Raw genomic sequence first — 245226 nt, 5'->3', positions numbered from 1 at the left:
TCTCCCCAAAATGTGGAGTGCCACGGTCAAGCCCCAACGAGACATCCTGGGTGACTCAGGCCCACTGGCTGTTGTCAGTGGCACACAGCCCAGGGCAGAGATGCCACTGTGGGTGTTTGCAGTGGGATGGGCAGGGACAGCGGCTCCGGGGGCAGCCACTGACACCTCCCTGCCCCGTGGGACATTCTGCAGGGATGCTGATGTGGGGGATGCGGGGGGCAAAGGGATGGCACCCGGCAGGGAGGTTAGCACAGTGTGGGGTGCTGGAACAGTGGGTTTTGGTGCTCTTCCCACCCAGGTCTGGCCAGTTGCCAGAAGAGCTCTGACCACAGCTGGATTTCCTGGTAAAAATAACTCCATGGCATAAACTTTCACAGCAGGAAGAGCAGCTGGGGCTTCACCCCCTCCCACCACCACATCAGCAAACATCTGCCTGCCCCGGCCAGTGCGAATCACAGCAAGGAGGGAACGACTGGTTGGCACTGCTAAAACCCAAGGGAAATTCTGGGGGGCAGGGAGTACAATAAATACTGGGCCGAACTGATTCTCAGAGGGAAGAGCACCAATTGCAGAAGGGGGAAAATTGGGAAGAGGCGAAAAACCTTTCCCAAGAGGAGTGGGGGAAGCCGGCTGGCTGTGCCCTGGGCAGTGATGCTGTTTGATTTTGTGGTATTTGCTTTGTGTACCCTGTGTCCCAGCAGGATGGGGCCGGGCTGCCTGTGCGGTGTCGGTCTGAGCCCGTTTGCTTTGCCCGGGCGTGGCGGGAGCCGCTTTCCCAGCCTGGCTCCAGGCTGGCGATGCCCCCGTTCCCCACAGGAGCTGCTCCCAGCGCACCCAGGGACTGCCGGCCACGGGCTGGGGCAGGAGGACCTGCACATCTCCTGCTGGTGCTTCCACCTTCCCAGCAGGACCTTTCCCGGGCGCTGCTGGCAGTGCTGCATCTCCCTGTGCTTGCCCAGCTGGAGGATGAAGCCGGTGTGCTGCAGAGGATGCTCTTGGTGAGGAGGTGACCACGGAGCCACTGTGCCCAGCCGGGAGAGGCCGTGCCCACCCTGCCGAGCCCAGGGCACTGCGGCACAGCCCGGTGCCCACCGCCCACAGCCGGGACACGGTGGCAGCGCTGGCTGCTCCCGGTGCTCACCGGGCCGTGCCAGGGCTGGTTCCTTGGCCCTGCCAAGGCCCGTGTGGCAGCCCTGGCAGGAGGAGGTGGTAATTTTCCACTATCCCGGCACGGGGAGGTACAGAGCAGGCACTGCAAACCTGGCTGGGCTCCACGGCGGGTTCACACCTCTTGCTTTCGCAAGACGGGCGATGATAAAATCCCGAAAGGCAAAGAAAGGCCATTTCTCTGATTCATTCGGCATGCTGCAAGCTGTCCTGCTTTGTTCCCTCTCCTCTCACTTGCCTCTCTGCCCCCATTTTCACGAGGAGAGGGGGGTAGTTCACGTTCCCCAGCTATTTTGGGCAGTGGCAGTGACTCAGGTAACTCAGTGACGCTGCCACCCTGCTCCTCTCCCAGTGAGCCCAGGAGCTGCACATTGCCTGTGACACCTCCTAACTGCTCAAGATAGATCACTTAAGAGAAAAATCTTCCATATGGTCCATGGGATTTAAATTTTTTTAATGTATTTTTTTTCTCCCCCTTGCTTCTACAACTGTTACAGGGAGAGATATTTTCCCCCTGTTTGACATAGATATAATCTTCTTCTGATACACAAATGCCAGATGGCATGGCAAAAAAAAGATAATAAATGTGTCTGCAGCCTCGACAGTTAAGTCTGGGAACCTGGGAAATGGCTCTGGAGGCTCTGGGAGTGGCTGGGCTCATGGCTGGATTTTTTGAGGGGGAGGAGGGGAAGGGGAGGTGGAGCATTTCATGGAAGGTGGTTTGAGGAACCTGGGAATGCTCTGTGACCATCCCATGCCCAGTCCCTGTCAGGCATCCCGGTCTGGGATTTGAGCTACTGCCAGTGATGAGCAAACCCAAGGAAACCCGGGTGGTGGAGGGAGATTGTTCTTAAATTTACCTCTGGGAAGACACTCTGGCATGCTAGAAGAAGCAGGGAAAGCAAATTCCAGAAACCTAATGACCTGATGCAGGACTGTGAGCACAGAAAGGTGCTGAGAAGGGCAACAGAGAAAGCTCTTAATATGGTTAGGACCACATCACAGTATGTAAATGTTGCTTAATGCTAATCTGCTACATGCTCTCTCTAATTATGGGGATGAAAATTGGCTCTTCTCTTGCCTTGTACTCCACGATAACCTTGGAAACACAGCCTGTCACCGGAGCGAGGCATTTCCTCCCCAAACCTGTGTTTAATAAACAAATACAAGAGCAGTCAGGTTGGAAAAGGGCAGATGGTTTTTTCCTCTGCTCCAGCTGTTTGGATTTCTCCACACTGGGCTTTGCCTCTTCCCTACTGTCCATGGGGAATGCATGCAGGGATCATGCAGAACCTGGAATGGAGTCACCATTCCTTAGAGGAGTTCAAAAAAGGAGTAGATGTGGCACTTAGGGACATGGTATATTGTTGAACACGGTGGTGAACATTCATGGTGGGACTCAAGGCCTTTTCCAATGTCAGTGATTCCATGATTCTATGGAAGTACACCCACCATGAACCTGCGTTGTGCACAAACTGGGGATCTCTGAGCCAAAATATCCCCACTAGTGACCCCAGATCCATTGTGGAGGGTGGCTCCATGAGTGGTGGGAAAGCCTGAGTGGCTCTACGTCCGTCCTCCACACGTCCATCGAGGAATTGTCCACAGCCTCTGTACAGATAACGAGCCACGCTATTCCCAAGCCAGCCAGGGGCTCATGCTTGAGGTTGTGCAATCATTTTTTTTAAAAGCTTTACCATAAAGATGAAACTCCATGGGAGGCCAAAGGGCAGGGGAACCTGCTCATGCACGAGGAAATGGAGCTGGAATTGCTTTTATTGTGCCTCATTCAAAATAACTGCCCGTGCTGGCACGTCACCTTCAGAGCAAGGGCTCTGACCACCATGTCCCGTGGGATCTCTGTGTTGGGGATCTGTCCTTGCACCCAGATGCTGGATTTCAACCTTGGAGACTCTTACCCAGCAAATGTGAGGGGAAATGGAAACGGGAGTGAAGCACCAGAAAGACACTGCCTGCGTCCCTCCAAATTCTTGGTGCCCATGCTTTCCTGGTTGTTTTCCAGAAAGCCCTGAGCAGTGCTCAAGCTTTATTTTTAACAGAAAAGGTGGAAGATGGCCACAAATATAATTTTTCAAGCCTCTGGGCACATAAGCCAGGGAGGAAATATTTTCTGGCTGACCCAGAACTGGCAGTGTCTGGGTTTTTCCAGAGGCAGCTGCTGAGGTTTGCTGAGGAGACCTTGGGCAGATGTGCTGCTGACTCAGGACATGTCGGAGCGTGGGTGTTTTATGGGAGCTCTCACAGGGTTAAAGAACAGTGGACACGCAGTGAAAAATGAGTGTCTCTTCTATCAGCTAAGGAGCAGTTGAGACAGCAAAGCAATTATTAGATTTCCCCCACACAATTTATTAAGTTTGTGCATGTCTCTGAGATGTTCCTGCTGCTCCTTGCTGTATCTCCCGACATGTCAGCTCTACCATGGCATTTCCAATTATCCCCTCACCTGCCAGATAAGGGGGTCTCAAACAGGACTTTTAATTTCTTGGGAGAAAGAAAAGCAGCTCAGCCATTCTGTATTTTAAATGGCCTTTGGATAGGAAGTGCACAGGAGAGCACATTCATTCCCACAGAGGCAGGTGATGCTCCTTCACACCTCACTGCTCTATCCCGAACATTTCCTCTTGCAGAAAAAAGAGGAATCGGGTACACTTGGGACCCTTTCAGGGCTGGGTTTTTTCAGCAATTCTGACAATCTGGAGAAGTTCCCTTCAAAATACACATGCAGTGGCTCAACAGGTGGGCACCAGCAGCGGGGTTTTGGGGGAATTCCATTGAGATTTCTCCGGTGTGTGTCCTCCACGCTTCCCCGGGCTCAGAGGCTTTGCCACCTGCAGAAGTGAGCACGTGAAGGTGCAACTCTATTTCACTGATCTGTGTCTGGGGTGACCTGGGCTTTCAGAAGGAGTTCAGAAGTGCCCGGGGCTGGATTTCACATGGCATCTCATTCCCCACAGGCAGGCGGATTCAGATTCGGTGCTTAATTTCCAGGGAGATCTTCCTAACCAGCCCTGAGTGCCTTTGCAGCCTCACTGAGCAACCCGGGGGAAAATATGGCTTTTAACAGTGTGTGAGTCCTGGTGAAGCTTTGCTGCTGAGCAGCTGTGGCTGCTTAGGGGCCAAGACAGATCCAGGTGACTTCCAAACGCTCCCACCCCTCCAGGTGACTTCCAAACATTATCACCTCTCCAGCCACGCATCTGGGACCAGCCCTGGCAACCTTCCTGCTCCCACAGCATCAGAGAACAACACACCAAGGCATCCAGAGGGTTCCCAGATGGCCTTTGACTGTTAAAACCGAAGGGATTGATTTGCCAGCCTTTCCTTTGGTTTGCCCTCCTGGTGAATGGACACTCCCTGGGAAAGCTTGGGATAGACTCCATGGATGTGCAGTGCCAAGGGGATGGGGGGAGCTGGGAGCTGCTGGAGACAAATATTCAGCTGACCATGCATGACAAGAATGAGAGGGTTTAAATTACAGCAGGAAAGGTTTTGGGCAGACAGCAGGAAGGGATTTTCCCTGGTAGGAAAAGTGAAGCACCAGCTACAGCTTGGAGCATGCTGCTGAAACCAGCAGGCTCTGGAAGGGATGGAGAGGGAGAGGATGAAGGAGATGGGGATGGATGAGGATACACATGGGGATGGGGACAGGGATGGAGAAAATTTGGGGGTGGAGATAGGGATAGATGGGGAAGTGGATGAGGATGAAGAATGAAGATGTAGATGAGTTTGGTGTGGAGATAGGGATGGAGATGGGGATGGATGGAGTTGGGGATGGGGATGGAAATGGGGATGGATATGAGGATGGAGATGGGTTGGGGCTTAACACAGGGCTGGTGGTGGAGATGGGAATAGGTGGGGAATGGGGATGTACGGGCCTGGAGCTGGAGCTGCCCATGGGACAAAGAAGGTGGCTGCTGGCCCTGGGGGGAGCCCAGCTCTGTTCCAGCCCCAGTGCTCTCCCCACACGGCCCAAGGCAGCCCCTTTCCTGGCTGGCTAGCCCGGCCCAGCCCTGAGTGATGCTGGGAGTGCTGCCCTGCCCTGCAGCAGTGCTGTACGCGGGCTGAGCTGTTCAAAGCCTGAAGCAAACAAGCCTTACAGAGATATTTGCTATTATTCCTGATTGCGTGGACTCCGGGGCGAGCGATTATCATATTTCCCTGTGATCAAAATGTTAGTGATTATCATAAAGGATGCTTTAGGCTTTGAGACAGATACAGACTCTTTCAACAGCATTTATTTCTGAAGAACCTTCATCTTTACTCTCTCACATGACAGCTGGGTTTTGAGTCATGAGCTGGTTGCAATTACTTTGCCTCTGTAATTCCATCTTTCCCACACTCTTCCTGGCTTCAGAGCCACTGGAGGACAGTCACCTGTGTGGAGCTGTGCATGAAAATTGAATCCCAGCTGCAGGCAAGGCTAGGAGGAAGTGAACGTGGAATATTTCAATTTAAAGTGTGTTTATTGTGCATTCTGTCACTGATTTGATGTAAAAAAAATTTGCATGCAAATGACAGCAGATTTGCATCTCTCCTTTCATTGACTGCAGATGTTGAAAAAAAAAATGTATTTGAGGGTTTTGGTGGTTTTTTTAGGGTTTTTTTTAAGCTTTCAAAACATCTTAGAGGAGATTTTGGTGGCTGCTCTATTAAAGCATCTATGTAAATGTCCTGAACTCTCCTGAAAAGAGCAGGCTGGTGCCAGGGCATGTGCACAGAGACATTTGCTGCAGCACTCTGCAGACTCTGCCTTTCCAAGATTTCCAGCAGCATTTTGGAGAGATGTGGTGCTGACACCCTTGGACACGGAACGGCATCTCTCATAAAAAGGGAATTTTCACATGCAAACATGTGGAAGGATTTTTCTGAGTGGTGTGAGGATTCTGGCTGGGTTTTAGAACAGTTATAATGGGCTGGAGAAAACTCTGAGCCAGGTTCCAAGGAATGAGGAGGCATCCAGAGAGATTTGGAGGCTTCTTCTTCCATCAGCTGGAGTGGGCACCTTGGGCAGCCTTGGGCAGCTTTGACTGAAATTGTTCATTTTCCCTTTGAACTAGGCAGGTCCTCGAGCACATCTTTGGCAGGACAGGGGATGGGATGGCCTGGGATGGGATGGGACCTGCCTAGAGCCAACGTGCAGCCCCCGTAGGTAGACAGGGCACAATGTGGGTCCTGAAAATCATCCAAGCAGGAGCTTGCTCCATCTCATGATCTCCTGAGAGATGAGATGCAAATTCAGCCTCTTTCTTGACTTGATTTATTCCACTCCTTCCTTTGGGTTCTATGGCATCAATGACTTGGTTTTTTTTTTTTTTCCTTTGTCAAGGTATTTTCTGGACCACAAAAGCCAGAAAAATGACCTAAGGACAGAGAAACAAAGAACACAAGCAGCAAACTCAAACAGGAATCAGGTAGCTAATGAACCAAGCTCTGCTGAGGTTGCTGCGACTCCACAAAAAATTGGCAAAAAAGTTGCTCTTCCAAAGCTGCCAGATTGAAATAAGATGCTATCTCTTCATAGGAATTTTTTTTTTCCTTTTTTAAACATTAGCTCTGCATCTGCCTTCAGCTAAGGGCTATAAATAGATTTATACCTCTCTCTGTGTATATATATGATGTTTTATATAGGTGTGAGTGCCCTGTAAGTGTCTGCATGTGAGCGTGTGTATAAAATATGCACAGGGGCTGGATGGAGCCATCCATCTATCAAGTTATTGGCCTGTCTTGTGCTCATTCGGGAGAGGGTTTAAAAGGAATTGCCTAAATACATAATACATGCTGGCTTTTTTTTCCTTTTTAAGAGACAAGTCAAGTCAAATGCTATGATATAAATTTTTAATACCCCTATGACCTGATTTTTTTCCCCATCTTGTGTGAGGAAGTTAACAATATGAAATGTCTTTCTGTTGTCTCTAATCATGGGCTGATTTGATAAGCTGTAATTATTATTCATGTTCGAGATCTGCAGCTAGGGAGATGCGGGAGGTGTGGGGACCATTGGGATGTTTAGGTTTATTATTATTTATTACTGCTATGAATAAAAGAATAATGATTTCAGAGATTCTGCCAAGTAGTTCAGGCTGCAAATTTAACTCCTTTAAAAACCGTTGCAATCCATTTGCATCGATGAGAGCCTCTTCAGTAGGTTCTTTGGTTCCTTACTGCACTGGGTTGGAAAGCCAGAAAAAATGGAAGGAATTATTTCTGTAGGCCCTACCAAAACAGACTGTGTTTGATGTTTGACCTTGGGCATCTCCCTGCCATCCTGCTCACCTCGGCTGGACCCCTTTTGCAATCCCAGCTCATGAATTGAAATCAAGCACGGGGTGTGGGGACAAGTTCTCCTGCACATCCTCCACATACAAAACGGGATTTAGCTTGGAGGAAGGAAGGGAAGAGCATTGTGCAGAGAGCTTTGCTGCTTTCAGACCCAGAACCAGTGTGGCACTGTCCATGGAATAAAGCAAACGTGTCTGTGCGCTCCTGATTCATCTTTCTGCCGAGGTAAGGGCTTTGGGCCTTTGGCACCCATGGGTGGATGGGAGAAAATGGATTGCTTGTTTGTTCCTGTTTCCCTCCTGGAATCTGAATTACTTTCAGCCATAACTCTCATTTCTGTCTCCGTAAGTACAGTCTGCCCTTGAAGGAGGAGTGAATACATTTAAGTAACATCCCTTCAGAAAAAAAAAAAAAAAAGTGGGTGTAGGTTCCAGGAAAAGATGCTTTCATAAAGCTCATAGTTGTAGGAGCCTCAGCCATGTGACAGCCAGAAACCCCAGAAGGAAGAGTTCTGGAGGCCATGGCTTGAAAAACTCTCTATCAGGAGCCTGGAATGTCAAGAGGTGAAGGGAGAAGGTCAAGAGCAGCTGCCCACGGCTCCCTGCTGGAACAAACTGCTGAGCACAGGCTCTGGCAGGGGTCGGTGTCCTTTGCAGAAACCCTGGTAGCCACATCCTATCCAGAGGCTGGTGGGAATTTTGAAGGTGGGAATAAGGGGCTGGAGGGGCAGTGAGGCTTTAGGGAGCGGTGTTGCAGGGGTTAAGGACAATGGTGGCGTTTCAGTGCCATTTTCCCTGTTCTCTGTTTCCTGGAGTTGCGTCTTCTTCGTAACATACTCGGAGGCAAGGAATTAATCTGAGAACATAAAATACACAGATCCCTTCCAAACAACCACACAGAGCCCCTGATGCTGCAGCTTTCCATCTCCCTGTCTTCAACCGCTTTGCACATTAAAGGAGAACTGGAATTTGAGATTGTCCATGGCAGCACCACTTCCAACAAACGGCGTGGCCTGGATCTTTTCCTTCCAGGGACGGCAGTGCCAGATTTCACATCGGCCAGCTCTCCAGTCCTCACGCATTTTGCCATCTACCTTCTTTTCTGTAACCAGGACAGAAGTTTGAAGACATGAGCCACAACATATGCCATTGTCTCTTCCCAGAGATGAACAAAGTATATTGTTATGCTCCAAATGCAATGCTTTTTTCCCCCTGTTAAATGTTTTCTAGCTGCATAGACCAACCATCTGTTTCTCTTTCTTCCTTCCATCATTCAATTCTTTGCACATTATTCAAATTAATTATCAATTAAGAACCAGAACGTCTGGATAATCAAATTACAGAATGGTAAGATGGTCAGAGTAACACAGCACCTTATTAAAAGCCTCCAAACAGTTAACGAGACAATAAATTCCTGATCTTTTGTTCTGGAGATGAACCTTCAGCCCAGCAATTGAAAACAAAGTGACACGTATCTCTTCTTGGTCATTTGTTTATGAATGCAGGGAAGGACTAACCCCCTTCTCATTGCAGATTTCAGATTACAATCTTCTCTTCTCACATGTCAAACTAACACAGATAATAAAACAGCTCCAGTCTCGAGACATTCCCCAGGGAGATAAGAAACTTCTCTGTTATTTTTCTTTTTTGTACTAAAGGGAATCTGGTTTAAAAGGCATGAAATTAGCCATCGTTTAGGTCTGTGGTCCCCTGCAGGGGAGAGGTCCAGCTCTGGGGGTGCAGGCAGAGCAGCGGTGTGGCTGTTGTGCCCTTGTGCAGCTGCAGGAGCAGCTAGACCATGGTTCCCCACCCTCCATGGAGTGGTGCTTGGAGAGCTGAGAGATTATTTATGAGGCTTGGCAGCAGGGTTGGCATCCAGGGCAAGCTAGGGGAAGAGGAGGGTGAAGGAGAGCTGATTGTGCCCTGTGTGATACCTGAGAGACTCTGGCTCTGGCCATCTGTGCAGTCTGATGTGCCTAAGCCTTTCCTGCAGAAATCCCTATGGCTCTCGGCCTCCTCTGGCAGGTTGAACCATGTTGCAAAGGGGGTGGCGCATCCTTAGCCAGGAAAACAGAGATTACCTGGAATTTGGGCCTCGAAAGCACTGGGAGAATCTGGTTATGAGTCCCAAGGGATGAAGCCCACCTACCCCACTGCTGGTGACCAGGCTGCCACCTCCAGTCATTGAGCATCTTTCATTTTCAGCTATGGTTTCACTTGAGGGTGGATTTGTGACTGTGCCAAGAGCACAGATGCCCCACCAGCCCCCGTTTCTCTGGAGGAGCATCCTCACAGGGCTGCAGCCTGGCTTAGCTGGGCCCCTGGGGTTGCAGCAGCCCAAAGTTGTGTCATTAACACAACAGGATGGTGCAGCTCCTGATGTGACACCTTGTTTTCCTCAGCACCATCCCCATCCTTCCTCCTCCCTCCTCCAAAGCCCCTCTGAGCCCCTCTGAGCCCTGTGGCCCCTGCAGAGCATTGTCGCCACGTTGTCCTCACACAGTCACAAGTGGAGAGGCGGCACATTTCCATGTCAGACCAAACCCCACTGTCCAAGCTGCTGCATCCAGGGAGGGATGCAAATCACGGCGCTGAAAACATATTCCGAGTGGCACATGAGATCTGTGCCCACTTTGCCCATTGTGTCAGGAAAACAGAAATGCTTGTCAAAATACCAGCTCGAGTCGGAGCTCGCGGCTTCTGGAGGAATAAAAGAACCATGTTGGCAAGCACAGGACTAGACAGGCAGATGTCCTCCTCTCCACCCACTAGAATTTTATTGGCAATTGAGTTAACAACCTCTTTGCATATGAAAGTAGAGGAGAGGCACTGCTGCGGCCTCGCTGGCAGGAGACTTGGCTGCAAAAACAGTGAGACATTTGACAAGGAAGCAATATGTTAGCAACATCTCTCCATCCGTGTTATCGGGGCCAAATTGCCATGGCACTTGCAGCCATGTGGAGGCATTAGATGCAAAGTGTTAGACGCCCTGCCATTCTTCCCCATCATTTTCTCCTTTCTCTTCTTCCTTTTATCAGAGCAGCCTGTCCTGACACTCCCCTTCGAGTGGCTCTGGAGGCAATCCTGCCTTGTGCTGCTGTATAATCCTTGGAAAATAGGCTGCCAGGTGCTGAACACCCACATTTTGAAGGGATGGCTCATGGTAATAAATGGTTCAGTGGGGTTTTTATTTTGTTTTTTTTCTTCTTGCCCCCCCTCCCCCCCCCCTTTTTTTTTTTTTTCCTCCCCTTTTTTAAAATGTAGATGCAATTGAATTTCCAAGTTTTCCTTTAAGGGGTCATGATTCCAATCTGATGAATGGGAGGAATATACAGACTAGCAAATCTCCTCATATTGAACACTTGGAATTTGTACCCCACAGCAGTTGTCCTCACTCTCTTTAGATTTACAGGCTCCCAGTCTATCCACAGTGGAAAATCCCTGAGTGTCATGAATGTCTGGTGAAAAGTGCCACCACAATTCCACATTTTCCCTGCTCTGTGCAGTTTCCAGCAGAGCACATACATATTTACATATTTGCTGCTGTGTTTGTCTTGTGTTGTCATGGACATTTTCAGTCTGGGATCCAGGAGCACAAGACCAGACATGCACAATTTCATCTTCTTTTTCTTTGCTGTATAAACTGCAGGCTCTGCCTGGAATCCTCTGTCACCCTTAGAAAGGGGACACTGAGTAACTCACTGGGAGGTTTCACATCTGGAGGACTGGGCCTAGAGTGTTGGGAGGTTTCACATCTGGAAGACCGGGCCTAGAGTGTTGTGTCCACTATCTCCAGATGTTGATTGTTTAAAAGGCTTTTGGAAGCCAGATTGCAGCTCCAAAGTCACATTGATGGCACCTTCCCACTATCCCAGTGTTTTGGAGAAGCTGTGTTAAGAGAAACTCACTCTGCCTAGGGGCTTAAACAGTGGGCAACCAAATTCTGGGAATACCAAAAGGTCACTTGGAGCAAGTCTGGTCTAGGAACAGGATCACCCAGCTGTGGTGCTTCTTGTCATGACCTCAGTTGTCTGCCATGCTGCCTCTCCCAGCATGGAGCACATAAAACACCAGAGCATTGAGAAATTTGTGACTTCCCATGACCAGACAGACAACTTGCCTGACAAACCTCAGACAAGTCAGGGAACCTCATTTTCCACTTCCCAACCCTGCAACACAAGCCTGCACACCTCCTCATGGCCTGCATTCAACCAGAGCCTCCCAGCATCTCCTGGCAAGAGAGTGGCAGCTCTTGGAGGGCTCAGCATTGCTGTCCCCAGTCATGACACTCGAAAACAGCATTCTGCTCTTTGCTCTCCCTGAGCTGCTCTGCATTCGATTTTCTGTGTGACAATTTATTCCAAGCATCAGAGACTCAGGCCTCTCCTGGTAATTCCTTATGGCCAGGGAATAAACATCTGCTCCCTTCGATTGTGGGCCTCTCCTTTCATGCAATGCTCCAGTGGGATGTGCACACCAAGGTCAAAAATGAGGCTGAGCTCATATTGTTCACCTGAAAAAAACAGCAAGCAGCAGAAAAATATATAATCTGCCATTTACATGGACAGGGTAATGTGCCTTTTGTAGTGAGTGATTTAATGTAAAGAAGAGTCAGCTGCAGCTTTCCAATGAGTGTTAATTGCTCATCAGTTGTCTGGTTTGATACATTTTTGGTGGAAGGGAGGGAGATACTTGAGAGGAAAACAGATTATTTGGAAGGGTGAGAAGGTTAAAGGTGTGGAAAGAGAAGGGTGAATATGGTGTGACTGGAGCACCAAAAGAGATCATTCTACCCAAAATGAAGCACCTGATTGTCAACAAGCTTTGCAGGAGAACAGTTTTGCACGAACCTCCACTGCCTTCAAAATGCTTAGAGGTGACACAGCGAAGTCCTGTGGCTTTTGGGGGTTGGAAACTTGAAGAATCATCACCTGCCCTGGAAATCATCCCATCCTGATGTGTTGCCTGGGCAGAGCCTTTTCTCTCCTGCTTTTGGGCTTTGACCTCTGCAAACTGTTCCACAATGGCTTCCAATGTCAAACATCCTCCCCGAAAAAGCACATGCCAGGCTTTCTGTGTCAACTCAGCAGGAAGCCTCCCGGGGAAGCAATTCCCTCCATGACATTTGTAAAGGGACATTCTGCCCAGCAGGAAGTGCTGGCAGGGCAAGCTGCTGCACGGCCCTGAGAGCAGTGAGCCGTTCAAGTTGCCTGATGCAGTGGTCAGGCCCATCCCAGCCATCTAAGGCAGGGGGAAAAGGCATTTCTGGAATTATTTTCTTCTATTTTGAATGCACTGTCCTTCTTTTTCTCATGCAAAACTACGGCTCTGATGGACTCTGAGCAGAGTGTGGGCTGAGCTGCATTCCCTTGCATCTGGATCCTGGAGGATTGTCACCGCCATAGTCCTTGCCGAATGTGTGAGGAACGCACTTCAACCTGGAGCAGTGTCTTGGTTTGAAAAGCCAGGTGTCTGCTAAGGAAGGCAGGAGCCTCCCCTGAAATGGAAAATGGAAACCCCCTCCCTTTGAATTGTTATAATTTTCAAATTAAGGGCCTCTCAGGCAAAGATATGGGGGCAGGAATAACAGTTCTTTATTAGGGTAGAAAAAAAATAAACAATGCAGTAATACAAAACAACACTGACAGAGTCAGAATAGGACCTGACACCCTGTGGGTCAGGGTGTTGACAGCAGTCCCATTAAATGGTGGCTGCATTCCTCCTGGCGTGACAGATGTGGTTCTGTTGGACCAGGGATCCTGCAGAAGGGTGGAGTTTTCCTCTGAAGGTTCAGTAGTGGGCCTGGTCTTCCTCTGGGAATTCCGTGGAGAAGAAAGCTGCTCCTCTGGGAATCCAGTGGGAAAGGCTGCTGTGGTGTCCCAAATCTCAGATCATATCCAGGTAGGAATGCTTGGCTCCTCCCCCTGGGCAGAGCATCTCCCAGAGGGATGATGGAATTTTCTCAGCCATGCAGTGACACTCACTGGCTCTTGAACAGAAGAGATCTCCTGGAGGGAGGATTGGCTTGTGGAAGAGATAAAGAAAAAACTGCCCAATGAGCTGCCCCATCAGATAGGAATAGAATACACCCTCCATTTCCAACCTAAGGAAAGCACACACCCAGGAGCAAGGCAGCATGCTTCAGAGGCTGCTCAGGAGCTGCCCAAGCACTTCCCTCTCCTTCCTGACCAGCACTGAAGGCTCCATCTCCCTGTCCCAGCCAAGATTCGAGAGGAAGAGCAGGACAGGCCTGCACTGGTCTCTCCCATGTACAGAGAATTCCCCAGGGGTTTGGGGCAATCCCTGGGATCAGTAGGAGATGGGGGAGGAAGGGATTGAGAGCAGCCCTGCCAGGGAGGACCTGGGGGTGCTGGTGAATGGGAGGTTGGACATGCCCTGGTCACAAGTGCTGACCTCCAGAAAGCAACCATGCCCTGTGATGATCCCACAGTGTGGGCAGCAAGGGAGGGGGCATTCTGTCCCTCTGCCCCACTCAGGTGAGACTCCACCTGCAGAGCTGCTTCCAGCTCTGCAGTCAAAGCAGAAGGATGTGGAGCTGCTGGAGAGAGTCCAGAGAAGGCACTGAGATGTTCCAAGGGCTGGAGCCCCTCTGCTCTGAAGCCAGGCTGGCAGAGCTGGGGGTGCTCACCTGGAGAGGAGAAGCTCCAGGGAGAGCTCAGAGCCCCTGCCAGGGCCTAAAGGGGCTCCAGGAGAGCTGGAGAGGGACTGGGGACAAGGCATGGAGGGACAGGACACAGGGAATGGCTTCCCACTGCCAGAGGGCAGGGATGGATGGGATATTGGGCAGGAATTGTTCCCTGGGAAGCTGGGCAGGCCCTGGCACAGTTTTCCCAGAGCAGCTGTGGCTGCCCCTGGATCCCTGGCAGTGCCCAAGGCCAGGCTGGATGGGGGTTGGAACCACCTGGGACAGTGGAAGGTGTCCCTGCCCATGGCAGAGGTAGAATGGGATGGGTTTTTAAGGTCCTTTCCAACCCAAACCATTCTGTGTTTCTATGATTCAGCCTCCATCCATGCTTTTGGTCCCCCAACTGTTTTAAGGTTGAGACAAACCCTGGCTTGTGAAGTCAGCTTTGCATGTCCTTTGTGCAGGGGCGAGAAAGGAGAAAACTCCTTCTCAGACTGTGTCATCCCAGCTCTGGGGAAGCAGCCAGCTGGAGAGACAGGTAATAGATCCTCTCTGGTTAAATAGCCAGCACGGATGAAACATCAAAAGCACAGCTGGGGAGCCTCAGCCACGAGGCTGCCAGGCATTTTTAATCAGAGGAGCACGTGTGCCCCTGCAGCAGGAGGTGCAAGCTGCTGGGGAGGTGCTGCCCTGCACCCACAGCCTTGGGATCACCCCGTGGAAGCAGAGACAACCCCGAGCATCACCAGGCTGCAGAGCTGCCCCTGCCACCCGTCCCTGGGGCCAGATCTCCTGCTGCTCTGCTCTCCCCTGACCTTTGCTGTTGCAGCTGGGAAAGCTGATCCTATTGATTTTACGTGGACTATGATTTTCTGTAGATTGCCCCAAAAGCTGCTAATTGTGAACACAGCTATTTAGAGCATGCTGGAGCAGGAGTCAGAAGGTTTTGATGGCGTGAAAGGCTATCTATACATCCAGCCATGGAGCTGACACTTCAGTATTTTCTTTAAAGTGATGGCAAGAGGCATTTCAAAGTAGACATTTTCTGTTTGCTTTGAAAGGCCTCTGAAATTTCCCACCTCCTTTCAAAAGAAAAGACCTCTTTTGCTGCTGACCTTCTGGAATTCCTTGCTGTGTGTTTGGGGGGGTGGGTGCTGAAGGATAATTTGGGGTCAGACCTGCTCCCGCCTGGGGTTCAAGACACCACGTGCAGTACCTCTCCTCATCGTGAGCAGACAGGAAAAGGTGTCAGGTCTGAAAGGGGAGGTTCAGCAGCTGCTGTATGACCAATCCCACCCTCCTGCATCCCCACCCTGGCTTTGGGACATCTGTGTCTGCAGCAGGTGGTGAAGTAGTTGGGGATCCATGGAGAGAGCACTGAATGGGATGCTCATGCAGCCTGGGGTCATTTGGGGGCACAGTGGTGGCCTCACCATCTCTGCTGGCTGCCAGCAGCATGGCTGGAATGCAGGTGCTAAACCAACCAGCTAACGCTGCATCTGCTGCTAAAAAAAATCCATTTGTGCCTCGGCATTTGTTCCTTATTTGTCCTGTGTGGGGTCGTGTGTCTCCTTGCCTTTGCTGGGAGAGAAAGTCAGATTTTAGCTGCTTGGAAGAATAAAAATCAGTGTTTACTGGAGCTATTGCTGCAGGATTCTGCACCTCCCCACTCTGGCCCTGGCTGCCTCTGTGATATTTGTTCCTTTCCTGGCTCTTTTTCTGCCTCTGCTGCAGTGAAATTAAAAAGGAGCATATACTGGACTGATTCAGTGTAGCCCTGAACTGTGCAGTGTCAGTGGATGTTGTTCCAGCAGCACCAATCCCCGTGCTGAGCCCCCTTGTTCCAGCCCAAGTGCTGTGCAGGATCAGCTCCTGCTCATCTCGGATGCAGCCCACTGACTCCTTCAGTGAAAAGAGAGATTTTTTTTTTTTTTCCCTGTGCATTGTATTAAGTGCTTGCTTGCAACAGCCTGGAGCAGTCATTCAGAATATTTTAAGAGTGTCTTTCATGCTGTCTGAAATACCTGGCGGTGCACAAAGGCCGAAAGTGGGAGTAATTGACTGCAGGATTATTCTCTGCTGCCTGAAATAAAAGTACAGTGTCTGAGAGTGTGACATGGAGTCAGAGCCACATTGAGAGGTTCGTGGAGGCTTTTGGTGTAATTAGACACAATTTTCCTGGTGCCACAATGTGCTTCTTCCACAAATCCCACGTTGGCTGGGACATCAGGGGCTAGCAGACAGCAGTCAGGGTCTTGGAGGCCGGGAGCTTGGGACATTTGTAGCAACATGGCATTTGTCCTCAGGCAGGGACTCTGGGCGATGGATCTTCATGGGGAAAACCTCCTGGGAGGATCTTAGAGTTCTCATAAACTTCAAAGGCTGCTCTGCCTGTGCCACTCCAATGATTGCTGCAGCTGGGGAGCTGCTTGCATTTCATAACCAACGTCCTTTGGGACAGTCACCTGGGGTCTTCCTGACCCCTGGAATATGGATCCCAGAGCCCTGATGGTGTGGCAGGCAGTGCCTGTGTCCTGAGGGCACTCAGCCCAGCTTCTCGAACAGCCACAAGTTTGTTTACAGGACTGTTCCTCTCACAGCCAGATGCCTGTCTCCATTCCTCAGTCATCTCTGAGATCCCATTAAATCAACCCAGGCTCATAAAGGATTACGAAACCCCACTGAAAGCCAGAATTCCTTGTAAAATGGGGAAAGGTGTGTGAAAAGAAAAGGGGTGGGTGTGGTGAGAAAATGAAAAGAGGAGTGTCTGGGCTGTGAAGGGAGAAACCAACACTTCCTCATCAGCAGAGGTGTATCCTTAACCAGGAATCATGGACTGGTTTCGTTTGGAAGGAACAAAAAAGCTCATCTTGTTCCACCCCCTTCCATGGGCAGGGACACCTTCCACTGGGCCAGGTTGCTCTAAGCCCTGTCCACTCAGACCTTTTTACAGCAAAGGATGTCTTTGAATAGTAAAGGATCAGACCTGGAGCTGGGGTAGCTGGACATCCATGAGCTCTGCCATTTCACAGCCTCCCATTTGTGTTTTTTAGGCTCTTCCAGATTAATTGACAGATCCAAGGCTCCCCCAGGATAATATCCACCAGCACTAATGCAATTAGGACAAGTAAAGAGTGGAATGAGGGTAAAGAGGGGGGGCAATATGGAAGTGGGCATGCAAACCACCCAAGGAGATGTTTCCAAGGACAATTTCTTGGGAACAACCTCCACAAGGCACTCTGAAGTTAAAAGTGTATCTCTCAGGTAACATGGCTTTCAGCCCAAGATCTTTCTCTTCTTTTCAGGATTATGCTTTTATTACGTGACTTTGGGGGAGGAAAAATGTGTAAATAAGCCAGACATGACTTCTGTGGCTTGGAAGGAGCCAATACTTGACCCTGTTGCTTCATCAAAATACTTTCACTGATTTTTATTCTGTTCTAGAGGTAGGCACTGATTGGTGCTGCTGACAGATGTGCACAGAAGCTTTCAGCTTTCCTCAGAGCTCTGAGCTCTCTTGAAAGCAGCCCATGAATTATTAAGACAGGAGATTACCTTAACTGGAATGGATGTGGCTCTTTCCTGCACAGTGAAGTTGGGGCTCACTCTGAGGGGTGGGTGAGCTCCCCGTGCAGTGTTTGAAACCCAAAATGGGAAAGGCTCTCCTTGCTTTTGCGGGAAGTTTGCAGCAGCTTACAGAAGCTTTGGCTCCAGAGTGGATATGGAGTCTTCATGTTGCATGTTTCCATTTTAGTGTTTTTAAAAAATCCTCCTTGGCCCTGCTTTTACTTATTTATTTATTTTACCTTTCTTTTTGATTCAGAGATAAAAGGTTCTGCACTGCCTGCAAATAGATTCCTCCTGGCCGTGGCTTTGCGGTTCTTGGGTCGGCACAGCCCCAAGCATTGCTCTTCCTTGCTCTCCCTGAGTCACAAATTCCTGATCAGAGCAGAGCCATGATCCTTCTGGCCTGCCTGATGGATCCCTTCCAGGGACCCCTGGAACAAAAGGGCTTGTGGGCAAACAGGAAGGATGGAACAGCAGCAAACCCCTGCCAGGGCAGAGTCCAAAATGCATCTCAGAACCCCCCGGGCAGCAAAGCCCTCCCAGCTGTGCAAGAGAGGGGCTCGCGTGGCTTTGGCAGGGGGGCTCAGACCCTGCTGCCACATGCTCCTTCCCCAGCCTCCCCCTGGCATTCACTGCCCCCCATCAGCTGGACAGGCTCTGGGGAAATCAGCAGCCAGCAGCTCCCGCGTGCTCCTCTGGGAGCTCTTGGGCTCCCTGCTCGCCTTCCAAATCCAAATCCATCACCTGGAGAAACATCCGACACTGCATTAGGGCAAAGCTGTCCCTTGGGCCCTGTAGGTGGTGACAGGAACATCTCTGCTCTGAGTTTATATTCTCATAAATCTTGAAGAAGGTGATTTTTTTTAATCTTCTCTCTCGTTCCCTGCTTTAATTACCAGCCGCGGGCATCTAGCTAAGGAACAGGGCACACTCTCCTTGCCATGGAGCTGCAAACAGAGCCCAGGCTTAGGGAATTGCTGAGATTCCTGAAATTCCACTGCAGAGGCTCCTGAGGACCCTGCTTCTAAGCTGCAGGGAGATCTGGAAGGACACTGGGCACACCTGGCTGCTGTGAATTCAGCCTTTTTCTGGGTTGTTCCCTTCCTGGTCATTCATAGAAGATTCTTGGGATGTGCAGGGCCAGGAGTTGGCTTGATGATCCTTCCAGCCCAGGATATTCCATGTTTTTGTGGTTTTCCATCCCCCGCTGCAGGTGCCTCCTGGGAGCTCAGCCTCTGGATGCTCCCAGGAATGCAGCAGCTTCCCAAAGCCTGCTGAGGATCTGCCCTGCTCTAGGAGCACTGACAGACAGAGAAGCACTCTGTGCTGCTCTGCTCTCCACCTCGCACAGATCCATTTAGAGAGGGGGATGTTTGATTGCAAACCCATTTAGGATTTGTTTTCATGGTTTCAGGCTCTTCCTTCATATTAAAGTGCTCCAAGACTGCAGCCAACCACTAAAATGCAAAACCACCCATAAGAAAATATGCATTAAATGGAGCAAAAAAAAAAAAAAAAACCTAAACCCGTGACTTAGATAAATTAAGTGAAACACACCATAAAACAATAGGAACTATTACAAATCACACCTAACCAACAAAATCAACATACCAATATCTGGTTTGCCAGCACATTCTCTGATAAAAATAAACAGTTCTTGGAATTAACTCCTGCTTTGATTTATATCTCACAGTCTAAGTACACACAAAGAGGATGTAAAATCGGCTAATATAAATACCACTGGTCTCAGACTTTTATCAGATGCCTCCTACCAGGAAAAAAGGGCTCTTTTCCTGCTCAGGCAATTAATGTTGTTCCTTTGAGCCAAGCTCCTGTGTTTCCTCTTTTTTCAAAGCCATGATCCTGGATGTGGCCCCCACTGAAAATTACCCCAGCTCTCCACGTCAGGGAACATCTCTGAGCTCTTAGCCCAGCCAGGCTTACAGAAAGGGTGGGCAGCTCCTGTGGAAATGAAACACAACTGCAACCAAAGGTACAAAGCAGTTGCAGAGGCCCCAGAGTGGGCTTAGAGCCCCTCTTGAACAGGTGAATCCCCCCAGGGCCATGCTCAGTGTGTGCCAGCTGGGGTTTCTGGGGAGATGCTTGGGAGGCACCTGCTCTCTCCATAGCCATGGCATTACCCTGCTGGTCATCATGGAATGGTTTGGGTGGGAAGGGACATCAAAGCCTGTCTCATCCCACCCCCCTGCCATGGGCAGGGACACCTTCCACTGTCCCAGGCTGCTCCAGGCCCCAGTGTCCAACCTGACCTTGGGCACTGCCAGGGATCCAGGGGCAGCCACAGCTGCTCTGGGCACCTGTGCCAGGGCCTGCCCACCCTCACAGGGAATGATTTCTTCCCAATATCCAACCTTAACCTCCCTTCAGCTTAAAGCAATTCCCCTTGTCCTGTCACTCCATCCCTTGTCGTCCGGGCACATGAAGACATTGCACGTGAACAAGACATCCCCCATCCCAATTTTAACCCAGGGCAGGGAATGAGGAGAATATCCTGGAGCTGTGGGCTGTGCACCACCTTACCTCGTGGTGGTGCAACAAAAAGGCTGCCTCTTGGAGCTGTCAGAATGCTCTCACTGATCCTGAGCAAACAACCTGTGATTAATAATTTATTCCGTGAATTTTACCTCTGTGGCTTAAATCTAATTATCCTAGCTGTAGACTGGCCAGGCTTTTGAAACAGCACATGGAATAAGCGGGGTTTGATCCCAGAGTTGCCATTTACCTTTTTCCATTTGTGTTTTCCTTGGAGAGGCAGCTGGGGTGATGGGGCTTTTACCTGCACTGCACAGAGCTATGCTTAAATTCCCATTCTCTCTCTGTGTTCACAGTTTTGAACTATTTGTGGAGGGGCCTCAGGGAATATCTGTGTCTCTGCTCCCAAATGGGAGTTTAGTGGTCAGAAAGGGCTTTGGGCTGGAGCAGTGCTGGACACCAGGAGAGCATCGTCCCACAGATACCTCCTGGGAGGGATAATTCAATCTGCTGGCTGCAGAGGGTTACAGTCAGCATGGGATCATGGATCTGGGAAATAACATACCTGCAGTGCACTAAAAACCGCAGCCCAAAAGTTGGGGGAGCTGATATAAAATCCAGCTTTGCCTTCCACTGTCAGGCTTTCCCTTTGAAGGCTGCACTGCCAGGACATTTGGCATTCCTGTGTCTCCTGCCCCCTGAGCTTTCCTCATCCTCCTGCAACCTTGCTGGAGGCGTAGCTTTCCTCCGAAACAAAGCAAAAATATTAATTTTATTCTCTTCCAGCAAATATATTTATTATCCTTATCTATTCTAAAGAACACAGGCAACTCAGGGAGCACAGGATTAATTTCTCTTTTGCCCCTTCCTGCTTTGCTTACTTCCACTACTTTTGCCATGGATTTATGACCACGATCCAGTTGTTAGTGGAACCAGCGGAAGAGCTGCGTTACCTCAGGGTTTTCAGCCAGGGCAGGGATGCTGCAATGCCGGCACTGGAAGGACAAACCCGGGAGCAGCAGGGCGGGACCAGCCCTGCCGGAGGAGGAGAATCTCTGTGGGCCATGGGGAGGGATGCCTCGCTGGGTCAGGTTGTTCTGACATTCCTGGGGCAGCGCTCATCCCCCAGCTCTGGGATTTGCTGCCAGGCGCCCGTGCCTCGTTAACGAGGAGACGCAGATCTCCATTTCCCCAGGTTTTAATCACTGGACAATGCTCCAAGCAACGATGTCCCAGGACAGACATCTATTTATTTATTTGTTCTGCTGATTTTTTGGGCGACTCCCCACTTTTTTGGGTATATTTTGGAGCCCCGTGGTTTTTTGCACAAAGGGAACTCAAGATGCGCCTCCCATGCCTGGGTTTGCCAGCGCCAGAGGAGAGACTAACCACTGTGGGTCTGTCCAAAATGAAGAGATGCGAGCACACAAACCCAAACTTCCTGCCACTGCAAAGCTATCAAGAGCCCTTGACTGCTTTGAATCCTGTCCTGATTAGTAATGATGTTTTTAATTGAAATTTCAAGGTTCATTACTGAATGCAGATTAATTAAATAGCGAGGAGAGATAATGAGAAATGTTCCCTTTGGAGCCATAAAAGAGACACGTGTCCTAGCAGGACTTTTCCAGCCCAGCCTGCTGCCCATCTCTCCAGAGAGCCTCTCCTGGGGTGGAAAGCTGACCTGGAGAGGGGCTTCATCCCCCTGCTCTCAGCCCTGCTGAGCACCAGTCATGGGGCAAGCTTGGCACCCTCTGAAATCATGCCAGCAGCATCTGTAAGGCTTGCCAGGTCCTTGCTGGGGGAGAAGCTGGGAACCTCTGGATTTCCCTGTGGGAAAGGTTAATTGAAAGCTGAGCTGGGAGATTTCCCGCTCTGGTGTCGGGGGACTGGGTGACGTGCTGGGCTGACTGGGATGTCCCCGGACTGGTGCCACTCTCCGGCACACCCACAGCAGGGCAGGAGGGCAGCAAGTGTCCCCATGGCTTCACTGCCCCTCTCACAAAGTCACCTCTGTACCCTCAGCAGGCTGTGGGCTCAAAGTAACTTGGGTTGAGGTTCTTTTGGCATTTTTAGCCAGCCCTTCTTGCCCTGAGGCAAAGCTCTCCCTGGTGTGCCTTGGCATTCTGGAAACACTGCTGGGAAGGAGCTGATCGCAAACCCCTCGCAGACATCTGCCCTGTAAGAGGCACCCTGCCTGTCTGTCTCTTCTGGAGAGCTCCAACGTGCTGGGATGGGCTTTCAGAAAACCTGGGGGGAACCAAGACTGTGGGTGCTTGTGGTCCTCATGTCACCGAGGATGTGACTCTGCCCCCGATTCCTTGGAAGGGGCTTTCTTTTGAGGTTTTCCTTCTGCCCCCTTGGTGAAAAAAATCGTGGTGAGCTGTGCTGGGCTTGGAGAGCTGGATGTCTGTAGTGTGCTTGCTTTTTCAGCCCCAAAAATTCCAGCCAAACAGCGTCGGTCCTACCATCCCTACTCTGCAAACTTGCCAGGAAATGTCTGCTGTCCCTCCCTAAAGAACTACAGAGAGCTGATTACTTTCTTGGAGATGTTTGATGGTCTGGTGGACACCTGCATGCTCCTGAGGGCGATGTGGGACCTGAAATAAACCCCCGTGTGTGGCAAAGAAAATAAATCACAGCCAGGCTTGTCAGTGTCGCCAGAGGAGGGAGTGAGCACCAACACCGTCTCCACAAGGTCTCTGTGACTTCTGTACACCACACGTTTTCTGAAGAGGTCTGTGAAAATTAGAAAGCTTTAATTTTGCTCATCTGGACCCTGGTAAAATTACTCTTCCCAACTGCAGGATGATGGAGCAGATAAAACAGCACTGAAGATATTATTTCCTGGAAGCTTTTCTATTTCTGTCAGCTCTTACTTGCTAGCTCTGTCCTCCCTGGGGGATGAGCTCTGCTTTCATACACTAGTGGGTTTTTATTTTGGCAAAAAAAATAAAAAGTGGGTTTTGGCAGAAAAAAGAGACAGTACATCAATGAAAAGGGGAAACCAATTTTTTTCCAAATGCTTCAACGCTACCAGTTAAGGGTTTCCAAAAAGCTTTGGCGTGGAGAGTAAGTGGATGCTAAAAGAGATGGGAATTGGCTCATATCCTGCACAACTTTCATGATTGCTTGAAAAAGCACCCAAGTTTTGTCAGTGTGTTTGTGTAGACCACTCAGCTGGAGACTCCTTGCTGAGTGACATGGTTGTTTTATCCAGATTTTAACCCAGCAGCTCCTCGGCACTCCTGGGTTCTGCTGGGAGCAGGTTTTGGGGGGAAAAGGCAGGAATGTGTGTGGTTTTGGATGGGTGAGCAGCAGGGTGACCCCATCAGGCCCACAGGATTTAGGTGAGCTCCACACCCAGCCAGTGATGTCTGAGGGGTTATCTGGCCAAAAAGATTTCCCTCCTTCATTCCATGTATTGATTTCTTTTTCTGCAGGCTGGCTGAGCTCAGGATTCCACGGGGGGGAACTCATCCACTGTGTCCAGGCAGAGCCAGGGATGCTGCTGCACCTCCTGCCTGTAGGGCCAGCAGGGAGACCCCTCCAAGCACCTGCTTCTAAAAAGCCAAAATTCCAATATTTCCTGGGTTTTTTCAGCCTCCCTCCAAGCATTTCTTGCCTTGCAGGGTTCTGCAGCTCTTTATTCAATATTCCAGTAGGAGGGGAGTTGGGCTTGGGGTTTGCTAGCCTGGAGGGGGAGGCTGATGCCTGCCCTGGGAAGTTTTGGTGTAAGGCTCCACCTCCCCCATCCAGAAGGAAATTAGGATGGACCCCTGGCCCAGAAAAGCCCTTCCCAAACCTTGCCTGGGGATAAATAACTGCACAGGAGTCACTGCCCACTCTCACCAAGGGAAAAAACTGAAAAGCACCTGGAGCACAGGTGCCAGGACATGTTTTTTTCTGTGTGTTACCTGAAAAGCTGCAGAGCATCCCTGAATCCTGGGATGCTGCTGAAGATCCTGGAATGTAGGATGCATCAGGAGCATAGCCTGGGTGTGCACTTTACAAACAGCCCAGTCCATAACACTTCAGCTGAACGGGTACTAAATAAAGATGAAATGGAGTCTGATGATCCCATTTGCATTAGAAAAGGTCTCGAGTCTCTTTTAGCTGCCTTGTCCAGGATAAATCCTGGGTGAAGGCGCTGCCTCACCAAACCCTGGGCAGTTTTTATCCCCAGGTTTGCCTTGTTTCCAGTAGACCTCCTAATTACAGGGAATAAAAAATAAATGAGAGGATGGCAGTGAGCAGAAGGTTGGATTTGTCAACAACTGGCCATGATGTGGGCTATAGCACCCAGGGCATTGCTCCAAAAATCCTATTTACACTGAAATAAGGGTGGGTATAAGCTGGGGATAGGGCAAAACCCTATCTGGCTTGTTTGTGTATCCTTAACCCCAAATTTATCCACCAAGTGTCTTGATGTTTAACCAAAGTGGAATCTTTTTCTGAGGAGGTATTATTGGGATGAAATTCCACTTTATTGGCAAGCAGAGTGAAACACCACAGTCCTTCCTTCCATGGGAATTTGGAGTTTGCTTTCTTTAGAAACCCCTGACTTAAATGGCCTAAATGGTAATTACAGAATTTTGAGGATTGGACGAAACAAAACAAAACAAAACAAAACAAAACAAAAAAAAAAAAAAAAAAGGGAGAATATTCTTATGTTCTTGCTTGTCCCAGCACATTTTATTTTCCTCCTGAATGCAAGGAAAATGAATGTGGAAACTCCAAGTCTGGGTTTTGCCTTTTCCCTGTGCCGACATCTGGAATGAGATGAAAATGCACACAATCGATCTCCAAACCCCACAAAATTAGGGCAAATCCCTCACAAATTAACACAGAACGTCCTCAGCCTCTGAGAGGAGGGGTTTGGCTTTGAGGGGAGACCCATCCAGTTTCTTTGTAAACTTTCTTCTTCCCCCTCTGCCCATGGAAAAGCACTGGCCCAGGGAGATGTACATACATGGAGAGAGCAGAGCAGTTGCCAATTAAATGCTCTTTAAAATTTAATCTGAACATTAAACCTAGCAGAGAGCTGCACTTAGGGCTCTGCCCACTATGGACCCCGTTGTCTGTGGGGCACAGAGGGTCCCAGCGAAGGGGCGCTGTCCCTGGTTTGTAGGGAGCACAGCTGGCTGGGAAAAAGGGTCCACGAAGATAACTGGGGAGAAATCCTTCCCAGTGAGGGTGGGCAGGCCCTGGCACAGGGTGTCCAGAGCAGCTGTGGCTGCCCCTGGATCCTTGGCAGTGCCCAAGGCCAGGCTGGATGAGGCTTGGAGCATCCTGGGTCAGTGGAAGGTGTCCCTGCCCATGGCAGGGAGTGGGATGGGATGGTTTGCAAGGTCCCTGCCCGCCCAAACCAGCCTGGGATTCCACGGCTCTAGGAAAGCTGCTTTGTGATAACCCAAACACACCAGGAGGGCAGTCTGGAGACTCCAGCTGGCAGGGAAGAGCTGGGGATGCAAAAATAAAGGCTTTTTGGAAGCAACAAATCTTCCTTTCCATGAACATTTGGAGCAGCAACATCTCATTCGACAGCCATTCCCAGGTCCTGGGAGCTGGAGGGGTGCGGGCCAGGACACAGCCCCAGCTGAATTAGCGGTTTTCACCCAATTTTTTTTTTTTTTTTTTTTTTTTTTTCTGCTGCCTCCGTGATTTTTAAGCTGCGCCGTTCGCAGTGTTGTTCTCCTGCCATTAGATGTCCCTGTGTCCTACACGGAGCTCAGGCAGGAGGTCACTCCTGGCAGAAGAAGGTCACCGAGCCGGGGCGAGGCAGAGACTTGTTTTAATTGGGATTCGCGGATTTCGCTTGCGAGGAAACGCCTTTTCAGCGGGAGAGGCTGCCGGGGAGCCGGTGCAGGGGTACGCTGGGCTGGCTCTGCATCCCTGGCGGCAGGAGGGATGGATGGATGGATGGATGGATGGATGGATGGATGGATGGATGGATGGATGGATGGATGGATGGATGGATGGATGGATGGATGGATATCCCGAGCTGCGCGTCCTGCCAGCCCTCCGAGAGCGCCGTGCTCGGACAACTCGCCAGGGGACACCGGCGACAGCGCACGCCTGTCTGAAGCCTCGCAGGGCTTTTTTCCACATTTGTAAATGCAGCTTTTCCCCCTTTTGGTTGTCATTAATGTTGTTCGTTTGCTCAAAAAATTGCATCTGTTTAGATGTTAATTGAGTTAATTGTTAGCATTCAGCAGCTGGAGCGGCAATTTAGCACCTGCTAATAAAGAAGCGGGTTTGGAGCTGGGTGACAATGACCCCATTGGGGCGGCCAGCAGCCCGGGGATGGGCTGGGGGGATGCCCGGGGGCGGCTGCTGCTGGGAGTCAGGGATCCGTGGAGAAGCGCTGGAATCACGAGAAAAACCTTCCGAAGAGAAAATACAGGTGGCGAGCACCGAGTCGACAATGAGCACCGTCCCTCGCCTAGGGGAGGGAACGCAGCAGGTTTTCCCTGTGTCGGGCTGATTGGGAGCAATCAAACGAGGGCAGGAACGGGATAAAGACGGACTGACAGCACACGTGAGGAAACCTTTTACCGAGGGTTTCCCACAGGTAAAATTCCCAGGGAATGGAAAGATGGTGCTGGAGCAGAGCAGCTCGGGGATGAGTGATGGTGACCACAGCGAGCAGCACGGCCTGGCTGCAGATTCCCAGGCGCTTTTTCCTGCTTTTCGCTCTAAAATCGTGCCACGCCATGGGGCGCATGGGCTCTGACAGCTGCGGCACCGCTCCCTGGTGTTCTGCAGCCCATCCCAGCAGGTCTGGTGGCCCGGGAGCCGCCCGACAGCCGCCAGAGCACGGCCCCACACCTTCACGGTGGGGCTGCTGTGCTGGCAGAGATGGATTTACAGGAGGGCAGGGAAAACCCCCTCATCCCGACCAGGAGGGTGGGCACATCCCGCCTCACTCCTGCCTGCAAGGGGTCGCTTAGATGCCTCCTTACTGCCCCAGGCTCAAGTGCCGATGAAAAACTGTCGAACAAAGGTTTAAAAGGAAAGGCGGGGCTGCAGCAAGGCTTTGGGGAGTATTTTGTGGGGCTGTAGTGTCAGCGGGGGCTGTTAATACTCCTGGAGCTGCATGAGCAGAGGTGAGGAGCCCTGTTGGGGTTTTTAGGATGATATGAGGGGAACAGCTCCCTGGGGAAGATGGGACCTGCTGGGGAGGGAGGTATAGATGTGCAGATCCATGGCCTTGCTGGGAGAGTGAGGTTTGGGGAATGCAGTGGGGAGTGTGAGACACTGCCTGGTGTCTCAGAGGGTGTTTGCCTGGATCCTGTAATCAGGAATATCCCACAGTGTCTCTGCTTGGGTTTTTTTTATTCTTGTTGGGGGTTTTTTTTGGTTTTTGTTGTTGTTGGTGGTTGTTTTTTTTTTTTTTGGGGGGGGGTGGTTGTTTTTTTTGTTGTTGTTGGGCTTTTTTTGGTTTTTTGCATTCCAATTAGATTATTTCTTGGTGATCTGGACTATGGATTGCTGTACTGTTGCCTGCTGGTAGGTGTGGGTGAAATGTGGCTTTTTCCAGACTTCCAGGAGGCCAAAGAAGGAGCAAGCTCAGCTCTGGGCCACCGTGGTACAACCTCAGCAGGCTTAGGGGGTTTCTTGGTGTCAAAGAGGTGACGCTACAGCCCCTACAGGGGTTTGGGTTTTGCTTCCAGGAGCAGGCTGACCTGCCATGTCTGTGTTTTCCCACTGAGGGGAAGGCACTGGGCTCCATCTCTGGGCTGGAAGAGCGATTGTTGCTCCGTGGTTCTGTTTCTGGGTGTTGGCACTGGGCATGCTGAGGATAAAATGGTGGATTTTAATGCTCTCCAGCCCCTGGCATTCTGAAACCCGGCATGAAATCCCTGCTTATGTTTAAATAATCTGTATGTTTGAGGGAAGGATTATGAGTCAGTGGAAGAGGCAGCGCTTTCTGTGTTTCCTGCAGGGAGATGCAGAAGGAAGTCCTTGGGAAAAGCAGCTTGCTGGAGAGCAGGAAGGGCAATCCAGGGATGCTTCCAGCAAGCTCCAAATGTGAGAGAGAGCCAGGAGACAGCTGCTCACAGAGGCAGGGGAAGCAATAATAGTGAGAAATAACATTTAATTACTTCTCATTCCCACCAGTCTGGAGAGGAGAGCTTTGATGCCTGGTGGAAAAGTGCTCCGGCTGTGGCTGAGTATTCTCACCCAGGTTTAGAAACAGCCTGAGGAACGAGGGCTGGAGCATCCCTGGGGCTGCAGGATGGTCACTCGGGTCCTGCTGCTGGGGTTGGTGGCTGAGAGCAAGGATGCGTCAAGGGGGAAGCTGTGGCCAAGCTGAGCTCCTGCCCTCCCTCTGGCGGGGAGGGGGCTGTGGCTCTGCAGCCAGGCACCTCCCGGTGCCACCTCCACTGTGTTACTTCACTTTCCTAGGTGGAAGTTTAGCGCGTAATTACGCCTCGTAATCTCTCCGTCATTAAGTAGTCAGCAGGTACCGTCTGAGCAAAGAAGACTTAAGCGACATCCCTGTCCTGAGGCTTAAAATATTCCGGTGTGGTAAAGGCGGGGAGGGGGGCAATGGAGATGGGAAAGGATCGATGGAAGTGCGGCGGATGTAACAACTCTGTCTGCCCTGAGGGAGAGGAGGAAACATCCGATTTGTTGGCGCAGCCCTGGAGGGCGAGGGGCCGGCGTTCAGCGCAGAAACAGCTGTAAGCTCCGCGCGGCTGGCTTGACCTGGAGTCACGGAATATCCTGAGCTGGGAAGGACACGCCGGGAGCACGGACAGGACGTGCGCGTCCCTTGTCCCTGCTCACAGGGGTCCGGCGGTGTGTGAGCCCGCGGGTCTCCCCCTCGGGCATCCCGCACGGCTCATCCCGGACTGCCGCTGCGGTTCCTGCTCGCAGGCGGCGGAGCAGCCCCGGGAAGCTCCCGCGCCGCGCCTGTCCTCGCCTGACTCCTGCTACAGCTCATTAGCACCTTGACATTTGCGAGCGAGCAGGCAGCCTCGCTGCTGGGAAGGAACAGAAGGCACATCTGTCTGCGTGTGCCGCTCCGAGGGGAGGAACGCGGCTCCGCGCTGTTTAGAGCAGGCACTTGGGGGAGGAATTAATTTACAAAATTTTTTGAATGAAAACAATTCCAATAGCTCGAGTGCCCTCTCCCTCCCACGTCAGCTGTTTACAAACTGTCGAGTGGAATCTGTCCCACATGTCCCTTGAACCTACCCAGTAACGCAGGGAAACAGAACTAAAATGCGTAATGAAAAACAAATTTTAAAGGGGGGTTGGGGGGAAACGAAAAAAAAAAGAAATAATCCTGCCCACGGAGTTCAAACAACTTGTCTTGCTTCGGCTTATACCAATTTTCATGTGCTTAGACAAATGTCACCAGCGGCAGACTTAATTGACTTCATTTTGATCTTTATCCTCATTAAAGAGGAACGCCGTTGTTCCTCGCCGTTTCTGCACTCGCCCCGTGAAGATGCTTTGTACGAGGCAGTGGTTAACTCGATTTGTTAAAGACGTGCGGAGTCTGAGGGCATCCGAATGTCACGGTGGGGATGGGGCTGGGCAATCTCCTCCTTCCCGGGGCAGCACACTTGGGAGCATGGAATAGTTTGGGTTGGAAGGGACCTCACAGCTCGTTCAGCTCCATCCCCTGCCACGGGCAGGGACACCTTCCGCTCTGCCAGGGTGCTGCAAGCCCCGTTCTACTGCTGTGGAACACCCATTTTCTTAGTCTTGCCTGGAATTTCTGAAGGGAAAGAGTTGTAATTAACATGGTTTCTTGCAATATATATATATATTTTTCTTTTTTTTTTTTTTTTTTTTTTTAATCTTGAGGACATCTCTAGCTCATTAGGGTTGTGTAAGTGTCTCTTTCACGATGTCTCTTGAAGCTTTCCAGACTCAGAGTTAACTCTGCCCTCTGGAATTTGGAGATCTGCTGTAGCTAAGCCACATGGTGAAGCAAGGGGGAAAAAATGACTTTCCCAGCCCTCCTTGCAAGGATGACAAAAGAAAGGCAAACCACTATTCCTGCCCAAAAAAATAAATGGGCCAACTTGATGTGGAACCATTTTTATAGGGAGCTGAGGGCTTTGACTTGGGGTCCCTGCCTGCATGTGATGAGCACAACCCTTGTAAGCATGGCAAGGATACCTGTCAAGGATTCAGGTTCAGGGTGCTGGACAGCCTTGAAGAGTCTTTGGTGGGTTTTGAATGCGTTTGAGGTGGAGCCCATGAAGGTCTTGTGGTAGTGACAGGTCAAGGCCACCTCACATGCAGAACAAGCCTTCTCTCAGAGCAGATCCTGCCTGACAAAGCTGCCCCTGTGTCACTGAGGCACAGCCCAGGTCAGCCTCCTGTGTCCTGGGGCAGCTTCAAAGGCCCCTTTTGGCCCAGGCTGTTCCAGGTGAGGGGAAAACACCCGGCTCTGGAGGTGTCCCCTGCATGCTGTCAGATGGCAGCACAGAGGGCAAGGCTGCCCAGGCCGCTCACGGATCCACGCCGAGCCTTTGCCTTCCTCCTTCCCTGCTGTGGCACCTCTGTCCGGGCACGCCACCAGCACAGGGCCAGCAGGGCTTTGGCCGAGGAGAGCACTTTAATCCCCGCTGAAAGGTGCCCTGAAGGAGCAGGAGGAGCTCAGGGGACAAGGAGCAGCGCAGCGAGGAGCTCCATTGGAAGGCTCCGGGATGGTTCCTCTCTGCTCCGCCGTGCCCGCTGCTCCTGGCAGTGCCCGTGGCAGCTGCTGGCAGCGGGCTGGAGCGGTCTGGCCGTGCCAGGCACCCGGGGCCAGGCTCCTGCCCTCCCCGGCAGCTGTCTGAGCCGCGCTCCTGCAGCATCCCGCCGGGAGGAGGTGAGGGAACTTTCATCCAGGGGATGCTGAATGAGAGCCACACCTCTCCCGCCTGCGAATGCAGCACATTTACAAACCTTCCCCCTTTTTTATTAGCAGCTTCTCCCCATGTAACCACGTTCCTGTGGGCCGGGGTTGAATGAAGAGAAGCTCCTGTTTTAATTTTTGCTTTCAGGAGTAACGGGTAAGTGTAGGAGGAGGAATATTAATCATCCCAGCAGGCATTCTTCAAACTTAGAAACAGCATAAGGAAGGAGCCCAAATGTTTTAAACATTGTGGGGACCATTTGTATGGGAGTCTCATGCTTGGAAATGTGCAGGGCACGCTTTTAATTCTTTGCTTTCACCCTGATTTAGTTTAAAGGGGAAGTTGTTGCTTTCCCACCTGTTTCCTGTAGCAGGGACCAGGGCCTGATGTGCCTGCAGAGACCAGGGAGACGTGCAGGAATCATCAGTGCTGCTGTTAAATTTTCTGTGGCATCAATTAGCTGCTGCTGTTCCAAATTAATTCACTATCTAGATGCAGAAGAAAAAGAGAGGGAATATTTTGGGTCTTGCTGTTCTGAATCTTTGCACTGGTGTTGTAGCAGGTGTGCACTGCCATAGGAAAATGGAGATTTTTCCTTCTTTGGGGTGATTTGAGGCACTGCTGGAAGTTCAGAAGAGACCTGAGTTGTGCACCGTGTGTTTTTAAGTGTCCACCACTTGAAGACAGGGTGGCTTTAATCCCCTTCTAGGGCTTTGGGAGGCCCCCAAACCTCATCCCCTGCCACACAGGTGTGAAGGCTTGGTCACGTCTTAGGAGGAGAGAGGGAGGTGCCAGCTCCCTGTGACCGAGGAGGTGGTTCTCACTGGAAGAACTGCAACATCCTCATGTGACTCTTTCCCTTCCCTTTTTGCTTTTCTCTACCCTATTTTTTTTTTTTTTTTAAATAAAAGAAGGCCATGGGGTGAGTTTTTGCTTTCCTGGAGGCTGCCTGTGTTTTTTACCAGAGCTGGAGCCTTTGCACCTCTAGCTGATGGGTGAGAGCTGCCTGAGTGGCCCCACCATGCTGCCCTGGGGCTGGCAGCCACTAAGGACAAAACCCATTTTTAGGCAGGTTGAGTGGCTCTTACCTGGGGTAGGACAGGAGGCTTTGGGCCTCACCTAGCCTCCTCTGCTGTGTTTTGTTCATCCCTCACAGAAGCCTCTCTGAGGTTGGCAGGAGGTTGCAGGAATGTCCCCACACTGCTGTGTGAAATTGTTTCCCTCCTGCGCTGCGCCACAGCTGAAATTGGTTAAACACCAATTTGGTCCCCAACGCTGGGAACCAAATTTCCTCCCCATCTCTTTGAACACACAGGAAAGATTGCCTGGCAGTCTTTAGCACGCCTCAAACATGGGTGAAGAAACGAGGGATGAGTTGCTCATCACAGGACTGAGATCCTGTGAGGAATCTTCCCAAACAAAGTGCAGTGGTGCCGGTGCTGAGCCAGCTTGTCTCGCTGGGCTCCTCCAGGGCAGATCTCAGGATGCTGGGCTTTCCCAGCAAGTGGGTTCCTGCTCCTTGTCAGGGGTCATCCAAACAGACGTGGCTTTGGGGCAAAACTGCATTCTCCCAGCCTAACCAGCTTCCCTGCAACGCTCCCAGCCCCTTCTGGTAAGGCATCCCAAGCACGGTGCCTGCGGGAGGCTGCAGCATTCCTTGCTTGCAGAGGTTTGGGGCCTGGTTCCACATGTGCAAAATGAGTTCATTCTTCTGCAGCAGCCCATGCTCCCTTCCAGCCACACAGGGTTTGTTTGGGTAGGGAGCACATCCACCGAGGATGCCGGAGTCAGAGTGCAGGGAGAAGGGAAGAAAAAGCCCTTGTGTAGCTGTGGTCAGGCATGGCCTGGCACTGAGAACTGAAAGAGTTGTGGCACCTGGAGCTGGCACAGCTCCCAAATCCTGTTGTCTTGCCCCAAACTACTCTGCAGGGGGTTGTGGGCCCCCCTGCCCCACGTTTGGTCCCCCCCCCGACAGCATCATTCAGTGCAGTGGCATGAAGAGCAGCAAGCTGTAATTTGCCAATGGGGCCGTGTCCCTCAATGAAAGCTTCCTACGTGTCTCTTGGAAGATTATCCTATCAAATCCCCTCCTGCTCTGAAAGGTACGCATTTAAAGCATGACTAATGCTGAGAGATGCTATTATTCCATTTTATTCTGCAGCTTGTGAGTAATGTCTCATTATAGATGGGGATGCATTCAGAAAAACATCATCTGCCTGCCGGAGCGTGGGCTGTGCGGCACGGGCACCTCGTGGCAGGGGAGCCAGCGCCCAGTGGCACGTGGATGGCTGTGGGAGGGGTGGCAGCACCCTGGGGGCCCTGAGCCAGCCTCGGGCTCTGCCTGCTGCCCAGGCTGGGCTGGGGCTCTGCTTTGGAGCCCACAGCATCCCAGCTCCAGCTGGAACAGCAAGCCACGAGCCCAGGCTGTGGAGCCGGCACTGCTGGGCAACGAGGAGCAGTGGCAAAGCCAGCAGTGTCTTGCTATGGAGGGGTTTTATGACCTCCACGAGGTCTGTGCTTCCCTGCTGAGTGCTGTTCTCAAAGCACAGCTTTTTCTGTGTCTGAATATCCCCAAATTCTGGGCGAGTTCATCATAATGGGATGAACAGGCTCCTGCCAGCGTTCCTGGCCCCCCAGCTGGGGATGTGGGTCTGTCCAGGCTGTGCTACTCCTCTTGAGACCACTGAGGTGTACAAGCTCCTTGTCTGGGGATGGTCACCATTATCCTGCTCTACAGGACTCCTGTGTATATGGGAGCTGGCACCCTCTGCCTCATCCCAAGGGAAATGTCTGCTGCCCTCTACTCTCTGTATTCCTACTCCTGCAGTGCAAACCACTGGCATTTTTGTGATGTTCATCACAAGATCAATGGCTGGTTCCACTGTTGTGTGTTTTTTTGTGTGGCACACATGTGGTGCACCAGGACTGGTGCAGCCGAGTCCCCTTCTCTTGTGCTTCTGCTTGGCATCCCTGCTCCAGCATCCTCACCATCAACCATCCATCCTTAATAATTCTCTTTTTTAGGAAGAAATCCTTCCCTGTGAGGGGGTGAGGCGCTGGCATAGATTGCCCCATCCCTGCCAGTGTCCAAGGCCAGGTTGGATGGGGCTTGGAGGACCCTGGGCTAGTGGAAGGTGTCCTTGCCCATGTCAGGGGGTGGAATGGGATGAGCTTTCAGATCCCTCCCAATCAAAACCGCTCTGAGATATATCTTCCTCATGCCAAAGAAAATGAGATTCAATTATTTATTGATGTATTTTTCCTAGGCGTTGTTTCTTTCTTCACCTCCTGCTGCGGAGGCTTTGGGGTGGGGTTTGTTTTTCTTCCCCCCCTTCTTTTTCAGTTTATATCGATGGATCATTTCTTTCCCCCACTGTTTTTTCTCCCTGCCAGGGGAAGCAGGGCTGCACCCCCTGAGGTGTTATTAAGCTGAAATGCTGGGATTTGACTGAGGCTTGCGCCTCCCACACCCGTGCAGCCGCTGACGCACGCCCATCAATGGAGAGGGGATGAATAAACCCAGCTCTGCCATCCCCACAAAGAAGGGGGCGGGGGAAAGATGGAATGCTGCTCTGGCCATGCAGTTTTCAGAGCTGTTTTCTCTACAGCCCCGGGGTAGCAGAGCACCTCCATCCCTTTCTAGGTTCTCTGGCTCATGGAGCTGCTGCAGGTGTGGCTTTGGTGTCCCTCATCCCACCAGGCTTGGGCTCCAAGCCATGCTGGCCTGATCCAGGTGCCTTGTGGCTCTCCCACTTCTTGCAGAGGCTGGAAGGATGGGAAGAGGCTTCCACCTGCTGCATGGCTCCTGGTGGTTCCAGGTGAAGATGCTGAGTTCAGTAACTCATATTTTGGCTGTAGTGGTCCTCAACAGCATATCCCAGAGTGGAGGATTCCTCCTTCCCTCAATGGCATGCCAGCTGAAGTGTATGATCCTGCCCATGAAATATGGATGTGCTTAGGCTCCATATGGTGCAGGAGATGGTCCCACTGACCTGAGGGACAGGAGGTCGGGAATGCTGAACTCCAGGATTTGTGCACCTCCTGCCCGCCTGAAAGCAGTCCCCTAAAACAGAACAGGGGACAGGGACCCACCTGGGACCCTCCATGCCCTGAAAGGGCTGAACTGGAATCAGATGCTGGGCTGCAGAGGCTTCCCATAGCACTGAAAGGATCAGGCCCTCCTCCTGCTCCTTGGAGTGTTCTCCAGCCCCATGAACTCCTCTTTTCTGAGGGGAAAGTAGCTGAAACACTGAACAATTAACCACTGCCACTTAGCTTGAAATTTTTTTTCCTTTTTGTTTTTTAATTATTTTTCTCCCCTGTGTCATGGTTTGACACTGGCACAATGCCAGTGCCCCCATGAAAATGTGATCCCTACCTGGAATGCTGTGAAGTGGAATCTAGAATAGAGCAAAGCAGGCCCAAGCTTGATAACAGGAAAAAAACTTTATTAAACTACCACTACAAAAGAAAAGAGAAAACTAAAGAAGGGGAAAAAAAACACACAAAGATTTAAATGAAAACTTTGCAAAACATTCCTCCCCCCCACCACCCAACTCTAACAAACCACAGTGAGACACAATCTGGACCCCAATCAGGTTTCCACCCTCCAAGCAATTTATACTCAGTCCATCGAGGGAACAGAGTCTCTCTTGTGCCACAGACCCCCCAAGAAACACAGCTTCACATCCTGTGTTTCCATGTCACACATGGCACCGCCCGGAGAAAAAGTTTGCCATGGTGACCCTTCTCCTTTTCATGCACAGTGCTCTCACCACCAATGCATGGATGGTCAGACTGCCTTTAGGATTTTTCCTTTCAAGGATGCCCTGCCAAGAGGGGAGAAAACAACAGTTCAGTTTTTCATTGTTTGGGACCACAGTCCCCCCCATTTTCCCCTGGGGCCGAGGGCTCAAGAACAGAGATCTTCTTCTCTTCTCTTTCCTTTCAAGGGCAAGGGGGCGCCACTACAAACTCCCTAACTTTTTCTCTGTTCACTCCACTTTTGTCTTTTTTTCTCAGCTGAAGCAGGTCTCTTGACTCACTGACATCTTCTCAAAACACAGTCCCTCTTGACGGAGAAGATTTGGTTCAGGTTGTGGCTAACACGGAAAAGTCCAGCCAAAAGCCACTCCTTGTCCCCCTCCCATCCAGAATTCCTCCTTCCAACATCCCAGGGTCCAAGGTGTCCCTCTTCCTCTCTTTCAAACCGAGGAGGGGTAAAGGAAAATTCACAAAGCTTTCATTTCTCAAGAAAGGGTTAAAAGTCCGAACTCCCAGGCATGGCTCGATGCCTGGACATCCAGCAACTCCCACACAACTGGGCACCTTGCAGCTCCCCCCCGCTCCTCCTTCCTTGCGGCTTTCTCTCTCCCTCTCGGGAGAGGAACTCTGGGGGGGGGGAAATGGAGACATCCCAGATTTCTTCCACCCTTCCATCTGCAGGGGCCAGCCCGGTTCCAGTCCCTCCACCCTTCGGAGTTACCTCCATCAGGCCATGGGGGCTTCCCCTCCCCCACCCAGCTCGTGGCTGGGGGGGGGAAGGTCTGCACTGCACGCTGACCGGAACCAAAAAGAGCGAGTTCCCCTGGGAATTCTGCTTTCAACCCCTCTGTGTTCTCAGAGGCGTGTCTACTTTCAATTGGTCAATATCTAAATTGACCCCTTCCTTCCGGGAAAAATTATCTTTCCGTGTCAAACCACGACACCCTGTTTCTGCCTTCCTGTATGTGTGTTGTTTCTCTGTGTGTCCTTGAGCTGTTCCCTGTGGTGCAGAGAGCTGATGTCCTACAGAGTGGTGGGCCTGGAACGGGATGAGAGGGCAGGAGACCTTTTGCTTCTGGTTCAGATCATGCAATCCACCGCTCAACAGGGCAGCTCTTCCCTTTGGAAGACATCAGGACTTGTTTCCCTTCCCAAGTTCACAGGGATCTGGGCCTAAGGAAGGACAGTGGGATCATTCTCCATCATCCCTGGATCATGGGCAGGTGACCCAAGAGATCTTATTCCATTTGCAGGAATTCTACTACAAAGCCAACATTTTCAAAGGAATTGTTGCATATTCAGGATTAACCATGAGTGTTTCTGTTGTGCTAACCCCCTTTCCCACCATGGGCCTGGTAAAGCCCAGTACCTCTGCATCCCATTCCATGCTGTTCTTACCATGTTGGCTGCTTCAGGTGTATAATCCTGGCAAGAGCATCCCTTCTCACCCCACTCCCTTTGGAAAATCCTGCTTTTCCATCCTTCTCCTGCTTGTAGCCAGTTCTGTGTCTACTTTGTGCTCCCGCCCTTTTGCAGAAAGAGCTCTGTGGGAATTCTGTGGTGCCGGGAGCTGGACTCTCTCTGCTGCTCTTTTTTTTCTGGTCCTTTAGCCCACAGAATTTATAGGTGTGGAAAAGAGGAGCAGAAACTTCACAGGCTACTCTTTGTAGAACCACAGAATCGTTACGGTTGGAAAAGGCTCCTGGGACCAAGCCCAACCATTAAGCTAACACTGCATGTTTTTACAGCTAGAACTAGTGTGCTTTTGGAGAGAAGAGCATCCTGAAGATCTGTCTGGGACAGGGATGTCTTCAGGGACCTGTGGAGACAACCTCTGCTCAATCACCTAGTGAGGAACTCTTCAGGTAAATAGTAATTCTGACAGGGATGAGGGGGAACCCTCTTGTGCTGATGTGGAAATGTTTAGTGGGCTCAGTGTGGCTTCAAGGGACCCAGGGAGGTTTCCCTGGATGCCCACCTACTTTACGCCTGCTTTTCTTCTCCTGGCTGCCTGCTGGGCAGAGAGGAGGGAACGGTCCCTGTGTGATCTGGGTGTCCCTATTTTTACCATCTAGTCACAAAAAACCCACCACTACCTGCTGGAAGGCACTGTGGCTTCCAGTGGTCTGGTTGACTGAACTTGTTTTAAACTGTTACAGATGGTTTAACCCCACGTGGTGTCCTTAAATACACCCTGAAATGTCAGCATCACCAATGGCAGCCTCCATCTCCAGGATGGCTTCATGGCAGCCTCCTGGATGTGTTATTTTTCCAAGTGGTTTCAGGTAATAACAGTGTAGGAAGTGTTCTGCTGTCAGTGAAACATCAACACAGGCAGCTCTCAGCAGGTAGCTGGTAATAAAAGAATCAATTGCTGGTGGTTCTAACAATCTATGGATCCACCGTTGAACTGCTAAAACCAAAATGCTAATATGAAATCTGATTTTTTTTTTCCCCCATATAGCAGTGTATCTTGCTATAGTTTTGAGTAATTTTTGTGGGAGGGAGTTTTCAGCAGTAAATTGAATCTTAGAAAATTCATCTCTTTATCCTTAAGAGGGGAGTCCAAGTACATTGGGGTCCATATAGATTGTGTGTATTTTCTGCTGCTGAGGTGATCTGGAAATGACTTTTTTTTTTTGTTTTTGTTTTTGAGGTCACAAGTTCTTGTGGCCAGAAGCTCCAGTAAAAAATAGTCAGGGCTGGAGGCTATGGGTTAAACAGCTCCGCCAAGCGGGGAGGCCAACACTCCCATATGAATCCCCTGATTTATCCCTCTGTTCTTCCCAACTTCTGTGGCCACAATTCCCGTGCTGGCTGCCTCAGGAAGGAGTTGAGCAGTCCCCAGCCTTCTCCTATAATTAATTTGCCAGGGAAAGGCTGTGCCTCAGCTGTGCCGGCTGGGACCGCTGAAGGAGCCCGGTTTCCCATGGAAAGCAGGGAACTGTCAAGGACTAACTGATCACAGGAGAATCCCTCTCAAAAAAAGAAAAAGCTGGAAATAAATGAACTGGGAGGGAAGTGCTGCTCTGCAGCTTTCAGCTTCTAAAGAGGTTTCTGTGCCTCAGCACTCTGTAACAGCTGCGATCGCTGCGGCTCTGACCGGGGCTTATTTTCCAGCCTGGCCTTGGGCACTGCCAGGGATCCAGGGGCAGCCACAGCTGCTCTGGGAAAACTGTGCCAGGGCCTGCCCACCCTCCCAGGGAACAATTCCTTCCCAAAATCCCATCCATCCCTGCCCTCTGGCAGTGGGAGCCATTCCCTGTGTCCTGTCCCTCCATCCCTTGTCCCCAGTCCCTCTCCAGCTCTCCTGGAGCCCCTTCAGGCCCTGGAAGGGGCTCTGAGCTCTCCCTGGAGCTTCTCCTCTCCAGGTGAGCACCCTCAGCTCTGCCAGCCTGCCAAGTTAAAGTCTTGCAGCTCCTTGGTTTGTTCTCAATCCCATACAAGGGATTGATTTGACTCCTTGTCACCAAATTCTCAAGCCTTCTCCCTTTCAGCATAATTTCCTGAATTCCCACAGGCAGTCAGCTGCAGCTGCTCTGTGAGGGAATTATGACTTGAATTAAATTTGGTTTGCTATCTTGCTGAGGATAGAAAGGAGCAATTCTCTCCAGGGCGGACAGCCTTATTTTTAATTTCTTGTCTCCTGTGGTTTGTACAGCAGCATCTCATCCTGTGGGCAGGGATCACAGGGCTCCCTGATAACAGCAATCATCCCATCAGAGGAAAAGGGGCTGGTTTTGGTGTTGGTGTAATGGTACCATCTTTTCATCACAATGAAATACAGTCCTGGGATCCCCAGCAGAGCCTCCTGGTTAGGAATAACTCAGCTGAGTGCAAACAAATCTACATAACACTCCCCAGCATGAGTCCGCTCTTTAAACAGAACGCAAGGCACAGCAGTACATCACCAAAATGTATTGCAGGTATTAGAGCAGCTTCTCATAGGACTAAAATCATCTTCTGGAGGTATTTGTCTCTGTTCAGTTCTTGAGGGAAGTGTTCCCCTAGCTGAGATTATTACAGCTCTCTGGTCACTGTAGACAAATGAAGAACTTGGGTTGTGTGTTAAAACATGGAAGGAAAAGAATCCAAATGTTATAACTTAAGGGGGCAGAATCTAATCTCACTCCAGGAAGCTGTGATTCCCCAAAAAGGTTTTTTAGGCAAGCACCTAACCTCTGATCCCTCAGAACCTCCAGTGAAGAAGATTGGAAATGTTTTGGGAAGTCCACAAAGATCAGAACAACTGATCCAGGTGTTGACTCCTTCACGGAACCACTGTGGTTTGGTGAGGCAAAACCTCCCTTTATAGGAATGATGCTGACTCTCCAGAGCTGTGTCCCTGCTCTTCCATGTGCCCTCTGTTTTTAAATGCAACATTTGGGAAGAAGAACCAAGCTTAGGGTGACCACTTACAAGTTCAAATTTCATCTTTAATTTCCCTTACAAGGCACAAATTACATTGTTAATGAGAAGTAATTGATTCCAGTGACTTTATTGTTTGTTTTATCTGTCTAAACTCTTTTCCAGAACACTTTAACACACAAGGTTCTCTCCCTGATTGTCCTCCAGCAAGAAAGTTGTGAGGGGGAAAAAAAAATCCCCTTTCTGCACAGACTCCTTTTCCCCCAGCAGCATGCCTTAGAAGTTAAACCCATGTAAACCTTCTCGCCATCAGGGTGGTTTTGGGAGCTCTGCTTGGAGGAGCTGTTTTGGAAGCCCTGGCTGCATTAGGGATGCATGTTGGACATTCTCTCCCAGCCTCCTGTCAAAGTTCCCCTTTTTGCCCAGATGAGGGCTGGATCCAGAGTTAATCAGTGAAAATGGGAGCAGCTGGCCAGGGGCAGGCCCAAGGCTCCCGTGGCTCTGCTCCCTGATACTCCCTGCAAGAGGTGTCTGGGGACAGAGGATGTTGAATGGGATAAAACCAGGCTTTGTGCTGGCTCCTGGCATGCTGCAGCCTCACACCCTTTCTTTTAATGGGGATTTTCCCCTCTCTTTTTTTTCCCCTAGATGTTTTTGTTTGGTTCACCTTCCATTATTCTCACTATCTTTGGAGAGTGCTCAGTTTTCTGGCTTCTACAAGTATATATGGAAACAAAGTCGACAATTTGCATGAGAAAAGGGCCTTCTTTGGGTTTGTAATCTGCATCATTTCAGTAATGTGCCGTGGAGGTGCTGTGGTACAGTGAGAAGGAGCCACCACCACACACCTCCTGATTCCCAAGGGCCTGGAGGGACAGGACAAGGGGAATGGCTCCCACTGCCAGAGGGAAGGGATGGATGGGATTTTGGGAAGGAATTGCTCTCTGGGAGGGTGGGCAGGCCCTGGCACAGTTTTCCCAGAGCAGCTGTGGCTGCCCCTGGATCCCTGGCGGTGCCCAAGGCCAGGCTGGACACTGGGGCTTGGAGAATCCTGGGATAATGTGATATGGCAGGGGTGGCACTGGACAATTTTAGGGTCCCTTCTGGCCCAAACCGTTCCATAATTCTGTTAATTCCTCACGCTGTCCCTTCCTTTGCTCACTGTTTGGGAGTGAACTGAGGATTCCTTTGGATTCTCTTACTGCTGGGTGACAGCAACAAAGGGAGGGGCTCTGGTGACTCAAGCCTGGTTTTGTGTTACTGCACCTGGGGCTCTCTTTTATTGCAATGTCCCACAGTCCTTTGAAGTTTTGTTTTTTTTTAATTCTCACTATTTTCTGTTACTTTAAGTAATTATTTTTCTCTTTTTCTTCTGCAAATTGCTCCAAATACCCCCTTTCCCGATCCTTTAGGCTCTGAGAACAACACATGCCACAGCCCAATTGCTTGGGGATTCCCCTGGGATTCCCTCTGCTGTGAAAAATAACTGTTTTATTCCTACCCGGCCCTTCCTGTTTCCTACCAGTTTGGAATTCAATTGAGAATTTTTCTTCTAATCCCAAGGGAGATTAATTTCCAAGGCGCCCCTGGTGAGGAAGCTTTTGAGGAACCAGAGTACCCGGTACCAAGTAAATTGCCCCTATTCTGCATGCATTGATGGCCACAAAGGATTCCCCAGGAACCACAATTCCAGCTTCCAAAAGAACGGTTTCCTTCCATCCCAGTTTTCTAATTATCTGTAATGCTGTTACACAGCCTCCACTGATTTGCTCGGTGTTGAACTCAGTGATATGTTGCTCAGTTAATTCCTCTTTGGATTTTAAAAAAATTGGTTTATTGCTTTTTTTTTTTTTAATTTATTTTTTAAACTAGTCACTTCCTTCATTCTGAGGCTGACAGCCCCAGAGCTGATGTCTCCTTTTTCCTGAGTCATCCTTCATTTGCCCTGGTGATGGAAAAGGTGACACCTGGATGTGAAGTTATGCTTTCTGCAATACTGAGGGAGACTATTTGACCTGTGAATGCTTCAGGCTTATGAGAATCACACAAAACAAGTGCTGGAGACACTTTGTGGCCTGCCAGTTTTCGGTGTGAGGTGCTGAGGGTGAGCACCATGTAGCCCCATCCCTCTCTGTCTGTCTGATGCTGCCAAACGATTTTTGATTTTTAGGGCTACCTTTGCAGAAAACCTGATGCCACTGCAACCAAAGGTGCCTTTGCAGGCTCCAGGAGCTGCACAAAGGTGTTGTCCCAGGATCCTTCCTGCTGCAGCCTGCTCCTCTCCCATTAGGAATGGGTTTTCAGAGTACACTCTGGCCTGGCTCTGCACATTGGAATAAACGGGCCCTGTTTAGAGGTGATTTTTTCCCAAGGCAGTGCAGGAATGCTGAGCTATCTCAGCTTGAGGAGCCGAGTTCTCCTTCAGTTGCAACGGGCAGTCCGCCAGGCATTTTTCTTATAAATATTTTCAGCATTTCTTTGAAGCCACATATTTTGGGGTGGTTTCCCCCCCCCCCATTCCCATTCCCCCACCTCTTTTTTTTCTTTCCCCCCCATGGAGGACATCTTTTGGTTTCAGGAGAGATCCCACCGAGGGCTACAGCTCAGGAATTCCTGCAATCCTGAGCCACTCTCTGAGTGTTCCCAGGGCTGGATTCAATTGACAAGAGGCTCTGCAGCCAACCCCCTTGGACTGCACATGTGTTTATTTAAATGTCAGTGGCCCACACAAGCTGAATACCTATTAGTTGCAGCCTGCCTCAAATCCAAAGCAGAGCTCCAGTTCATATTTATTGTTCAAAGTACAGATCCCTTTATTGTTGTCATTTCAGTCCCCTTGTATTTATGGAATTATTCAGGCAGCTCTGAGAAGTTAACTAGCACTTTGCAGTGTTTCTTTACTGCCAGGGTATAATATCTGTCTGTAATAAATATATAGGTAAGGGATTTCAGAAACAAAACAAAACAGCAACAACATATTGCATGTGAAAACTTTACTAAGCAAATAAAACATTCCCTGCCAGAGATGCAGAAAAAACACCAGCAAGCTGGTACAATCTGAAGTCAATTAATGAGCAGGAGATGGATAATTCCACTCTATTCTTTTAACTGCTGGTTTCTGCCATTCTCCAGGGTTCCTCTGCAAAGCACCCAGGCAGAATGGAAATAAATTGCTAAGGGTTGTAACAAGAGGTTTTTTAAAGGCTGGTGGGAGCTGAGGGTTCTACAAATCCCTGACAGGAGGGAGCAGTCAGGTGGGAGTCAGGTTACAAGAGACAGGACAAGTGAGAACGGCCTCAGGCTGTGCCAGGGGAGGTTTAGACTGGATATGAGGGAATGTTTCTTCATGGGAAGGGTTGCAAGGAGTTGGCACAGGCTGCCCAGGGCAGCGGTGGAGTCACCACTCCTGGAAGTGTTCAGCAGCTGTGTGGATGTGTTTCAGTGGAGAACGTGGTGGTGGTGCTGGGTTGACAGCTGGACTCAGTGATCCCAAATGTCTTTTACAACCTAAATGGTTCTTTTGTGGCCTCAAGGCAGTCGGGCTGGGTGTAAGGGCTGCTCTTCTGGTGTTGGGACTTGAATAACATTGGAAATGCCAGTACCTGGTATGAGCAAAGCAGCCCAGCAGTGACAGGGAGGGCTTGTTTCTGCCAGCAAAGCTCACGGTGGCCCTGGGAGCAAAGGGAGCAGCTGTGGATAACGGGTGTGTTTTGGGCATGGTCACCCCTCCATGACACGAGGAGCTGCAGTATCCTCATTTCTCTAGGCTGGGTTTATCTCTTCTGAAGGAGGAATGCAGACAGAAAACATCTTTTGCACTTGATAGCCTAAAAACTTGCCCCACTTCAGTTCTAACAGTTCCCTCAGTGAAGAGGCATCCAGAAAAAAAAAAAAAACAAAAAAAAAAACCAAACAAACTTTCTGCTAAAAGCAAAACTATCTCAAGTCAGTTTTTAATTTCACTGGTAGCATTCACCTGTGATCTTTGTTAATTTAGAATGAGAAGAATGCTTCCATTTGATTTGAGAAAATAACAGTTTAATTAAGGAGGAAGAAAAAAAAAAAAGAAATTTCTGTTTGGCTGGAGTAGTTCTGCTGACGTGAATGTGAGTTACTCCAAGCGGGATTTTGGGCTCAAGTCCAGAAGAGCAAAAATGCTTCTTTAAACCCAACTGTAAGGCTGCTGTTCTGTAAGGGGGGCTGTCCTGCTGGCTCATTAAGAGCCACAGAAGATGGGATGCCTTGGGAGCAGGGATCATTTCTCTGCTGGTCTCAGTCCTGCCCAGGCTGGCAGTGAGGGGAAGCTGCCAAGCTCCCGTGGTTCCCCACTGGCCTGGGCCCCGCTCCCGATGCTCAGGTGTGTGCATCCCAAAACCAGCACTTCACCTGGTATCCTTGTCATCAGCACCAGCACACAGAGCCCATTGACTCTGTGGAACAGCCTTACAATTTGGGGATTAAGCCTTGAAGGCTGCTGCTGAGAAGGGCTGGTGAGACTGGCGGTGGCAGCTGGCTTTGCCCCGTGGGACAGCAGAAGAAATCCAATATCCAGGGCTGTTGGCTTTGCACCTTGGATGACTGAGGGATTCATGGCTTGGAAAGTCAATTTCCAAGGGTAAGTTGCTGTGCAGACACGCAAGAAAGTGGTGGGATCACTGTCCCTGGAAGTGTTCAAACAGTGTGCAGGTGTGGCACTTGGGGGAGGTGGGTTGGTGGTTGGGCTTGGCAGTGTTCAGGGTTGGACTCGATGATCCTGGAGCTCTTCTCCAACCTTCCTTATTCCATCATTCCAGGAGTTGCAGGCATGTATCCTGCCGAAGGTGTGGCCTCACACTCTGTACAGTTGCATGCTAAAGACTGAGGATGCCTTTGAAGAGGTTTCCAGGTCTGACTTTGACTTCTGCACAAGGAAAAACCTCAGGAGAGGTTTTTGGGGTGTGACTTCAGAGATAGATTTCTATACAGTCAATAACTGAGGCACCCCAAAATGATGGATGCTCTAGGAGTTCAGCTTGGAAATATGTAAGAGACCTTCAGAGAACTTCTTTCCTGATGGTGCAGGAGTCCACCTTCCAAAATCCTCAGTCTTGTGGCAAGATCCCTATGGCCAAGCACAGGAGAATGTATCACTGCAGATCCTTGTCACATCCAAACTACATTCTTGTGCCTGTGTTGGACATAGCTCCTTCCTCTGGTCTGATAATTGCAGTTCCATTAATTTTCCAAATTCTTCTTTTGTTGTGTTAAGGCTATCCAGCTCCACTTTATTTTTGGTTCACTGTAGAGCACCAGCCTCCAAGCCAAAACACGATGGTAAATCCGTGACAGTCTCTATCAGGAAAAAGGATAATGATGGTGCCCAGGAGTTTTATCAGCCTCAGCTGTTGCACTGTTTGCTGGAGAAATTGTTCTTTGAAATATACAACCAAAATAAAAAGACGAGCATCTGCAGCACTGTGGATAATTTAACAAGTAATCTCCCCTGAAAGAGTTGTCTGGCTTTACCAACAGCAAGGTGATAAAAAGTGTTCTTTCCTATGAAGACAGGCTGGGAGTGTTCACCTTGGAGAGAAGGGAGAAGGCTCTGGAGAGAGTTTAGAGCCCATTTTAGCCTAAAGAGGCTCCAGGAGAGCAAGAGATGGACTTGGGACCAGGGCCTGGAGTGCCAGGATAAGGGGAAATGCTTCCCACTGTAGCAGGGTGGATTTTGATTAGACATGAGGAAGAAATTCTTCTCTGTGAGGGTGGTGAGGCCCTGGCACTGGGTGCCCAGAGAAACCGTGGCTGCCCCACCCCTGGAAGTGCCAAGGCCAGGCTTGGAGCAACCTGGGGTAGTGGAAGGTGTCTCTGCCCATGGCAGGGATTGGCACTGGATGGGATTCTATGATTCCTTAAACCAGCAGGGAAAGAAAGCCCCAACACCTTCTGTCTCTGCAGTTACACAAACGCACATCCCAGTTCTGAACCACCACACTTGCCACCACATGATTGCTGCTCCTTGATTTCTGTGTATGAGCAGAACACGTCCTACCCCTCATCACCTTCTATCAGGATACAAGACAAAGGCTCTGCTGATAACTCAGCTTTTAATGTACAGCAGGCCACCTGACAAGCAGCTCCTGATAGGGATGAATTGAGGTCCATGTGCCTCATCTCCTCAGATCACAGTGTGAACATCCTAAACCAATCCCACTGCTAGGCTGCACACACATCCCCTTTGCAGCATCACCTCTAGAGGAGCCTATGGAAACCCTTCCTCTCCAAAAAGGAGGGGTACACAGTCCACATTCTGCAGTGTGGGTGTTATTGATCTGTGTATCAGCTCCTCACATTCCAGCTCTGGGCTGGTCCCCATGGCCTCGTAGATTTTTTAAAACAATCTTCCATTTGAGTTTCCATCCTATCCTTGTCAGTCCTGTCCTTGGATCTAATCCAGGAAACCATGGGGCTTCTGTGATCTGCTCTTCTGCAGAATGGGAAGTCTGCCTTTATTCCTTTCTTTTTTCCTTGTGGAAGAAAGCTAGAGTGATCTCCCAGCCTTTTACAGGCCTGATCTTGCCTAGTGATCGTGGAAGAGGGAAATAGCTCTCCTTTCAGCCTGTGTTTTATAGTCACACAGACATTTCTAGGGCTGCAGAGGTTTTTGACCCCTCTGACCTCTCATCCTCATACATTCTGAACTTTATTTTTGTCATTAATGGACCAGCATTCACTTCTTGCATTTCTATTAAACAATGTATCTGCAAGTGAGAGTCAGATTCCAGAGTCTCCCCCAGCTATTTAACAGGGTCTGAGTATAACTCTTCAGACTTTCCAGACATTCCTCTCATTATTTTGATGCCACGGTTGATATTCTGGACACTTCTGCTGGCACATCTTGCTCTGATGCTTTTCAAGAACTCAGTGAAGGTGCTCTTAAGGAACACAAATTTTGGTAAGCAGATAGAGGAAAACTGAGGTATTTTAGTGCTTCAGCATATTTCAATCCAAAACTGGTTGCGGTTTTGGTTTTGCCATAGGAAAGGGAAAACGGGTCAACTGAGGTTTCGTCAAATGCAAAGCACAGGTGCTTTTTGATAGATATTGATATTCAGGAAATGCAGTGACCCACATAAAATGAGATTAAACAACCCTTAGAGCAGCAAAACAGAGGAGGGAAAAATTGGAGAATTTGAAAGGTCCATGCAATTTTGTCCACACACATCCTCTATCAGTGCTACTTTAGTGTCAAGTGCTTAAAACTGTGAGATCATCTTGGTACCTTATTATGAAGGCAGAAGTTAAGTGGCTTCTGGACTGCCAAGCTCTAAAACACCTTGGTGCTCTGCTGCTGGTTCTTTCAAAACCCATCTAAACTCAGATCATGGAAAGATGATTTAGAAATTCTTTAGTATGAGGGCAGTGAGGCCCTGGCACAGGGTGCCCAGAGAAGCTGTGGCGGCCCCTGGATCCCTGGGAGTGTCCAAAGCCAGGGTGGACACTGGGGGCTGGAGCAGCCTGGGACTCCTGCCCATGGAGGAGGAACCCGCCAGGCAGAAGAGGGATATGCACTTGGATCCCCATACTGTGATTGTGTGCTCTGAACTCCTATATGCTGCAAGCTCTTGGCATCTCCAGAAACACTCCAGAGACTCTAATTCAGTTTCTGAACAGGAGAGTGAGTTGTGGGTCCCTGGTGGGTGGCAGAACCTCCCTGCAGGCCTTGGTGAGAAGCTGTGTTTAAGGCTTGCTCCTGTGCTCAGTGTTCCCTGTGGAGCAGCTCTAGGCAGCTGCATCCAGGGCACGCTGAATCAAGGCCACTCCTTGTGCTGGCCATGGTGGATCCCATCCTGTAACATCCTGAATGTGTTTGTGTGCTCCCAGAGAGCCTTGGGTTCCCTTCCGGGGGCTGCAATTGTTGGCTTGGCTTTTTATTCCAGATTTGTCCCAAAGTAGATTGGATCCACGTCAGGAAAGACTCCAAGCACGAGCTCTGCCAGCTGCTCCTCGTCTGCAAAATCTAAAAGTTGCTGCTCCTGAAGCCAGGCATTTTTATTTGCATGAGAAAGCTGTAGCTGACTGTAAGATAGTTTGTGATCTGATTTTAAAAGAAAAGGATAAAAATAAGTCCAATTGTGTTCTTGTTCTGCCTCAATTTAGCTGCTGGTCGTTCTCTTTTGTGCTCCCCACATTTCTGGAAAGCTGGTTGACACTTATTTAGGTTGGCACAAACTAAATATAACCAAGTGTGTGTGAAAGAGCATGGACTGGGTCAAAGCTTCCAGAGCAGCAGAAAGAAGCACTTTGCTTTAAAATACCAAAATCCAACTCTTTCTGAGACAGCTCAATGAAACACACACAACCTGAACAAAAAGTGAGCCCTCCATTCAACTCCTGAATGCTGCTGAAATTTTTATTTTATTTTTTTTTGCCAGCTTTTACAGTCCACAGCCTTCTCATTCAATCCTGAATAATAGCTTTGAATTGGGCTGTAAAAGCTTCCGAAGTTTGAAGTCTTTTGACAAGTTAATTTAGCTGTATGGTAAAAAGTTTTTCCCCCAGATAGAATAAAGCCATCATCTCATGAATGTAGCAGTCAGCCAAGGGAAAGAAAACACCATTAGGATTAGAAATGATGGGCTTTCTGGAGATAGTTTGTGGTTTAGTGTGATCTACTATCAATATTTCAGTAGAAAAATATCCTACTCGTCATCCAGCTGCAAGTCAGTCTCTTCACATAAAACCAACACCCAGGGACCAGGCTGCAAATGTTTTTATTTCTATTTTGCTTTTTTTTTTTTTTTCCTGGTCATATTTTTCTTACATTTATTTAGATTTTAATGGTTTTTCACACCCTGGATGATGCTTTTTTTTTTTTTTTTTTTTTTTTTTGCCTGGTTGAAAGAGGCCGAATAGAAAAATGGATCAATATTTCTTTGAAGGTTTTCTCACTACAGAGAGACACACCCCACATTTTTCTTCCAGTAGCTGGATAAAAAGAAATATAATAAATTGATACACAGTTCCTTTATTTTTAATATTAATAATTGGAAAAATGAGCACTGATAAACAAAGTGTATCCATCAGTTATTCTAGCCTCGATTTCACAAAGAATCCATATTAATTTTAGACTTATTTCTGCTTTTTATCTCAATTTAAGCCTTAATGTGCTACTAAAATGGGCTGAACAAAAAAAAAAAAAAAACCAAAACCAAGAACAAACAATTGAGGGGGAAAAGAGATTTCTTTCATACTCTTAATTCTTCAGTTTCATTTGGAGGGATGATGACACCGTAAGAACTTTTGGGCAGTTGTTTGTAATGGCCACAGAATAATTTTTCTCTCTGCAGTAGGAATGATGATCTTTGTGGATCCCCTCCAAGTCAGGCTATTCCATAATGTAGTTGAGAGCATAGCTGCTAGATAAATAGGAAGCTTATAGAAATCCAGAAAAATACTGAAAACAAAATTGGCAAACATTTTTATTCTAAAAGTGTCTTGTACTCAGACATTGTAAAACGACTGCCATAACAATCCAATATATCTCCATCAGCAAAAATAAAGCGTAAGTATGGAGAAGAAAGCAAACTTTACATTGTGACCTCCACTTTGAACTTCACTTGCTTGTTTTTCCCCCCAGCTGGGGAACATGGACTTGATTTTGCCCAAAACAACAGCAATAATTTGTTTCTAAGAGTCTGGCTCTTACTGCTTCAGGGTTTCAGCTCTTCAGGCCCTGAGTGCTGCAGACTTGATGAAGTGTTAGGTGTGCAGACAAGCTGGGAAGCAGCTCCTGCAGCCAAACACAGGCGTGGGGGCTCCGAATTGGAGGAGAACCACCTTGTTCTGGATCAAAGCAAGCTGTGAGGCAAAGAGAGAACAAGGAGTTACAGCTGAAGCAAAACTCACCAGGATTAAAAAACCAGTAACAACCGAACAAAACTCCACAATAAAAGGTATGCTGGAGGAAAACACAGGAAGGGGCAACGTAAATTTAACATTCCCAGTCACATCAGAGCTGTGCTGTAAATTATGTGGGTTTGATGGGGTTTTCCTTTTGATGGCAAAAAGTAGTAAACCAGTATACTGTGGGACAGATACAGAGCAGGGAGTGGGAAATAGCACAGAAAGGTGACAGGTAGGACAGGAAAACCAAGGGAGGTCAGTGATGGAGACTGAATGATCAGGAGGAAGAAGAGGGAGCCATCATCAGATTGGAACTTGTGTCTAGGCTTGACTTTTCTCCAAGGACCCAAGTGTCACTGCCACTTGGTGTCTAGGCTCCAGAGGAAGCTCCTGCTGGCGCTCTTCCTGACTCTATCCTCCTTTTTTTTAGGCTGTGGAGTGGAAAACTGAAGCACTCTCTTTTCCTTTCACCAGCTCCGTGTGACTAGCGAGGGAAATTAGCTGGAGTGTTGTGATGGCTGTTTCCTGCTTGAGAACATAAGAAATGGAATCATTCCTGACAAACAAGGAGTTCAGCTAAAGATGAGGTGGAGGTAGGCGTGAAGTTCTGTAATTGCTTTTTATTTAAATCTTTATGAATTAGCTCTGCCAGGGTGTTGGTTTTTATTTTAGATTTTTATTTTTTGCTTCAACAGGCCTCTGAGTAAGTTTTTCAGCTGCAAATACAGCAAAAACAGACTATATACAGCTATAGCCAATATGTTGGATTGAACATATAGCAAGAAGCCTTTCCCTTGTGAATCTGAGGTCTAATTTCCATGCACAACGACAAAGGTTTAATTTTCTGCCATTATGCATAGGTTAGCCTAGACTGGGTATTAATAGAGACACATACTCACACCCACAGCCACAGGTACAGCATCAATCAAAACCTGAAGGTAGAACTTACACTTCGTGGCAACTTCCAGGGCACAGTTCTCTCCTTTTGTTTCCTGTTTCCAAACTGCTCTAGCAGTGCAGCGAGGAAAGGCAGCTGGGCTGCTTGTAACCCACGTTTTAAGGATTTGGGACCAATTCTCCCCCTGGCTGGAGCAGAAATGGGGACTGCAGGGGAGGGCAGACACTCACCTGGCTGCCACAGCCGTGCCCTGCACCAGCCATGAGCAGCACACCTGTTGCCTTGGCAAATATTGCCCTGCTTTGGTAACCTGCTGGCCCTGAAGGCCTTCCACCCACAGGTCTCTTGGCACTCAAACATAATTTGGGAGGTTATTTATACACACGTTCCCTTATCCGTCCGAGCGCACAGCTGGCCCCAAATAAAGAGGGCAGAGCAACTCTGTGAAACCTCACCAACCAAAGAACAACAAACAAGCCCACGAGCCTAAAGAAGCTGCAAATGAAACAAAAAGGGCTTCAGCTTCAGGCAGAAGTGGTGTTCTTAATGCCAGTGGTGCTCTCAGGTGTGTATTCCACGGAAATGTCACCATTTCCTGGAGCCTGTGGACAACGTGGAAAAAAAATCCTGAAACTTTAATGGCTGGATCAATATGCCAAGGGTTTTTGTAAGGGTGGCCCTTTCAAATGAAATCAGAGGTGGTAAATATCTCCGAAAAGGTAAAAGAGAAAAGGAGCAGTGTTTATATACTACCATGTATATGCAGATTTGAGAGACGGACAAAGTTGTTAGCAATTCCCATCAAGTCCCAAAATTTATGTAAATCCAGATGGCTGAATGACAGGAGTTCCTTTTTTTTAAATTTTTTTTTTTTTTTTTTTTTTTTTTTGCTATAAGGGAAATCTGGAAGTTTTAAAAAACAATTTAGCGAGAGCCAATTAATCAAACCCACCAGAAGCGTGCTGGGATGGCTGCCTGTGAGTAAGGAATGTCATGTTTCAGCTTGCCTTAGGCAAGGATGGGAAGAAATTCCTTGGAAGCTTAGCAGGAAATCTCCTTTCCACTATCCCAGGGTGCTCCAAGCTCTGTCCAGCCTGGCCTTGGACACTTGCAGGGATGCAGGGGCAGCCACAGCTTCTCTGGGAAACAGAAGTAATGGAATGATACATCGCCGGTGGGATGTTCCCACTGGATTGTGTCCCACAGGATGAACTTCTTGCACCCAATACTGCAGTGTTTTCCTTCCCATCGTCCGGAATGTTTGGGAGCACGACTTGGGAAGTTTTGGGCACTGCATAAATCAAGAAAATACGAGTGAAACGAGATGTGTCAGTTCAATGGGTAATTCCACGTACAACTCAAAAATCAGTAAATTGCTGCGAAAACGGGGGTAGAGGGAAACATTACCGGAGAACTCCTTTTTATTTTCATTTTTAAATTTCCTCTCGGTAATTCAAGCAAATATGTTGAACCGTGCCCTGTCCTTTCTGTCGTTTACCCCTCGCTTCAGCTGTTTGCTGTTACAGGCGACACCTGACGGAAAACACAGGACGGCCCATGAGGGAGCGGGACCGTGGGTGCAGAAAATCGGGGGGTAAAAAACCCCAGAGTTCCACGTTTTATCACACTGTGATCTCTACGGCGTGGATCGCAGGTGGGGGCTGGAGACGCCGGTCCTGCGGTCCCGACCCCCGATCCCCGCGGGCTCTGTGCCAACATGGCGGCCCTGCCCCGCCCCCGGTCGCCATGGCGACGGGCCGCGCGCCACGGGGCGTGACCGGGGGCGCACGGGGCGGGGCCCGATTGGTCCCCTTCCCCCCGCGCGGCTATAAATAGCCCGCGCCCGCCGATTGGCTGCGGGGGAAAAAATGGTCGCACCACGTGACTCCTCCATCTAAAAAGATTTCCAAGATGGCGGAACCCGTCACGGGCTGAGTCCGTCGGTGGCGCGCTCCGCGCCGGGGGGGCCATCGCCGCGCAGCGTCCCCGCCTCGCCCGCCGCCCAGGTCAGTACGCGCCGCTCCGCCGCCGCCGAGCCGCGCCGCCCCCGCGCCCGGGCTGCCCGCGGCGCCGGCCCTTTAAGGCCGATCGCCTCCCCGCCCGGCGGGCTCGCGGCGCGGCGGGGCCGCTCCCGGGGGCCGCTGGTCGCCGCTGCGCCGCGGCCGCGGGAGGGGGAGGTGATGGGCAGCTGGCGCGGCCAATCGCAGGCACCCGCGCGGTGGTGGCGGGCGGATTTGAGCCGCGCAGCGCCCCAGGCCGCGCGCTGATTGGGCGGCACGCCGGGCGGGGCGGGGACCCCGCGCGCCATCGGCCCGGCCCGGGCGGGGCGCGGGGGGCGTGACGGGCAGCGCCGCCGCCCACTCAGCGCGCGGGGCCCGGTTTTTTGTGAATGGGGGGGCGGGGCCGCCGCCGCCTGCAGCCCCGCCCCCCGCGCGCTCGCCCCGCCCCTCCCGGGCGGCCGCGGCTCCGCCTCGTCCCCCCCGGCGGCGGCGGCGGCGGCGGCGGCGCTCGGTCCGTGCGGGGCGAGTCGAGGCGATGCGGGCAGCGGTGAGTGACCGGCGGGGCGAGCGAGCGGCGGGCTGCGGGCAGCGCCGTACGGGGGCCTGGCGCCGCGGCTTGGCGGGGCGGGCGCGGCCCTGCGGAGGGGGCGACGCCCGCGGCTCGGCCCTGGGGCAACGGGCGGGCCGCGGCCCGGGATCGGTCCTTCCATCCTCTCCTCCCGGGCCTCCTTCCCTTGTCCTTGTCGTGGGAATAACGCGGGACTTGGAGAAAGTTTGCGTCCTCTCACCCCGCTCCCCGGGGCTGTCGGGCTCGGGCCCCGCGGCACTCACCTCCTCCTGGAGAAAATGCCCCAAAATGGCTTTTTTTTTGTGCCCGGGAGGAGCAAACAGGGGGTGCTGCCCTCGGCAGCGCGGCGTTCTCAGAGAGCCCGGCGATGGCAATCACAGGTCCGAGGCCCAGGGCTGTAGCCTCGCCGCCACAACTCCGGTTTTGGGGGTTCGATGGGGGGATAAAGCACGTGTGCCGCTGCGAAACCTCAAGCCTCGGCTTGCATGGGGCGAAATGAAGCAGAAAAAGCCGAGCTTTGGGGTGGCGGAGGATCGCGGAGAGAGGGAGGTGTTGCCCAGCAGCCGCGTGTGGGTTTTGCTGCAGGGATTTATCAGGGGAAGATGCTGCGCGATCCCGGCGCTCCCCCAAAATATTGCCCGCTGCCTGCCCCAGATGTGCTCTCGGGGGTGTTTGTGACGGCTCGGCGGAGCAGATGGATTTACATAACAATAATTTGACTGTCAGTGCTCGGCGCTGGGCAGCGGCTGGACGGGAAGGCAACCTGCCCTTCGCTCAAAGCACTTGCGTAATTGTGTTGTGCGCCCACTCCGCAGGGGAAGGTGCTGGTTTTGGTGGTTTTTTTGCCTGTCAATAGACTGTTTTGGCTGATTTGCATAAATCAGACTCGTCGCCGCTAACGCCCGTACGGGAGGATTTCGTGTTCAAGCCTTGCTTCATATTCCGGGCTGGATTACAGCTCTGAAAATGCTCCCAAGGAGTGGGGATCTGTGCCGGGAAGGTGTGGGTGGATTCAGGGTGTGAAAATGCCTTGTAAAACCCTGGGATGGGGCGTGCAGCGAGGCATTGGCTCTCTCCCGGCTTGCCGCTTCTTTCCCACCAGGCAGCTCGGTGCGGTGCTCGTTTCCCCAGCCGCATCACCTTGTCCTCAGAGCGCTGGTCTGAGGCCGCGGAGATGGAGCAAGCGTTATTTTGGCCCCGGGAGCTACAGAGAGTGAATAATCCCCTGGCCAGTGCGTTTTGATTTACTGCTATTATGCCCTGTCAATAAATGGGACTCATGCCGCATTTATTCCCTGCCCTCAAAGTGCTTTGCTTGTTGCCAAATCTACCTGGAGTTAATTATCTGAATTGTGCTTTTTTTCTTGTTGTTGTTGTTGCAACGGCAACATTTTTAAAAGCTAAGGAGCTCTGAAGTTTATATAATAATCTGGTTCTTGGCCGGGTTTCCTGGTGGTTTTTTTTTTCTTTTTTTTTCTTGTGTGTGTGTGTGTAACGCGGTCGGTCGCGGCACTGAGTTTTAATAATTTCTGATCTTTCCAGCACCACTGTTAGGAGTTCTCAGCCTAAAAAGCTGCTGCCGACGCTCTGCAGCCTCGCTGGAAGAGTTGAGGGCATTGAATTTAGGAAAGCTCAGCTGCTTGTATACAAATATACAGCAATTACAAGGCAACAAAGTTATTGCAGAACCCTACTGTCGCCATGGCAACACGCTCACTCAATTACATTTGGAAATGTAAAATGCCACCCAGTTAGAGTAAGTTTTAGTGACTGCAGATATTCTGGGTAAAGTGAAATGTGGAAGATGCTGCTTTCCAGGATTCTCTGCTTTTTCCCTCCGTCCATGGATGGCATGTGCATCTGACAGATTCCCAGTGTTGATATTAAGCTGTGCCCTTGATGGTCTAAACTTAGGGAAAAATATCTTTAAATCTTCACAATTTTAACTTTGCCACTCTGCTTTTTTTTCGTTTGTGTTGTTTCAGGACTTAGCTTTAGAAAGGAGACAGATTAGAGAAAGCATTTTGGAAAATTGGCTTAGAACACCAGAAGAATTTGTCATTTGCTCAGCAGGATGGAGGCATGGAAGGAAGCACACGTATGGCATGAAAAGCTTGTATTCCCTTGGGAGGAGATGTCTGTTGGGCAGCCTGTGTCTGTGTGCTGCCATCTCCTAAAATCTCCTAAACAGATAATCCTAAAGTAGAGAACTGCTAGGTGTGAATTACCAAGTTCTTGAGAAGTCCAGGGTGGAAGATAACAGGTGGAGGACATGCAGGTCCGGGTGTGGGATATCGGTGACCTCCACGGTGGAAATCAGTTTCACTTTCTTGCATGCCTTTTGATGGTGAATCACCAGGAAAATAAAGAAAGGCCAGGTTGGAGAGGGCTTGGAGCAACCTGAGATAGGGGAAGGTGTCCCTGCCCATAGCAGGGGGGTGGAACTGGATGGCCTTTAAGGTCCCTTTGCACCCAAACCATTCCAAGAGTAGATAAAAACAGTAAGAATAGTTTCTTGCATAATCTTTGTGCTCTGATCTGCAACGATCTGCTCTGCTTATGTTTCACAGGCAACATCCCAGTAATGCAGAAAAGATAAAAAACAGCAGTGCAGTAACAGCAGAAAAAGGTAAATACAAGAATGAGGGTTTTTTCTTAACTAGTAGTGATGTGTTTACAGACACCTGGGGACTGATGAACTCCTGAAGAAGTTACCTGGTAGCAGGACCTGATAGGAGATATTTTGGTAGGTGCAGATGGCAGTGGGTTGTCTTGAAGACACTGGTTTTGCCCAGATCTTTAAGGGCTTGAACTCTAGACTGCCTCCTGAGGCCTTGGAGCATCTGGACTGGGAAGGTTTGCTTTTGCATATTCCATGGACCTGTGTTAGCTGAGGGAGGATTTTCAGTGGAGGCTTTGCCCAGCTTGTCAGGTTGTTCTGCTTTCAGCACCAACCTGTGATGTGCCAGCGTTGTGGTTTGCCCACTCCTGGGGAGCAGCAGCTTGAGCAGAGTGACTGCAGCCCCCATGGTCAGTGCAAGTTCTTCTCCTGGCCATACAATCATGGAATGGTTGGGGTTGGGAGGGACCTTAAATTAACCTCAAACCTCCTGCCATAGGCAGGGACACCTTCCACTAGACCATGTTGCTCCAAGCCCCAATGTCCAGCCTGGCCTTGGGCGCTTTCAGGGGCAGCTACAGCTTCTCTGGGCACCCTGTGTCAGGGCCTGCCCACCCTCACAGGGGAGAATTCCTTCCATGGTCAGAGGTGGAAGCACAGGAGCTGCCTGTTTATAGCCTGCTGGAAAGCTGGAGTTGAGACTTCAACCTTAAAACCACGCCATGGGACTGCAGGGGTGAGGAGCAGGACTTGTTCAAAACAAAGGTTAAAACTGCCTCTGGGTTTAGCTCAGTTTGCTCTGTTTATCTCTCTTCCAAATGCTTTGCTTTCTGGGGAATAAACCTTTTAACCAGCTTAAGGTGTATCTGTGATCCCGAAACTTGCTGCAGTACCTGAAACTTGTCCTTGAGGTTCATTTGCAGGTTTCAAATCAGGGGAAGCTGCAGACTTTCTATATCTGAAGTGCCCAAACACATAGCAAACTAAGTGTTGAGACTAAAACTTGCCCATAAATACCTAAGATGGGATAAATCAAATATTTCAGGAGTTTTCCTTCATCTTCCAGTGCTCCCCTCATGCAGGTATGCCACGCTGTGCCTTTGTAAGGTCACTGTAACCAGCTGTCCCCATGTGCTGTTGAGGTTACCCTGGATCTCTGTGGGTTGAGTGATGCTCCCTTCAGGGTTTGAGAACCCGAGTGCTTACTGCCCAGCTGTACTAGGTTAATCTTGGGGTTAAAACACTTCTTTGGTGTCCTTCTCCAGCTAAAGAAGTGTTTGTGCACTCCTTGGCATTGTGTAATTATATTTATATATAAAAAAATATGAACCCCCAGCTCTTGGGACTGTATTTCACTTATCTTGTACCCGTGGTTGAGTATACACAAAGGAATTTATTTGCTCAGTGGGATCTGTTGCAGGCCTGTTTCAAATGGCAGAGCTTGTCCCAAACCACAAGGAAATATTAATTGAACATTTTATTGGGCCACTGGTAATGACATTTGTTAAATATTTGCAAAATATTCTTCTTGCTGACTTCTTCAGTGGTGTCACATTCTACTTCATTCCTCTGCCAGTTCACCTTTAGCATGTTTTCAGTTTTCCCATCACTCTTCCATCATATTTTTCAATCCTGTTAACGAGTCTATGTGGGTTTAGATTTTATCAGAGTCCTGCTGGAGCCCCTTGAGTCTGTGCTTTTGTAAGGATATGTTTCACTGGGCAGAGATGCCAATGGGATGTGTCTTGTCACTGAATTCACAATTGCTTTTCAGTTTTGAGCCCCCTTCCCTCATGGATAGCCTCTCCCTTCCATTTACCTTTGCTTCCAGCTTCCCCAGCTTCCAAGCATGCCAATGCTCCAGAGCTGTGCAAAGAAACACAGCAGTGCAAGGTTCCCCTCACTTGCTGAGCTTGGGGGAAAAAAAAACCCATAAAAATATGTGTTTGCCTCAAATAGCTGAAGCTGACAAACAGCAGAAACAGTAATGCTGTCTGCTTTAATAATTAGAAATGTGACAATATTGGAAACCAATAAAAGGGGTAAATAGTCTCCTAAAATATTAAAGGAAAAGCTGTGTGTGGTGCGGGAGGAAATGGCTGTTAGCATTTTGGTTCGATTTAGGTTACCTCAAATACATACATATATATATATATATATATATATATATATATATATGTATGTATATATATATAGCCTATATTGAATCCTTGGATGAGGAAACTGCTCAGAGCCTTCTTGTAATTAATTCCACTTGCATTTTGATTGTGTTATGCACAAGCCCAAAGTGGGCCAGGTTTGCTTTCTCCTGCAGTGGACCGTGTTGATAAGGCAATATATAACAGATGATTCATGAAGTGCTGCTTGTCATTGCCAGGGCTGCTTGAATAGCGAGCAGATTTTGGGCAATGCTTCTTCACCGGAAAGATTTGGGCAGTTTAAACTGAGAGGAGGAGGAGGGAAAAATCTGCACTATTTTTCTGACTGTCTTAAAGGAGCTGCCTCAGAGCATTTAGAAGAAGGTGGTGGGGGAAGAATGGGTGAAATAAAGTGGGGGTAGAGAAGCAGGAAAGCACACAGAGGTTGCATAATGATGTTGAAAAAGGGAACAATTAGAAAAGGACTGTAAAATCTCTTGGAAAGCTGCTGTGGTTTTCCCTTTGCAAGGAATTACAGCTTGCCCTTCCCTTCTGAAAATTCAGGCCTTTTCTCTGGCATTCATTACTGGGCACATCTTGATCAGCTTCATTTTTTTAGCTCACTTTGTATTGGATATTACCTCATAGAAGTTTGATTAAAATGTGCCTCAAAGAGCCATCACCAAGTGCAGAGGAATGTGTGTTGGCTTGTGGTCCTGGGCACACTCAGCCCTCTGCCCCACCCCTTGTCAGTGGGTGAACCCTTGTTCCTCACATAAGAAGCATTTAAACCCCAAAGAGTTGCAATTTGAAAACTGGATCTTTGGGTCATGAGAATCCTTTTTTTTTTAGTTTGGCCAAAATTAGGTTATCTTAATTTAGTTTGGTTTTTTAATAACAAGCCAGCTATTTCATCTATCTCTGTATCTATCAGTCTGTATCTGCTGGAAGAAGAATTGTGTTTTAGGGGTTTTATTTTCTGCCATCACAGGATAAAATAATGTTCAGGGGCTGAGCATCTCAGCCTGGGTTTTGGCAGCACAGCAATGTGTTGTTTTAAATGTCTTTTTAAGCGTGTCACTCCTTCATTCTGGGGAGCAATGACATCCAGCTGAACCAAACTCCATGTATCTTTCATGAGCAGTGAAAAACCCTGATATTTCACACATAGGAAATAATTCACTTCATTAATTTTTCTGAAGAAGTGGTGCTTTAATGAGGTGTCTGTCAGCGAGACTTAATTACAGTTAAATTCTGGGAGCATTGGTACACTGTGTCTTGTTCCGTGTAAAATGAACTTCCATTTGTCACGTGTCTGTGGGAGCATTGGTTTGCTGATAGAATTTGTGTTAACTCCACTTTGAGGAATAGCAGTTACTCATAATTGGACTGGCACATCCTTCTCCTGCCTGGATTTTCCTGATGTGCTCCAACAGCTTATGTTATGTTATGTTGCATCGGCTCTGGGAAAATAATGCTCAGGTTGGTTTTGGGGTTGACAAAGTTGCATCTCCAAGAACAGGGTCCTCAATGTGATCATGAAATAAGGAATTAATCCTGGTGCTGTACCCAAGAAATTCTCAGGAGTGTTTTTCAAAGCATTTGGAAGGTTACATTTTCCCCCATGGGAGCTACAGTTACTTAGTTCTTGTTACTGTTTGTGATGGATTCTGGTAAAATCTTTCATATACATGGTTCTCCTGGAGAGCCAAAAAAATGGGCTGCCTTTTACTGCAGGACCATGTGCGTGTGAAGTGGTGAGATTTGCTTCTCTACTCAAATAATATGCACAAGAGTGAGGAAAAATGGCATTTTTCACACCTTTATAACAACGAGGATTGTGCAGACTGGAACAGTCTGTGAGTGTTGGCCTTGGGAGCTTGGGGCAGGGAGAAACGGGCAGGTAATTGTGAACACTGGTTTAGAAGGAGGTGGGGTGAGATGGAAGATGGGCTGTTGGCCTTGACTTTGGATGCAGGGGGTCCAACTGCAGACAGACAGGGATGCAAAGATCATGGAACTCCCAGGGAGCATTGGAAAGGGAAGAGCTGTGTGCAGACCCTTCTGTCAGGATGGGTCCTGAAGGAAGAATTCATGGGTAAAACTGAGCTTTTCTGCAGGCTGGGTTATGTTTTACAGCACTGCATATGTGGGACTCATCTTTTCAAGTGAAGACAGTTGTTTTCTCCAGCCAGCAGACTTGCAGTAAAGTGAAATTGCTGTCTCCAGTGCTGTGGGTGAGTTAGGAGAGGGGACCTGTCCAAGGCACAGCGGGAATGAGGCGCTAGGACTGTGACACCGAGCTCAGCCTTGTGCAGCATGACGGGGTGTGTGTCCTTCTGGGAAGCCTGTCTTATTTCTTCAGCCTGCTTGGGGAAAAAGGGAGCACAGAATGCTTCAGAATAACTCAGAGGATACTGGATCATGTCTTGTAGAAGTCTTGCTGGAGGGGATGAAGGCTGGCACGTTTTTAAAGCTGGAGAGGGCAAGACACAGTGAAGTGCGGCTTCCTGCTGCCTTCCCAGGGAGATGGTGCAGTCTGAGTGTGGTTTGTGCTGCTGGAGCATCTTCAGGAGCAGGGAAAGAAACAGACCTGGCTGAGTTAATGGTTGGACTTGGTGGTCCTAGAGGTCTTTTCCAACCTTAAACATTCCATGAATGTGAGCAGGATCTCTGTGTTTTTGCAAAGCTTAGCCTGTCTTTGCTTCCTGTGCAAAGTAGTTCTTCCTCACTACCTGATGCATGGGAAAAAAAAAAAAAAAACTACTCTCCATCTGGATTCTGTTGTGCATTTCTCCTACCCAAGACAGATCTCCTTTTTGAGTCAAATAGCAGGGCTTTGTCTGGGAGGAAATGTTCTTTACTTACTTATTTCCACAACTGCTACCTGCTGTCAGATCCTGGTGGAGCCTGAAGGATACATTTGAGTTAGGACAGGCTCTCACAAGATATTGACCTGGAAGCATGATCAAAGGAGAAGGGAGAGGACTAGAAACGAGTATTTATTCTGATTGTACATGGTAGGTGCCTAATGCTTCCTTGGGGGCTGTGTTTGCCTCTCCTTGTCAGGCTTTTCTTTATCCCCTTGTTCATCTCTGTGCCTTGGATGGAGCCTTTGAGGATGGGCTTAATTATAACAGTGAATGAAATATTTAACATTAGGAGAAACATTTCCTGCGTGAAGCTTTGGAAAAACCACCGGCTTGTGATGGGGAAAATTAATCTGAGGTTTTCTGTTATAAATTATCGAACCTGTAGAAAAGCTGGAGACTTCTGGGTCAGTGGGCAAAAAGGCTTGATGTGATTTCAGGGCAAAGTGTGGCTCTGTCACTGGCTGTTTTATGCCTTGAAGGAGATGGCCTTGTCGTTGCAGTCTTGTTCAGGAGGACATTCTGTAAGCTGTTGAGAGTAGAAAAGACTTATACTGTGCAATTTTTCTGAGCCGTCCCTGCAGATTTTGGGTGGATTTACATAGATTACATGGTCTTGTTCATCTCAGTTGCTGTGTCTGGGTGTCTCTTGGTGCTGCTGCCTCTACTAGGTTGTGTTCTGTCAGCGGAAAAAGGTGGTGGTGCTACCTGCTGGATGTGATTCTGTTATTCTATAATTGCACTGAAACAACAAGCCATAGTCAAAAGAAGGCAAATACTAGTATCTAGAACTTGAAAACCACCTCTGACCCCAGAAAGCTGATGATAAAGCTCGGCAAAAAAGCACTTTGTATATTGGGGCACTTCTCCTTGTCTATATTGGTGGCTAAGGGCTTGATCCAGCACCTGGTAAAGCCAGCAGGGATTTCTCCTTTGCCTTGAGCTGGCTGTGAGTGGTGACCCCAAACTGCATTTGTGTGGACCTGCAAGGGGGAAGCTCTGGGGTATCCTGGGCCAGCACAGTTCTCTGTCCAGACATTTAGGGTAGACATCAGGAGGAATTTCTTTCCTGAAAGAGTTGTCAGGCTTTGGAAGGAGCTGCCCAGGGAGTGGCAGAGTCACCATCCCTCGTGGTAGCCCAGGGCCATTGGTGTGTGCAGCTGGGAGAGCCCATGGACCAGTAGTGGCCCTGGGTGGCAGCCACCGAGTCATACCAGTGTTGTGTGGCCACCAAACCCAAGTGTCCTCTTGTCAGCTGACAGCATTAGAGTCACAGCTGAATTCTGTTTGGCACTGAAAGTGTGCTGCTTCTGGGCTTTGCTCTAAAAATGCTGGTCTAAAAATAAACTGCTGTGCAGGGATGCTGGAAGCAGGGGAGCAAATGGAGAACTTGAGCACGGAACATAAGGCTTGGCTGACTGCAGGGATGGGACTGTGGAGCAGCACTGGCCCTGGCAGCAGCCAGGCCAAGGCAGGACAGTGCTGCCCAGGGGCATAATTCCCTGGGAAGGGGACTAGGAAGTAAGGGAACTGAGAGTGGCACGTAGACATTGAACTCTTCCGTCATCCCACCAGGCTGCCCCACTTCAAAGGGAGCGGGCCATAAAAAGTCCAGCAGTGGTTGGGTGAGGAAATTGCACCTCAGATATGAAATTCTGCCATGTAACAACTCAGCCAGGCTGGCCTCATGCAGATCCTCTCAGAAATGGGAGTCTGGGCTTCTCAGACAGTGCAGCAAAAAAACCCACTCATGTTTAATGAGGTGTTTAGCTCATTTAAAATGGCAGCAAACCCGAGCAAACTGAGCTGTGCAGAAATGAGAGCATCTCCTTGCCACAGGCTTATCACCCTCCTTGGCCAGGGATATCCAGCCATTGTACACTTTCTGTGCCTCGATCTTCCCAAGTGCTAGTATGAATGACATTCCCCACATTCTTTCCTTAGCTGGAAGGAGCTGATCAGGCTCAGAGGTTGGGAGTCATGCTGGAAGCTCAGAGATAGCTCAGGCTTTAGCTGTTGGCCTTTCTCCTCCCTCTTCCTGAGGGTATTCCTGGTGTGGGATGCCTCAGTCCAAGGAGCTGGATATGGACATCTGGTCCTCCTTGCTGCCTTTTTGCTCCAGTAGGAAAACTCTTCAATGCCTGCATTCGCTGGCGGAATGTCTAAGAGGATCAACTTAGACTATATTTAAATAAATAAAAAAAGCAGCATATTTTTGGCAATAATTTAGACTTTTGATGTAAACTGTCTACATTCCCTGGGGGATGAGGTCTCCTTTTGAGAAAATCTGTTCTGGATTCAGCATGTTTGACAATTTCTTTGTGTGACTACCTTCAGGTTTTTGTTTTGGAGCACAATAATGTGTGTGTGCTTCTAAGTGCTCAGCTTGAGGGTTTATTTCTAATTTTTTTCTTTAAAATACCAAAACCCTCTCTTCAGAATACCAGGACTGACAAGGTTTGCGTTCCAGTATTGCAACACAGGTGTTCTCTGTTTCAGACTGTAAATATTTATCTCTTGTCAAAGCAGAGCAGTAACTATTGGGAACTGATCTGGCATGTGAAAAGGTTTTCCTTAAGGAATTTGTTTCCTTTTATTTACAGTGTTATCATATATTTAAATTCCAGGGCCTCAGCATATAGCTCTGAGGCTCCTTCCTAGCACTGGCAGCTAAAATGGGAATTATGGCAGCCTCAGGATAGGGATAAGGGAGTTCTGAGCATATGCTGGAGCCAGCCAGCAAAGTGTGGCTGTGAAACCCAGGCAAAGACAGGCCAGGTCCTGGTGTTCTCCTGCCAGGGCTGTGCTGGGACTGGCTGCGATGGAAGGGCATGGACTGAGCACAGGTGTTCCCTGGGCTGGCCATTCCCAGCTGCTGGGCTGTTCCCTTCTCCCTCGGCTCTTTTCTCCTGGAGCAGGCCCTCTCAGCCCATGTCTCTGCTTCTCCTCCTGCCAGCAAACCTGCTTTGTTATAACCTTCCTGCAGCACTGGGAGCTTTCTCCCGTCACCTCCTGTTGGATTGTTCTCTGCTGTGTTTGCCACACGTTTGGGGATGGGTTCCTGCTCCTGGGAATTCCTGAGGCCTCCCTGCTGGCTGCAGGTCCTGCTCCTGGAGGGCTGGAGCCTGCTTTCATCTCCCTGCAGTGCCTGGCATTGCTGGGGAGATTGTTATTGTGCCACACGTGGGAGGCTTATTCAGCCTGCAAAGGTCTGGGTTTTATTTTTTACATCTCCCTAGCTTCTGTACATGCTTATTTTGTGATGCTGTCAGTTGCTTGAAGTTCTCAGTGTCAGGGTCACTTGGCAAGACCCCAGCAGAGTGAAAGTCCTTTTTTCCCTAGCCCGGCTGCTGAAGAAAAGGTCTGGAATGCGTGAAGCCGAGTTTTCAAGGTTGTTTATTTTTTCTTATATATTTTTTCTATAATAGTTTCTCTCTGACCTGCCGAGGTCCAGCTAGTACAGAAGTCACAGCAGTCTCCTCCGAGCCCCAGGCGTCTCCCACATTATATACTCAAAATTATGTGTACCATGTTTACAGTTCCTGTACCAACACCTAAAATCTGTGTTGGACAGTGTGTCCCTATCCTAGACCAATAGAGAAGTGTCACCATCACACCAAGACAGAGAGGACAAGGAGAAGGAAGAAAAGGCCAGGGCATGCCCAGATTCCTCCATCTTATACCCCTGAATTGCATTCTAAAAAATCCCAAAATTCTACTTTTCTACCCTTTGCCAATTCCACTATTACACTACTCAAACCCTTTTGGCTTGTAATTCTTCATATAAGGTTGGCAGCCTCTCTCATGGGCTAAAATCGAAGCCACAGGTGTTTCTGACTTGCTGCCAAAGTCCCTGAGCCCCTTGCCAGGGTCTGGAGGCATCTGGGGCAGCCAGAGGGATGCTCTGGACTCTGACATAGACACGCGATATTCTTGTCTGTGTGCTGTAGTCTCAGAAGAGCAGCCAAGGGCTGTTGAGGAGGGCTGCACATTGTACTGTTTTACCTTTGTTAGGGAACAGCCTCATCAAATGGAATTAGTTATTGAAGCTGAGTTCAGCCCCTGCCATGGCAGGACAGAGCTGCTTTTACTTTTGTTTAGCAATGTGCAAAATACATATCTCAGACTGGAGCCAGCACTGGCCTTTGAGCTTATTTCACTGATTCAGAGGTGGTAGGCAGATAAAATAGAGTGAAAATAAGAAGTGCTTTCTTTGCTTCTGGTGTTTGAATATACATCTATTTATTTCACATGTATATACTTCATATAAATGAGAACAAATCATGTCTATATTTAATATTTTCACGTGTCTGTATTTCTTCCTGGTGTGTCTGTACAAACCCCAAGGACAACAGATGGATGTCCAGGGAATGCCTTTATCATCTTCCGAGTTTATCATCGCTATCAGGTCACATCAACTTCAGTTCTTGCTCTGTAATCTCTGTATCCAGGGATGCACACTCAACACACCCTTTCTTTTCCTCCTCTCTGACATCTCGTGAAATTTGCTGTTTGTGGCTTCAGGGCAGCAAGCCCTGTCTTGCTTTGAGGAAAGGTTTGTGGCTGGGACTGAATGGATGCAGCTTTTCCAGGGTAGTTTATGACTTTAGTAGAGTTTTTAATAGCACTTGCAATCAGACTACTAAAAGGTAAATGGCCAAAGGTATTCATAAACACAGTGATAGTCAGATTGGAGACTTTGAATAGAAAGCCTTGTTCAGGATTTCCTGGAGTGAGAAGTAAAGCTGTCTTGGTCAAAGGGAGCTGCTCCGTGTGGATTCAGAGCTGGCCTTATCTCTCTTGTTTAATGCGATATATTTTAGCAGAATCAAAGTTGGTTCTGAGTGTTACTGGTAGAAATGGCCGTTTGTTTGCATATTTACTGGCTTCTGGGAGTCTAGGTATGTTAGCAGCCTCTGCTCCTTTTCACTCGATCTTATATCAGGAAAAAATTCCTGCAATCTCCTTTACCACCCCCCCACCCAAGTGTGCTTTGCGTGCCGAGTGCTCTGAGGTAATGGGACTCATGTTTGCTCTGTAGTGGCCCTGCGATTTGCTTGAATGTAAAACTGGTGCCGAAATGTAAATGTTCAGCTGCCTGACCTCCCGAGGAGGTGTTTGTCTGTCAGAGTGTGCTGAGGCTGTGCATGATCTCCCTCAGGAAGGGGCTGCACTTGGCTGGAGGTGGCGGCAGGCATTGGTTGTCAGGCCATTTTTTCCCCTCTGCCGTAATGTAATTTATTAATCATTATGTTAATAGAAACACAGAATCATTTAGGTTGAAAAAGTTCAATAAGATCATCAAATCCAACAGTTCCCCCAGCACTGCCATTAACCCATGTCCCAAGTGCTACATCCACGTGGCTTTTAAATCCCAGGGATGGGGTCTCCACCACTGCCCAGGGACTGACAACTCTCTCCATACAGAAGTTTTTCTAAATACCCAACATTAACCTCCCCTGGCACAACCTGAGGCTGTTTCTTCCTGTCCTGTCACTTGTTGCCATGGGGAAAACACCAACCCTACCTCAGTACAACTTCCTGCAAGGTACAAGATGGATCCTGATTAATGCTTATACTTAGAGTCTTTGGATTTGTTTTGTTTTCACCTTGTATTCTTTCCTGGTTCATTTATTTCAGAGTATCCCAAGCAGCAGGTGATAAGGTGAGAGGAGATCTGCAGAGCAGAGCTTTGGTGACTAATGGCAGCTTATCTTGAAAGCCCAGCAATTCCTCCTGGTGCAGAAGCTGCAGCTGTTAGCCAGAAGTTACAGGAGGAGATTTAGGAGCATGCAAAGGTGCAAAATCCCGAGCTACAGGAAAGTGAATAAAAGACACCCCCCCCCCCCAACTCCAAGGTTGGCCTTTGATGTTTTTAAAGGCTGAAGATGTGCAAAAGCAGGTGTAAATTACTTTGCTTCATTCTCACCCTGAAAGAGGAGGCAGTTGCAGGAAGGAGTATTCTGTCTGCGTTATTTAGTGTGGAAAGCCGTAAAGGCCTTGGAGGTGTTGGTGAATGAGAAGCTCTGCAGACCAGAAATCCCAAATCCCGGGCTGCATCCAAAAACTGTGACCAGCAGGGAAGGGGGGGATTCTGCCCCACTCAGGTGAGACCCCACCTGCAGGGCTGTCCCAGCCCTGGGGCCCAGCACAGGAAGGACCTGGAGCTGCTGGAGAGAGTCTAGAGGAGGCCATGGAACTCCTCCAGGGCTGGAGCCCCTCTGCTCTGGAGCCAGGCTGGAGAGCTGGGGGTGCTCACCTGGAGAGGAGAAGCTCCAGGGAGAGCTCAGAGCCCCTGCCAGGGCCTAAAGGGGCTCCAGGAGAGTTGGAGAGGGACTGGGGACAAGGCATGGAGGGACAGGACACAGGGAATGGCTTCCCACTGCCAGAGGGCAGGGATGGATGGGATATTGGGCAGGAATTGTTCCCTGGGAGGGTGGGCAGGCCCTGGCACAGGGTGCTCAGAGCAGCTGTGGCTGCCCCTGGATCCCTGGAAGTGCCCAAGGCCAGGCTGGGTGGGGTTGGAGCCACCTGGGATAGTGGAAGTTGTCCCTGCCCATGGCAGAGGTAGAATGGGATGGGCTTTGAGGTCCCTTCAAACCCAAACCCTAAGTTAGGGCTCTAAGCCTTCCTTGAGGACACAGAGTTGAAATCCCTTTCTCACTGGTGACTGGCAGTATTGTAAAACATACCTTAAAAAGTCCCCATGGCGGATACTTTGTCAGTCCAACATTTTATGTGGTTTTACAGTCCAGTTTTCTTACTGCCAAGAACAATTCCAGTTTGCCTTGCTATGTTCGCATTGTTCAAACAGGCAAAATGGGCCACATAAAATGTAAATCCTAAAGTAAATGGAGCTCTTCTTTCACACTGAGTTCAAGAACCACTGTGATGTTGGGAGCAGCACCTGGAAAGTGATTTCCCAAAAGTTCGCTGGCCTTTGTCAAGGTAACCTGCAGGTAGTTCTTTAAAGAGTTTTGCTCCTCTTTGGTTTTGATGGTGTTGTAAAACGTAAATATAAAATAAACAACCTGAAACCTCCTCGAGTCTGAGTGGTGCCAGTTGTTCCTTCCTTGCCTTTCCTGCTTGTCAGCTTTTAAGACTGGAATATTTGCCTGAAGATTCTAGTTTTCATTAAAGAATGATGCTGGTCATGAGAAATGTGACCCTGTTCAGAGGGGTACAGCAGAGGAGCTTACAGGTTTGTGGCGACTTACTTGGTTTTCTATCCTGGCTGTGGCTGGAAAATGTTAATTGTGATTTAAAACTGAAAATGGTGGAGCCCTCATGAATATAAAACTATATATTTATTTCAGCTTCCCTTGGGGATTCCTGCCCCTTCAGTTATCAGCAGTTTGGGACTTGGAGTCTCAGCAGCTTTGGCAGAGGAGCCAGCACTGAGCAGAATGCCCAGGACTGCCTTGTGATCATCCCTGAGGGATGATCCCATCAGCAGAGGGATGCTGTGAATGGTTACAGGTTTTCCCAACAAATAAATTATATTGCACTTTAAAGGCAAAGTTGTGAATTCTTGCTTTCTGTTTGGTGCATTATCCTTCATGCCTGTATGTAAAATTTGGATTTAGATAGAGATCCTTTGAATAAGATACACAAGGCACTCATAGGCTGTAAGACATTTTTCTTTGCTCTAGGAAAACAGGCTCTTTAAAGGGAGAAATGGCAGAGTGGCACCACACGTTGGGGTTCGGATGAGGTGCTCTTTCAAACCCAAACCATTCTGGTATTCCATGATCCTGTGCTGTTCTTTGGGACTGGGGTCTGGCTGCTGGGGTGGCTGTGGGAAGGGGCAGTGTTTTGGTATCATTATTAGCATTCAGTGCCGGACAGGAGGGATAAAACACGGCAAAATGTAAACTTAGGAGCCTGTGATGAGGTCCCAAAGCTTTTGTGGGTGAGGGTGTGCTGTGCCCGATGAGCTGGCCACCAGCCAAGGCTGAGGGTGCTCGCCTGAGCTCTGCACACATTCCTGCAGTGGGTTGGGAAGCACAGCCCGGGTCTGGGGTGGCAGAGTTATGGAATACTAAGGGACAGGAGTGACATGGGATATCCTCAAACAAAATGCTGGAGGCAGTAACTGAGGCATGGAAGAATGTAACAAACACCGAACTGAAGTGGCTGCTCCAGAAAGAGTGACTGGACGAGGCTCCGTGAGCAGGTGTGGAGAGGGACTCCTCTGCTCAGGAGGAAGGTGAGCTCATGCAGGACCAAGAGGTGATCCCAGCCAGCCTCTGGAGCAGGGGAACAGTCCAGGGGAATTTTGCATGGCACCGTGTGGCTCCTGGCTGGTTTGATGTGCTGGCAGAGGCTCTGCTGCAGATGAGCAGGCACAGAGTGCTGTGATCTGTGCCTGTGTCACTGTTTTGCAGCCGACAGCAGAGGGGCTGAATGTCCACTCCACGGCGACGCACCATGTTGTGGAGACTTTGGGGCATGTTTCTTTCCCAGAGCATGCCAAAGGTCAGGACTGCCAAAGCCACGGGGACAGTAGGTGGGAATGGCAGCAAGGTTAACAAGGGGCACTGGAGAGCAGCACAAAGCTTCTGGATCAAACAGGCCCTTCCAGAAAAAGACTTGAGGAAATGTCTCACCAGGCAAAAGAACTGCATGAGTTGGGTGGCAGGCTTGCTTGAGTGTTCAGACCAAATTGTTTTCTCCTGGTAATCAGATAGCATTCAATTAAAAAAAAAAAAAAGAGAACTAGGCTGACCTTAAACAATGTTTGTTCTTTAAAAAAAGTCAATATTCTTTTTCCAAATTAATGAAAGTAATTAACAGTGATTGATGACACATGTACTCAGCTATTTTATGTTGGGAGACCAGATGGGTTAGGCACAGCTAGTGACCAGTAATTCTGATTCTTTGTCAGAAGGAACAAGAAGTTCAGATGTGGCTGGAACAGCTCAAGTACGTGAATAGAAAAGGTAAATGTTTTTCTCTCTGCCTTTGCCTACCTGAGGAGCTGAAAAACAACCCCAGGTAAAGAATTGCTTTCAGCCAGTGAGGTGAACTCCCTGTCTGCTGGCCACACAGCCTCTTCCTGGTACTGAAAATGTTGCTGAGGGGATTCTGATTAAAAATAATAGGGAATTACAGAAGAGATTGGGTCAGAAGGGACCTGAAGACTATTTAGTTCCACACCCCTGCCATGGGCAGGGCTGCCCCTCACTGGTTCAGGTTCCAGCCTGGCCTCAATTATTCCATTTTTAATCACTTCCCAGCCAAGCGTTTAAAAGGAAATTTGATTTTTCTGCTCCTGAGTGTGTGTAGTGAGAGTGATCTGCAAGGCAGGGATGAAGAAACAGGATAAACTCCCAGTCTGCATTCACCTTCTGTCAAGCACTACTTTCAGCTATCTGATTTGGATTCCTTCAAATGTGGAAATAGTAGGATGGAGGAAAGACATGGAATTGGGAAAGAAGAGGGCCTCAGAAAAAGCCAAGATGGTAGATTTTTATAGGTAGCTCTGCCCAATTTGTACCGACTCCTGCGAGGCTCTGGTAGCAGCTGGAACAGGCTCCTGAGGCAGACTTTTATCCTTTCTCCCTCCCACACGGATCCATCTGTGAGACTGCTTGTTCTTGCTGCTCTTGCTGAGAAACTGGATTGAGCTCAGAAGCATCCTGCTCTTTCAGACCCTCTGCCAGAGTCTTGCTAGTCAAGGAGGGCTCTGTATTCCTGCAGATTTGCACAGTCCCAGGTTTCAAACAGTCACTTGCGTTTCTGAATCTGCAGCTCTTCCTGCTCAACTCTGAAAAAAATGATTTCCAAGCTGTTGGCTACTTTAAATTGGGGCTCCCATGCAGTGAACATGAGGTGGTATTTCCAGATTTGCTTGGAAACTTTTGTTCAGAGTTTTGGGTGACACTTGGGAGGATTTAGGTTCGTTCCTCATGCACTTAGTTGTTCCCAAAGTGGTTTTGCGTCTCTGCGTATTGGGATACCTGCAGTGGTTTCAACATCAATACTTGTCAAGGTCTAAAAACTGCTGAGAGATCTGCCCAGTGGTATTGCTGTGAATCATGTGGATACTCCTGTGTGTTCCTAGCAAGGAAGGAGAAAGGGCACAAAACTTTGGTGGTTTTGGGTATCTACCAGAAGATTTTTCTTTCTAGGCTGTGGAGGCACCTTTGGTTTTCAGAGCAGCTGTAAGTGCTGGTCTGGGTGGTGATTTGCAAAAGTGTCTGTGCAAGGTACCACGAGGGATTTTGTCAGTTTGAAACTTAGTGAGGAAAATACTGCCAGGGACAAGCTCAATAATGTCAGTTTTGTGTTAATTTAACATAGAAATGGGTGAAGGGTGTTTTCACTTTCACTGAGATACCATGTTTTCAGTTTGGGCTGATGTCTCAGTGCTTGACTTCCAGAGGTGAAGTGCAGCGCTGCCACCAGAGATCAGTCTGAACGCCTGACTTGGAGACCCAACTGAAAAGAGCCTGGGAAAAGCAGCTTTACTCAGGGAATCTGTGTGCCCTGGAAATCCAGTTGTGGAGCATTCCTTGAAAATAAGAAGGGAAAGGACAGGAAACTATAAAAAGTGTTTTCCTTGATTATTTCTGTAGAGAATTTCTGTTGCATGTAATTAATTATTTCCACCTAGGCTTTACCCTTCTATAGCTGTGGATTAGTTCCATGTTAATAAAGCAGCTCATAATTAGTTAATACTGTCTTGCCATTTGTGGCTGTTCATTTTGTTTCTGACAGGGACTTCAGTGCGTGTGTAGCACTGCTTATATTGCAGGGACTTGGTTATGGAATAATGGCAGGATTGCTCCCAGGGACTATCCAGGAAGGCACTGCAGTGCCTGGATAAACCGGGGAGGTTTGGAGCAGATGTTGGTTAGTCCTGAAATCTTGGTGCACACACGCTGTAATTTCACATGTAGGACAAATGTGCCCAGAGATGGAATCCCTGATGGTGTCACTACACAGAACCTATCAGAGGTCACAGTGTTTGGTGTGAGCAGCAAATCTTCACCGTGTGTGTCAGCTAGAGAGTGGAAGTTGCAGGGAGAGATGGAAGCACAATGTTTGTTCAGCTCTGGGCTGTCATGTGAGAGCCTCTTGTGATGGGAAAAGTCAGTATTTGCTAAACAAATGCACTGGGGCTGATTCCTTGAGGTGCTACCGTGTTTCTGAGGTGCTCTGTATGTTTGAATCACCATACTGAGCTTTTGATCTCAGACACAAGCACCTCTGGTTCTGGTGCTGCAGAGCAACGACACGTCTGGCAAAGATGGGATGTCCTGGAAAAGAGGGCTGGACTGGTCAGTCTGGATCCTCCTTGCTGGGGCACGTTTGTCCCTGGTGTTCCCTTGGAGAGGAGCTCTTGGGAACAACTGGATTAGGTTGGGTTTCATGTTTAATTGTTGCTTACACAGTTTTAACTCTAGTGTAGGCTTCGGTGCTCACACTGCTTGTGCTCCCTGTCCCCCTTCCATGAGGATTCCTGAACTTTGTGTCAACACTTCCACTTGCCAGCATTTCCCTTAACTTCTGAGTTCAGGTGTGGAAACTGGAAAGAATCTGATATCTGATTTCAGTGTAATATAGAAAGTTTTACAGAGCAAAATTTATATTTTGTGAGATGGGGCTGTCACATCTGTGTGGGACAATGCAGAGCTGAGTTGGTTTATTGACTGTAGGTTGATGTCCAGGTGAGATTTTAAGGTCTTTAAAAGTACTTGATTGCCACGTTCTCAAGCAGCATCCAAGAGGATGTACTTTGGGAGGCTTTTCACAACAGGACATGCACATGGTGACACTTCTCAAACAGTGACTTGTCTCATGGGTTTCCTGGCCTCATGCACTTGGTGTTTGTCCTCTTTCATAAGAAATTTGTCAATTTGCTTTTGGAATTCTGAGAACTCTTGCTTTTTCCAGCACCACAAGTCAAAGTTTCTCAGTGCAGCTAAGGAGGAGCAGGTAATGCATAAAGCACACTTCAAAATGGGCTTTTTCTAAATTGTGGATACTTCCCTTCCTCCTGGGTCCACTCAGCTTCACACCCAGCAAAAGTAGGAGAAAAAAGTTCTATCTCTGATAGCAGTAGATGGAAAGCTGAATGATCAGTGATTTTTCTGTGTTAATAATGATACTGCATCACTGTGATATCTTTAAGTCACCTTTGTCTGGGCTGCAGGTTTATTATAATCTGCTTCACCTGCATGAGAAATTTGTACCACACCTCTCTGATGGTTTTCTTGCCCTTTTGAAACTCTTACACTGTGTACTTGGAAAAGGAAGGGGAATGTCCAGATCTGCACAAAATCTGCGTGGTTTTGGAGGAACTAGGCTAACACAGCAGCATATTTTTATTTTTATTTTTTATTTTTATTTTTAGTTTTAGTTTTTAGTTTTATTTGTTGTTATTCCATGGTAATCCAGTTGCTCTTCTGGCCACAGTTGAGCATTAAGCTGATATTAGATTTTACAGTGTCACCTGCTATTCTCACAGTGTGTGTTTAGAGACAGAAAACTGCTTAGAGACTCCAAACTCTTTGAGGGGGGTGTCTGATGGTGTTTGAAATTTGCAAATATATTTCCTGGAAGAGGTCTGAGTGTTGCTGGAACCATAGGAAAAGCAGCACTTCTGGGCAGTGGGTAGTGCTTGTGAAAGCTGCTCTCCTGAGAGTGATCCAGTGAAGCTGTATTCTGCTGGAGAAACAGTTGAGGGGATGTTGTCTCAGGGCTATGGGGGTCCTAGGGACTGCTGCCACTCTTTTTGTCACCTTGCAAAGTGGTGGCTGGGAAATGGTGGTCCCTAGAGGGGAGGTGACCTCAGGAGGCTGTTTCACATTTGCTCTGCTCTAAATAAAGCAGCTTGGCCTAGTGGAAGGTGTCCCTGCCCATGCCAGGGGTTTGAAGTGAGGTGGGCTTTGAGGTCCCTTCCAGCCTAAGCCATTCCATCATCCTGTATAAAGATGCAGTAAATCTCCCGTGGTCACAGTAAATTGTTTCCAGGCACTTCTGAGCCTCTTCCTTCCCTCCTCTTTTCATGTATGGATCCTGTATTGGCAGTATTTTATAAACAAACCTGAGAAGCAAAGGCAGCTTTCCCCCTCTCTGGTTAAAGTGCAGGATCTGTTGTCAAAGGAGAGATTTAATCAATAGAGCTCTGAGAGAGGCTGTGCCTCCCTTCAGGTCGGTGTGTTTGTGTAAACCCTGGGATGTTTGCTTCTAAATGCAGCAAGGAAGGTAATTTTGGGGGAAAAAAATAATGATCTCGTAATTGGTATGTGCCAGGCCGAAGGATTGGCGGTGATACCTTTTGGAAGGTGGTGGTGTTTCCATGGCTTTTGGGCTTTTGGAGAGCAAACCTCATGGGGCTAGGGTGCTGCTAGAGGAGAGCATGGATATGGATATGGATATGGATATGGATATGGATATGGATATGGATATGGATATGGATATGGATATGGATATGGAAGGCCTAGCATCCCTTTGTTCCACTGAGTGCTCCAAGGGATGCTGGCAGCAGTGCTGCTGCTGTGTCAGAGAGAGCTGGGCCACCAGAGCTCCTGGTCCCGAGTAACCCAGCTGAGTCAGTGCTGAAACCCCAACCCCAGGCCACGATTCTTATCGGGGCTGGAGAGCAATTCAAGCTCTGAAAAACAGAGCTCTGTAAATAAAGTTCTGTGGCGACTGGCATTAGTTGTTGCTTCACATGTGGTCTTGTGATTGCACAGAAGCACATCTGGAAGGGGCTGGGAGGAGGGAGGTGAATGTTCATGCTGCCCAGAATCACAGAACCATAAAGGGTTGGAAGAGACCTTAGAGATCATCTTGTTGCAGCCTCCTGTACCTTCCACTATCCTGGGCTGCTCCAAGCCCTGTGCAGCCTGGTCTTGAACAGTGCCAGGGATGCATGCACAAGCTCCCTGGGCAACCTGTGCCAGTGTTTTACCACCCTCACAGTAAAACATTTCTTCCTAATACCTAAACACTCACTCTTTTAGTGTGAACCCATTATTCCTTGTCCCCTCACTGCAGTTCCTGATGCAGAGTCCCTCTTCAGCTTCCTCAGAGCCTCTTCAGATAATGGAATGTTGTTTTGAGGTCTCCACTCAACTTTCTCTTCTCCAGGCTAGACAGCCTCATCTTTCTCAGCCTGTCTTTGTAGGGGAGCTGCTCCAAGCTTCCTATAAAGAAATAATTATTGAGGCAGAACTGTAAAATTCTTATGTAAAAAAAAAAAAAAAGAAAAAAGAAAAAAGAAAAAAAAGCTTTCTGTTGGGGTAAGAGAAGATCTGAAATTACTTTAAATCCAGGGAATGTGCCTTGCGAGGGTTAGTGGTTTGCTGAGGCACCAAACCAGGGAGAAGTGAGGCACTTTGGCTGGGGCTGCAGCCCCTCTGTCTGTCCTGCAGGAACAGAGGCTCATTTGAGGCTGTGACGAGGTGACAGCACTCTCAGACCATGGCCACCCTCTGATCAGGGATGTGATGAGGATACAGCTTCTGATGCACCAGCCCCCGTGGTTTAGGGAGCCTGTGCTCTCAGGTATGCCCTGCTAGAAGCAAGCTGAAATAAACAGGCATTAAGTGGTTCCTTTTGCTCCTGTTCCTGAAATTTTTAAATCCAGCAGTGACCAGACTCTGAAAATTCTCCTGTAAGGCAGGAAGCGTGATGATGCCAGTGCTGGTTAAATAATGTTTGACAAACCTGCTTGTTTGAGCCCACAGTTCTGCTGGAAGCTTGCTCCAGTGCCACCCGCTGTCCTGTCCCTGGCTGCTCTCCCAAGCCCTTCCTTTGCTCAGTGCCCAGGGATGTGCCAAACCTGGCATGGTGCCTGTGGCCCTGCTTGCTGTCTGCCAGGCCAGTTCCCGTGGCCCGCAGGTGATCATGGGGCTCGTGGCATGCTCTGGCTGGCTGTGCCCATCTCTGCTCCAGCTGGAGTCTGGTGGAACCTGAGATGCACCCCAAAAACCCAGGCTGAGCCTTGCTGTGACCCGTCTGGCCATGGCAGCGGGGGCTGAGGTGCCTCCTGTGTGTGGAGGGGCAGTGGGCAGGTGGCCCTGGGCCAGTCCCTGCCTGGGCCAGACGGGAACGTGCCTCTGGAATGATGCTCGGGGTGGACTCGCTGTTCCTCGGGACGGAGGCGATCGCCCTTGTCCTGGGGGGCACTGAGAGCAGAAGTTAAACACACTTGGGTTTTTCTTCACACTTGTTTTTCTTTTTGGTCTTATTTTTTTGTTTCTAAACGAGATAATTTGCTTAGAAAACCCTCTAGACCTCCTGATATCCGAGGCATAGGGAGAGACAGCGTTTCACTTCTTTTAATTTAAGGAGTGTTTTCTTTGAGATGGTGGCAAAAGGAAAAATTTACAGAAGAATTGTTGCAGGTGGAGGCCTGGCAGCAACTCACTGGTCTGCATGGAGATCTGTGCAAGAGCTACCTGAAAATTGCAGTCTGGGAGGAGGTGATTTGAGACGGGGCTTCTGTGTCCTGGAGAGAATAATGGAATCACAGAGTGATTGGAAGGGACTTTAAAACCCATCTCATTCCACCCACTGCCATGTGCCACTGTTCCAGGCTACTCCAAGACCCTGGCCTTGAACTCTTCCAGGGATGAGGCAGAAGTAGGAATAGATTAAACCAGCGGTGCTGTTGAATGCATTCAGTCCAGTTTCTTTGGGAAATTTTCTCTGTTCACGCTCATATTTTCCTTCTTGTGTTGGGAAAATGAGGACAGGGAGATCTGGTAACTCCCCTCCAAATCCTTCTTGTCTACAGCTGAGATGGCTTATGCTACAACAGTACCTGCTGGTTTTAATGAAAATAAATTATGTTAGTATCTTGCTAATGCCTGGTCTAAGCTGACCCAGCTCGGTTTAACAGGATGTGCTGATTAATGGGACTGGAACATCTTGAACATTCGTGATGGCTGAGACCTGCAGGGATTAGAAATGACATTTAAGTGATTTTCTCTTGAATTTGTCGCAAAACATGGAATGCATTCCAGGTCTCTAAGAATGCAAGATGGGCCGAGAGGAACTTGGAGAGTGGTGGTGATGCTGAGACACTTGGGCTGCAGAGAAACAGCCAATTAAAGGGGGTTTTTAATGAAGCACAGCAAGGAAAGGACTGTATTCAGCAGTGCCCAGGCATTTTCCTGCACATCAGGGAAATAACTTTAGAAAACCCATCCTGAGCAACTGTGCCAGTGCTGGAAGTCTCAGACCTGGTTTTGCTTCTTGGAAAGGGACACTCAAATCTGAGTGTGCTAAGAGCTCTTCCAGGAATAGCCAGCACTGCCTGAAATGCTGTGGCACAGCTGCACTGTGGACGGATGCTCCTTGTGCAAGGCAGGAGCAGTCCCCATGGCAGCTCCCATGGCAGCTCCCAGGAGCCATCTCCTGCCCCAGCGGTGCTGCAGGGCACCACTCCTTGGGAGCTGCTGCCAGAGCAGTTTGGGGTGAGCAGAGTCAGCTGGATCTGTGGGGATGGGCTGGAGCTGGCCGCTGCCAGCAGGGTGACCTCACCCCACCACTGGGTGATGCCTGGCCAGGCAGGAGGAGCTCCCCTGAGTACCCAGAAGGGGTGGATTGTTGGTTTTATGGTGTTTTATGGTGCAAAGAAAGGAAATCACCTGTGGCAGTGGGATACTCTGGGTAAAGAACACAGCTGGGCTCCATCTGGATCAGTGGCATTGGCTGGGAGCTCGTGCTGGTGGCACGGCAGAATCCCTGAGACAACCTCCCTGTAAAACAGGGATGCTCAAGAATCCCAGAATGGTTTGGGTGGAAAGGAACCTCCAAGCCCATCCTATTCCATCCCCTGCCATGGGTAGGGACACCTTCCACTATTCTAGGTTTCTCCAAGCCCAGTGGAGCCTGGCCACGGACACTTTCAAGGACAGGAAATACCTGATGTCACTTGGTATAGTGCCAAAAAAACCCAGAGCCCCCCAAAACTGAACTTGCTCAAGTTCTTTCAGTGTAAGGGTGGCTGGTCAGCATGGTTCTCAGGTGGGGTTTCTCCAAATCAGGGTATCTACTGCTTCTATACTTCCATATTTTGGGGGGCCAGGGCCGGGGGTTGCTGACTCTGTGGGTGATTTCCCCTCTGTTCTCTCTCCCTCCCGCTATTACACAGCTTCAAAATAATTGGGAATGGTGAATGTTTTTCCCCTGGGGCAGTATGGAGCTGCTTCTTAGTAATCTTCTGGAGGCTTGGGTAGAGTAGGAGTGGAATTGATTGTGTGGGTTTTTTTTTCCTTCCTGCTCCAAGACCACTTCTTGGCACTGAGGAATTTTTCTTTAGACTTCTTTTGGGAACAGATGCGTGAAGTACAGTTACCACTCATACATATGGCTTTTAAAATATGGAAGCTGTTGGACTGAAGTGGCTTCATATGGTGCTGTTGGAGGATGAGAATTAACATGGAATTTTGGGGTTCTGAGATGTGAATGTGTCGTTGGAAAGTTGTTTTCTTTAATTGTTTTTTTAAAAATAATGTTAAGTATTAATTTGCATCTTTATGGTTATTAATCAAAGTAACATTTACAACTCTGAAAATTACTCTCTCTGCAGCCCTTGATGCCTAAAATAGCACAGTAGTTTAATCTCAGGGATAAATAGGTTATATAATGTACAGTTTAAATGGCTGTTAATCTTCATTTGCTAACGCAGACATCTTTTTCTTTAATTGCAGGTTCCCATTTTAAAAGCTATTGGAGGACACTGCCACCCTCTTGGATTACTTCCCATAGGACTCAGCATGTCACTGTGCCCTGGATTTTACAAGGTGGCCATGATTTAATCCCCACTTCCCACTCCTATGTATTGGTGAAGCACTGGAGCTCTCTTGAGCTGCTCTTACTCCCGTGGGAACTGATCTATCTCCAATCCCTTCTCCCAAGGACTAGACATTGCCAGCAATGAGCTCCCAAAGCCATCCAGGTAAGGGTAAGGCCATTTGGAGTCCCAGCAGTGACCCCAGAACACAGTTTGTTGCATGAACACACCTTTTAATGATGCTGAAATGGCCATCCAGGCCCCTTCCCTTTCCTGCTTTGTCTGAAACTTGGTGTGAAGGTGGAAAGTGCTGTTGGTGTTAAAAGGAAGTTTTACCATTTCAGACTTCTGATTGTTCTAAAATTTGGGTTTCTAATCATTGCATCAGTGAAAATTGGTATTTTTTGAGTCATTAAGCAGATATTTAATTTGTTAAATCTGTGCTGATGAGCCTTAACGACATGGAGTGTACTTCCAAGGAATGGGCATGGTTCTGCTGGTGCCTGTATTGATATTTAAGGAAACTGTTGGACTTTTTAACAGGAAGGAATAGTTTTGCTCGAACAAAAGTCAATTGATCCACCTCAATGCTGTCTGGGGATTATCCCTAATGTGTCTTGTAATTTGAGGCATGATTCATCACTACGAAATTGTGTATTTCTTGTCTGTCAGAAGAATCTGTAGCTGCTCAGTTACCTGCTTCCCAGCTTAAAGGTGCCTCACACATTTATTTTTAGGGAGTCTGGGGCAACTTTTGTGTTAGGCAGAGCTTTATAAGAGGAATTTTAATTGTAATTGGGCTGTTTCAGTTTATGGTACAGAACTGGCCTGCTGGGAAGCAAATAATCCAACAACAACGAGGCACGTGGAAGGACTTATTTCACTCTGCCTCTTAGAGATTACTCTGTGACTTCAGTTTAATCAGGTTGAGGTTAACAATTAAGGCTGAAGTGCTAAAAGCTGGAGAGCAGCTCCTAAGATTTAAGGAACTGCTTGTTTGTGGGGGAAGAAATCCTGCAATAAATAGGGCTGCTGGAGTCTACAGGCAGCAGGGGTAGACCCGACCCTCTTCTCACAACTGAAATGAGTTAAGGAGTCTCTAAAATCATCAGAATTATCAAAAAGAAAAAAAAAAACAAAACTGGCCTCTGCTTCCATAATGTAGCAGTCTTAGATTTTGAAATTTGTTGGTACTGTGAGGTGCTGAGAAATGTGTGTTTGTATGAATGCAGGTGTTTACTGGAGACACGAATGCAGAGTGATATTTTTAAGGAGCTCTGTTCTTCAGATAACACATAATTGTTGTTTCAGTGTTTTCATGACTCAGGAGTGAGCCTGGCAGCTGTGGCTGCTTGCTTTTCTCTCGTTGTGGTGGTGGGGCACCTTAAACACCCACCTGCAGTCTAAACCCAACGGTGGGTATTTCTTGGCTTCTTAAGGAGCTGCTCTACAGAGGTTTGGGAAGTGGTGATGTCCTTTCTGGTTGGGCTATATGATGCTGGTTTGCCTTGCTTCCTGTCATAATTCATCACTGAACACATTCCTCCTGCCTCTTTCTGCTGCTTTGGCTCAGCGTTCCTGTAGATCCAAAAATCAGCTTGAGCTCTGTTTTTCTAACAAGCCTGTCTAGAATGGTGCTGACAATAGCGGTCTGATCAAAATGCAGGGTGTGGCAGCAGGGCAGGATGGTGCTGGATACCCATGGGCTCTTCCTGGGTGCTGGGTTCTTACTCTGGTTTTACTTCCAAGGGTTGGGTTGGAATTCTGCAGCGTTTCTTGGTGGCTTTTCACCCCAAATGTTCTTGTTGCTCGTTTCTCTTTCAAGAGTCAGTTGTATAATAAGGAGCAGAAATATTTCTCAAGCCTTGCCAAAGATGACATCTGGACTTCTCATGTCAGTTATCATAGCCATGTTGATTATACAGCTACAGGTAATTATTCCTAATGATGGGCATTGTTTAAGGGAAGGCTCTGGCTTAACTCAAGAGCCTATTAAGCCTTGCTTCAGTGGGTTCAAGCTTTCTTCTCTAATCTTCCCCAAGGCCAGCACTAATGGGATGTTTTAGGAGCCATGCCATGAAATTGTTGTGGCATAGATGAATGGAAGTGGTTTGGGTTGGGTTTTTTCTGTGCTTTTTTTGATTTTTCATTTCACTCTGCAAAGCTTTTGTGAAAAGTGTTGGGCACTGAGAGCTTCTCATCAAACAAGGTGAAAAAACACAGAGAAGATTTAAGTTAGCTAAGAAAAGTGTGACTTCTTCCCTCATCGCTGCCTCTTCTTTTGTTGTGTTTTGGATTCAGATTCTGTATGGAATAAGAAATAGCTTTTGGAGAAGAAGACTTGCCCAGGTGGGAGAAAACTTCCTGGGAGGCATCACGTGGCCTTTGGCTTTTGGCAGAGGAGTTGCTGCCTCTTCCAGTGCTGGAACAAAGCTGGAAAAAAAGACGCTCAAATTGTGCTGCGAAGTATAATTAAGACAATTAGGCTAATTAAGATAACATTTAGGATTATGACATATCTTGGGGGGTGGGGGAAAGCATGTTTAGTTTCACTCCTTAACCTGTTCACATTGGCCACAATTGAAACTTGCCTTACATAACCCGTGGTGCTTACCTTACCCAGACTGACTGAGTTGTGAGTAGGTGTGGGGTATTTTTATAGATTTTTTTAAAAATGTTTTAGGGTTTTTCCCCTCCCTTATTTACCTTAAATGATTCCTTGCAGTTGCCTTCTACCTCTCCCCTTAATTTTCAGTGGCTTGAGTTTCACTGTCGTTCGCTTCCTTAATCAGTAAAGATTGTTCTGCTGATACTAGTTATACATAAAGATTAGTTTTAAAAAACCAAAACACTTAAAGTTAATCACTCAACTGATTTGTATTTGTTTAAAGTTCACTTTCCTTTGTAAAAGCTGAAAATCTCCATGTTCAATGAAGCATTTTGTTTATGAAATGTTATCCTGCAGGAATTAACCAGTCTGAATGCAAATACTCCATCCTTTCTTCAGAGCCACTCTTGCAGAGATGCAAATTTCAGCTACATTTTGCAGTGCTGAATGTTTGATAATTAGGAATATTGAAGTTTTGAGAATGAGCTGCCTGGCTGATAGGGGGAAATCTGCAGCAGGGATCATTAGAGCTGAGAGGAGCTCCCTGAGGAAGCAGAGAGCTCTGGGATCACATGGCACCGGGAGAACTAGTTCAGGAGTCACGTACTGTGATTTGCTGGGTAGATAAGGACTTCTGTATGGGGCTTTATCTGCAGCCAGCCACTCTCCTGCCCTGCTCCACAGCTCAATGAGGCATGGAAAGCCATTTCATGCAGCACACGCAGAAGAGCTCTCCCCATGAGCATCTCCCAGCATTTTGCAGTGGCTGATAAATATTTGATGTGTTCTCTTTTTAAAGATTAAGAAGTTTCTGTGGAGATGCATTTCAAGGCGGCTTTAAATGACACTGACCTACTTTCTGTCAGCAATGAAGCTGTCTGGGGAAGTTATCTAGGGGCAAGAGCATAATTTCAAATAAATACAAGGGCTGTGGGGGTAAGCTCCAGGCCTCTAGCAGGGCTGGGCCATGGTGGGTACTTGGTGACTGTGGAAGAACATCTGGACATGGTCTGTCACGGAGTCATGGAGTGATTTGAGTGGGAAGGAGCTGTAAAGGCCACTCCATCCATGGGCAGGGACACTTTCCACTATCCCAGGTTGCTCCAAGCCCTGTCCAACCCGGTCCTGGACACTTCCAGGGAGCCCTGCTTCCCCTTACCAGTCTGGTGCTCTGGTTTTACTGGATTATGCTAGACTGGGAATTCAGAGCCTGTTCCCCTGAGCAGCTTGGTCCCCCAGTTTTGTGCGGGGGGGACGGGACTTTGGGGTTGGCTGTGGGGTAAACTCAGCAACAAGTTCTGGTTAGAAGAGCTGGAAACTCCAGCAGATGGAACTGGCCATGTCTCCATTCACTTTCTTTCTTTAGCTCACGACAGAACACCTTTTCCACCTTCATTCCTGTTCTTACCCATGTGGGAGCTGAGCCTGTTCTGGACTTCCTCTAGGAACGGTGTCATTTTGAGGTCCTTGAAAGTTTTAAGTCTGCTTCCACTAAACCTGTGAAGTTTTCACTTTCTGGAGCATCAAATAGTTGGGACTTTCTGTACGAGGGTTTGATTGTACCCTCAAAAGAGAAGAATTGTTTTGTGCTTCAGCCTGGGGTTCAAGATGAAGTTCCTGCTAGGTTAGTGTCCCTGCCAAGTACATTCCTCTCATATCTGCTTTTTCTTTAAATGCAGTTCTTGCACTTAGGAATTCTTTAAAAGCCTGTTTCTAAAGTAAGTTTTTTAGCCTGTGATGTTTCCTGCAGTGCAAAGATGAGACGCAGGTACTTGTGATGAGAGGCAGAGAGCTTTGGATTATTTTGAATGAAGTACAGGGTAGGCAAAGGATATAAAAAATATTGTCTTTTTAAAGTCAGGTGATTCTGTAATAATGCTTGAGATAGTCCTTAGGATCTTGTGTCCCACTTGGAAAGGAGACAAACCTTTTTCTACAAGGTTACTGCATTTTTGTTACTCACTTTTGGTCAACCCCAGTTTGCCATGTGTCTCGTACTTCCCCAAATACAAGTTTTTACCGGAAGAGCGAATAAATAATTGCTGTGACATTTCTTCTTTTAGTGTAGTGTTTAGTATATCTTTTTCATCCTCTGACATCTCTAGAAACTGCCTTTACAGTCAGAGGATAGCTATGAGTGATTGAACATGGAGTAGGAGGTGCCTGACTGGAGAATGAACAATTGTGGAATTGGTAATTTTCCCATCCTTCAGTAATGGTTTTGCCAGTCCCTTTCTCCTCGTAGCTTGCCATGTGCAAGGAATTTCTGCCCACCTTTTATTTATTTATTTTATTATTTCTATTTAGGCCATTGAGCAGGGAAGGCCTTGACACCTGCACCGTTTGAGCTGCCAGGTGGAGTGGTCAAACCACTGAGAAATGGGGCACACAATTTATTCTTCTGCTAAGAAAACTAAAATTAATACATCAGCAGGTCTTTTAAAGGTTTTGTTTCCATAACCAAAATCAACGTAGTGTTGTTTCATCAGTTACTGGGAAAAGCAGATGCTTTACCTGCAGTACCCTGGCTTGCTTTGAGGTGCTCAGCAGCTCTTGGGGTTCCCCCTTGGGATTGCTGTCACCATTTGGCTTGATAGGCTGATTTACTCAGGTATATAAGCAAATTTTTAGGCTTTCAGAAGGAGGAGGCTGGTATTAAACTTCACACCTAATGAAAAGTGAATTCCATGTAGGAATAACTCCAGGTGGCCATTCTGTCTCAGCTGGAAGCCACCCGTGGTGGCAGCAGTGCTTGTGGGAGTTTCCAGGAACCCCTGAGTGTGTTTGGGGTTCAGTGGGGCATTGCTGGTCTTGCTTTGAACCCTGGCAGCACAGGCTTTGCCAGGGAATTCACAGGCCAGACTTAATCTTCTCCTTGTTTGTAGCTGCCCTGCTCCACTTTGATGTTGCAAGAGACGTTTTGGAAGCTTGAGTTGCCAAGTGTGAGGAGGTTCTGCTGGGGTGGCTGGGCAGGGTCAGCCCAGGGAGATAGGAACCTGACCACAGCTACCTGTGGATACATGGGGAAGGGGGGAACAACAGGTAGGATTGTGACAACAGCCATTAAATACGCCCCCTCAACCTCTGCTCATGTGTGATGTGGATTTTTTTTTAGAGTCAGTTTTACTTTTATTTGGTTTTCTGTTGTTTCTTGGGGTTTCTTTTCTGTCATTTTGGTTGTATCAAGGGATGAACAATCCCAGCACTGAAAAACAACTTCTTTTGCTGACTTGCCCATGAACAGAACAGAAGCAGAGTGCCTCTCCACCAGGAGAAACTTCCAACCAAGGTAGAGTTGCTTGCAGTGGAAGGGACTGCTGGAAACCCCCTGTGCTCTGTGGGAGGGCCGGGATCAACGTATTGGAGAAATTGCAACTGAATTCAAAGAAATCATTTGTTTTTAAAAAAAAAAAAAAATCAATCCTGACCCTTTCACTATTCTGGAACCCATGTACTTGCTCTGTTTGTAGCCCTTGTGCTGCCAAACCACATAAATAGCTTTATGGGGCAAATGGTGAAGGGAGCGAGGTCTGGTTTAGGAGCTTTGAACTGCCAGCCTTGGCCTCAGGTCCCTGTTTTGTCCTCTGGGGCAGCAGCTTGAGGCTGTGTGACCCCACCAGGATCAAAGCCACGGAGTGCAGGGTGAGGGGCCGTGGGCTCTGGGTGCCCTCGGTGGGCTCTGGGTGCCCTCGGTGGGCTGTGCTCGCTGTGCTGTGGATTTGGAGTTTTTCTTTAGCAGCTGCTGCTGTCCATGAGCTCCCATGTGGTGGCTCTTTGTTCACCCATGATCAGTAGCCCCAGACTGATGTGGCTGGCAAGCTGGGAGCAGCTGGGAGATGGGAAACGCTGCTCGGGTGGGTTATTTCCTCAGGGATCTGAGGGCAGGTGTTTTTTGGGCTGCTGCTGGAAAGGTGGTTTCGGCACTTCTGATCAATTGATGGTTCTTCAGGCAGGAAACCCTTAAAGCCTGGTGATGTTAAAATAATCCGTTGAGAATTGTATTTTGCTCTTCTGTTTTGGCATTCAGAACTTGCACTTTCTACTCAAACAAGGCTTGACCCTCTCTGTTAACTGTGACCTTTTTTTTATGCTGCCTATAAAGAGAAACGGTTTTAAACGTTTTTTTCACTCCTGATCTAGAAAATGCTTGAGCTGCTCCTGTGGGAATATATAAAAGCCTGAACTAGACCAACCCTCTCTTCTCTAGTCATAAAATCATCCAAAGCAGTAAAAAAGACCATACACCAAACTCCACAAGTCCATCCAAGTACTGAACCCTTGACGTCTGTTGCTTCAGGAAAAATCTCTGAAGCTTCCCAGAACTTGCTTTAGTCTAACTAAGGTGCCAGTGGTCTCATAGAACCTCTGCCAGGGGAAAGCATGTGATCCTCACAGCTTACCAAACCCAGGAGAAGGGCTCTGGCATCTCTTCCCTGCCAGCAGCAAGAATCTGATTGGCATTAGATGGCTTTTTCCCTTCCTTTTTTCCCTTTCCAGCAGGTGCAAGGCCTGTTCTGCAGGCTCGTAACTCTTGACAGGTTTATCGTGATGTCTTCTTGGCAGGTAGGGCTGATGCTATCCTCAGCCTGCATTAAAGAATCTTTTCTTTTTAATTTTTTTCCCTTCAACATGGAGCTCTGTGCAGTAGCTCTTTCAAGGAGGTGATGGGACTGTTGTCCCTGGTTTCCTTCTTTTTATCTGGAACTGCAGCAGGTAGAGCCAACCTGAAGGGTCGCTACACCTTCACCATCATCTCCACCTCCCCCAGATAAACTTGAGACAGGTTGATCTGAGCAAACACAGCATCAAGTCGTATTGACAGAGGTTTTGGAAAGCTCGGATTTATTCCTCTCATATATTTTCTTTTTCACAAGGAAAGGTACGCAGGCAGGTTCTGCTCAGGCATTGCCAGATTCATGAATCTTTCTGAAGAAGCTGCTATGTGGAAGTTGCCCTTTTAATTTTTTCTTCCTTTCCTCTCTTTTCACTGGTGTTTGTCATGGGAGACCTCAGCCTGTTGTTTTTAGCAGCTCACCAAAGCGCTTAAGGAGAATTCCTCCTCCTTCACTGATTAATTTCTGGCATGGAGCACAAAATAGCTCTTGCGTCAATAAATCGTCACAGCCTTTGCTTGTCTCTGTCAGCGTAAATACAGTTGGACTCTAACACGCCCCCAAGTAGGCCAGAGGTTGCCAGTTTTGCAGCTGCAGGGTGGTCAAATCCAAGAGTGCATGGCCGGGGTGTCAGAGCTGCTGCAGGTCATGTTGCGAGCCCCTTCACCCCTGACCCCTCTTTATAACTTCTTAGCTTCTGGAATTCTACTCTAGTTATAAAGTTATTGTTCTGCAGCCTAGAGCATAATGATTTTGTGTGCATCTGTTTGATTTACTGGGAAAGCAGGAGTGTGTTTGTGGCTGTGAGCAAGGGTTCTGCTCAGTGACTCCCAGCCCTCATTTCACTGCTTCACCTCCCATCACTTGGTAGGCTCCTTTTCAAGCTGCTTGCTCAGACTCTTTTTTTTTTTTTTTTTAATTTTTCTTTAATTTTTTTTTTTTTAATTGGTAGTTCTGCTGTTTGCTTTTATTGGGGAAACTGTGGATAGCAGTTGCACAAAAGAACGTGATGTTTTGGGAGTGATTGCCCAAATCATTGGGCAACAGGGACTTGATCTTTAGATGTTCCAGCCATCAGATGACAGAAACTTTCTGCAAAGCCATTTGCTGGAAAAACTGTTGTGCAAACGGGGTGGTGAATGCTGCTGGAAATGGGGAGGGGGGTGAGAAACCTGGAAAGCAGGTCATCCTCCTGCACGTGGGATTCTTGCAGGGAAGCTTGAGGGAGCTGCTGGAGAGGTTGGGACCATCCATTGGCAGCTTCTGAGTCAGAGAGTAGGATGGAAACTGCTGGCTTTTTACAGAGGTTTCTCCTTGGAGAGTGCCCTGATGGAACTGCTCTCTGGGCTTTCCTGGAGCACGTTCCTCCTCCCACTGGCAAGGCTGCCCCTGCAGCTGCCCTGCCTCTAAATAGAGCAGTAGAGCAGACTTGAGAATGAGAATGATTTAGAAATGTTTCTAAAATTCAGATTTTTTTTTTTTTATTGCTATATCCTAATCTACATCTAAATACAAGCACAAACTGCTGGTGGAGGGGTAGGGGAAAATCCCTCAATATCCCACCTCAATATCCCCAAGTGGATGAAAACTCTTGGCAGATATTTTCGCTAGTTTTAGGAAACCAGCTGTAGCTGCTCTAAACCAAACTGTTCCATTATAGATTTCTGCATGTATTCCTTCTGTCCTTTGAAAAACAACCAGCCTATGTATGCCAATGGATCAACATTGGAAGGGCAGGCCTTGCTGTGATTTGGGTTTGGAAGAAATTCCAGAGGTAGAACACCTATTTTGTGGAGAAAACGGTCTGCTCTAGGTGACTTGCATTGCCAGAAAGGAGAGCACGGCTTGCTCTCAGCCTCATGCAGGGATTTGATAAACACTATTTTCTAGGATTTCTCATCTTGTTCCCTAGGCCTTCTTCCTCCTCTCTGGAGCTGTGAACTATTATTCACGAAGAGATTTATGTGTTCTGGTCAAAATGCAGAATGTGTGCAAAGAATATGCCCACTTCCCTTTTTCCCTATAAGAGCTCAAGGTCTGAGAGTGAAAATACAGGTTTAAAAGTGTTTTCCTGATCAGTTTGTTTATTCCTTGGTCTGCAATGTGCAGGGTGGTGCTGGGGGAGCCACGAGGGGTTGAGGTTGCAGGAAAAGGCAATGGTGGTTGTGTCACTGGGGCTCTCTGGCAGCTGCCTGCCCATGCTTGTGTCAGGGTACAGGCTGCATGGGTTTTTCCTGCTCTTCTCTTTCTTGCTGTTGATGCCAGGTTGGTGTTTTGGCTCTGCAGCAGGCACAGAGCAGCTCCCCTGATGTGGCTGCTGTGTGTCTGTCCAGGCTCCTTCTGTCTGAACTGGCCAGAGTTTATTCCGTAGGGTTGTGCTGGGCTGGGGCTGGGCTTTTCCACAGCCTGCTGTTGGGTCAGGGTGTTGGAGCCTGCTGATCTCACACCCACTCTCTCCTTTTCCCGTCTCAGGTGGCTGGCTTGCCTCTGAACAGAGCACCATGTGGTGTGCTGTGGGCAGTGAGTGATGCTGGTGTATACACAGAGCTGCAGTTTGCTCAGTGAAGCTGTGTCAGCTCAGGGTGTGCTTGGCATTTCTTCCTCCCCTGGACCTGGGTGCTGGAGAGCTGGAGATCCCCACTGATCAGGTTGGGACGTGGGGAGGTTGTTGGTTCTGGGAGCTCTGGGATGCCCATCCCACATTGAGGAGTCTTTGTGCCAGAGGTCAAATTTTTTTTTCTTGTAAAGCACTGGAACAGGCTGCTCGGTGCAGTGGTGGAGTTGCCATCTCTGGAAGTGTTCAAAAAATCATGTGGACTCTAAAACTAGTTATTTCCTTCCTATTTCAGCTTGTGTTTCACGGCTGGGGCTGCTTTCATCGGCAGAAGCAGGCAGGAGAGTCCCTTCAGGAGCCACCAGTACCCAGAGCTGGGTTCTGTAGTTGCAGCAGCCCAGCTCTGCGGTGAGATGAGCCCTCCCCCTGGGGAAGGTGAGCTCGGATAAAGGGTTGTGCTTGTGGTGTCTTGTTTGGCTTTTCAGGCTCCTGAAGCCAGAGAGCTCTGCAGAAGGAGCTTGTTTTTATTCAGAAATAATGATGCAGTAGTTGGTTTAGGCATATAAACATCTGTGGCTTGAGCAGGCAGAGGTATGAGACACACTTGTGTTGGGAGATGAGTTCTGTCTCATCAGGAACTCCTTTTTCCTCTTGCAAGAAGCAACTGTGGGACTATTTCTTTTGAATATCAGTGGGTTTTTCATCCCCCAAAATCGTCAACTGGTTTTATTTTGCAGTAAGAAGCAGTAGGTAGTGTTTAGGAACCATTGTTGATGAGATTGTATCTGGCAAAGACATCATCTCACCAAGAGTTTTCAAAGATTTTGAAAAAGGCATAATGCTCAGTATTGGCTCCTTTAATATTTTTTTCTTACTGTTTCCCACCAAGACTGTGTTTCCATTGTGTCTATGAGCTTCACTGGTTTTGTCACGTTTCCAAGTTGTTAATAACATCTTGGTGTGCTAACACATTCTCGGCATTGGCAAATTCTGTGTGATTTATCCGCTTAGATCCGCGTTATTTGCTGCTCTGCCTCTTTCCAGTTAATAATTTCCCTGACTAAGGATACCTGTGTGCACAGGGAAAGAGGCAGGGAGGAAAAATCCGCCTTGGATGTTTCTCCTCCCTCCTCCTCCTCCCAAACTGAAACTAGTGGAAGCTGCTGGCCACTTTCACTGGTCATCCGCTGAGTCCTTTAATTAGAACATTTCTGATTCGGAGCTTCCACATCTCCTGGCTCAAGCCTTGGATGCTGGCAGAGGCATTTGAGCTGCACTGTTTCTGGTCCCCAAATTGTAATTTCAGCTCAAGCCCTTTCTTAGATGTTGGGGAAATGAATTGAAGTTTTGTGTGGGGTGTTTCACCCCTCAGCACTGCGGGGCTCTCAAAATGCTGTGACATCTGAGGGATCACTCCGAGCATCCCATGCCTTGCTCTGTGCCTTCTTGGAACTGCTGACCTGTGCCGAGTGCCTTTGGCCGTGCCAGCCTGGCCACGTGCTGGCAGCTGGGAGATGTTTTGTCTGGCAGCAGGGGGAACTTGGTGCTGGTGGGAAGAGCTGAGAGGGCAGAACGTGCAGTGTTTTCCAGGTTTGGTTGTACACGGGGCAGGCACGTGGCATGGCTCTGCTCTCAGCAGGTGTGTGTGAAGCTACAGCAGGAAAACACCTCCGGCTCAGCAAGACACAATAGCAGAGCACAGGGAGCTGGGCTGAGGCATGTGAAGGATGTGGGATCTGTGATACCGGAGGCTTAAAGGCAAAAATAGCATCATTTATAATAGTAAAAGCAAAAAGGCTCCTGTGCGACGCCTTTGCATTCTGCCAGTCTGTAGTGAATGGTGGAGTAGTTTGCTTACAGATGACAAGCAGGGATGAATAAGCACTTAAAATTTTTGGTGCTGGAGAAACAGCTTTTCCATCTTGGCCCCTGAGCTAGTTGGTCTTGCAGTCCATTTCCTCAGTGTGTCACTTGCTGCTTGAAATACAGCTGTTGGGAAGCATGGAATTAAAACTCTCTCTACATCCCTTGGCCTTCCTGTGGGGCTCTCTGTTCTGCCCTTGGCATGCTCCAGGATGCGTTTTGCCTGGGCTGTGTGCTGATTTTGGAGAGGACCCCTTTGCTGCCTGGTTTGCCTCCCAGCAGCAGGAGGAGATATCCCAAGCACAATCCATGAACTCCTTCACCAGCTATAAACATGCCATCACCACAGACTAAATCTCTGATGTGTTTCAATGGATGGACACCTGAGGATCGCCTGGAGGTGAAATGAAAGAATAAACACATTAATTTAGATGCTTGAAGAAGAGCAGTGAAGTGTGGATAGGTGTAAAGTTATGTCCTGGAGTAAGGAAATGCTGTCCCTTGAGGTCTCAGTGCTGGGGCTGTTGGCTGTTGGCTATAGCAGCTCTGCCTCTGCTCTTGTGCCCTGTGCTTAATTTCCCTGGAATTTCCATGGGACACCTTAAGTATTTTAGCTGTTGGAGTTTTGTAATGGGAGGTAACATTGTTTAGATTTTTTTTTCTTTTTTTGTTTTCTTTTTTTCTTCCCATAAGCTGCTGTTTGTGGGCTTTCTAAGGACCTAGTCCAGGGTGGAAACAGAGGGAAAAACACCTCATTGTAAGGACTAGAATGCAACTAGTGCTGTGTGTTTCTTCTAAGTCAATACTATTAATTGCTTTTTTGCTGCTTAATGATAAAGTTGTTAAGATATGGCCAGAAGTGGTTCTCTGGCCAGGAAAGCGTCCTTTTTGCTGTTGTGTTTGCCCAAGCTGGCAGTGGAGAGATACCTGTAGTACCTGAGGAAAGAGCCTCTTGAAAAGTGGTATTTTGGAGCATTTTTCCACTTGCCTGCGCATGACTAATGCCTGCACCACTTCTGGTGTCATCCTCGCAACACGGTGCTTGGATGCGTGCAGATTTGTGTGAGGACAATGAGAGGAGAAAAGTCTTTGGAAACCAGCAAGTGTTGCAGCAATGTCCATCAGGGCTTTTATTATTTTCATATTTGGCTCCAGCTTAAATGTCAGTGACCTCCTGCTTGGAGAGGTGCCATCCACAGGGAGCCTTGGCAGGCATTTCCCAAACACAGCATGGGGATCTTGTACCCTCTTACAGGACACATTTTACACCCTTGCATTGCAGTTGAGAGAGGGTTCTATGTTTACTTCCTTCAAAAATAAGTTGTGGTAGTGAGGTTGGCAAGTTCTCATGGGAATTGGTCTCTCCTGAAGGTATGAATCCAGTCCTAGGCTGGGTTGTACTTTAGGAAGTTGAATGTTACCCTGAACAAGTGTCCTGCCTGACAGCGAGAAGCGCAAGGTGTTTTGGCCTCTCAGAAGCAAAACAGAGAGCCCAAAATGAGGACAGAGTATAGAATCAGATGTGACATGAGTCTGTAATCATGGCTATTTTGGTGCTTGCTAATCTAGTGCTTTTGCTGGCCCAAAAGTTGAAGGTAAAGAAGGCTAGGCTGGCAATTAAATGTGCAGTGAGAAGCTTGGGGGAGACTTAAAGTTTGGGGCTACTTGCTGTTTGTGTGAACCATGGAAAATATTTTGTGAACAAAATTTTCCATTAATATGGGGTTTGTGAATAGTTCAGGATTATTGCAGATCAAATTTCAGAGAGAAGCACTGAAGCATCATGAGCTCCATGATTTTCCAGCTCTTGGTGCGTTCATTCCTGCGTGCTGGTGTTTTGGGAAGGGAAGGGGGATTCTCTGGGACCTGAGCTCAGCTGAGTCAGCTTTATTAGCACTGCACGACTTCCTGAATTGCTGCCGAGGAAGTATGTGCTGTTGACTCAGAAGAAAGTCTGTGATGTCTGGGGACAGGGTCAGCGAAGCGGATGCCTGAGTTCCAGCATACTCCTGAGGCTGTGAATCACTGTGACAGATGAAGTGAGTGAAAAGTGCCATTTTCTTTAAAAAAAAAAAAAAAGAAGAGAAGGTAGGGGAAGGCCCCAGAGGTCGCACATGGTTAGATAACAGGGCAGGGTGGAATTTGTGGTTTACATCATTAAATTTGGCACTGCCTTCACCTGAGTGTTTTGCCCGGCTGTAAACTCGTGCGTTCCCTGTGGCTCGCTCCTGTAAACTGTGTCTGCACAGCTGCAAGCTCCATCGTGTGCAGAATCAATTCCTGAACTGGATCCGGACAGCGGAGGATTTTCTGTATGGAATCTTCTATTAAAAACACGCCTACACTCCCCAATCAGCCTTACTTTTCCTCTGCAAACTGCTCATTTGTCTCCAAGCGCTCTGTCTGCCTCGAACATGCCTGTGTGTGTGGCATAGCTTGAATTTTTATGCCAAGGAATGTAAACACCAAATCCGCACAAGACTTGCTGAAGAACTCTGGGGCTCTGGTGCATCATCTGTTTGTTATGTAACCTGATAGAATGGGAACGAAATAGAAACCAGATGTCAAGGCAGAGCAATTACAATTTTTTATCTGTGAGTGTTACAGTAAATGCACTTTGTGTTCCTTCCCCCCCTCCCTGAATGTGGGGTTTTATTTGGGAAAGTGCTTCGAGGGACCTTGGAGCTCTCAGCATGGCTCTTGCTTAAAGATTTTGTTATTCTGTACTTGTGTTCCTTAATGTAATTAGAGTCTGTGTGCTACTCCGGGTCCATGAGCCAGCGTATTCCTAGCTGGAAATGAGCTGGACACAAGGGCTGAGTCCCAGGAGAGCCCCTCTGCATGTCCAGCTCTGTGGGTTACACGGCCAAGTCGCACTAAATTTAGCATTCCAAGGGAAGCTGCTTTGCTTGTCATGTTTAAATTTGGCAGGAGAATCCCCTCAGAACAGGTTTGGTGCAGGCTCTGCTGGGGATTCCGGAGCTGGAGGAACATCTGGGAGGGGAGCAGATGGGAGCTGCAGTTAGCTCGTTTGCTGCAATTCGCTATACGTTGAGGAGGATAAAAGGGAAAATGGATAATCATTCATTCTCTCTGGTGGGGAAATGGATTCTTCCACCACTGGTGTATCCCAGAGGTTTATCTCTGCTGTCTTCCATTAAATAAGGCAAGCCCTTGGTTGAGAGAGGGATTGATGCAAGTCTACCTTGCTCTTCATGTGCATCTCCACGAGTTGAGGCGTGTGTGGGATCTCACCGAGTAGGAGCTGATGGGATTTTTCCTCTTCCCTTCCCTCATGTTTTTCATCCTCCTGTGCTGATATTTGTTCTTTTGCTGCTGAAGATGTATTTCCTTCTGTCCAGTTAAGCTAGGAAGCCCTTGGCAGCAAGTCCTTGCCTGTGGAGTTTGGGATTGGGTAAGGCCACAAGGGCTGGAGATCCATTTTTCTGTGGGAGCTGAAGAAATTTTGGGCATCCCTCTTTTAACTACAGATGACTTCAAGAAACAAGAAACCCTTAAATGAGTTGTACATTCCAGATAAAGGAAGAATTAAAGGTCCTTGCTCCTCCTAAACAGCAAGTTTTTCCCTTAAAACCAGCAATCAAGGAGAAGAGATCAATGTGAGTGCTTGCTGCCAGCCATTCCCAACAGCATCCAATCTGTGCCAGCTCTCCTTTCAAGGACAGCATGGAAAGAGGACTTTGGTGTGCGATAGGTCACTGCTCAACTCTGCCAACACCCAGTAGTGACTTCTGCATGTTGCCCACGGAGTCTGAGCTGAAATTGAAGATTTAACTGTTGGAGACACTTCTCTCTGACATGAAGCATTTACAGAAAACTTTACAACTGCAAGGAAGCAGCACGAAGTCCAGAATCAGGTGTTCCTAGTTTGGAATTGCTTCCTTTCCAGCTCTCCTTCTGGAGAAGAGGAGACTCAGGAGGGACCTCACAGCTCTCTACAGTGCCTGACAAGAGGTTGTGATGAAGGGGGAGTTGGGCTCTTCTGCTGTGCCTCAACTGAAAGGATGCGAGGAGGTGGCCTTTCAGGGGGGGTTCAGATTGGATATTGAATACTGGATATAGGAAAAAAAAAATCACTGAAAAGGTGGTCAGGCATTGCAGTTAGTTGCCCAGGAAGCTAGTGCAATCTCTGGGAACATTCCAGAGGCACCTGGGGGTATCACTAGGAGTGATTGTGTTGGGGTGTTTATGTGTTTATATTGGTGTTAGCATGTTACGTTGGTGGTGCTGTGTTGGTGTTTGGACTGGATGATCTTGAAGGTCTCTCCAGCCTTGAAGATTCTGTGATTTTTTTTTCTCTAAATGGAGATCATGGAGAGCCCAGATATGGCCACTGTGGAGACCATTCCCTCGGGTTGGTCACGGCGGATGTTTGACCAGCTCTCTTGTAAAGGTGCTGATGCTCTTCTCACTGAGCTCTGCACAACCCGAGCTGGGAGCTCTGTGCCGAGCTCTGCGCAAACGCTGATGTGTCATTGACACCAGGCCTTCAAACCACGGGAGTGCAAAATGGGAATATTGGCCAGTGGACAGGAACAGCTCCCTTCGGTGTCAGCCGGAGAGGTCTGGTTTGGAGAAGGAAAACCGATCCATCACGGAAGCGCAGGGCTCAGCTCCTGTGCCGTGCTGGTCCTGAGCAGCTTCTGAGAGCCCGGGGGTCCCGGTGTGTGTGGGGACACAAGTGCTGGCAGTGGCGCTCACATGTCCCCGGCTCCTACTATAAAAACAGCAGCTCCGCCAAAAGCGACCTTCAGCATGGCTCCCAATGTTCCCCGTGTTATTTTTAACCTGTCTGGGTAAATTTCCAATACAAAGGCCAGTGCCAATCTGATGTGCTCGCTTTTCCAAATTCTTATCTTTTGCTTTCTAGTGCACTGATGCATCAGATAGAACAGCAAGTTTTGGTAAAGCTTTGCTTGTATGGCCACAACACCACAGAGAAATAAATATTTCAGCTCTGTTTTACTGCTAAATACATTTATTTTCCAAGAGGATTTTTTAAAGATGGGTTTTAACAATTGTTTTTTCTTTAAGGAAAAAAAAAAAAAGCTTGAATTGTGGTTTAAAAATAGCTGAAGGCTGTACTTTGATTAGGTTGCTGTGGCACTGACGTCAGTGGGTGACATTTATCTCTGTATGGATTTGTCGCCCTGTTGACTAAGGCTGTATTTACACAAATGGGGATATTTCTGTCTGCTGTGGGGGGAACCAGCAACAGCTCTGCCCAGTTGTGTCCTTGCCCTCCGTATTCCTGAACTCTGCCTCTCTCCTCTGCTGCTTCATTCTGTGCTACAGTGGGGATTTTTTGGAGTGCTGGAGGGTAGTTTTGGGTATTTACTTTGCCATGAGGGTGTAGGCATGATGAGATGATGATGGCTCGGTGGAGAAGGACACTGGCAGAGAGATGCTGAACTTGCCTTGGTAAAGCATCAGGTATGAGCCTGGGTGGGTCTTGGCTGGCTGGCTCCATGAATAGACAAGTAATGGATGTTCTCCAAATAGGAATTATAGAAAATAGGCCCTGAACAAGTGAACTAAATGAGAAAAAGGAAGGAAAAGAACTGAGCAGTTTCAGCCCAGCATGGCTTTGAGTGCAGTATTTTTCTCTGTCACTTATTGAATGTTTTCATCCAGCATAGTTGCTGTAATTCACTTTTTTTTTTTTTAAGCTTTAATTATTGCTCTTGGGGTTTCCTTGGCCCCAAATCCCACTGTTCCAACAGCAGCAGAAAGCACTAAGTTTCCTATAAGCACTCATCTAAGATCTAGTTCCTGGAGCATAAGGTTACCCAAAAGGAAGTTTCCATAGAATACCAGAATGGTTTGGGTTCGAAACGACTTTAAAGCCCATCCAGTTCCGTGGTCAGGGACACCTTCCATTATTCCAGGCTGCTCCAAGCCCCATCCAACCTGGCCTTGGATACTGCCAGGGATCCAGGGGCAGCCACAGCTGCTCTGTTCAAGTTTTCTCAAAGTTGAGCCTGTTTTAGGGGGATGCACTTGGAATTAGTTTTAATTTATCCCTGACACCAAGACACTAATAAAGGGAAACCCCTAGAAACAAACTTAATTAAAGGCTAATGCAAATTAACTTGCAGACTTTGTCAATTTATCACACTACTCCAGTCTGTTTTCCAAGGAATTGTGGGTTTAAATCCGTGAGTCTTGTCAGCGTGTGGGGAGGAGGCAGCTGATGCCGGCTGGCTTCAGGAAGGCATGAAATGTGTTTGTGTCTTCTGGAGCTGTGAATTAACTGTGGGACTCCTACGCGATGGGCAGCCAATCATGGATTTGGCAGATTAATCACACTGACTTGTGCAGAGCTTTTACCTGGCCCTCATCCCGTGGCAGGAGGGAAAGGAGCACTAATTAACATCCTGGACACAGAGCCTGCTGACACAGGAGTACATTTTGGGGCTGGTTTCAGGCAACTGGTGATGTGTGTGTGGAATAGATTTTCCCCAAATATGATAGTGGCTGAAACCTGCAGAGTGAAATGCTGTTATCTCTGCTGCTAACCCATCTGTATTTGGGGACTTTTCTCTGAAATAGCAATTCTGTGGGCTGCACTCACCTGCAGGCTCACTGCCTCTGCTGCAAATATTTTCTCTGTGAGCTGGAGCATGGCACAGAGTAAGCTGATTGATTCACATCTTACCCCAACGCAGTTGCTCCTTTCTAAACCTCTGTAATCTTCTCTTAAAAAGACAAGGGAGCTGTGAGGAGCTGCTGTCTGGTGGCATCTGTGCTGGGAGGGAGGGCTTGCTTTCATCCCCCGCCACCGTCCCCCCAGATTCCAGCTTTTCCTGTGTCTTGCCTCATAAGTGTCAGGATGAAGACTGTAAGGTCAGTCAATAGTACAGGAGTTTGACACATGGGAATTTCTGCTGGCATTAGATATGCTTGTATGTCCAGAACAGATATTGAATATGAATATTTATACACAAATATACCAATGCATATGTTCATTTCCCGTGCAGAAAGCAGTGCCTGGGTGATATCTCTGTCCGTGGCAGGGGGGTTGGAATGAGATGATCCTAAAGGTCCCTTCCAACCCACACCATTCTGTGATTCCATGAGCTTGTCTCCATCCCCAGAGAGAGACAGCAGCCAGCAGTGAGGACAGTACTGGTTAAACACAATATTTTGCATTCACTTGGCCAGGGCTGACTTGAGCTTGCCTTTTTTGTATCTAAAGGAATGAAAAAAGGTCCCCTGGGCACTTGTTAAGATGTGAGGAGGAAAATGTCTTCTCACCTGCTGAGGCAGCAGCAGGATGTGTTTGGAGTGTGTTAGCCTGGAGGTCGAAGGGTTTATGACTCTTTGAGAAGACTCTTTCAGGCTCAGAGGGTGTAGTAACTGATATTTAGGGATTTCTGTTGGGGTAGGACTGCTGTTTTGGTGATGACTGAGCTCCTCTGGGTTTTAAAGCAGCTGCTCAGGTGAAACCTTGGGATCCCTAATGCGATACAACTGGAAAGATGAATTTTCTCTAGCAACACTCAGCATTAACTTCTGCAGTTGCGACAGAGGTCGGAGTGTTGCTCAACAGCCCTGCAGCCCTTTAGGTGAGTGCTTAGGTTTTGCAATGCACAGCCAGCAGAATTAACCTGGGTACATCACTGGGGGAAAACAAAGGCTTGCTGGTGGTTTTTCCCCTCTTTTCCAGTGGCTTCTGCTGTAGATGAAAGCGAGTTTCAGGGCCCCGAGCTCTGGGCGTACAGTAAGCAAGCTGCAGCCTTGGCTCTCTCCTCCAGTTTGTCATTAAATTTTAAAATGGAAAAGTGATAAGGAATCTCTGTGCAGGGAACATTCCTCATACTGTAGAGTTAAACTGCAGCTTTTGGGTCCTGCTCTGAAAATCTGATTGACCTGAAAGAGATGAGGTGTGCCCTGGATGATGCCAGATAAAGCGAAGTGCTCACATGTGTGGTTATTGCTTCTCTACCTGTTTATAGCAGCTTCCCAAATAGCAACGATTCTGTCAGAGTCTTTATTTGCTCCGATAGAATGGTTGGAGAATGCTGTGGGGCAGGAGCAAATAACTACTGAAGTAGAAGGAGCAGCCTTCAGAGAAATTGGACTTTTCCAAAACAGAAGCTGGATACAGAGCTTCTCATAGAAATCATCCAAAAGGCTCGTGCAGATAGGCTTAAAGAAGGATTTATGGTGAGTGAAACTGAGAGAATTGGCTTTAGGCTTTTTTAAACAGCAGAAGAATAGCATGGAAGGAGATTATGGCTCTCCTCTGCCTGCATCCAGCTGCATGTGACGGCTTTTGCAGCTGTATTTTTGGAACATCTTTCCCGAGCTCACCTAGAATCCCCAGCTCGAGGCAGCGCAGCTGCTGCCAGCTCTGCTGCCTGCGAGCAGCTGCTGTATTGACAGGCACGTTTTTACCCTGGGAGAAGCCGGCAGTGTGGAAATGAGGGAGAAACAACTGTTTATATAATTCGCCTGTACAGATCAATTCCTGGGAAAACAAGCTGCTCCCTGTCTGCAGCAGCAGCGGCAGCACACACCTTGAGCAGCTATAAATAGCTCCAGTGCTTCTTCCAAGGGCCAGCTCCAGGGCCTTTGTGTTCTGCTGGGGTGGAACACTGCTCAGGAAACTGGCAGTGATTCCCACCACGGGGAAAGCAGGGACTCAGAGTCTCCCTGCTCCTCGGGGATTTTTTGGGAAAGTGCCCCTTACCTACCTGGATCTCTGCTGTACTGAATTTCAGGGAATTATGGAATAATCTGGGTGGGAAGGGACATTAAAACGTATGCCATTCCTCACCCTGCCATGAGCAGGGACACCTCCCACTATCCCAGGCTGCTCCAAGCCCCATCCAGCCTGGACTTGGACACTTCCAGGGATCCAGGGGCGATCACAGCTGCTCTGGGCGCCCTGTGCCAGGGCCTGTCCACCCTCACTGGGAAAGGTTTCTCCCCAGTATCTCATCAAAACCTGCCCTCCTTCAGCTTAAAGCCATGCTCTCTTGTCCTGTCCCTCCATGCTTTGTCCCCAGTCCCTCTCTAGCTCTCCTGGACCCCCTTTAGGCACTGGAAGGTGTTCTGAGGTGTCCCTGGCGCTTTCCCTTCTCCCCCCAGCTCTCTCCTTACCCTAAAGGCCAAATTGGTATCCAAGTGATGTGATTGATCAGCCAAAGCTCTTCAGGAATCATATCCCTGACATATCTGGAAAATTCTGTGCAGTTTTACAGTAAATATTTGGATTTGGTGGTTCTTTAAGTCACAGTCAAAGCCCTCTGTACCAGGAACATGACTGGGGTCAGCTCTGCAGACAGTTCCTTGGTGATGGCAATATTTGCTTTATTTGGGTGAACAACATGTTTTTAATCAGACAGAGCAGCACAAAATGTACAAACAAACCAGTACTGAGCGTTTCAGCCACACAAAGCGGAACAGAGCCGAGGTTCTGCAGCCTTGAGCCACGGCATTTGTGGTGATCCCTGGGTTTTAATGGCTTTATCCCATGTTCCTCTTGTGGTCTGGTCACTCGTTACACAGGCAGTAAAGTTCTGTTCCTTGATCATGCCATGAGCTGGAGTCCCAGGAGAAGCTCCTTGGAGCCAGGAGAAAACTCTACTCACTGTGTCAAGGACTCTGCTTTTGCTGACCTCCTGTAAATTAGGATTTGTGTTTTTTACCATAATGGAGGCTTTTACCTGAGTGTTTCCATTGGAGGTGGACTGGGGAATCCTGGGAGAGGTTTGCTGTTCTGCAGGGTCACTTCCTTGGGTGACTTCTCTCTGCAGCAACACTCTGAGAGCTTAGCAAAACCAAATTTTCTTTCCACAATAATAATTCCTTATTCTTTCTCCCTTTCTCTTCTCTAATGCTGGACAGAGGGGCCCAAGCAAAACCTTTCAGGGGTTTTGCATTTTTCCTTTTTTTTCTGAAGCTTCTCAACCATTGCTCCTGCTTAAAATTTCTAAAAGGAAGCAAAAAGCCAACCCATATTTCTGCTGCAGATTGGATTACTGGAAATCACCGACAGGAGCTCTTCCTGGGTCCTTGGGCTGGTGTCTTTCACCTGGTTTGCTGTTCCAAGATAACCAGTGTGAGATTAGATCCCTTAGTGCTGCCTTTGCTGTTTAACCACCTCTTAATATTAATTGAGGTGGTGCTGTGGAGCATCCTAAAAAAGATCTGCACCCTGAATAGGATTCTCATATTTACAGAGGATGCAACTTATTGTCTGTAATTTTAAAATGTGGCTATTACATAGACTGGTCCTGTGGAATGGTTTGAGTTGAGAGGGACCTTAAAGCTCATCCCATTTCACCTCCTGCCATGGGCAGAGACACCTTCCACTGGACCAGGGTACTCCAGATCCCATCCAGCCTGGCCTTGGACTTCCAGAGATCCAGGGACAGCCACAGTTTCCCTGGGAAGCCTCTGACAGTGCCTCACCATCTAATCCCATTGGGCAGCACAGATCCTGAATTGGCTCGATATTTTTAGGATTTCACACAATCCAAGTCCCGGCATTAGAAGAAGCATCTAAATAGATCAAAGATTTTTGTAAAACCATTTCTTTAGGGAACATTGCATGCTGGAAGATTTTAAAAACCACAACAGGTTTAAGGGATGCCTGGCAGGATGAAACCTTTAGGAGCTGCTGCTTCCACTTGGAAAATTATGGAAGGATTATTGGGTACCAAACAGCAAACTAGTTCAATGGCCTAAAGCCATTTAACTTTTAAAATTTTTGATTTTTAAAAATTCATTTTAAATTACATGATTCTTTTTTTAACAGGGTGTAATTTGAGGTGATTCTTCATCAGCTTGAAGTTTTTGAACAATTAGATCACAAAGTTTAACACTGTTGAAGAATATGGGATATGTAAAATATTGATAGGACAAGGGGTAAGGGGTTTAAGCTAAAAGAGGATTAATTTAGGTCAGATATAAAAAAGAAGGATTTTTTACTATGAGGGTGCTGAAGCCCTGGCACAGGGTGCCCAGAGCACCCCTGGATCCCTGCAAGTGTCCAAGGCCAGGCTGGACAGGGCTTGGAGCAGCCTGGGACAGTGGAATGTGTCCCTGCCCTAGAATGAGATGAGCTTTAAGGTCCCTTCCAACCCAATCACTCTGGGATTCCATGCAGTCAAGCTGGATAGTGGTTATTCTTGATGATGAAAACTCTGTGGCTATGGTTGTGCAAAGTGTGAGACTTCTGATGTAAAATATTAGGAAAAGCTGAAATACAAAGAGGTGATGGAATTGCTTTGAAATAAATTTTTTGGTCTCTTTTCTTGAGGTGTCAGTATGTGCATTAAGCATTCTGTGCAGCTGGGGAAAATGTTTTGTTTTTAATTTTAGCCCTGATAATAAAGTCTTGTCATGTATGTCAATGAAGCAGAAAGAAAATTACTCTAGAGCTAACTGTAGGTTGTCATTAAAGCTGATTTCCCGCATTAAGCCAAAAACAAGGCAAGATTTCATTTCTGGACTTCCTAAAGATGTTAGTCACGTTAACAGTTTCCTAAGCCCCAAACCCTGAGAGCTATAGAAATTTATCCTGTATGTGAAAGTATTTGCTCTTGTCTGTCACCTTGTCCTGATCTTCCCATGTTGATCTCCTGCTGCCCTCTCTATTTTAAAAATAATTTTCTTCAGCTTCCAGCTGTTGACTCTTGCAGGCAGCTGCTTGTAGGGTCCTGCCTGCAGAATCCCTCCCTGAAATAAGAAGTGATCTGTTGTTTGGAGAGCACAGCTGAAGGCACATCCTGCCAGATTCCTGGGCAGCAGTGCTGGGGAAAAACTCCTGCCACGACTGCATGGGCACTTCTAAACTTCAGGAGGGTTTTGTCTTTGAGTTGTATTTGGGTTTTTTTTCCAACAATGACTAAGGCAGAACCTGAGGAGGGGTGACAACTGCAGTGCTGTGGGATTAAACTTTGTGTGCTTCACTCTTTTGTGGTAACGTGTTCCTGAGAAATCTCTACTTGTGTTCTGCTCCCCCCCTCACCTCTATTTTCACCCTCAGGAGTTAGTTCTGAAATGCTGGAGCTGATGGAATGACTTCTCCTTAGGCTGCTCCAGCTGCAGCAGTGCAGAGATGTTGAAGGCATTTTTGAGCCAGGTGGAAGGGTTGTGTGGCACTGGAAGCTCTTTTAGGCTTTGCCCTTCATTTAAAATCTCTTCTCCAAAGTGGAGTAGCACTGTTTCCTAGAAGCACAGAATCTCCGGAGCTGGCAGGGACCCACAAGGATCATCTGGCCCAAGGCCTGAGACACAAAGCAGAGCCCACTGCAGGTGCTGTGTCCAGAGGTGTCCGTCTGGAGTGCATTGAGCTGAGATGCTGATGTGGATGTACCCTGCCTCTGGTACTCTCTTCTTGGAGTCTGCCTTCTCCCAGGATCCTGGGTGCTGCTGCCAGCTTGGTTTAGGGTTTATCTCCAGCTAACCACAAGACAGAGGTGGGCAGAGGTGAGCCTTGTGGAACTGGGAGGGAGCACGCTTCCACTGCTCCTCCTGAACGGAGCTGCTTTCCCTGGGTCACTGTGGGGCAGCTGGGCCCAGATTCCAGCTGGGAAACCCAGAGGGTGCTGGAAGAGGCTTCGGAACACCAGGAGCCAGAGGGCTGTGAGTGATGAACGGATCAGGGCAGCTCTTTGGGACGCTGAGATGCAAACACGAACTTGTTCCAGCAAAGCCAGCTCAGGATCCAGAGTCTTTGGCCTGGATTTCTGTGCTAGCAGAGCTGAAGGCTGAGGAGCAGAGTTTGGTGCAAGCTATTGGGCAGATGTTGACACCCTTTTCTACCCCTAATCCACTGAAATCCACTTTTCCACCCCAAGGTGTTCCTTGGATTGATGAGTGACCTCAGAAGTCATGGATGTTAGACTTTTCTTACCTACAGTCACGTTTGTCTTGAAATGGTTTATGAGAAAATTAGTATGAAACAATGTCTTCAGTTTATTTTATGGTGTTGGCAGGGTCTTTGTATATTCTCTTTTGTCTCCTAATTATTTGCAGGAATGTAATGGTGTAATTTTCATGAGTTAATTATGGTAGAAGTTTGTTTGCTCTCTTTGTGTGTGGTGCGAGAGCTGCAGCAGCGTAGTACCAGTCTGCTGCTGCTGGCAGGGACCCTCCTGTGGCCCAGCAGCTCTTCCCCCGGTTCCTACTCTTTTCCAGCTAGGAGAACTAGGTGTTTATGGTCTGTGCTGTTTCTCTTGAATTTGTAAATCTTTTAGGTAAGTTGGACTGAGATTCACAGAGTATGGAATGATCCTTGTGCCGTGTGCTCCAGGATGATCCTGCTTTCCAGCCTGACCCATTCTGTCATCCCATGTTTATCCACACCCTTGGCTACCCTGTGCAGAGCTTCTTGAAGTGCAAGGAAAGTGGGACCAGTTGAGGGTCAGCACAAGAGCTGCAGTTTGGGGCTCTTTCTGAAGGCCACCTTATGAAATGGGGGAAAACTCTTTTGTCCCAGCCCCAAGCCAGCCTGGCCCTCCTCTTGAGCAGCTCAGGGGGTAGCAAAAGAGGAAGGGAAGTATCTCTACTGTGGAGAGAAGAGGGAGTAGGCTGGAGTTGGGCATGGAGAGGTCAGAGCATGTCCGGCTGGGGTGTGGCCACAGGTTCTCCCTGAGCTCTGCTGGGATTACGCCTTTGCTTTATTCGACACGCTAATCCTCCCTGCCGAGCTGTGGGGAGAGAGCGGTACAGCGAGCTGCTAACTACGCATTTGTGTCTGAAGATTTATTACAAGCTGGGAAAATGCAGAATGCCTTAGTGGGGGGAAGGGGGGGAATAACCCATGCCTTGTCTGGAGGAGCTGGTTTGCGTACGGCCGCACCGTGCTGGGCGGTGTCGGACACATGGCGTGTTGGGCCCGTGCTGGTTGGAGTGCGGCTCTGGCAGCCAAGGATGGGCCCGTGCTGGTTGCATGGAGTGCTGCTCTGGCAGCCACGGATGGGCCCGTGCTGGTTGCATGGAGTGCGGCTCTGACAGCCAAGGATGGGCCCGTGCTGGTTGCATGGAGTGCTGCTCTGGCAGCCACGGATGGGCCCGTGCTGGTTGCATGGAGTGCGGCTCTGGCAGCTGCAGATGCACCCGTGCTGGTTGCATGGAGTGCTGCTCTGACAGCCAAGGATGGGCCCGTGCTGGTTGCATGGAGTGCGGCTCTGGCAGCTGCAGATGCACCCGTGCTGGTTGCATGGAGTGCTGCTCTGACAGCCAAGGATGGGCCCGTGCTGGTTGCATGGAGTGCTGCTCTGGCAGCCAAGGATGGGCCCGTGCTGGTTGCATGGAGTGCGGCTCTGGCAGGCGCGGATGAGCCCGTGCTGGTTGCATGGAGTGCTGCTCTGGCAGGCGCGGATGGGCCCGTGCTGGTTGCATGGAGTGCGGCTCTGACGGCCAAGGATGGGCCCGTGCTGGTTGCATGGAGTGCTGCTCTGACAGCCGCGGATGGGCCCGTGCTGGTTGCATGGAGTGCTGCTCTGACAGCCAAGGATGGGCCCGTGCTGGTTGCATGGAGTGCTGCTCTGACAGCCAAGGATGGGCCCGTGCTGGTTGCATGGAGTGCTGCTCTGACAGCCAAGGATGAGCCCGTGCTGGTTGCATGGAGTGCGGCTCTGACAGCCAAGGATGGGCCCGTGCTGGTTGCATGGAGTGCTGCTCTGGCAGCCAAGGATGGGCCCGTGCTGGTTGGAGTGCTGCTCTGACAGCCAAGGATGGGCCCGTGCTGGTTGCATGGAGTGAGGCTCTGACGGCCGCAGATGCGCCCGTGCTGGTTGCATGGAGTGCTGCTCTGGCAGGCAAGGATGGGCCCGTGCTGGTTGCATGGAGTGCGGCTCTGGCAGCCGCGGATGGGCCCGTGCTGGTTGCATGGAGTGCGGCTCTGACGGCCAAGGATGGGTCCATGCTGGTTGCATGGAGTGCTGCTCTGACAGCCAAGGATGGGTCCGTGCTGGTTGCATGGAGTGCTGCTCTGACAGCCAAGGATGGGTCCGTGCTGGTTGCATGGAGTGCGGCTCTGGCAGCCAAGGATGAGCCCGTGCTGGTTGCATGGAGTGCGGCTCTGGCAGCCGCGGATGGGCCCGTGCTGGTTGCATGGAGTGCGGCTCTGGCAGCCGCGGATGGGCCCGTGCTGGTTGCATGGAGTGCGGCTCTGACAGCCACGGATGGGCCCGTGCTGGTTGCATGGAGTGCGGCTCTGACAGCCAAGGATGAGCCCGTGCTGGTTGCATGGAGTGCGGCTCTGGCAGCCGTGGATGGGCCCGTGCTGGTTGCATGGAGTGCGGCTCTGGCAGCCGCGGATCGCCGCTCAGCTCCTGCCCTGTGTCAGTCAAACTGCACTTCAGGGCGCCTTTGTTCCTGTGCAACACCAGCCCGGGGCAGCGCCTGTGTGTCAGGGGAGAGCTGGGGCACTGGCTGTTCTTTCCCTTCCAGCCCTCTCCCACTGGATGCTGGCTGATAGGTTTCTCCTTGAGCCAGCTCTTGCCAGCTCTCAGAGAACCTATCACACCTGAGATAGCTCAGCTACCTCGAATGGCATAAAATTAGCAGGATGGCTTCTGAAACAGAAAAGGAAAAAGTTAATAAAAGGCAAAATAACAAAGCTCTTACAAAGAAAAACCCGAGTCAGGGGCAAGGGGTTCTTGCTCCTGCTAAAACACTCCACAAAAGCTATTTACTTCCTTTGTTCTCTTCTTTTTCTAGTGAATTACCTTGGCAGGACCTTTTGGCCTCTGTACGATTGGCAGTCCCAGGTCTGAGGTGAAGTCCCCAAGGTCCTATGAGCTGTCTTTTTACCAAATTGAGGAGAGAAACTTCTAGGCTTTTTTCCTTTTCAAGCAGACAAAGGATAATTTGGTCACTCTGTCAACAGGGGGCACATTCCTACAGCTGGGTGTATAAATTCATCTTGGAATGCACAGATTTGGGCTTGTCTTCCAGAGGCTGATCCATGAGGTCTCGGTGTGGAAGCACAGGGCTTCTGCCCAAGGTTGCTGTGATGAGTGTTTTTGTGTGAAGGTGTTCAGGTTTATCTTTGCGTTTCATTACCTGTGGGTTTCAGTTTCTTGTTTTTTTTCTTAATAGGAATTTCAATCAAATTAAAATTTCTCCAGGACAACCCTCTCAGGCACAAAGAAGGATTCTTGGGGTTGTCCTGTTAAGGGTCAGGTGCCAGGGTACTGGATGATCCCTACAGGTGTCTTCCAACTCAATAAATTCTGTGACTGTTAGAGAATCCTCTTTCTGACCTAGAAGATGTGACTGCCATGGGATCATGAGCCAGGCAAACGCAGTGCCGAAATGTACCTCTCAGCTTCAGGGGGATTGCAAACCCAGAAATAAATCCCATTGGCAAACTGAGCCCTGGGACAGGACACGACTTGATGCTGCTGCTGCTGCTGTGCAGGAAGGCTTTTGGACAGGCGCTAAAACCCCCGAAAAACGGCCAAACCCCACAGGAGTCTTATCTGCTCTTCACTTCAAATCTCTGGTACCTTAGAGAGGTCTCCAAGCTGGATACAGAGCTGTTTCTGGGAGCTGGCTGAGGTTTTGTGGGTTCCCTTTGAGCTTGCCTGGTGAGGGCAGATGGTGCTTCTCTTAAGGTGTGCAAAGTCCACTGGAAATCCTTCTCCTTTCCTTTCCACTTCTAAGTAGCCTCTTTCACTTGTGAGTGTGACCACATTGCCTCTTGTCCTCTTTCGTCCCAGCCTTCAGGGCTGGTAGCTGAGGTCCTGCCCTGCTCCCATGTCCCTGTCCAGGCATTTCCCTGCTCTCCCTCGTCCTAAATACACCCCATACCCAGTTCATTCCCAAACCACTTCCCTGCCTCTTCCATTCTCCGTGCTTTCAGCCCATTGAAGTCGCTTCTCCTGCTTCCCGTCCCCCTCTGGCACAAATTCTTGTGCTCATCAAAACATTGATCTCATGGGCTGTAGCCTTGCCAGCATAATAAGGCCACTGCTCTTCCAAGCACTTTCCCCCCGCTCCTCTTACAAACACAGAGACAATTTTTATTTTTATTTTGTTAATTGGGCTTGCTCTCACTATTTTTCAGGCTGAAATTAGAGGATTAATTCCTGCTTTCCTGCTGACAGTTGTGAAAATGAGCTAATTTCCAAGTGTCAGGATGCTGATCCTTCTCTCATTCAGTTCCCAAAGAAGGTAATAAAAGAACTATAAGAATAAATGGCTGTAGCAGATGCAGCACATGGGCATATGGTGGTCTATTAATTCCCTCATGTTCCACCCAGCTTTTAAAATAAATCAATAAATGTTGATAAAACACTAGAGAGCATGCAGGCTTTTTCCCCTCCACCCATCTTTTCCTGCTCTGGACTCTCCGGTCGTTAATTTTGGCAGGTTTTGGACAACCTCAGAGTTTCCCCATGGAAATGAACACTCACAGGCCTGCCTGCCTCATTCTCCACACTTGGGGATCTTGTTCCCAGCTGGTTTTACTCCTTGGAGGCAGTCCTGGCACAGGCTGTCCACAGGGCAGTGATGGAGTCCCCATCCCTGCAGAGATTCAAAAGGCAAGTGGATGTGGCACCTGGAGACATGATTTAGTGGTGGCCTTGGCAGTGCTGAGGGAACAATTCCATTCAATGATCATAGAGGACTTTTTTTTTATTTTATGGCTTTATCAAATAGGTCTTTTCTCTGTTTGGAATTTTGTACTGGTCCTTGTGTCCCTGTTTAAAGGTGTGTCAGAGGTGTTTAGGAGCCCCTCAGGGAGCTGCCCTTCCTCAGCCTAGCTGAGGTGGGAGACAGAACAGGAAAGCCCTCTGGAGTCAGGTGGATCCCTAGGGCAGAAGTTCTGCTTGGGTTTGTGGGTTTTTTTGACAAGTTCTAAATGCTTTATGAAGCACCCCAGTGGATTTCTAGCATCTTCTGACTCACCTTGTCATGCAGGATGAGTGGCTGCTTAACGCTCCGGTGTTTTTGTGGATCCTCGGCCATCTAATACTGCTTTCCAGGCTAGCCAAGCCTCAGGAATACAGCCTAAGGCCTGAGGGGAGCTGGGGACCTGCCCAGACTGATGCTGCTGCTCCCCTGCCCAGGTGTTACCAGAGCTCAGCAGTCACAGCTGCAGGGACTGGATTGTTTTGAAGGACCTGCCAACCTTTGATTTATGAACAGCTGCATTTTGAAATTGCAGCTGGCTGCAGTTAAGGCTCAGGAGTGAGGGAGAGGGCAGCCTGCACAAAAAGGTAGGGACACCTTCCACCATGTCAGGTTGCTCCAAGCCCTGTCCAACCTGGCCTTGGACACTGCCAGGGATCCAGGGGCAGCCACAGCTGTTCTGGGCACCCTGTGCCAGGGCCTGCCCACCCTGCCAGGGAACAGTTCCTGCCCAATATCCCATCTGACCCTGCCCTCCTCCAGTTTAAGGCCATTCCCCCTTGTCCTGTCACTCTGTGTCCCTGTGAAACTCTCCTTTCCTTGCTGTGTATCATGAACTGAACAAGCTGAAAAAGCAGGAGAGAGAATGCTTTTTCCATCCTCAACCAAAGGAAAACTTTTGGCAGTAATTCAGTGGAAATTAAAGTTCAATTTTTCTATTAGCTTGACTTAAGTGGAAATTGTTAAATACTCTAGGATGCTGTCATTCTCAAATTTAGGACTACACTTGGAAGTTTTTTGAGGATGTTTCTGTTTTTTTTCACCATTTTCTGGGTCCTTGATTTGCTCCTCACTTTTTTAAGCTCTTCACAACAAAACGTCTTCGTGTTGGGTTTTTATTCTTTCACTCTTCTAAGTGCTACTTGTGAGCTCCAGCCTGTCACTATTAATAGAGAATCCATAGGCCAGGACCTTCTGTTTTATGCTGGTTTAGTGAGTGATGTTCCCTTTTATTTGAGAACTGCAGATGCTTCAAGAAGCATTTTACCCTTTGGCAGCAGAGCTGCTGGAGTGCTCTTGGCGGGCAGGCTGGAGCCTGGCTCCTTGCTCTTCCCAGGGATTAGACAGACAAAAACTGGTGAAAAGTCGAATGATAAAATCTCAGGATTTCCTGAGTTGGAAGGAGCCTCAAGGATCATCCAGTCCAGCTCCTGGCCCTGCACAGAACACCCCAACAATCCCAACCTGTGGTTTCCCAAATGCTCCTTGAACTCTGGATAAGGTATGTATGACTAGAATTTCCAGCTGGGATTTTGACTTGAAATGAAAATGGTTTATTTCTGACAATCTGTGTAAAGACCCTTTGTCCTTTGGAAATATAAACTCAGCTTTGACTGACTTGTTCCTGGTACTTCAAAATATGAGTGTTAATTTGTATTAGATTGTATTAGATGTGCAGAGGGGTTGTTTATTATTATTTTGTTTTAATTAATCCTTTTGCTGGTCTGCAGGCACAGGTGTTTTGCTTCAATCAAAACGTTATCGCAGAGGCAGAAATGAGATGCAGGAGGAAGATGGGAAAGGGAAGGCTTCTGACAAGAAAGCTGGAGAGGGACTTTGCACAAAGCCATGGCGTGATGGGATGAGGAGGATTGGCCTTAAACTGAAGGAGGGCAGGTTTTGATGAGATACTGGGGAGAAATCCTTCCCTGAGAGGGTGGGCAGGCCCTGGCACAGGGTGCCCAGAGAAGCCGTGGCTGCCCCTGGATCCCTGGCAGTGTCCAAGGTCATTTGGATGGGGCTTGGAGGAGCCTGGGATAGTGGGAGGTGTCCCTGCCATGGCAGGGGGTGGAGCACCAGCTCCACACTGGAGCTATGTCTCCTTAAGTGGGAAGACCCCTAAACTGTGGGCAAACAAGAGCCACTTGGATTTGTGTGTTTCCAAACTTCATGTTCAAATTCCTTTGTGGTGGTTTTTACACAGAGCATCTACCTCTGAGGAGAGATTATTTTGTGCGTGCAGAATAAAACCCACCAGGTTGTGTTTCTAATGGTGTCCACAGAGTAAAACTAGCTTTGCCTCATGTGGTTTTATTCATGGTTTTTGATGTGTGTTTAGGGAACCTGGCCTAAAGTGCTGCCCCAGGGGGAGCTAGCTCAGCTCTCCCTCTCTGAGAGCCACACTGGAATCCTGGGGTCACTTCTGAACCCCTCATGACAAGAGGGACACTGAGGGGCTGGGGTGAGTCCGGGGCAGGGGACGGACCTGGGAAGGAGCTGGAGCCCCAGGAGGGGCTGAGGGGGCAGGGAAGGGGCTCAGCCTGGAGAAAAGGAGGCTCAGGGGGGTCCTTGTGGCTCTGCACAGCTCCTGCCAGGAGGGGACAGCCTGGGGGTTCGGGCTCTGCTCCAGGGAACAGGGACAGGAGGAGAGGGAATGGCCTCAGGCTGGGCCAGGGAAGGTTTAGGATATTGGATATTGGGAGAAATTTCTTCCCTGATCAGGCGTTGGACCAGGTTTCCCAGGGCAGTGGTGGAGTCACCATGCCTGGGAGTGACAAGGATGTGGCACCTGGGGGCATGGTTTGGGGCCTGTTCTGAAAATCCAAATTTCTGTGCCCCCATCCTGGTGCCTTTTTTGCTCTGCCTTTCCCCCATTAGCTAAGGCACAGTGCAGGGCTGGTGCCTCCAGCACTTGTGGCCTTGGAGCTGCCTGTGCAGTCACAGCTTCATGTCCTGCAAAGTCCATCCTGCCCATGAACAGCCAGAGTTTTTTTTGAGTAGGAATGAAGTGAATCAAGGAGAGACCAGGCTGGAGGACACCAAAGAAACTGAGAAAAGCCCTCAAAACTCCCCTCTCTTCTACATCTCCTTCCAAGCTTGGAGGGAATAACTCAAACTGTCTGAACTAATCTCTAATCCCACAGATGTCTTTGGAGCTCCACTTAGCCCCAGATGATGGAGTTTGTGGTGGCAATCACAATTTAAGAAGCAGTACAATAACCTGGCAGCCTCTTGATAGTTTGTTGTCTTCTTGGCACACTACAGTTTTTGATTTCTTGGGGTGAAAAAATCAGCTATCCCTTCAAGACTTCTAGGTGCTGCTTCTGCTTCCTGCTGTGTTTTTTCAGGACATGGCACACGGACTGAGAGAACTGTGTGCACAGCATGTCCCAAACTGCTGGAGAAACCCCCATGCCTGTTTTGGTTTTTGGAAGGAGAGAAGGAGCAGCCAGTCCATGGGTGATCCCTCCTCTGGTGGGACAAAGCTCTGCTGATGGCTCTTCTTTGGCTGCTTTGCTCAAAAGCCTATGGGTAGTACTGTGAAGTCTCCCTTTCACAGGCAGAGCTTCCCAAGCAAAGCTGAAACCCAGCTCTTACCCCCAAGCGGGACTAGGAAGGTATTGTTTTAACCAGCTGTGTCCTATTTTCTTACTTTTTTTCACCTTTCCTAAAATTTTTGCTACCTATCTCCCTTCTCACAGTAATTCCACATCCTCTGCCCTGGGACCTGCCTCCTTTGCAGTCAGCTCTCAATTCCTTATCCTCTCTTTACCTTTTTTCTAGGTTTTGGTGGCTGACACTGATCAATGGATTTTATTGATGGTGGACAAGACAGATGGAGTGTGCGTAGCAGAAGTATTCTAGGAAATAAAATTGCTAAAAGCAGAGGCAGATACTTCTGATCTATAACACTGTTGTACAAATACATTGGTGTCTTGTGCTGGAAATGTCAAAAGGCGATTAAATATAAAATATTATGGATCTCACCCATTCATTATAAATGGCAGATGAATTTGTTTTGAGGCAAAGTTATTCCAGACTGTGCATGTGGCACTTGGGAACGTGGTTCAGTGGTGGAGTTGGCAGTGCTGGGGAATGGTTGGGCTTGGTTTTTTCCAGCTTTAATGATTCCATGATTTGGTGGGAGACCAGTGACTGGCAGGATGGCAAGTCTGGGGTAGGAGGTCTGGAAAAGTGACTTGGGGAATGCTGCCATTCCTTGAACACAGCCTTTTTTCTTTGTGCCCTTTATGTTCCATGTTAATAAATGAGACACATCAAAAGGGGTAATTTAGGCATGGGTGTTCTGTAGCACTGAAGGGCATTTAGGGCTGAGGAAGACAAAGTTTGTGGTACCTTCACAAGCCAAGCCCGGGAATACAAATGTCTGAGGAGGATCATTGTTGGATATCAGCTGGATATCTTTATCCAAGAGCCTGTTTCTGCTCTCATACAGCCTCACAGGATGGGAGTGCTGACAAATCATGGAATGGTTTGGGTTGGGAGGGACCTTAAAACTCACCCAGTTCCACCACCTTCCACTATCCCGGGGTGCTCCAAGCCCCATTGTCCAGCCTGGCCTTGGGCACTGCCAGGGATCCAGGGGCAGCCACAGCTGCTCTGGGCACCCTGTGCCAGGGCCTGCCCACCCTGCCAGGGAACAATTCCTTCCCAATATCCCATCTGACCCTGCCCTCTGGAAGTGGGAAGCCATTCCCTGTATCCTTTCACTCCAAGCCTTGTTAAAATCCAGAGCTTTGGGGTTTGGGTGTGTGTTGTAAGTGGTGGATGTGTTAGGAAAAGCATGCCTGCCTCCCTCTAGAGGCTGGATGGGAGAGGAAGATCTGCTCCAGGCTGGGGTTCCCACAGCCTGGGAACACACTGAGGCTCTGTGTAGTGCTGGGACAGCTGGGTGGAAGGGATCCACATAAATCAAGGATACCAGGAAAACAAGCACGGCATCTGCAGCACAAAGGAAAGGGAGAAGCGTGAAGCTGGATATGTGGTGGGACACTTTTGGAAGTGTCTGGCTTTCCTTCCTTCAGTTGGAAATCCAGCTGCTGGGCTGCATTTTTTTTCCTGCTGCATTCTTCATTTGGAGCATTGTTTGTGCTACCCTTGAACAGTGACTGCCGAAGCTTCTTCACTTGTGTGGGCAGCCTTGGAAGTCTGTTTTCCATCTTTCAAAAGATTCCAGCTAGTTAGAGTTCCTTTGTCAATCAATTTTCTCTTGTTTACCAGGGTATTAGGAAGCTAGAGTAGAAGCAGTGTGTGTTTTGCCTTAGGAAACAGCAGCAGCCCAGTCACCATTCCAGAAATTCCTCTCAACTTGTTTTTTTCCCTATCTGTGGCAAAGCTCACAGGGATTGTGAACGCTGTAAATGTAAATCTGAAAAGGTCAAACCTCATGTATGCCAGAGACAGGAGTAGAGGATGACAGTGATGCAGGGGTGCAGTGAATTTTAAACTGGCTTGAGAACAAGATGCTCAAAAAAACCTGTCCAAGGACATGCCTTGGGTATCGAGGAGGAGTTTGAGGGAAAGCAGTGAGGATTTACTTGTGTTGCTCAATGGCTTCTTAATGTGCAGCAGAAAGGGATCAAACCACAGAGTGAGGCTGGATATGAGGAAAAGGTTCTTCCCCCAGTGGGTGCTGGGCAGTGCTCAGGCTCCTCAGGGAATGGTCACAGCCCCAAGGTTGCAGAGCTCCAGGAGGATTTGAACAACTCTCCCAGGGATGAAGAGGGTGGGATTGTTGAGTCTGTGCAGGGCCAGGGGTTGGACTCCATGGTCCTTGTGGATTTCTTTCAAGATATTCTCTGTCTCTGTGAAAGGCTTTGGATTAGATGAGTCCTTGTACAGAGCTGCAGCAGTGCTGGGACCAGTTCTGCCTTGATGCATTTCCGATACCAGGAGTGAGCACCCGTACCCAGTGCTGAGGGCATCTTATCTGCATTGACAAATGTCAAGTGTTTTCAGCTGCTCCTTTGCTCGTGGTGTGCAAAGGATGAACAATTCCTGCTGGCTGGGTGTTGGGTGGGGGATTGAAATGTGGGCCAGAATTGATTTTTTTGGGGAGGCCATTGATTGGCGCTGCTGGCTTGATGGGAATGTCAGCATGGCAGTGCCTCCAGCCAGCAAAAGGCAGAGGATGGATTCTCCATCAGTGGCTGGAGGAAGGCAACCCAGAATTAGCTGTTGGTGTAAAACACTGGAGGATGCAGCCAAAACTAATGGAGATGTTTGCTATTTAACAAATTTGTAGTCACTGTGGTTTCTTATTTCAAATAACATCCAGGTCAGATAGTATGTTCAGGCTCACAAATGTGCACTGGTTCTAGGGAATGAGAAAACTGAGCCTCCTTTTCTCTAGGTCCAATTCATTCTGGTTTATTTTGTGGAGCCCACTCCCCTATTTGCTGATCATATTTTCAGTGTTTCTCCCCCTCCCATGATAAGCAGGGACCTCTTAGCTATAGAAGCTCAAAAGGAATTCTGATGGATTTCTTGGAGGTATCAGTTAGATTTGAAAGGCTATGGATGGCAACATTTAAGACATTTGAGGTGAGAAATGGGAGAGAAACTCCAGATTAAGGAAAAAACTCTTAAAACAAACCCCAAAATCATCCCTTTTTTTGCCTGACTACTTCTGAGTAAATGGTGCCTTAACGAGTAAGTGTCTTAATTTACACTTTTGTACTTGAAGTGATGAAGCAAAACCCAACATAATGAGACAGAAATGAGTTCAAATGAACTGGAGCAACCTGGGCTAGTGGCAGGTGTCCCTGCCCAATCCAGGGTTCCAACCCTGGGAGGTTGGAACTGGATGAGCTTTAATGTCCCTCCCAGCCCAAACCACCTACTCGCAATTACATCTGGAGACCTCTGCCAAGTACTTTTTAGAACATCTGTGTATATTTGTAACACAAAAATAGTATTTCATCATGCTGATTGCTCCCTCAGAGAGATCCTCAGGGACTCAGAGGTCCCCTGGGTGTTGTAGCTCCTGAGATTCCTGATTCCCTATGAAGGCTGCCTCCAGACAGACCTGGAGCAATCCACTTATGGAAGTGCAGCCCATGAGGTGGTTTGGTGCTGTTTAGCCCCCTGTGAAGGCTGGACCTTGGAGGTAAAAGTTCTGTGCCCTAAAGCAACAGACAACAACACTCATTAAAATGCTTTTTAGTTTATTTTTTACTCTTTGTCACATTATTTTGAAAATAAAGTCCAGTGTTGAGGCCACACCTGGGGGTGAAGTTTAGCAGTGGTGCTAAATTGATGGCTGGACTCAATGATCTGGAGGGCCTTGCCAACCTTTTGCACAAGTCCCATGATTTTGCATTGGCCTTGTGTTAAGACAAACTTGCTTCTCCTTAGCTTGCTAACAGGAGTTGCTCCTCTACACACCAGGAATTAGAAATATCCATTTTAAGAATGTGCCGTTCTCATGTTACTGTGTTTAATGCAATTTAAAATGCTTTTACTAAAGCAAATCCCTATTACTGGTATTATCTACTATTACTATATTAGATCACCATGGAATAATGATCCATTGTGGTAAGGAAAACCCATTATGCATTGTGGGAGCATTTCAGCTTGTGTGAACCCCTTATGTGCCATAGAACCAGAATAAAGGGAATTTTTGAACGCGAGGGAGTTGTGGATTATGCCTTTCTGGTGGCAATAGTGAGATTTTCCTCTGTTGGAGCTTTCTGCTCCTTTCCATCATCAGGATGAGTCAAAAGAGGTGCTGAGGGTGTGTGCTGGGAGCTGTCCTCTGAGTTGGGATTTGATGGTCTCCATCTAGAGTTTTCTGTAGAAAGTGTTCAGCTGTTTCATGGCTCTAGTTTAAGGGCAGTAATTCCTACAGAAATACTTTGTCTGCATATTTTACAATAAAACAGTCTTTTTGATGAATGACTTCCCATTCTTATCTTTAGTTAAAAGTAACCCTTGGTGCTTGGAATTTTTGGGGGGTTTGTTTCTTTTGAGGGTGAAGAGCCAATGGTGACATCTGGAATATGGTCACCCTGGACATGACAGGTTTTAACTGCATGATCAGATTAATTGCTGTTTGTTTGTGTACTTCCAGGACTGTTGCACTGATGCTTTTGATTTTGACCAAGCACTATCTTCAGTTTTGTTTTGAGCACCCTGTATTAATATGTTGGGACAGGATTTTGATTTCTGGGTGCCAGTAATTTTTGGTCCAAACTTTGTGCACAAACTTACCCAATTTTTATGTGCACCTGCTTGAAATCTGAGCAAAGCAAGGGGAAAACTTGTCCTCCTCCCTTTTTGAGAGTGAGGGTGGCACTCAAACATGTCATTGTTGTCTCCAGCAGGTGTGAGGTGACTTGCAGGCTGCTCATAAGCATGATCAGCTGGTCTGTGATCCTTAAAACATTGGACAAAAGGATTTTTCCCTGATGAGCCAGAGATGTTATGCTGTTACAGGCTTGGATGTGATATTGTATGTGAAGATGAGTTTTCCATCCTGAAAGATGGTGGGTGTAGGAGAAGGGGCCATGGAGCTCTGGGAAAGGTTGGGGCTGTAAGCCTTTGGAGCCTGACAGCCACTGCTCCATCAAACCCAAGGGCTGATCTGTTTGCTGACCATCCTGTTTCCATGTCTCCATATTTATTTTCCTCAGTAAAAAATCCTTTTTTTTTTTTTTTTTTTTTTTTCCCTCTGCTCTTTCCAATTCTGCCACGTGCTCAGGCAGTTCCCAAGACCAGAAGGCATCTGCTTAGACCTGAAATCCTGGATGGCTCCCATTGCCAGCAGTGTCCAGGGAGAGCTCCAAGCCTCAGTTTCCTTTGCCTCAGTTCTCCCTGCAGTCTCTGCTGCACACAGGAATTTTTCCTGGGTTAACATGAGTGCAGTGGGTTGCTGAATTAGTGTGCTCATGTCCCTTTTCTGCACTGGAGGGGATCAGAACCTTTGGATGCAGCCTGCATTAGAAATAGTTCATGGAATCATGGAATTGCCAGAGCTGGAAGGGACCCACAAGGATCACAAAATCCAACCCCACAGACACCAACAGTCCCACCCTGGGCATCCCTGGGAGTGGTGTTCAAACACTCCTGGAGCTCTGGCAGCCTCTGCCCATTCCCTAGGGAGCCTGGGCAGTGCCCAGCATCCTCTGGGGGAAGAACCTTTACCTGAGATCCATCCTAAGCCTCCCCAGAATCATCACTTGTGTGGCACAGCCTTATTTAGCCTGTGTGCTAGCCAAGCGTGGGGCTGAAAGGCAATCCGTGCTCTTTGCTTCCCATCACATACAATTTGTTCCCTCCTTCCAGGAGGGAGCCTTTTCTTCCCATGGCATCTCATTAGCTTGAACATCATGTCCTGTGAGCATTTGGGCAGGAGCTGGAACCTTGTTTGAAGCTGTGGAAGAGCCAGGCTATCTTTCAGCTGGATTTCTTCCTGACAGTTTATTCATCCAGAGAGAAGGGAAGATTAAGCAGGCTGCTGAACCTTCTCTCTTGCCTTGAAAATGTGCTTCACCTCTCTCCCACTGCTGACAATTGCAGATAATTTCAAGGTGCTCCCCCCTCCCCGCTTCATTCTTGTATCAGCAATCAGTTTTGTAAAACCTGCTGGAACATTTGGATCAAAGGGGCATTCTGTCTGTGGATTTGTGGCTCTCCAATGGGGATCCGAGTGTTCTGAATAGTGGGTGATTGGGGAGTGGCTGGGTGCCAGCAGCACCTCTCCTGCTGAATGCTGAGGGAGTCCTGGGGAGTTGGCTTTTTTTACTGTGCTGAAGTTCACAGGACCTGTCTCAGCAGATTAAACACCTCACTTTGATAACGCTGATCTCCCGGAGAAGCATTTAACTGGGAGGGTGGAATCCTGCTTTTATCCTGTTTGCCTCCCAAGAAGGACGGAAAATTTTATCCGCTTCTGTTAAAATGCTCCGTTACAACTTAAATCCAAAAGAACCCAGCACCACACAGGGAACAGGAACATTTTGCAGAATGGCTGTGGAAGGAGCCTGTTGGTTGAACATAATATTCCAGAGTGAAGTTAAATGCTTGGACTATGCTAATTTCTTGAGGACAGTCACCTTTTCAGATGGATTGCACCCTGCAGATGGTGGCAGATTGTGCCCTCCTCCACTCCTGCCAGGAGCGTGTGCTCACTGACAGAATCAAAGCAGCAAAAGGATGAAGCTCTCCAGAAGAGTTGATGAATCTCTTGCCTTTAAAATTGAAGTGCTTTGTGCCAGGGAAAATATCTATGAATATATTTATAGTCATGAACAGTGGAGTCTCGGCTCCTTCGTTGCAAGTGGGAAAATTGCTGTTCCACCAAGTCTGCGAAAGTGGAATCTACTTTTAGATGCTTTGAAATGGGAGTCTGTTTTTTTTTTTTATCCGGGATTTAAAAATATCTGAAGTCCAAATTTTAGAAATCTGTACATAATTGACATGAAGATGATATATACAGACAATCTAAAGCTGGTGGAAAATGGCAGGTATTATGGAATCACAGAATCCCAGAGGGATGTGGCTGGGAAGAGACCTTAAAGCTCATCCAGTCCCATTCCACCAGGGACACCTCCCACTGTCCCAGGCTGCTCCAAGCCCCAGTGTCCAGCCTGGCCTTGGACACTGCCAGGGATCCAGGGGCAGCCACAGCTGCTCTGGGCACCCTGTGCCAGGGCCTGCCCACCCTCCCAGGGAACAAGTCCCAATTCCCAATCTCCCATCCATCCCTGCCCTCTGGCAGTGGGAGCCATTCCCTGTGTCCTGTCCCTCCATCCCTTGTCCCCAGACCCTCTCCAGCTCTCCTGGAGCCCTTCAGGCCCTGGAAGGAGCTCTGAGCTCTCTCTGGAGCCTTCTCTTCTCTTTCCCGCCTCTTGCAGACTGGTTTCAGAGCAGAGGGGCTCCAGCCCTTGTGATAAGGAAATTGTGCCAGGAGCAGGTAGACAGAGATGTTTTTCCTGCTGCCTGGTGTTGATCCTGGTGGAACTCTATGGGGTAAGGCTGGGATAAGGGGGACGTGCTGTGCAAAGTGCCAGGCTGATCCTGCAGGCAGCGCCTCACCTGGAACTGATGTAACGTCAGGACACGGTGGATCCTGCAGATCCCACCTTGAATCCCGCAGTGCCCCGGGGAGCCCTGAGCTGTGCGTTGGGGTTTGCTCTGCTCTGGACACATGGAGGTGTTGGGTGGCCACCAGCAGAGACATTCTGTCATCAGCCACAGGAGAGCCTGAAATAGAGCCGGGTCTGGGACACAGCCCTGTGCCTGGGAATGTCACTGTGGGGGGGTGCCCGCCGGGGGAAACCAGAGCTCAGCCTTTCCTGGCAGACGCTGGAGGGGCCAAAGGGGCTGGGGCTGCCCCTCTGCTGGAGCAGAGCGCTCGGGGCTGGGGCTGCAGCTCCTGCCCTCCGGGAATGGTCGGGACACGGCGCTGCTCCGTGCGCCCGCACGCCGCCGTGGGAGGCTGTTGGCCAGGTGCGTGTGGGCTGTGGCTGGAAGCAGGTGCATTCCTTGGGTTTCCCTCTCTCCTCGGGGTCCAGGGTGCCCCACGTCATCTGCGTGCTGGTTACTTCAGGTGTGTGCTTGAGCTTAGCCCTAATTTTACCTGGCTTTCCGTAGTTACTTCCTATGGACCAAATGAGCTGATTTCAAAACCAGCTACAGTAAAATGGAATGAAAACCAGCATTAAATATGTGGGTTTTTTTTTTCACTTGCAAGAAAAAATAGGCATAAAAAATATTGCATACATTCTCTTCCTTTAAGGTGTTTTATTTTTCCTTCCCTGCATTCTTTGTTGAGGGCAGTGGAAAGGCTGGCTGTGGGGACTTCTGGCTTTCCTTGCCTGAAGGGGAAGGGAAGCAAATCTCCTGGAATAGGCAGCTCCTCCTTCTTGCTGTAATTATGCCAGGGAGCGTTAACCTCTTTGATGGAGAGGATGGGCTACTCCGAGCCTCTGCTCACTTGCATTTGCATGTAAAGCATTATTTTATTCCTGTGGATTTCCAAAGTGACACATCTCAGTTTTGTGTGGATGAAGTCAGCAGAGTCTGCTGAGGAGGCTGAAGATTGTCATGTTTAGGAGGAGTTGCTTTATCTTCCCACTGCAAATAATTAAGGAAAATAATGGCATAGGAAGTGGAACACAATACTTCCAGGGTTTAGCATTTGAGAAGTGGTGTCTTGTCATTTGGATATCAGTCTATCAACACCTTGAGGACCACAGTTTCCTGTTTAAATGCTTCTTAGCTATTTTGGCTTCTAGGATAACTTCCTAGTAATAAATTAAATGTTGATTTTTGTGCTAACAGCTGCTGAGCATCAGAGTCCCAGGAGGGTTTGGGTTGGAAGAGACCTTCAAGACCATACAGTTCCAAGCCTCTGCCAGGGCCAGGGTGCCACTCACTAGATCAGGCTGCTCAGAGCTCCATCCAGCCCAGCCTTGAGCTTTTTTTATTTTTCCTTTTATGCTTTTACCTTGATGTTAACCAAACTGTGACCTGCTGGATTTATCTTTACAAGGTCCAGGGTAGGGGAGCAGTACCAAGCTCTTGCAAATATTGCACCTGGGTATTTTCAGATTCTTCTGAGGTATTTGTGTGGATTCTAAAAGAAAGCTTGAACCCCATCCTGGTTCTCTCTAGCTGGGTGCTGGGTGCTGGGGTGGGCTCCTGGCTTTGGTGGAACCCCCCCACTGACATCTGGACTCTGGAATGTCTCTGGAGCAGTCAGGATTGTCAAGGGCATGAGGGGGGTTTGCTATTCCACTTGTGCCAGCCTCTTCCAGAACTGAGGAAGCCACCAGCCTGATCTACTTTCTACAGCATCCAAAGCAAGGAGTAAGAATGAAGGCAAATTAAATATATATATATACCAGACCATTCATGTGATGGTGATGCATGATGTCACCCACTGGCAAGGCAAGATGGCTCACTTCAATGTTTGCTGTAGTTGTAATAATCCTAATAATTAAAGAATTACCCCATATGAACGGGATTGGATTAACTTTTATCTAAATGGGTGTTTTGGTAACTCTGACAGATCTGTCTCTTTTTCACTTGTCTCCCCTCCTCCTGTCCCCCATTCTGCCCCTGCGTGGCTGCAGCATTTTTATTTTTACCATCCACCTTTAAAGTAGGCATAAATAGTACTTAAACCCCAGGTTTGCTTCCAGGGAGTTCCACCGGCCGGGTGAGGTGCTGGGGCTTTGCAGCAGTCACGGTCAGTTCCAGTTGAAGCCATAATTGGTATTTTGGCCTGATAGCTGCTATAAATCTCTGAGAAGGGAAGAGAAGGATGCTCTCATTTTGTTAGGCTGCCTCTCTTTCGGATGCAGAGTGCATCTTCCAGCTCTCTGGGCTAATTAAAATGCCATTACAGTACATGTGGTGCTACAATACAGTCTAGGGAGACTTCCAAAAATAGATCCTTGAGTGCAGACAAATTAGAGAGGAAATATGCACTGAGCATTTTCTCATAGGTTTAAAGAGAAATAATCCATTTGCTGTCCTAATTGCTTTCTTGTAAATGTTGAAAGATTTGTTCCCCCCCTCTGTAAATTTCAAGTGAGCAGACAAATAAATAACGCATCCATGATAATTAGTGTTCTCATTACTAATATTGTAACTTGTCACAAATGCTTGATATGCAAGTCAGGATGTTCCAGTGGTCTGTGCTTAATGGTCAGGGGTGGAGATTTTTTATTCCTCAGCCAGCCTGTTTTAGCTGCCTGGTATCCCAAGGCTCCAAGGGCAGTGCATGATCTGTTTTTTAAATTCAGCCAAACACTCGAGCAGAGCCACCCACGGACCCTCCCCAGATCCTGCCAGGAAGTAACGCAGAGAAATCCTGTTTGCACATTGTCCTTCTCCCGGCCCAGCTTGGGTACAAAATGCAAGGTGCTTTTTATAGCTGATGTACTGTGCATACTGAGAGCAGGGGGGAAAAGAAACCCCACGTTCCTGTGCCTCAGAGAGATCCGTGGAATTGCTGTGGGCTGACGTGAGTAACGGAGACAGCACAGAACTGCTGGGCAGTGCCAGGACCAGCCAGGAGCTCTTGTGTGCTACAGCCTGGGCCTCTCTGTCAGCAGCCTGATGGAAAGGGATGAGGTTTGTGCTGGTTCGTAGAATCCCAAAATGATGGGGCCTCAAAGCTCATCCCATTCCACCCTCTGCCACTGTCCCAGGCTGCTCCAAGCCCCGTCCAGCCTGGCCTGGGACACTTCCAGGGATCCAGGGGCAGCCATAGCTTCTCTGGGCACCCTGTGCCAGGGACTGCCCACCCTCTTAAGTTCCCTGCCTGCTCAGAAGCCCCTGGTTGCTGTTGTGCATCGAGGTGCTGTCCAGAATATTTATGAGCAAAGGAAACAGAAGTTGGTGGAGTGGTCTCAAATTCACAGTGTTAGCAGAAAACTGCTCATCCTGAGAAATATCTCTGGACCACTCTGTTGTCTTCCCTCAGTGGAGAACAGACTGATGCTGGCAAAATGATGTTCTGCAGGCCCTGTGTCTCATTTTAAAAAATCTTCTCTTTGAGGTTTCTCCTTGGTTGCCCACAATTCATCTTCAGGTGTTGAAGCTAAAGCTGTGGCCACCAAAGCTGCCAAGGGATGACGTTGCACATGCCCCTGTTGGCACATCCAGGAGCAAACTTGGATCCTCTGCATCATCACTGAATGTGGAGTACTTGGTTTTGGAAAATCCCTTGGCTTTTCCTTCTTCTGGCCTTGCTTGGCCAGGTATTTCCCATTTTTAGATGTACTTTTTTCTATCATTATCACAATGGGGAGGTTTTACTCCTTTGTCACTGCATCTCCCATTTATTTTTTTTAGCTTTAATTCTGCTTTTCAAGCTCCAAAGGGACAAATCTGAGTCAGTAATGCTGATTTTCTCTACCTCTTGCTCTTGCCTTTCTCCTACTCTGAGTGTCCTTTAAAGATAATTTTTAGTTGCTCATTGCTTTGCTCCAGGAATTCAGGTAGGCCAGGGTGATTTGCATCAGGTTGAAAGATCTGAATAAATGGAAAACTATTTAAATAACCTCTTCGTTCCCAGTTCTGCCCTGCATTTTTAAGCTCATCAGAGTTAATTATAGTCAGGCTGCTTGCAGTTTTCTTTAAGACCTCATTGAATGTTTCAGTCTTCCATTTATCTTCATTTCTTGTCTTTTTTAAGTGGAGAAGTTGTATTTCCTTGTCTTCATCTGGTTTGGTTTTGCTCTAAGATGGACTTAATGGTCTCAGAGGTATTTTCCAATCTTCACAATTCTCTGGTTCTGTGAAATTGTTCATTTTGCTGCTTCATCTTTTCTGAGGGTTTTTATCTGTCATGTTTCTGATTTGTTCTCGATTGAACTTATAAATATTTTGCCTTTGTTTTGCTATTTTCAACTTCTTTAAAACCTGCAAACTCAGCTACTTCCAAACCTGTCCTGGCTATATTTTCTGAATAACTTAAACAACTCTTTGGAACAGATTAAGATAAAAACCAAAGTGTTCAAGTTTCCATCAGTGAATTATGGCTTCATCTTGTTAATTAATGAGTAGAAATGCCCATCTGGAAACTAAGCTACACGAAATGTTCCCTGACTCGAGCCATGAATCAGCCAGGCTGGTGTCTGCTTCCCTCCAGGCTCTGTGGACAGAGCACTTTGTCGTAGAGTTTTGGGGAAATCATGAGACTGATTCATAGAGAACCAATTTGAGAGGATGTTTTCTTGCCAATTCTGTTTAGTAGCTTAGGACCAATTTGGCCAGCAGAGAGCTGGGGAATATTTTGTAGCTTGTCTGGTCTGTCTTAGTATTCAAACCAGGGTTTGTGGTTTGTGAGAGAGTCAAGCCCTGATTGCATGGCTTGCCCTCTTTTCAGTGCTCCAGAAGCTCCACGTCCTTGTGCTGTGGGAGGACTCAGAGATTTAGAGCTTTATTTTTTGTTTTTTATTTTATTTTATTTTATTTTATTTTATTTTATTTTATTTTATGGAGCTTTATTTGGACAGCAAAGACAGAACCCTGGTCTTGGGTAGCTCAGTTTTGCTTTAAGTGTTTCAGGTGTCAGTGCTTTAAAAGATGTTCCTAAATGTTCTGCTCTGATTGATCTAATACTCATTTTGAAACAAAGATTGCAAATCATTGGTTTGTGGGTTTCGGTTTTTTTTTTTTTAATGTGTGGAGAAATTAATGTACTTTATTTCTTAGAATTAAACAATTCTTAAAAATTGCCCAAATTGGATTTGTTTCACAGAGCACCTGGGTGCTGCTACAGGGCTCTGTTTTGTCCATGGGTTCTTCTCCTGTGAAGGAACATCTTTATCTGAAACTGCCCACCAGAGAAGCTGAAAATCCTCTGCTCCCCAGGAAAACTGGGAATTCTCCCGGGCTGTGCTCTCCACTGACTCTGGAGCACCTGATGGCTCGATTATATTTAAAATAGTGATGTTTGCTCTTCCTCTTCCATCTGGTTATGGTCACTGGAGGTCACCCAGGCAAGACATGGGGAAGTCCCCAGCTGTGCTTTCTCTCTAGAAAAACAGAGAAAGCAGGGAAAAGAAAACAAATATTAACATTTTTCTAACACTGTCCTTTGCCTGAGAGAGATGGGGTGGCTTCTTTGATGTCTCCAGACAGGGTTTGGCTTGATCCTATCAGAGCTGCAGCACAGAAAGGGGTTGGAGGGGAAAAGTGAGACAGACTGGCAGAGTTGGAACAAATAGGTTTGAGATAAATTTTCTGTATCCCAGGGTTCATAATTACACTGAAAACATAATTTAGCATTTTTTGCTTTGGCTTTTCTGGGAAGGGAATGGGTGACTAGAAACTCAGGTATGGCAGTCTCCAGCACTGGTTGTTCTATTTAACTCTACCTGGATGCAAGATACAATCTTGGAAATATTTTAAATAGGGAACTGCTTCAGCAAGATGGATTTGTGCATCTCATTTACAAAGTATGTTTTTAATGCCTTTCTGAAATCTAAACTTATGCAAAATGGGGCTTGTTATGCATGTCTCTGCATTTTAATCTCCTGTAGTGATTTGTCAGTTTTCCTTAACGTCTCCCTGGCATATTCCAGCCATTCCTCAACTTTGCTCTGTGGGGCTGCATCTCTGTCTTAGCTCAGCAAGGAAGGAGTCACAGTTTTCTCTGGTAAGGTTTGTGAGCTGACATGCATATTTCCTCAGCCTGGGATCAGCACCAGTTGTGGACTTAAAGACCAGGAAACCCTGAGTGTAATTTGGGATAGAGTCTCCTTTATTTTCTGCTTTAGCTGGTCTGGGAATGTTCTCATTTCCATTGATTTGTGCTACTTGTGTTTCTGCTCTGCATTGATAGTTGGTTGCTGATTTCTTTTCCTGCTTGGAATGACTAAAAATAGCTCAGCTACCCAAAGTGTTGATGTGATTTTATTTTCTTTTTCCCTCCTCTTTCCAGATGGGCTTTCTGGCAGAGATCAGCCAGTTGAGCTGTTGAATCCACCTCGAGTGAACCACATGCCCAGCTCTGGTAAGGAAAAAACCTCCTATTTAACCTCATTCATGTTCTGGGGTGTGCAGGAAAATGTTCTGCAGCTCTGGCTTGCTAGTAGGAGAGCAGAATGCAAATGCAGAGTGCTGGAACGGAGTCTGTTAGGACTTGCACACCTCTGCTTTCCCAGGCTGGGAGAGTGGGATTTGGGAATGGAGCACAGCAGCCCTGGGAGTCTTGCAGGGGGCTGTGGGGAGCCCAGCCTGGTGGGAGATGCTTGATTTGCCTTAGAAAGGAGAGGACAGGAAAGCAAAGCAGCATCTGAAGGAGTCCCTTCCCAGCCCAGAAGGAGGTTTTGGAGCTGCTGGTCTCATTGGGGAGAAGGAGCAGGGAGCCAAGGCTGGGCTGATCAAAGTGTGTCATGCTGGGCTCTGGCTGTTTGCTGTTCTACCTCTTCTAATGATCCTGCCACGGCATCTCCTGGGGTTTGGCCTCCTGCTCCTCATCCTGGCTGCTCCTTGGCGAGCTGGGAGAGCTCTTCGAGCTCAGGGCTGCAGCTCTACAGTGATGGAAACCAAAGTTCCGCTCCCAGTACATGGAACTGTGTGGGAAACAATCTGCTGCTGGCTTTAGTGTTTCCCCCTTCTCTCTCCTTGGTACAAGCAGATTTTTCTACCGGGGTGATAGGATATAGCAAACATTATCTACTCTGCAGGGAGCAGCTCAGATCTTCCAAACCTCCAACTTTCCCTTCTCTGTTGCCTTCCAAAATGCCCTCAGGCCCTTTTCTATTAAGGATGAGATCTCGCAGAAGATCTGAGCACTTCTGGTAGTGCCAGTTGGAAAGATGTAAATGAAGTTTATTCAAAACAACTTTGGTACACTGGGAGGGGGAAAAAAAAGTGGGCTCTGATCTAACCTAGATTTTTGTGGACTTGAATACCTGTTTGGGGAAGGAAACTTTCAAGAAAGTAGAATTGTTGCATTGGGGGAAAAAAGGAAGAGATGTTTGTTTACCAGGCATGGGTATTGGGCTTTGGATTCTGAGAAATCCCTCTCCCACCATATGCTCCCAAATGCATTTGTCAGGTAAGGGAGGTTCTATTTTCATGACCCTCAGAGGGATTCTCATTTTAAAGTTACTGTGGTAGCACAGGTCAACTTACAGGTTTTACTGTCCACCTCAGTCATGAGCCAGGTTAGGTTTTGTGCCTCTGTGGATCATCGGCCAGGATTGTGAAAGGGATGGGGTTTGAATCTTATATCCCTTTATTGTGGTGTTGATTTTGTTTGCTGGTTATGTTTAATGTTTCCTTTTGAGATATTTCAGGTCAAAGGCTGGTGCTGCTTGAGAGCTTGGGGTACTTGATGGTAGAGTCTGTTCTGGCTGCTTTTCCCCAGGTGAAATGAGGCTGTTTGATGGAGCCATGCAGGCAGTTCTTGCTGTTTGGACTCAATTTTGGGTATTTTTAACAGCTCACCTCTGTGCTTTTGGGAAGACAATGAGACAGGGATCCCTGGGGAGCTGTGCTGGTGTGAAGTGGGTGGGATGAGAGATGGGCAGGCTGCCTCTTTATCAAATGGTTCCCAGTAACTGAGCTGTGGGAATGGAATTCAGGAGAGCTGGGGCTACTCACCTACACAAGAGAGAGCTCCAGGGACACCTCAGATCTGCTTCCAGGGCCTAAAGGGGCTCCAGGAGAGTTGGAGAGGGACTGGGGACAAGGCATGGAGGGACAGGACACAGGGAATGACTCCTACTGCCAGAAGGCAGGGATGGATGGGATATTGGGAAGGAATTCTTCCCTGGGAGGGTGGGCAGGCCCTGGCACAGGGTGCCCAGAGCAGCTGTGGCTGCCCCTGGATCCCTGGCAGTGCCCAAGGCCAGGTTGGATGGGGCTTGGAGCAGCCTTGGGATAGTGGAAGGTGTCCTGCCCATGGCAGGGCTGGAATGGGATGGGCTTGAACATCCCTTCCCACTCAACACATTTTGGGATTGCCGTATCCAGCTTTCATAATTTTTGTCTTTAGGAGTTTGCTGCACATCTATCTGAGAGAAGAAAGGAGAAGTAATACAAGCATTGCTCTGGAAAAACAAACTGTGTGTGGGATTGTCGGGTGGTTTTCCAAGTCTCAGGCATGACTGAAATAATGGTGTTAAAAACAGCATCAGGAAAAAAAAAAAATGCTTGATTGTGTCTTGGGATATTTTGTTTAAAACATTCTCCTGCCCTGGTCAGGGTAAGGTTGAATAAACTTGAGTTGTCGATGAGCTTTTATGCTGCATTTCTGTTTCAGATAAAATCACTGCGGTGTGCTTGTAGGAAACCAAAATGTTTTTCTCTTTACCATGAACCAAGTGAAGGAGAGGTTTGACCCTTGTTAGTTGTTTTTTCTCTGATGTGCAATGGTGAGAAATTCTAAAAATCCTTCTTCTTGCAGAGCATTTCAACTCCAAACCAAGAAATAGTTACAGCAATTTAATGAAATGGCTTTTAGGAATGAATTTGGTTGACTAGAACTGAGTTCAGTCATCAGCAGTGAAAATTATTTCTATCTTCTTTTCTGTATAAATTAAGGATTAATTGAAGGAAGGGAAACATTTACTGTTTTCAAAGACATATCACCGTAATTGGCACGTCTGAATTTCTGAGGTGCTCGGAGAAATGCACCAAGACAAAGCCCCCACAGCCCAGATGTGGCTCTGGGGTACAATGATTATTGGTTACCTCTGCCTGCTCTGCCTCGGGCTCCCAAGGATTGCTGCACCTTTGGCCCAGGGAAGGGAAAGGAATAAATTAATGTTATTGAGCAGCCTTGCTTCCCTTAACTTGAATTTTTTTTTATAATCAGAGCCTGGTGAGGCCCTGGTACAAACTTCCCAAAGAAGCTTTGGCAGCCCCTGGATCCCTGGAAGTGTCCAAGGCGAGGCTGGACAGGGCTTGGAGCAACCTGGGATGGTGGAAGGTGTCCCTGACTGTGGAAAGGGGCTGGAAAGGCATGAGGTCTCTTCCAACACAGAGCATTAAGTGGGAGATTTCAGCTCCTTGCTGCTTTTTCTCCATGCTAGATTATGTTATCCACTCTCACTTCTACAGTCATTTGTAAAAATAAAATGTTGATGTATGTAGGAGTAAATGGTTTGTACGAACCTCTGGACTAATATTGTCCCTTGTTTTTGCAGTCAGAGATTAATCCCCGTCTGTGAGGGAAAAATGTGAGGCTTTGTTGTGCCCCAGAAGTAGCTACCCCTCAGAAAGGCTTTCCTTTAGTGTTAAAAATATCCTGATATATAATATGGAGATGTACATGAAGCCCAGGATGGGGGAGAAACCCATCCAAACCCTGCAAATTATCATCAAAAGTGAGGTCTGGAAAAATGATTTTGATGTTACAATGTACACTGAGCAGATTCAACCCTGTTCTCTCATTAGGTTATTGAAAAGCTGCAGCTCTTATTATCAGCCTTGGTGTGACAGTTTTGCTACCATTTAGATGCTCTGATGTGAGATAAGATTCTCAGAGAAGCTGTGGCTGCCCCTGGATCCCTGGAAGTATCCAAGGCCAGGCTTGGAGCAGCCTGGGCTAGTGGAAGGTGTTCTTACCCATGGCAATGGTTGGGTTTGAGTCCCTTCTCACCCAAACCATTCCATGATTCCAAGGTAGCAGAGAAACTGCAGCTTAAAGCCTTGAGAGTTAAAATCAGCTCAAGGTTATATTTCCTGCAGTACTTATGGTTTATTAATATTTGTCTTTAATTTCCAACACTGAGCTAAGTGGACAAACCGTAGCCCATGCAGTGACAATCAAAGGAGTGTTTCACCTGCTGGAGGCACTCCTGAAGCCCAGCTTCAGAGCCATTCCCCAGCAAGGAAAGCCCTGCACAGCCATTTCAGCCAGCTCCCTGATTTCCACAGATGATTTGCTGAATTGTTGTGCTTCTATTAAAAGCCCTTTGCAGTCAGTAAATTTATGCAGGAGAAGGAAGGGAACTGCCACATCTAGAACAGAGGAGCAGGGAAGTTCAAGCTTCAGAACCTCTTTTCTGGACTAATGCTGTCCCCAAACTCATGTTCTGTTGGTCATGGGATAATGAATGACCTTCTAGCTCTGCTTTAGCATTTTGTGCATGGGCAGCAATATATGGGAGAGGGATGAGCTTCTTGGCCACCTCTGTCTCAACTTCATCATTCCATTCCACATGGAATTAAACCACTCCTCTAGCCAAGCTGAGAGTCAGAGAATCACAGACTTGTTTGGGTTGGAAAGGACCTTAAAACCCATCTTGTCCCATGGGCAGGGACACCTTCCACTATCCCAGGTTGCTCCAAGGCCTGTCCAACCTGGTCTTGGGCACTTCCAGGGATGGGCAGTCCGGAACTAATCTGATGCTGGAGCCTAGAATGTGGATATCCTGATCCCTGTGGGTTGGGAAGAACAGGAGCCCACAGCTCCTCAGCTCTGCTTTGTTGTCTTTTGTCTCAGAAAATGTATTTATCTGTCATGATTTATCTGTCTCCTTTCTTACCCATGAGGATATGGTTATCAATTGGAAGAGCTGGCATGAATTATAAATGATTATCCCTCTTTTAACAGCTGAAAGCAGCACTTAAATGTGAAGCTCTTGAATGCAGCACTGGTTTTCTGGATGAAAGGCAGGAAAGTTTGCTCTGCTGCAAGCCCCAGCTTGCTGGTTTTCTTTCTTCTTCTTTCACCCTGCTTAGTTCATTAATTCATACCGATCAGCTCTGGAGTTCACTGGATTCTCTTAGTCCTGACTCTTCATGAAGTGTTATTTTTAAAAATAAGAATTCTTACCAATTCCCTAGCACAGGAAAGGTTGTTTTGTGCTTTTGATTTATATAAAAGCAGGTGATGAAGGGAAGAGCCTTTGAATGCTATAATTTTGTGGAGAAAACTTGGGGAAGGAGGCGATGGCAGGATGTGAGCAGGCCTGGAGGGGCTCCCTTAAAGGGCTATTCAAGAATTTGTTCCCATTGCCTCTGGCTTTGCTAAAAATAACAGTAATGTGTGGTGAATGAAAAGTGATAAATGTTTCGTGGAAATAGATCATGGATTGAGGCCTTCCTTGAGGAAAAAATTCCATGTGCCTTAGATGGGATCTTGGAGGCCGTGTTTTGTTTGCCATGTGTGTTTGCAGCCTGGATATTTTACCTGGGTTTGCAGCCTCAGAGGGGTCATGGAGGTGAAATCTCTGCTGTTTTGCTTTGATTTCATTCTCAGTCCCTTCACTTTTTGTAGGTAACACTTGTCCAGGGCCTACAGTGGTCCAACACACCCTGTACTCAGTTCTTCTATTCCATCAGCTTCCCTGCACAGATGGATGCCAGCATTGGCTGGAGGATGAGGATGGACGGTCCCGTTATTCCCAGGGGCTGTGTTTCCTTTGTCTGCCTGCCCTTTTCATGGCTGTGCCCTGCACTGCAGAACTCCCCAGGGTGCTTTCTGCCAAAATTAACTGGGGGTAGTTTATTGCTGAAGGGGGAAGAGCAGCCACCTGCATTCCCTGGATTTTAGGAATTCCTCTTCTCGCATGACACGCATTTATCATGATCCTGGAGGCTCTTCCCCAGTGTGTATTGATTTTCAGGGCTATATTTGGCTCTGCTTTTTCTTCAGGCAGTGGAGGGAATATCAGGTGAATGTTTTGTGCAGCGATGCCTAAAATACAGCAGCAGTCTCCAGATGTTTCCTTGGGGAATTGCTGATGGTCCTTGTTGCCCAGGGAAGCTGTGGATTCCCCATTGCTGCAAGTGTCCAAGGCCAGGTTGGAGGGGGCTTGGAGCAGCCTGGGATAGTAGAAGGTGTCCCTGCCCAGGTGTCCCTGCCCCTGACAGGGGTTGGAATGGGATGGGCTTTAAAGTCCCTTCCAGTCCAGACCATTCCATGATTCTGTGATTAAATATCTCCTCCTTTGGCTTAACTAATATCTTGTGATCTAAACCACTTAATCATCACTACTTTTCCATCTGTTTCTCATTCAAGAAATTGTGTCATATCAGATGATTCATTCATATTTGATTAGAGATTTCATTATAACTGGCCTGAAGTTTTTTATGATCTAATGAAAGGCTTTGGAATCACTGATTTGGAACTGCAGTTGTAATATGCAGAATAAATGTACTGCACATTTTGATGGTATTTTTCCTAGGTACTTTTTAGAGCTCTGACAGTTCTTGCCAGTGAATTGTGTACATTGAATTTTTGAAAAAAGTTTCTGATTGATTCTGCATTTCTGGTGAAATGCAGAGATCTTTTCATTGGAGAGAAGAACTCCCAAGCTACTACAGGATTTCTCCAAGTTGCATTTATTGACCAAACAGTGAAAGTTAGGTCAAAACTTGCCTTTTTTGATCAATTTATAATCCTGCTTGTAGACAGTCACACTGTAAGGATATTAATGAAGCTCTTGAAGATCCCGAGTTGTCCTGGTTAAGTGACATATGGGAAGCTTTTTATTTTCACTGAGGACAGTCATCTACCACCTGTGTGCAAATTGTTCCTCAGATGCAGTAAGTTGCTACAATTTTTTTCAAAAAACAGATTAAGTGGTTGCAATAACGTATTTTAAAAAACATGAACGGGGGCAGAGTTGGAAGTGCTTGCCCAGGGAGTGCTGGGATGCTGATGATGGGATGTGGCCTGGCACAGGCGGGGTTCTGTCCCTCTCCTTCTGAGGAGCAGTGGGGTTTGCTCTTTGTGCCCTGCTGGCAGGAGGGGCTGGGACGAGCTCTGGGGCTCAGCTGCAGCTTAGGGAAGGTGTTTGTGACGCAGTGAAGGGGAAGGGGAGGGTAGCCAGCTCCTGTCTGCCTGTCCCCGGTAATCCTGGGAGCTGCTGTGCCTGGCACTTCAGTGGGACCTTCCTCAGGGTGGCGTTGGGCTTGCCTGGCGTGCCCCAGCCTGGGCTGGACCGGAGGGGCTCTGCTGAGCTGGGCAGCAGAGTTTGCCTGGTAAAACTCACTGCCCTTCACACAATATGCTGCAGCACTCAGACTGCTTCCCCTCACAAACGTGGCTGGCTGAGCCCTGGGCTGCAGTAGCACACGGACTGGACACCTGCAGACACTCAGGAATCACAGAATCCTGGGATACTTTGGGTTGGGAGGGCCTTGAAGCTCATCCCATCCCACCCCTGCCATGGGCAGGGACACCTTCCACTGTCCCAGGTGACTTCAAACCCCATCCAACCTGGCCTTGGACACGTCCAGGGATCCAGGGGCAGCCACAGCTGCTCTGGGAATTCCATCCCAGCCCCTCCCCACCCTCACAGGGAAGAATTTCTCCCCAATATCCCATCTAACCCTGCCGCTCCTTCTGCTTAATGGCTTTATAGTGGGAGCAGGATCTTGGGAGCAGCTCCCAGCTCTGTCCCTGGAGCTCAGCCAGACCATGGAGTCCAGGCTACCACTCCAGTGGAATTGTGTGTGAGTGCATTTAACCTCACAAATCATGTTTTGGGCTTCAAAGCCAGCTCAGATGTTCCAGAGGGAATGGCTCCTTATCTCCCTGTCCTGCCTTTGACAATCTATGGGGTCTGAAAAGCTGCCAGCTTTTCCTGGAGGGAAACACCAGGCCTGACCTTCAACCAAATACTGTTCTGGCAATGTACAACTGGAATATTATCAAAAAAATACCCCTTACCTTGGTATTAGACGTTTGATACCATGTTTGGAGGTATCAAACATTTTTATAGATGGAAAAAATAAAATTCCTTTCATGTGCCATGTAAATCCCTGAGACAAGGACTTGTATATACTTATATATGTACATATATGTGTATATATTTGTATTATGCTTGTATAATCCCTGTTCCAGGGATTTATCATGTCTTGAATTAGTGCTAAACAAAACTTAGATCCCTCTCCCCCATCCCTGGCTGTGCCTATAGCAAAGTCTCTAAAGCCTCAGGAGTCCAAAGCCCATTGGGTTAGAAGATAACACTGTGGAAAAGGCAGAAGGAAAGGCTGGTACTAAAAAATAAGTAAATAGATTTAAAATAAAAAATCCATTTTGGGACCTTGAGGACTTTACCTTGATGACCCCGCACTGGTGTGGAGTAATCCTTAAAATTGCAGAGAAGGAAATTCTAGAATTCCCTGGAGTTTCCTTTCCAGGATGGCAGTGCAGGGAAAGGTTTAACTTCTGTTTTGGCTCTGGACACATGACCTGGCCATGTCCTGAGGCTGATAAGGGATGGGAGTGACACATCAGGGAAGGTTCTGGCTGTGTTGACATGAGTATCAGGTGTCCTGGCTGAGCAGCCAGGAAAATTCGTCTGGTTCCATGTGCAGCAAAACGTGCAGCATGTCTGTGAGGAGCTGTTCCACCTCTGTCCATGCAACAGGGCAGTGGGAGGGCTGCCATGAAAACTCCACTTCTTTTTTGCTTGGGAACATGTTGCAGTAAAGCAGCTGGGACTCAGTTTCTTCTTGCAGGAAAAGCCAATTCTTTATTCACAAAGCTCATATTTATAGGAACTATCAGAAGGCACTGTGTTAGACCTAACTGGCTAACAAGACACTGACACTCAGTTTATTGGTCTGTAAATGGCCAGGGTTATGTCTGTCAAATCTCTCTGTTTTTGGTTAGTTCTCAGGTTTTGTTCACTGATTCCCATGGGACAGATTTCTTGTTTGTTACAGATGCAAAGGGTTCTCTTACCAGAATAGTTTCTTGTGCTAACTGCTTTCATTCTTATGATTTTTCACGTGGGAAGTTACAAGCTGTTAGCTTAGCTAGAGTAGCAGGGCCCAAACCATATTTTAAAAGGACTTTCTTTTATGGTATCTCTATCTGTATGGAACAGGAACACGTGCATTAATCTACTCTGAAGGGGATTTCAGTCATTCAAGACACCATTCCCCGCTCCCTTTCCCAAATACTCACTCACAGGTGCTAGCTTTTCACTGCCAGGGTCAATAATGCGGGGTTTACTCATGTCCCAGACCCTTTCATGTTTGTTGGATAATCTCTGTTTTCTCTTTAGTTTCAGCATAAATTGTGTTCCTCGGCACAGAGGGGGAGCTTTGGAATTGTGCTGCTGTTTGCTGGGTTGGAAAAGGTTCGTTGTAGCAGAGAAGTACAAAATGCAGTTACTTGGTAGCTTGTCTCTGTACATCACCAAACCCCACCAAGTTCCTGCAGCTTGTAAATACTCATATACTCAAATGTTCATGGACATTTGCCAAAAGACTTAACAGTATATACTTTTCCATGTTGTCTCCTTTGTCTTTTAGTTTTATTATTTCTTTAGTGTTATTTGGAAATAATTTGGGCTTCAATGCAGAGATTTGGCTACGTGTTCTAACAGAGTTACTGCTGCTGGTCAGGATGCTGGTGCAGGAACTACACCACAGTTCTGTTCTACAAGAGAAAAATGACTTTTTAAGTGGGTGCATGAGGTGGCAGACAAATGAAAATTACAGGTGATTTAAAAATCACCATAATATTAATACAAATTCTAGCCCTTTTAAAGCGGCTTTAACAGGAGTTTCAGACAGTCCTGGAGCTTGTTGGATATGAAGTTTTTGTGCAGTTTAGAATGCCCTTTACTCTTTATCCCATAAAAGATGTTCTTTCACAGGATGAGAATTTCAGCTTCTGAGGAGCTATTACATAAGGCAGGGTGCTATTTACACCTTGGAATTAAATATTATGCTGGTTTCTCCCCAAATGCTGCTTTACATCTGAAATCCTGAGCTGTGCATCTCTGGGCGGGTATGGCAGGTATTGAGGACAGGTTTCCTTTCCAACCCAAACCATTCCATTCTTTGCACTGCATCACTCCAGATTCTCCTTTACATGTCAAAAAATTCAGACTCCCTGGGCAAAGCAGTCTGAAGAAGTGCAGCATTTTACAGGAAGCTGAACTTATTTATTCAGTAAGCCACTGCAAACCAGATCTCGGCACAAATGCTAATTTTGAGATGCTGATCTCCACAAGCAGCAGATATTTAGTCTTACACGTGCCAGATGGGTTTGCTGCTGGCATCACTTGTGAGATTATGAAGGACAAATCCGCTATAGAATTCCAAGACCTGACTGAATAATTTTGTGTTTGCCTTCCCAAGGATCAGCTAGTTGTCACAGTGCTTTCCTTTGTCACTGTCAGTGTGGTAAAGCTCCTTCAGGCATCTGAGATGGGCCAGCACTGGGAGGAGAGGCCTTGCAGTGAAGGATCTCTCCCACCTCAGGTTTCATTTACTAATAAGCTTCGTATCTTTTTTGGTTTTTATTAAGGTCATTGTAGCATATTGCCAAACTTTTGGGCCTGCAGGAGAGCCTGAGAGGGACTTTTTACAAGGACACTGAGTGACAGGACAAGGGGAGTGGCTTCCCACTGACCATCCCCAAGCTTTAGCTGAGACCTTTACCAATTATCCAGGGGTGTTCTGTATTTCCACTGGGATGACACAAAACCAAGCTGCTGCTGGTTCCAACATCTCCCAGTTCGTGTGTGGCACTGAGGATTTCAGAAACAACACTTGCCTTGCGCAGAAATCGAGGCAGATGGTAAAACCAAGTGACCTACAAAACATAACAAGTTTTCTCACCAGAAATGTACAGTACAAACAAATGTACTGTCACCTAAAAATACCGAGATGGCATTTCTGACAGAGTGATGATCGTGCGGGAAAGTCAAAGGTTGGGTAAGGTCAGAAATGAATTTTGCATCCTCTAAAAACACGCTGGTGATCAAACTGACTGTAATGTGCTTCAGCCTCTTCTTTCTTCCTCCTTGGGACTTGATTTGCTTGGGTTTGTCTGGTTTTGTTGGATCTGTAAAACAAGTTATTATGCAAAACTGTCTCTGCTGATGTGGACATCTCAGTGTCTTCTGGCCAACAGCACTGGTCTGGACAGCTTGTGTTATTTTCCTCTGAAAATTGCCCCAACTTCCTTTCTATTAGTATCTCATGGATCCTTCCTCACATAGGACAGAATCATGGAATCACTAAAACTGGAAAAGACCTCCTGAGTCCAACTGCTCCCCCAGCACTGCCACCACAAGGTCATGTCCCTCACGTGCCACGTCCACATGGCTTTTGAACACTTCCAGTGATGGTGGCTCTTCCACTGCCCTGGGCAGCCCATTCCAAAGCCTGACCATCATTTCAAGGAAGAAAGTTCTCCTAATTCCTCCCTGGCCCAGCCTGAGGCCATTCCCTCTCCTCCTGTCCCTGTTCCCTGGAGCAGAGCCCGACCCCCCTGGCTGTCCCCTCCTGTCAGGAGCTGTGCAGAGCCACAGGGTCCCCCTGAGCCTCCTTTTCTCCAGGCTGAGCCCCTTCCCAGCTCCCTCAGCTGCTCCAGCCCCTTCCGCAGCTCCATTCCCTTCCATGGATATACTCCAGCCCCTCAGTGTCCTGCTCCTGCAGTTTTGATGGCTCCCTCATTTTTCAAGCATTGCTTCTGGACCCCAAGCCCCTCATGCATGGACAGTGAAGTCCATATGAAATCTCCAGGGTTTGGGATCCATGGCCAGGAGCTGGTGCAGTCTCACGATCCCCGCCAAGGCTGGACTCTGCAGTTCAAGGCCACTTCCCTTAGAGAAGCAAACTTGAGGCAAATCGGCTGTGAAGTGGAAACATGGGAATGAAAAGAGGCGAAATCATGGGAGGATTAGGCTGTGGTGATTTACGGCAGCTTGATTTCAGGATGGAAACACTGACGCAGGATTTAACGCACTTGGAGTTTGGCTCGTTATCTCCCTTGTTAGAGGGGTGGTCTGACACAGGCGTGTGCAGGAATCCATCTCTTTGCAAAACCTTTCTCTATGCAAAAAAATGGTAATAATGGCATTTTAGAAATGCTGTTCCCTGTGTTGGCTCCTTGGCTGATCAGCTGGGAAAACAGAGGGGCTTTCATGGGTGTCATATCCTGTGGACTTCTGGAATGCTGGGAGATGCATAGTCTGGGATTCATGTAGAAAATATGGATATGGTATCCTGGGCTAGTGCAAGGTGTCCCCAGCCCATGGGACAAGCCCCATCCAACCTTGGACACTTCCAGGGATGGGCAGGCACAGCTGCTCTGGGAAGCATTTTTTCCCATGGTGTTCTCTTCTAGGAATGTTTCAGCGGGTCTGGCTTTCCCTGGAAGAATAACTTGTTTCTGTAATCTTTTGGAGGAACAGGCTCCTAAGCCTGAGGGATGACCCTGCAGAGTGCAGAGCTTCATTAAAGTGGCCTGAAAATCAAATACAGTTAATGTAAAATGTGGTTTGCCCGGTGGAGAAGGGATTAGCTGTGTATCAAGCAGGAGTTTCACCTAATGAAGGTTCTGGTAGTGATTGTCTGTATTCTCTGGAGCTTCTTTACACAGTTTTGGCCAGGAATGTTGAAGTGAGCCTGGATGTCCCATTTCCATCATTTACTGCTAATACCCAGGGTGTGTTTGTTGTATTTCAGGGAGGCAGCAGATAAACCATTGCCATCTCTGCTTGCCTCCAGATACCACTAAATCAGATTTAACCTTCTTAGACTTGCTTTTAAAAGCCTTCCTCTTCGGCTTGCCTCCTGCAGCTACTCCTCAGCTGCAGCCTGGATGTCCTTTTCATCTCTTTCTTCCAACTTTCCAAGTGCCTTTTGTCCATGGTGTCCTCCTAAGCCTTGCTTGGCTGAATCCCTGAACCCTCTTTAGATCCTTCCCTGAGTATTTTATCTTTTTCCAGTGCTCTGAAAAGTGAGTCACTGTTATTTTGGGTCTGTATAGGAGCTCCATCCTTATATAGATATTTTATGTCTCTCACCTTCGGGCTTCTCACAGCATCCTGTTTCTTTTTGTGGAAAGATCAGGCTGCAGTCAACTCCTTGGCAGGGAAGTTTGGTGCCTGAATGTAGCTGGAGCAGTAGCCTCCCACTGAAAGAGACAGCCACCATTTAATTTGCCAGAATCCCTAAACCCTGTATTAGGTCCAAGTCTCGCAGCTGCAATGGCATTTTTAAGCAAGAGAATCCAGAATTTATCAGAATTTCTGAGGGAGGACTTGCTCCCCTCTTGCCGGGGTTGTAGTAGATGCAGTGTAGGTGTGATGTGGTTTGGGAAGCTGCTTACCATGCTCAGCAGGAGACCACCCAACTCAGAGCTTTTAATAAAAGAAGCGAGAGGTTTGAGTCTAGAATCTCCCAGGGACAAAATTAAGTTGTTTTCTTTGTTCATTCATAGATGTGTTTGTTCCTTAGGAAGGCAATTTTAAAGTGAGTTGAGTTTAAAACCAGAGAACCACAGAATCCCAGCATGGTTTGGGGTGGAAGAGACCTTAAAGCTCATCCAGTGCCACCCATTGCCATGGGCAGGGACATCTTTCACAATCCCAGGCTGCTCCAAGCCCTGTCCAACCTGGCCTTGAGCACTCCCAGGGATCCAGGGGCAGCCACAGCTGCTCTGGCACCCTGTGCCAGGACCTCAACAGCCCCCAGCCAAGAACTTCATCCATCCCTGCCCTCTGGCAGTGCGAAGCCATTCTTCATGTCCTGTCTCTCCGTCCCTTGTCCCCAGTCCCTCTCCAGCTCTGAAAGGGGCTCAGAGGTCTTTCTGGAGCCTTCTCCTCTCTAGGTGAACACGTCCAGGTCTCCCAGCCTGGTTCCAGAGCAGAGGGGCTCCATCCTTTGGCACCCTCTGGACTTGTTCCAGCAGCTTCACATCCTTCTTAAGCTGGGGGTTCCAGAGCTGGAGGCAGCTCTGCAGGTGGGCTCTCACCAGAGCAGGCTAGAGATGGAGAATCCCAGTGAGATTCCTTGTGAGAAATATCTAAAACTCTTTACAGCCATACCTGGATTTAACATGTTGTGTGGTGTTAAAACTCACCTTCAAGCTGATCCCTGCATGGCTCTGGCTCTGTTTGAGGAGCAGCACCTAGCTAGTTCTGTTAAAGGAAAATGCCACAGGCTGGGCAGATTTTCAGCAGAAGCAGCACTGAGTTTTTGTGCCATGTCTAAAAGGCCACCTGGTGTCAGTGGTTTGGGCATAAATGCCGAGAGAAAAGCTCACTTTGAGGAGAGCCATCCGTGATGTGGGGGATCCTTGTCGTGCACAGATCGCTGCTGGCATGGGGAATGCAGGGAACATCTGCCCTCATCCTTTAGGATTTGGGTAGTAGGCTTCTGGGCTTTAATGTGTTCAATTCATCTGGTGGGTCTTGGGGGGAAAAAAAAAAAAGGGGAAATGTCTCTTTTTTAAGAGAAATCTTAGCCCAGGTCTGTGTTTTGGTGTGTGCATCCAGGAAGGGCAACCCCTGCCTGTTCTGCCAGAATAAAAAGGTGTTTTAGTGCCATTTCTCTGTGCTGTCCAGGGGTTTGAATGGGTTGAGGTTTCTTGAATTTCTCTAGGAAACTGTCTGTGTTTGACAGTCTTAAAAGAGTTTTTTTTATATTTTAATGTGCATCTTCATTGTATTGAATGGACAAGAAGTAGCACCCTGGTCCTAACGCAGCTGATACCAAAGTATATCCATTATTTAGAAGTAAAGCCCTTCCAGAGGGGGCCACAGTAAGCTGTAGGCTACTTGCCCATTTGGATGGACTTCTCTTCCACCATGATCTGGACTTCTACTCAAAACTGCAGCCTTTGAGCTATCTGTGAGTTTTCAAAAGCTGTGGAATAGCATTCCTATTACAATTTGCTATTTAACTGCTTCTTTTGCTGCTTTATTTTTGTTATGATGGAGGAGATGGCATTGCACATTTTGGGGCTTGTTGGACAGCTGGGAGTCCCTTGGCTGGTGACAGAAATGAACTCACTCTTCTGCTAGCAATAACCATTTATTTGCTGTTTGAAATACAGTGGGACAGGAAATTCCTCAAAATTGTGCTTCACGTTCTCTTTTGGCAAAGGGTAATGGCCTTAGGCTGAGGGAGTGCAGGGATGGGTGGGATACTGGGAAGGAATTGTTCCCTGGGAGGGTGGGCAGGCCCTGGCACAGGGTGCCCAGAGCAGCTGTGGCTGCCCCTGGATCCCTGGCAGTGCCCAAGGCCAGGTTGGACAGGGCTTGGAGCAGCCTGGGATAATGGAAGGTGTCCCTGCCCATGGCAGGGGTGGAATGGGATGGGCTTTAGAACCCAAACCATGCTGTGCCACCAGGTCATCAGCTGGCTTTATTCCTGCCATTAGAGAGCTTACCCCTTGGGAGGCTTCAGCGAAGTCTCCAGAGGACCAGTGGGAATGTCCAGGTGTTTGTCTAACCCCACCTTCACTGAGAATTCCTCAACTTCCCCATGCTGACCCAACCAGGTTGATTTTTTTTTCTCATGGGAAGTTTTTCATGTGTAATCTCAGGATGAGACTTTCTGGCTCCTGCTCCATCTCTTCCAAGTTTAATTCTCTTCTCCAAAGTGTCATTTTCCCTTGAAGGAAGCTCAGAGTGAGATTAGAGAGAATCATGTGAGAAATGCATGTGGGTGTGTCTCTACAGAAGTGCAGCTGGGCTTCCTTCAACTCTGCTTTTTGTCCTGAGGATCTTCTGAGAGGAGATGTTTCCTGTTCTGAAAGCAAGACTGATGGATCAAAGAGATTCAGTTGCTGGGTAATGCCTGAAGCAAAGAGGCAGGTGAAATTACATTCCCAGGAATCACAGAATCCTGGAGTGATTTGAGTTGGAAGGAACCTAAAACGTCGTCCAATCCCACCCCCTGTCACGGAGAGGGACACCTTCCACTGTTCCAGGTGGCTCCAAACCCTGTCCAGCCTGGCCTTGGACACTTGCAGGGATCCAGGGGCAGCTACAGCTCCCCAAGCCTTTTTTAGAAGAGCTATGCATTTATTTTTGTTGTTTTCTGTTTTATTATTTATTTAGATGGGGATTTTTTCAATGGAAACTCAAGAGGTTTTTGCTTATCCACTCCGTGCAAGGGAACTGCAAGGAAAGGTTTCCCACGACTGTGTGAAGTTTGAAATGAGAAATAGTCCACGCCGACTCCTTACATTCCATTATCTTTAATTTCACAAAAAGCTGGCTCCATGCAAGACACTGATTTGTTAGAGATGTCACTGATGAAACCAGCAAGGAGATAAGTGGGATAATGGTTGAAGAGGAGGTGGAGAAACTGGAGTGTCTCCCTTTGGAGCTGCTCTGTCCTGCACAGGCTCATCTGTTGGAGACATCTCTGGTGGAGACGCCTGTGCCGTCAAGGGTTTGGTGCTGGCCTTGAACTCTCCATATTCTCATTAAAGAAATACCCCTGGATATTTATCCATGGGAGTTTATAATTTTCCAAACTCTGATGTCCTGCTCTGAGGCGAGAGGGGATGGAACGAGAGCCGTTCCAGCCCAAGCCATTCTGGGATTCCTTGCAAACACTGGAAAATGTTGTTTTCTGTCTTTTGTGAATGTAGCTTGGTGGGTTTTCTTTTTCTTCAAGGGAAGAGGCATTTCTTAATGCTTTGAATCTAGGAATGGAGACAGTAGGATAAGTGGTCCGCTCTTCAAGTTTTGGCTTTATTGTCATGAATTAAATTTCCATGTAGGTTCCTAATGAGTGCTAATGAGGTCTGTTCAGGGCAGGAATTGAGCTCAGGAAAGCTGGATATGTAGAAATCTAGATTCTCTGCACCCTTATTATGTCTCCAGGTCTCGATAGTAATCAGGGAGAAGTTTCCTTGCAATGAATGAGTGAGTGACATTTAAAGCTCCATCTGTTGCCTGCGGAGTGCTGCCTCACGACATGTTTCCATGGCTGATGGGATGATTAATTTCAGTTCCCATTCACAGAGCAGGAAATATTCCCCGAGCAGGGAGTGACTCCAGCCCTCGCCGAGCTGCAGCGTGTGTGGAGCTCGTAGGAAACCTTGGCTGCTGTTTACGCCGAGCTTGTGCTCCCAGACAGGATCCAGGCTGCCTTTGCAGCCACCCACCTGGGCTGCCCCAAAATTCCTGGGGACTGCCAGGTGCTGACCTGCCTTTGGTTCCAGCTGGGTGGCGATGCTCAAGCTTGTTGGCTAATTCCAGCCGAGAATACCGTCCCTGGGATTCTGTTCCTTGGAAATGGGATAACAGAGGTAAGAATTGAGTGAAACAGAAGTAACTGTTTCCTCCTGTCCCCCCCAGCAGATGATCTTTAAGGCTCCTTCTAACCCAGGCCATTCCATAAATTGTGATAGTTCTTTAATTTGGTATGGATCCATGGAGGAGAAGGACTGTGCCCTCATCCAGCCCCCATGTGATGTTTGGGATGTGCTCCATAGGATGTTGGTGTCCTGGGAGCTACCCTGCCATGACCTGCTCCCACCACCTGCTCTTGGATAAGTTTGGGGTTCCTCTAGTTTAGTTTGGCACAATCTTGTCTAGAGAATAAAAATTCAGAATTGAGTGAAGCTGCTAACATGTTGTACCCCCTCTCCTATTAATTGCTCCTTCTAGGTGGGACGTGTACTGTGCTGGAGATGGAGCCAGCTCCGAGGGTGCTGTGCCACGGCTTCGTTTCGCTTCCCCACAAAATCCGCTGCTTTTATCCCAGCACTGCAGTCAGATACTGCAGTAGCTCAGTGCTATTTATAGCTCTGATCTCACCGTCTCACAGTCTTTTGGGGGGTTTTAGCAATTTGGGGAGTGGGAGCCCCACTGGAAAAGGATCCCTGGGTCAGCCAGGTGGCACAAGGGATCCTGGCGCTCCAGCCACTGCCAGGAGGAGGGATGGATTTAATTCACAATAATCCAGTGATGCTTTACTGACACACATCTTCCTGCCAGAATAAACCACCTCAAGTGCTCCCTTGACTGTGCTCAGAGTCAACAGTAGCTGTTCACCTGCCTTTCCAGGTTGATTCTAAAGGAAAACTGGGGTGATGGGTTATAGGAACGGTGTTCCAAGGGTTTGGAGACAGTGTCGCACTCCCCACATGCCCAAGGCATTCCTGCCGGCAGCAGCTTGGTGTTTAAATGCCTTGCACAACACAGGGAATTATTTAAAAATCCAGAACTGTTGCTGGATGCCGAGGACAGCCCTAAGGAATAAAGTCAGGGAATAAATGCACCATTTTTTTGCTTTTCCCTGGGCATGAAAGAGCTGGAAATAATGCTGAGAGGGGGAGATCCAGGCACACATTTCCTCAGCATCCCGCTGGGTGGTTCAGTGGGATGGGGATTATCTGATGGCAGCAGCCAAAAGTTTGGGATCCTGAGCAGATTTTCTGGCTTTGTGTTTGCTTTTTGTGGGTGCCCAAAGGCTGATGTACTGCTCTTGGCAGAGCCTGGCCCGAGGGCAGGGCTGCTGGCACAGCAGTAATTAAAAAGCAAACTCATTAGCTGGGAATAAAGCCCCAGCCTGGAAAGGATAGAAGAGAGGGAGAAGCTGAATCCATGGGCTCTGGAAGGCCCTCACTGGGGAGTGTCAACCACCAGCCCCAGGAACATCTCATTCCTGGAGGGCAGTGATTTGGGAGGGCACCAGGCACTGGAGAGTCACTAGAAGAGGCTGGAATGCTCCATTCTTGGGATTTCGGGAATCTCCCAGGCTTGCTCTGTCATGGGCAGGTGGGATATGTCTTGGAGTGGGAATTGATTTCTTCCTCCAACCTTGACGAGACTCTCATTCCCCAGGGTTTTGCAGCAGGTTTGAGGAGGTTGATGGGATTTCCTTTCCTTCTCCAAAAGGAAATATAGGAAAGAGGAGCTGGGAAGGAGCTGTTTGTGTTCAGCAGGACTTGCTCTGTGCCGGAGGGAGGGAGAGCTCGGGTAAAGCATTTCCTGCACTTTCCCTTTGAAGGTGTGGTTGATTTCAAATGTGAGAGGCAGTTTTCTGTGCTGCTTAAATTTAAATTAAAAAATGTATAAGATTAAGGGTGGGAAAAAAAAAAAAAAGGAAGGAAAAGAGTAGTTTTTGCACCAGCATTTGATACTAAAAAACTGCATTTTGATATCTAGTGGAAAGTGTCCTGACCATGGCAGGGGGCTGGGATGTGATGGTCTTTAAGGTGCCTTCCAACAAAATCCCTCTGGGATTCTGGGATTCTGTGAATATTTTTTAAATTAACCTTAAGGAAAGGTTATGCTGAAACAAGGTTTGAATTTAAATATTTGTTTGGTGCATCTCATACCAAATTTTTGGTTTAACATTTTAATGTGTTTTTGGGACTCAAACCTGTATTTCCATCCTTTAAAGACCAGCATGAAAATGCTGTATCAGACAAGGGGAAGACAATTCAATTTTACTGTTAGTATTATTGAAAAGTATATTCACAGGTTTAGCGTCACCTTCCCCTAATCCCTTCTAAAACAGTTGGGACTTACGGAGCAGATATTTTGCATTTTGGAGTGTGGGAGAATCTACACATACAAACTCCCCTGATAATGTCTTATGTGAAATGTAATGTCATTATATGAAATGTTTTTAATTTTTCCAGTGGAGCCAGGCTGGGAGAGATGGGGGTGTTCAGCTGGAGAGGGACTGGGGACAAGGCATGGAGGGACAGGACACAGGGAATGGCTTCCACTGCCAGAGGGCAGGGATGGATGGGATATTGGGAAGGAATTGGTCCCTGGGAGGTGCTGGCACAGTTTTCCCAGAGCAGTTGTGACTGCCCCTGGATCCCTGGCAGTGCCCAAGGCCAGGCTGGACAGGGCTTAGAACAGCCTTGGGATAGTGGAAGGTGTCCCTGCCCATGGCAGGGAGTGGAATGGGATGAGCTTTAAGGCTCCTTCCAAGCCAATCCATCCTGTGATTCCATGATTAAATATGTATTGTAGGAAGTTCACTTTGCTTTCAGGTCAGAGATGGTCACTTCATTTCCTTGTATTTCGGGTTGTTCCCCTCAGTGCGTTATGGATGAGCTGTGAGATGTCAAATTTCCAGTCTCCATCAGCAACCCAGGGGGCTGAAGTGCCTTAGGTCTTAATTAACGTGCAGCATGCAAGCAGGCTTTGATGTAAAGCTATGTTTTATTTATTTGGGAAGGGAAACACCAGAAGATGGGTTCTAACTTAATATAAAAATCATTGTAACATGACCATGGAATAAAAATCAGGCTAACTTGACCACAGGGAAAAAATAATTCCCTATATGCCAAGGGTGGGGGGAAAAAAAAATTAAAATTGATGGTTTTCTGTTCCTACAGGAAGAAATAAAAGCAGGGAAAGACCGTGAGATAGTTTGTTATTCATAATCAGGATTTTGTCTCCTAATTCATGGCTTTGGCATTTCTCATGCCAGCCCTGAATATCATCTTTGTGCCTTGGCTCACGTCACGACTCCGATTGTGCTCGTGAGTTCTTGAGGCAGGACCTAGAAAAGCAATTTTTGAGTGTCCCATCAAACTCCTGGAATACAGGCGGGTTTTTGTTGTGGGGCTGTATTCATTGAGCGGGGAGGGCTGGCTGGGGCTCAGCAGGGCTCTGTGGGTCAGCGGCTTCTGGCAGGGCAAAGGGGATTTTTGGAGCCTGAAATAGTCGAGAGTCAGGGATGACGCAGCCTCTGCCAGAGCCCTGAATGGGAATTGTGGTCTTCATCCTTGCAGCTGTGGGGGGTGAGTCCCATTGGATGGGAAATGGGGGACGGGTCAAGTTTTCTTAGGACTGTTTTCCAGCAGGGAATGGCAACTTAAGGCTCATTTTTGGGGAATAAAGTAGGAGGAATGGATCTGAAGGCACAGTCACAAGGGGCAGGATGTTCCTTCTGCTGAAACTGGGTTGAGTTTTGCATGCTTGGGAGGGTTGAGGGTGTTGAGCTTGGAGAGGAGAAGGCTCCAGTGAGAGCTCAGAGCCTCTTCCAGTGCCTGAAGGGGCTCCAGGAGAACTGAAGAGGGACTGGGGACAAGGCCTGGAGGGCCAGGACAAGGGGAATACATGGGATCCCAGAATGGTTTGGCTTGGAGGGACCTTAAAGCTCATCCAGTCCCGCCTCTGCCATGGGCAGGGACCCCTCCCACTGTCCCAGGTTGCTCCAAGCCCCAGTGTCCAACCTTGCCTTGGACACTGCCAGGGATCCAGGGGCAGCCACAGCTGCTCTGAGCACCCTGTGCCAGCGCCTGCCCATCCTCACAGGGAAGAATTCCTTCCCAATATCCCATCCATCCCTGCCCTCTGGCAGTGGGAGCCATTCCCTGTGTCCTGTCCCTCCATCCCTTGTCCCCAGTTCCTCTCCAGCTCTCCTGGAGCCCCTTTAGGCCCTGCAAGGGGCTCTGAGCTCTCCCCAGAGACCTCAGACACAATGTTAAGGTGAGTTTGTGTGGTTATCTCTGTGTCAGAGTGTTCTGCTCTCCCCAAAATCCCTGGCTGCGGCTCGGGAATCAATCCATGGCAAAGAATCCTTCCTGTGGCCCTGCTGGGGAGAGAGGGGAAGGGAGAAAAGGCCACAGGAAGGAAAACAATAGGGAAGTGGAGGGAAGAGTTTGTGGGTTGAAAAATAGCAACACTTCCAGTAATGTGACCTTTTGCCGAAAATGTTTCCATTAAGAAAAGAAAGTCTCCTCCTCCTCTTCCTCCTCCCTCGCTGAGTCGAGTGCAGGGAGGGGTGACTATGCTCCTGGACCTCTGCTCCATGAGAGTATTTGGGAAAAACCCTATGAAAGCTCTCTCCCTGGGATGGATAAAGTTAATGTCCTGACAGAGGATATGGAGGAAAAAACCCCACCTTTATTTTCCAGTTTTGCTGAAGCTCAGTGTTTCTGAGGGGTTAGCCTTTGTTCTCCTGTAACTGATGTTCATTCAAAGCTCTCAGCAGAGTTATTGAGGGATTGCCTCGGGGTGGGGGTGGGGGGGGGGAGAGAGAGAGAGAGTGAGCAAATGTTGCAAATACAGTATACCTGTGAAAGACAAAACTGTCACTCAGCTGGAATTTAGAAGATTTTTAGTCATTCATGGGGTGGCAGTAATTTTTTTTTTTTTTTAGGAGAAACAAGCTGTGTTCAGTTATTGCAAAGGGGTTATGGCTTGACACTGCCAGAGGGCAGGGATGGATGGGATATTGGGAAGGAATTGTTCCCTGGGAGGGTGGGCAGGCCCTGGCACAGGGTGCCCAGAGCAGCTGTGGCTGCCCCTCGATCCCTGGCAGTGCCCAAGGCCAGGCTGGACACTGGGGCTTGGAGCAGCCTGGGATAGTGGGAGGGGTCCCTGCCCATGGCAGGGGTGGCACTGGATGGGCTTTGAAGTCCCTCCCAAGCCAAACCAGTTTGGATTTATTATAAAACACATTGTGGTTTTTGCATGAGTTTCTTAAAGGGAGAGCCTCATGTTCCTGACCACGGCAGTCCATCAGTTCATCCATCACAAGTCAGGATTAATCCTTTCTGTGAAGTCTCAGATTACTCTTTATCCTCCTTATTTCCAGTGATGCTGGTTGAGTGGAACAAATCTGTGTGTGTGTGTGTGTGTGTGTGTGTGTGTGTGTTTGGAAGGCACGGATGGGTCACACAAGACACTCTTTTCTTGTAGCAAACACATGGGTTTCTAGGATGTGGTGCCTCCTGGAAAACTTGTTGATCCCTGAATTCCTTGGTTACCCCTAAGGGAATGGCATGAATTTCATGGTGCTGCTCTTGATTCAGACCATGGTTCCTCCATCCTTTGCTGGATGAGGTCCACGCTCACCCTGCTCTCGTGTTCTCCCCCGCAGTTGACGTGAGCACAGCCTTGCCCTTGCAAGTGGCGCCGAGCTCGGTGCCCATGGACCTGCGGCTGGATCACCAGTTCTCCATGCCGGTGACGGAGCCGACGCTGCGGGAGCAGCAGCTGCAGCAGGAGCTGCTGGCCCTCAAGCAGAAGCAGCAGATCCAGAGGCAGATCCTGATCGCAGAGTTCCAGCGGCAGCACGAGCAGCTCTCTCGGCAGCATGAGGCGCAGCTGCACGAGCACATCAAGGTAAGGGTGGCCGGGGATAGGGGACTGTGGGATCGTTGAGGTTGGAAAAGCATTCCAGGATCATCCATTCCAACCATCAACCCACCAGCACCACCACGGTCCCCAGGCGCTGCATCCCACACAACTTCTGAACAATTCCAGGTGTGGTGAGTCTACCACTGCCCTGGGGAACCTGTTTCCACGCCTGGCCACCATTTCAGGGAAGATATTTTCCCTGATCTCCAATAGAAACTTTCCCTGGCACAGCTCAAGGCTCTTTCCTCTTGTCCTGTCCCTTGCTCTCCACCCTCCTCTCAGGGTGCCACCAGGTCCGCCCTGAGCCTCCTTTTCTTCAGGCTGAGCCCCTTTCCCAGCTCCCTCAGCCTCTCCTCTCCCTCAGCCCCTTCCCAGCTCTGTTCCCTTCCCTGGACACAAAAAATGCCTCAATGGATTTGACCCTAGCAGGAGGTTACCTGCTACTGTGGTCACACATTTTAGGAGCAGTGGCATGGGAACTTCTCATTGGATATTTGCCATCAGCACAAGCTGCAGACTGAGAGTGTGGGACTGTGGTGGGACTGCGGGAACGGGGAATGCAGGGGCAGTGCCTGCAGGTGGGTCTGGACACGGTCAGATTTTTGAGAGTTAGGCACCAGGCAGGTGCTGTGCCCTGCATGGGACAGGGAGGAAACAGCAGGCAGGGTCAGTGAACAGTCCAGTCTGGAAGATGGCTGTTGCAAGTGAAAACATGAGACATTATATAAATATTTCCCAGTGCTGGACTATTGCTATGGCAACGCAAGCTTTCCGAATTGGTAATAGGCTCCTTTTTTCAAAGGGGGATTAGTGCTGCACATGGTAAATAGCCTTAATGTAATATTAAAAAGCAACCTCGATTCAACCTTATATAACTTTCATTTCAATACAAAATGCATGTCAGAGTGGGGAAGATGGGATTAAAAGTTAATGGGGTGTTATTTACAGACTTCTTAGTACAGAGAGGAGCTGGGCTTTGTGAGAAGTGTCCCTGTTTAAAGCTGGATTAATAGCAAACGCCCCTGTCCCTTGGGGAGTCCACTGTGCTGTGGCCAGGGCAGAGGTGAGGAGGTGCCTGGGTGTGAATGTATTTATACATGGATGCACAATGTGTGCATCTCTGGGCGTGTGTATGGGACATTTACATATCCCCATGTTTCTGTGGTTGCACATTTGCCCGTGGCTGGCACTTGGGGTGGGGGAATTCCTGTAACAAATATTTCCATTATTTGCTTGTAACTGTCCATGCCTGTAGTTACTGGTCTATGAAAAATCAGGCAGGCTTATTCCCACTTAGTGGCCAAGCTCAAAACACTGGTGATAGGAACCTATTTGCTCTCATTTATGTCAAAGCTTTGACTGACTCTGCTCAAAATCTGTGTAAGAAGGAAGCTGAGCTCTAATTTTGAGACACCACAGTGTATCCAGCCCATTAGGTAATGAAGTTCTTAGTCTTGCATGTAAGCTTGGCTAGATGAGTGCCTTAAAATAGGGATGGTATAGTCCTGTACCAAAGGGTGGCCTGCAAGATGATCTCTGAGAGTAGTAAGTGTGTCAGTGGGACCAGAGTTGCTTTAAAAATCTAACAGCACATCATTGAAATAAGCCTTGTGATGCCTCACAAAGAAAACCCCCACACTCTACCCCAGTGTGTGATTGTGGCACATTCTCTCTGGGAGAACATCTTGCTTGTCTCTATGTCCCAGAGGCAGCCCACATTTAGGTGACTTTTAGAACTGGCAACTGTGTTAAGTCCAGTGGCTGTGAGTGCAGGGAAGTGATTATTTTGCCAGAAAAATTAAAATACATAACTTTAAATTGGACTTGGAGCTGCTCAGCTCATGAAGAAAGCAGGGCAGGGATGTTAAAGAAATAAAACCCATTTATCTTCTGCAAGTAAAACACTGGAGCTGTGAAGTTTGATATAGAAAAAGTCCTGAGTGAAGATGCAGAGCTCTTTTTGGAGAAATTTATTTGCCTTTTTTTTTTCAATCCCATGTGCACACAGGCATGAACACCCCTGGCAGGTGTTGGGAGTGGGATGAGCTTTGAGGTCTGTCCCAGCCCAAACCATTCTGTGATTCTATGATAATGTTAAATCCAGAATTGCTTTGGAAACTGCTTCAGTGAAGGTGGGAGAATTTCTGCATTTTACTCTGTTCTGTGTATGTGATACTGTCTAGAGTTGAGTACTTTGGCTTTTTCCTCTACAGCCTGGCATCCACCATTTTAATCAATGAGTGCAAAGCATTTATTTCATAAAATCCCTGAAAGCTTTGGGTTGGCAGGGACTGTAAAGATCATCTAATTCCAACCCCCTGCCATGGCAGGACACCTTCCACTGTCCCAGGCTGTTCCCAGCCCCAGTGTCCAGCCTGACCTTGGACACTGCCAGGGATCCAGGGGCAGCCACAGCTGCTCTGGGCACCCTGTGCCAGGGCCTGCCCACCCTCCCAGGGAACAATTCCTGCCCAATATCCCATCCATCCTGCCCTCTGGCAGTGGGAGCCATTCCCTGTGTCCTGTCCCTCCATGCCTTATCCCCAGCTCCTCTCCAGCTCTCCTGGAGCCCCTTTAGGCCCTGCAAGGGGCTCTGAGGTCTCCCTCGAGACTTCTCTTGTGCAGGTGAGCGCCCCCAGCTCTCCCAGCTAGTGAAGCTTTAAAATAGCTCCTTTGTTTCCAGTGTTGACTCCTTTGCTAGTACAGGAGAAGTTGTGGTTTAAGGTTGTTTTATTGCTTTTAATGTGTGGTGTTGGTGGGAATAGAGGAACTGGTCTGATTTGACAGCAACTAAGTAGGAGTGAACAGCCCTCCATCCTATCCCCCAAACAAGCCAGGAGTGTGAGGAACACTTAAGTGAGTGAAGTTTGGCCTGGAAAGTGCTGGCATGATTGCCTGTTTTTCTATCCCAGTAGATAACTTTTTCCTATTGAGAGCTGAAGTTTTGGCTTTTTCCAGAGCTTGGAATTGCTTCCATCAGCTCAGTTTCAATCAACTGACCTAGTGCAGGAGGAGAAGGCGATGACTGCCTGAACATGTGATCCTTTCCCCAGCGTGTCCCAGTCCTTGCTTTTATAGACATTATGTTTTGGCCTTCACATAAAAGTGCCAGATTCCCCAAGATGGTGCAAGTTGGAGAGAGCCAGGAAATGAGTGAAACAGTATTTGTGGAAGGGCTCTATAATGGACACAGTGCTCAGCACGGGGAAGAAGTGGGAGGATTAGGAGAAAACACAGACATGGAGAGAGAGATAGGAGAAGGGGAAATGGCTTTGAACTGAAAGAGAGTAAGTTTAGATTGGGTATTAGGAAGAAATTAGTGATGAGGCACGGGGCTTGGAGCAAACTGCTCTAGTGGGAGATGTCCCTGCAGACAGCAGGGGGCTGGAATGGGCTGAGCCCTAATGTCCCTCCCAACCCAGAGCGTTCAGTGGTGATTCTGTGAAAACCCTGACATGTTGGGGGAAAGTAAGCCAAGTCATGTATGGAGCAGGGCAGGCTATTTCTTTCACAGCTTTAGAGCAGCTCTGCAGATTGTCCAGGCCTGGCTCCAGAAAGCACTGAGGGAGAGGCCAGAGGCTGGAGGCACTGGCGGCTGCTCCTCTCTCCGGTAGCCACTCACCTTCAGCCACTCACCTTCTGCATTCACCAGATGTGGGACAATATTTATGGCCTTCAAATCTGCCTTCCTGAACAAAACCAAGGATGGAATAAGGGGTCTGGCTCTTGGGTGAGCTGGTGGAAAGCCTCTTCACAGGTCCCGCTTCGAGCTTTGCCTGACCTTTGGTCGTGGAGGAACAGGCAGGGAATTTTTTCCTTTGTGAGTCACTCATTCCCAGCCAAGATCAGCTGGAAGTTACCAGAAGCTTTTCCGTTTGCCCTTCTGGTCAAGGGCTGGATGGAAGAGGTGCAGGATGGGCGCTTTGGCAGGGCCAGAGGCACCTCGGGTGCTGTGAGCTCAGCAAGGAGGGGAGGACGTCGTGGGGAATGTGGTTCATCTGCTCTGTCCAAGCTTGGAGCAGGGCTCTTCCCAGCCCTGGCTGTTTTACAGTCACAGCCAGAAACTTCTCGGGATGCTGACGCACGTTGGTGGCAGGATAACAGCACAGGGAGGCAGCTGAGCCTCCCAGCTCCTCGTGGGCCTGAAATCCTCACCTGTGGGTGTGCAATTCCATTCCCAGTTTTCCACCATCTGAGGAAGGACTGTATGCATCCGTAGCACAGGGAGTGCTGGGCTGTTCATGCAGCATAGACAGGATGGGCAGGGAAGCAGCAGCAGTGAAAAGAGCTTTACGAGGATGTTTGCTGTGCAGTGATCCTAAAATTGTTCTTTTTCCCTTGACAGAATGAATTCCTACGTTGAGTGAGGGATAGCAACATATCCAAGGGATCAGCCTCTTGTTCAGATACATGGCATGAAACTCCCAGGCCATTCCTTTGGTTTCAGGGAGTGAAAATCTTGCAGGAAATCTTCCAGACAGATTTTGGTGTGCTGTAAAAAATGTAATTCTTTCCCAAAGATGTCTAGACTTGATAGTTGTCATGCTGATGCTGAGGGGAGAAACAGCTCCTTGCTTTCATGTGGAGCCACCTGCCCATGGAATGGCAGGTTTGCCGGCAGGATACCCCTGGGCTGCTCGAGGCCAGGATGGATGGGGCTGTGGTGGAAAGTATCGCTGCCAATGGCAGGGAGTGGAACTGGATAATCTTTAAGATACCTCCCAACCCAACTCAACCCAACCCGACCCAACCCATTCCATCATTCTGTGGTAGCTCACTGGACACCCCAAAACCAATCGTCCTTTAGTGGGGCTGCTCTCAGCATAGCTCTGACAGTGCCCAGTCCTTCACTTTGGTGGCCTCTCCATGTTGATTCCATGTTGACTCCTGCTCAACAGAGTGAGCTGGGCATGTTTCAGTTCTGCTGCTAGGGTTGGTGTCATCTGCTGATCCCCTGTGGCACCTTCACCGTGTCCCCAGGGACGCTGCCAGCAGCACCATGGCTCCTGCAAAGCACCGCTTCCCTTGGGCTCTGGAAGGGCCAACTTCCATCCCACCCCCTGATATCCCAGCTCCCATTCCTGGGCCTGTCTGCTCCGTGCTCTCTTCCTGCAGTGTGGAGGGGCTGCCTCTGCTCGTTTTTGTGCCACTCTTCCGCAGCACACCCGTTCCTCACAGCCCGCGTCCCTTTCAAGAGGAGCTTGAAAAGCCCAGAGATACCAGGTGTCCGCCTCTGTCTGGATTCTGGGATGACAGGATTATTCATCTTAGGAAGCTGCAGCTGGGTACAGCCAGTGGTAAAAGACCAGACTGAACATTTTGTGCCTCGTTACTACTCGAACACCTTGGAGCTTGCACTATTTCCAGACGGCTTCTTGTTCTTTCTCAGTGACCTTGCCTTGCTTTTCTGGCACACCGAGCCCACTCCAAAACTTACACCTTAGATCCTGCAAAACTTAACTTCTGATGGAAGCAACCCTGGGGAAAACTTTTGGAAGATCATAGTATTTGCTCCCTTTGAAGGGGGTGGGTGGTGACTTTTCCTCAGCCTCAAAGTCAGGATCTTTTGTGAGAGCGGTGAGGACAAACCTGCACATGGAGGGATTGGTTCTGTCAACAAATCCATGGAGCAGCTTGGACACCTTTTTACCCCATCTCTTGGTTTAAGGAGTTCTGCATCAAGCTGGGATAATTCAGGCATTTTGCTTCCATCCAAGCACTCCTGGTGGTGTCAGGAGTGAAGCTGGAATGCTCATACAGGGAAGTTTGTCTGCTCTGGGCCTTACAGAGCTACTGGAAATTGGTAGAAGAAGCATTTCCTTTTGGTTTCTTCTGAGATGGGGCACGGTTGGTTGGCTGTAAGGAGCAGAATGGGAGCTCTAGATTTTTCTGGAGTAAAATACACGTGGGACACCATGGTTATTTTTTTGTCAGTTTAGATTTTCAGAGTAAATGACAGCAGAAGGGATATTTTGGCAGTTCCCACACCTAAATGTTCAACTTCAATTTTATCTTAATTTTGAACTTAGAAAATAATTGGAAGTAATCAAAGAGAACACAGAGAATCATGGCAGAAATAAAAAAAATATCTCACTGGATCCTGTTGTTATGCCAGGAATATTTACTTGTTAATGTACACTACTGCTGATCCATTCATGTCCAGAAATGTGGAATTCCTGTAATACCCAAAACACCCCAAAACAGTTCACAGAGGATGTAACTGCTCCTCCAAGGACCAAGGTCTCATCTCTTACTTAGCATCAAACATCTAAGGCTCCTCCTTTACAGAAATTTATGTGATTCTTCTGTTTACAGGGATTGGTGTAAGTCAAATTTTCTGATTTACTGGAATGGGCAATCCCTGCTCCTGATTCCCTCCCCTTCAACAATAACCACATAAAGCCCACCAAAGGCAAACTCAAAGAAGTTTTCCTCAGCTTTAAAGGGGAAAATTGGAGGAGGAGCTGAATATGCTGGATACTACAAACCGAGCTTGCTGCTTTCTGGAAAGGCTGTTGGATATTCTGCTTCTGGAGGAAGACAAAAGTTAGGCTGGAGTGGGAGCCAGGGAGCAAAAGGCTCATGCAAATTGCTGAACCTTTCCCGGTGCTGAACCTTTGCAGGTATTCAGGGCTCAGAGGGCTTCCAGCATTTTGGGAGAGGTAATGACATGGGTAGGAGACTGGGGTACAAAATCATACCCATATGTAAAGCTGACAAGGTGAAAACATGGGATCTTGTCACCCGGAGCTGACATGAAGCGAACCTCGCCGTTATTCCTGGTCCTGGAGATGGTTCAGCCTCGTAAACTTGAGCAGACATTTTCAGTAAGATGTGTCTGACTGAGATCAGCCCAGGGAGCTGCTGGCTGGGAGGGATCATTTCCCTGCAGAAAATTCCCTGCCCATGGGAATTTCTGGCATGGATTAGCCGGCTGTCAGCTGCCCGATGGCGGGAAGTGGGCATGTGGGATGTGTATCCCAGGAAAGAGATGCGAGGTGCTCGTTCTCCCAGATCTTTGTGTCTTGGCTGCTACTGGAAGCCACAGCGTTCTCCCCTCCCTGTCTCCCAGCACAGCTGATTGATTCTGCCCGGTGCTCCAGGAGATATCCCAAACACGCCGCCACGGAGCCAAGAGAGCAGATCCTGAAACTGGAGCACAGCCTGAGACTTCAGTAAACAGGATGGGGGAAAGATGAAGCACAGAGTCCAGCCAGCATTGGGATCGCTGTGAAACAGCCCAACAGAACAGTGCTCCCAGAAATCTGTCTATCTCCCAGAAATCCATCTCCCAGAAATTCCAGCGCCTGTGCTTTGCTTACACCCATAGCCAAGGGTTTTTCAGGGGATGATTTGAGGTGTACTTAGAGAGTTTTTGTTCATCCTCACCTATGATTTGACTTTATTTTTACAGAGCCTTAGCCCAAAGATAATTTTGAATACCTGATTTAAAGCCCCAAAACTGTAGAATTTGCCAGGACAGGTGGCAGAAGAACCTTTCCCTGATAACCCCCCATGCTGGAGCTGATCTCAAGTGTGAATTGAGATGCAGTTGGGAGCTGGGCACAGCAACTTTGCATGCCAGGGAATATCTATCAGCCAGAAGCATTCTAACTTCTGTTCACCCAGGCTTGTGCTTATCTCCACAATTATTTTGCTCTCCTTTCCACTTATTGCTGCTAGTCAAAATATCTCTTATAAACACCCAGGAGCCAGTGTGAGCTGGCGGGGGGACAGGAAGGATCTCTGCTTGACTTCTTGTTTGGCAGCTGGAGGATTGGTTGTGGAAGTCCTAATGCAATGTGTCTCTATGAAATCCATCCTGGTTCTCTCTGGGAAATGGGATCTTGGTGTCAGCACTCCATGCTTCCAGGGAGGGCACTGCAAAGACTAAAGAGAACCATTTTTGCTGTGTTTTCCTTTAAAAAAAGTCTCTCTGTGACAGTTTCCCTACTGATAAGGTGTCAGTCCCCTTCCCAGGCAGACATGCTGGAGCACTAAAGACAATTGAGGAATGTGGTAGCAAAATCCTCTGGATTGCTGAGTCCTCACGGTAGGCTGACGGTTCATAAATACCTGGAAATGCTCTGCATCCTCCCTGTTACCTTTATTAATATTAATTTATGCTAAAGGAACACCAGCAACACTTACTGCAGGTACAGTTGAACATTTGTGCAGTTTTCAGAAATAGTGGGAGCAGTGACATTAAACATATGCAGGAATCCCCATAGTTATGAATATTTACAAATATTGATTTTGGCAAGAGCACCTAATTCAGATGTTCAGATGTTTAGCTCCCTAATGCAGTGTGTGTGTGTCTGTCACACAGTGCTCCTCAGACCTGGGGCTGAGTTAGTCTCAGATCCTGGGATTTCCCTCAGTAAATCCATTTGCAATGACATTTCAGTGTTTGGGAAACACAGCTGGGGGTTAAACCCCCCGCCTCAGCTGTGTGTGGTGAACACACAGGGTCTGAGTGGGCAGTGCCTGTTCAAATTTACCTCAATTTCTTTAAATGAACCAGAAACAAATGTTTTTCCTGACACCCCAACAATCCCAGCCTGTACATCCCTGAGAGCATTGTCCAAATGTTCCTTGGGCTCTGGCAGCCTGGGGCTGTGCCATTCCCTGGGGAGCCTGGGCAGTGCCTAGCACCCTCTGGGAGTAGAACTTTTTCCTGATCTCCAACATAAATTTTTGTCTTCCCGTAACACTCCTGGTAAGTGTGGAGAAATAACCCAGAGAAGACACATGAATAGTTTTTTTCCTTTTTGTTTTCCTAGGCTACAGCAGACGCCAACAGTGATTTCTTTTCATTCTTCATGGGTACAGTCAGAGACATGGCTTCATTATTCTATTTTTTACATTTTTTCCCCAACTTTTAAACCATTTCAAAAACTATATTAAGAATAGGCTTTGTGGAAACTGGGGTCAAAATGAGCAGAGACAATACATCCCTAATGAAACTTCTCTAAACCATCCAGCGACAAATTGGGCCTTTCATTCCCATTTCACTCCAGATGTCAATGAAAGCACAGCTCCTTCTAAAGCAGCCTAATGTATGTAAACCATTGCAGGAAGCAGAGACCGCAGAGCCGAGGAGACTGCAGATGGAGAGAAGAGGCTCCTGATTCCATAAAAATAACAAAACCTGTTTTACCATATTGTGCATTAAATATTGTTCATTTGCATACTTTCCATGGCGAGGTTCTCAAAGCCCACCATGTGGTGGACTTGTTCGAAGTTGGGAGAGACTCTTTCCCCAAATGGATACATGTTAGTAGAAGCTGCTGCTTAATTAGAAAACAAAAATAGCTGGTTTTCTCTATTTTTTTCCTCCTTTTCTATTTTTTTTTCCAGTGTGGATTTTTGGTTGTTTATATATAATTCAATTGAATTAGGAGGGGGAGCAGAGGTTCAGTCACTGCAAAATAACTGGATTGCTGGTGTTTTACAGCAGCCTGCCTGCTTGGAACAGGCAGCAGCAGGGATTTCCAGCAGATAGCCAGGCAGATTGTAAGTACCTCTTAGATTGTTTTGTTGTTTTTCCATCTTTATATGGAATAGTGTGATAGTATTTGTATTTACTGTGCATCCACGGCTGAAGCATTGGGCGATGCAAATGTGCAATGCCACAAATTAATCAGAAGAGCCTAGAATATCCAGAGCTGGAAGGGGTTCACAAGGATCATCAAGTCCCAACTCCTGACCCTGCACAGGAACCCCAAGAATCTCAGCTAAAGGGATTAGAAGGAAAATGTGCTCAAGAAGAAAATACTTTCGGGTGGGAGTCTCGTGTATGCAGGAGCTGTCAGGGTTTGGAGAAGGATGGATTGAGGTGTTCTCGGAGAGAGCAGATTCCCTGTCTTAACAGCCATGGCTTGGAGCCTGCCCACAGCAGGGGCTTGGAAGGGCGTGATCTTTAGGGTCCCTTCCAACCCAAGCCATTCCACAATTCCATGCTCCTGATCCCTGTCCGCCTCGGGGGTTCTGTGGGAGCGGTGGGTGGTATTGGAGCACAGGCCCCCATTAAGCAGAGCCCTGGAGAGGCCGGAGGCTGCCAGCTCCGTTCAATCCCTCGGTTTATAAGCTGCCAACGTAAAGAGTGCGGGGTGGGCGCGGGCGCTCCGGAGGCTCCGGAGGCTCCAGGGGCCTTGGCACCGCAGGCCTCTGCGGGAGGCCCGGGAACCCACACCCTTGGCCCGGCCCGCACCTGGCTGGGCAGCGTGCAGATCAAACCGAAGGTGGCCAGTCCTGGTTTCAGATCTGCTTTCTCAAGGACGAGCGGTTTTTAGCCCCGCAGAGATGCCTTCGCTGCTCTGCAGGCTGCTGGGTGTGCTGTTGGGACACCTGCTGCTCCAGAGCCTTGCAGGACGCGGGGCGCTCCCCCCAGCGCCCTCCGTCCCTAACGGTGTGCTCTGCTCTGGGGCGTGCACCCCGGCTGTCCCAGCAGCTTCCTGGGCACCCTGACACCTCCCAGCTCCTTGGGGAGCCCGGGGGGCTTGCACTGGGGCAGGAGCCTGTAGTGCTTCCAGCCTTGGATGTCCCATCCGAGCTTTGGAAATAATTACCTTAGTTAGACATCGTGTCTCCTGATTATTCCCATGAATATGGGTGAGTTGAGAGGGCCAGGGAAAGTCCTTCCTGGAGAAGTTGTTCGGGGAATTATTTATTTTATCTGTTGGAGCAACTCTTTTTATAATTAATCATGGAATCTCTGTGTGGTTTGAGTTAGATGGGACATTGAATTCCATCTTGTTCTACCTTCTGCCGTGGGCAGGGACACCTTCCACTAACCCAGGTTGCTCCAAGCCCCATCCAGCCTGGCCTGGAACACTTCCAAGGATGGGGCAGCCACAATTTCTACAATTTCTCTATGCAACAAATAATATTGAGGGTGCCCTAGTGGGGTTTTATTTAAAATCAGGTGACAGAGATAAAAGGAGGCCCATGCTTGTCTTTCTTGCCAGGAATGAAGCACTGTTATCGTCACCTGCCTGCAGCCTCTGCTTTGCCTCTGGGAAGGCTTCTAGTCTTAATTTGCTCCTTTTCCCTGTTCCCTTCTCCGCAGCAGCAGCAGGAGATGCTGGCCATGAAGCATCAACAGGAGCTGTTGGAGCACCAGAGGAAGCTGGAGCAGCACCGACAGGAGCAGGAGCTGGAGAAGCAGCACCGAGAGCAGAAACTGCAGCAGCTGAAAAACAAAGAGAAAGGGAAAGAGAGTAAGTGGCTAAAGCACCACTGCTTTGGGTGGTGACAGGCAGATGGAAGCCATGAAGGAGCCTCAGAAAGCTGGAGAAACCTCCTAGAGGGCACAGGGAGCTTGTGGGAATTGAGGGGAAGAGAGAAATGCATTTCTCTGCTTTATCTTCATTTTTGTCTCACTAAATGCCATTTTAGCATTTTTCAAAAGGAAGCGTATCCTCTCTTCCCTTGATTTAACATTTTTTGAAGTATTTTTGGCAACATTCCTAATGGAGGCAGAATATTAAGCCCATAAAATACACCAGATGCATGCTGCACTCCTTTTCTCTTTCTGCTGCTCTGAATTTCACTCTTTTTAAGACATAGTTGAGTTCACAGCTATCCCCTTTTTGAAGCGTTTCCATTCATGAGGGGAATTTTTTCAGGAGGTTACATCTTGTGGGTGCCTTCCCCACTCTGTGTCATTATGCACTTGAGGAGATCATTGTGGCCTCACAATGTCCCTTATCAGAGACACTCTGGGCTGCTTGTGTGGGCTTTTTCTTCAAGTAAATGGGAGGAAAAATACCTCAAAATACCAAGTTGTGCCATCAACTCCTCACGTCTGGTTTCAGATGGGAGAAGTGGTGGAAGGAAGATGGGATGCTAGCTGGGAACTAGGAATAAGATAAAGCTCCAAGAATTTTTTCAGTAGGAACAAACTGGAGTCTGGGAGACCTTTTTAAGTGCTTGAAAGGCCAGAGGTTCAGAATCCCTAAGCATTTGCATTCCCCCCTGCTGCTCCTATCAGCTGTTGATGTTTGATCCATGTTTTGCTGGGCCTCTCCTCAGAAACAAAACACGGCCATGCTCATTAAAGTAATCTGAAAAGAAATTAAAACACCTGAATCTCTGGAAAATGGAAGCAAAGTGTCTTTTGGGTGAAACACAGAGGTGTAGAGGAAAAAAAACCCAGAATTTAGGGATGTTAAGTTGAAGATCCTGTTCCCATGGCTACAGTTTTATTTTTAAGTTACTTTTTATTTAAGAAGTGCTGTGGTGTAGAATCATTATCACACCTCAGTGCTTAAGGATACTTAAGTTATTTTTCTCACATCACAAAATTTGGCAAAGAGAAGCTAAAATTGTCTGTTCTGAAATATGAAGAGAGTGTGAGAGAGGTGGAGTTTGTTCTCCTTATTTGTTAATACCTCTGGTCTGCAGCCAGACTGGGAGAGCTGGGGGTGCTCACCTGGAGAGGTGAAGGTTCCAAGGGGACCTCAGAGCCTCTGCCAGGGCCTAAAGGGGCTCCAGGAGAGCTGGAGAGGGACTGGGGACAAGGCATGGAGGGACAGGACACAGGGAATGGCTTCACTGCCAGAGGGCAGGGATGGATGGGATCTTGGGCAGGAATTGTCCCCTGGCAGGGTGGGCAGGCCCTGGCACAGGGTGCCCAGAGCAGCTGTGGCTGCCCCTGGATCCCTGGCAGTGTCCAAGGCCAGGATGGACAGGGCTTGGAGCAGCCTGGGACAGTGCAAGATGTCCCTCCCCATGGCAGAGTTGAATGAGATGATCCTTAGGATTCCTCCCAGCCCAAAGCTCTCTGAGGTTCTGTGATACCTTTCAGCTTCCAGTAAAGGAGGTAAAGCTTACACTCCAAAAATATTCAACTTCAAATCTTCTAAGAGGTTTATGCCAGCCTGACAGAACACAGCCAGGTTTGAGTGTTCTAAGGATGACAGTTTTGGAGGGAGAAGGCCTTCAAGCATGGATTTGTCACCCCTTCTGCTACTCAGGAATTTATCTCCAGCTCTTCACTTGAACTTTCCACCAAATCTGTGTTTGTGGAGTCTGTGAGAAATACAGGGCTCCAAAAAAGGAGAATTTTCTCACTTTGGTGTTTGAACCATTTAACAGCTCTAGGCAGTGCCTTGTGGGAACACTGCAGATCCCTGCTCTTGGAGAGCCCAGGAATTGTTCTCCCAGCATGTCAGACGTTACCTCGTCATTGAGCAGGGCACAGGACACCAGAACATGGCAAGGTGATCTTTTAGTTCTTGTTCCCAGTGGAGCTGGCAGCTTCCCTAGCCTTTCCCTTTCCTCCCAGCCCAGATATTCTCCATTGGAGCTCCTGCCTTATGCCATGGTGTGGATGAAGTGTCATTTTCCACTTGTCCCCTTGCCAAACTTGGGCTGCATTGCTCCATCAGGAGCCCTGCCTGGGAGTCTGGGCTGTCAACCCGATGGTCACTGGGATCCATCATGGCAGGGGAACAGCCTGCTCTCCATTGTGCAAGAAATCATGATTAGGGATTACACAGTTGACATTTTAGCTCTGCAGAATGACTGGCTCTCTTTCTTTAATTTTTTTTAAATGTTAGGTTTTCTATCTGAAGCAAGAGATCTGCACGCTTGTAAATGAAGCGAAATGTTACGTCGGTTGTGGTCGGCACAGAGACCTGGGAACAAAGAGGTCCCTGTTTACAGGAGTTTTCAAGACAAAACCTACACATGAGCCACTGGGCTCATTCCCCTTCTGCTTTTAGATGTGACATTTAGCAACTTGAGGGTGCACAAGACCCCTTTTCTTAAATAACTGTAGTTCAAAGAGAGCTGGGATACTCCAGACAAGTGTTTTATTCTGAGTGTGCTTCTATGCAAGTGTAACATCCTTTTCTGGTGATATAAACCAAATTTCATCTGTGTTTTCAAACATAACTTGTGAATCTATGCCAAGCTAAAGGGATAAAAAGGGAGCCCTCCTTACTAGAGGCACTTTGTTCTTCTCTCTTTGAAAGCAAAATCCTTTTTTTTTGGACTGGAAATGAAAGATTTGATTTGGGATCTATTTTAGAAATTTAAAGTTCCTTCAAGCGTGTGAATTGATTTAATAACCTTTTTTAATTTATTTGTTTTCAATCACAGGTGCAGTGGCAAGCACAGAAGTGAAGATGAAATTGCAGGAATTTGTGTTAAACAAGAAGAAGGCTTTGGCCCACCGGAATCTCAACCACTGCATATCCAGTGACCCTCGCTTCTGGTACGGGTAAGTGGTGCTGGACTTTCTGCAGGGCTCAGCCAGTGCCACCTCTGTCCCCAGTTCCATGAGGGCGTAGACCTGATGTGCTTGTGGGATGAGCCAGAGCAGTGACAGCATCCCTGTGCTTTCCCAAAATGTACTTTCCAGAAGGTTCCAGTGTGAGTGGGTTTTGTGTCTGCTGTGATGGTGTCACAGTGCTCTGTGTGTAGAGGGAGGTCTCTGTCATCTGGAATCCACAATTATTCAAACTCACAAGTTCTACAGTCGGAGATCAGCTTTTTTCAGTCCTCCAGCTTTTCACTCAGGATTTGATCCCACCTGGTGTTATAAAACTTGAACTTTAGGAACAAATGAGGAATAGTTCTTTTTATGTTCAGGAGCTGGAATTTGATGATCCTTGTGGGTCCCTTCCAACTCAGGATATTCTGTGATTCAGTGAATTCCTGCAGTTCAGGATAGTCAAGCTTTGAATTTTAAAGCTTTTAACGCTTACTGCTCTTCTTAATCTCTCAAACTTTGACGTTTACTTGGCTCTTACTGAAACCATCTAGTGGGTCCAGTCTACACTTTTAATCACAACTACCCCAACGTCTCCATTTTCAACTGAAAATATTCAGCTGCTGGTCTCCAGTTTCAATTTCAGAAATCAACTTTTTCATTGTACTGAAGACAGTTAGAAATTTCATGTGACTTGGAAGTTTCCACTGCTCTGATTTTGTCACTGTCTTTATTAAATAAAAAGCTAAAGTGCTTTGGATGTTGACTTTAGTGACCTCAAAATTCATGAAATTTTGAGTTACAAAAGTAATTTCATTTTGCCATGAAATTAATGTTCAAGCTGAAGCACTGACAGTGTTTTAAGTCTTAAGAAATGAATGTGTGTACAGGGAGGATGAGGTCATAGCCAGCAGATGTTTCCAAATTCCAGACACTGAGCTGCAATGAAATTTGAAAGCTATCCCAGCTCTGAGCCGGGACAGAAATGCTGAAGTGGAGTTGGCAGAAGAATTCAGATGTTATTGGAGGCAAAGTGAGATTGAGCAGCTCTAACAGATCTCTGAAAATCTAATCTGAGACTTGGGGATTTCATTAAAGGTGGTTGAAGACTCTGAGCCTCCATTTCTTTAAGAGATGGTTAAAATAACAGTTAATGCAGGTATGGTTCAAGGTCGGTTAGAATTCAGGGTGCCCAGAGCAGCTGTGGCTGCCCCTGGATCCCCGGCAGTGTCCAGGGTCAGGTTGGACACTGGGGCTTGGAGCAGCCTGGGACAGTGGAAGGTGTCCCTGCCATGGCAGGGGGTGGAATGATATAAGCTTTAAATCTCTTCCTATCCAAACTGTCCTGGGATTCTCTGAGATGCAAGACCTGGGCTGCTGCAGGTTTTTAGTCATGTTGTGTTTGGGGTTTCAGGATGTTCCCTCAGCTGATGCTGAGAACTTTTTGAGCACCAAAATGTGGTTTGGGTTTGTTGTTGTGCTTATGCATCCTAACGCCCCTTCCCTGTGATGCTTCAGGGATGCCAGCAGGCAGAGAACACAAAAACCACTGCACAAAAATTTCAGGTCCTGCGCTCCCCTCGTTTTCCATCTGTTTTGTGACGGGGTGAAAATTGTTATTCTGGATTCTGATCCAAGATGGACAAAGCTCTGGGGCCTCACAGCTCTTTCTCAGTGCTGAATTGTCCTGCTGAACCCTCAAGGAGGGCAGATGGCAGCAACACAGGATTTTTTAAATGCACCCTTCACTTGTTCAGGCAGAAGTTAAGGATTTTTTCCTTTCCATTCTATTAAAAAAAACCATTTTTTTTTCCCAAAAGGAGAATCAACCTTTAAATTCCTGATATATTAGTATTTATTTATATGGCATCTCATAGGTTACCAGCTGAGCTCTGGAGACATTCTTGTCCCCACATAGCTGTGTTGTGATGCAGTTGGGTGGTGGCTGGGTTGAGCACATGCGAGTGGGGCTTGCAGGAGATACACTCCACGCTCTCACTGTGAACATGTGAGGTGATTAAGTGGTAACAGATGCTGGGAGAGCCTCTCGAAGCAACACGCCTGCTTTTAAGCACTTCCCTTGGTCTTACTAAGGTTTGTGAATTCCTTTAAAAAAAAAAAATGGAAAGCATTGCTTGGGCAAAAAAAAAAAAAGGCTCCTAAGGGTATTGAGCACCATGATGGTCTGACGTCAGTGGCTGTGACAGGAAAAATGTTCCGCTGGCATGGAATTACAGAGGTATTAGAGCTGGAAAAGACCTCTAGGATGATGTCCCAGCCCTGGAAATGCTCAAGGCCAGGTTGGACAGGGCTTGGAGCAACCTGGGATGGTGGAAAGGGGTGAACAAGGTGGTCTTTAATGTCCTTTCCAGCCCAAACCACTCCGGGAGGTTCTTTGGAACTGCATTGTCAGACTGTCCCTCCCCTGGGTTCTGAACACACTGGGCAGCTCCCAGGAATTTCTGTTCTCTGTGATTTCCCTGGGAAGCTGTCAGCAGTGCTTGGGAAGCAGCCACTCTGTGTGCTAGCAGCCATGGAAGGGAGTTTAACTGAGTATTTTTGCATGGTGAGGAGGAAGAGAGAGCTACAATTATATTTTAAATTACACATTGAATTACACACTGAGTGATCCCAACATCCAGGGGTGTGAACACAAAACATTCCAGCACATGTCTACGTGTATATTCAGTGCATGTCTAAATGTATATTCAGTGCACCTTGCTGAACATGATTGAAGGATGAAATATCAAATCATGAAATCATTAAGGTTGGAAAAGACTTCCAAGATCATCACTCCAACCTTTCTGTCTGTGCATGTGGGTGTTTGAAGGAGCTCAGGGAATGGAGGGTGCCTTGAATGAAGGGATGTGCTTTCAGGAATGTCTGCAAGCTCCATGCAGTGTCCAATTTCTTCTCCTGCCAGAGCTCTGACATTCCTGAAGGGGCATGCAGACCAGTGCATGCTGCTGGAGGCAGCATCAGATCCCTGGAGCCAGGGAATGTATTCTGTTTGCAGAGCTCAATATCTGGCATTCAGCAGCCCTGGAACACATCTAAACAGGCCCTTTGAATTCCTGCATATTGCCTGACAAAGGGATGAAAATAGCTTAAATGTACTCGATTGTGCTGCTTAGGTCATGATTAAAAAAGAAAAAAAAAAAAAGAGGGAAAAAAAATCTGTTGCTCATAGAGAGCCAAAACTGTCATTGTGTGACTTGATGGGACTCAGGGCTCTCAGTCCACAACACCCAGGATTCCTGGGAGTGAAACATCTCTGCGTGCTGCCTTCCCCTGGAATGAGCAGATCCCAGCAGAAAAAAAGCCACGTCTCTTCTCAGGAGGGTTTATTTTTTTTTTTTCAGTTTGTCTCTGTTTTGATTGCAGGTGAAGATTGAAGTGTGCATGGGGGCATGCAGGTGTGGGGATGTGGCACAGCATGGGGCGGGTGTGGGAAACACAGCCCTGCAAGAGCCCCAGAAATAATTTTTCTTTATGTACAGAGAAATCTGGATAATGAAGAGGGAGGGTTCGGAAGCCACATAGAATCCCAGAACGATTTGGACTGAAGGGTCTCTGAAGCCCATCCCATTCCATCCCCTGCCATAGGCTGGGACACCTCCCACTAGAAAGTCCATGGGAGTAGAAAATGTTGATGTTCAAATAAAATGTGCAAAAGGGTTTGTTTTTTTTTGTTTTGTTTTGGTTTTTTTTTTTTTTTTTCTGTAATTATGTAGAAAATTCAATGTATTTTCCTAGTATTTCATTAGCCCCTTATTTTCTGAAGGCTTTAACTTGCAGTGGAATTGATGCTCTGGATCTCAGTAGCCAACTTCGAACTTGCACTCAAGGGATTAGTACTGCTCAAGAAATGGTGTGAATTTGTGCAGTTTTCAGCTGGGAATGGCTCATTTTGGTTCCTTGAAGAACCTTTTGTAGGAGAATATTTTCAGCTTGGTTTTTAGGCAGTTCAAAATTTCAAATAGTCACTTTCATTTTTTTCCAAAACGCTTTCTGTTGTCCCAAATCCATTAGCATTTAGAAGAAATCTGGGGTTTAAATTCTGTTTATTTGAAGTGAAGTTGTGAGAGCCCAGTGAGTCACCTGCATGGCTACATCAGTCACTCTGCTGATGGAGCTGCTCTGCTGGCTGGAGCCTTCTCCCAGGCTGGTGGAGCTCCTGAGAAACAGCAAAGCTGGGCACAAGTCATTAAGCAGGAAAGATGCAGCCAACAAACTGGTAGGAGGCTGAGAAAACTCATTCATTATTTAATATCCTCAGCAAACAGACTGTAATTTACTTCCAGCAGCCTGCTCAAACAAAGCCATAAATTATCATCTTGAGGAAGTTCAGCTGGAAAGGTGCTGAGTGCTTTGGTCCCGTCTCTGCTGAGCTCCTGGGATGGGAGGACAGGCAGGGGGAAAGGCATGAGTCCACCTGTGTGCCATGGCTGCTGCTGGCCAGGTCCAATGCTTCAGCCTTGGACTCTGTCTGATGAGCCCAGGGTTTATTTTGGGGAGGGAAATGGTTCACTTGTGCCGAAGTGAGATCTCACCTGTGCTGAGATTCAGGAGCATGACTTAGCAAAACCCAGTCCAGGTTACAGTCTTAGAATTTATATTCGTGGTTAAATACCTGCATGAGCTGAGCCAAGGTGTAGTCTTACACTGAAAACTAACTTAACTACCTTCCTGTAGATTGGATTTCAGTTGCGTTTTTTGTAGGAATGCCCAGAAGGAGAAAGCCAGAGCCTTTGCCTTTGCTCCATTCCCGCTTTCTGAGGTGGCGGGCGCTGCACCCGTCCCCTCTGCGTGTCACTGGTGTAAAGCTTGTCCCTTCTCCTTCTCTTTCCTTCTGTGCAGGAAGACCCAGCACAGCTCTCTGGACCAGAGCTCCCCACCCCAAAGCGGCGTCTCCGGCACCTACAACCACCCAGTCCTGGGGATGTACGATTCCAAAGATGACTTCCCACTCAGAAAAACAGGTAGGGCTCCTCTTCCCTCACCGCGCTGCCAGCCACCTCTGCCATCGCGCTCAGCTCTCTGATCTGATTCTCCTGAAAAAGAAGGGATGCTGCCAAAAAGCTGGGTTCCAGGCCGTGCTTTGTTTTCCAAGCCCCCTCTCTATCTGCTCCCCCTTCACCTGTCACTGTACTCCCAGTGTTCCAGGGAGCCTGGGGCTGCTCCAGGGTGTGTGAGGAGTGCAGGAGACAGCGGAGCCATGTGTGGAAGTTTGGGAGATGTTTTCCCAAACCCAAAGCTCTCACAGAGACCTGCGTGTCTCCATCCTAACTATGCTTTGCTGAGTGAGTAAAGCACTGAGAAAAAGTTAATTTCTTAGGGGATTTGCATTTTATGTATGAGTTTGTACCTGAGGTAAATAAGGAGGTTTGTGCCAGGGCAAGCACCAGGGCTTCCTGCGAGGGTTTGGTTCACACCTAGACAGTTCTCTTTCAGTCTGGCTTTTCCCTACATGGTGGCTGAGCAGGTCAGGTATTCCTCAAGCCTGTATTATGTAAACCAGGTTGTTTGGCTTGGCTGTGCTCCTCAGCTCCGTAGCACATGCCTGAGCCAGCACAGCCCGGGCTCCCAAAGCCGGCCAGCTCGGGGCTGCTGCCTTCGGGGAACGGCTCAGTTGTGAGGGCACAGCCTCCTCAGAGAGCAGGTCTCCTCACTGGCCATGCTGGGAATCACTTCAGGACAGCAAAAAAAGCTTCTCTGGAAAGATCATGCAATCATTAAGGTTGGAAAAGCTCTCAAAAATCATCCAATCTTCAGTCAGCACGGCCTCTAACCCATGGCCCCAAGTGCCATATCCACAGGTTTTTTAAACACTTCCAGTGATGGTGATTCCACCACTGTCCTGGACAGCCTATTCCAATGCCTGACCAGCCTTTCAGTGATGAAATTTTCCCCTTTTGGGAATTTCTCACTAGGAACCATAGCACCTACCCTGCTATGGATGGATTCCCATCTGTGCAGTTGTCTCTGGTCCCCCTTGGGTTGGTTTCTTGATGAGTAACAAGCACTTCAGTTGCACGGGAACCCAGTTGAAAATTGGCTCCAGCATGCAGGTTTTCCCTGGGAAGGGTGCCCCTGTGGCTTTGGGGGTGGTACTTTTGACTGTGCCCTTCCTGGAGGACTCCAAAAGCTGAGCTTAGAAAACTGGATTTGCTGAAGGACATGGCATCCTCTCCTCTCTGCTCCTGGGAAATGGAAGAGCTTCCAAGTTGCCCTGGGGATTCACAGCGTTTCCATGTAGGGAAGTATCCCTTGGCACCAAACCTATCACTTAGGGCCTGTGGGCAGCCTGATGCCAAGAGATTTTTAGTTCTTTTCTATGCCTTGTGATGCCAGGTGATCCGTTCCTACCCTGTTAGCATTACCACAGTAAAAATGGGCTTTGACATGCTCCCAAACCTGCCTGGCTCATCACCTCAGGGCACCTTGTCAGATTGGCTTTGAGCAGCAGGTGCCCTTCTTGCTCCCAGTGTCCTGGAAGGGAGTTCCTGCAAGAGAAGGAAGACATCTGCACATCTCACCCTATGCTGCTTCCCAAACTGGGATCTCACCAAAGCTCCTGCTGGGCGAGCTCCTACTGTCAGACAGGGGGAATTAAGGATGATAAATGGAGCTAATCACATTATTAAAGAGTGAAAGCCACCAAACTCCTTGTTGTTTTCCAGCAGGAGGATGTTCAACTGATTTTGGTTTGCCAGAATGCTGGCACTTGTTCTTTTTGGGTACCAGCATTAATCTCCTGGGCACTGGTCTGGGATACAAACGAGCTCACTTTTGTAAGGTTCAGGAGAGAATCTTTTTTTCATTGTTTTCTTTTATTTTCCTTTCAACGCAACAGCACGTCAGGCTCTGGCACAGCAATATCCTGCAGAATTCCCAGTGCCAAGAATGTTAAGTTGCTTGGAGAAGAAAGGCTCCTGAACAGTCTGGTGTAAACAAAAGGCAGGGAAGGCTGGAGCACATCCTAAATAAAGTTCTTTATTACGGGTGAGCTTTTCAGATTTTTGGCACCAGGCAACGCTCTGGCTTTGTGTTGGTAATTTAAAACCGCCATATAGTGTAGTCCAATTTTATTAAATTTGATTAAATATTTGCAGCTCAAATAACAGAACCCATCACAATACAGCTCTGATTACCAGGGCTGGAATCCAACCAGCACCGTTGCTGGAGAGAGGGTGGCTTAGGGGGTGGTGGGAAGGCAGTTGAAATTGTCATTTCTCCCAGTCTGCAGAGCTGGGAGTGTGTCTTGCAGGTTGAGACATTTTTGGGAAGAATAAATATTCCCCATCCCTGTAAGTGTTCCAGACCAGGTTGAAAAGGGCTTTGAGCACCCTGGGATAGTGGGAGGTGTCCCTGCCCATGGCAGGGGGTTGGAACAAGGTGAGCTTTAAGGTCCCTCCAACCCAAACAATTTCATTATTCCATCAAATTTGCCATTTCTCTGCATTTTAGCAATACTCTCTGTCTTTACTCTTATTTCAAGCAGCCTGATGGTTACAGGTTATGGGAGAGCGAGGATGTGCAGTAGTGATACCTTCAGAGTGCTTGAAAGCCTTCAGCAGGGGGAGCAGTCAGCTCCTGCATTGGGAGCACGATGCTTCCCATGCCCTGAAATGCAGCTCTCTCTGATTTCTTTTCCTAAATTGTGCTCCAGTTTCTTGGCTGTTTGGTTTCAGCGTGAAATTATTTTCCTGGTGCAGTTACTAATTGCTTGAATCCTGGTCTTAGCCTGGCTGGTGGATTGATTTCACTCTGCTCCCTCTCTCCAAACACTTTGGGGCTCTTCCTTTTTTTCACTGATCTAAGATCAGTTTGGTTGGTGCTGCTTCTGCCTTTGCTGTTAAATACCTGGATTAACACAAGGATTTTTATTTCCCCTTTTGGGGAGTTTACTTTGTTCTGTGTAGGATTTAATGTCAGAGTTTTATTGACAGCTTTTGAGAGGGGAAATTCTAAGTGACCTCTTCTGCTCCCAGATCAAGGTTGGTGTCTCCCAAACATAATAACATTGATTATGTGCTGTACTGGGATCCTCTAAGGAGAATCTCTGGAGAATCCTTACAGAGGGGTTTTAGACTCTGGGCTGGGGACAGCCTGTTTTGATAACCCCAAGAGCTGTTTGTCAACACCTTTCTTGGAGCTACTGAAGTGGGTTTTAGCAGAGCTTTTCAGTTTTGCATTTCCAAGAAATCCTGTCCTCGTTTTCTCCCCAGGAATGAGGTTGTTGATGGTATTCCCTGCTTTCTGAAATTTGAGCAGTGGATGAATTAGAACATGCTGTTACTTAGAAAGCTGACATCACCACCGTCATGAAGATTTAAAGGGAATTATTTCACTGCTCAACATGCTTTTTTTTTTGGACTCGATGGCTTTTCCAACCTAAGTGATTCTGTGACTCCATGATTCTTTTTGCATGCAAAAATGAGAGAGGAAAGCATCCAGCATCCCATGATGTTGGTATTGCAGAAAACTGGAGTTGTTTGGATATTATTTGCAGCTAAGCAGGTGAAATTGGTGTGAACTTGTTGCATTTAGAAAGAAATAAAAGGGAAAAAGAAAGGATTTGTCAGCAATTACAATGCTGCATTTGTCAAGGAAAGTGTAATGTCCCTCTGAACTGGTTCTGATTATTTGAGTGTTTGGAGCGGTTTGTTTTAGGACAAAAGGTTATTTGGGGGAAAATAGACTAGTGAGAAACCCTGGTGTAATGTGGGAGTATAGTCCAGAGGAAATCTTGGAGCTCTGCGTGGCGTGTCACTCCAGTTCGAGAGTATCTCTGCCTTCCCACCCACGTTGTCCTTCAGCCAGCATGGAAACCTGGCTTCCCACAAACCCATGCACTGAGAGGAGGCCCTGACCCTTGGAGAAACCCCCGCTGGAAATACCCTGTTCTGCTCCAAGTGAAGGATGTCCGTCTGTCTGATCCAAAAATAACACTTAGCTTAGATCTTGGGGAAGATTTCTTCCCTGACAAGGCAGTCAGACACTGGAACAGGCTGCCCAGGGCAGTGGTGGAATCACCATCCCTGGAAGTGTTCAAAAAATGGGATGTGGCACGGGGGGACACATGGTTTGTGGTGATGATGGATTGATTGATGGACTTGTTCACGTCAGAAGTCTTGTCCAGCCTTAACGATTGTGGAATCATGAAGACACTTCTTGTGAGTGGTGGCCCAGAAGAGAAATGTCTTCTAGGAGGAGACCAAACAAAATCTTGTGGTTTAGTATCACCTTTGAGGGATCCCAGTCACTCAGAGAACCCACCCTCCTCCTCCTTCTTGGTCCTACCAGCTCCATCTCTGCTTCCCAGGGGCTGCCAGCGGCCTGCACTCTTCATAGAATCCCAGGATTGGGTTGGAGGGAACCTCAAAGTATGTCCCGTTCCACCCTTGCCATGGCAGGGACACCTTCCACTATCCCAGGCTGCTCCAAACCCCAATGTCCAGCCTGGCCTTGGGCACTGCCAGGGATCCAGGGGCAGCCACAGCTGCTCTGGGCACCCTGTGCCAGGGCCTGCCCACCCTGCCAGGGAACAATTCCTTCCCAATATCCCATCCAGCCCTTTCCCTCCTTCAGTTTGAGCTCCCTCTCCTCATGGAGTTTTCTCATGGATGTTAGAAGGGAGACCAGATAATTCTGTTGGCTTTTGCCTGACTAGCAAAGCTTTGTCTGAAACATAATAATCATAATAATAATAATAATAATAATAATAATAATAATAATAATAGTAATAATAATAATAACAACAACAACAATAATAATAATAAATAACATCCCTTTCCAGTCCCACCTACTAAAATGAAGATGTTTAAGGACTGGGAGCAGGGATTTCATGCTGTATTGTTTGCTTTTATTCCACAAATGTAGACAGGCAGTGGGAAAAGGGCAAACTCTGCCCAGGACCTGGTGAGGTTTTGACTTCCACAGACTTAATGTCTGATTAGTTCAGCAGCTTAGGGGCTGCAATTCTAGGAAAAAAAAACAATTGGAATGATATAAATGTGGTAAGAATTGGATTATATGGGTCCTGCTGAACACAGTGATGTATAAGAGGGGTAACTTTGTAGCCTGTGAAAACCAGGGAAGCTTTTGGTTTATGTTCTCATTATTAATTTACTTGGAGGAAAACAAAATATTCTTTGTATAAATCCTTATTATAGGCCAAATTAAGTATGTCAGTGCTTAAGAAATCCCACTGGCTTAGTGGGAGCTGACTCAGATTTGGGCATGAGCTTCATTTGTTTGCTGGAGGGGAATTTTTCTAATTTTATAGCATTTGTTTTGAATACTTCACCTGGAGATGTAGAGGAGCAGTAAGTTTTTAAATTTACTCCAGTTAGCAAGGCTTTGTTTCGGCATATTGTCTGGCAGGGTGAATTTGGGGAGATTTCCAGTGGAGTTGGTGCTCCTGAGGCAGCACTGAACCTGCAATGACTGTCAGGTATTGATGTTTCTGTGTTGTTTAAATTTCTGTTTTATACATGTGAAAGATAGCTCTCTTCACCTTTAAAATATTTTTATTACATAATAGTTTAAAAAACTGTGTGAACAAGCCTAAATTATTTTACTGTAAAATAGGTTTTATGTAGATCCTGTGAGTCTGAGGCTGTGCTGCACTGCCTGTGCTGAATTTTAATTCACCTACTTTGGCCTCTGGAGCACCCAATTAAATCCGTGTAGGGATTATGCTTTTTGAGGTCCTGATGCCATGTTAGATTTGGGATTATATCTGAGGGATAAACAACAGAATCAGAGCAGGGCTTTAAATAGGCCTTTCGGTGTTTCGAAACTATCCCCTAGCAGAAGGGGAAAACACAGTGATTTTGCCTTAAAATAGTTTAATCTGGCAAATTCCAATATGTTGCTTTGGCAGTTATTTGCACTGGAGGTATTTTCTCTTTTAAGGCTGTCATTTTCTATGTTTGTTCACCTCTTTGTTATATGGAAGGGGGTTTTTATTGTGGCTTTTAATATGGGGTCTGTTAGGTAATCTGTGACCCCAAATCTTTTGTTTCCCTGCCCACTTTTAAGATGTTTCAAACCAATTCCTTCTCTGTATTTACAAGCCACCTGATTGTCTGTTCCCAACAGAAACCATCCCTCATCTGAGCACCAGGAATAAAATTTGGGCTGAAATACAGTTTTTATTGCCGTGTTTTCCTTTGTCAGAAGACAGATCCTTCCAACAGGTGTGGCATAGGCTTAGATTTCCTTGATTTAAAATGGACATATCAGCATCCAGCTGTGGCATCTTCCGCTTCCACAGAATCCCAGAGTGGTTTTATTGGAGGGGACCTGAGAGATCATCTCATTCCAGCCATGAGTGTGGCATCCAGGCAGCTATTAATGGTCAGAAATCGGGACAAGTTAAAGCTGGGAATGTAAGAATGTGGGATGAGGTGTGTACCCAAATACTGCTTTTAAAATCATGTCAACTTCTGTTTCAAAGAGAACTCTGAGTAGTTGCTGCTTGGAGCCTGAGCTTGTGTTTGAACTGGTCCAGTCTTTAATATTGCTCTGGGAGCAGATTTGCATTCAGTCCCCTGCCATTTTATATGCAAATTCTCTCTCTAAGATAATTCTCCCCTTGCTAATGCACTTCATTCAGCATTTGAAGCATCATCTTGAGGAAGCACTTTTTTTTTTAGTGCTCCCTTTATCTCTTGCTGCTGTTTATCTGTCCAAAACATTCACAAAAAAGCTCTTTCCTTTCTTTTTTATTTTTTTTCCCCTCCAAAATTCCATCAAAGCACTGTGTTGATGGCTTAACTTCAAGCATTTGATCTTGAATTCTTCAGCCTTCTGATTTTTCAAGCCCTGCAATTAACATGGACAGGCTTGATCTTCGATGTGACCTGGTGGTCAAGGGAAACATAGCTGCAGCCAGACTGAGTTAATGCAAATCAGTTTGTAAACCCTGCTTTAATTTGCCTAAAGAAATGTAGATCATTGGCCCTGGAGTGTGTTGGTTGGTGATGGAGTGAGCACAGGATTTGCTGGTTCAAAGGGATTAAGCAATGGAGTCCTTGAGGAAGGAGAAGGATGGTGCTGGTTCTCTCAGCTGTCAGGAGCCCTCAAACCCTACAGAAGGTGCTTCACTCAGGGCTCAGGAGATCAGAAAGCTCCCAGAGGAAATCATCTTGCAGGAGAAATCTTGAATTAAAGCTTTGTGACCCTGATGGAGATCCGATAACATGTGCACTGTCACTGGCTGTCCTGGCCCCAGGGCCACTGGGACTTCCCAGGAGCTCTGCCTTGGCTTTTTGGGATCTCAGGATTTGTGTTTTGGAGGGAGTCTCTCAAAAGCGTGGTGTACACAAGGCTGTACAGGAAATGCATCCACACCTGGCCTGGGAAGTCTGGAACTTCCCAGGTGTCTGGTGTGCTGTTAGATAGGATTGAACTGTGGGGCTGTGGTGTTGTAACCCCAAATTGCTTCCCAAACAAACAAACAAACCTCCTCCTCCCTGGCAGTGGCTTTCCTTGGCTATGCTGTCATGCCCTTTCCCTTGAGTTGACACTGGCTCCAGCTGACACAAGGAACCAGCAGGGAGAAAATCACCTGATTTGCTTGTGGGGTTTGAGTTGGGTGTTTTCTTTTCCCATGCCCTGGCATCCCTCCCTCAGCCAGCTCACCCTGGGGTCAGATGACTCTGAGGGTGTAGAGCTGCCCATTCCAGCAGCACATCAGAGATAACCAACAACAGCATCTCAGCTGGCTCAGCCATTCCTCTGCTGGATCCCATCAGCTGGGTTTGCCACTGGCCTGGGCAGAAGTGGGAAACTGTGCACTAATCCTGAGTCTGTGTCTTTGTTCGGAGAAGACGTCGCAGGACGATTATTACATTTTTAATTCAAATGCCTGTCGTTGTTGTTGAATTCAGATGTGGCATGGGCTGGGACCTGTTTGTTATATTAAAAATCTGTGTTCCAAATATTTGTTAGCAAATGACTTAATTTAATTTAGCTTCCTGCAAATGCTCGACTGCAGCCAGCTCAACTCAGCTCCACTCAACATAACTGAGCTCAGCTCAACTGCAAGCTGAGTAAAGCAGTGCTGAGACACTCCTAACAGCGTTTCCTTTTCCTGGCCAGCCTCTGAGCCCAACCTGAAGCTGCGCTCCAGACTAAAGCAGAAGGTGGCTGAGAGGAGGAGCAGCCCCCTCCTGCGCAGGAAGGACGGGCCCGTGGTGACGGCGCTCAAGAAGCGCCCGCTGGATGTCACAGGTACGGCGGGTAAGTGACAACTCCTCAATCCTTCCCCCCACTTCTTCTTCCCAAAATGCCTTCTTGTCTCCTTCGTGTGCTTCAGCAGCGGTGGAACCAAGCTGAGGGCACTGGAGTTGTCCAGCCTGGGGGAGGCTGAGGTCAGGCCTGGTCCCTGTCCGCAGCTGCCATCTCTGCTCCTTTTGACCAGGACACACCTGGAGCTGTGTCAGTTGGGATGGAAAATAGGAAAAGGTTCTTGACCCACGAGTTTTATACATACAGCTATATAAGACTTTTTTTTTTTGACTACTCTACTGGCAGTTTCTTTTTGAAAAGTCCTGTCCTTCCAGGACCAAAGTTTGCAAGTGGGATCAGAGTAAAGAACATGAGTTTACTATAAAGTTAATTCTTAGCACCATCTAGGGATGTCTCTGTGTAAGTACCGGCCAGTGATGGCTTTGCCAGGCTTGTCTTGCTCTGAGGCACAAGATCATCACTCCATCAAACTCAAAGGGAGCTCCCTTTAGACAGGGGCATGGGGTTGGGAGACCCTGGGGTGCCTCAGCACTTCTCTGTGTCAGAGCCTCTCTGTTTGCAGGGGGGAAGGAGGATTTCAAGAGCTAAAAGTTGTGGAATCATAAAATATCCCGAGTCAGAAGGCACCCACAAGGATAATCCAGTCCAACCCTAGGCCTGCACAGGACACCTCAAAAATGCCCAGCCTATGCCTGAGAGCATTTTCCATGAGTTCTGGCATCCTTTCAGACCTGAAAATCCAATTTCCTTCACTCACACAATGCTGTATGGCACATGGCTCCTGGGATAAATCAGCCTCTGCTGGCTGCATACATTTTTCCATGCAATGACTTCAGAAATGGCAGTAGAAGCTCCCATTTCTCACTGGCATAGACATGGTTCAAGAAGCTAGCCTGGAGCCTGTTAGAAAAGTATCTGAGTTGCGCTAAGAGGGGACTTTTAAATGGAAAATAAGTCCCACTTTGAGGAATACAAATTACATGTAATCCCTGAAGAACACAGGGGGTTCTAGTGGGACACCTTCCACTTGACCAGGTTGCTCCAACCTGTTTTTGAGCACTTCCAGGGACGGAGCAGCCACTGGGCACCCTGTGCCAGTGTTTACCTCAGAGAGAAGAATTCCTTCTTACAATTCCCTCTAAGCCTGCCCTGTGGCAGTGGGAAGCCATTCCCCCAGTCCTGTCCCTCCAGGTCCTTGTAAAAATTTACTCTTATTCCTCCTGGAGCAATGAGGAGCCTGCTGCAGCCTCAGCCACTGCAGGTGCTGGGAGATTCTCCTACTGCAAATGGTTGGGGATGAGAAAAGTTCCAACAAAAAGGTTTGAATGTTATTAACGTTCCCAAATAAAAGGAGGAACACTGACAGCTGTGCCATGCAGCAGTTGAGAGACCTCTGAGGGAGGTCTGATGCAAGGAGGTGTCTTTAGGGTTAGAGGGAAAGAGGGTGAGAGAGGCACTTCCAGAAAAATGAAGCAGAACAGCTCCGACATCCTCCAGTCTGACCTCTTCAAACCTTCCATGCCTTTTATTATCTTTCAATCATATTTCAAGTTATTAATACACTCTAAGATAAATCCCCTAAAGACTTAAATATGCTGAGTAGGTACCTGGATAAACCATTTGAAAGTGTTTGTTGCTATTTTAAGAGCCCCGAGAAGATTTAGGGGGAAGAAGGGGAGGAGAAGGAGGAGGGCTACTTTCAATCAAAACAAAACTTGGGGGGGTTGTTATCTGTCTAAATACCATCACAGAGATGGTTTCCAATGTTAAAAGTTGGTTGTGGATGTGTTTTTCAGACTCTGCATGCAACAGTGCTCCTGGATCTGGTCCCAGCTCTCCGAACAACAGCTCCAACAACATCAGCACTGAGAACGGCATTGCGGGATCAGTCACGAGTATCCAAGCAGAGGTACAGCTCCTTCCTTCCCTCTGGTTTGTAGCACCCATCAGCTTTGGGGGAGTCTGAGGACTAAACCACACAAAAGGAAAACCCTGACTTGTGACTTGGAGCAGACTTTGGGAATTACCTCTCAGCCTGGAGGATGCCTTATCTGTTTATTAAATCTTCTTTGGACCAGCTCACAGGCAGCTTGTGGTAACTTGCAGTGGCTTTGTAGTGAGGAGAAAGTAAAAATAAAGGGATTAAGCAAGGTCAAATGCAAGTATTTTAGTGTTTGGGGACTTAATTCCTGTATATAGGGTGGATTTATTGTGTGCAGTAGGCTGGTCTAAATATGACCAAACCATAATTGGATTGAAGGGAATGGATTTAAGCTTTTCCTCCACAACTGGGGATCTAAAAGCTTGGTGCCATGTGCTGGTTTATAGTTCCATGAACTTTCACCATCACTTGAGGCATTGCTGGATGCCCAGGGCAGGGTGTTGGCCTGGGTGAGGTGGGGTTGGATTGAGCACAGCAGCTCCTGTGTTCAGCAAGCCAGGAGCCAAGCTTTTCCAAGGGGTCTGGGCCATGTGAGCTGGCTCCCACTATGAACTGTGCCTGTAGAAATCCAGTGTGGTTGTCTGATGTTACTGGTGCATTTCTTTTAATCCAACTTCCCATTAGCTGTTCTCCCTATGAATAGAGTCTGTCTTAACACCAGGGCTCCAAAAACAGGCTGAGGTTTGTTCTCCACAAATATTCCTTTAGAATTGAAAAGGCCTTCTCATGGTGGAAATGTCAGTCCTTACTGCTTTCTAGTTTTGTACAGATTTGCACTTTATTTTTATTTCTAATGTACTGTAACAGTATTTAATATGGGGAAAATGCCTCCTGCTCCACCCTCTTCCCTGCCAAATGATCAGCACACATTCCAGCCACACAAGTCCATTGTAAACCTTGCAGATTTAGGTAATTTGTGTGAAGATTAAGATGGTGGGAGGTGGGGGTTTCACTTACCCCAGGAGGACAAGCACTGAGTTTCGATTTTACTGATCCAGGAGCTGTCAGTCTTGCCTGTCCTTAGGAAACTGCAAGTTCCCAGTTGCTGCTGATGGAAAAACTAGTGGATTTGACAATTTTTTGTGATGTAAACAGAGCAAACAGCTTCCCAAAAGTCTCTGCAGGGGATTGGAATCAGGTGGTCCTTTAAGGTCCCTTCCAGCCCAAACCATTCCGTGAAGTCAGAGTGAGCTCCTGCAGGTAAATGTGAAGCTGGAGCATCCTCTTCATCCATTTGATTTTTCAACTTAATAATTAGAGCTGATCATCTGGTACTAGACCACCAGCACCTAATCAAATGGACACTGACCACAAGAAAAAGTCTTTCCATCAACTACTTGTAATGCAGCAATTTTGTGACTTAGGCTGAGGCACAAGCAGTACAAATGATTTGGAAAAAAAAAACCCTGTCCTGCCCAAGCCTTTCCCTTTCCCAAAGAAAAATAACTCTGCATTTTATTTCAGCATTCATGTCATGTAATCCCAGCTAATCCATTGGCTCCTATTTGGGAGAAAAAAACAAGTGAGGTTTGGTGTCTTTAAAATCCTCTTCTTCAGTAGGAGCTGTATGACCTGGGAGCTCAGGTGCTGGAGATTCTTTTAATACTAGTGGACCAGAATTTCCCATGTTCCCACTATTAAATGTTTGGAAATTTGAATGTTTCTGAAAAGATAATACTGTGTTTCATTCTTAGCTTCATGTTTCACTTTAAATGAGAAGTGTATCTCACTGCTTCTTCGTTTGCTGCATCAGCCCTTGAACCAGGTGTGGAACATAGTGCCCAAGTTCATTATTTGAGTGCCTTCAGTGCTGAAAGACTGCAGCCCTGCCTCCTTTAAAACAGACGCTTTCTGTTTTGAAAGACTGTTTTTAAAGGTTTTTTCCTCTCTGAAAGGCACACATTCGCTGCCATTGCAGTTGGTACAAGGCTGTAAAAGCTCCTGGAGTACAGCTGCAGCGTGTGCATGCAGAAATGGCTGTTTGCAGTTCAGCCCAGAGATGGGAGCTGTGTGTTTAAAGTGGTGATAATGCTGCCAAATCCCATATGCTCAGAGCATCGAGCCTCTGCATTCTTCTCTCCTCTGTTTTCTATATCAAATCCCCAGGAGACACTTTGAGGCACAACTCCAGAGTATTGATTGTTCAAAGGGAAAATGGATGTAGTTTTGATTCATTTATGATATCAGTAAAATATTTCATTCCTCTACTGACAATAAGTATCTTATTTTCAATGGCACACTGACATGATGTAATTTAATTTAAAGCAAAATTGCCAGGAGTGCTCAAAAATCACTTGGAAGGAGAAGTGTGTGGGTACAAATAATCACATGGAGAGTCACTTTAGATTAGAGAGAAAAATGAAGTTTTTTTACAACGAATCTGTTAAAAAAAAAAGGCACAGCCTGCCCAGAGAAGCTGTGGCTGCCTCATCCCTGGAAGTGTCCACAGTCAGGCTGGATTTTGGATTTAGAGTACCCTGAGACAGTGGAAGCTGTTCCTGCCCATGGCAGGGGGGTGGAACATTCTGGCCTCAAACAATTCCAGGGATGAGACAGCCACAACTTAGGTACAGATTGCTCCATAATAGAATATTGAGTTAAACAAAATTGCCTTTTTCACAGCAGCGCCTGAATTTAACAGATTTCTGTCGAAATCTTCTTGAAGTCTAAATTCTATTTATGTTTGAAAATCACCTGCAGAGACCTCAGGGTGATCAGAACACTGGTTTCCTAACAGGAAAATCAGGCACTTTATTGTAATTTTTATAATGGGTTTTCTAGTGCATATTTCAAATCAGTCTTGTTTAGAAATTAAAGGTATTTTTGCTAAAGTGTTCCTGCTTCAAATGCCTGTAAGATAACTGAGAAAATCTTGCATTTCACCCTGAAAATAAGGAAATAGCTCCATAAATGCAACCTTGAGTCTTTGGATGAAATTTTGAAGTCTGATTTATGCTAACACACACTAGTAAATAACATAAATTGTCTGTTATTTGCTAAAGAGAAAAACACCAATTGTAAAGCTTTTTTTTTTTCTTTTAAGATAATTGGTTTTACTTTAAAAAGGCAATTTCTTGAGAAGGGCAAGTACCAAGGGAATAGCACATAGCAGTTCCAGGGGATGCTTAGGCTGGAGATCAGGAAAAGGTTCTTCTCCCAGAGGGTGCTGGCATTCCCAGGCTCCCCAGGGAATGGGCACGGCACCAAGGCTCCCAGAGCTCCAGGAGCGTTTGGACACCTCGGGATGCACAGGGTGGGATTTTCGGGGTGCCTGTGCGGTTCTGGAGGCTCTGTGCCCTGTCCTGCTGCCTTGTCCCGTGGGTGCTGTGTCCTGGCAGGCTCTGTCGCTGGGCTCTCACCAGGATCCCGTTCCCACTCTCCTTTCCAGACCAGCCTGGCTCACAGGCTCGTGAACCGCGAGGGCTCCGTGACGCAGCTCCCGCTCTACACCTCGCCCTCGCTGCCCAACATCACACTAGGACTGCCTGCCACCGGCCCCTCCAGCGTAAGTGGGGCTGGGATCAGCCCCGGGGTGTCAGTGGGGCTGGGATCAGCCCCTGGGTGTCAGTGGGGCTGGGATCAGCCCCTGGGTGTCAGTGGGGCTGGGATCAGCCTCTGGGTGGGGTGGGATCAGCCCCTGGGTGTCAGTGGGGCTGGGATCAGCCCCTGGGTGTCAGTGGGGCTGGGATCAGCCTCTGGGTGGGGTGGGATCAGCCCCGGGGTGTCAGTGGGGCTGGGATCAGCCCCTGAGTATTAGTGGGGCTGGGATCAGCCCCTGAGTGTTAGTGGGGCTGGGATCAGCCTCTGGGGTGTCAGTGGGGCTGGGATCAGCCTCTGGGTGTCAGTGGGGCTGGGATCAGCCCCTGGGGTGTTAGTGGGGCTGGGATCAGCCTCTGGGTGTTAGTGGGGCTGGGATCAGCCTCTGGGGTGTCAGTGGGGCTGGGATCAGCCTCTGGGGTGTCAGTGGGGCTGGGATCAGCCCCTGGGGTGTCAGTGGGGCTGGGATCAGCCTCTGGGATGTCTCCTAACCCCCTGTGTGCATTTGCAGGCAGGACAAGCGCAGCAGGATGCGGAGAGGCTTGCAATCCCAGCCTTACAGCAGCGGATCTCCTTATTCCCTGGCACTCACCTCACACCCTACCTGAGCACTACAGCATTGGAGAGGGATGGGGGGACTGCACACAACCCTCTCCTGCAGCACATGGTTCTACTGGAACAGCCAACTGCACAAACGCCCCTGGTCACAGGTGAGCACGCTGGAGGCAGCCCTCAGGCACCTGGAAAAAAGAAGAAACCAGCAGGGATCTGTTGGGTTGTTGTCAAGGCAGCCTCAAAGTCCTGCATCACCTCTACATGCCAAAGGTTGAACATAAAACCTTTGTTGATTCATTGATTAGTGGTGATTTTTCCAAAGTCAGATCTCCCACCTCATTTTGGTGAGATGAAAATAAATACTGTTATTCCATCAGAACAGCAAAAGTTGGTTGGTAAAAGCTGAGAACACTATTTGTTTAGGGTTCTGACCAGTTCAGATCAAAGTGAGGGCAAAACCATTGCACCTTAATGATTCCTGTTTTCCATGGATGGTTTCTATTCCATGAAAGTATGAAAAGCACACACTTAGAAAATCACAGGTTAAAACACTTCCTTTCCACCATTAGTATAAATAGCAAAACTATGGCAATATCAGCTGCCTCCCAGCAGATTGTATTTGTTTGTGTGCGTTCCCTTTCCAGGATGTTAATTGCCGTGAGTCACTCCCGGTGCTGCGTTTTCAGAATTAACTACCTGTGGGAAGGCCTGTGGCTGTAAATAAGCTGGATTCAAAACATTAATTCCCACTGGGATATGTTCCTGGTTTCCTGTGTGTGGTGCTGGAACAGAGGATGTTCTGCCTCAGTTACTGACGTGTTGGTTTTCCTTCCCTTCCTTCCATTTCTTTTGGAAGTTCTTGGGAGGCGTCAGCCCCTGCAGCGTTGCAGCTCGTGACTGGTTGTGCATCCAAACCCCAGGAATATCCACAAGCTTGGGATAAGCTTGGGAGGATAGATACAGGGAGGCTGATGCAGAGAAGTGTGGTGTTTGCTTCCCTCAGTTTCCAGCATACTGTGTTTACTTCCAAGCTAATTCCTTCTACTCCACCTGCTCCGTGTGGGGCTTTCTGAGTGAGTACAGCGTGTTACAGCCTAACACACAGGAGAAAGAGCCAGCACAGAGAAACAAGGAGAAACACACGTTCCAGAGGCAGCAGCTGACACATGGTCCCCAAAGCACTGAGTGCACCAGCTGCCAAGCTGCAGCTAATATTTGGAAACTCCTTGGAAATAAAATGGAGTTTATTAGGATTCTGCTGGAGAGCCTTGAGTTCTGGAGATAGTCCTCTGACAGCTGCAGAATTAGCCATGATGGGTTTCTCTGGGCTGGAAGGTAGACATGGCCAGTTTGTGAAGCTAGACTAGAATTTCTTAGCTGTGCCATTCCTCTTGGGAATGGTTACTCTGGTAGTATCCTCCATGTTGTGATACATGTCCTGATGTTCCTTATTCCTGATGGAACATACTCAGGGCTTGGAGCAGCCTGGGACAGTGGAAGGTGTCCCTGCCCATGGCAGGGGGTGGAATGACATGAGTTTTAAGATCCCTCCCAAGCCCAGCCGTTCCAGGATTCTGTGAACATGGTGTCTCCTGGAAGGTTTTCCCAGGAGCAACTTGGCCATTACTTTGGAGGAAGGTAGTCTTCCAAAATACCTGCTGCAAGCTCTGCTGTCTGATTTGAACTTTTGGGAGGAGGAGCTGTGCTCTCAGGGAAAAGGAACACATCTTTCCCAATTATGCGTGTATTCATATGCAGACCTGTGTGTGTACACACCGACATCTGCAGGAACATGCATTTATTTAAAATCAAATACCCTTTCACATGATCCCTTTCAGAAAAAGCAGAGGTGGGAGAAACTCTGTAAGTCTACTGAGAAAGGAGGCTTTCCCGTGAGTCAGCAGTTCTGTGAATTGGTGGGAAAGGAGGTCCCATCCTAGGACACAAATGCCGAGGTGTTTCTAATCCTCAGCATCCAGCTGGCTGCGGACTTCTGGGCAGCTTCTCCCTCTCCTAAACCAAAGACTGAGGAGAGCAGAGGGCTTCTTGCCCAAAAGTGACTGCAGCCCTAGCCACACTAGGGAGGCAGCTGGTTCCTGCAGCTTGAATTGAACCTGGGATCAGTCCCTAAACCAAGGTGAGCTGTGAGGTTTAAACTTCTCCAGACCAGTGTGGTCATGTGTAGCAACAGAAAGGTCAGTAAGGTGTTGCTGGTTTCAAGAAATGTTTCCAGAGGGTCTCTGAGTCACCAAGCAGACACAGAATTCAAACCAAGCAAAGCATTGCTCCGTGCAGTGGTGATTAATTTATCTGCTCTCTCTCAAGGCAGCTCCAGCTGTAGATGGCGAGGTGGCTGGGTTTGTCATGGTATCACTGTCACCGTCAGCGTTACTCAACAGCCGTTTTCTCCCTTCCTTTCTTCTTCCTTTTGTTTCTCCTCTGCTGTTTTTTCCTCCATATTATCTCCAGACTGGTATCTTTCAGGACTGCCGCTGCACGCACAGCCCCTGGTGGGTGGAGAGAGGGTCTCCCCTTCGATCCACAAGCTGCGGCAGCACCGCCCGCTCGGGCGCACCCAGTCTGCTCCCCTGCCCCAGAACGCCCAGGCGCTCCAGCAGCTGGTGATCCAGCAGCAGCACCAGCAGTTCCTGGAAAAACACAAACAGCAGTTCCAGCAGCAGCAGCTGCACATCAACAAGGTAGGCACAGAGTTTGCAATGCCTTTTTACCTCCACAGCAGCTTCAAGTGCTGATTTCTGGGTCCCTAGTGCAGGTGTGTTTGTGGGCTCTACCTCCATCATCCCTGGGTCTGTCATCCTTGGATTTCTCATCCTTGGACCTCTCTCAGGCATGACAACGCCAGGATGTATTTGTGAGGGAAGTTACTCAGATACACTGAAATGTTTGCTGAAAGGCTGAGAGATTTAGGAGCTTTCACCTGGAGAAGAGGAGGCTCCAGGCAAAGTTCAGAGCCCCTTCTGTGTCTTAAGGGCTCCAGTTGAGCTGGAGAGGGACTGGGGACAAGCGATGGAGGGACAGGACACTGGGAATGGCTTCCACTGCCAGAAGGCAGGGATGGATGGGATATTGGGAAGAAACTATTCCCTGTGAGGGTGGGCAGGCCCTGGCACAGGTGCCCAGAGCAGCTGTGGCTGCCCCTGGATCCCTGGCAGTGCCCAAGGCCAGGTTGGATGGGGGCTTGGAGCAGCCTGGGACAGTGGAACGTGTCCTTGCCCATAGCAGGGGATGGAACTATATCATCTCTAAGATTCTTTCCCACCCAGACCATTCTGGGATTTGTACTGTTGGGAGGCTTTCTAAACACTCCACCCGAGGAGCTTCAGTGGAGGCTTTCCTTAGGACAGCAGTAATTCCAGCAGCAGGTCTGGGGACAGGACGAGCCTGTGGCAGGCGGCCTTTCAGATCTGTTCAAATGCTGTTCGTTTACAGCAGAGGTTCCTCCAAATATTTCCACCGTTCCAGTCCTTTGAGAAGACACAACTTCTGAGGGCTGGATCAAGGAGTGGAAGTAGCTACAACTCCCCACCACACACACACCACCCCAAACCCTTGTTTATGGGCCGGGGCTGAGGCAGGATGATTACACAAGTCACTGACGTCAATGCTGTCCTCCTGGAGTGCTGCCACCACGGGTGCCAGCCCTGGCCTCGGCTCAGCCCTGCACACAGGGCCCTGGGGAGCTGCTGCTCCATGGGATCCCATTTCCTCCCCCCTCCAAACACTCCCTGGGACCAGGGCCATGGGGTGCGGGGCAGTGAGTTGGGGCTCTTTGTTCAGGGAAGTTGTCAGCTGGAGGGATTTTTTGTTCAAGGTGTTTCAAGCTTTTCCAAAGCCTTGGATGTGACGTATCCACTGAGCTCATTCAGACTTTCTCCTGGGCCTCCCAGGAGCTGGATAGCCACTGGAGCACTCTGAGTTCCAGCTTTGTCCATTGCTCTTCACTGCAAAATCAGTCAGAGAGAATTTAACTAAACTGATTTCCCTGTGTTTGATTTATAGGAGTCACAAGTTAAAATCACTTCAGTGCTAGTGCTGCGTGCATTGATAGATCTATCCCGTGAGATAGCATCCAAGCGTTGACATGGGAAAAGACTTTTCCCAGATTGGGGATATTTTAGGACCTTCGTGTGTGTAGGAGAGTTAAGGGCAGGACTAAGAATAAAATAAAATATTATTTCATTATTAACAGGACCGCTAGCACTGCCTGTTAATTTTTTTATTTGCGGATTTCTCATAAATAATACTCCTGAAATACTTTATATATTTATATACTCATAAATCAAGCCTTTCCTAATTTAATGTGATTTTCCAAATATTGAGATTTTGGCCCTAAACACTGACTGTTAGGTGTCTGCAGTAGATGAAATTTTTGAGGGGACTGCAGCCAAAACAAGTCTTGCTGTTTCCAGGGAAGCAACTAAGGAAAACTGTGATGTTTTATATGAAAATATTAAGAATAATCATCTGAGTATCTGTGGCTGCCCCTGGATCCCTGGGTGTGGGGAAGTGGGGAAGTGTCCCAGGTGAGGCTGGGTGGGGCTTGGAGCAATGTGGGATAGTGGAAGGCGTCCCTGCCCATGGCAGGGGTGGAATGAGATGAACTTAAGATCCCTTCTAACCCAAACCATTCTGTCTTACTCATTGAACTGATATTCCACCATCAGCCTGTGCTTCTGTTTCCCACCTTTTTTGCATGTTTAATGTTTGAAAGGGAAGTGCCAGGGGAGGTTTAGGTTGGAAAAACTCAGAAAAAAAATCTGCATTGAAAGGGTGGTCAGGCATTGGCACAGGCTGCCCAGGCAGTGGAGAAGTCACCATCCCTGGAAGTGTTCAGACAACCTGTGGATGTGGCACTTGGGTACAGGGTTTGGGGTGGGTTTGGCAATGCTGGGGAAACAGTTGGACTCAATGGTCTTAAAGGGCTTTTCCAATCTTAAGGATTCTGTGATTTGTAATATCAGAAGAAGTTTTCCTCCAAGCCCCACCCAGCCTTGCAGGTGGTTTTTTTCTCTCCTCCAGGCACAAAAGCTCCACAGTCTCCAGGTCCTTCCAGCTGTAGGACTGAGGCTGCCTCAGACAGTTATTTTTCCCCTGCTGTTGCATCATTTCGGCGGGTGGTGGAAAAAGAGATCAAGAGATTTCTGTAGGTTTTGGCTGTTGCAGAAGGCTTTGCCAGGCACTCTGGTGCCCAAGTCAGCCTCTCCCATCATCCCTTATCATCTCTTGTTTCTCCTTAGTCTATAAAAGTTAAAATCAGACCCCAAAGGGAACACGAGAAGAGCCATGTTGAGTCACATGAGCTCAGCCTTTATCATCCCTGTTTTTTCTTTTCCCTTTTTTTTACTCATTTTCATCAAAGCTGCGTCTCCAGCTGTCCAAGAGTTGTTCTGTTTCTTCCTTGAGTTTGTCCTTCCCCTCCAGAGGGAGGAAAGAGGATTCTGCTGACTCCTGCACATCAGGGCATGGTCAGGGCTGAGCTGGCATCCTCCTTTGCTTCCTGGCTCCTCTCTCCATCTGGCTTTCCTGCTGTGCCACCCCACCCATGGGGATCAGGGTCCCATCCAGCCCAGACCATTCTGGGATTCCATAGTTTATCTGCAGGGGCTCCTCATTGATCTCTGATGTGTAAATAGATATCTCTGACATGCTGGTAGAACCTTCAAGGTCTTCAGTGTCCCAGGAAAATGCCACTGTGGTGAAAGGTGTCCTGGAGAAGATGGTATGGAGTGGTGGGCATGGCCATGCTCAGATGTTGGATGTGATGGTCTTGGAAGTCTTTCCCAGCCTTATTGATTCGGTGGTTCTATTTATCACATCTACTGGACAAATCCAATGCCAGCTGAAATGTCACTAGCGAAAAATGCAGCTTTTTTTTCCCCTCATGAAATGTTCCCCAGAAAAATGATGAACTCTTTGGTTTCCCCTGTATTTATGAGCTGCATTTGCTATATGTTTTTTTTGCTGTGTGTTTTTTTTTTTTCTTAGTTATTATGTTGTTTTTTTTCTGGGTTTTGGTTTTGACTTTTTTTGTTGTTGTTCATTGTTGTTTTTTGGTGGGTGGTTTTGGGTTTTTTTTTTGTTTTTTTTTTTTTTTAATTTCTGTTCTTTGTATTTCAAAGCTGTGGAGAAATCTTGCCAGCTGCATGGAGCCTTTTAAAAATTCTTGTGACTAGAGAGCTGTAATTTATTCTGGAGTGAAGTTGTTATCTGCCCAAGGCTGGAGAGGCAGTGCCTTTACCAGAGGTTTATGGTGGCAGCTTGTGACAGCCAGAGGCCACTGGGTATGAAAACAGAGGAGTAACCTTGTGGCAGAGGAAGCCAGAGAGCTAATTAAGGGATGGAGAGGTTATTTATGGTGCTTTGTGCTTACTATTTCAGCTATATTTACAAGCATTCTCAATACTACCATTACAGCCAGCCCCTCACACTTTTATTCCCTCAGATTTTAAATTGCATGAGCACATGCTCATAAAACTGCATAAATGGAAGATTTTTAGGGAGTTTGGATGGGCCTGGCATGCAGATATTGGATGGATTATGTGGAATGTGTCTTCCCTGCAATATCTTCCTTTAAGGGAAGGTTGCAACAGCTGGAACTGGTGACAGAGCAGAGATTGCCTTTGCCAACAGAATGTGTGAAATGTCCTTGCCATTGACCACTTGGCCTTCTCAGCCTTCACCGTGGTTGTCATTTAATTCTTACATTTTTAAGGAATAGGAATAATTAAAAACTTCCAGGGAATTACATTGCCTCTCATTCCTATTAGGTATGACAATGGCATTGTAAGTTATTTTTCCCAGCAATTACCTTGTGCAGTTCAGAAGTTCAAAGGCATTAAGTTCAAAAGCTTGAGACCTTTGATCAAAGCAGGGAAAAAAAACCAAAAAACCAAGCAGCAAATGGTTTATGATAATTTAATTCTCTTTAAAACAGATAACATTCATCAAGCCTAAGAGGGCTTAAATAAAATCGGTAGAAGAACTTTTAGCTTAATGTCATTTGGTTATTCAGTGTGTATTATAGGGAATGAAACTGGGGTGGGGGCAGGGGGAACCTCACAAAAATCCTTGGGGAGTTTTGCCACCTGAATCTTTGCAGGAACCTCCTGAGGTCACTGCGGGCAGTGTCCCTCCTCTAACAGGTTGACCAAGGATCTCCAAGGATGGAGACTCCAGAACCTCTCTGAACAACTGTTCAAGTGTTTGGCCAACCTCACAGGAAAAAAAAAAAAACAACAACTGTTTTATTGTTTTCAGAAGGAATTTTATGGGTTTTAATTTTTGCCCATGGCCTCCTGTCCCATCACCTGTGAGTGCAACCCATGAGAGTCCCATGAACTTAAAGATATCCAGGTCGTTTAAGTGTTTAAATGTTACGTAAACCTGGCAATTCCTTCACCAAGTGAAATTTTCTGTGTTCAAGACTTTTCCTCTGGTGTCAGACTCCTGGGAATCCTGAAGGATTGTCTTAAATAAGGTATTAATTTTATCTCATGTGCCACCAAGTGCCTTCCTTCATTCAGCAATGGCACCAGGATCTCCTTAGCCTTCCTCTTTTCTTTCTTTTTCTTTTTCTTTTTATTTCTTTTCTTTTCCTCTCTCCTCTTCATGTCCCTTGCTAGATTCAACTCCATTCCTGCCTTCTGCTTTGCTTAGGTTATACGGCAGAGTCTTCCTTCCTGCTTTTGGGAGGAAAAAAGGCTTAATTCCAGATTGGAGCCACTGTTCTTCAAAAAGCAAGTTACTGACGAATAGTTCCTCCTCCTGCATGTGTTCAATAACCATGTTTTGATTTAGCTTTATTAGATTTAAAATCAATATTGCTTACCATACGGATGACCTAATCCTCATTAAACCTTGCCCTGACAACTTTCAAAGTGCAGCAGTTTCTTTATAAGCCTGTGAAACAGGGGCAGCCTGCACTCTTTGAAAGGAGGAAATAGACTGGTTCTCCTACACTGGAGTTGAAAACAGGTCACATTTAGTTTGGTTTTTTTGGGTTTGTTTTTTTTTTTTTTAATATCCTAAATAAAAATCATAGGCAGTCTGAGACGGAGAACTGTGAGTTTTATCTTGCCAAAGAACTTTAAAAAAGTCTGAGTGAATTACAGTGAAAATTAAATTGTTCCTTTAGGTTTAGGAGCTCTTCTCCGAGATATTTACTGTGTCTGGTTAGGAAGGTCAGGTTAGAACAATGCTGCTCTTGAGGTTTGCTCTCAGCTGCATGTCCTGAGTTTCCTCTTAAACAGCTCCATAACAGTACAGATTTTCAAGTAATCATTATTTCAGCCTCATGGAAAAATTCAGGGAGTGATTTGAGGTAATGTTGAACAAAAAGGCAGCAAAAGCCCTGTTGGAGAGTTTGTGTCCCATGTATTCTTTCAGAGTTTAATTGTCAAACATCTCGATGGTTGCTCTGCGGGTTTGTGAATGGAGTAGCATCTGGAGGCGTGCAGGAACAAGAGGCTCTTACTCCTTCAGAGGGAAGATGAAGTGGAAAATAAGGTGGTGTCATTACTTGGGACACGGGATTTCAGAGCCCTTGACGCCAAGGTTACCCTGACCTTTCCCTGCATTGTTGTGGGCCTGGATTGTGAGACAATAACTCAGAGCTGCTCCTTCCCGTGAGCCTGGAGAGCAGAGTGAGCTTTCCACGTGGGGGGAAGCAGCTCTCTGATAAGCTTGGGGTTCTTGCAGATCATCTCCAAACCCACGGAGCCAGCACGGCAGCACGAGAGCCACCCCGAGGAGACGGAGGAGGAGCTGCGGGAGCACCAGGCCCTGCTGGAGGAGCCCTACGGCGAGCGGGCCGCGGGCCAGAAGGAGCCCCCGGCGCTGGCCAGCGTGGTGCAGGTCAAGCAGGAGCCCATCGAGAGTGACGAGGAGGAGGCAGAGCCGCAGCAGGAGCTGGAGTCCGGGCAGAGGCAGGCGGAGCAGGAGCTGCTCTTCCGCCAGGTCTGGCGCTTGGGTCGTTGTAAGACGTGGATTTGGGCTTGGAAGTCACCTTGTGCTGCTCTGAGGGAAGCCAGCTCCCGAGGGTTGGCCCGTTACAGGAACCTGTTGTAAATGCAGGTGATTCCTTCCCTGGAGTCACCTGCCAGCTGGCAAGCCCAAGGGAGTAGGGTCTGGATCACCTGCACAAAGCACAGTCACTGTGTTTACTGAGCCATTGAGCCACTTCCATGGGTGTTTCTTTGGGAAGATCAAGTGTATCCTAATATTTCTGAGCACTGGCCACCAGCAGAAGACTGCATTTTGGTTTAATGATTTAAAACTAATTTCACCAGAGAAAGACTGAACAGGGGACAAGTGGAGGGTGTTCCTGTGTCAGCATTAGAGATCCTGGAGCCTCCAGCCAGGCTCACTTTTGACGGAAAACACCCAAGGCTTGTGGATTGGAGGCGATAAATAACATAACGAGAGAGCACAGTGTTATGGTGCTGGTCCATGTCCTCCAGGAATGCCATTGGGATGTTGCTCAGGAGCTACATTTGCCCAGGAAAGCTGCGGCCACCTCATCCCTGGAAGTGTCCAAGCCCAGGTTGGATGGGGCTTAGAGCAACCTGGGATACGTGAAGGTGTCCCTGCCCATCGCAGAGATGAGCTTTAAGGCCCAAACCATCCTGGGATTTTCTAATTCTGTGTTGCTGATGATGCACAATTACCAGTAATACCATACCTCTGAAGGTGAAGCCTCTCCATCTTAATACTGAATCTATGATCACATCTCAGGAGTCTTTAAAATAGTATGTCCTTTGCAGCTGTTTTGCATCAAAGCGGGAGGGAATTGATAGAGGAAATAGGATGGAACAGCCATCCCTTCTGACCAGGAGCCTGTCCAGCTGATGGTGTGGCTGCACAGAGAACCAGCTCTTTGGTTCCCCCAGTTCAGAGCTCCCTCTCCAGGCTGGGATCTAGCTGAGGGGGACTTGTTCCATGGCCTGGACTGTTTCACTGTTAAGTGTCCCAGAGCAGTGGGGTGGGAGCACAGGGGGAGGAAGATGAGGGAGTTGTGGGGGAGGATGGAGCTGCCCCTGGCAGTGACCTTGTCAGTGTGCACCAGGCTCAGGCTGGGGCTCTGTGTGTTGTGCCTGTCTGAATTGGCCTTAGAAACATCACACCTTCCTTTGCTTGCATGCAAGGGACAGGAGTCCAAGCCTGAGAGCCTTCAAAAACCCTTTTGGGAAGGACCTTTCAGCAAGTGCCTCCTTCTCTTGCCCACAGCAAGCCCTGCTCCTGGAGCAGCAGCGGATTCACCAGCTGAGGAACTACCAGGCGTCGCTGGAGGCGGCTGGCATGCCCGTGTCCTTCGGGGGACACCGGCCCCTGTCCCGGGCACAGTCCTCCCCCGCCTCGGCCACCTTCCCCATGTCCGTGCAGGAGCCACCCACTAAGCCAAGGTTCACAACAGGTGAGCTTTTTGGGGGCTCTGGGCTGTGGGGGGCTCTGGTGACCGGTTTATTTTACCCTGAGCTGTTCTGTGAGGGCATGGAAAAGCGGGAATGGCTTTAGGCTGGGAGTAGGGTTAAATGGGATACGGGAAGGAAATCCCTTTGAGGGTTATAAGGTTGCCCAGAACAGCTGTGCCAGCCCCATCCCTGGAAGTGTCCAGGGATATGCCAGGGCCCAGGGCTTGGAGCACTGTGGGATAGTGAAAGGTGTCCCTGCCCTACCCACACTTTAAGCTTTAAGGTCTTTTCCAACCCAAACCATTCCATGGTGATGATTCTATGATTTTCTTCCCCATTCTTGCAAATCCATAAGCGTGGGCTCTGCATCTCATCCCCATTTGGGTACTCCATAACATCCTGCCTTCCTCAAGGAGCAGACTGAGTCATCCCTGTTGTCCTGCTTGTTCCTTCTGCTGAGCAAAAATACCCTGCACACAGCAGCAGCAGCACAGCCCTGGAGCTGTGTGTCTCCGGGCAGACAGAGCGAGTCCCAGGCTGTGACAGAGCTGATTTAGAGGCAAGGCAGGGAGAGCCAGTGCTCCTGAAGGACAGAGTGCCAAATGCAATTCTGGCTCTCTTTCTTCCACTTTCTCCAGTCCCTCCATAATCTCTTGCCATCAGTTATCCACTCTGGGCTCCCTGCCAGCCTCCCCTCCTCCTGTTGCACAGGAGTCTATGCCTGCAGGTTGGGAAAAATGAGCTGAGCTGGTGATTTCAACTGGTCTTGAGGAGACACAGAGACCAGAGCATGTTTGCTTACATGTGGAGGAAAATTATGAGTGCAATGCTGCATTTGTATGGTGGAAAGCACAAGTGCAGAGTAGGTGTTGATCCCCGTCCCTTGGAAGTGTTCACAGCCAGGATGGAACAGCCTGGGATAGTGGAAGGTGTCCCTGCCATCGGCCTTTAAGGTCTCTCCCAGCCCAAACCACCCTGGAATTCTGTGATCTCCCCACCAAGATTAAAAGTGAAAAACTTAATTGTTCTTCCTGTATCCTGACAGCCAACTTTTCTACTTCAAAATCCTTTCTGCTTCTTCAGTGCCCTTAGCAACAGCCCAAAGTTGATTTTGCATGCAACTCCTGAAGCCCTGTGCTGGGTGATGAGGACTGATTTTGAAGTCCGCCTTCTTCCCCAAATGTCGGGCTCTTCACATTTACTCTGTGAATGAACAGTTTGCAACGTGATGTGTTCCCTGGGAAAAGGAAATGGAAAAGGGGGAGGAGTGGAATCCACAATGCCCAAATAAGAGTGACTTAGGATGTTATTTCGCTTTCACTTCTGCTTTTATTCCATTTTTAACCTACACTTTTTGCATCACTCAGTTCAGTGCTGTGAATTGGGTTTATTTTCAGGCCCTGGTGGTGTAGTAATAGTGGCATGTTCAGTGCTCCCCAGCTCCTGGCTGCAGGCAGGGTAGGAAGCATGTGCTGTCAGTTCTGGAAAAACCCAGGGAATGGCTCAAGTTTTGCAAATCAGCCCTTTACAGTCCCTACTTGTTAACTTTTAACCCAGAATTTCAGCAGAACTGCATTTCTAATGCAGTTGTTTCTGGCCAGATTAAAAGATTTTGGCTTTTGCCCCCTGGCTCAGGGGGGACAAAAGAGTTCAAGATGAAACTTGAGCTTCTAATACACTTAACCCCAACCTTGGGGCTTTAAAAACAAGGAAGCCTGGCCCTGCTTGAAGGGATTATTCATTCCTTCTCTTTCTTCCCTCCTCCTCCTCCTCTGCTGGTATTGAAGCTGCCCAATCAATCACATGCAAGACTCTGAACATACAATAAATAACATTTCCTACCAGAGGATCTATGTTTGACTCAGATCTGTGTCTCTGAATTTCTTTCAAAATTGCAGGCAGCAGTAAGAGTGCAGAATTGAGAGCTGTGCTGCTTGGAAAAGATGCTGTTCCAGTATCAGGATTTATTTTCCTCTGAGGAAGGGTTTGAAAAATTAAAAATAAGAGGTGGAATGTCACATGGCTTTTATCCAGCACTGCAGAGAGTGCTGAGGTGCAGAATGCAGGTAGTTCACCTGTAAAATACCATTTTCACAGCATTTATCCACGTTAAGATTCCAATGGCTTGACTGTTCCCTTTAATCTCTGCATTTACGCTGGATGAATGAAGAAGGAAAAACATAATAAAATCAAGCATTGACTGGCACTAATTAAGGTGCAAAGCATAAAGGTAAGGCCTCTGTACTAGTCCTAAAACTAGTCCTAGGTCTGGTTTAACTAGCCTGCACTGTCTGCATAGGAGAGGCAGGGAAAAAAAGCCCACTGCCATGCGCATGAAAGCAGGAGGAAGGGGAGGAAAGGCATTTCAGCTGCTGAGCATGTGTGTGAGTTGAATTGCCTCATGTTTTGTTGGAGTTGTCCACAGTGGCATATCGGAGATTATGTTTCTGGAGGTGGATACTAAAGCTTAATCACCGGGATTGAGCTGTTCTTTGGAAGGCAGGAAATTAAAGTCTTGGGTGTTTTTCAAAAGCAAGTAGTGCTGAAGTGCATCAGACTTCTTTTTCCTGAGGAAAATCCATCTGGCTGATAAGTGCTTTGGAGACTGATCCTAAGGCAGAGGAATGAGGATTGAAATTGGTATGATGGTTTGCTAAGAGAGCTGCAAGAAGAAAACTTCATTGAATGGCCCTAATTAAGCCAACCGTGATCACTCTGGATGTGAACATGGCCCTTAAGAGATCATTGTCCAGCAGACAAAGGAATTGTTCCTCCTTTTCATGTTTGGTATGTTATATAGAAATAATACAGAGAGCTTATGCTCTCCCTGGACTGAGTTAGCTCCAGACAGCTGGAAGTTCTGGGGTTGATGTATATTTTATTTTCCTGTTTCTCTCGGTGACCAGCACCTGAGACTTCGAAGGTCTGGGACAGAGAGCCACATTCTGCAGCTCTCAAACATGATGTCCATTACTCCACATCAAACTGAGAGCTGTGCCCTTCCTGGATCCTTCCAGCAATCAGTTTGATGTCCTGAAGCATGACATTTAATTTTCCTTCCTCCCAGAAAGCCAGTCCTTGAACTCGCCTTCTCTAACTCCAGCAGCCCCTGTGACTTTAATGAATACTCATGCCTGCCCTGTTGTACACACTTGAATAAGGATCCTCAGGTTAGACCATTAATTTGCATAGCTCCAATTATCCAGTCTCTGATCTCCTGCAAAAATGGGTCCACAAATTATTCTGATGTTCTGCATTAAAGGGTTTTTCCTTTCAGATGAAGGCATTTATTCTCTCCTGTGCAGAGCAATATAATTATCTGAACCTCAGATCATATGTTTGTTCTGCCAAGAAAAGCCAGTTGGTTTTGCTTTAGTGCTGACCTTTAAAAATTATTGTTCTTATGTCTGAAAAGAGTCTTGCTTCTGGCACCACTTCAATTAACTTGTAACAGCCAGTGTAGTTTTGTATTTTGAGCTTAAATTGCTGAGCTTCCCTGTGTGTGTGTGTGTGTGTGTGTGTGTGTGTGTGTGTGTGTGTGTGTGTGTGTGTGTGTCTGCAGCTGAGTGTCCCCAGCCACAAGAAGGAACTGGGAACAGCTCCCTTTTCAACGGGGCAGGTTTCTAGGAAAGAGAAATGATGAGTGATTGACACTGCTGTTATCAGTGAACCCTTAGGAAAGGAGAAACCAAGTTTCTCCTTTCTCCTTTGATGAACCAAGTTCTGTGAACACCAGGTTGGGAGTGGGATAGATTCCTTCAGCGGTTTGGGTTGGAAGGGACTTTGAAGATGATCCAGTTCCATGGGCAGGGACACCTCAGAGTATCCCTGGCTGCTCCAAGCCCTATCCAGCCTGACCTTGGACACTTCCAGGGATGGGACAACCAGGGCCTCACCACCCTCACAGGGAAGAGTTTCTTCCATGAATCCAATCTAAATTTCTTTCAGTTTAAGACCTTACACTAGTTCAGTTAAATTTAGACCGGGGTGAAAGCTTCTCCTCAGGTGAATTCTGAGCTTGGCTTGGCCCAGCAGCTCCTGGTGGTGTTTGATGCTGTGAATCAAACATGTGAGACCTTGAGAGAGCTTTTCAGCACAACCTCCTCCAGGTGAACTTCGGCTGACCCGAGGGCAGCCAATTACCAGGGCTCTGTTCTCTCCCTGGAACCCATCGTGGTTTGGCGTTTAGGGGGTGTTTTTTCCCTCTGCACTCACCTACAGCAGAGCAAGGAGCTGCCAGACACCTCCCCTGAGGCTGCAGAGTGCCGGGGCCAGAGTGGGGAGCCAAGATTCCCAGTGGCACAACGTGCCCACGCCCAGCCAGGAGGTGGGACTGCAGCTGCAGCCAGGCCTGGGAATGAGCAGGAGCACAGCCTCAGCTCCAGCTGCTCTCAGGGTTCCCTGTGAGCCCTTGGAGCTCCCAGGTTGTGCTGTGTGCCCATTCTTGAGCTGGTAACATGCATCCAGCTGTGGATGTGCTCGCCAGGATTTCCCTGGAATGCTCTCAGCTGGGATGCACATCCTTGGACATTTGGGGCTGGGACTGGCTCCTGCCACTGCTGCCTTCAGAGGCTTTGGAGTCTCATCTAGACTTTTGCATTCCATAGAAATCACGGAAAACCTTGGGGTGGAAAGGATAACCTTTCAGGTTATCTGGTTTTAAGTCTCTGCCATGGGCAGGGACACCTTCCACTAGCCCAGGCTGTTCCAACCTGGCCTTGGACACTGCCAGGGATCCAGGGGCAGCCACAGCTGCTCTGGGCACCTGTGCCAGGGCCTGCCCACCCTCCCAGGGAACAATTCCTTCCCAGTATCCCATCCATCCATGCTCTCTGGCAGTGAAGCCATTCCCTGTGTCCTGTCCCTCCATGCCTTGTCCCCAGTCCCTCTCCAGCTCTCCTGGAGCCGCTTTAGGCCCTGGCAGGGCTCTGAGCTCTGCCTGGAGCCTTCTCTCCTCCAGGTAAGCACTCCCAGCCTTCCCAGCAGAGGGGCTCCAGTCCATGGACCAACTTTCATATGGATACTTCCTGCAAGAAACCCTTTTATTGGGAAAAAATCCCAAACCAACCACTTTTATTCTGTTTTCTGGAGCTTCTGGCTGAAGGAAAGATGGATATAAACATTTGCCTTCGTGTCTTTTACTTGAGAGAAATTATTAAATGTCTTCTATCACTGGGGACGACCTGTTGTTTTCCTCCAGTTGGAGTATTGGCTGTGGAATCCCAATTTCCCCTCCAAAATCGTACCCAGGCAACTCTGGAGCATGAATCAAAGCCTCCTGCGCAGCTGTCATGCTGTAAATCCCTGGGAATGCAGGGGGATTTAGCTGCCCTTGTTCAGCTGAACACCTCCATGCAGTGCCCAGTAAGGATGCCCAGGTGGGTGCTAATGACTGCAATTAGCAAATAACCTCGAGGAGTTCAAGGTGAGCTGCTTGTGAAACACAGCCAGGAACGACTGGGTTCTTCTGGGTTTGATCCCAAGGCCTGGAGGCATTTTGGCTGCCAGGGGAAAAACCCCAGATCCCATTCCTGTGCCCGCACCTCTGCACTCACATAGGTGTCAGCTCCCCCTGGCATTTGATTTTACATCTTGGTACTGATTTCCTTCTCATATCCCTTGAGGGTTTCCATGGGCAGGGCTGGATGCAGCTCTGGGTTTTCAGTTCTCTCTGGCTCCCAACGAACACAGTTTTGGGCTAGCACCATTGACTCCATAGAGCAAAATACACACTTTTACTCCCCATAACTGGCAATTTTTTGGTGTTTTTTTTAACCCGAGAACAATTCTGTCCCCTGTGCTGCAGGGCTTGTGTACGACACCTTGATGCTGAAGCACCAGTGCACCTGTGGAAATACCAACAGCCACCCTGAGCACGCAGGCAGGATCCAGAGCATCTGGTCCAGGCTCCAGGAGACGGGGCTGCGGGGCAAGTGTGAGGTAAGGGAAACACCAGAAAAGGCCACATTGCTGCTTTTATTAGTATTATTCATATTATTACAACACTGTTTTTATTATTACATTGCTATTATGCCAAAGAAAAGAGCAAGATATGATGTAACCCTCTCATTTGTTATCCCTCCCAATTATTCCAGCAAAAGCAACAGCTTTTCTGTGGTTTAATAACTTTTTTTGGTACTCTTTAATAAGTAATGATCAAGCTATGCTGTAAAAGGAATGGGGGTAGGCAGAAGGCACTGAGCACCATTCCATCACAAGAGGTTAAATTAGATTTATTTGATATATTTTAAAAGCAAGCAAATGGAGATAAAAGCTTAGATATTAAACAGAAAGAATAGTAAAAATTAACGAATGGTTATTAGTTACAACTAGCAGCAGTGGTGATAAATGGGGGTATAAGTGTGTGCTCATCAATTCTTTGAGCAGCTGAGGGGACTAAATACTAGAGCATAAATATTTCAGCAATGTCAGGATCGGACTGGGAATGTTCCCTAGCCATCAGATAAGACATCCACATGGTGGCAGCATTGCCATTGCCTAAATTTCCCTGGCCTGCCCTCGTTTATCCTTTTCTAACCTGCCTGTCTGTGGATACCTATTTAATCGAATTTTGGGATTGTTTGGGACCATATAAACCTCACTGCTAGTTGCCTGGTCTCCTCAATGGGTGTTAGAGATATTCTCTAATGTATAAGTTTGTGACGGTGAGATCCCAGGCAATATTACTGTCCTTAATTTCCTACTGATTTCCTTAAAGAAGATTTATTTTCCTTCATTTCTGTGCTTACCTTGGTACTTGGTTGGGAAGTGTTGTTGATCTTCACGTGCTTTCCAGCTGTGTTTCCCTACTGACCACTGGTGAGGAGGGCCTTCCAGCCTCACCAGACTCTTATGTTTTTCCAAAAATAGTAAATTTCTGCCTTAACTCCCTGCTGGCTTTCTTCAAGCTCTGCCCTGCCATTTCAGGATGCACTCCCTTGTCTCTCTGGTCACCTTTCCTTCATCCCCACCGCCTCCTGCCAGCACCTGTCTTAAAAGTTTTCTTCTTTATCTTGAATGGATCTGAAGATGACCTTTCTATGTTGAGCAAATAAATGTTGCGAGTAAGGGATTAACTCAAAACCTGAAGTTTTCCACCTCAGGACCCATTTTAGTGTTTTGTTGTCTGTCTTGATGACTTGCTAAGGAAACAGAAAAGAGAGTCAGGCATTTCCCCAGTGATTTCACTAACCTTTTCCTTCCCCTTCCAGTGCATCCGTGGCAGAAAGGCGACGCTGGAGGAGCTGCAGACAGTTCACTCGGAAGCCCACACGCTGCTCTATGGCACAAACCCTCTGAACAGGCAGAAACTGGACAGCAAGAAGCTTCTAGGTACCATTCCCTGGGGGAAAAATCCCCCTTCCTGACCTCTGGGTGAGGTGCTGGGGCTCCCTTCATCCTTATGCACCTTCAAGAGGATTGTTCCCAGCTCCATGCACGAGATCCATCTCCCTCTCTTCAGGCATATCCCTAAACCCTAGAGACCTTAAACCTTTCTTTGATGTCTTCGAACCTAAATGGATGTTTTCCTGAGGAGGAAGGATAGTTCAGGCAGTTTGTTTCATCTTCACTCTGTGTGTTCCTTATCCATGGGCTAGGGAATGACTGGAACACCCTTCCAAGGATTTGGATCTGCAGCCCCCAACCAGCTGCACAGGCAGCAACGAACTCCTGTCAGGTTTGGACAGTCAGCAAGAGAGATGCAGGGGCCTCTACATTTGTTTAATGAGAGTGGGATTGTTCATCCCTTTCATTGGAGGCCAAATCTTCCTGAAACAGGGCTGTGTCTGTTTTAAAATACAGACAAAAATTTAAAAATATTTTAGCAGAAATTCTAGGGGATGGATGTTCAGTTAACCAGCCCTCCAAAGCAACCAAATAATGTGGTTTTAAGATTTTAGCACCTCTGTGGAGTCATCATCACCTGCCTTTACTTTCTGCCTTTTTGCAGCAGCAGGCTGGAGGGACAATTTGGGATGTTGTGACGTGAGGATCTGAAATTTAAAAAAAAAAAAAAAAGACAATTCTGGAACCTAGACGTTGAGAAAGTTTATTTTGGGATTAGCCTGACTTTGGATGATATAAAAAGAGGTTTAACTTCGTGACGTAATGGTCACAGCAAAGGAGCTGGAATGATTTTGCTCAGTGTGCCCATGAGCTCCCGGAGAGGGAAGCCATTAGCCAGTAGTTAAACACGCAATTAGCACGATATTTATAGCTCACTTCCCACCTCTTCAGGCCAGAAAACACAAAAGTAGACGCCTCCAGTTGAATGATAGATCCATTAGAATGTAAACTTTCAGGAATGTATGATGTCATATGCTCCGGAGTGGAAAACCCACAGCCCAAAGGAACTTTGGTAAATCTTCCCCGGAATATCTGAGAAGATTCCCTTGGGATACTTTTCCACTCTCTCCTTGGCTCTGGGCGCGATCTGTCTCAACAGTTCCACAGATGCCTTTGGAGGTGCAGTTTATTTGGATAGCATTTTCGGGGGGACACCCGAATCACTGAACCATTTCTGATGGTTTCTGTAGAGAACCTGTGGGGGAAGCAACCCTTGCTCTGCCTCTGTGCCAGTAATGTGTCCACCATGGTTTCCATCACTCATTTTAAAGTGTTTGCGGAGGTCAAGTTTAATCCTATACAAAAGAGAAATTCTAAGGGCTTTCCAGTACAGAACATTCCCTGTTTGGATACAGCTTGCAGAAAAGCCTGGGAGCTGCGGGAGGTCAGGTCCCCAAGGGTCTCCAGTGGGAGGGGATGTCCAGTAGCTCTTAACTGGACTTAGACCTGGTTTCCTAAGCCTACCTGGCACCATTTTAGCCTGGAGATGCTGACAGTGGCACTGGCTGCCAACCCACATATCCCTCTTCTCTGCTGATGGCTTCCACAGGGCAGGACCTGAGCAAGGATGTCAGGGAAAAGCTTCATGTGGGAGAGGGGAACGTGCCTGTAAAAAACCCCTCCTTTAGCTGTCCTCTCCCGTTGGGGGTTTAAAAGGCTTTTAAATTTACAAATCAGCTTCCTGGGGTTCTTTGAAACACATCAGAGGGTGGGTTTAGGGCAGGTTTGAACGCTGAGGGCAAAGCTTTGTGTGAGGTTTAGGGATGCAAATGGCAGGTTGTTAGGGCTGAGTGTCTTGGCAGGTGTCTGATGACTCCCTGTAAACTCTTGGCCTTTGATACTTCTGTGAGGAAGAAAAAAGCCTGAGAAGCCTCAGCCTGAAAGGAAAAAGGCTTTTCAGGACACACGATGCTTCTTGTTAAGCTTCTGCAAATGAAAATAGGGATGTGGCTTCATGGATTCACAGAATCCCAGAACTGTTTGGGTGGGATGGGAGCATAAAGCTCATCTCATTCCACCCCCTGCCATGGCAGGGACACCTCCCACTATCCCAAGTGGCTCAAAGCCCCAACGTCCAACCTGGCCTTGGACACTGCCAGGGATCCAGGGGCAGCCACAGCTGCTCTGGGCACCCTGTGCCAGGGCCTGCCCACCTTCCCAGGGAACAATTCCTGCCCAATATCCCATCCCTCCCTGCCCTTTGGCAGTGGGAAGCCATTCCCCCTTGTCCTGTCAAGGATACTAAATACAAACCCATCTCTCCCTGGACAGTAGGAATACTTGGAACCTGTTGGACAAGTTGAAACTTAGGCAAATAAGGCTGCTTTTAATTTGTGGGGAGCAATCATAAATTGTCAAGAAGATAAATATGGAAATAATGGGTGGATTAGCAGTGAGAGATGTGACAGGAGGTCCAAGGCAGGATGATCTAAGAATTTCCATGTGGATCTAATCAAAGAGGGCATCTCACTTTGAGCTCAGATGAGTCCAGATGCATGAACTCCTCTTTCAGGAACAGAATCCCAAATGGTTTGAGTGGGAATGGACCTTAAAGCCCATCCCATTCCACTCCCTGCCACGGACAGGAACACCTTCCACAGGACCAGGTTGCTCAGCGCCCCACAGAATTTTGAATGGAGAATAATTTGCTCACACATGAGCCCAGAAAGCAATGTTACATTTCCTACAGATTCAAAGTTAGCCCTGCAGGTGGTTTTCTCAATTTTTCTCACATTCTCCATGTTGGTTTTGCTATTTCAGTCAAAACACGTGTTTGTTGTTTTGGTTTTTTGGGTTTTTTTTGCTTGCCACTGGTTTATTTTTCTGTCTTCCTCTTTTATGAAGCCCATGCGCTCCAAAGTCATCTAGTAACTGCAGATGAGTGACAACTGGGGTGTTTTTATGATTTCCTGTCCTCTTGCAGTGGGAAGGGGTTAAAGTGCACATCTGAGAAGACATACTGAGTGATTGTTGGTGGCATCTTCCTTACAAATAGTCTTGAAACATCAGGCAGCACCCACACCTTGCCTAAAAATGAATGATTTATAGACAGCTTTTGCAGGAGCCCAAATGTGCACATTGTGTGTGTGTGTCTATGTTGTAACAGGGCTGGCTGAAAATGGGAAGAAAACCCCCAGTCTGTGTTTCTGTGCTTAGAAAGATTGCAGAGTTGCCACAAAATTGGCCCCAGAATCTGGTGACCTCTGACTTTCTGACTCATGGAGTACATTTCTTGTCCCCCACAGGTTCCCTAACGTCAATGTTTGTCAGGCTGCCTTGCGGTGGTGTTGGGGTGAGTACCTCCCTTTAATGTGTAAATAATGTCCTGTTTGTTCTCTCCTGGTCCCCTCAGCACCAAGAATTGCTGCTTTGCATTCCATGGGCGGTAATTGCAGCCAGATGCTGCCCATGAGCAGGGGCTGCCTGGGGCGCGGGGTGCCACGGCCCCACGTGCCTTTCTTCAAAAGCAGCCGGAGCATCTCGGAGCTGCTCCGGAGAGCCTGAGCATGAGGGATGCTCAGAGGCACCTTCAGGAGGAAAAGCTTCATTCCCAGGCTGGGATGTTCAGTGGTGGAAGGTTTGGAAGCAGCCCTTGCATGCTGAAGTGCTTTTTTTTTTCCTGCGTGGAAAGTGGGACGTGCTGATGCTGCGGAGCTGTCCCATCTTCAGTCTTGGGGCTCCAGAGCTGCCCGCCTCCCACAGCAGGTGGGAAGCATGGCCATGAAATAGGACAGTATTTGGGAATGTACATTTTCCTGTGAATAGTAAGTTCACTGTTTCTCTGCCCTGGAATGAAACAGCATTTGGCTCCAGGACAATCCAGGAGGATTCTCCAGGAGGTGACTAAAATACCCCTCCATCCCTCGTGGAAAAGCTGAGCGTTACTTTTCAGCTGTCAAATTTCCATATAAGCCGGCTTTTTGCTACTGTTTGTTCCCATAAAGACAAAAAAAACCCCAGACACCTTGTTTTGAAGGTTTTCTTGTTTTCCTTTGAAGCCTGAAAGCCTTTCCCTTTCAAGTCAGACTTTCTGCTCCAGAATTTCTGTGGAGGGTGACAGGACAGAAAATTGTGGAGAACAGGAAGGGGAAAAGAATGAGAAGAGACAATAAAAGGCATTGTGTTTGAAAATTCACAGTGGTAGTTCTGCTGCATAATTGTAGCTCATGAGGTTGAATTTTCAAGGTCTGGATTCTGTTATGGAAATGAAACAAAATTGTTTTCTTCCTGAGTCTTTGCAAAATCACTGCTTTGAAAATTATCCCGTCAGAAGAAAAAAAAAAAAAGAATAATCGCCGTTTATTCATACCGCCACTCGTGGAGATATTTTATTTTGTATTGTAAATATGCTACAGTTGCCTAATTCATGGCAAATTTTTGGCCAGAGCTTAAAAGGTTTGGATTTACTCTGCCCTGCAGTCAGGCATGCCATTCAAAGCAAAAAAAATTATCATTTGCAAATTAAGACTGAATGGTAACAAGTAGAGACAGTGTCTGAGCCCAGCACGGGCCCAGAAGTCTTGCATTAAATCCCAAATCAAGGCAGGAAGCGCCTCGGTGCTGGTATTCCTGATATGCTCCCAGTAAAGATGGTGCTTGCTGCTTGGTTGTCTCCTTAATATTAAATATTTGCTGACTCTGGTGCAGTGTTTTAACAATCCTATCAGCAAAACCTGTGCCAGGACCTCCCCACCCTCACAGGGAACAATTCCATCCCAATATCCCACCTCACCCTGTCTTCTCTCAGTGGGAAGCCATTCCCCATTGTTTGCTAGATATTTTTCAGAGGGCAAACATGATGTCATAAAGTCAAAAGGAAAGGAAAAAAAAATCAAAAATCAGTAGAATAATGTGGCACAGGTCCTCCTTTGGATTTATACTGGAGCAGGATAAAGCAGAATGATGGGTGATGATTGGAATTCAGGAGCTTGAGGCTGTTGTGTGAAATTATGGGCTGGAAAGCTTTGAGACCAGGCTTTTTTCCTGCAAGCCAAGTGTGGCTCTCTTCCTTTGGGGATGTTGTGTAAATGAAAAGGAAGGATGGGTCTGGAGCGGGGTGCAGGGCAGTTCTGGGGGGAGAAGGCCCTGGAGAGCCATCTTACCTCGGGATAGAGGATGGAGCTTGGGCAGCCATCAGCTCTGTTCACCAATGAGTGAAATGAAGGACAGGCAAGAGAGTAAATCATAGGATATCCAGAGTTGAAAGCACCCACAGGATTATTGATCCAACCCCTGGCCCTGCACAGACACCCCAACTGTCCCACCCTGGGCATTCCTGAGAGCGCTGCCCAAACATTCCTGGAGCTCTGGGAGTGAAGCAGCAGGAAAACAGTTCAGAGCAAATCCCTTCATCTCATAACACCTTTCAAACTCTTTAATTTAAAAACTCAGTCTTGGTGAATTGAAATCAAGGAGAGAAAGTGTGAATTCATTCCCAGGTGCTTGGAAGCACTTTTTCCTTGTTGGTTTATCCCAAAAAGCCGTCCCGTGCCTGACAAGCCTCCTCCCTTCTGCAGCCTTCTGGTCCTAGCAGGAGAGGAAGAAAGAAAACACAGAAGCACTGAAATCTAAGTGTGTGAGCTCTGAGTGAAACATGACTCATTTATTTCTGCTGATCACTTGGAATTTTGCTTAGCTTCACTTCTCTGCAGCTCACACCCCTTTTTCAACGTCCGACTTCCACGCGTCATGGCCTTCCCTAATCCAGGACAATTAGAAGAAGATTTTGGGAGAAAGGAGTTTAAGCTTTGAAAGTATGCAAGATCATCCCAGCATACTTCCATCCAGATTCTTTAAAACACTCAAAGGCTTGGTTTTAGGGTAGCTGATGAATTTGTTTCCTTTACTGTGTAGTGTTTTGCTTCGCACATTCTAAAAATGTCTGAAGACCTGCATCATTTTTCTGCTCACGTTCTAAAAGCTCCAGAGGTGTTTGTGTTGATCTTTTCCAGAGTAGGTGATTCTATTTTTGGGTGCAAGAGCTTTGATTAGAGCATATCAACAATTGTAACTGTGCAAGCAAAGTTCTTGCAGAGCAGAGAGCACAGAAAGGACTTTTGTGGAATGGAAATGAGAAGGAACTAATTAGGGAGTCAGAGGAGCAGAATGTGAGAATTACTTAATTGAGAGCAGGAGGAGACACGGTGGGGTGTCTTCCTCTGTGAGGGAAGAGCAGAACTCCTTCACTTTGCAGGGTCTGGAGCTTTGGTACAACCTGTGTCTACCTGTCCTGGTGTTTGATTTCTTACCTGTGTATTTTTTCAGTAGAATTTTATTGTATTTTTGTTCAGTAGAATAATGAAATCTTCTGTGAGGTGCTCATTTAATTCTGAGATAGCTTCACATTAGTGGATAGGAAAGTTTACAGTGTGAGTAGGAGGAATTTGCATTATGAGTAGGAGCCTCATTGTGGATATTAATAAAAAGACCTCAGGTTTTCCTTAAAGGAAGGAAATAATTGTAAAGAAATTGTAATTTTTGTTATGAGAAAAGAAAAACTCCTTTGGTTTAATTTTGGACATTGTTCCTGCAATGTTCCTGGCAGGAGCCTGATTTCTGCTGGGGCCTGGACGTGGCAGTGCTTGGGTCTGGCACTGAAGAATCCTGTCTGTTTTATGGGAAAAACTGTCCCCAACAGCCATGTGAGGGTCTGTAGGCCCCTCAGGACACATGAATTTGGGTATTTTGTATTTCCATTCCTCTGGTGCCTCACAGGGAATGAAGAGGGCCCATGGAAGGAGCCCTGAACTTGCTGTGTCCAGGCAGGAGGGGAAGCTCTTGCCTGCTGGTGTCCTGAGATATTTTATTCCAAAGACCAAGAAAAATGGGTTAGATTTGCTCGAAGATGGGTTAAATGTGCCCAGAGATGGGCTAGGTCCAGTGACAGGAGGCCAAAGATGAACCCTCACAGAGCACCAGTGCACTAGTCAGTGGGGAGAAGCAGCAGCTTGGGCTTCTTCCCACCTCTTTAGGGGCTTTTGGAGAGACCTGGTGAGGTCCATCGCATCATCTGCATGTGTGCAGTCCTGATACAGGATTCTTGGAGCTGTTGTGTATAACTCAAACTCCATCTTGCTGCTGTTCCCATGTTACTGCCCAAACTCCTCCTCCAGAGGAGCCCTGAGGCCACAAACAGTTACTGCAGGGCTCTCCCACAATGCAGTGACATTCCTCAGAGGCTTTTAGGTGTTCTCCAAGTGCTTCCCTAGTTTGTTGTGGCTTCCAGAGCATCCTTCCAAAGGGGTGGATGCTACCAGAAACCATCTATGATGACAGAGCTGGAATCACTTCCAGTGATAGCTTCAGCATGGCTGGCAAGGAGGTGGATCAGTCCTTTCTGGGGCCACTTGTGTCTCCTCACTGCTCAGTGAGCCAGGCACAGCAAATGATCTCTTTCTTCCCATCTCTGCTTTTTGCCATTGTTTCCATAAATACACTCCGGGCAGAGTAATATGTGAAAAATAACTGGTGGTCCTTCCTGGTGAGGAATATCCCATTATCCGGTGACACAATCTGGAACAACAGCAACACGGGCATGCCTGCAGGGTGCCTTGCGTTGCCTGTGGCCTGTTTCCACATTTTCAGGGGGGGAAATATGGTGATCTGTGTAATATTTAGTGTTGAAGCAAATCTGTGTGGTCAGCATGGGATGCTGAAGGTGTGTCATTTGAGTGGCTGAGCTCATGGCTCCCCAGGGAAGCTGCTATCATTCCCAGGCAGTCGCCTTTTAAATGCCCAATACTAAACATCCCTCTTTATTGTGGATTTTTTTATTCTAAAGAATCATTGAATTATTTCATAAACCTTTTTATTTCATCTTGAATCAGCGGCAATTAAAAAGAAATGCTGATTCCATGGTCACATAGTCACAGAATCACAGAATGGTTTGGGTTGGAAAGGACCTTAAAGACCATTCCAGTCCATCCCCTTCCACTAGCCCAGGTTGCTCCAGCCTGGCCTTGGACACTGCCAGGGATCCAGGGGCAGCCACAGCTGCTCTGGGCACCCTGTGCCAGGTCCTCCCCACCCTCCCAGGGAACAATTCCTTCCCAGTATCTGAAAGAAACCCCCTCCCTTTCAGTTTAAATTCATTCCCCTTATTCTGTCACCCCGTGTGAGTGGTACCTTTATAAGGTAGGGGTCTCTTGATTCCTGGCTGCCCTCCTTGCTCCTAACCTGGTTCCTGTGTGTCCCCATCAGGTCGACAGTGACACCATTTGGAATGAGGTGCACTCATCGGGAGCTGCTCGCCTGGCCGTGGGCTGTGTCATCGAGCTGGTGTTCAAAGTGGCCACGGGAGAACTGAAGGTATGGAGACAGCCCTTAGCTGTGCTCTGTGCAGGGCTCTGCCATGTAGCAGCTCCAGGACCTTTTTCCCCTCTGCAGTGAGGGAAAGCATCGTCCACTGCTATGACCTTGTGAGGAATCCATCAAAAGCAGCTCCAGAGTTCCCAAGCAGGTTTAAGGCTTCCGGCTGCAACCTCTGTGTCCATCCTTGTCTCTCTGAGCTTTTCCTTTCCTTGTTTTTTGTGTGCAGAATGGATTTGCTGTTGTTCGGCCCCCGGGTCACCACGCGGAGGAGAGCACACCCATGTGAGTATGGGGTTCACTGACTTCAGCCAGGGCTCCTTTGATGGGGGATCCACAGCTGGAAATTCTGAAGGAATTCTGTTAGGTTATCACAGTGGAATTTCTGTTTGTTGCTAGGTGAGATGTGTGGTGTTCAAAGCTCCCCAGATTCTCTGGAGCAGGATAAGATCCTGCTTAGTGCTTTCAGGGGAGTGTTTCCTAGCAAGGATCTGCACTAGGTTTGGGCAAGTGTGGGACATTGCCTGTTTCCCTAGAGCCTGCTGCTGGAATGCAGCACTTGCAATGGAAAATAGATCTGGTGGAAGATGTCCCTGCCCATGGAACTTCAAGGTCTCTCCCCACACAAGCCTTTCCATGTTTCCAGAGAGGAAAGCAGAGTGAGAGCAGAAGGAACTCCTTCCCCCTGTGTTCTGTCTAGGTGATGGATGCAGTGGCACCACGGGAAGCTGTAATTAACACCTCTTTTTTTCCTCTTGTCTCAGGGGTTTCTGCTATTTTAACTCCGTGGCAATTGCAGCCAAGCTGCTCCAGCAAAGGCTCAATGTGAGCAAAATCCTCATTGTGGACTGGGTGAGTAAATGTCCCTTCTTTCCCATTGGGAGAGCAGGTGGAAATTATTCTCTGTGGTTTCTTCTTGCAAGAGCAAGCTCTGTAAGTCAATGAAAAACTTCCTGCCTGTTGTCTGCAAGCCAAAATTTGGGGTTTTAATTGAATACAAGTCTTCTAATCAGAGAAAAAAAAATGTTAAAGGGACCAGAATTTTCAAAAAAAGAAAGGGCTTCTTTGGGATTCTGCTGTGGCAATGTTAAGATTTTTATTTTTTAATAGATTTTCTGTGGCTAGGGAGGCATTTGAGTGACTTGGGATCAGCCAAAAGTTTTGGTTCTGTTGCCACAAATAAACTATGGGTTAAACCCACAAGTTAAAATGCATTTGTTTGTCTTTTGGACTTACTGGATGGATGTTTTTTTCCTCACTTCCAACTGTTTTTCATGTCAGGGAGGGGCATTTGAAATACCTGTCCTGTCATAGGCTGTGTTTGTGCACTGCACAACTCCCTCAGTAGGGGAGCTCTCGTGGGTTGTGTTGTTTAACTTGGATCCAACAGATACAATTTATGTCAGTGTTCACCCCACAGACTGACTGAAGATGCAGGTCTGGGGCAACAAATATCCCAGTATCTCCATCTGCCAAGACTGGTACGAAACCACTTCTTCCATCCAGAAATGAGTCCTCAGTTTGATAGACATTTGGGATTGTGTTTATCCCATGTGTTAAACAAGGAGTGTCATCTCAAACTAGGTGTGCAAAACAGCTTATTCCCATTCCTGATAAACTGCTTCAGCCAGGTTGGAGAAAACAAAGTTCAACAGCAAGGAAAAGCCCTCCAAATCCCAAACTGATGCCTTTAATCCGTGTTTTTACTGAAGGATTAACCTCCCTGGTGTGATCCCTGTCCCTGCAGGATGTCCACCATGGGAATGGTACTCAGCAGGCCTTCTACAACGATCCCAATGTCCTTTATATCTCACTCCATCGCTACGATGATGGCAACTTCTTCCCAGGCAGTGGCGCACCGGATGAGGTGAGCACATGGATCCCAGAGTCCTGGAGTCACAGGAGCTCCTTGTCAGAGCTCCTCAGGGTTTTGTGTTCCCATCTAAGGACACTCCAAGTCCATGTGATCCAACAGCTGTGGGCACGGTGTCCTGGCTGGGGCTGGTGGGACGGCAGCAAATGAGTCACTGCACTTAAGCTCTGCAGCCCCTGTTCCAGAGGAGCCCTCTGCCAGCTGTCCCAGCACTCCGTGTCCTGGTCAGGCTTTCCCGTTTATCAGCAGAAGAAATGTTTCTTAGATGCTGAAGGAACAGATTGTCCATGGCTGCACCACCCACACTTGGTTTTCCTGGCACAGCCATGGAAATCACCTCCCCTTCTCCACCTCCCCTTCTCCACCTCCCCTTCTCCACCTCCCCTTCTCCATCTCCCCTTCTCCACCTCCCCTTCTCCACCTTCCATTCTTTTTCCTGGTCCTGTCCAGGCATCGCTCACCACCACCAAGGCTCCATCTCCACCCCAAATTTGTGGGATTTGAGGGCCAGTCATGATGCTGCTGGAGCAAATCCCCCTTTCCTGGTAGTGTCCTCAGAGCCTGCAGCAGGAGGACTGGGCCAGTGGAGCTGAGAGCTGAGCTCTGGATGGATACACCCTTCCTTTCCCTCTGACATGGCAGGAAATATGGTCCTTCAGAGTGATTTAGCAAAGGGAAATTTTATGGAATATTTAGAGAGCTCCGAGACTCTCCTGCTGACATCTGAAAACTTCTTCCCCTGTCAATTTTACGTTTTCTGCTTGAGAAAACATCAGTGTTTCCATTTCAACCTCTGAAGAAACTCAAATGGGAAGTGATGCTGCTACATCACCCTTTTGTAGTGAATGAACAGTAACCCTTTATATCAGGCTTAATTCCTGCTTTTTAGTAAGCTGGTTTACAAAAAGAGTAATTTTTAGATGTCATTTTAGACCAAATAAAAGAAAGGATACAAAACAAGTTTGATTTAAGCCAGTGATGGATAAATAACCCCCCCCTGTGTTTTTCTAGTAAAAATATTTGCACCAGTACGAGGAATAATGTGCAATAAAAGCCATGCAGTTTTATCCAGCTGCTGTGCAACACATTGATTTTTCACTTTTAATTTTTTTTTTCCATATGCAAAGACTTTATTGGAAAAAAAAAATGCTGGAAACCCCTGGTTTATTTTTCTGTTTTCCCCTCTCTCAGGTAGTTACAGGCAGGGCAAATGGGGACATTTGCAGTACAAGCAAGGAGAGGGATATATTTGCATCTCCCACCCACGTGTACCTCAACCAGTCAAAATCCCTTCTCTGTGGATCCTATTTTTCTCCAGCAGAGGGGGACCTCACTCTGATTAAAATAACTTTTTCCTCCAGTTGCAACTGTAGTAAAATATAAAATATGCTCCTGAATCAAGCTTAAAATGAATTATAGAAAGATATTACATGCAGCACACTCTGATGCAGAAGAATCAAGAGAGTGCAGTCGATGATGGGGTGGTTTTTTTGGGTGAGCAGCAGTCAAACACCACCAGTCCTCAGCTCCCATAAAGATCTGAGCACGGAGGAGCTTTATTTTCCCTCTTGTTTCAGGGACAAGAGACTAATCGACCTCACTACGGAATCCAAATCCAAATTTGACTGGGAGAATATCAAAACAGCAAAGATGTGTTGCCAGAATTTGCTAATTAAGAGTCCCATTTCCCTTTTCCAGGTTGGCACAGGAGCAGGAGTTGGTTTCAATGTTAACATGGCATTTACTGGTGGTCTGGATCCGCCCATGGGAGACACGGAATATTTAACTGCCTTCAGGTACTATGGAATTTTCCCTCTCAAAAATATATTTTTCACCTCAGCTGGGTTTCTTTTTCCTTGTGCCATCCTCTGTGATTTTGCTTTTGATAAGCTTTAAAATTTTGATACTATTCATCCAAGAGAAGCCCTGGCACAGGGTGCCCAGAGCAGCTGTGGCTGCTCCTGGATCCCTGGACATGTCCAAGGCCAGGCTGGACACTGGGGCTGCAATCTGGGGTCGTGGAAGGTGTCCCTGCCATGGCAGGGGTGGTACTGGATGAACTTTAAGTCTCCTTCCCACCCAAACTATTCCATGATTTTTCTTAGACACTGTCCTGTCCCATTCCTGGCTCGCCTGTACCAGGGGTCCACCTGGCCTCTCCTTTAACAATCTGAAGTGCTTTTCTGTCCTCACACTAGGTTTAGTGCACCTCTGGTGGCCTAAATTCAGGCAGACACACACTTGCCAGAAGACGGGGTGTGAATTTCTGCCTTCGTGGAACGGCATTAAATCTGGGAGCATTATTTTCTGCTCTTCCCTGTTATATCCGTTAGGCTGAGCAAAAAGCACGTTTTCCCCCCTCTTCATTCTGCCATCATAAAGTCCCCAGAGGACACACATGATTTAAAATTATGCCAAATCACTGCCATTTGTGTCACTTCTGGCTCAAGAAGGCAGCACTTTGTTAGCCAGAGCACCCGGAGCTGGGGACATTCAATATTCATGGAGTGTCCAGGCTCCTGGAAAAGGCTCAGGACTGCACAGTGAGGCCTTTGCCAGCCATTCCTGGGGCCTGCTTGCCTGGGCACTGCAGTTATTTAGGGAGCAGCCTTTGGAGTGGGTCACAGCCCTTATTTTGGGGAGTTCTGGGGGAGCTGAGAGATGCTTCTCCCAGAGCCTGCACACCTTCAGTTTAACCATAAGTTAAACGAGAAGCTTTTTTTTCATCCTATGCCAAGTTTGGCCATGATAGTACATTATCAAGTGACCTTTTTAAATCTTAACCAGCTCCTTTGAAAAACATTTTCCCCCCCACCCCCCGAATCTTTCTATTGATTTTCATGTAAAATAACGCTTTGAAGTTTGCAATTTATAGTCCCCCGAGAGTTAGAAAGTGAAGGGATTGGGTCATATATCCTATTTTTTCCCCCCTCTTTTCTTGCTTTAGCCCCTTGAGACAATACATGCCTTCAAGGCAGCACCTTGTTATTCCACCCCGTCGAATGCCACGTTGCATTTGCTGGGGATCAAACCGAAGATGAAGAAAAGATAAGAAAATTGGCCATAATGAACTCCAGAAGCAGGAGGCATTTTCACCATGAACTTGGAAACTCGCAGTGGAGAACTGAGCTTTAATTCAAACCAGTCCGAATGCCAAACTGTGAGGCTTTGAAGTCTGGAGAGGAATCAGTGGAAATCCTTTGAGCTAAGCAAAGATACTGATAGACTTTTTCTTTTTTTTTTTTTTCCCCTAAGCCTTAACTCTTCACATGCCTGTCTATTTGTAGGGGAAAAATACACTTTTACTTTGTAAAAGGAGCAAATTTAAATAAGCAATGTGCTCCTCATTTTTTATTGTTCTATTTCAGGAAAAGCCAATGTGTGGCTTTGAGAAATGAAAATAAGTGAGATAATTGTCCTTCTAAGCAAGAGAAATGAGCGAATAAATAAATCCCAGTGAAACCTCTCATCCCCACACTGAAAACCTGTTTCAGAGTCGTTTGCTCCATTCAAGAAAGAGGTGGGAACTCACATCAGTGATTTTCATCCTCTCTCCAAATACTATTTTCCCAGTCTTGGGGTGCCCAAGCTCTGCTGACCTCCTGATTATCATCTGGATGGTCCTTAATGCCATTGAGATGTATCAGAAGTGAGAAGAAGATTTAAAAATGAGGTTTTCCCTCTTTAAGTCACTTGTTACCCTCCTGACCTGGGGCTGAAATCACTGCCTGCCCCAGCTCCAGGTTGGGGTGCCCTGTTTTTGTAGGAGGGGAGGGGATGATCAGAAGGATCTGGGGAGTTTTTTGGGAGCCTGGAGCTCCTGCACCCTGTGATAGCTGTGGCTGTGCCAGAGTCAGTTCCACATCCCACATCTGAACTCACCCCCCGAGTGTGTGGGCAATCCCAGATCTCACAGATCAGGCAGAAGTGGAGTCAGTTTAATGGGAAAAATGCAGGGCATGTCGTTCCCAAAGTCCTGAACTCCTCAGAACATTCCCAGCCTCCGCTGTTCATAGTTACAAAAACAAATGGCTGTAAAATTCAGAGGGTTTTTTTGGACCAGGATTTGTTGTTCCCTAACGTTTCACATGAGCTGAAGCCCTGTTTGCCTCTCTCAATCCTCCTGATCCAGGTGCCAACCCAGCTAAGAGAGGAAAAATGGGAAGGCTCCGTCTGGTTCCTTATTACACAGGAACAGCAATTAGTGAAATTAAAAATTTTATCCACAGGAGTTTCCCTCTGAATTTACTGCAAAGAAGTTTTCCTGATTATGCCAGAAGTTGCATTGTGTCTGAGAATTTCTTCCCCTGTTCCAATAATTCCACCATAATAATTCTAGCCATAATTCTACAAACAGCTCGATTCCACATTCAACTTCATTTAAAACACCTCAACCAGAAGGAAAAAGCCAGGACTGTGCTTACCCCTCTTCCTGCTGCTTTCAAAAAGCATTAAGCAAGTTCAGAAACCAATTCTAGGGGCATTTGGGTTTTTCCCTCGATCCATAAACCATTTCAGGAGCGAGGAAGAGGATGAGGGGGAAGAGATGATGTTTTGCCTGGAACAATTGTTGCTGCATTTTCAATTTCATGCTCTCCCCACGCTGATTTCATCCCCAGATTCCTAATCCCTTTGACACAGTAAATGACCATGGAGAAGCAAAGACTGAAATTTTCAGGAAGCTGGTTAGCCTGAGGAGCAGTGGATAACATTTGTATCTTATATATATAAAATATGTAATGTATTGTATGAATGTATATGTAATGTATATGAAATGTATATGAAACCATATATACATAACCTATATAGAAATATACACATGATATATATGGAATATTAAATATATCAATAGATGTATAAATATATTTATAATATAAATATATGTACTTAACATATATAAATTTATACATAGCACGTATAATAATATATATAAAACATACATGTTTGCCAAGAGTAGAAAGAAGTCTTTAAGAAAATGCTCAGCCTTCTAAGTTTCACCAATTTACTCGCTGCAACTGAGCATTTATGGCCCAAAATAATCTCTGTAGGATTGTTTAATCTACCTGTCATTTATTAGGCATTTAATTGGGGAATAGGCTAATGCCAGGCTAAAAATTCTTAATTCAGTCTTCTGGAAAATAGATCTAAAATTGCATTTATTTTTTTTTTCCTCTCTCCCAAGTGATTGCAGAGCACGGTGGGGAGGCTTTGCTAGTTGCAGCCATCAGTTTGCTCTCGTGTAGAGCTGTACAGCTCAGTTGTAACCAGGCAAATAAAAGGATTTAATTTATTTTAAGCAAGCAAAAGAAGCTTCTGAAATTAGGGAAATTTCAGTTTTCCTTGTTTTTTTAAAATTTCTACATGGATTGAATGAATATTCAGTATTAGGAATATTCATTCCTATACAGCCACCTCAGCCATTCCTTAAAAGACCCAGTCACAGGCAGAACTGCTTATCTCCTGAGCAATAATTTGAATTTCTGGCTTTTTTAGAGTCTCATCAGCAGGGCAAAGCCACAAGTTTGTTTGCAGTTTAATCCTTGTTTCCTCTGGAGGGTTTGGCTTTACTGGGGTGGATCTGAGCAAAGGGGTTGGTTTTATCTGTGGACAAGGCAAAGTTAAAGAGCGAGGAGCTGAAAGAGTTGTGTCCAAAATTTTGTCCACAGATGGAATCTCAGAAACACACCAGGTTTTTGTCATTTTTTCTTACAATTAAAAAGGCAAAGTGAGGGAGTTCTGGCTTTGACCCTCTTGGATCAAGTTTTACAATCATGGAGAGCATCAAACAGAGCTGGGGCTGTGGCTTTGGGATGCTGGTGTTGTACTGGAATTAGGAGAAGGGCTTTTTCTCTCCTAAACCTGGCCCTGGCAGGGTTCAGGGTTAGCTCTGGGGGCTGTGTGGCTGTGCTGGAGGAGTCACTCTGTCACTGTCACCCACAGCCACCTGTGGCTGAGGGGTCACCAGCTGCCCTGTGCCTCAGGAGCCTCTGTGCTTGGCAGCACTGGACACCTGCGCCAGGGCTTGCAGTGATGTGGTGTTCAAGGTCCTTCCCAGCCATGCTGTGCTCCATGAGCTGTCCCCCCATGGATCCGTGATCCCAGGGTTGCTCAGTGCTGGTGGACCATCCCCACACCTTGGGGGTGCAGGTTTGGGCTGGCTCTGGGGATCTTACACTCTCACTGAGATCCTAGCAGCTCCCTGTAACCTGGGGAGGTGGGGGGAAATAAATCTGATTATTTGAGCAGTTTTCCTTGGGCTAGGAATTAAAAAACTCAGGAAAAATAAACCCTTAGCTACTGCACTTGCTCTGGAATTGCTGCTTCAGGCCTTGGTGAGGGAGGTGGTCTCCTAAAAAATTCTGTGGGTTCCACCAAACTGTAAACTCACGAGCCAGAATTGTGCTCTTGTCTTCCTCACGGAATCATCCCCCAAACACAAAATGGAGAGGGGCAATCACGTTGTTAGAGGAGAAAATTCAAATTCCTTGTTGGGATTTTGTGCATATTAAGAGAAAATTACATCTTTTTTTTCTCACAGAGGCCTCTGTGTCTGCACACGGAAATCATCGATATTGCAGGAGGCTCTGGGGCTGCTGTGGCAAATAGTTGGGAAAAAAATTAAAGCTGGGAGGCGTGTGGGGTTTTTTTTGTGTGTCTGGGTGCCTGTCCCTGCTCCGTGGTGGCACTGGAGGCTTGGAGATGGGTTTGCTCAGTGCCTGGCAGAGGCTGATGCCCTGGCCTGTGGAGGGACACAAGCTCAGCTGGATGTCACGAGCTGCTGACTCTGGCAGATGACTCGTGGCTGTTTAATATCCTTGTGGTAAAACCTGGGAGCTTTTATGAGCATTCTGATAGCACTAGAGCCATCTCAGCACAGAACAGACCCCCCCGGGCTCTGTTTTTAGAGCATCACATAAAGACTCGGCTCAATAAAGTGTGAGGCTCTCATGTGTGCAAAGATTTACAGCTTCATGCTTTGGGATGTGGGTAAAATAACTTCAGTTCCTGCTGTAGAAAGTTATCCTGACTGGTGGCTGTTCCTAGGATGGGGAAATAGGAGAATTACAGGTCATGTTCCCCTAGGGATACATCCAGAATTCAGTAGGTGTTACAATGGAAAAAACATAATTTGGGAAGTGTGTCTTGATGTGGGGAATGGGATGCTTGCAACCTCATGTAGGTTTTGAGGAGAAATTGTGGAGTTTTGAGAGAGAAAAACCAGAGGAAAAACAGTCTTTTGGTGAGAAACCACAGGAAGAGACCCCTTGTTTCATTTAAATACAACTTCAGCAATCAATAGGATGGGGATGCTGAACAATTCCATCCATTTTTTAGTGAACAAAATGTCAGAGGTTGGGGAACTGGCATTGGGAGAGTTGGATTTGGGTGGGTAAGCAGCGTTGGGAGAGTTGGATTTGGGAGGGCTCTTTGCATTCTAAAGCTGTTCTGTCCCCATGGGACACTCCCAGCCTTTCGCTGTGGGAAATGAGAAGTGCAGCAAGGGAGGAAGGAATCGCATTGCAAAGCCTAGAGGAGATGTTTGGAGGGAGGACTTGGGGATAATGCCTTGGGGTGAAGTTTCCCAGGTAGTTTCGCAGCCTGTGCCAGGTGCCCTCTTATTTTACCCTTATTCCCATGTATGTAAATCAAGATGTGATCCCAAATGGAAAACACAAGAGTTGACAACTCATTTCCCTGCTCAAAACAAGAGGTGGAGGAAATCCCAGGGAGTGCAAGGAGTTCTTCCAACCAGGCTCTCACCTTGTAGGGAAATAGGTGGGCTTTGCTGCCATGGAATAAGGGTTTGGTGAGAGGGTTTAAGCACCCCTGCCATTGCTCAGGAGCCACCCTAACGTGTGTGCTGTGGATATTCTGTGTTACAGGACAGTAGTGATGCCCATTGCCAATGAGTTTGCCCCAGACGTTGTGCTGGTGTCATCTGGTTTCGATGCTGTGGAAGGGCACCCCACACCCCTGGGAGGATATAATCTGTCAGCAAAATGTAAGTGGGGGCTTTACTTCTGCTGCTGTCCTATGGATTAAAGGGCAGGTTCTCAGATTTTTCCGTGTGGGCTCTATTTCAGATATTTCATTTCAATGGCAAAATGTCCATCCTTCTTCTTTGAATTTTCATGGCATTTATCTTCTCATAATGCATATTTTGGCCTAGCTGAAGCCTTAATTTTGGCTTTTTTTTGAAACATTGCATATTTAAACTTTGAAATATTCAATATGTAGTATTGTGTAATTTATTTGTAGTCACGTCTCTGGTGAATTAGAGAGTTATACTGACATTAATATAAAATTGCAGAAAAAGGCCATACCACCTATAAATACTCTGCTACCACAAATCCATTTCTTCCTCCAGGATGCCTTATTAAATTTTTGAGTTGAATATTTTTGCTCTCCACCTTTGAATTAACTACAGACACCTACAAACCCTCTTTTTTGCTTCAGGTCTGGGATGTTTCTGGGAGATGCACTGAAACTCTGCCCCCCTCCCCGCCCCCATTGCCAGGTTATGTGGAGTTTACCTGGCACTGTTTCCTTCAAATTAATCCAGAGGACAGTTTTTCTTGCAAAAAGGGTTTTACTATTCTTTTTTAAGAGTTTGTTCCAGCCAGGAAAGTTGTTCTCTACAGCGAACTTTAAAACCTCATAAGGGAGCTGAACCTGTAAACTTTATATAAGAATAAAGTGAAATAGGTTTACAAGAGGCAAGTTCCTTGAGATATGCAGAAACATTTTGGAAAGGAAAGGTCTTGTTTACCTGCTGGTTGAATTTGCTCTGCTGCTCTCACAAAACCAGTTATGGGCTCTGCAGTGGATGGTTTTCTTTGCCTGTTAATTTGCCGACTCGCAAAGGGGTTTGCTCCAAAGCAGAAGGCAGGCAGTGGGGGGGCAGGGTAGAAATTCCCTGGCTTTTCCTTTGTTTGGCTTTTTGATTTTTTTTTTTTTTTTTCGTCCTGGAAGGGGGAAGGTTGCTTTGAGGACACATTTTTTAAATCCTCGCCGCTTGGTTCTGTTTTGTTTAAAAGGGGCAGAAATGTATTGTGTGTCATCTGATCAAAGTGCCGGGTGCCCCTGGAATTTTTATAGCATATTATGGACGGGAAGAGCTGTCTGCTGAGAACGAGATGTCAAACCTAAATCTCTCTGGGGCACTGCACTGCTGCTATCCCGACCCAAACTGGGCCGATTCCCCTTCCTCCTCCCTCTGCCAAAGCAACATCCAGCACAAATCCACCCCTTTCCCTGCTCCCAAAGGGGATGTTGGCTGCTGGCTTTAATTTGGGGTGCTGAGTGGCGGCAGGGGGGGGATGGTGATGCTCCCAGCTGGGGTGGTGCTGGTGGGGACACACGGATCCATCCCAGGGACGCCGCAGCTGGAATCGTGTGGCGAGCGCGTTAAAGCCCAACCTGGCTTGTGTTATGCGCCAAGCCTTTTCAAATCCCCGCTGGGTTTTTAATATGATGTAATTCCTCTCCCTAATTCTTTGATCCTCTGCCAGGAGCCCGATTCCAGCCGCCACCTTTGCCCTTCTCCTGCATTTCCTCTGTTCCCTCGTTGCAGGCTTCGGGTACCTGACGAAGCAGCTGATGGGCCTGGCCGGGGGCCGCGTGGTGCTGGCCCTCGAGGGTGGCCACGACCTCACTGCCATCTGCGACGCCTCGGAGGCCTGCGTGTCTGCCCTGCTGGGAAACGAGGTACAGGCACCCCCAAAACCCACTCCCGCCTTGGGTTGGGGCATCTCATCCTCCCGTCTGCCAAGTTTCTGTCATTGTTTTCTGCCCTTCTGACACTTGGTGTTTTAAAGAGTGTTTATTTTATACTTAAAAGCCACCTGTGCTTTGCAGTTCATGCAATGAGTGAAACAGCTAAGAATGATTTTTGGGTTTGTTCTTTCTCCAAATAATTTGCTTTGTGCTCTTTGAAAAACAACTCTTTTAATTAATTTCTGAATTCATTGTGCAAGTCTTCCCTTGTCTTTCCTCCCCTCTCTAGTCCTACAGTCTGTGCCTGCTACATGGGGCAGCTTGCTTGACGTGGTTTGCAGCTGGGTTTTTTCCTAGGAGTTACATTTTCTATTTTCTGCACATTGCTGTATAGGAAAAGCCTTGGCTGTGTCAGAAAATATTGACCAGAAAGGTTAGTGGGGTGGTTGCAATATAAGAGCCAGACAGAGAAATACAGCAAGATGTTGGATTCTGAAGAGCTCAGGGTATTTTCCCCGGAGAAAAATTTAGATACTCCATCTTTTCTGCCTTTCCCCCCATTTTTAGTGTCAGTGGGATGAAAGAAGGAACACTACATCTACACATCTTTGAAGTCCTTGCAGGGGTGTTGACTCTACCACTGCCCTGGGCAGCCTGACTGAACGCCTGAACACACTTCCCGTGAAGGAATTTTCCCTCATATCCAACCTAAACCTCCTCTGGTGCAGTTTGAAACCATGTTTGAGGGCTTTTGAGTACGGTTACTTTGGGCTGAGGTGCAGCACCAGAGGAGCCGAGCAGTGGGTCTGTCTCCAGTGGGAACTGGTTTCTGGGGAGGGTTGTAGTTCAGTGACCGTCATGTGTCTGGAAAGATGGAGAGGGAGCTTGGATCTGCATGGAGGTGTGGAGCAGTTTGACTTCCAGCCTGTTGGAGAAGTGTTCTGTCTTGGAGTATCCACACTCAGCATTAGGTGGGAGGCTGGAGGAGCCAGGCCAGGAGATAAACCAGCTGGGATTCATCAGAAGCACCTTCTTTCATCATCCAGCATCCCAGCTCCCCGAGTCCAGGGAGCAACCTGCTCCTTGTGCTTGGCCAGGCAGTTCTGAGGAGGCTCTGGGCACATGGAATGGCTCCAGCCTGCACTCAGCCCTTGGGACAGCTGAAAACTCAGGAGGCAGCTGCCACACCAGCATGGAAACAGGGGGGGTTCCAGTGGTTGGACAATGGCACAGGTTTCATAGAGCAGCTGTGGCTGCCCCTGGATCCCTGGAAGTGTTCCTGGCCAGGGTGGATGAGGTTTGGAGCAACCTGGGATAGTGGAAGGTGACCCTCTCCCAGGCAGGGGCTGGGACTGGATGAGCTCTAAGGTCCCTTGTAAGCCAGACCTTCGTGGCATTCTGTGAGGTGTTTGTTGCAGCACCTGTATGTTCTAAGTGGTCTCTACAGACAATTCCTCTGGCTCCAGCCACCCTTGGGTGCAGGATGCACTTTGAAAGGGAAGCAGTGGGAATAACACCTGGAAGATGTCCTTCCTCCTGCTCAGTGTGCCCCTAGGATCACAGTGACTGCAACCACAAGCAGTAAATTAGTGCTTGATTCAAGCCATGGGTGTGTTTGGGAGCGTGAGCCTGTGGGGAGAGCTCAGCACTCAGGATACCTTGGATGTTGTGAGCTGGCTGAGTGATTTCATTGAGCAGAGGAAATATTGATCCTTAAAGGTAAAAAACATTGATTATTTTAATCATGGCTACAAGGACACTTAAACAGACCTGCTGTCACTTGTCCTAGGTGGGCTGTGCAGATAGGGTAATATTTCCTGGCTTACCCACACATCAGAAAGCAGGAAGTGCTCCTTTATCCAGGTCTTTCCTCAAACCTTTTGAAGGCAAGGGAGTTGAGGGGAGCGGCAGCGGCTCTGCGCTGCGGCCCTTTGATGTGGTTTGATCTACAGTGTGTCGGAGGATCCTGCCCGCACACACATGGACAGGCAGCTGTGGCCAGGGCAGGCTGCAGGGAGCTGGGCCGGCTCAGGAGCCATCCTGGAGCTCCACTGGGGCTTTTAGGAAATGAGGGGAATAGTGCCAGTCCCCTGAGCACGGCGTCCACCGGCGGAGATCAAAAATCCTGCATCGGGAGAAGCAGGGAGCGAGTGCAGGAGCCAGCTCCTTTCCAACCTGCCAGGAAATGAAACCAGAGCTGGGGCTGTGCAGCTGAGTACTGCACTGGGGAGGGGGTAAGGGCTGGGGAATGGACCTGCACTGCTGTGCTGGCACAGCTGTGCAGGGCTCACAGGGCTTCAGTGGGTATCAGGGGTGGGAAATCAGAGAGAGACTTTGATACAGTCTGAGAGAGCTTGGCTTGTTCAGCCTGGAGAAGGCTCTAGGGAGAAGTCTTCCTGTGCCTAAAATGGCTCCAAGAGAGCTGTACAAGAATTTTAGATAGGGTTCTGATGGGACAGGAAAAGGGGGAATGGTTTTAATCCATTTTAACCACAGGGGGTGGGGTTAGATGGGATATTGGGAAGAAATTCTTGGCTAGGAGGATGGGCAGGCCCTGGCACAGGGCGCCCAGAGCAGCTGTGGCTGCCCCATGATCCCTGGCAGTGCCCAAAGCCAGATTGGACACTGGGGCTTGGAGCAACCTGGGATAGTAGAAGGTGTTCCTGCCCATGGCAGGGTGTAAGATGAGATGAGTTTTAAGATCCCTTCGCCCCCCAGCATTCTGTGATTCCATGATTTTGAGGTCTGCTGATGGCAGTCCAGAGCTAGCCGCCGTTCCTCTCCCCTTACTCCGTAGAGCTGCTCAGTCCATCGTGGGCATCACCAGCCTCTGTGCTTCAAACAAGAAGGTGATAACCAGGTGCCTCATGCCCAGAGTTTTTTTGCTCCCTCTTCCACAGGCTGAGGCTGTTTGTGTTATTTCAAGAGGAGGAGTGAGCTCTGGAATCAGGAACATGCTTTGTCTCAGTGTCAACCAAAAGGCCTTGGAAAGCTCTTGTTCAAAGACTTATCCAGGAATTGCTTTTGCCTTCCCTTAATGTCATACAGAAACCAGTTTGGAGCAGAACTATTTTTAGAGTGGAGAATTAATAAAAAGTGCAATCCATAATTACTGAATCTGGAATGCAGCATCCCATGAAGTACCTATGGAATGGCTACCATGTGCTCATAAGAGCAGTCTTGGCTGCAGCTTCTCTTGGTTTTGAGCGAAGTTGAACTTTGCCATAGGTATTTTTAACTATTAAACTCTGGCTGTTCTTTGCTAGGGAACAACCGTGGTTGGGCTGCTTTCAGCACAGCTAACAGCAGTGGACGTCTCTTGTTTTGGACAGCCCTCCTTGGAAGTTTGGGATTCATTCATTAGTGGAGAATTCATTCATTAGTGGAGAACCTGGGAGGGCAGAGGTGTCTCCTCTTCTTGAGTTTATCTAAAGGAAATCAAAGAAATCCTAAAACATTCCTCCAGAAGTGCTTGTCAGGCCTTTCCCTGGGATGGCACAGGCATGTTCCCACTGTAGAATGACTAGTGGGAGGTGTCCCTGCCCATGGCAGGCGTGGAGTGGGATGAGTTTTAATGTCCCTTCCCACCCAAACCATTCTGGGATTCAATGGTAACATTCCTTTGGTGTTCCTTTCTCTCTCTCCAGCTTGACCCTCTTCCAGAGAAAGTGTTCCAGCAGAGGGCAAACGCTAACGCGGTGCATTCCATGGAGAAAGTCATTGAGATCCACAGTGAGTGCAACCCCACTGACCCAGCTGGCTCCCTGGGGGACACCTCTTGGGCTTCCCCACCATTCTGCCAGCTCCAGGCTCCCATTTCCCAGTTTACTGGTGGTCACTGCACCCTGAGCTGGATTTGTGCAGCCACAAACTGGTGTTACTGTGGATGGAACCATTCCCAGCAAGGCTTTAGGGGTAATTACAGAATCAGAGCACGAGTTAGTTAGGAAAATACCTTCAGGAGGATCCAGTCTAGCTGTTAAGCCAACAGTAATTAAAAGCTCCAAAATGTCTGTAAAGGACAGACTGTCCTGCCCTTAGAGGGTGCTCTTACTTCTTCATAAGCAATTAAGTATCTCTGAATAACACAAGTCTTGTTGGGTGTTGTGGCACCCATTAATTAGGAGTAGATAGGCATGGAAGTGAAGCAGGCTCTCAGGCACAGGCTGGGATTCTTGGGATATCCTGTGCAGGGTTGGGAGTTGGATTTGATTATCCCTCCCAAGGGGTGATTCTTTTCAAGGATATTCTGTGAGTTTTGCTGGCAGTTGTTGATATTTTAGGTTTATTTAACTAAGCAGTTCAAAATCATTGCATTGAACCTTGCCTGGAGAAATTATTGGAAATTCTCCTGGAGCCTTCCTGGTGCTCTTCCCAATTCCAAAGGGTGTCAGACTGCCGACATAAAAGATACTTTGGAGGTTGAAGCTTGGACTTGGTGATCTTGGAGGTCTTTTCCAAATTTAATGGTTCTAAATGCATTTTGGACTTCTTTAGTCTTCAGTATGAAAGTATGTGGCAGTCAGCAGCTGGATCCAGACCCGGACCACATCCTTCCCTCTCCTGGATTTTTTGGTAGAGACATTTCCAGGCATATTTGTCCTTAGGTCTAGAAGTTTCTGAGAGATTTGAAGTGGAAAAAGGAATTAATTTTTGAGCTCCTAAGGCCCTTAAAGTGGGAGTATGGATCGGATGAGTGTTCCCTGGGAAGTTCCAAGCTGGCGGCCGGGTTTGGGAAAGCAGGAGCTGGAATGGTGCCCTGATGGCCCTGTTGTCACCTCTCCCCCAGGCAAGTACTGGCATTCCCTCCAGCGTTTTGCCTCCACGGTGGGATATTCCCTAGTGGAGGCCCAGAAGTGTGAGAATGAAGAGGCGGAGACAGTGACAGCCATGGCATCGCTGTCGGTGGGTGTGAAGCCGGCGGAGAAGAGGTCAGTGGTTTCCCATCACATTTCCAGTCTGTGCAGCAGGGAGGAGCAGCCTTGCAGGTTAATCCTCTCATTTCAGCCACTGCTGCTGCACTCCCCACATCCCCTGTCTTCTGTGGGCTCCCAAAAGACTTCCTGGGCTGCAGGAGAGTAGCAGAGCCACCTGTGCCTGACCCTTCTGTTCCAAGTGTGGTTTTGGACCACAAAAAGAAATTTATTTTGCTGGGAAAAATCTTAATGTTGCCCAAGAGAGGATCTCCAAAACCCCTTCTTGGTGACAAGTTTAAATCAGGTGATCCCAGCTGGCTGGGTGGGAAGGTGATGGGAACATGAGTGAGACTTGGCACCACAAATTGTCCAACTATGTCATGCCAAACCCTCTTCTCTCTCTCCCCTCCCCGTCCCTCCCTGCCTGGCTGCGTAATCGCTCAGACCTGAGGATGAACCCATGGAAGAGGAGCCTCCCCTGTAGCACTCACCTCTGAGCTGGAGTTTCCTATCTGTTCGTCTTCGTCTTGAAGCTCTGCCAAGAAGCTTTCTCTTGTTACTCCTGCGTCCTGGCACGGTTGTTTCCCGAACACGGAAGGACAGCCAGGTGTAAAGCAAAGCAAGCGACACAAAAAAACAAATCTCTCCACATCTTTGAGTCTCTTTTTGCTGAAAAAAACCGCTGGTGAAGAGCAGCAAAGGACTGACATGTTGGGCACTCTTCCTCTGGTCCTCACTGGGAGCAGAAAGAGGAACGATGCCCGGGAAGTCTTTGGCAGAGTTGCCAAACAAAAAAAGAAAAACAAAACACGAGAATAATAAAGAAATCAAAGATTCAACAACACAAATCAAACAAACCTTAACGTAAAACTGGTGCTTACAAAGTTGATTACCCACAACTGAGCAATCTCTGCTTGAACCACTCAACCCATCGTGTACTTTCATTTCTTGGATATTTGGAAATGGCTCTTGCCTGCCTGTGAGTCAACGACAGCTCTTGTCGGAACTGGAACGTTGGGAGATGATGGTGAATTTTTAACAGGGAGGGACAGGGAATGAGGGACTCATCTGACACCTAAAGGAAAGGGAAGCAGAAGGGGGGAACGGTAGCCCAGATGGAGTCGGCTTTATTTTCTCCAAAGCCATCTGAAGATGAGTTTGTGCCTTTTTTTTTTAATTGATGGATTTGGTGCAGCTGGATTTTCTGAAGTTTGAGGAACAATGCCTTAAGTAAAAATTAATTAAAAAAAAACAGAACACACACAAAAAAAAACCACAAAACAAAAAAAAAACACCAAAAAAAAAAAAAAAAAGAACACAGCAGTTCCTGAATATTTTTCCTCTGGTTGGGAAAGCCAAGGACTGCCATCAGGAAGGAAGACTTTTTGGCTTGTGCTGGCATGATGGTGGGAAGCAGGCATCAGCTGAACAGAGTGTCTCCAAAAACTGTAGACAAGTTTGGATTTGTTTTGTTTTCTTTCATTGCTGTTTCAGAGAAAAGGAAAAAAGAAAAAAAAAATTAAGGTAGTTGCCAAAAAAGTGGCAAATACTGTTGGGTCTTTGAAATTCAACCATTTTTATCAACCAATTTTCAAATGTTTTCTCTCTCTTCTACATTATCTAGTAATTGAACTTATCAATTTGGTTGTCAAAGCATGTATTAGACACAAATGCAGGTTTTAAGACTGGAATGCTTTTTATTAAAAGCAACTAGCATGAGATATTGCTTAAATTGTTAGGTATAAATATATATATGTGTATAATGTATATTCCAAATGTATTCCAAGCTTAGAAACCAGATTCCTATGAATTATTGAGAAAAATATTTATGATGCATTTATAGAAAAAAGAAAAAATATATGTAATAAATGCATACTCTAACAGTAGCCATTGGAAGCTCCCTAGGGACAGATTTGGGAATTGGAACGTCAAAGGTGCTTTTGGAAAAGGATCTAGGTTGAAACTCGAGGACTTGTCAGGCAACAGGTTGGGAAGTTTTTCAGAAAGCCAACACTTTAGCCACTGGGCAACTACCCTAAACATTTGTATTTTAATTTAAGGTTTTTAGTTGTGATCCTTTTCTAACAAACGTGAGAAAAAAAAAGAATTTTTTATAGCAAAGATGCTGAACTTGCTGTTAATTTTTATATGGATATTTCCTGAAACCCTCCGGAAGCCTTGTTTGTGTGACTCTGACATTTCTTTTCCATTTGGCAGGTTTCCTTTCTGAATGGCAATAGCATCTAAACCCTTCTTCCTCCCTCTTTTCTTGCTTATAATACATGGATTTTTCTTTTTTTTTTCTTTTTCTTAATTTTTTTTTTCTGTATTGTTTTCTCTCCTTTTCCTCAACTCTTTTGTACAGTGAGCAGCTTTCTGCAGGTGTAAGGAACTGTGGGCAGACCAACAGAGTTTGTTTTTTCCTGGGAAAGGGCGCATTTTACCGAGGAGGAGAAGGATGATGAGGGACCGCATGGGCTCCTTTGTTGTACTGATTCTGCCGACTGTATATTTCCTCAGCTCTCTTTTAGTAGCTCTGTAAAGAAAATAAGGAATTTTCTTACCTGGTAGTGTTCAGTGGGCGATGCCTTTGTCCTGCCCGCGGCTCCTGGCGTTGCCTGCCCTCGGGAAGGCTCCTTGGATACTCCAGGACCGCCGGCGTTTTCTCTCTGCTGAACATGCCCGCAAACTTCCCACCTCCTCTCTCCCTTTTTCTCCCCTCTTCTTCTTCTTCCCAGCACTGGGAGGGGTTTTGGAGGCTTCTCCCCCTTCCCCCCCAACCCTGAGGAGGTGGTTTCCTCCCTGGAATGCTGGGTGGGAGAGGCCATGAGCCCTGCCACGGAGAGCGGAGCATCTTGGCGGAGAGGGCGCTCCGCGCGTGCCCTCCTCCAGCAGTGTAGGACTGCACATCCCTGTTCCCAGCACAGCTTCTCCTCCTTAACCACCCTTCCTTCTTTTATGCTGTTCCTACAGTGACTGCTTGGTTGCTTCCAGGAACTTCTCTTCTTTCCAGTTCTCAAAGCAGCTGCTTTCGTTCTCTTCCGGACTCGTTCGTGGGAGGAATTGGGAGCGTGACCCCACACTGGAGGTTTTTGTTTCCTTCCTCAGTTTCTAGTGCAGTTTCAGAACCAGACACTACAATATTTGAGTTTGCAAACCCAAGTACATTCTAAAACCCCAAAAAGCTCCAGTGGCAAGGGCTGTCCTTGGCATGTCCTAAAATCCCCCTGCATGAGAGCACTGTGTACCTGGGGATGTTGTGGTTTGGGGTTTCCTTCCATCTAACCACACTGCTGCTGTGATCTCAAATCCATCTGACTGCCAAATCTGGTGACTGACATGGGGTTTTGCTCCCTGTGCCATGGGCAGTGCCTGTGTTTACACCTCCCTTTGTATTGTCAGCTCTTCCCCGGAAGGTTTTTGACATTTCTGCTCCCGGTTGTGGCAAAGCTTTTTTCTTCCTTTTTGCTTTCCTGGGAGCCGCCAGCCAACCATGCTGAGCTGATTCCTTTGTAAAATCTGGAGGAGCTTGTCAGAATGCCACCTTCCTTCCTTCCTTCCTTCCTTCCTTCCTTCCTTTCCATCCTTTCCCTCAGCTTTTTGCCGGGACGGGAAGATTTTTCCTGAGATGACAGAGCTTGTCTCCTCCAAACTCCCGGCAATGTGGATTTGTTTCACAGCATCCCCCTTTTCCGTGAGAACGCTCTTCCCTGAGCTGTGACCTTCCCTGGGGATGCTCTTCCCTGGAGATGCTTTCCAGGGCCAATGCAGGCACGGAGAGAAGGTAGTGAGCCCTCGTTTTGAGGCTTTCCAGGGGGATTTTGGGGATTTTTCACCATTTTGAGCTATTAAGATTCTTCATTTCAGATGTCTTTGCCACGGGGCAGCTCGGGATGCTCCTGCATCCCAGTACGTGCTGCCCAGGGCATCCTTTGTACCTGCTTGGGAAGAAAAGGAACAGCTTTCAATCCTCTTTACAGTGAAGTGAGGCCCAATTTGCAGTACACAAGTAACCATTGGGGGGTTTTTGGTTGTTTTTATTTGTTTGTTTGTTTGGGTTTTTGTTGGGTTTTTTTTTTTTACTTTCGATACAAAACATTCCTTTTTTTTATTAGTCACGGTCATGTACTCATTCCATTCTTCCTTTTGTAAACTTTTTTGGGCCCATGTTCTTTTACGGGCATTGATATATATAAATATATATATAAATATATATGAATATATTTTTTTAAGTTTCCTACACCTTGAGGTTGCATGGTCTGTAAGGTTGGCATGTCTTTATATTGTATACAGATTTTGCACGCCAAACGTGGCAGCTTTGAAAACAATAATGAGGAAAAAAAAAAAACAACAAAAAAAAGAGGTGGTTTGGGGTTTCTTTGGGTTGGTTTTTGTTTTGGTTTGGTTTTATATTGGGTTTTTTTTTCCTCTTGTGGCATTTGTGGAGACTAAAGGTTGGAATGTTGTTGTCACACACACTCACCCACACAGCTACACAGGAAGGAGAGTGGGAATTTTTTTTTTTTTTGGAGTCTTACTGAACTTAATAAGAAGAAATTGTGCTTTTTATTGCTAAAAAGAGTAAATAAATAAAAAACAAAAAGGACTACTTAAACATTTCTCATTTTAAGAAGAAAAGAAAAAAACTAAGACGTTTATCTAGCACTTGTGACTTACCAATTATAGAGTTTATTGTATTTATGTGGAAACAGTGTTTTTAGGGAAACTACGCTGAACACACCAAGTAAACTGCCTGTGTCATTATTATTATTATTATTGTTATTATTATTTTTTTCCTTTGGGTTGGTGTTTTTGCTTTAATTTCTCGGCTGGGTGGGGAGGTTGGATGCAACCCTTGTGTCAACACACGGAGTCGTTCATTCTGAGGAGCCGGATGGATGGATGGATGGATGGATGAGGAGGACTTTAAAGAGTTAACTCTTCAGCACAGCTGTGTTAACTTTTTTAAGAAATTACTTTTACATGATGTATTTTTGCTCGGTTTCACTTTAAGCAGTCGTGTACTGTGCAACACTGTGGTTTAAAAACGAGACTTTACAGCAAAAGGCAAAACATGTTTCTTCATTGTCATGAAGTTGGGCTTGTTCTCAGCTCATCTTCACTTTGTCTTTGATATTGATGATGAAAAAGAAAAAAAAAGTATCCTATTGAAAGAAAATAAATTAACACTTTTTCTGTGCTCCATAGTGGAGGCGCTATTTTCCAATTTATGAGGATGACAAACTTATATATATAATATATATATAAAAGTGGGGGTGGGGGGGGGGAAGGGGTTGAAACATTATTCACCCGAGAGCTTATTACAGATATGTAGTATCAAAAAGTTGTAACTATATTATATTCTACTTTATACCTATACATGCTCAGTATGACATCACCATTGGTAGCAGCTACCGGTTTACTCTGTAATTTAGACACAGTTTCACTCTTCCTGTATGGACCTTACTTTCAGTGATGCTCTTTGTGCTTGACTTTCTGATGGTCCTTTCTTTTAAATTGGTGGAATTGGAATATTTTTTTCATTCTTGTTTTTTTTTTTTCTTCCTAGGTTTTTATTTTGTTTTTATTTTATTTTTCTCTTTTCACTTTATTTTGTTTGGGGTTTTTTTCGCTTCCTTTTTTTTTTTTTTTTTTTACTGGCCAATGGTGTCTTTCTCTGACAGTACCGACTTCAATTTCAACTTTATTAGGAGTCCAGTATTTTGTACCACATTATGACAACTTGTTATTCTTGTGGTGTAAATAAAAGAAAAAAAGTTAATTATAGTACCACCTGGGTTTCTGCTGCTGATCTTCTTTCCTTCCTTTGCTGGGATGGGATGTTTCATCTTCTGGGTTCTTGGTGTGTCATGGAGGGGTGTCTTGGTGCCAGAGTGGTTTTCTGGCCAAAATATACCCATGTCTGTGTTGGGGTGTTCATGGAATAGCTCCTGGAGTTTCCATGGAAACTAGTTTAGGAACTTTGTTTTAGAAACCAAGCCAGTTTCCTTGCAGCTTCCCATTGCATGTTGACAAGTGCCTGCAAAAAAATAGTTGACTTTCCAGGTGAAGCAGTTCCACCTTTATACCTTTCACAGCCTTTTTCATATGGCTCTAATATGAAAATTGGCTAATTGGCTTCCTGCTTGTTTCTGGAGCCTCCTGAACCATCCAAAAGCCATCTGCTCTGTGTGTGTCACCTGGAAGTGTCCTGTGGTCACAGGGGAGAAGGCCATGCTTCAGCTCTGGGCTCCTTCCAGTGTCTCCCTGGAGCAGCAGCAGGTTGGTGCTCACCAAGAGCTCCTGATGGGAGGGATGGGGAGAGCTCACAGGGAAAACTTGGGATGCTCAGGATTCCCTCAGCAGTGAAGTGTCCCCTGCTGCTTCATGGATTCATGGAATGGTTTGGGTTTGAAGGACCCAGGAGGTCTCCTCTGATCCCACCCTCTGCCATTCCAGGGACACCTCCCACTGTCCCAGGCTGCTCCAAGCCCCAGTGTCCAGCCTGACCTTGGACACTTCCAGGGATCCAGGGGCAGCCACAGCTGCTCTGAGCACCCTGTGCCAGGGCCTGCCCACCCTCACAGGGAAGAATTCCTTCCCGATATCCCACCCATCCTGCCCTCTGGCAGTGGGAGCCATTCCCTGTGTCCTGTCCCTCCATGCCTTGTCCCCAGCCCCTCTCCAGCTCTCCTGGAGCCCCTTCAGGCCCTGGCAGGGCTCTGAGCTCTCCCTGGAGCCTGTATTTGTTTGCAGAGTGTGGGTGTGGGGATTGCTTTAGGACCATGATCTGGGGGTTCCAGCCTAGCTGGGAGGGCACCTGCAGCTCCCAGGAGCTCATCTCTGGGAGTGAAATCCCACTACTGGGTGGCCCAGCTGAGGCAGAGGCCTTATTTTGAGGGGTGGGAGCTGTTTCAGACACCATCCCAGTCCCTGTGCCAGGCATCATCTCACCTGGAATGCTCTGAGCTCACCGTGGCACAGCGACATAAACGTGAGGGGAGGGTTGAGCTCAGAGCTGCGGCAGCCACTGCTTTAGCTATGGGAATTTTTACAGCCAGAAATCTGCTGATCCCAAAGAAACTGACATTGTGCTGCAATGAATGTGATCCAACAGGATTTTGAGGTGGTTCTCCCGTGGCTCCTCCAATGTGTGCCCATGGCTGGGTGTGATGGATGGATGCCCAGTCTGGCACTGGCACACCCTCCCCAGGGCTCTCACTGAGTTTAATTTTCTTAATTTCACTTGTTTTCCTAATATTTTTAAAAGGAGAAAGAGGCAGTTTCTCCCTCTGGGCAGCAAGTCAAGGCTTTATGCTTTAGATGAATTCTTGTGGCAGTGGGAGCACCGCAGGGGGAGGAAAAGGGTCCAATATTAAATGTACAGCCTGAGCACAAGGGGGCCGGAGTTCATTCTGTGCCAGCAAAACGTCCTGGATTTATGATGGGATTTGAATCTGTGTGGAATAGAAGCTTTCTCCTAGGGTTAGTCTTTTAGGGAATTCTTTGAAGCTTAAGGGACCTTAGAGTTCATTTGTTGTCCCTGCCAGGATGTGATGTGTTGGTGTGACCTGCAAAGTTGCCCTGGGACAGAGAAAATGCTGGGAAAAATCGCGTGTGGAGCGAAATTCCAGGGGATGTCAAAGGGACGGGGAGTTCCTGGCAGGCAGAGGCTGGGAGGTGTTGCAGAGTTTCCCTGGAGGAAAATACTGTGACCACGGATGGAAAGGTGCAATAGCAGGGTCACCTGCAGGAATTCAGGACCTTTCTGTCTGGGTATGGGAGAAAAGGCTGGAATTGGCCAAGGTAGGAGAAAGTTCATGGCAAGAGGGACCTGGAAGAGCTGGACCTCTGGATTTGCCTGGAAAACCAGGGCTCCTCAGCCAGGCTCTTCACAGAGCAACAGAGAATATATTCTAAAAATTGTGGTAAAAAATGCATCTCCCCAGGCTGTGGGGAAGGCACAGTCTGCCTTTTTTTCTAGCAGCACAAGCTGGCAAAGTCAGTTCCTGCTGAGGATGGGGAATATTCTCCCATCCCACTGTGCTAATGGAAGGCTTCAGCAGCAATGGAGCAAATCCCAACCTAACTGAGGGAAAAGACTCCTGGCTGGGGGACACAGAGAGGGGCCAGGTGTCTTCTGGATGCCCACAAGGGAAAAGCAGACCTCTGCCCACGTTTACAGCAAGTTAAATGGTTCAGTAGCAGAAGGAAATGTTTGGGGTTGAAACAAAACCACCCCAAAATCTCACAACAGAAGTGGGGAAAACATTTCCTGCGTAGATTAGATCACACAGCCAGAGCATCAGTGTGCACCAGCCACAGACAGGTGCCCTTTATTACAGGCCTTTTTGAGTATTTTCCATCTAATTTTAATTAATTAATTCCCCTACCCCAAGGTGGGAAAGTTTGGAATCACAGAAGGTTAAAGACCATCTTGTTCCACCCCCCTGCCATGGCCAGGGATTCCTTCTTCAAATTAGGTGCAATTAAAAGTTTAAAAAAAAAAAAATAGGGGAAGGAAGGTGTGTTACTGTATTTAGAAGGATGAGGGTGCAGACAGAATTGTGCGTTTGTGCTATATCAAGGCACAATTATCCAATGGTCAACAGCTTGAGTGCCTGCAGGAGCAAGAAACCTGTTTCCCATTAAATCAGGAAGGGAATGGGGAGCAATTCCTGAGTCTTAAAGGCGATTAAAGAGTCCTTGAGCAAGTTTTCAGAATTTCACTCTTCAATTACATGTTTGAGTTTGAAAAGGAAGAAAAAAAAACTTAAAAAACTAAAAAAAACCTAAAAATCCTTCCTTCCCCACTAGCAGAGAGCAACTCCCGCAATCCCCCCAATCCCCGTGGATGATGCAGCCAGCGCGGGCTTGGCAGCCGCCTTTGAGCCGCTGGCGAGCAGCGGGTTCCTGGAGCCGACTTATCCAGGAGCCGACTTATTCACGAGCAGCCGATTTATCCAGGGGGAGCCGATTTATCCAGGAGCAGCCGATTTATCCAGGAGCAGCCGATTTATCCAGGAGGAGGTCCCGCCGCTGCTGTGGGTCCCCGAGCCCAGCCCAGCCCTGGCAGGGCGGCCTCGGGACTGCTCCCAAATCCTCCTGTGCTGCGCTCCAGCAGGAGGAAAACCGGGACCAAAAGGGGTGAAATAAAGCTTTGGGAGAGGTGGAGAGAGCTCCCTCTGGAAGGGAGGGAGGTTGAAGCGGAGACGGGGGGAAAGCTGGCTGGGAGCATCCTGAGCCCATCCCGAGCCCTGCCAAGGGAGCAGGGGCTGCACCCCCCAGCGGTTTTTAGGGAATGTCTGCACCTGGACGTTTCCCTTCCTTTTAGGGGAATGGGGATGCTCAGCCTGTGGCTGGTGAAGCAGCTCTGTGTCGAGGATAACAAATTGCCTTGGCCAGGTTTATCTGCTGGGTTTCGTCAGGGCCCTGTGCTGTGCCAGACCCTGGGAGTGCTGAAAGTGAGACTGGAGCTGAGTTATTCCACACAGGCTGCAGGCTAATTCCTCTTTCATCTAAAATCTTCTCATATTTGACCTCTCTCGCCTTAATCTGCGATGGGAAATTTGATTTGCACTGTTATTCCAAAACAATTCCTCTCCGTTCCCTTTGTGAAGCGAGAAAGGCAGGACTGCTGCTCCAGGGCTGCTTCCAGCTCTGCTGTGGAGAGGCTTGGAAGGTCATGGAGGGAAGAGCAATCCAAGCAGGGAAGTGTCTGCAGATTCCATCAGGGCTCCTCCACAGCGTGTCTCGGATCCAATCTGGGGGACAGCTGGATCAGGCCCTCGTTCTCAAGGATCCTGGCTCACCATGCCCGTGCTGCTGGGCTGCTCAGCCAGTCCTTCCTGGTGCAGAGCCATGCTGGAATTTTGTCTGGAGGCAGGGAAGTGACACAAAACCACAGAATTTGGCAGGTCCCCTCAGCCAGAAAACACAGGGCCTTGGATTTATCATGGAATCACTTTGGTTGGAAAAGCCCTCTCAGAACACAGAGTCCAACCATTCCCATGCACTGCCAATCCCACCACTGCCCCACGTCCCCAGGTGCCACCTTCATGCAGCTTTTAAATCCCTCCAGGGATGAAGGCTCTACCACTGCCCCGGGCAGCTGTGCCAGGGCCTGACCTCCCTTTCAGGGAAGAAATTTTCCCTAATATCCAAGACAAGCTTTCCCTGAGGGACTGAAGGGAATCCCATTCTGGGATTCTCTGGTCCTCCCGAGCAGAACTGAACCACGTGGACAACCAGCAGAAGGATTAAAGGTATTTTTGGAGACTTCCAGGTGAGTTTTTGTTCTTCCCCCTTGTTCTACTGTAGAACAGATTTCTTCTCCTTCCTTGCCCTACCTGAAAGCAGTTTTGCCTGTATCATCCTCAGATTTGGGACTCTGGGGAGTTGAAGATTCACAGCACAGCAACTTCCAAGATGAGGAAATGAGAACTCACAGCAAAAATGCTCTGAAAAAATGCATTGGCTGACTGCTCGGGGGCAGCTCTCAAAGCAACACGTTTCTAAAGAAACTTAAAAATAATCTCCTAGTTTTGCTTTGGGTTGAGTGTTGGTTTTTCCCCTCCTTGGGCACAATTAAATCTGTAAGCTCAAAGGAACACGTTGTATTTTGACTGGTTGCTGGAAAAGTCAAGTAGAACAGGAAAAGACACCCTGGCTGCCACCAAACCCATATGTTGGCTGAGCAGCATCACACTTGTCCTGCTGGGTGGCTGGGAGAGCCAATTTGAGACTCAAGTGCTTTCCCAACTTTTAGCTGGATTTTCTTCTTTTCCAGACAACTTGGATTTCGCTTGGAACCTGTCTGGCAGTGTTTGGCTTCCTGCCTGCTTGGAGCCAGGGCCTGTGGAGATTAATGACACGGAAAATAAGGAATGCTGGCCATAAAACTCTGAAACTGTGGGGAAAAGGCAGCTCAGAGAGGCAACCTCTGGTGAGAAGGTGTGCGGCTGCTTTGGGGGTGGGGTTTGGGAAGGCAAAGGCTCTGGCAGAATTATTTTTCCCATCCCTGGCAGTGTCCAAGGCCAGGTTGGACAGAGCTTGGAGCAGCCTGGGACAGTGGAAGGTGTCCCTGCCCATGGCAGGGGGTGGGATGGGATGAGTTTTAAGATCCCTTCCAACCCAAACCATTCCGGGATTCGGAGATCTTAAAAAAAGCTATCTCACAAAGGGGCTGGAGTGCCTTGAGTAAAACAAATCCTTCTCTTCTCCTCCTGATGGAAACATGGAAATCCCCTGGGAGAAGGGTGCCTCCCTCCAGCAGGCAGCTATGGTTAATGCCCAGCAGGGGAGAAGAAACCCATGAGGATTACACCTGAAATTTTCCATGAGCTCTGTTCCCATGAGCTACCTGGGACCCATCTTGGCCTCCCTGTACCCTGGGACACCCTTCACCCCTAGAGTGTGCATGGTTTCCTCCTGGATTTTGACTGCATGCAGAACGTGCAGAACGGGAATTCTCGGCTATGAAATGGGGTGACCCATGGAAAGGATCCAGGAAACCCCAAATTAGTGGGAATGGCATGTTCCTTAGTGATCTGTGCCTGGAATTGGCATCCAAAAGCCTTCAGGCAGCAGAGGCAATGCCAGCACCCCATGATTCTTGCCAGAGCACTGGCTAAACAAGAGGAGAGAGCCCTTCAAGAGCAGCCATGCCAGGAACTTTTATTAGTTACAAAATTCACATAGAAACATTTTACTCATTACAAAATTCATCTAAAAACACATTTGAGGCTTTGTTGTCCTAAAAGACGAGGCTTGATGACCTCTTGCTGGAGCAGGGCAGCTTGGCCATGGCTAGGGAAGGAGGATTTGAGGTGGGTGCAGCAAAACTGGAGGAGCTCTGTGGGCAGGGATTTAGGATGCTGGGGCATGTCCCTCTCTGATCATGACCCTGTGAGGGTGTGGGAGGAGGGACGGGGCTGTTTGAAGTCCCAGCCACCCAGCTTCCCTTTCCAGCCCTTTATACCGAGGCTGAGCTTGATCAAATCAGCATTTCCTGGCTGGAAGTGGGGTGAGGACAGGCCCAGTGCTCCAGTGGCACACACTGAGAGCAGCACCAAGCAGCATCCCCACCCTGGAGGGGATGGATGTGGGGTTTGGCCCTTGGATTAATTTCTTTAACCCAAACTCAGGCCAACAGAACAAAACCTGGTAGGTATGAAAGATGAGGGTGGATGAGTAGATGGGCAAAGGTGAAAAACACCTGGAAAGAATAAATATATATATATAATTTCTATATTTTAAATATATATATATTCATAAACATATATAAAATCTGACCCAGCCCTGAACTTTTCTGGCAGGGAAGTGATATTCATGAGGAAATACAGCCCAGCCTGCAATTCCTCATTATATCAGTGGGAGCCACGTTAGTGGGGCCAGTAAATCTGCCAGATGGCAATGGGGGGATTAGGTGGGAAGGTGGGACCCTCAGGAGGGTGCTGTGCCTGCCCTCCCCCAGCCCCTGATCACCCTCACCTTCCTCGTTAAAGAATGTTAATCACCCCGGCTCCCAAAAAGCTCACAGAGGTTTGTTTATAATAAAATCTTTATGGTGCTCAGAGGTTTGGGTTTTTTTTTTTTTCCTTTCCCTGTTGCATGGGAAGGGTTGGGAGGGGTAGCAGCTCCAAGCAGCTGTGGCTGCCCCTGGATCCCGGGAAGTGTTCCAGGCCAGGCTGGATGGGGCTTGGAGCACCCTGGGCTAGTGGGAGGTGTCCCTGCCCATTTTGCAGAGATGTTCAGGAATTTGATCTCTCAGAGATCGCTGCCCTTGTCGAACGGGATGAACAGGGAAGGGGCTCGGGGGTTATCTGGGTGGCAGGGAAAAGGAAGCCAGCAGACAGATACAATCCCCAAAATCTCGTTTGCTTAAGTGACCAGCCCCAGGCTGCCAGGGCAGGCTCAGTCCCAGCTGGGCGCTGGCTGCCCCCGTGCCCTGCAAACTCGTGACTTCTCAACCAGCAGAGCTAAAGAAAGATCAAAAGAAACCCCCTAAAAATCAAGTGACTGGCAGAGAACAGAGCTAGCTCCTTCCTCTCCGTCTCCGTTTTCCACAGTCAACGAGGGCATCCTGGAAAAACCATGGTGTGGCTCTCCATCCCCAGCCTTCCTCTTGCTTTCCCTTCAGCTTCCATGTCCTGCTCTCCCTCCCTGCCCTGTGAAGGAAGAAGGATGAGCTACGAGGGATGAAGGATGGGCTGTTTCTCCGGAGGGGAAGGGGGAACAGCAGCGCTTTCCCCTCGGGAGCAGCGCAGTTCCCTGTGAGCCTCCACAGGATCTATCCTGGCAGCGGTGGGCAGGGGCTATGCCAGGGGCTGGTATCACAGCAGGGGCCGATGGACTCCAGAGCTGCTCGGACAGACCCGGCAGACAGAGGGAGAACAGAGCCCAGCCATCACCTTCGGGAGGGGGAGGAGGGAATAAATGAAATGCTGCAATGACCTGAGGGGCATCACAGAATCCCAGGATGGGTTGAGGTGGAAGGGACCTTAAAACTCACCCATTCCATCCCCTGCCACGGGCAGGGGCACCTTCCACTATCCCACGGTGCTCCAAACCCCATCCAGCCTTGAATGGAAACATGGATGGATGGACACAAGCAAAATATTGACCTGTTCCCTAGTGGACAAAAAGATACACTCCAGAGAAAAGCCTCCGCATTTCCCATTTCCACAAAAATATGAAATGAATGGGATAACTCTGCCTCCCCACCAAATTTTTGCAAAGGGAATTGTTAAATTTGGTTTATATCTTAATATTGTAGTTCTTTAATAATGGCCTCACTGTGGGCTGGGAACCCAGGGCAGTAAATTGTAAAACATAGGTTTTCCCAATGGCAAAAGCAGAAAAATTCCTGGTGTCCCCGGCCTGGCACTATATTCCCTGTACATAATGTACATCTCCACCATCCCCAGCATTTCTTGGTGGCTTGTGCTTGGGCTGGCTTGGACACACTGAGACACACACACTAAATTGTTTGGAGAGCAGAAATAAAAAGCACCTCAAGGGCTTCCAGACTGAAGAAAAAAATAAAATGTTCAGCCTTTTCTCCACGTTTCCTCCACATGGAAATTTGCTCTAATCAGCACAAGGGTTCATTTGAACCCTTTTATTGATTTATTCTATGATGTCAACAGGACAAGGAGCCCAAGCTCTCCCTGAGGGGAGCACACTGCGCAAAACCTCGCTTGGTGCATCCCATGGTCAGAGGAGTTATTGGGTCACTCCGTGGCTTTATGTCCCCTCTGATGAGGGACCATGGAGACCCTGAAGAAGCCAAGATTGAGCACAGTGAGCTCTGTGGTGCCTGTGCCATTAGATATCACTGGGAAAAGGTGAGCCAAGGGATTGGAAAAGCTGGAGATGGTCTCTGACAGCTCCTGATGAAGGACGGCCTCCTTTCTCTGCTGGGGGAAAGACCCATCCTCTCCTGCACCTGTGGTGCTTTCCTCTTGCCTGAAGGATCTGGACAACAATTTTCACATCCAATGTGGCTCCTGTGTGCTGAAGGTTGCTCCAGCATCCTGCTGGTTCTGTGGGGTTATAAGGAAAACCTTCTCACGTGGATGCTGTGAATTTGGGGCACGGTGGACACCCACAGCTACAGAACCTCCCAGCCCAGCAGCGTTGTTCTTCCCAGGAGGACACAATCATCTCCTCAACTCATTACCTTCCACTCCCCTCTAGTGGTTATGGAGCCCCTGGTGGAGCCATGGAGGCAAAGAGGAGCCTGGTGGTGCAGGGTTTTTATTCATCATTGATGCCATCTGAAGGCACAGATGGGTTCCTGTATAGGGACAGAGTGACATGAGCCTGTGCAACACACCCCAGGCTGAGCTGGGGTGATGGAGATGAGGGTCATACCCTGCACCTTCCTTCCTTTCTTTAAAGAAAAATAGAAATGAAAAAAAAAAACCTAAAAAGTAATTATCTTCTCTCCTTAAAGAGAGAAACTAGAAAAATGTAGCTACAATTGGCTACAGGGCACTAACTCTGTTGTTCCCATCTCCCCCATCTCTGTGTTGAGCCCATGACATTCTCAGGGGTTGGTTTTGTTCACGGGCTGAGCCGACTACAGCGTGTGGCAAGAGCCTGGAGAAGAAAGATGCTGTTAATCTGTTAACAGTTCCTGGTGCTGTCAGCTGCCTGGAGAGTTGAAAATGAGAGGATGAGAACGGAGCTGAGATGGGATAATAATATCAGGCAAGGACCCCCCTCAGTCTCTTCGCTGTCGTCCCAAGAGGTTCTCCTGGAGCTGGCACTGATCCTTGCTGGGCAAACATCTCTGTGCTTGTGTCTCCTCCTCGCTGAACACTCCCTGAGCAGAGGGCAGGGAGCAAGACACCCGAGACTCAACACCAGGGCTCTAACTTTATTTTCCCCTCTGTGATCCAGCAGACCTTGATTTGAGGCACCCCAGTGCTGCGGGCTCCACCCAAGAGCCAGACTGTTCAGGTAGGGTGGAGGAACACAGAGCGATCCCACAGCTCCTGCCCTAATCTTTCACCAGCTGGCAGCAGCTTTTTTGGTGCGTTCCCATAGGCATCTCTGCTGGGATGGCAGATCCCTGCCCCCAGGGATGTGAGAACAGCCATCCTGCCTGCACAAGGAGGTGCTGGGACAAGCCCAGCCTTGGAGAGCCACCCACAGCTGTCACCCCATCCTCCTTGGGGACATCTCCTCTGCCAGCCCTCCTAGGGACCACCCCACCCAAGGCCGCTTCCCTCCCACCATGCTGTCCCCAGCCTTTCTCCCAGCATGGGTCTGAGGGTCCGCAGACCTTCATGTTTGCTTGAGAACTGAGATGCCTCTTTTTTTTTTTTCCCCTTTGGAAGTTGGGAAGTTTCCAGCATGAGTCACTGCCTGCCTCCCCCTTCCTAATTAGCACGCTGGGAGTTGCAAGGATGACTTTGGGGTGGGCTCCTAGAATTAATCAAAGTATCTTTCACATTTCAGTGCAGTAAAACCATCATCCGGCCAAATCCCTCCTGACTGACATAGCCCTGTCCCAGTCCCTTCTTCCCCTGCTCTTTCCTTCTCTTTATTTTTTGTTCTTGGTCACTTTTATCCTTCCCTCTTAGCAGAATTTCCCACAAATAACTTGTAACCTCTTTTCCCCTTAAATGTGGCAGAGCTCTTCTCAGGGAGGTTTGTTTGTTTTGTGCTTACAGCCCTTTCTTGGTGTCCATCAATGTGCCACTGTGGTTGGGAAGTTTGGGCTTTGTTTTGTTTGGTTCACAGGCTTTTGACATCTTAAATAACAGGATGGTTTCACCATTTGACAGTAGGAAAAAAACCCCAGTGATCCACCCCACTGCTGCTTTTAACTCCCCATTAAAGCCTCTGGTTTTAGTTGTTTTCAGGATTAAACAAATGTTTTAAGGATTAAAAAAAAAAAAAGTGATTTTGAGCATTTTCCCCTCTCGTTTGGTCTGTAAGAGCCATGTGGGTGGAAGAGCTCTGGTTGCTTTGCTGATGGGAGTTCCACGTATCAAATCCCAAATGGTTTGGGTTGGAAGGGACCTTAAAGCTCAACTCAGGTAGGCAGGGACACCTTCCACTAGTCCAGGTTGTTCCAAGCCTCATCCAACCTGGCTTTGAGCACTTCCAGGGATGGGGCAGGAGAGAGAGAATGAGACAGATCTGATGGGGGAGGTTCACCAAATAAATTTGTTTGACCCTTGCCTTGCTGAGCTAAAAGCTTTAGGTTTAATTCCCATGAAATCCAGCATTGCCCTTCCTCTGGAATCTGCATTTGAGGGCAGAGCTGCTGAGATAAAAGGCACACTGCAGAAAAGGCTGGATTTTGGGATTTAGCAGTGCAGGTAGGAATGCTGAAAAGCTTGGAGGGGGCTTGTTGTCATCCAGTATTTTCCCTTGTGATGATGAAATGTGTCTTTCCTGGAAGCAGAGTAACGATCCCATGTCTTTTGATAGCTGTGGTGTCTTGAATTCCTTCTAGATGACTGGCAAGTTCTTAAAGACAAACTTGAGAGTTGGAATTTTGTGTTCCCTCTTCATTTATCCAGCTCTGTTTTCAGTTCTCAGGGTGTACTTAGAGATACAAGCCTTGACTTTTCTAGCAGCAAAGCTGCAAAACCTTGAAATAATGATTTGGGTTGAAAAATGAAATGATGGAAAACTTCTGGCAAACCAAAACTAAAAAAAAAAAAAAAAAGAAAAGAAAAAAAAAGAAAAGCCAAGAAAGAAAAAAAAAAGTACATTCTTTGTAAAGAAGCATTTCAATCAGCCTGAAATTAAATATTTTACTTGAATAGTGGTTTCCATTGTAAAATTTCTTTTTAAATCAGAATTTTCATTTAGAGGCACTTCAAATATGCCTTCTTAATTTTTTTCTCGATTCTGCTGTTAAACACTCCATGAAATTTTTAAATTTTTTGTGATTTTGGAAACATGCTTTCAAGAAAGCATCACCCACTTCTACTTCCCCCACGCTTTTCACATCTCCCTGAATCCTCCATGTATCATTCACCAAATGATGAGCTGCTCCCTGCAATCCAGGAGCTGCACATCTGTAAGCCAAATTTCACTTGTAGGTGAATAAAGCCGAGGACAGAATCAGAGAGTCAAGGAGTTATGAAGATGATTTTTGGCACCAATTTGGGCCAACATCTCCATCTAGCACCTGTAGCATGTGCTCAGACACAAGTGTACACCTAAATCCTATTTGGCACGTGCTGGAAGCACTCTGCTGAATTGAGGCCTTGAGTTTTAGCCTCTTAAAAAGTCTTGGCAAGCCATGAAATGTGCTTAAAGACCAGAAATGAAAACACGCCGTCGCTGGCAGTAACCTCTTGGTTCTGAGGGATGTTCGTTTTATAGGTCAAAGACAGAAGGGAAAAATTCACACATTTCCCAGATAACAATGGGAAGGAACCATTTAATCTGAAACAGCAGTGTGGGGCTGGGTTGTTCATGGATTTTGGATGCAGGTGTTGCTAAACCTGGCTAGGACGGGGTGCCAGCTCGCTGGGAATGGATGTGCCCTGACGGATCGCCGGGGATCCAGGAGATCCCACCCAAACCTGCCAGTGCTCCAACCCCATGGAGCCAGCACAGAGCCATGAGGGCTTGTGGCTGAGCCCTGGCCACCGATGCATCCTTTGTGCCTCTTCCAGAGCCAAGATCCAGAGCCACCCTGTCAGAACCAGCAGGACTTGGAGGGGAAATCACTCTGCCAAGTGCTCTGCAAAGCCTTGGCAGTGGGAATTGGGGGGGGGGAGCCAAAAACATGATAGAGCTAGACAGGCCTGGAGTGCGTGTGGGAGATGCAAGGGTGGGAGGGAGGGAGGCTGGGCAGTGCCTGGACAGGGCCCCCAGGGATTCCCTGTGGGACCAAGCTCATCCCCACTCCACGTGTCCGAAGGAGTCAGGGCAGGCTGCTCTCTGTCACACCAATGGGGTTTGGGAAGGAGCTCACTGGAGTTCGGTGCTCCACTTTGCAGGATAATGGGAACATCCCAGCCAGCAGGGCTTGGTCTAGGATTTTGGCTGTCCAAAGGAAACCCCAGGCTCCTGATCTGTTCTCTGCTTGTCATTTGGCTCCACTTCAGCTACAGGCTGTAAAAAACAGTGGAAAAGTGACATGGAGGAGCCTGATTGCACATCCACTGTGTCACTGACCCCTGAGTGGCAGGGCCCTGTGGGCCCTTTATTTTTATCCTAGTCTGGGATTGCTCCTCAGTTTTGCAGGAGTTGGAGGTTGGGGACTCTGTGACTTCCAGGACAGGATGCAAGCCCAGAGTGCAGAACCCACCCTCTGCCAGAGGCCAAAATCCACAGCCTGATTCTCCTCCAGGTTCAGAAGCATGTTTGTGTTGGTTGACCAGACAGCCCTGGAGATCCTGGGGAGGATGACACAGGCACGGGTTGTGTTCCAGCCCTGTTTCCAGCAGGAAAGCAGAGGAAGGTACAGTGGTTTCAGCTTCTGGGCCTTTGACAGGCATCTGAGGAAATCTCCCTCTGGGGATCTGCTGTGGCACCAGGAGAAGCTGTAGGGTGTAAGTGGTGCAGGTGGTGCATCCTTTCACTGATTTATTTATTCACCTGCTTGAGGAAGCAGCACTTAAACCCATTGGTATCTCTAAGAGAGAACCTGGTTTAGATGCAGACTTGGCCAATGCCAGATTTGTCCTTTTCCCAGTGTTCTGCCTTCCACCTCTCCTCCTCCTCCTCTTGATTGCAGCTGTATCCACACGATGGCACCAGCCCCCAGGCACTTGTCCTTCAGGCTGAGCTGGGATGTGGAGCTGGGGATGACCCAGTGAGGGGGGAAAGTTTCCTTGACAGCAATCCAAGAGGGCTGTAAAAGCAGAGACAAAGCAGCAGTTTGTTCCCTGGCCAAAGTGATGCAGGAAGATCACAGAATAGTTTGGGGGTGGCTTGGAATGGACCTCAAAGCCCATCTTGTTCCACCCATGCTATGGCCAGGGATACTTTCCACTATCCCAGGGTGCTCCAAGCCCTGTTCAAACCTGAACTTGAAGATGAACCTCACATCTCAGAAATCACCCTCTAGCTGGATTTGAGTAGCCAAATCTCTTAAAAAGTTCTGAGGTTATCTAAGCCACCGAATTCTTTCCCTGCACCAGCTGAGCTCTGAACCTTCCCTGGAAAGAGGAAGGCAGAGCCCTGAGAACTACTGCTGGGAAAGTTCTGTAAGACATTTCAGGACCAGTAAAACAATGTTAGGGCAGTTCCATTTGGTAGTCTCAGAAAAGTCCACAGAAGCAGACGGGTGCAGGATGAGGAGAAACACAGATGATGCTTTGCACTTTGTCTCCCAACTCATTTAGGTTGCTCTTTTCTGGGGCATGAACGAGTGCAGGCAGCCAGCCTGGAAGCCAGCTGCATCTCCTGCTTTTTCCCCTTGTTTTCTCTCCAAAGCAAAGCAAGCACATGTTTCAGACAGTGGGGTTTGGTTTTGCACTTTCCAGCCCATGGCACATCAAGCAGGGCCCTGATCCTTGTGGGAACACAGGTGAGAGAGCCATTAAAACCAGGCAGTGGGACCAAGAGACACCTGTGGGGTTTCACCTCTCTGCCACCTTTGTTTTTCTAGCACTGGTAAACTGAGATATTGGGCAGGATCCTGGCCAAACTTCCCAAAAATCTTGGGACTCAGGGTAAGAAGGAGCTGGTTTTGGGGAATGAAATACCCCTCTTGTTAAAGAGAATGTAAAATATGGGGGGAGTAATCTTGGTGGTACTAAATGAAAGTGTATGAGGAGGAGGAAGGTGGAGGAGGAGGAGGTTTTGTTTAGAAGTGGCTCCCCCCAGCCCCAGCGCTAATGAAGGGGAAAGAGTCTGGTTGTTCAAATGTGTCACAGCATGAGGCTCAGGGGCTGAGGTCTGGGTACAGAGATGTGCCAGAGCTGGCTGCTCCCAGCCCAGGCTGGGGCTGGATGTGCCCATCCCACCCCTGACAGGGCTGGGCTGTGCCCTGCAGCCACCCCTCAGATATGAGCTTCTGCCTTCGCCTTCTGCTCGTCCCAGACCGTTGTGGAGTGTGTGGAGTGAAAGCCCTGCAGATCTGATGGACATTTTAAGGAATGTTGAGGAGTTTGGCCAGAGTAGCTGTGGCTGCCCCATCCCTGGAAGTGCTCCAGGCCAGGATGGATGGGGCTTGGAGCAAC

At 47.8% G+C, this 245226-nt stretch overlaps 1 protein-coding gene and 1 pseudogene across 17 annotated transcripts; both read left to right on the top strand.

Moving 5' to 3' along the window:
* The first annotated feature begins 52808 nt into the window (after window positions 1-52808).
* Window positions 52809-230350, top strand: HDAC4 (histone deacetylase 4). 16 transcript variants are annotated; one of them, XM_085584664.1, is made up of 28 exons: window positions 52810-52958; window positions 78824-79071; window positions 107601-107707; window positions 125595-125666; window positions 148190-148434; window positions 159521-159671; window positions 162559-162679; window positions 167531-167652; window positions 175784-175924; window positions 177730-177842; window positions 181264-181380; window positions 181924-182122; window positions 184437-184666; window positions 190686-190943; window positions 192213-192399; window positions 198204-198337; window positions 199609-199729; window positions 202990-203036; window positions 207944-208051; window positions 208281-208336; window positions 208816-208903; window positions 209799-209918; window positions 211623-211720; window positions 217808-217926; window positions 219499-219632; window positions 223289-223373; window positions 224431-224572; window positions 225002-230350. In XM_085584664.1, exons 4-28 carry the CDS (start codon window positions 125654-125656, stop codon window positions 225039-225041), a joined length of 3189 nt encoding a protein of 1062 aa, XP_085440790.1. In that variant the 5' UTR covers window positions 52810-52958; window positions 78824-79071; window positions 107601-107707; window positions 125595-125653; the 3' UTR covers window positions 225042-230350. The 16 variants fall into 16 exon arrangements, with proteins under 16 accessions (XP_085440788.1, XP_021395285.1, XP_085440789.1 ...); XM_085584662.1 differs by lacking the exon at window positions 107601-107707 and having other exon boundaries at window positions 52809-52958; window positions 159524-159671; window positions 184452-184666; XM_021539610.3 differs by lacking the exon at window positions 107601-107707 and having other exon boundaries at window positions 52809-52958; window positions 159524-159671.
* On the top strand, window positions 228451-242794 carry LOC110475447 (uncharacterized; annotated as a pseudogene). The gene is made up of 2 exons (XR_014956637.1): window positions 228451-228466; window positions 228893-242794. The product of XR_014956637.1 is annotated as an uncharacterized LOC110475447 (transcript).
* The last annotated feature ends 2432 nt before the right edge of the window (window positions 242795-245226 follow it).

This window comes from Lonchura striata, chromosome 7 (assembly GCF_050655825.1).
Source record: "Lonchura striata isolate lonStrDom1 chromosome 7, ASM5065582v1, whole genome shotgun sequence".
In the NCBI taxonomy this organism is placed as follows: domain Eukaryota; kingdom Metazoa; phylum Chordata; class Aves; order Passeriformes; family Estrildidae; genus Lonchura; species Lonchura striata.
Note: the sequence above shows the minus strand (reverse complement) of the source record. Positions and strands in the feature narration are given on the sequence as shown.

Bases quoted from the DNA above. Each gene is read 5' to 3' on its own strand.
- HDAC4 (XM_085584653.1), top strand. From the start codon at position 119,116: ATGTTTTTCCTGCTGCCTGGTGTTGATCCTGGTGGAACTCTATGGGGT. The intron at 190,944-192,212 runs GTCTGGCGCTTG...TCTTGCCCACAG, and splicing joins AGGAGCTGCTCTTCCGCCAG to CAAGCCCTGCTCCTGGAGCA. The intron at 198,338-199,608 runs GTAAGGGAAACA...TTCCCCTTCCAG, and splicing joins GGCTGCGGGGCAAGTGTGAG to TGCATCCGTGGCAGAAAGGC.